Below are 288,358 nucleotides of genomic sequence, written 5' to 3'. Positions count from 1 at the left end.
GGCACTGCTGGGCATCACTGTCCACCCTCGACATACAATGCTTTGTTCCACTGAGCCCCTGCTCTGGTAGCACAGGGGGCTATGGCCTCCTGACCTGGGTCCTCCTCTGGGGACTTGGCCAGTGATGTCATGTTGTCAGCCTCCTCACTGCAAGAGTCAGAAGACTGGAGGCGTTCCCCTCCTGGCCCCTGAGCTCTGGCACCAGCCCCTGAGCCAGCGCACTTTTAAAAGTAATAACATTATTTGCCCTTTATCAAGAACTCAATATTACCAGGTATCTTACTAAATGAGAACTTTACAGAAAAAGTTTTGTTTTTCCTTGCAATAATTATAAATAAGATAGGAGTTTGTTATCCCCATTTTGCAGATTTGGAAACTGTGGCTTAGAGTGGGTTTATAACTTGCTCCAGATGGTGCAGAAAGAAGTGATGGCCCTTCATATTTCAAAGCCCATGTGCTTAACCTCTACATTCTAACAACTACTTAAGTGCCACCACCTGCATGAAGACGTCCTGCCCAGCAGCATCTCCTCTTCTAAACACTCTGACATCTGCCTCGATCTCCCTTGATGGGTGTGTGTGTGTGTGTGTGTGTGTGTGTGTGTGTGTGTGTGTGTGTGTGTGTGTGTGTGGTGAGCGTCCATTTCTCGAGGGCTGAAAACACATTCGGTCATCTCTCCACAGGGTCAACCTGAGTCCTTGGTGCTTTGCAGATACTCTATAATGTGCCAAGTGAATGCAAGAATGAGGGTGCCTGGCTTTCCTCTGCCAGGCTCCATCTTCATGGAGAGCAGATGAAGAAAAAGTGTACTGTTGCATTTCCAGAGATATGAATTAGCTCCATCAGAAAGCCACGAGAATGTTTACCGAGGACTATGTGGAAGCACATGTCTTTGAACAAGCAAGGCAGCACCGGTCTGATGAGGGTGGGGTCACAGACCATCCTAGGGGCAAGGGGAGAGGTATGGCTTCTGGAAGACCCTCCTGACTGGTGACGTTGAGGACTGTGCTGGTCATCTTCTCTGTCTTTCCAGATCCAATGTTCATCCTGCTCCATCCTGCTCTCTGCCCCCACAGGAGATCAGAGAACAAGGGGAGAGTGATGCTGGGGTAGTTATTCCATGTGCTATTGGACCAGGGCTTAGCAACAGCTCTGTTGTCACTGGCCTGGGAGGTCTCCCTACCCCCTGACCACACCTCTGTGGAGAGTCCCTTTATTACACCCTCTTCACACTATCCTGTTTGAATGTGCCCTCCGTTCCTGCAGAGACCCTGACTGGTGAGGTGGAATGCCCTTTTCTGTGCTTTCTGGGCCACTTCCTGAAGTCAGGGTTTATGCTTCTTCATCTCTGTATCTTCAGGTTGAGCAGAGTATTTGGACTGTGGTTCTAATATTTATAGACATTTATTGAGCACTTACTATGTGTCGGGCATTGTTGCCTGTTGTAGTGGATTGAATTATGTCCCCCCTAAATTCATTGAAGCTTGAATTGTGTTCCCAAGTTTCGTGTATTGGAAACTTAGCCCCCACTGTAACTGTTAAGAGAGTAGGAAGTCCTATTATGGTAATTGAAAGTTGGGGCCTTGAAGAGGTGATTGGATTGTATGACCATGCAGTAGTGGATGGATTAAAAATGGTCATCAGGGGCCTGGTTCTGAGGGCTTTAAAAGAAGAGAGTCTGTCTTGCTCTCTCTGCTCGCTCTGCTTCCACCATCTTGCAATGTGAGGCCCCTGGGTCGCTGTCACCACCACCAGATGGACTTTGGACTTCCCAGCCTCAGAACCTGTAAGTAATAAATTTCATTTTCTTTATAAATTACCCAGTTCCAGGAATTTTGGTATAAGCAGCAGGAATGGACTAATACACCTGTATTAACTCAACCAATCCTCACAACAATCCCATGCTTATCACCCCCATTTTACAGATGAGGAATCTAAGGCACACAGAGGTTGAGTAGCTTGCCCCAGGTAACATGATCAGCATGTGGCAGATCTGGGATTTGAACCCAAGCAGTGTGACTCTTGAGCTGACAGTGTGATTCGCAACCCTACTTTTGGGCTGCTTTTCTGTTTGTTGTTTTGGGAATGATGTCTTTAGCCTGGAGAACCAAAAGAATCTGTTTCTTGGCCAACTCAGGGACTCAGGTAGAATGGGCAGAAGGTGGAATGTAGGTCACCATGGCAACCAGGTCAGCAGTTGAGCCCTTGGGGCTGAGGTTCTGCTGCTGGCAGAGAGAAGGGTTGGCATGGGGCAATGTTTGAGGTACCAGATGCACTGGGAGGACCTGGAAGAGTACCAGGTGGGTAGATCAGGCATGAGATTCTGGGCAGAGGTAGGCACTTCCCAATGCAGGTGGGACGAATGGGAAAACTCTGGCCTGAAGCTCTAGAGTTTACCAGGCAGGGGAGTGGTGGCCCCTGCCTTTGCTAAACCTGCGTGCATATGGCCCAGAATAGTCCTCTGAGGCAACCTTCCCCATCTGTCTCCTGCTCCAGAGCTCAGTCTTGTCTCTGATCTCTCTCTAGGTGTGTGTCAACTCTCTCCTTCCCAGGGCCACCAGTGACTGGGAGGAGGGAAAGGTGCCATCTCCTCCCCTGCCACCACCTCAGGCATCCATTCCGGAGGGCTGGGGCTCCTCTACTGCCCCAGCTGTGGGACAAGAGAGTGGGCTTCCCCCCATTTTAGCCCCCAAAGTGTCCCACTCACCAAGGAGCCAGGGAAGGCTGGATTGAGTGGACAGACCCCCTCTCTGTGATCTGTTGTAGGCCCTGACCTTCCTGACCAGAAATGAGATTCTGTGGTGAGTAGAGAGCCCCTGGGCCCCCTTCCTCTCCCCCCCCCTCCCTCTGGGCTTGGTTCTTTCCCTGGTACAGCCTCACCCTGGTGCCTGAATATGGTCCCTGCTCAGAGATCTGGAGAGGACCCCAGCGCTGAGGGCCCAGGGGCCAACGTTCCCAGGCCCCACCGGAGTTGAACATAACATCAGGCTTCAGGCTGCTATGCCTTCACTGTGATCCAAGACAGGATTTCCTCGTAGGATCACAGAGCTGCACACAGCCTCCCTGGGATAAGGAAGAAAACAAGGAAAGGACGGAGGGAACTTGGGTCTGCAGCCCATTTGGGCCATTTGCTGGCTGAGGAGACCTGGAGGCACCACTGGAGCTCACCTGTCCCTCTGTCGCTCCCTTGCTCCCTCCCCAGCCTCTCTTCAGTGCCTGCTATGTGCCACACACCCTGGGTCGTCACACCAGGGGTGTTGGAGAGCGGTCCCGGTCCCTGTTCTCATGCAGGAAAGGCTTCTGGCCAGAGACAACCACCATACAGCGTGGAGGAGCTGCAAATGCCTCCTCACGGGATGTGCGGAGTGAGTGGGATGACAGACGTGTGCCTGCTTGGCCCATACCACGTGCTCAACAAAACCCATCAGATGAACAAATGAGCTCACCAGGACACCTTTCGCGGGGTGGGGGAGGAGGGAGGGAGGAAACCATTCAGACCCTCTGGCCTGGGACCTTCTCCTGTCCCCCCATCTTCTCTGCTTGGACTCACCCTCTGCATTTCCCACTCAGGCTTTCAGGGGGCAGGAAATGACTTTGCCACAGGCATGAGACCCTCCCGGCACAAATGAGGATGAGGATGGCCAGGGCACAGAGCACGACAGAAATCAGGGACAGTCACCAGGTTACACTGTTTTCCTTTTAAAAATAATATTCACCAGCTTTTTTAAATATAGAAAAATATGACAAAACTCCAAATGACCCATATCCTACTACTCATATAATCTCTATTGATATTTTCTAAAAAGTAGCACATGAATAAAAATAGAGTAAGATCTAAAAAAGTACTATGTGAGCATGGCTAGAAAATTCAAATAACAAAGTTCTCAATGAGAAGTAAAGGTCTCATTCTCTCCTCCCAGTCCTTTTCCCTGAAGGCAGCCTCTGCGCACTGTAGTTTATCATCCAGCCTTCCAGAAGAATTTTCCACGCATAGACCTACATTTATCCTATTCATACTTTTCTGCCCCTCTTAAAATTTTTTTCAAAAAAAGAAATGTTTTTTCATTTTGGCCAGTTTTACATAAAACATAGAGATCTGCCTCCTTCATTGTCAGTGGTTATGGATCACTCCCTCATGCAGATAAACCATAATTCATCTACCAGCCCCAGTTACTGACATTAAGTTGTTTACGGCCCTCTACTTTTATAAGTAATGCTATATTAAACATTTTTGCACAGAGAGCTTACCCAACAGGTGAGAGTAAGTCCATCGGAGAAATTTCTAGCTATAGAAATGCTGGGCAATGGGTAAATACACTTAAAATTTTGAGAGGTGCAACAATACCGTCCTTTGGTTTATATTCTCGGCAATGGAGCATGACCACGCAGGCTCCTCTTTCCACAGCAGGGGCTTTCAAATGGGATTCTTTGATCCCAGGGCTCCTCATATGTGGGAGGAGTGAGTGTGGTGGTGGTGGCGGTGGTGATGGCAGTGGTGGTGGGCCTCAGAGAGAGAGGGGAGTGGGGAGGTTTGGGGTCTCTCTCTGGAACATCGCCACCCATTGCTATTTGTTCTGTGTTGGCCTTCTGAGAAAGATTTCCTTAGAAGTGAGCAATCCCTAGGGGCTCCTTGCTTCTGAGCTGCCCACCCAAGCCCTGAGATGGCCTCTGCCCTGATCCTGTTTCCAGCCTGTCTCCACCCTGAGAAGGGCATGGCTTGGTGTGTGTTTTGCTGGGCACCAGGTCCTGGTGGGTGCTGCCAGGGAAGGTTCCACTTCAGTCCAAACTTCTCTAGCAAACTTCTCTCAAAGCCTTATTGGCTCACCCCTTCTTTTGGCAGCCCCTTCCTAAGCATGAGGGACCCACACTTTGGGGCCTTGTAGAGCAGGAGTGAGTCAGTGCCGACGGGTGGGGATCAGGGTGCCGCAGCGTAAGGAAGGCAGCATGGAGGGTAGACTGGCTCAACTCCTGCTCAGCGTTTGTTTCTCCATATTGGACACCTTCAAATAAGACAGAGTGAGGCAAGCACTGAGGGGGGACAGGAACTCCACTATGGGTGGGGTGACACCAGAGAGAGTTCTCTGCTGCTTCAAACCAAGGTGAGTCTCCAGACCCTGGAGACCCCATCCCTGAGGAGTGGCTGAGGATGCAGAAGAGACGCCGAGAGCTTGGGAGAGTGGAAGATGCCCAGCCAAGGCTGGAGATGCTCCAGGGTCCTGGTTCAAAATGGGAAAGACACTTTGACAACACGGCCACTCTGCTTCATCAAGAGGGCACAGGGGAAGTACATGCTGACACGTCCATCAGGGGACACTGCCTACAATTTAGAGAAAAGAAGAAGTTCTGTGTTTGATACGGAGCCATCTCCAACGTTATTAAGAAAACGACGTACGGAAGGCTTCAGTTAACATGGAGAATAGAGCATTCTCTTTTATCTCTGTTTCCCCTACTAAAAGGAGAGTAAGTGACTTTTTAAAAAAGAAGAATGAAACCCCCAAGGACAAAAAGAACACAGCAGATGAGAGAGGTCCACAAAAATTGCAAAAGTGCAAAGCAGATAGACCCGTAATACATACTTAGCTGTGCACAAAGCTGAAAGAACATTGCCTGCAGGGGTTGGGTTGATGCAATCAAGAAGCCAGCAAGGCTCAGGAACCTCTGAATCCGGGGATGCAGTGTCAGGTGAAAACAGAAAGGTAGACTGAAAATCTATGTAATTCCTTCTCTGTCCCTGCAATCCACTTGGCACCCCTGTCCCACCCCAGCAGAAGACAGGAGCTTACCATCTGGACAGAGTTGAGCCAGAGAAGCTCCTGATTCGGGGCCACCAGGCACAATGAAGAGCAGGTGAGCTCTGGTAAGCATTCTAGAGGCTTGCTGTAAGTAAGACTCGAAAGCCAAGGGACACCAGGTATTTGAGGAAAGAATAAAAGACAGCCTACATACACTAAGTCATGTCGTCATGACTTTCGGGACAATGGAGATACTAAGAAGATTCCAAAAGCTTCCATAGAGAAGAAATAGATTACATCTGGAGAATCAAGACTCAGAAAAGCTTTGAACTTATGTTGGAAGACAGTGGCTAAACACCTTCAAAATTCTAAGGAAAATTTCCAATCTAGAATTAAGTCCTAGCTAAATTATTACTCAAGAGTAAAGGTGGAATAATAATATTTTTGACATGCAAATTCTAAAAAAAGTCATCTCTTATGGAACTTCTCTTAGGAAACTTTTGGAGAATGTACTCCATTAAAACTAGTACATAAGCCAAGAAAAAAGAAGACATGAGTCCTGGGAAATACAGGATTGCAACACAGAGGAAGGAAAATGAATTACAAGGATGATAGTAAAGGGAAGCCCAAGCATGACAGTGGTGCAGCTGGCCTGAAAAGCAAACAGTCCAGATTAGAATAAAGGAGTCCAGGGTTCCAGGAGTGATCCCTCCAAGAAAACAAAATGAACCTATAGAGCATGTGATGTATATAACCATATTGAGAGGAATTTCACAGTTCTGCAGAAAGTTTGGGGATAAAATAATGATGGATACACTGAAACCTAAGCAAAAAACAACAACGTGATTATTAACTCTGGAAAAAACAAAAAGCCTTGCAAGAAGGAAAATGTAATCATGTTGTACTAGGGAACTCAGCTGTTAGCATTGTTTGAATAATACATGTGTAATATATAATGATAATATATACACAAAATATTGATTAAGGCAAATTGTTTTATATTGGGAGTCTGAGGAAGGAGAACAGGTATATATAGAGAAATCTTTTCTTCTTATAGTGGAAGGTCATAAGATAATTTCTATAATGAAAAAATATCAGCAAATGGCAGTATTAGCACTGTATTCATAAATACTGTGTAAATATTAGGTAAAAACCAAGATAAATAACTAAATAAGGTAAAATGTTGCCTCTGGAGAGAAGGGGTAGAGAGGTGGTATGGGGTACTTGGTATTAGTAATTTTAATTGTAAGCCTTATAGAACTATTTGCATTTTTAACCTATTTAACTGTATTACTTTGGTAAACTAGACTGGTATATACAGGATGCTACTGTTTTTGTAAAATGGAAGGATACACACACTCACACACAGAGGAAGAATATCTCTGGAAAGGTACACACGCAAACTGATCATAAATAGTTTCCTGGAGGGGCACTGGGAGATTGAATATACTGAGGTTAGCATGGGTGTGTTGTCTGTCAAGGGAAGGGGGCAGCTTTGACGTGGACACCCAGCTCTCTGGCAGTGCCCCAGGGAGCAGGTGGCATGGGATGCTCAGGGGAGAAAGTGGCCATCATGGGCTGCCAAGGCCAAGTTTAGCCAGACGAAGCCCCAGTTGCTTTTAAACAATTTTCCTATGTGGCCTCTGACAGCATGTTGTGATTTTCCTATGAATTTGACAGAGAAATGTGGGCTGGCTAACAGGACAGTTGGATAGATTTAGCCAGTTGATAAAAGGTATCCAAGAGCCCGATAGATAGAAGTAAGCCTTGCAGGGAGGGTGGCTCTGTCTAACACTTTCCCACCTTCTTATGTGAGACTTACATGGGGACATAGAGGTCTGCTCACCAGATCTGAAGATGACACTTGCTGGAAAGGGCTGACCACATGTGACAGACTCTGGTCTTGGAGCCAGCCCCTTCCCAGCTCAGGGCTGCCTTGGCTTGGCTCTCCAAGAAGAGGCCTGTGCACCCTAAATTTCCAGCCTGTGGGAATTCTCTGTCACATTTTTTTTGGTCTCTGCAAGACCAAGATCCCTTTCAGCCTCAGCATCAGGGCACCCCTCTCTGACTTCTAGCTGAACCAGCTATCTCAGAAGCCCCTGCCTCCCAGATGCCACTTGTGGGCTCAGGCCTTCTGGCTGTGACTGTAGACTCTGCCGACCCTGCAGACCCAAAGAGGGCACATGTGGCTTCCTGGGTGGGGCACAGCCTGACGCAGGTTTGGATCTCTGTGGCTCCGGCCCAAGTTGGCCTGACTCCACCTGAGTTCTTTGGACTATGCTGCATCGCTCCGGGATCGCTTATGACACCATCTCGGATTGGATGAGGATCTGGTCTGGGAGCTGAAGCTTTGCTCCTAGTTCCTGCCCAGGCTGACCCAGCCATGAGGACACTCTTCCTTTTCAGCATCCCGGGAGGCTCCCAGTACTGTATAGTTGCCATGGCCTTGGCCTGGCCATCAGCTCCTAGATCCTCCCAGAGCACCTCAAGGGCAGCAGGGAGTGGATACAGGTTTGTTTCCTGGACGCCAAAGGCCTGGGTTGAGGCTCAGCTCTGCCGCTTACTAGCTGTGTGACTGTGGGTGAGCCTCGGTTTCCACACTTATCAAGCAGTGTGATATGAGAGTAGTAGAACCTAATCTCTCACAGCTGCTATTAGCACAATTAGATGATCACATCTGTGTCATTGTTAGAGCAGTGCCCAGCTCACAGGTCAGCGCTGAGAATGTGGTAGCTGTTATTTCATGATATTGTTATCCCCTTTTTGCAAAGGAGGAAATTGGCTCTGAGAAATGAAGCGATTTGTCCAAGGTCACAAAGCTTGGAGGTAGCAGATCAAGGGACTAAAAGCCACATTTTCAGGCTAAAGAAGGGGTATTTTTAGAACATCTGCAGGCTGTACTAAAGGGTAGAGAACCAGTGAACCCATGAGGTGGAGGCAAAGCCCAGAGAGCTGAGCCCAGGCTTGGACTAGAGGAGTGGAAATCCGGGCTTTTGTTGGAGCCATGTTTTCAGTCTTGCCAGTGCAGTCGAAACTCTGGGAAGCCTGTAGAATCCATAGGTGCCTGGGCCACCCTGACCTTGGATGAGAACCTCCAGGACACAGAATCTTTCAAAAACTCCCTACTTGATTCTAACGTGGGACCCAGTTGAGAACCACTAAACTAGAGGGTCTCAGAGGGGGGGGGCGGTGAACAGGATGCCAGCGAGAGGGACAGAAACCTCAAGCCACAGAATGCCTAAACTGGAGGCAGCTGGAGGGGGGGCAGGGGTGGTCACTGAGACTCACATTTTACAGAGGGGAAACTGAGGACCGGGAGAGGACTTAGCAGGTGTAAGATCCCATGGAGAGTTAGCCATGGAGCTGGCCTCCTCCCCATCTGGGGGCCTCCGAGCCCACAGACAGCCCTTCCCCGAGTCTCTGGGCTGAGCATAGAAGAGAATCACAGCCAAGCTGCCTGATTTCTGGCAGGCTAAATGTGTGAGTTTTTCAAATGGCTTTGACTTTTGAGTCCATTAGTGATTAATTCAGAGTTCCACTTAGAGCCGTCTGATCCATATTTGGAGGAGGAGAACATGTTGTGGCAGCCGAGATGCAGCCACGATTCATCCGCGGGCAGCCAGCCCACTGAGCGGCCTGGAAGGCAGAAGTCTGGGCAGGGCCCTCCCTCCAGCACCCCGACCCCAGGAGGCTCCTGGGGGTGGGGTTGAGGATCTGTCACCTGGGTGGAGGGTGAACCCTTTAGCAGTGGGCAGCACAGCCCGAAGACCCTGGTTTAGGGTTCAACCCTCCACTCTGTCTCTTCCCGACAATGTGACCTTGAGCACAGCCCTTAAGCTCTCTGAGCCTCAGTTTACCCATGTATAGAAAGGATCGCCCCTACACGTCTCCCATGGGGCTTGTTAGGCAGAGTTGATGAGATGACGTGTCTGAGTGCAGCCAGCACATCGAGCTTGGTGAGGACAAGAGGGGGATAGATGGTGGGGTTCTTCCTCTTTCCCTCGCAGGCCCTCCAGCGCTCCCCTCTCTGGGATCCCGGGGAGAGAGCCCTGGGGTGTGCAGCTCTGGCTGTTACACTTACCACTGTGTGACCTCAGGCAGGTTATTTTACTCCTAGACCTTCAGTCTCCTCATCTGTGAAAGAGATAGGGGTCCCTTCCTCACAGGATTGTTGTGAACAGTGAGAAATGTCTGTGCAAGTGGGCAGCAGACAGCAGGCCAGCCGTGCGTCACGGAGGGGACAGTGGGAGCAGGCCAGAAGGGGGCATTGCCTTAGGAGATTTTTAAAAGATGCATGAAACTTACAGGTTGGTGTGGTTTTATTATCACCTCATACCAGCAATTTTAACATTGATAGTGACAAAATGCTCCTTTTGGCTGGGGCCGACCACTCCCACTGCCCCTGCCCCTGTGGGCCACCAGTCACTCAGCAGCGATGACGTTCCTTTCCTCCTTGTTGACCTGCAGTGCCTACTGCTTCAGTCTTGTTCACATTGAATTCCCATCACAGCCCCACAAGAGAGGTACCCTACTGCCTTTACCCAGACGATGAAACTAAGGCTCAGAAGTGTTAAGTGAGTTGCCCGATGTCACACAGCTCTGCGTGGCAGTCCAGGCTCTGGCATCCAGGCCTCCATTCTCTCCTCTCCACTGGCTGCCTTGGTTGCTGGTCCTGCAGATCCTGCTGGTGGACAGGGACCTGTGTCCAGGATTGGGATGAGGGTTTCTCCTCTCCTGGTCTGGGGCAGAGCTCCCTCCTGCCCTCTTGCTCTCGGGGGCCACACAGTCATTTCACCCTCTGCCTGTCACTTATAAGCAAAATCCTCTGGACCAGTGTGGGGGCCTACAGGCAGACATCAATGATAAGAACCATTAGGAAGATCGCTCAGTCTAGAATCTGCTGGATCTGGCTTGCTGCCAAGTGGGCCTAGCATGGCCGCATAGTTCACTGGCTGCACGCAGTTTGGGTCTAATCCTGGCTGGTCCACACCCATCAAGTGACCTCTTTTCCCTGGGCTGAGGATGGGGCTGGGCAGATGGCCAGAGGTTGGAACACTGTCTTCCCCAAGGCTTTATTGATTTCTCGGTCTGTAACTGAGAGATTGGACCGTGATGATAGAAGTCCCTTGCAGCCCTGACATTCAGTAACTAACACTTGTAGAGTGTGTTCTGGGCTACAGAGCATGTTCACACGCCTCTCCTCATGTCTGGCTCAGCTTTGCAACCCCCACAGTTTGCTTGGCACGTTGGAAGCCTTGGGGATGCTTCCAGAAGGGTGGAAAGATGTATTACCGCCTTTTCTGTGTCAATCTATCCTCAGTCCCCCTTCCCCCAAAGACATCCCCCACCCTGCAGGAAGGGTCTCATTGGTCGCCTTCCCCCACCCATGCAGCCTTCATGCCTCCCTTCTCAGCATCCACGACACCTTCCTGAAGCTCTGCCCCCCTGGGAAGTACTACAAGGAGGCCACACTGACCATGGACCAGGTCAGCTCCCTGCCAGCCCTGAGGGTGAGTCTGGGAGGTGTTGGGGGGGGTGAGGGCAGTGTCACTGGGACCTGCTGAGGGATGAAGGTGTCAGGAGGGGAGGGCTGGGGGCAACACTCGGTTCTGGGGGAACCTCCAGGCAGAGGATCCAGCAGGCCATGGTGTCCAGACGCTCTTCACACGCATCTGGCCTCCCTCCTCGCTCGTGTCAATCCCAGAGCAGGACAGGTGTGGGAACTGTCCCCGTCTCTTAGGTGAGACCACAGTGTAGAGAGGCACAAGGCTTGCTCCAGACCTCTCAGCTGGGAGGTGACCATCCTCCGGGGCTGCTGTCATTCCCTTTGGAGTCTTAGCTCGTGGCCCACTTACTTGACCCCCACCTCAGTAACCCCTGCACCAGCCAGTTCCCTCTGCTGTTTTCTTGCACCAAACTGGGGTGAGGGGAGGTGGGGCTCCCCTGCAGGACCATCAGGGCCTTGGGGATGCCAGGGTGCCACCTCAGGCCATCTGTCCAGCCTGGCTAGACCCTCTCCTCTTCTGCTCAGGCTGCCTGAAGGACATCAGGCCTTTTCTGGAGGGACTGAGAATGTTCCCACGTTCTTGCCCAGGAAGCAGGAGTAGCAAGACTTGGAGCCTGGGAAGTGTCCTCCCAACCTGCCTTTTCTCATCTCTAGGCATGATGACGAGCAAGAAGGACATTTATATTTCTGCACTAGCCACCCTCCCTGAGCTGGAGGTTCCTGTTAAGTAGAGGGGGAGTCAAATGCTCAGATCCCCTTCTGGCTTTCCCCACTTTTCCTGGGCTGAGTCCCACATGCCTCACACCAGGACACACACACACACACACACACACACACACACACACACACAACCCTGCCCTTGCTATGGGAGCGTCCTTGTACAAACCACTTCCCTGGATCTGTTTCCTCACCTGTGACATGGGTGGAGTGGGGGGGTGGCTGGGAGTTTCCACGCACTTTCTGGGGCTTCTGGCACCTGCATGAATTGTCAGCACTCCCTCCACCCCCCCATCCTTTAGGGACAATCCTTTGAGACTTTGTCCCTGTTATGAAGAGGCCCTGCCCTTCCCCCAAGGCTCCTCTGGAGGAGCCCAGAGGCGCACAATGAAAGAACTCCCAAATCATTCCTGAGATTTTAATTAAAATCTGTGCATTGCATAGAGAATTAATGTCGGGTTAATAAATCGCGGGTGTTAGACTTCCCTGTTTTTCGTTCGGATCTTGGCTGAATAATGGTTTGAGTTTGTCATCATGCAATCAGAGCTCATCTTCATTTCTCTCCAGAACAAGATGGGCTCTGAGAGGCCCAGGGGCCTGGGGAGCAGGGGGCTGCCTCGTGAGAAAGAGACATGGAGGGGCACGCACGCAGAGAAGCCAAAAGAAGGAAAGGGTGGGGATGTGTCGTGGGGGGCGTAGCTGGGAGAAGCTGGGGCCTCGGAGTGGAAAGAAGCAGAATCCTCAAAAAGGTGAAATAATTGGAGAATGTGCCTGTGCCAAACATAAAACATGGAGCCTGTCCTTCTGGCACATTCTACTCACACTCATCTCCATACCCACCAACCCTCTCCACGCTGCCACAACCAACCACATTCACACCCCCACAGGCACACATGCATACATACATGTGCTCAAACATGAATACACATGGTGACTGGGACTTCTCTCAGATCTAAACCACCCACTAGGGGACCAGGGACAGCCAGAGAAGCCAGGCAGGATGGGAAGCTTCTACCTCTCCTCCCCAAGGTGGGAGGTGGTGTAACTGGTCAGTCCCAGACTCTGAATCTTAAGACTGGAAAGAAATTTAGAGACCACCCAGTCTAGTCACTGTCAAATGCTCCCTACCCTGTTTTAACCCATGGGAAAACTGGGGCCCAGAGAGGGAAAGAATTTTCCCAGGGCCACGTGACGGCAGAGCCAGGACCAGCCCCCCACTCTGGGGGAGTCTTGCAGGACTGTAACCCCAGGCCAGGCCCTCCACTTCTAATCAGGGCTCAGCTGAGCTCTGACCATGTGCCTGGGTCTGCCAGGTGCTCTGGGCACCTGGCAAACACCTGCCTTGGGGGGGGTGGCATAGAGGGTGTTGGTGACCCGTGCCCCCTCGTCTAGTAACAGTCTTGTCCCAGCAGGGCCCCCAAAGGAACAGGCAGTGGACTAGGATGACAGCCCAGCACTCACATTTTGCGTATGTTACATCTCCTAGTCTGTAAGATGCAGACTTCCCGTGCTGGTCAGGGACCTGGCAAGGGTGAGCCATCGTCCTCCACACCCTCCTTTATGCTCCCCACACACTCCCCTCTTCCATTCCAGGGGTGGGGAATGGGTGATCTGCAGTTCGAAAAGACCAGGGGAGGGGCAGATGGAGCAAGGTCAGCTCTTCCAGGCCATGCCCCCTGGACACTCACCGCCAACCCAGAGCTTGTTCATGGGAGAGTGCCTGGGAAGTGGGTTCTTGGGCCACTTGACTTTAATTTTATTTTCTGATTTCATCTTTTTATTCCTAAATGGTCATCATTTTATTCTATTATACAGAAAAAAATCAGTTTACTGTAGAAAAACTGGAAAACACAGAACAGCAAAAATAAGATAAAAATCATCCGTTCACCCATCTCAATGGATGATTGCTAGGACCATTTTGGCTTATTTCCTTCCAGACTTTTTTCTATGCAGATATGTCAATGTTTATGGGGATCATATGACTTTTTTGTATGTTGCTTTTTTTTTCTCTTTCTACTTTGGTTTCTTTGCTGCTTTTCCAGCTGGTCTTGAACACCCAGGTCTAGATGGTCCCAGGCATAGGTCCAGGTCCAGGACAGTGCAGGTTTCTCAACAATACAAGGAGACACTCCTAATTGTCAGAGATGTGCACACAGGGAATGAGCTCCCTGTTACTAAAGGGAACCAAGGGGGGCCGGGCAGGCATTTGGCAGGGGAGCTGTAGCATACTCAGCATCAGAGGGAGACTGGACAAGACAGTGCCCTCCTTACCCTGTGAGTCTACGGTCCTGGTCCTTTTGTGTCATCTATCACAGTATGTTCCAGACTTTCTATTCCAAAAAAATTATTTTATTTTATTTATTTTATTTATTTTTTTTTTTTGAGGAGGGACTAGAGATGCCAACTTTTAGTTTTGCCAAGTAAGGACAATAAAAAATATGTCATTTACAATCACCATCATTTCATTTTTTTAATGTTCATTTTAAAACAAAAATGTTTAAGCTTCTAATCCCAGAAGCAAGAACAGTTCTTTCCATACATATCCCTTTTTATCCTTATTTTTTTTTCTCTTTGTTGTCTGTTGTCAAGAACTCTGTCACTGACCCATCAGTGGTCCTCAGACTAGCTTTTGTAAATTTAGATCCAGGGTGAAAGTTTCTTTCCATATCTTTCCAATCCTGGACAAAGCAGAAAGCTTGCTTTCCTAAATGCGCAAGGAGAGGAGGCTTGCTGAGAGGTGGAGTCCCGGGTGGGCCTGTGTCTCTGTGGCCTCACAGACAGAAGTTGCATGACTCACCCTGCCCAGAACACTTCTTTGGAATAGCCTTTGAGAATTGGGCCCCAGGGAGCTCGGATACTGATATAACTTGGCTCAGGGGCTTGCGTGGTCTGGGAAGAAAGTTCTGTTTTCTTAACTTGGGTTCACTGGTGGAAAAAGAAGGCTTATTGGGAAGGGTCTGCCCATCAGTGGAAAGCAAGGTGAGAGAAGGTTCTGGGGAACAGAGGGAAGCAAGAAAGCCTGCTGACAAGAGTATCCTCCTGGGTTGGGACGCAGTGCCCCTTTTCTCTACTCAGAAGTTTCTGTTTTCTTTTTGTCTGCTGTATTTGGTATATTTAAAAGTGAATTAGCTCAATGTTTCTGTTCCTGTAAATAAGGATCTTGCTTTCTGTAAACACCAATGAGTGTGGCGTGGTGTGACTCAGGTTTCTAGTTTCCAAGCCCAGAGCTGTCTTTGTGTCCACCCGGGATGGCCAGCGGCAGGCCTAAGGGAAGACCTCAGGATCTCAGGGCAGGTATGGCAGAAGCCTGCCCACGATCAGAGCCACCTCAGTCCTCTGGCTTTTCCCCACCTCCCCCTCCAGGGTTCCTGCAGGCAGATGGTCTTTGCACAATCTTGCTCCTGCGCAGAGAGGTTTGGAAACCTTCCTGAGGTGGAAGGAGGTCTGAGCTGGGTATGGCTCCTAAGATTCCAGCTCCGTCTCAACTTCTACCTATTTCTGAGCCTTTCTGAGCCCTGCTTCTGGGCTGTGGCCTACCTGCTCAGAATAGCTTGGGAAGAACTCACTCTCAAGGCTGAAAAGTCCTGATGTTTATTCAATCTCTCAAGAAATCCCCAAAGAGAAGTAAGGGCGGTAGTCTATTTTTTTAAATTTAATTTTCAAAATTCATTTATTTTAGTTTTTAAATCAAAATCATTCATGCATGACGAGTTAAGTCACCCTACGAGGGTCGCCCCATTTCCCCTTCTCTGAGGCAACAGTTTCTGCTCTTAGGTGATTCTTTTGGTGATCGCCTCCATGTATCACCTCTTCCTGATAGTTCGGCTTCTGACTTCCCTCTAGAGAAGATGTTTAGGTCTTTCTCCTCCCCTTATGCCTGTCCTACATACACATCACTCCCCACTCCTTGGCCCTGCCAATACAGTTATATGATAATTCTGTGTAGATCAATATCCAGTGTTTACTTTGTTAGGACTGCATACACTATTCAGAGCTGAGCCATGAAATAAACTGTGCTCACTTCAGTTTCTGCACATTTTCGTTTGTCTTAGATGTAATTATTGTTTTTGCTTAGTTTTCTATGTACTTATCTTTAAATCAACACCAAACATCTGCCAATTGTTTAAACCTCCTCCAAAGGCATTCAGAAGTGATCGAGTTTGGACATGTCCTCCCAGAACTCATGTGGAAATCTGATCCCCAGTGTGGCAGTGTTGGGAGCTGTTTGAGCCATGGGGGCAGATCCCTCATGAATGGATTAATGCTCTCCCTAGGGGTTGGGAGTAGTGAATAAGTTCTTCTTTTATTAGCTCCCAGAGAGCTGGTTGTTTAAAGTACCCTGGCACCTCCCCTCTCGCTCTCTTGCTTTCTCTTGCCATGTGATCTGCTCATACCTGCCGGCTGCCTAGGGCTTTCTGCCATGAGTAAAAGCAGCCTGAGGCCCACTCCAGATGCAGCTGTCCCAGAATCATGAGCCAAATAAACCTCTGTTCCTTAGAAATTACCCAGTTTCAGGTATTCTGCTATAGCAACACAAAACGGACTAGCACAAGAAGTGAGAAGTTTTCTAAACATTTTGTTTTCTTAGAGGAATTTCTCTTGGAGCCTTCCAACCCACTCTGTCAGGACAAGGTTGCCCACGGAGCCTGGATCCTATTACTGTATTGGGACCTCCTCTCACAATCATCTCAGATTCTTTTCACTGCTCCCTTGGATCTTGCATTTCCTGTCTTCCTCTCTCTTCATTTACTACCCTTGTTTTGGTGGAGCACATCCTGTAGGAGCATTCAGATAAAGTGTGCATGGCGGTAAATGTTTTTATACCTTACACATCTGAAAATGTCTTTATTCTTCTCTCACACTTGACTGAGAGATTAGACAAAATTGAATTATAGGTTGGATAGGCTAGATTCTTCTTCAGAATTTGGAAAGCATCACTCTATTGTGTTTAAACTTTCACTGTTTTTATTAAGAAGTCCAAAGCTTTTCTGTTCCCTGATCTTTTTCTGTGACCATTTTTTTCTTCTTTCTGGAAACTTGTAAGCTCCCCTTTTTGATCCACTGTTCTGAAATTTTTAACAATACTCTTTGGTTTGGGTCCTTTTCTGTGTGTGAGGCACATGGGGGAACCCATTCAGTCTGGAAACTCATGTCTTCAGTTCTGGGATGTTTCCTTTAATTATTTCTTTGATAATTTTCTCCCTATGCTTTCTTTGTTCTTTCTTTCTGGAACTCCAATATCCTAATATTGTACATCTTGCATTGGTCCTTTATTTTTCTTCTCTTCTCTCCTATTTTTCATCTTTGTCTCTTTATTCTTCTTTCTGGGAGATTTCCTCAACTTTACTTCCAACTCTAATTGGGTTTTGCACTTCTGCCATCGCTGATTTAATTTCCAAGAGCTCATTTCTGTTCTTTGATCTTTCCCTTTTTTATAGTATCCTCTCCCTTTTCCTGGATTCAGTACCTTCTCTGATCTTTCCTTCAAGGTACTCTTCTCCACTTGCTTATTTGTGTCCTTGTTTTTCATGTCAGAGGCCTTGCCCAGATATCTGGTGATCGTCTTCTCATAATTAAGAGTGGGAGTTGCTTGCTAAGAAGCTCTTTCAAAGCTTGAGTCCCTGGGTGGTTTTTATCAACTGGGAGCTTCACTGGAAGGTGAACACAAGGGCCATTTCTTGAGGATTCCCTAGAAACACCAGGAATAACGTTGTGCCTGCGAGCATCCTAGAGCCAAGTCAGGAAAGAGGCCCGGCGGGGTCTCAGAGTTCAGCACCCATGTGTTTTCTTGTTCCCCAGTCCTCAACAGTGTCTAATGTCCCCCTCTGTTATTTTCTCTCCAGAGCACAACCCCCCCCCCCCCGCATCTTCTGCAGGGGCTGGGGAGGGGCAATCACTCCATAGCATCTAGCACTCCAACTGCTTTTAAACCCTTGCAACTAACCCTCCTTTCAGCCGATCCCTGTTTCCAGGTCTACCAGGAGCTTCCAGTTGCAGAGGCTGTAGGATACTGGATGCACAACCGGTTGATGTCACCTTTCCCAATGGCAGGCTCAGGGCCTGCTTTCTCACATCTGCTGGGTTACTTAACACTCTTTCATCTGCTTCCGTGTATGTCACTACATCACCGCTGTTGTTTCCTCTCACAGTCTCTCTGTTTTTGTGAGACATGCCTCTAAGAATCCCTCTACTTTCTTTTTAGTGGGCGTCAGGAGGGAGTGAGGTGAGATGCACGTGTTCACTCACCCTGTCACCTTTACCCAGGAATAACACCTGCGCTCCTGATGTCCCGTAAAACATTACAAATCCCCCTCCTCGTTGTTGCCCTCTCAGAATCTTCCACTCACACAGCAGCTGCCCCCAAAACTTTTCTCTTCCACTCTCTACTCCCAACCTCCCAAATGCTCTGCATGGCTGGTGTCCTCAGAGCCCCACTCCTGTGCTGTCCTTTTTCCCAGTCCCCAGAGGGACACCCAGCAGCCAGGCTGCGTGGGAGCCTCCCTCACCCCCGCAGAAGGCCCTGCCCAAAGACCCCTCAGAAATGCTGCTCCTCTTTGGTTTCATTACCAGAAAGAAAATACCATGGATAAGAGACATTTTTGTGAGAATTTCTGGTGAATAGAAGCTCTCACACCTGGTTCTCATCTGTCTACCCGTAAGAGGTTCTTACACGTTTACTTTGGGTTGTGCACTGAGTTAGGTCTTGGGGGCTTCAGGGCCTCTTCAGGAATTCTGGGTAAAGAATAGGAGAATCACACTCATGGGGACTTTGCAGAGCCCAGATTCTTGACCCTAGTGCCAAAATCTGGGGCCCACACAGTCTCACCCAGGATACCTGATGGGCACAGTCCCTCCTCGAGAGGCCCAGTGGGAGACAACTTGGCCAGCTCGGTCATCATCCCCTCCCCACTTCCTAGGAGGCTGAGTGGCTTCCTGGGCAGCCAGACAAGTCTCAGTACAACAGCCCTCCCAGGGGTCCAGGAAGGCCTTCCCTAGCACTGTCCTGGGGCCAGGCCGGGGCCAGGGCTGGGTGCTCAGAGCACTGTGCATGGACTGTCCCACAGCACTTGGCCCCGCTGGACCTCCACCCCCAGACAGACCCAATTCTGTGGCCCAACCAAAGCATCACTCTTTGAAATGACAGTCCTGCTTTATCTTGCAGAGCCCTGGGCTGGAAGGGGCCCCAGAGCCCTTTGGGTTCCTAAGCCCCTTTTCTATGGGAGATGGCACACCTGGGGAGAGTTTGAATCCCCTGGTCCACCTAAGAACAGGTCAGGGTGGAGGGAGGCAGTACCTAGACTCCAGGGGTCTTCCCGGTGCATGTCTGGATCAACTTGGTCAGAGCCTTGTCATGGTCATGGCCTCACCGCACCTCTCAAGGGTGGACAGGCCTTCACAGATAAAGAAAGCGAGGCCCACACATGGGACATGACCCACACAAGGGAACAGGGCCAGTCAGAGGCCGAGCCAAGGTTCCGAGCCAGGCCCCGCTCCCCAGCCTAGACTGTGTCCACGCTCCATGCTCTGAACAACTACCACCCCTGAGGATACTCCATGTCTGAGGACCCCCTCACTCCTATGAGCCCTTTGGGCCCACCGTGCTCAGCCAGATGCAGAGGCCCCAGCACGGAGGGAGGCAGCCAGCAGGGGAGGCCTTGGTCACCCGCAGCCCAGGCAGGGACAGCTGGACCAGTGATAATCCTCATGCCGTATTTAGGCCACTACCCCGAGCCCCTCCCTCACCCTCAGATGTTCCTCCTGGCTTGTTTAAAAAAAAGCAGCAGATGGGACAGATACAGCAATTCCACTTTCCAGCCACTACCATCAGTCACACGCTTCGTGGTCGCAAGCTGCTTTCACACGCTGCCTCGTTGGATTCTCACAGCCGCTCTGTAAGGCACAGCGGTATCTCCCCGCTCTACAGAGGAGGAAACTGAGACTCGGAGAAGTTAAAGGTCCTACCCAAGGCCACATAACTGCAAAAATACACTTCAACTCGAGACTTCTGTTTGCTCTTCTCCAGGCTTCTCAATCTTCTGGGGAAGATGAAATCAAAGTTACCAAGCAGGTGACATGTGCGTGTACCCATATGTGTGTACATGTGTGTACACGTCTACATGTATGTACATGTGTGTGGTGGGGGGAGGTAGGAGGATGGGAAAGAGCTTGTGGCCTTGGTGGCTGGTGATTGAAGAGCTTTTCCCATTTATAGCTGGGATGCCTCGCAGGGCCCATCCTCAGGCAGCGGATCGCACGTGTGTGTCCCATGTGTTGGGGTGGCCGACTTAGGTCATGCTCGTGCCAGTAGGGCCCCTCCAATTCCCAGCACCCAGCCTCTCAGGCTCCTCTGGCAGGCCTGGGAATTGTCTGGTTCCCAAGTCCCCAAGCCAGGCCCCACCCCTAGTGCCCAGACTCCTGAGTAGAACAAATGTTCCACTGAGAAAAAAGAGAGAACAAAGGGTCCGGCCCGGCCCGGCCACCCAGGCTCCCACCCCGAGGCCCCACCTCACAGGGCCTTCCATCCCGTTGGAGACAGGCACACTAGCTCTCCAGACCCTCCGGGATAACTACCCAGGGCTGATCAGAGATCCAGCGCCTCCCTAAATGGGGCTGGCGACCTCAGCCCTTCGCTCGCCCAGGGCTGCGGGCGTGGCCACTGTGGTCCATTCAGCAGAGCTCAGGCCAGCTGGCTGCCCGCCCCGCCCCCAGCCTCCTGGGCAGCCTGAAATCTGGGCTGTGCCGGACATCGTGCGGGACATTGTGTGGGCTGTCGCATGTACATCGGCTCGTTTAATCCTCAAGGTAACTGTGCGAGGGACCCGTTATCCTCCTTCACAGCCGGGAAGCAGACTATCAAGAGGCTAAGCAACGGGTCCACAGCCACACAGCTGATGGAAGCCATCCGCAGAGTCTCTGTCTCCCGCCCTCAGTCCCCACCGCCCGGCTCAGCCCCGGTGAGCGGGTCCCGACTCCCTGATGCCGAGTCAGAGCCAGGAGGACAATTTGGCAGCTGGCTCACTCCCTGCATTTTCAAGCATCATTAGATCTTTTTCTGACAACTTCATCCGTTAGCAAGGCTCAGGATTGGCAAAAATCCTTATTTAGACATTCAGCCAAAGAATTAAGAAGTGGTTTGTTTCAGAAAAAGCTCAGTGATGTAGGAGACAGTCTGTGTTCCGGGCTGAGCAGGCAGCAGCGGAGGGACGGGAGCTGGTCTCCAGCCTCGGCCTTGCCACTGACACCTACAGTGCTTGGGCACATCACAGCTCTTCTCAGGCCTCAGTTTCCTCATCTTCCAATGGGTGTGATAAAATCTCCCACACGGGTAATTAGGGAAGACTCAGAAGGTGCGAAAGAGCTCGGGGTTGTAGTTTTAGCTTTCCCGTCTGCTGGCTGAGTGGCCTGGACCACTTCCTCTTCCTTGGCTGCGGCTTTCCAGCTGAACCCCAGGGCAGGGCACAGATGACGTGTAGCTCTAGGCTGGGACCACTCCTCCACCAATGCATCCAGGGGTGGGGAGATTCTGTACCCTGCAGCCTATGTGTGGTGCCTCTCGAAGGGGACGATAGGCAGGACTTCCTGCTACTCACCTGGGTGCAATCTGCTCAAGCCATCTTTCACGTTATTGTCTGGGACAGGAGCTGGAGAGGAATTTTATTTTCATTTGTACAGAGCTTGACCGTTCTCCTGTCTCCTCATATGTCAAATCTTATTGGACCCTCTCGTTGACCCTGCGAAGTAGCTACTGTTACTGTCTCGAGTTTGTGGTGGAGAAAATTCAAGTGCAGGGTAGCCAAGGGACCTGCCCACAGTCACCCAGCTAGTACGCAGCAAGGGCCAGATCTCAAACTGGGCCCAGGGACCACAGGTCCAACTCTCCTTGTTTCCTACTACACTTCTCACCTCCCGGGGAGGTTCTCACCAGCCAAGCCCACCCGGGCCTCTAAATGGTTCTGCCAATGACCCATGATTACCCTTGAAGCTCCCATGAGCAGAACAGATGACTCCTGCTCTGTCACTCTGTGGAGCACTTGAGCTCTGCGGAAGGAGAACAGGCTTCCGGGCAAGTCCCTTAACTTCTTGGAGCCTCCACTTTCTTACCTTTAAGACAGGAATGACAAGTCCCCTTTGCAGAGTCAGGTAAGGATTCTGTGCGCTGCACACACATCATCTCACTTGCCTCTCCCTGGGAGAGGTGTCTGGGAGCCAGGACAGGCATGAGCGCCCCCTCTAACAGATGAGGAAAAGAGGGAGAGACCGTCTGAGGGCCAGGTCCAGCCAGTGACTGGGCTGGGACTGGGTGCCATGTGGTGCACTGGCTCCACCAGGCTCTGCCTCCTGGAAAACCGTTCACATGTGTGAGGTGAGAAGTGAATCCAGGCTCCCTTCCAGTGCAGATGACACACTGGGGGGATCATTTTAAAGTATTGCTTGCAACCAAGAACAAGCAGCAGAGGGCCCGGGGACAAGCTTTTCTGGCACCTCGCTCACAGAGTACAAGATAAACAAACTCCATCTCAGCTTTTCAAGAGTCCTAGTCCCTAGGGTCCTTCTCAGCCTGCTGGCTTAAGGCTTTATTCCACTCATGTCTTTTCTGATAACTTCATTTGTGCCCCCAGAGACCTCAGACTTGTCTAAAAATAGAAAAATAAACAACATTGTTCCTGAAGTGCCCCTCCCCACTTCAGGCCTCCTACTGAGGTGCTGGCCAGGCTGGCCAGGGCTCTGTTCCCAGGGTTTTCGACCCTCTGCAGGCCTCAGGCCTGTTGCTGCCTCCACAGGGACAAGATGCCCTGCAGCTTTGAAGGGCTTCCCAGTGGCCTGAGCAGCTAGTGTGGGGGACGTGTCATGCCGCTTGCCTGCCGCTGTTAGTTGCCCCTGCTACACACTGCTGAGGACACATTCACCCAGGCACAGAGGGACCTGCCAGGGACCTTCCCCCTCCTCTTAGCTCTGGCTTCAGCCCCTCTGAATGCCAGGCACTGAATAAGACCCCCAGGATGCAGCCCCTGAAGTTTCCCAGGCTTGTCAGGTATGTCACTGAAAACTTGGACTTGAATCTGCAGTTTCTATATAACCTCAGTTTTCCCAATCTGAAAAATGGACCTAATGATAGAAGTCTGGCCTGCCTCAGAGGGTTTTTATGGAGGCTGGATGAGAGGATAGGTACGAAAATGCTAAGATGCTCCAGGATAGTGAATAGGATTTCAGTTAGCATTCCTAGAGGAATGCCATCTGCAGAGAGGGCCTGGCTGTGCCCCCAGAAATGCAGAAACTCATGGGAAGTCTTTATGTGTGAGCTCCAGCCTGCACTGAAGGCTAGAGGGGAGGGGCAGTTTCCTTCCGTAGCCACCAGGCTGTTAGAAAGACCTAAAGCCACCCTACTGGGAAGGTGACTGTATTAGTCTATTTTCTGTCATGGATAACAGAATACCTGAAACTGGGTAATTTATAAGAAAACAAAATTTATTTCTTACAGTTTTGGAGGCTAGGAAGTCCAAGGTCCAGGGAACATATCTGGTGAGGACCTTCTTGGTGGTGACTCTCTATAGCTATGCAGGGTGTCACATGGCAAGAATGGCAAGAGCACTTTCATGTGCTCTCCTTGTAATGCCACCAGTCTACACCCATGATTACCCATTAAACCATTATCTCATTACTCCATGAATGGATTAATCCATTCATGAGGGCACAGTCTTCATGGTTCTATTACCTCTTAAAGGCCCCACCTTTCAAATACCATAATTGGATTTCCCACCCTCTTCACACTGTTACAATGGGGATCAAGTTTCCAACCCATGTACTTTTGGGGGACTCATTCAACCCATAGCAGTGACTGAGAAACCGGGTATCCCACCTGAAGAAAGACTTGGGAGGGCATAACCCTTTTACATATTGGTGGTGGGTAGAGGGAGAATTAGGTCTGCCCCCCCACAAGGGTGGTGCTAAGGCGAGTGAAAGAAGTGACACTGGGTCATTTCAGTTGGCCCTAAGGGAAAAATTCCCAAACCGAGAGACTAGGATCAGTCGAGGGAGAGTGAGCTTCCTATCGCTGGGGCCCCCCACCGTGACCTGGCCAGTGCTGTACAGGGGGACCAGGCTCTGGTGGGGATGACCCACTTGCCTAGGAGGTGGAAGCAGGGACTAGAATCAGAGGTTGTCAGTGTCCTCCCATCTGCTGAAAGCTCCTGTGCCCTGAGCCCCAGCCAGGCTCTGGGAAAGAGGTCACCCTCCTTTCTCTTTCTGCCTGAGGCCAAATGCCAGAGGAAAGTGCTCCCAGCTGGCCAACCCAGTGCCAGGGAGAACTGAAGCAAGTGCAGATGCCCAAGACATCACTTCTCAGGTGGCAGAAAAGTCAAAGATCAGAAGTGGGATCTCTCTGGATGTGGCTGGAGGCATCTACCGCAGACTGCCCCCAGCCCCAATGGATGCAGAGCCTCTCCCTTGTCCTGCAGCCAGTGAGGTGCCCCAGGACTCAAGCCACCCCACCTTCACAAAGGTAGTCGGGGGGAGCAGCTGGCGGGGCAGCTTTGGGTCACAGACTGGTTTCTTCTCTGCACAAGCAGCGCCCTTCCTGGCCAGCCACTCCTAGCTCTCTTCTGGGCAAATTGGAAGAATCACTGAGACAAGGGAAGGCTGCCCAACAGGGCCCTTAAGTTGGTGTTGGCCCTACCTACTCCCTGGATTCCCATCCTTGTTAGAGAGGCCTCTGAGCCACCAGGGGCCTCGGGGTGGGGGTGAGGGGAAGGAAGGGCGTGGCACCAGGTGTGCACACCGAGAGGACAGAAGCAGCACATGGGGCCAGTGAGGCTCTTAGAACCCTGTAGAACTATCAGCAAAAATGCCCACTGCTTGCTAGCTGTCCACTTTTGGCTATATCTTTTGGAGAGTATCTGGAAAGATGCAGACATAGACGATTGCTTTAATACACGAAGACCACGAGATGAGCTGGGGCTGCCTTTCCCTGACCTTCCACTCTCTGCTTAATGAGACCCCTGCTTCCTGCTAGGCCTTGCAGGAGAGCAGTGGCCATTGGCTCCCCCTGGGTCTGGGGGACAGGAGTCCAGCTCTACCTGGGTCCAGCCCTTGCCCCACAGAGAACAAAGCAAAAGCTCCTGCTTCTATCCCCATAGGAAAGACAGTGAGTTTGCTTGCTGAGCAAATTGTCTCCAGAGGGCACTTTCTTTTTTAACTTGCTTTTTATTTATTGTTAAAATAGTATATCCACATTAAAATAAATTTTTAAAAAAGCAATTCCTTAGTACCCAACCACCCTAACATAAGTTTTCATTTTCTATTTTTATTTGCCATCTTTTTCCCTAGGCAAGCTTTATTTTACAACACTGTAGACATGTATAAATACAATTTTATTTTGTGCTTTTTTTTATTAGACATAAATGCTTTTTCATGTTGCTACATAGTCTGTGTAATTATCATTTTAATGGCTGCATAATTGCATTGAGTTCTGATTTACTAAATCATCCCCTCACTGCTGGACATTAGCATTGTTTCCAGGGGGTTGTTTATTTGTTTTTCTGCTACTATAAATAATTTTGCAATAAACATCCTCATGTATTATCTTCTTCATTTTTTGAATTATGTCTTTATTTTAGCTATCCAGGGTCTCCTTGGAGGCATTAGATAGATAGGGCTGTCCGCTCCAGGAATTTGAACTATGCGAGCATTAAAATGATAATTATGTTGGGTGTGTAGCAACACGGAAAAACGTTTATGCCTGATGGTGGTGATGGGGGGTGGGAGGACTACACAAAAGAAAAAGCTTGGGCCTTTAAATATCCTTAACACAAATCAATGATAAAAGACAGAGTCCTGTAACAACACACCACTAGAGACCTCCCTCCAAGTTGACATTGTTGCATAAAGGTCACTTTGCACGTGGTTTTTCAATAGGCAGCCATACATGTGCCATCATCCAATCCATTTTCTTCCCACGTGGAGATTGTGCGAGAACCACCCCAGATGTACTGTGCTGACAGGGGCCACAGCTCTGCTGGCATCTCATGCTCAGTGTGTGGTAAGCCCAGCCCACCTGCACTGCTGTCCAGCTGGTGCCATCCTGGAGGGAGAGCTACAGAACTTCATGTCACTCCTGTGACAGATCACCAGATCATCTGGCCACCCCGTCAAATGCAAGGTTTTGCAAGACATTTCCTACTTCTCCCCTTGGTCCTCCATGAGCTGGCACCAGCACTTATCACAAGCACGTTCCTTGGCCCTCGGCCTGGTCCCACTTGCTGGCCCAGGAGCTTGACACCTCCATGTGCATTTTTTCTACTGTGATGAGGTGTCTTCCTGGACTGCACTCCATGGAAAGAGCTCAGATTCAAGGGTTAGACACACCTGGATCAAATTTCTGATTTTCTTCTTATTTGGTTAAGTTACTTAACCTCTCTGTTCATTAGTTTTCTTAATCTACACAGTGGATTTACCTTTATTTACTGCTTGAGGTGTTGTAAGGGATTGATGGGAAAACACATGAGAACGTGGCTGACCCAGCACCTGACACATGGTAAATGTTTAATGAGCACCAGTTTCCTCTCTTCCTCCTGCCTCCCTTGAGTCTGAGGGGAAGCATGGGCAAGATGAGGTGCCTACAGGTCTGGGCCAACAGTAGGTGCTTAATAAATGCCTGGGTACTGATGAATCCTGGCTGGCTGGGCCCTTAACAGTCAAGGACAGCCTGTGGCTATTGGGGCAATATCCCCTGGATAAAGGGGAAAGAGAAGAATAGAAAGCTGGGAGGTGCAAAAACTCAGTGATCCAAAAATGTCAGGGACCGAAACAATGAAGGACCTTTGAGCTACTTGAGTTTGGACTTTCTGGTTATTAAAGAGCCCTGAGCATCAGAGAGAGAGTAGCAGCTAGTGGTGACAGAGGGCTGTGGTGGGGGCCCATCTCCAGTTACATCAGTTGATTCAAAGTGAGGGGCAAAATAGATCAGCTGTTGCTGCTCAGACGCATTGATAAAAGAGAAATTGTCATCTTGATGCAAAGATCTGCATCCTATGAAGTTCACAGGGGAACATGGTTCCCAGGGTGCCCTGGGGTAGGTGTCCCCAGACAGCTGCAAAACAGCCCCGACACCATCTGAGGCCTCTGACTGCTTACAAACAGGAAGGCTGCATGTAAACAGCAGGCCGGAACCAGGAGGGCTGCGGGGCACAGTGCAGCCCTGCCACGGGGAGCCAAACCCAGCCTGCTCCCACGAGAAGCAGAGGGACGAATGTTCTGGGCATTTTCTTTTTCTTTTTCTTTCTTTTTTTTTAAAGATGACTGGTAAGGGGATCTTAACCCTTGACTTGGTGTTGTCAGCACCACGCTCTCCCAAGTGAGCCACGGGCTGGCCCTGTTGTGGGCATTTTCTAAATGTCCGCTGCCTGGCCTGACCTTGGGTGGGTGACTTCATCACGTCACTTAACAGTCTTCCGCTTTACACCAACCGCCTGTAAAGTGCAGGTACAGATTGCATTAAAGGTTTTTATATTGGCTGTTCAGACCTTTGTATTTTCCACAGAAAAACATATAAACTGTCATTAAATTCCCAGCCTGAGCTACAAGAGTTGATGCTGCTCCTACTACAACTGCATGAAAACACAGAAAACAGTCCTGCTGCAACAGCCACGGACCCTCATGCTCCTGGGGCCTTCCTGCCCCAAAAAGTCAGCTGCAACGACCGGGAAGCACCTTCCCTCCAATTCTACGGCTGTGACAGCACACAGCCCTCCCCCATTTTCTGCTCTTCTGGGGTTTTTGGGGGGGAGGGATGTTGCTAAGGGCTGGGGAAGAGGGACTCTTACATCTGGCTTATGACCCTCCGTCCCCTGCATGTCTCCTTCACTTCATATTTACTGAACAAGACTCTCAGCTTCTTCCCCGACATCCACAAAAATTCCCCCCGTGCCAAGCACTGTATAAATTTTGGCTGGCACCACCGAAGGCTGGGGAGGGGTGTGCGGGTCCCAGGAAGGGGTCGTTTGCATCTCCCGCCTCCTCTTCTCTCCCTTGTCCATCTTTCCTCCTCACTTTGCCCCCTCCACCCCACCCCAGGTGCCTCTAGGGTCCCCGTCCTTCCGCCTCCACTGCAGCCACCTCCTCCATCCAGGCCTCTCCATCCAGCAGGGGGGTCTTCCCGCTCACAGGACCCACCTCCCCTAGACGCCAGATGCTTTAGAGTGTCAATAGCAATTTTTTCATCTCGTTCTTTTAGTAATTTGATAAAACAGCCAAGCTATAGAATTGAACTACAGAGTCATTCGCTCAGCCACGGTGCTGTATTCGGTGCTCCGGGAGAAGTGCTTTTCATCAGAAGGGCTAAGGCAGTAAAATGGAAACATTTCCTAAATAAGCCTGGCGGAAATTAGAAGAGGGAAGGAAGAGGGGAGACAGTTAAAGGGCATGTTCGTAGGAGAGACAGTTTGTCACGGGTGGAATTGACTGTGAACAGTGAGAAAGCCCCAGATGGGGGGTGGTTGACACAGCCTGGCCTGGCTCTGCAGGGAGGTGGGTGGTGCGGGGAGACAGGAGGGAAAGGAGGCTTGGTGAGGTGTCTGTGCGAAACCTGTGTTTTCAGGGTGGGTGTTTGCTCTGGGGTGAGGTTGGCGGTTGTCTGCTCCATGGCTCTTCTCTCCACAGCCCCTATCCCCATCCCTGCTCTTGCTGGGTGGGAGGCTCTGTCCTGGCAGGGACGGGGCCAGCCCGTGAAGTCAGCCTGACAGCATCTGCTGTCCTATCTCTGCCATTCTCTAGCACTGTGAGTCTGACCAGGTCTAAGGATTGGCTGCCTAAGAACCACCTGGGCAGCTTGTTAAGGTATAGATTCTTGGACCTACACCTACAGGTGCTAACTCAGAAGTCTACGATGGGGTTAAGGAATCTGAATTTTGGTGAAAGCTCTCTTTGGGACTCAGATACATAGCCGGCATGTCAGTGTCTCTGTGACTTTCTATACCCATCTGCAGAATGAAATGATGCACAGGTGGGCACACAACATGGCAGCCCCCTGCTCACCCACAGAGCTGCTCTCCTTTGAGTCCCCGGCAGATTTCACATGGAGGTGACACCTGCACCAGTTTGGCTGGCAGCCGCGCCTCTGGCCAAGGTCAGCATGACCCTGAAGGAGCCAGAACTAACATTCCTGCTGCCCAGTGGCAGGCAAGGGATACTCCTGGCCCAGGTAACAGCTTTGCTTGGGAGCTTAAAATTTACAGCTCTGCCAATGTAGAGGGGCTGGTGATCCTGAGGGGATGACAGGTAAAGTGGGGCTGGGAGTTACTAACGGTAGCTAACATTTATTGGTGCCAGGTGTTTTGCCAATATGATCTCATTTGATCCCCATAAAACCCATGATCAAAGTTATGACTCTGCCTATTTTACAGGTGGGGAAATGGACAGGCTCCATGATCTACCCAAGGTCACACAGCTTGTTTTGTTGTTACCCAGGAACTTAAATATTGTTTAATGTTAGATATTGATCTCAAGCTGTTTAAAATGGTAATATATAAATGTGAATAGATACTTGTCTATAATACAGGCAAATTTTGTTTCACCTGTAATAGATGTTGATAAACAAGAGAGGGGACAATTGACTTTTCGGTTCCCTTTTCTTCTTCTTGTGCAGGTTGCACAAAATGAGATTGTATAAACCTGGTCAAAAGCTGCAAGATAGCAAAATCTGACAGACGTCAAATAAAAAGTTATTATACTAACTTTTTAGAGTCAGTCTGACTCCAAACTCTGCTATTTTCCATTTCAAAACCTCATATAATACCAGGCCCCTGGGCAGCCCCTAAAACTCAGGCCTGCAGTCCCCTGAGCTCCACCAAGGATAGTGTGCTGGGGCAGGTGGCTCTTCTGGAAGGTTCCTCAGGGCACTAGCAGAAACCTGTGGGTATGGAATCTGGGGCAAGAATCTGGAATCCGTGGTCTGGTGGGTCTGAGCCAGGCTCAGACCATGTGGTCCTGGGGCTGTTTAATAACATTGAACGTTTTTACTGCCTTTCTCCCCTATTTGTTCCATTAGTGTTCTGCCTCCAGCTGCCAGCAGGACACCCCTCAGCCTGTCCCCTCCAGCCCATCTGTCAGTAGGAGACAGCTCCCATACAAGCCTCTCTGTTTTTAGATTTCAGGAAGGTTGACTATCGAAACACAGAGACTGTCTCTTTCTTATAAACAACCAGAGGGAAAGGTGCCTCCAGGGGCCTGGCCAACGGAGGGAGTGCATTTTTGGCCAACGGAGGGAGTGCATTTGCCTAAATGAATGTCCCCCTCCTCCCACCCCTGCCCTGATGCTCTGAAATGAAACGTCAGGCTTCTCTCTACCTGGTGAGGATCATACAGAGCCATCTGGGCCTGTGAGGGCTTTGGGGCCCAAGTTAAGCCCCACATTTGCCCTCTCCCACTTTACATTTTTATCCGTCTTAGTACAACCTGGGCAGCCTGGAAGGGAAGGCGATGGCTGGAGGAGCCGGTAAAGAAGACAAAGGGAGTCCTCCCCACTTGCCTCGTTTCCTCTTCTTTGAATCCTACCAGAGCTCCCTCCTTCCTGATCTGCTTTCTCTTTCCGGGCCCTTTGTCTACCCGACCTCCTGGCACACACTACCCTGTCATCACACTTTGTCTGTTCTTGGTTTAGACTCCTCTCCACTGCCTGTTTCTGAACAGACTTTTGTCTTTTTTTTTTTTTTTTTTTTTGTGACCGGCCGCACCGCGCTCAGCCAGTGAGCGCACGGCCATCCCTATATAGGATCCGAACCTGCGGCAGGAGCGCTGCTGCACTCCCAGCGCCGCACTCTCCCGAGTGCGCCACGGGGTCGGCCCCTGAACAGACTTTTGGAAGTGCCTAGGCTGAGCCTCATGGAGGGCAGAGGCGGCATCTCCATCATTTTGGGGGCCCCAGGACCATGCCCAGTGCCTCGTGCGCAGTAACACACCCTTATGCATTTGCTACTGGACTTGAAGTTCAGACTATGAGCTTTGCGTCTTCATCGCCAGCTGAGGAATCCACATCCTTTGCCCCTGCTGCTTGTTCTCTGAGCAGCTGCCAGCTGGCAGGGGCATGGGACACAGAGTAATGCCTCAAACACTAGATGCTCTAAATGTGCAGGTAGGAATGTGACTTTGAGAAATTTGGGGAGAAAAATTAGTTAAATACCCCATGGAGTCAAAAGTAGCACTGTAGAAAAAGCATTGACTTAGGAGTTTGAGTCCTGACCTTGGCTGGACAAGTCGCTTCCCTTCTTTAGGCTTGAGTTTCCTCTCTTCATAAAACAAAGTGGTAATATCTATCCTGCCACCTGCCTGCAAGATGCCTTGCAGCCTAACCCAACGACTTGCACACAGTAGGTGCTCACTTGTGTTGGGTTTGTGAACTGACTGAATGACTCCAACCCAACACTGCCACCTTCTGGTAGAACTACTCTAGTGCTGAAGGGCGACTCCTGGTTCAGAACCGAACTAAGAATTCCTCCCGGTAATGGGGTTGAAGGAACAGGAGGCTTCTGTGAAGGGGCATCCCACTCACCTGTTCTCAGATGAGCCCAGCAACTCCATCCACCTGTGGCTTCAAGCCACTGCTCCTGGTAACAAGGTCTTCCATTTCCCAGGAGGCAGCCACTTCCTAGGGTGCAGGTAGCCTAGGAGCACAGAGTTGGAATGGACTCCACCATCGATCAGCTGATAGACCTGGAATTCTTGAGTTTCTATTTTCCACCAGTGACCAACTCCCACCAATGGATGAGGGGCTTTTTTTTTTTCATTTAAATAAACATTTAAGACCTTCCCTCTTTTCTAATATAATCACTTCATGTTTTTAATTTCCTTGTACACACTGCTTTAACTGAACACCACAACTATTGATATATTGTGTTTTCATTTAGTTCAAAATATATTCCAATTTCTCATTATTTCTTAGACTTTGAGGGTTTTCAAGATATCTTTCAATTATTGATTTCTAATTTAATTTTGTTGTAATCAAAGAATATATTTTTTATGATTTAAATTTGTTGAGACTTGCTTTATAGCCCTAAATATGATCTATCTTGGTAAGTGTTCCAAGTGCACTTGAAAAACAATGTGTACTCTGCTGTGTGTTGGGTGGGGTGTTCTATAAAATGTCAATTAGGTCTAATTGGTTTGGTAGTCTTTTTTTTTTTTTTTTTGGCAGCTGGCCAGTAGGGGATTTGAACACTTGACCTTGGTGTTATAACACCACACTCTAACCAATTGAGCTAACTGGCCAGCCTGGTTGATAGTCTTTTTAAGCTTTTTATATCCTTAGTGATTTTGGGAGGGTCTATTTTTTCTATCAATTAGTGGCAGAGGGAAGTTGAAATCTACAACTATAATTGTGGATTTGTCTCTTTGCAAAGGATTTATTTATTTATTTTTTATTTATTTTTTTTTTATTTTTTTTTTTAAAAAAGATGACCGGTAAGGGGATCTCAACCCTTGGCTTGGTGTTGTTAGCACCACGCTCAGCCAGTGAGCAAACCGACCATCCCTATATAGGATCCGAACCCGTGGCCTTGGTGCTATCAGCACCGCACTCTACCGAGTGAGCCACGGGCCGGCCTCAAAGGATTTAAAATGACAGAAAAAACCCTTACATTTACTCACGTATCTATCATTTCTGGTGTTCTTCATTCTTTTGTCATAGATCCAAGTTTCCTTCTGGTATTTTCCTTCTGCCTGATGGACTTCCTTTAATATATTTCGTAGCTCTGGTCTGCTGCTGATGAATTCTTCCAGCATTTGTTTGTCTAGAAAAAAGGTCTTTTGTCTTCAGGTTTGAAAGATATTTTTGCTGGGTATAGAATAATAGGATGAGAGCCTTTCTTCTTTCCTTCAGAGTGTTAAAGACATTGCTCCATTGTCTTCTGGCCTGTTTAGTGACTGACAAGAAATCCAGTTTCATTTTTATCGTTGTTCATCTCTATGTATGCATTTTCCCCCCTCTGGAAAAAGATTTTTTACCTAATTACTGGTTTCTAGTAATTTGATTATGCTGTGCCTTGGTATGGTTTTCTTCTGCTCAGTATCTGCTGAGCTTCTTGCACGTGTACGTTAATTGTTTTCATTACCATGCTCTCCTGTACCTTCTTGAACATAGATAGTGTAGTTATGATACTTGTTTTAATATTTGGGTCTGCTTTAATATTTGTGTCATTTCTGTATCTGTTTCCATTAGCTGATTTTTCTGCTGGTTGTGGGTCATGTTTTCCCACTTTTTTACATGACTGGAAATTTTTTATTAGATGCAAAACATTATAAATTTTATATCATTAGGTGCTTAATCTTGTTGTATTCATTTAAGAAATATTATTGAGTTTTGTTCTTGGATACAGTTTTGTTATTGAAATCATTTTATCCTTCCAAGGCTTGCTTTTAAGATTTAGTAAAGCAAGTACTATATACCTTTCACCAAGCTTTCCCTGATGGTAACCCCTGATTGATCAAAACTAAGAAATTAAAATTGATGCAACATGATTAACTCCATTACAACCTTTGTTTGGATTTCGCCAGTTTTTCTGCTAATGGCTTTTATCTGTTCCAGGATCCCACATTGCATTTAGTCATTATGTGTCTTTAATCTCCTCTAATTAGTGATAGTTTCTTAGACTTGTCTTTCATGATTTTTTTTGGAGAGCACTAGCCAGGTATCTTTGTAGAACATCCTTCAATTTGGGTCTGTCAGATGTTTTCATGTGATTAGTCTGGGGTTATGGATGTGTGCAAAGAGTACCGCAGAGGTGAAGTGACCTCATCATATCATGTCAGGGGATATGTGATATCAACATGACCTATTACTGGTGATATTAACCTTGATCACTTGGCTAAGTGGTGTTTCCAGGTTTTCCACTGTAAAGTTACTTAGTGAACACTAGAAACTATAGATGTATATACTAACCCGTGTACACCACACAACAGTACTTATTTTTGTATTTATCCATCTGTATATACAGTAAAATTCCCATGAGTTCATATTGATGTTGCTGACTAATCCAGTACCACATCCAGCCTTTGCCCTTGCTTATTTGTAACTTGTCTATGTTATTTACTTACCTATTTGTTCAACCCTAAAATACACATCATTTCAGAATTGCTAACCCATATCCTGTGAGAAAAAAATTTACCACCCAGAGTACAGTGTTTATCAATTGTTCTTTTTGTCTTTAGGCTTACAGTACCTGGTCAAAACACTATTTTCCAACATCAGTTGGTCACGTCCTCTCTTCCCACTCCTTTCAGTGAGGTTTTGTCCTACAGTTTGTTTCATACAGTTTGTTTCCTTTGTTACCGCTGGCGTTCCATCCCTGGCTTGCTAGCATCCCATTGCTGTTGTTTTCATTTGCATCCTGGAAAGTTCACTCTTGGGGTGTGCAGGTCTGTGGGTTTTAATGAATGAGTAGAGGCATGGACCCACCACCACAGTAGCACCATACAGAACAACAGTTCCATCACCCTAAAAATTTCCTGTGAGTGCCCTTTGTGGGCAACTGCTTCCCCCTCCTCCAACTGCTGACAACCACTGATCTGTTTTCCAACCCTATAGTTCTGCATTTTTCAGAACGGACTCATATAACATGGAGCTTTTTGGGTTTGACTTCTTTTACTTAGCAAAATGCATTGAAGAATCATTCACATTGTTGTATGAATCAACAGTTTTTCCTTTTCATTGCTGAATAGTATTCCATTTGTATGGATGTAACAAGGTTTGTTTCTCCATTCACCTATTGAAGTATATATTGATTATTGTAGCTTGCCTTTTCACCCTATTAATAATATCTCTTGAACAACATAATTTTTAAATTTTAATATACTTTTATTCATAAAGTTTTCCCCTATGTTTAGAGGTTATTTTTGCATATTGTTAAACAATCTTTGCCCCAAGGTCATGAAAACATTCTCCAAGTGCTTTTTCTAAAGTATTGTTGTTAGTCCTACACACATTCGATCTATGATCAATATGCAATTGATTTTTGTGTAAGGTGTGAGGTAGGAGTCAAGATTAAGTTTTTTTTGTTTGTTTGTTTGTTTTGTTTTTTTGTGACCAGTAAGGGGATCACAACCCTCCTGCGCTCAGCCAGTGAGCGCACCGGCCATCCCTATATAGGATCCGAACCCGCAGCTGGAGCGCTGCTGCGCTCCCAGCACCGCACTCTCCCGAGTGAGCCACGGGGTCGGCCCTTAAGTTTTTCCCTATATGGATATCCATGAAACCCAACACCACGTATGGAAGACCCTCCTTTCTTTCACTGCATTGCAGTGCCATCTTTGTCATAAATAGGGTGGCCATGTATGTGTGGCTCTTTTTCTGGAATCTCTGTGGTGCCATTGGTCAGTTTGCCTATCTGTGCACCAATGCGACACTGTATTAATTACTAAAGCTCTAGCACAGACACTGATATCTTGTAGTATAAGTCCTTTAGCCTTGTTCCTCTTCTTTAGGATTAACTTGGCTGTTCTTGACCCTTTGCATTTCCATATAAAGTTTAGAATGAGCTTGTCAATTTCCACAAAAACAGCAGCTAGAAGACTCTAACGAGAATTGCAATAAATCTAGGGATCAATTTGGAAAGAACCAACATCTTAATAATCTTGAGCCTTTCGGTCCATAAATATGGTATATCTGAGGAACATTTTTAAGGACACTAAAATACAAAAGGTTTTGTTACATCCTTCTCCCAGGACACATGGTCTGCCCACCCAACCTTGCACAACCTTGAGGTGCCTTTCAGGCAGCACTTTCCACAGTGAGTACCTCCCAACATGTACCTCCATCCACTCCTTTCCTTGACGGGTGTTTTACATCTGTTTAAAACATTTAAAAGTACATACATATCATTTTATTAAGAGTTGGTAATAGATACAATCAAGAAAAAATAAAGTAGTATTCAAAAATAACGAACACTAGAAATTAAGAAAACTTAATAAGCAATAAGAAATTTTAAGTGAAAGAATATTGATCTCTAAAATGAGATTCTAAAAATCAAAGTGCCTCGATGATGTCATTATTGAGTCACTGGTGTATTTTTGTGTGAGTTTTTTCCAGCAACTGTAGAAGGCTCTTTTTGACTAGGCGCTAGTTGGAGAAATGGTGAGGAGATATTTTTAAGCTAAGTCCAAATATTTTTCCTCTGACTTTCATCTTCAAATCAAATCTCTTGTTCAATAACTTTGAGAAGATTTTTTTTAAAAAACCTTTTAGTTTTTTGGCAGGGACTGCAGTCTTTTTACTGTCAACAAACTGTAGTTTCTGTTTCCAAAAACACTCCCGGCATTTGGGGTTTATTTTCTTCTTCGGTTTCGTCATGCATAGATGGAGATTGCACTGCCGAGGTACCTGTGTAAATTTCTACACTGACATGTTTATACTTGCCTTGTTCAGAATGCTTTCAAACTAGGGTACGTGTCATCCTTGAAATGGAAGCATCTCTTTGTCACTTGTCACTTCCTTCCTCCCCCAGAGGATTGAAGACTTCTAAATGATTGTGAAATTTAATGCAGACTATAACTCCCAGGATAGATCCCAAAATTTACTGGTTCAGATTTCAGATTGTTAAAGTGATAGCATTAAAGATCTGGAACACAGGAAACCGGACCTGTGATCACTAATGAATCCTGCTCCTTCCACTGCCCCTTCTCTGCTGTTCTTCTGTCTGCTTGGGGGCTGGACTGGACCTGAGGACACAGGCTGAGCTGGCGACAGGCTCAGAGGGGAGAGCAGGGAGGGGCACAGAGGTTGCATCACCTACCCAGGCCCTTAGAAACTCTCCCTGGAGCACCATCAGCACCCCTTTGCCTGGAGCTGCATATGTGCTGAGTGACACCTGGTCACAGGAGGACTCCATGCCCTGGGATATTATTCCAGGAAGTGATGAGACAGGGAACGCTGGGGAGAGGGAAGCTGCCCCTTGTTGGAACAGAGACAGACTGAGGACACTTTTCCTGGAAGGGGCCCACCAGGCCTCACAAAGAACCATAGCAGCCACCCCTTAGTCTCCCTGGCTCAGACACAGCTCTGGTGACCTGGCCTTGCCCTGCGGCCTGACATCTGCCCCACTGTCCTCTCAGGAGCATTGTCCCCTGCTCCATACTCTGGTTCCTCCACCTTCCCAAGCTTCACCTTCTCCTCCCATCTTGGTTTCTCCCTCCTGCAGCATTGGCTCCAATGGCCTCCTGGGCACTTCTTACCTTAATAGTGACAGAGTGACTACCAGCAGCCACCAAGTTGTCATAGGTCCTGGGGCACTTCCTTGACTCCAGTCTAGGCTCTGTTTTTGCACTTTGTGACAAAAAAAGCTGTTTTTATTTAAGAATTTTTAGAGGGATCCATTTCTAAGGCTTCCCACATTTTAGTGGGCACTGGCTCCGCCTCCCTCTCACACCTTTCTCTTCTGATGATTATTTGGTGCAAGGCACCATAGTGGAAACAGGGTGGGGCAGACTCACGGGACCTGGGTCCTAGGCTGGATCCCCTTGCTGGCTGAGTGACCTTGGGCAAGTCATTCCCCTTCCCTAGGGCCTCATCTCCACATCCATGAGATGAGGGGTTTAGTCTAGATCAGAGATCTCAGACATTTTAGATCATGCAGCCCCAGCAATAAAAAAACGTGGAGCATGCACTCATAATATGTGCATATTCATTTATAAACCATGTACATTTACTACCATCCTAATACGATTAAATATGCAAAATAAAAATTGAAAGGACAAGCTAAAAAATTACATAAAATATTTAAAAATGAATCCCCCCTTTATTATGTATAACAAAATTTCTTCCTTGCTCTATTTTATTGTTTGCATATCATTAATAACAGTATTGTAAAGGAAAGCAATGTGGTTGGATTGCTTTATGATTCTTTGAAATCTTGCTTTAACACTTTGAGATAGAGCAGTTCAGAGATCTGGTTCTAGTTTAGTTTATTTTTAATAGTTGTCATAACTTACGCAAAGAGAAGAAATATATCATGGGCTGCATGTATTAAATCATGGAATCCATTTTCAACCCCATCCACCAGTTAAAGGCTTTTTATTGAAACTAAGCTTGTAATCGTCCATTTTTCCTTATGTCAGTCAGGGGCTCTTGTAAACCAATTGTAAAGTTTGCATTGTTATATTATTAAATGGACTCAAAATCCACTGACACTCTTTGTTTGGACAATTTTCAAACAGGTTAGAAAAATCTGTTTCTAATATTTTCAGGTCTGCACATGTAAGCATTTTTATAGGTGACACCACATGTTTTTAACAACAAAAATTTCTTTTTCAAAATATTCTCTCCAAAGAGAATGGGTCTCTTTGGAAAAGGAATAATGTTAAAATGAGTCACCTTTACCTTGAAGAGTCAAATGAATTTGAGTTCACTTTTTTGTGGATATCTGCTAGGTAGCAAGCTGCCAACAGCTGCTCACCGTCGTCATAAAAAGGTCAGCAAATTTGGAACGCTTGTCTTTTTGTGCAAGAAAAACATATAACTCATCTTTAAGTTTGATGACTCTTTTAAAAGCTCAGCCAACAGATAACCAGCAAACCTCCATGTGGTTCAAAAGATTTTCTTAGTTACTTCCCTTCTGATTACAAATCATTGTACAAGTTTTACTATGTTGTAAACTATTCTAGAAAAGACGAACCATATCAGTGCATCCTGCTGCACTCCCGCACTTCCGGATTCATCTTTTTGACAGCAGGAGCCTGAAGAAAATTCCACAGGGAATTGGTTTCTTATGTGTTGCTATCCCAGAATCCCTTTTCATTGCGGAGCAGCCATTCCATTAATGATTACACTCAATTTCCCCCATAAATGGTGTTTTTATTAAAGAAGTAATTTACTATACAGTCCATATCACCTTTTCCTTCAGTGGCTCACAGAAATGTGGTTCTTCACGTATTTCATTATCAAAACAAAATCTAGGAAAAATCACATTAGAAACATCTATACTTTAGTTATTTAACAAAGCTTCTACAGTGTGGATTTTGTTTCAATGCATATTTCTCTACATCTTCAGCAATATTTTCTCTGCATCTTCCAGGTGCTTGCTATGCTGGATTGTATGTACTGTTCTGGCTACCACCAGCTACCACACCAACTGCCTCATTTCAAGTCTGTATAGACAGGGCAAGTGTGTGCATGTGTATGTGTGCATGTGTGTGTGTGCTCACGCATGCTGCAGCTAAGAGTCATGTGACATGGGTCTGCAGGGGAGTGTACTGGCATCCTGGCAACACTTCCTTCACATCAGTATCAACAAAGCCGAGTACTGGGGGACCCCCAGGGAAAGGAAGATTGGCATCTCATTCCAGGACTGGACCCGTGCTTAGGCAGTGAGCCTGATGACCTGTCATGCATCCATCTGAGCACAGACAAAGAGAAGTGATGTGGGGACTCCTTGTTATGTCTGACTGGCTTCTCATGGTTTCTGCCTCATAGAGAGGAACTCCTATTTTGCATAGGAGAGGTATCAGCTGTGACATTTTCTTGTTCACTTGCGTTTGCAATATAAGCATTATCTTTGATTGTGGTTTCCTTACAGGAATCTTGTTAAGCTATGTATCCATTTGTAAGAGTTAATGTAGTTAAAATTCAGTAAGGTAATCTGTAAAACTACTTAGCTGGGTGCATGTGACCTGGAACACATCACAGTAGATAACCCTTATCAGCATTAATTTGAGGCAGTCAAAGCAAGCATTTCTGGGAATGTTGAGGTGAGAGGATGGAGGGACCAGACAAAGCAGGAGCTTGTCTGAAGATTCTAGCGGGGCAGCCTGGCTTCCCCTGGATCCCGGCCACTCCTGGAACGTATATACAGGATATCTCAATGTAATTACATATTATATATCATATATATAATAGACCACGTCACCTGGGGATCTTATATACAATGCAGATTTTTGGATGTGCTAGTTTGCTAAAGCTGCCATAACAAAGTATCACACACTATGTAGCTTAAACAACAGAAATTTATTGACTTATAATTCTAGAGGCTAGAAGTCTGAGATCAAGGTGTGGGCAAGGTTGGTTCCTTCTAAGGACTATGTGGTAGAATCTGCTCCAGGCCTCTCCCCTTGCGTCTGGTGGTTTGCTGCAATCTTTGGCGCTCCCTGGATTGTACACACATCACTCTGATCTCTGTCTTCATCTTCACATGGTGCGCTCCCCAAATGTCTGTCTCTGTGTCCAAATTTGCCCTTTTTATAAGGACACCAGCCATAGTAGATTAGTGGCCCATTCTACTCCATACGACCTCAGCTTAACCTAAGTAATTTTTAAATAAGATCACATTTTGAGGTATTAGGGGTTAGGACTTTAACATATAAATTTGGGAAGGGACACAATTCGACCAATAACACTGGGTTTCTAAAACAGGGTTTCTGAAAGTGGGAACTTAAAATTCTTTGTGTGAGTGTGTGTGTCTGTGTGTGTGTGTTCACATAGTATATTCCATGCACCACAGTGTCGTGAACACATTTTTTTTTTGCAATTAAAAAAAATCGTATTAAGAACATTTAACATGTGATCTACCCTCAACAAATTTTTAAGTGCACAAAACAGTATTGTGAACTACAGGCACGTGTTGTACAGAAGATCTCTGGAACCTGTTCACTTGCACAGCTGAAACTTTATACCTGTTGAACATGAATTCATATTTTTAACAAGGATCCCAGGTGATTCATATGCTCACTGAAGTTTGAGAAGTACATAGCCACCTGAGGTGACACCGGATGTCCCATCTCCCACCTCAAATACATAGGAATACCAAATTAAAAACCCCATACACTTGAAGTGTAGCTGAGTTCAAAAGAAACGAAAGAGAAATTTTCACATGCCCAAAATGGACAAATCAAAACCAGAGAGCTAAGCATTGGCTGACGCTAGGGCAGCCCACAGGAGTGTCAGACACGGATATAGACCCCTAGGGGCTGGGCTGGGGTTCACATGCCCATGAGCAGGGTGGTTGGGTCATGACATGCTTAAAGCAGAAGAGCCAGAACTAACCCTTTTGCATGAAGCCTGGAGCCTTGAAGAGATACCTTGTCAGTGAAAAAGGGACTAGAAAAATCGACCAGAGATTTATTTGGACTAATTAGAAATTTGGAAGACTGAAAAACCATTGGCCATTCACGTCTGCCGTGTGAATTCATGGGATCAAATCGCTTTCTTAGCTGAGGTTCATAGAAGGAAAGGAAATTTTGGTTGTGGGTGAGGAGGTATTGCAGGTCATTTCGGAACACTAGAGCGGAGTTGGGATCTGACAAGGTTTACCGGCAGGGCAGGCAGTAAGAGTTCACAAAAGGCCAGGGACGGGCCCCTGGGCAATCGGGGGACAGGAGCCCTGGTAGGTGGGAATGGATTAGGGGCACAGAAAATGGGGGAGGAGCATGCCAAAGATGAACTTGATACTTTTAAAGATTTCAAACTTGTTCTGTGAAGTTCCCCCTTTAGCCCTCATGAGCCCTGCCCACCCCCTTCACTCCAAAGCCCACCCAACCTGCCCATTCCTAGGGGCTGGAGGGAGAGTAGCAAGGCAGCCTTAGCATGCTGCATCTGAGCTGGCAGGGGAGCAGCCGGGGTGCCACAAGCATCGGACCAACAGTGCCAGCATAGGCAAGCCCTCACATCCCATATGTGACCCCGGCCAGGTGCAGTTTAGGGGAAGCAGGGTCTCCAAAACCACATAACCCTTACTCATTTGGGAACTTAATCTGAGAAATTAGTTTAAAGATGAAACTTACTATACCAGTTAAAATATCTATAGTAGTCAGGTAACAACTAACAGCTACCTTTTGTTGAGTGTTATTTATCAGGCACTGGGTAACTTTAAACCTATCCTGTTTCATCCTTGCACAAATCCTGTTAGGCTGATATAATTATTATCCCACCCTATCTTGTAGATGAGAAATCTCAGGCTCTAGGAGGTTATATCATTTGTTTAAACTAAGGTCACTCACTAGTAAATAGTGAAGCCAGTTGTCAAACCCAGGCCTGCCTGACTTCTTTGTAAATGTGTTGACAGAGGCTAACCCTAGGGAATGGATTACAGATGATTTTTATCCTATTCCTTATACCTTTTTTTGTACTTTCCAAATTTTCAACATAAAATGGAGAAAAATTAATAACCCTAAGAAAGAATAACACAACCAAAAAAATGAGTCTTTAGACTGTGTGTGCAGGAGGAGGTGGTAGTAGAGAGAGTGATGTCAAATGGGGTCCCTCATCTTGGAGGGACCCTTCACGTCCAGGGTCCTGGCTCATCGAGGCAGCATGTGCCCCAACATTTAGATTGCAGCTGTTGCTTTCTTCCCAAACCCAGGACACACAGTGTTTGTGACAGACAAAACAGGCTCACGACCCTGACCTTGATGGACCTTCTCCCTCTCTTCCTCCCCACCCACAGGTCAACCCTTTCAGAGACCGCATCTGCAGAGTGTTTTCCCGCAACGATGTGTTCTCCTTTGAGGATGTGCTGGGCATGGCATCTGTGTTCAGTGAGCAGGCCTGCCCCAGCCTGAAGATCGAGTATGCCTTTCGCATCTACGGTGGGTGCAGTGGGGAATTGGGGGGGAAGGGTCATAGAGTACGTATCACATCTGGAATCCATCAACATCAGCTCATTGATGAGATGGTGTTCACTAGTGTTTACATGGGTATTTGTGGGTATCATGTTTCTCAAGTACTGTAGAATAAAAAAAAAAAAAAGATTGAGAACTACAGCTCCAATGAATGGATGCCCTCCGCTCCACGCCATCAGAGGCTAATGGTGTCATTGTTTTGATATTTGGGGGTAGTGTGTGGGCAGGCCAGAGAAAGAGAGAGAGAGAGGGAGAGGACTACATATAGGTATGGAGGAGTTATGCTTGTTTAGCAGAAGGAGCATTGGATAGGAAGCTAAGAAATTTGAACACTGGAACTAGCCTCTCCATGAAAAGGTTGAGCAATCTTGAACAAATCATTTCACTTTTCTGGGGCTCAGTTTTCTCATCCTTAAAATGGGTGAGTTGAGAGAGGTAATTTCTGAGGTCCTATGACTCTTTTTTGTCTCTGATTCTGTCTGGGTAATTATAAGGCTCTGCTAAGGTTCTGCTCTTCACCAAATGTCCCCTTAGCACAGCTGGGATACCTGGAATTCTCAAAAGGAATCGAAATGAAAGAAACAAAGAAATCTTGAGAAGCCATCAAACAGACCATGTCCAAGGCTTTGAGTGCATAATGATAACCCCTAGGCCCCGGAGGATTTGCACATTTAGATGTGCACATTTTGGCATCCCACCTGCCTTGCTTTCCTTCCTGCTCCTCCCCTGTCTCCACACTGTGGACCACCTTATTTCTGCCTCACCCAAGTGGACTTGGATAGAATAGAGTGGAGTTTTAAACCAGATGGACCTGTGATGGCTCAGTTTTCTCATCTGTAAAAAAGGACTTAGTAATATTTTTGTATCCCCTAAGTTCTCGGGCTCAGTATCTAGAAAGCACAAATGAAATCACAGCCCAAGAATGGCTGAGTAAACTCCTATCATACTCTCACTCCCGCAGATAGCAACTATAAACTCTAAACAAGTTATAGAAATCAACTAACTGATGACACTAGAAAGCTACCAAAAGCAGTTAGATTCTAGAGAGATTTGACACTTGGAAAAAGGAAATGGTACTGGAGAGTCCCTCCTCCCCTGCCTTTTTTCAAACTTTTTCAACTTGAAGGTGGGTTTCAGTGAGTAGCATCATGCAGACTGGTAGAAACCTTACACTCTTTCTGGCTTGAAGAATCAGAGTTTAGGGCAACCACAGCCCTAAACAAAGCAAAGTGAGAGGAGAGTCCATGAAAAAAGAAAGCCAGAAAAAGAGAGTGCAACTTTTATGTATTAACTATGACCAAATCTCTTTCTGACCTCTAAGCCACAAATACAAGGGCAGACTCAAAGCCGCTCAGCTAAGGATAGAAGAACTGAACCAAGATTCGAGCAGCCACCACATTTTAACAAGGTCCCTGAGTAACAGGTTTGCAGATTGAATCCAACCAATTGCCTGTTAAAACCAAAAATTCAGTGCTATTTGGAGGAATATAACAGAATCCAGAGTCTCCACACTAAAGCATTCATGATGTCCAAGATGCAAGATGTTATCCAAAATTATTCAACATAAAAAAATTTTTAAATGGATGCGTTCTTAGGAATGCAAACTAACTCTGACATGACCCAGATGTTGGAATTAGCTGATATGAATTTTAAAACAGCTGTTATAACTGTATTAGTCAGGTTCCCCAGAGAAACAAAATCAATATAATTACATATATATGTAATCGTATATATAAGATTACAGAGAGAGAGATTTATTACAGGAATTGGCTTATGTGATTATGGAGGCTGAGAATACTCTTGATCTGCTGTCTACAAGCTGGAGAACCAGGAAAGCTGGTGATTTAATTCAGTCTGAAAGCCTGAGAACCAGGAGCGCCAATGTCTGAGGACAGGAGAATATGAATGTTCTAGCTCAAGAAGAGAGATAATTCGCCCTTCTTCCATCTGTTTTTCTATCAGACCCTGAACAGGTCGGATGATACCCACCTACATTAGTGAGGCTGATCTTCTTTACTCAGTCTACAAATTCAAATGCTAATCTCTTCCAAAAACATCCAGACACACCCAGAAATAATATATTACCAGCTATCTGGGCATCTCTTAGCCCAGTCAAGATGACACGTAACATTAACCATCACAATAATCATGCCCAATTATGTTAAAAAAAATAATGAATAGAAAGATAAGAAATCTCAGCACAGAAATAGAAACTGTAAGAAATAACTAAATGGAATATACAAAACTGAAAAATAAAATATCTGAAATAAAAATCACTGGATGGGCTTCACAGGAGAATCAAGATGACACAGGAAAGAGTCAGTAAACTTGAAGACAGATAAATAGAGATAGTCTAATCTGAAGGACATAGAGACAAAAGATTGGAAGTAAAAAAAAAAAAAAACAGAGGCTCAGGGACATGTAGAACAATAGGAAGGTCTAACATATATTTTATTGGACTCTCAGTAGGAGAGAAGAGAATGAATGGACAAGAAAAGATATTTGAAGAAGTAATGGACCCAAATATACTAAACTTGGTGCAAGACATGAATTGATAGTAAACTCCAAGCAGGAGAGGTACAGATGAAATCACATACCCAAATTCTGTTGGCTTGGTAGTCCCCACCTGTCCGCAACAGTCCTCCATCTTCCTTACTCCAAGTATTTCTGTGAGTCCCCAGCAAGCTCCCAATGCAACCAGGGAGTTCTAGCCCACTAGTCGCTGCTACTCTCTGCCAGACCTTCCACCACAGCTGGCAGCTGTGCTGGCTCTAGACACTGTCATGCTTTTCTGGCTGGGGCAGCTCCTCTGGGACAAATGCCAACCAGTGCTCTTGTCTTAGCCCAGATTATTCAGGTTACAAGTCACAGAAACTTACCTGTATAAAAGCAACTGAGAAGGAAAACAATATTAGTTTTCCATTGTTGTATAATAAATTACCACAAACTCAGAGGCTTTAGATGACACACGTTTAGAATCTCAAGGTTCCTGTGGGTTAGGAGTCCAGCTGGGTCCTCCTCTTAGGGTTTCACAAAGCTGCAATCAAGGTTCTGGCCAGGCTGTATTCTCATCTGGAGAATGTTTGACTGGGGGAGAATCTACTTGCGAGTTCACTCAGGTTGATGGCAGAATTACTTTCCTTGTGTCTCCAGGGCTTAGGCTGACTTGCTGCTGGCTATCTGCCAGAGGCTCCTCCCAACTTCCAGAGGCTGATTTCAGCTCCTTGCCACATTGGCCTCCCAACATGAACATTTGCGTCCTCAAAGGCAGCTAGGAGGGAGTCTCTAAAGTCACTTTTCTGGCAAGATGGAGTCTTCCATAACATCATGTGATCATGGAGGTGACATCCCATCTCTTTTGCCATATTCAATTGGTTGGAAGCAGGTCACAGTTCCCACTCACACTAAAGGGGAGGTGGGAATTATACAAAAGCCTGAACACTAAGAGGTATGGACCATGGGGGAGAGGGGACACTAGAGTTTGTCCTGCATGTGCAGTGTGGAACTCATGGAAGAAGTGAAGCCGGCCTCCGGAAGGCTTAGGATGCAGTTGGGAAAAGGTCAGGAAGCAAGACAGCTCCTCTCCTCTCCATGGCTGCCTTGTCTCTCATCTCTGCTTCTCTCTGTGAACATTCTCTTTCCATAGATCTGATGTTTACAGCTGCGTGCCCATGGGCTAAAGATGCCCCCTCGGCCCCCCACATGGCCTGTGGGCTTCACTCTGACTAGCCAGCCACAAGCATCTCTGTTCCTCCCTTCCATTTTCTCAGGAGACGCTAGTTGGCTCAGCCAAACCAGCAACCTGGCTGGCCCTGGGTTGGGTGACCAGCCTTGCCCAATCAGCTACAGCTAGAAAGAAGGAGAATCGCACAAACAACATGGCTCCAGAGGCCTACACTTGAAGGTAGGGACACTTGTCAGAGACGGTACAGTGAGGCTGGGCACATGTCCCAAAAGCTGTCAGCCTCAGCTGTTTTTCCATGATTTCCAGAGCTAACCTAACAAAAACACCAACCCTTCAGGGAGCTAGAAGAGCTGCCCTTTTCTTTAGACTTCAAGGCACAGGAGATAAGAAGTGTGGAGCTCCGAAATGGAGAGATTGCCCTCAGTCCCAAGAAGCCAGACTGAGTGCTGAGCACCAGACACCACGTGGTCCCCCATGATGTCCTTATATCTTCCTCCACCCCCACTCCCCAGTCCCTTCGAGCATATGATTTCCTTCTTCCTTGAGCCCAAGAGCAAAAACAAAAAGCTCAAAGCCTTCATGCAAATCAGCTGTGCAAACAGATGCCCAGGGACTCATACACTCCAAGTCGTCATCAGATATACTCAGACAATCTGAATGCTCTTGGGCTCAGATGTGTTACCTTCCAGGGCTGTCAGCAGGGTTAGCGATGGGACACGTGAATCCCTGAGCCCAGTGCCTGGCACGTGGCAGCTGCTCAGTAAATGGAGGTGGTAGTGGTCTATGACAAAGGAAGAAGAGGAGGAATAAAAAGAAGGGAAAGAGAGAAGGAAAGAAGGAAATGGTTGTGGTAATGGTCATGGTGATGATTCTTAGCAAAAGTCCAAACACCTAACTCAATGTCCCAACCCCTGTCCCTCCAAGCGTATGCCCTGGGCCAGCAGCATCAGCACTGTGAACTCGTTAGAAACGCAGAACCTCAGGCTCACCCTGCACCCACTGAAGCAGAATCTACATTTCAACAATCGCCCCAGGAGATTCCTCTGCCCTTAATGTTTAAGAAGCACTGCTCTAACCCACTGGTTCTCAAACTTGGCGGCAAGTTGGAATCACCTGGCAGTTTTCAAAAACATACAGATGCTTGGGCCTGGGCTCCAGAGACTTCATGTAATGGTACGGGGTATGTCCTAGTTGTTGGGCTTTTTGAAAACACCCTGGGTGATTCTAATGCACAGCAGAGTTTGAGAGCTATCGTGCCAAGCTACTATCACATTGGTTAGGATTGCATTAAGTTATGTGTCACAGCGTCCATGGGGGGAAAGGTCTGGAGTCAGGCAGTCCAGAGCTGGGCCAACGGCTCCAGAACATAACCAAGGCCCAGAGTCCTTCAAGCTTCCTGATCTGCCAGTAGTATGGACTGGGACCATCATCCGCATGGTTACAAAATGGCTTCTGTGCCCTCGGGCATCTCATCTTTATTCCAGGAAGAAAGAAAATGGGACAGGAGAAGGGATAAAGACAAAATGTACACCAAAAGGCACAGATAAGTCCACTCACCTTTCACAAGCTTTCTTGGAAGCCCCACCCAGCATCTTTGGTTTATATTTCATTGGCCGGAACTATGTCGCATGGCCAGCCATAGCTGCTGGAGAGACTGGAAAGCTACCTATTTTAAGCTGAACATGGTGTCATCTGCACAGGAACTGCAGCTCTATTAGCAGGAAAGACGGGGTGAATAGGTGCTGGTTGAGAATCCAGCAGAACCTGCCACACCTCCTTGGAACTTACACACTGGGCTCCAGTTTCTGCTTTGAGGGACAGTCTTGCCTCCTGCTGATCAATCCCCCTCTCTCAGCACCTCTGGGGAGACTTCTTACCCATCAGAGACTACCAGCCCAGCAACGCCTTCTGCTCCCATCAGCACAGGCTCCTCCAGATGTGCCTACTGTCAGGCAGGCACCAGGGCACCAGTGGCAGGCCTCCCCACACCTTCCCAAGACCTGACAGGGCCACAGGGGATGCTGGTGGCTGGTGAGAGGCAAGGGAGGGAACCTCAGTTCTCATGAGAATATCTGTGAGAGCGTGCCCTCCCTCGCTCAGCCAAATGGGCCAATTTGTGTAAAAGTACTTTGTAAATTGCAAGGAGTAAGAATGACTGAGAGGTTGGGAGGAGGATGAAAGGAAGAGTCTGTTTGAGGGAACTGAAGGCTGAGTCCCGACTCCCCAGGATTGGGAAATAGCCAGAGGAAGGCTCCACCCCCTCCGGAGAGGTCCAAGGCCAGACGCAGGTCCTGTGGCTGACAAGGCCACACAGGCTGGCCAGCGGCCCAGAGCTCCCAGCCTCCAGCCCTTCCTCGGTCTGCTCTGCCCCTGCACCCCCAAAGGAGGAGAACCAGCCAGGACTACATTTAACTCTAAAAAATCATTCTGTGTTCAGATGGCTTGGGACCAAAGCCATATCATTTGCTGCAGTCTCTGCACACGGGAGCTGGGCCAGCAGGACTCCTGGGACACTGCAGGGTCTCCCAGAGAGGCTGCAGAGCTTGTCACCAGCAGCGCAGCATCACTGTGGCTGCCCAGTGCCTCCAGCTCCCTCCACCCCCTTCCCTTGCTCTGAGCCATTCCCATGGTGTGTGAGAGCAGAGCTGAGCAGGGTGAGCCTTCACAACGACTCAGGCCTTGGCTGCAGTGTCTGGGGTTGATAAGTATTCAGCTAGGGAGACCACCTGCTCAAGGAGTGAAGGGGTCACTTGTACCTTCCACACCCATATCCTGCCTTGGGGTGCAGAGTCTCGGCTCTGCCACTGAAGGACCCTGGGTCTCAGTTTCTCTAATAGCACCATATAGCTCTAGCTTCCATTCTTCAAGGTGGAATATTACAGTGTCTAAGGTTTACATTTTAGTATTAAGCCATCATCAAGTGATATAGAATTGAGCCTGTACTACATCTAATAAGCATCTTCTATATTGAGCATCTTCTGTATTCCAAACCTCATGCCAGGTGTCCATGTATTTTCTTATTTAATCTTCATAGCAACTCTGTGGACATACTGCTATTACTCCCATTTTACAGATGAGGAAACTGAGGCTCAGATAATGATTAGGATTAAATTTGGTGGCCAATGACAAGGAACTCCAAGTAACCATGGCTTAAGCAAGATAGCTTCCAAGATGGCTGGAAGCTGTATATTTATTTCTCTAACATGTAGAAGTCTAGAGGTAATTGTCCTCAGTGGTTCTAAAGCTCTGCAGCATCAGGGATCTACATTCCTCCTGTCCTGTCACTTTATTCTCCATTCTCAAGTTTGCCTCACTGTCCCAGAGGACTACACCTTCTCTTTAAAGACCTTCCCAGAAGTTGCCTGCACATCTGCTTACATTTCATTGGCCAGAACTTAGTCATGTGGCCAATCTAGCTGCAAGGGCGGCTGGGAAATGGAGTATTCATTTTGGATGGTTCTATGCCTGTCTAAAAATTGGCATTTTATTTCAATAAAGTCAGTTATGGGTAGTTAAGAGCATGGACTTCCCATACACTCTTAGCCCCATCACTTACCAATGTGTGACCTTGGGTAGTTGATTCATCCATTTATTTAATAACTATTCATTGAGCATCTATTCTGCCCCAGGCACTGTTCTAGGAGCTGTTCTAGGGATACAGTAGTCAACAACAAAAAAGTGCTTGCCCTTGTGGAACTTGTATTCTAGTGGAAAGAAATACATGAGCTAATAAGCAAAACATAATGTATTAAGTGCTGGAGAAAAATAAAGCAAGGGACAGGAAGTGAAGATTTATGCAGGTGCTAGGTAGGTCCCTAGTGAGAAGCTGGCATTTGAATAAAGACCCGAAGGGTCTCTGGGTGAGAGTGTTGCAGGGAGGGGGACCTGCTGTGCAAAGGCCCCATGGCAGGTGCACAACTGGCTCAATGGAGGAGCACTAAGGAGGCAGAGCGAGGGCAGGGCAGACTCAGGGTCAGAACCCAGGCTCTGCTCTGGGTGAGATGGGGGCTGTGAGAAGAGGGTGCTCAGGGAGGAATGATGGAAGATTAACACATCACTCTGGCTGCTGAGCTGAGAATAGACTGAAGGGGACAGAGTGAGAGGAGGGACACTCTGTGGGAGGCCGGTGGTGTGGCTGGGCCGGGGTGGAGGCCGTGCATGGGAAGTGATCACTTTGGGTTTACCGTCTTTTAAAGGGGGTGCTGGGAGGACTTGACTGTGGCATATGAGGGAAGGAAACGGTCGAGGATGACTTCAAATGCGTTGGCCTGAGTGACAGAAGGATGGAGTTACTTGTTCACCAAGAAGGGGACAGCTGAGAGTGAAGCTGGTTTGGGGGTGGGGGGTGGGGGGAGAGTATCAGGAGTTTGGACATGTTGAGTGTGAGGGACCTGTCAGACCTCCAAGTGGGGACAGCAGAAGGCAGGTGGCTATGTGAGCCTGGAGGCCAGGGAGAAGCCCGAGCTGGAGATAGAAATTTGGGATTCATCAGCATACAGATGACATGTGAAGGCAAGAAGCTGAAATGAGACTGAGGAGGTCAGTATGGTTCCTTAATCTCTGCGTGCCTCAGTTTCTTCATCTGTGTTATGAGGATTAAATGCAGTGGAATATAAAGCACTTCAACCATGCCTGGCACATCAGTGTGTTTGCCGGGTGATAATGACATGACTTGCTCGAGCTTACTGCATTTGCTGCAGGACACTCACTGTGTCTACAGAGAGGAATGTGGTGGCCATCACCGAGAAGCCCACTCTGTGCCTGAGAGACAAGGCAGCCCAAGGCCACAGAGAGGAGAGCACAGCCCATGCCGGGTGCCCAGGGCCCGCACTAGAAGCTATGGGAGCTCCAGGAGGGAGCCACCCCGGCTGACTTCTGCGAGAGAAGGGAGGGCGAGCTCAGGGCGAGCGGGAGCACTGCCTGAGCCTTGGGAAAGGAGGGCATGCTGGGCCTGGAGGTGGGAGTGCGCAGGGACCCTTGAGAAGACCTGCAGTGGCTCTGGAAGGATGAAAGTCACCCTTCCAAGGTGGCTCTGTGGGACACAGAGTCACATGGACCCTGGCTGGCCAACATTGAGTGGGCTTATGTAATGGCCATATTTTCTGGCTTAAAAAAGAGGACCCAAGGTCTGCCAAGGGTCTGGGCACTCCCCCAGATTGGCAGGACAGTAGGTGGCCAATAAGTTGAAGAATAAAGTAGGCTGGACACACTAAGAATCAGCCAGACCCACTGAAGTTTGAGAAGACACAGTGCCACCCTCAGTGTCCTTGTGACTCCCCACTGCCGCACCCCCCGCACACACCAGGGTCACGGCAGCAGTGTGAGCTGTTTGTGGTGGAAATGAAGACGAGCAGAGCCTCCCGTGATAGAGGCCCGTCCGCTCTCCCCCCTCTTTCTCTGACAGCCAGGTCTTGGCTGGGCTGAGAGAACGAGGCCTGCTCTTGCCCGTTTCCAGTCTCCACATTGGGAAGGGGGCTGCGGGGGGTTGGAGGGAGAGTTACCTCTTGTTCCCTGATGCTTTGAGGGCACAGCCAGCACCCTTGTGCCCAGTCCCCTATAGCCCAGGTGGCAGGGACCACTGTTCCCACTTTGCTGAGGAGGTGGGGGCGCATGACCAGGTGACGCAGCTATGGCACATGGACAGGAGCAGGGACCAGGTCACCTTCCGCTCTTCACAGCTGGCTCCTAGCCACCAGGAGACATCCCACCTTCTGAGTTTTGAGGTCAAGATTTCCATATAACTGTGGGTGATGTGGGGCTCAGGGGTCAGCCTGGCTGGGTTTGGATCCCTACCCTTCCACTTCCAAGCAGTGTGGACAAACTGTGTAACATCTCTGTGCCTCGGTTTCCTCTTGGCAAAATAAGACTAATAAGAGATGATTGTGAAGATTCAGTGACTTAAATGGCGCAGCTCTCAGGCCAGGTCTGAGCATGTCATAGGCGCTCAGTCAATGCTTGTCATCACTGTTTGTGACGTGTTATTCAGCACCACACTTGTCTGCAGCTGCCCTGCTGCTACAGCACCTGCTCCTCAGGCCTGCCCCGGTCTCCCCGAGTCCCGTTGGGCACTGCAGGGCCTCCCAGAGGCTGATGGGAGTCTGTGGGGTCCCTGCTGGGGCCGCGGGCCCCCTGGACTCTTCAAAGTCACTTCCTGTTCAGCCCCCGGCTCCCTTCAGCAGAGGCCCTGCCTCCTCTTCGCAGATTTTAATGAGAACGGTTTCATCGATGAGGAGGACCTGCAGAGGATCGTCCTACGACTGCTGAACAGTGACATCTCTGAGGACCTGCTGATGGACCTCACGAACCATGTGTGTAACTGGGTGCTGGGGGGTGCATCATCCCCCAGAGCCCCTGGATATCAGGCCACCCTCTTGGGAGGAGACCCCAGGGCCAGGCCTGGAGCAGATGGCACGTTGGCCTGTGGTACACACATTCCCCCCGGCCTGTGTGGCATTTCTCCTCCTCCCCCTGCACCCCCATCTCACTGTCTGACCCCAGGCCCCCCTCGGTCTCCTCCACACCTCCATGGCCAGGTCCTGAGTGAGTCAGATCTGGACAACGACCACATGCTGTCCTTCTCGGAGTTTGAACACGCGATGGCCAAGTCTCCAGATTTCGTGAAGTAAGGCATTTGGGAGGGGGAGGGGCTGCCAGAATAGTGGGGGGCAGGAAGGACGCCCCAGTTCCCCTCTGCCACGGAGGCATCTCAGTCTTCCCAAGGAGGCCATGAGCTTCCAGGCCACTTCTCAGATTCTTTCAGAGTCAGTAAAACTGAAGCTTCTGAGAAATTAGGTAACCCCGGGGTATTAAAAGGTGGAGGGGGAGATTAGAGTCAGGGCCTTGCAAATAACAGGAGTGGTCCAACCTCAGGAGTGTGCCCCCCGGCAGCCGGCGCACCTGTAGGCTTCTGCCGAGGCCTGCTGGGCCCCAGGACTGCAGGGCCCTGTCTTCCACGGCTGATCCTGCGCCCTCCCCACAGCCTCCAGCAGCCACTGGGAGGTGGGGATCAGCACAGGGGTGGGAAGATGTTCATGGAAGGAAAGGAACTTAACAAGAGAAGCAACCAATTCTACTTGGTCTTCTCTAGTCCAAACACCCTTGACTTGACTGGCCGCCTCCCCATTTCCCTGGCCATGTTTAACAGTCTTTTTTGGATCTTTCCAGTTACAGGAAACACACTCCCTCTGGAGGCAGCCCAGGTCATAATTAAAGATCCCTGTTAGAGCAGCCCTCCTTGTGTGGAGCTGGCATCTGTTGACATATGTCTTCTGCTCCTGGGGCCTATTCTGTCCTTTGGTCTTTTAGTCCAGGTGACTTTGGTAGTCAGGAAGCATGCCCACTCAAGGTGGTTTAACAAACCAACCAAAAAAGAACAGAGTTCGATCTCAGAAGCATCAGGGCAGGAGCTCGGGATAGTCAGTCTCTCTCTCTCTCTCTCTCTCTCTCTCTCCCTGGCAATGCCTTTGACTCTCTCCTCGCCTCCTTTGCACTTAGCTTTATGCTGCAAACCAGCAGTCTCTGCTTTGTCAGACATGAAGGTAAACATGGCCTTCCCATGGCAGTCAAATTTATACCTCCTTGGTTTCGAATGGCTCCTAAGTCATGTCTCTCAGCTCTGACTCCAAATTGCTAGGGAGAGAATCTGATTGGTCCAGCTCAGACAGGTGCCCAGCCCTCTTCCGTCCACCCAGATGGGGGAGAGGGCTCTCCAGTCCAGCATGGCTGCCAGAGGGCCGTGGTGTAGGTGGACCCACTAAAAGAGGATAATTCCTCTTCTTCCGTAACAGCTCAGCACATAATTGAAGCTCAAATTTGTCCTCCTTGAGTTTTTCTTTGAATCACTCCCATTTCTTTCCACTGGTTCCAGCACCACAAGGTCCCGAGACCCTTTGCATTCTGGTGATGCTAAAAGAAACTTAAAGAAGGTTTTGGGTTGATTTGGGACAGCTGCAAACTGGCCGTCGCCCAGAGAAAGGGGCATGAGAAGTGGGCCAGGGAGGGTGCTTCTAGGACTACTGTGAACCCAGAAGTCAGCGAGCCACTTAGAACTGCAGACTCCGCTGGCTCACTGAAGTCTTTCTTTTAGCTCCTTTCGGATTCACTTCTGGGGATGCTGATGCAGCCACAAACACCTGATCAGGCAGCTTCGAAGGACAGCACTGGAACCCAACTCCCTGCAGGCACTGGGCGATCTGATTTGAAGGATGACTTTGTCCCTGTCCCTCCATCACCTCTAGCATATTGTTTATTACATAAAGCAAATAAATAAATAAATAAATAAATCCCTTCTCCTTGGCCCCTCAGTTCATCACTTTCTGAATACAGGATCATATACAAGCACTTTTTATTAAGAACTGCTCATTCCAGGGCTTGAGTTTGCTGACAACACCAGGCAAGCTGGGGTGGGCAATCTTTTTGAGGGCAGGGTTCAAAATCCCCTGTCATAGCAGGGACCAGGCCCAATGGGATGAAGTTCACTAGGAAAAGATTTGTCCTTCCCTCCCTTCTCCAGAAGCCCCCACCCCAGCATCCCTCCCAGTATCTCCCAGTGCAGAGCTGTGGAGACATGCACACGCCTGGCTCCAGCTTCCATGTCCTCGACCGAGGGGCAAGACTTCTTGGGCCACTTGGCACCCCCAGGCCCTCAGGATGAGACAGTGTGTGACCAGCAGTCAGGGTTTATTTGCTGTTCAGCCAAGCCCTGGAATGAATTTGGCCACCACAGACACCCTTGGGGGCCCAGGTGGTCAGGGACTCTGGGACACTGGAGAAGCCCCTCCTGGGAGCCTCTGAGTGCTGTTGGATGCCCACCTGACAGCCACAGGGTTCTCTTGTTTGCACTGTGCTGGGGGTGGTGTCTAAGCGCTGGCCATAGGGGAATTGCTGTTTCAGCCTCAGGTGTACTCGAACCTTGCTGTGCTCCCCTTGCCTTTAGGCCCTGACTCACCTGCTCAGGGGTGATAGAGCACTGTTGCTTGACAGAGTCCCTCAATCAAACCCAGGAGGTGCTGGAATGTTGGAGGGGTCCTGTGGTGTGGGTACACACCTGGCCTAGGTCCCCATCCCAGGTCCTATCTAGTGACAGGCTGTCCCCATGTCCTGCCCCCTACCCCAGCAGGCAGGAGCCTCCCAGGGGGTGGGAAGCAGCAGCCTGGTGAGGGCAGACACTCCAGATCCTCCAATGCCACCCAGGCATATGGCCTGGGCACCCACTGCCAGTGCCCACTTCTAGCCTGGAGAGTCCTGAAAGAGATTTCTTGAAGAGTGGCTTAGTCTTGGGTCACTCCCTTCCATCCCTTTCTGGAAATGGCCACAGGGGTAGATGCCAAATCAGCCTGCCCATGCCAGTCTGGGCAGAATGCAGGAATGGCTGCTTCCCACGGCTTCTCCCCTCTGCAGCCACCACCCCTCTGCAGGGTCCTTCAGGATCCCAAGGACTGTGTCGTCCCTGCCCCTCAGTCTCCACATGGACCATAAGCAGCATGTGTACTGGGAAAACCAGGGCTAGGGAGTCAGAAAGACTTGGGTTCAAATCCTAGCAGTGTCACTTCCTAGCTGTGTGAGCTTGGGCAACTTTCTCAACTTCTCTGAGCCTCAATATCCTTATCAATAAAGTGGTAACACCACCTTCCTCACAGTTACCTTGTAGACCAAATGTGCCGTGTCAGGGCTCCAAAAGGAATTCCTTTCTACCTCGCACCCAGTGCGACTGTTCTAGAGTCTCTTCACCCTGATTCTCAGACATGGGGTAATTGGTCTTCCTCGATTATCCCAGTGGAAGCAGAGGGGAGGTCTCTGTGCCTGAGTGACCTGCCACTAAGACCTGGGAATCCTACACTCCTCAGCTCACCTGCCCCACCCTGGGGGAGACGGGGGAGGGCCACCAGGTAGCCGGACACTGCTTTTCCCAGCATGAATCCCTTGGGCTGAGCTTTCCACAGGCCCTAAGACTCTGAGGCCCTGAGGCTGTGTGACCTGCGGGGCTGCTTTCCTGCCATGACCAAATGACCCTGGGGCCCAGAGGAGAGGTGTGTGGGATGGTCACGGCTAAAGATTTTATTCCAAGAAGATTTTATTCCAACCTGGTCAGGGCCGGGGCTCTCAGAGCTCAGCCCCCAGTCTCATGCTCTGAACTCAAAGTAGCAGTCTCTCCTCTGCCGCTCCTGTGGAGAGACCCTCTTCCCCGATGGGAATGTCTGGTAGGTCTTCAGGTTCTTGGGGGATGCTCTGAAAAGGTGCCACTTCTTCTCTGGGCTCAGAGGAGGCCTGGAGTGAGGATGGAGCCGGTGTTATGCAGTGTGCTGGGGAGAGGGGGTGACAAGTGCCAACCACAGACCCACTTTCCAGCCCTACTGACTCTGCCAGCCACTCATCTGATAAGTCACCCTGGGCTTAAGCTGACAGTGACTTGTGTTTGCGTAATGATACAGTGGTTAAGAGTGAGGAAGTGGGCCGCAGGCAGACCTGAGATGGATTCCAACCCTAACTCTCGCTTAAGTGTACACGTGTATACATGGAGCAGTATTGGCATCTCCCTCTCAGTTTTATTTTGAGGAGTAAATGAGGCGATGCGCATAGAGCACTTAAAATGCTGGAGAAGGAGTAAACACTCAACAGATGTTATAAGAAATGATGGTGCTGCTGCTGCTGATGGTGATGATGGCAGTGGTAGCGGTGGTGCTGGTGCTGGTGGTGATGGTGGTGCTGATGATGATGACAGTGATGATGATGATGGTTATTGATAATGATGATGATGGTGATGGTGATGGTGGTGATGAAACTCCAGAAGGAGAGGGACCTGCCCCAGGCCACAGAGCTGATCATTGATCCTCTTACGCCCAACCACCGGCGTGGCTCTTTGTGTTGGGCATGAAACCATCAGCAGCAGCGTAGGCTGCCAGGCAATTTGGAGAAGGAACAGAGCTGGGGCGTCCTGGGCTCTCTGCAGCTACAAGAGGGGCTGATCATAGCCAGAACGGTCTCAGAAGGCCCTCTCTGCCTCTGGGTGGACTGGCTCAGAGCTGCCCTAAGTGGTGGAGATAGCCAACCCAGAGTCCTAGAGCTGGCAGTGGAAGACATGGGCCCCTTTCCAAGCTCTGCCAGGCCACCCAGCACAAGCCCCCAGGCCATCACTGAGCCTCAGTTTCTCTGTTTATAAAATGGGCCCATGTATCCTGCAGCGAGCAACTTTTAGAGGCAGTGAAATCAGTTTCTTTAAAAACCATTAAACTTTATGGCAACGGTTGCTGCTGCATAGATGAGGATGATGGTGAGGCTTGGGGCTCCTAAGGCGGGGAAGAGGTCAGGATGGAGTTGGAAACCCAACCTCTGCCCACCGACCTCCTGACGCCCCTCCTAGACCAGCAGAGGGCGTTGCGAGGTGGGAGGAGGAGCGCGCGGGGAGGCTCGTTGGTCCCCAGGCCCAGGCTCCAGCCACCACCCTACCCCAGCTACGGGACACCTCGCACAGACTTCTGGTCCCCCTGCCTGGGTGTCAGGAGGGAGAAAGCGCCAAAAGCGCAAGCCAGGATCATCTCTCAGGGCAGACGTGGCCTTCCGTGGGGAAAGGAGCTCTCCTGGATAAAAGCACAGGGGCGAGGAAGAATTTCATGTTTTGTTAGATGGACAGTTGGACTTTCAGGGTAAAGTCCCTAGGATAACATTTTCCAAGTCTGGACGGGACGAGAAGACTAATTCCCAGATCGATGTAGTGCCCCTCCGCGTCCACCAGAGGGCAGCAGCTCCTTGCCGCTCGCAGCAGCCGCGCCCGCCGTTTGGACTGGTGTAGCAGCAAGGCTGCCATGCGGGGGCGGGGGCGGGGGCGGGGGAGTCTGCAGATTCAGGCCAGCAAAGATTATGGATTTGTCTGCATGTTGCCGAGGAAGCGCTCTTCCTGATTCCACCATTCAGACTCCTGGCATCCTTCCTGAGGCTTCTGAAGCCCTGACTCGCTTGCTGTGTAACTGTCCCTCTCTGCACTGCAGGCCCTTTGGGGCATAGGGGATTAAATCGTGTCTCTGGGTTCTTTGTATGCCTGGCCAAGAGCAGGTACCCTGTAGATGTGTGTCTGCTGACTGCATGGATGAAGGGAGGGCAGGCACTCACAAGTCGGTGGGGACGGGGTACCGTTCCTGCTCCATCAGGGGCAGCACAAAGTAGGGGACCCGGGGCACCATGCCTGTCTTGTCTTGATAGTACTTCCGATGCTGCTGTGCCATCTACAGCTCGACCAAGGAAGAGATAACAGGTTGTTAGTGTGCAGGGGTGGCCTCAGGCACCTGCAGTCCACACCTGGCTGTACCTGGGACAAGGTGGAGGCCATCTCCCCTAGTGTCCCTAGAGGAACTCCCAGAGTTCCTGGAGCCCCAGCTCAATTACTTAGCAGCTGGGTGTCCTCTCTGAGCCTCAGTTCCTCATCTGTCTAATGGGGGTAATGACACTCCCTACATCAGCTTTGCTACGGAGAGTATATGAGACAAGGGACCAGCTAAGATAAGGTCTGAACACCCAGCCCAGCAGCTGTGCACACACCCTCTATACACGCAAGCACAAAGCACACTTGGCATGGTTCTTGCCTCTCCTTCCCTCCTGGACTAGGCATGTTCTGTACAAGAGCTAAGATGGGGGATGGGCCTTTACAGGCTCACTGCGGTGGTCCCTCAGCTTCTGAGTCTGGTGGCCTTGGCCACGTCCTCGACCCAAGAAAGCTTCCTTACACAAGTTCTCTGCCCTGGGACTAGGAGGCACCTGTATCCTTGAACTCGGTCTGGGAAGGATGTTTGCAAGAGAGGGTGATGGAGAGAATAAGGTTTCTAGCAACATGGCAGAGAACAAGCCCTCACGCCACCAGGGGATAAGGGCCAGCTCGGGCCCCTGTGTACCTGTGGCCTGCTGGCACATGTCTGAGCCAGATCCAGGGGGAGACTTTAAGAGCCAGAGGAGCAGTGGGTTGTGGGTGGGTCCCCCTTCCTTCTCCTTGCTCCCCTGAGGGCAGTTTGGTCCAGTCTGGGGCTGGGGTTAACTCAGGGCACACATTCAGGGGACTGGGGAGTAGCGAGGGGCCCGTGGGCACTAGGATCCAGATGGGTAAATACAGTAGGCTGGGCCTGGGGTAGGGGGCTTCCGTGGGGCCTGTGCTCTTGTGATTCATCCTGTGGGTGAATCTTGGGCCCTTTACTCAGGAAGAAGGTAAGCAGGGGTCCACAGGGCCAAGAGACTGGGGGGCGGGGGCAGAAGGTGAGAGCAGGAATGTCCCAAAAGGCCCCCAGCTCCTCCGGCAGTGGGCATGAGCAGGGACAGGAGCCACTGTAGCTCCTGGGGGTGGGAGAGATCAGGGAAGCAGAGTCCTGAGCCCTCCCAACTGCCCCTGGCTAAACTCGCCAGGTTTCCTGCTGGCCCAGCAGCTCCGGAGGGTGGGTGTGAGGCCTCCCCTGGCCCCAGCCATCACTCCCACCTCAGGGCAGGGGGTGGTGGGTGGGGAGGGGAGGCAGCAGCCCCAACCCGGTGGCTCACCTGGTAGAACTGCGTGAGCTGGGTGGATCGGTCGCTGTCCAGGTTGTAGCGGGTGTAGCTGGGCTTGTGCAGCCAGCAGTCCCAGGTATGGGAGCGGCTCATGAGCACCAGGTTGGGGTTGGAGGAGAAGATGGTCGGGAAGTGACCGCCTTTGCTGAAGGGAGTGTGGCTCTTCTCCATGGCTGCATTGCGGTAGTCCTGGAAGTACTTGAGGGTGGTGGTGCCGTAGGGGGAGCCAAAGGAGAAGGCCACACTGGGAACATGGCCTTGGTACCTGCAACAGCAGAGGGGGAGGGAGGCACAGATCAATGAAGGGCACCAGGGCCAGGGGCAGAACACCTGGCATCCCTTAGCCAGTCTGCAGGCCAATCGCTCTCCCTCGGTGGGCTTCCGTGTGCTCAGGGGTGGGCCTGAAGATGCAGAGGGCGTCCTCCAGCTCCAACATTCTGTGGTTATCTCATTGAAGAGTAGAGAGAATACGAGAAGTTAGAGGCCCCGGTCAATGAGATGTGAGGGGTGTTAGGTTTGTTACAGCCGAGGCCTGGTTCAGAATACCTCAGCCTTGCTCCCAACACCAGGGCCTCACCAGGTGCTATCAGAGGGCCGAGAGACCTTGACCAAGGTTCTGGAGCTCCGAGAGCTTTATAAGGCACTCTACCACCCTTTGTGGCCAAGGAGGCCCAGTGAGAGGCACAGGAGATGGGCAAGCGCAGACCCTTGGTGACACAGGCGCTCTCAAGACCCTGGGTTAAGTGAGACTCACACCAAGAGCCAAAGATTTGTTTTGCAAAGCAAGGGGGCAGTTATGGCAAAGCAAGTGGGGAGTCGGCCACACCCAAGAGCACAGGCACCAGACTCGGCAAACGCTGAGAAGATCCGAGCCTCTGCATCAGCACAGCCCTAAGGCTTCCCAATTCACCCCTCACCCTCCCGCATGTGACTTCTGCCCCATGGTGCCCTTGAAATCGCACTTGATGGGGTCACACACCGACCTTCCTGCTGCCACTCCAGTTGGCGCACTATCTTGTTGGCCCTCCTGCAGCATCGGGCCCTCTGACCCCTCTTCCTGAAGCACTGCTCGTGGTTTTTATTATGCTGCTCGCTCATTTTCTTTCGGTTTTCACCTCCATCTCTGACCATTCCTTCTCGTTGGTCCTCTTCTGCCCTCTCTTAGGCAATGATATTCCTGGCGTCTGTGCTGGGTGATGCATCCATGCCGTGGCCTTCACCATCATCCACGTGTGGACCCCGGGCCCACACCTGCAGCCTGGGAGTTCGCTCCAAGCTTTGGGCTGCCTCATACTAGACATCCTCCTTGGATGTCCCCCAGGCATGATCTCCCACCCCCACTGACCCCAACAGTTGGGACCCATCTTGGTGAAGAGTCCTCCCTGCCTGTTCACAACAAAAAGTCTGGCATTGATCTCCCCCACTTCCCATTGTCACCAGTCCTGTAGTGCCACCTGCACAACCCAAGCCCGGCCACATCACCTTTTACCCGGGCATGGCCGGAGCATCCTCATTCTCCAGTCTCCTGACTGCTCTCCCACCCCAGCCCTCCAAGCCACTTCCCACACTTCAACTGGCCTGGACTTTCTGAAGTCAGATCCTTAGCGTGGCATTCAAGGCCATCTGTGACCTGACCCTTGCCCACCTCTCCAGCCTCATCAGCGACACTACACCTGTCCTGAGGAACCACTGCAGGTCCCTAGATGAAGCTGCTCGCTCTCTCGCTCTCTCCCCCTTGCTCTCCAGGTTCTTGCCTTGTGCCTTCTGCCATCGGGATGCCAAGCCCCTCCACCCCACCCCCTCCAAACCCTGCTGTTTGCCTCCCAAATACCAAATGGTCTTTTAAGACTTGCCCGAACATCCTTTCTTCTAAGAACTGCCCCTCCGCTGGGTCTAGGTGTCCTCTGTCCCTTTGCGCCCTAAAGCCCTGCACGAGCCATTGCACCAAGTGCTGCTATTGTGTCTCCTCCCTGAGACCAGGAGCTTCTCGAGAGCCGAGTGTGGTCATGTTCTCCTTATCTTTGTGTCACCATTGTCAGTGCGGGGTCTGGCACATGGTATGAGTAGGAAATTAAAATTGCTTCTTAAACAAATGAAAAGACGAGCGGATGACGTGCCTATAGCACCGACGATGCTTACACTTGGACCCGCACTCACACACCCGAGGACCAGAGGCCACGCTCCAGGGACCTGCAGCCCATCTCTAAGGCACTTCCCCCGCCCCCACTGCCTGGCGTCTCCCTTTCTCCCATTCGGGTGTCCGAGGCACATGTCTGAACATTCTCCTTCGGAAACCGGTCCTGACCAAGGCCGCCTGGGCCTCAGTCTCCCCGCCAGCAGAATGGGCTCTGGCCTAGAATTGGAAAGCGGCACACGATTTCTTTCTTTGCAGCTCCAGGAAAAAGACAGGAAAGCTCAGCAGAGTGACTACTGACAGACCCTCCCGTGGCTCTCCACGGTCCTTCTCTGGTTCCTGGTCCCGCCACCCACCCTCAGCCGCTGTCCCTCGTGGCACCTGGCGCCCCCCACTGCCCAGCCGGAGCAGCGAGAGAGGTGGCCACGGCGCGGGGCGCGCGGCGGAGGGGAGGACCCCCACCCGCTGCTCGGGCCTTCTCCAGCCTCACTGCTCGTGTCCTTTGACTTCCTGGATGTGCTGCCCCCGACACCGGGACTCTGGTGTTCCCTAGTGGGCGCCTTTCCATCCGCCTCGGTGCCCTTCCTGCTGGACCTCCCTGCCACCAAGCTCCCTGCTGATGGCCATGCCTCCTCCTGACCTGGAAAGACGTGGGGGTGGTGAGCGCCTTGTCGCCCTCTCCAGTGAGCCTGTGTGGTCACCTTGGCCACTTCCAGGAGACAGAGTCCTCCCCTTTGCCATGGCTTGCTCCTCCTGCTTCACCCAAAGCCTCGTCCCCCCTGTCGGCCTCTGCCTGTTTCTCTCGGCTCCTTCCCCGCCACCGATAGACATGCACGAGCCCTTCCTGGACTGCAGGACCCTCCAGTAGACCTCACTGTCCTCTTGCTCCTGCCCTTTCTCTCCCCATCTCTCTAAGGAACACTCTGTGCCTTCTGCCCTTATTCGTTCAACTGCTGCTCCTTCCTGACCTCCCTCGGTCTGACGTCTGACCCACCACTCAAATGTGAACCTTTTCTTTTTAATTAAGGTCATATAAGATCATCCAGTAGCCACTTCCAGCATCCTCAGCCCACACTGTCCCGGCAACCTCTGCACGGATGGACAAACTTCTTGGGAAGAAAACATAAGCTGAGAGGTAGCAGCAGCATTCCGAGAGTACGTTGTGCTGCAGATGAAACTTAATAAACAGATAGATTCAATAAATTAAAAAGTCAAAGGTACACCGCCATCAGGAGGCTGCCTCCCTTATCCTCTCGAGTCCTCCCGTGGAGGGAGCTCCGCGCCTGCAGGTGGAGGAGCTTGGAGAGGTGAGCTGGGGGGAAGAGATCGGGCTGCCTGTAGCCCACCTGCCCTCCTCCTTGTCCTTGGAAGCGAGGAAACACACATTGGGTGCCCCTCCATGGCCTGAGGCTTGGGTGGAGACTCAGGCTTTCAAATGCAGGGAATGAAAGAGACGCTGATCACCAGGTGCTGCCAAACCCCAACAAAAAGATAATAAGGCAACAGAATGAAAAGGGAAGCAGGACTGTCCACCACATCCTACAGGGAAAAGAGCTTGACCCGAGCGCATCCCACGGGCCACCGGTGGTCGCTCGGGCATGAAGCCATCCTCTCCTAGCACGAGGGGACTCAGGAAATGAAGCACTCACACTGAAATCCTGCAGGGCAGGAGATGGTTCAGAAGAAAAAACAACTCAGTAACGAACAGCCTCTGGTAGAATGAGGGGTGGCGAGCGTTGAATGGACTTAAATGCAGAATTAGGAATAGCAGCTAAGTGAATGGTGGTTGCAGAACAGAATGTAAATGTTAGAAAACCTGACAAATAATTTAAGCAACCAAAATCGGGGGGGGGGGTAAGAGGGGAGATGGAAATACACTTACTAAGAATCTCTTTAAATCAGAGACAACACGTGGCATCGAACATTGAAATGTGTGATTAAAAACACTACATAATGACTCTACCCCTTTAATGGATCTCTCTCTCTCTCTCTCTCTCTCTCTCTCTCTCTCTCTCTCTCTCTCTCTCTCAGAGGGATCTTTTAGGAACTAATATCTCTGTGATGAATTGACATTTATCTAAAGTCTACCTATTCTTCTATTCTACTTTAGCTTCTTTCTCTTTAGTTAAGAACTATTAAGATTAAATTTCATGCTTTTCATTTTAAAATAGCAAATATGGCATGGTCACATTTTTATCAAATTGCCTTTGTCTATCTTTCCATGTACCTGTCCATCCATCACTTCACCTAGTCTTTTATCTGAATATGCACGTAAAGAGAAACCCAGAATGAAGTTCACCACATGCTAACCCTGGTTAATACTGGGTGTTTGGATTTGGGGCAATTTGTTGCTTCTTTCTTTGTACACATTTCATCTTTAAAAAAAGAGAGTTGGAGGGCATTAAAAGTTTCATTGTTGGGAACCTACTGTGTGCTGGCACAGTGCTAGGTGCTGGGAATATAATCACCCACCACACTCAGCCGTCCTTCCACAAGCCTACGCCTCACTCTGTAGTTACTGGGTCGTGGGGTGCATGTGCCAGGTGCCATGCTGGTGCCAGCTTGGACACAACCAGCTCAAACCCAAGCTGGACCATGGTCAATGCTACCAAACCCAAGGAAGGAAGACTCATTCCTGTGGGTGGGTGATGGAGTTTGGATGTATTGTCCCTCCAAAACTCACATGGAATTTTGATCCCCAATGTGGCAGTGTTGGAAACTGATTGAGTCATGGGGGCAGATCCCTCATGAATGGATTAATGCTCTCCCTGGGGGAGGGGGAATTAATGAGTGAGTTCTCGCTCAATTAGTTCCCACGAGAGCTCTTGCTTAAAAGACCCTGGCACCTTCTCTCTCTCTCTTGCTTCCTTGTCACCATGTGATCTGCTTGTACCGCTGGCTGCCTGCCACTTTTCCGCCATAAGTAGAAGCAGCCTGAGGCCCGTGCCAGATGCAGCTGTCCCAGAATCGTAAGCCAAATAAACCTCCGTTCTTTATAAATTACCCAGTCTCAGATAATTCTGTTATGGCAACACAAAACGGACTAAAACAGTGGGTATTGGTGGAGCTCCATGAAGGAGTCTCCCCTGGGGTAAGGCTTATGAGGAGAACCTCAGAATAGGGGGGCAGACCAGGGATCTGGCTCCTTCTCTGGCTCATCTTCTAGGTGCTGGAGTTGCCTCAGGCTCCTCTTCTCTTTTCAGGGGCTCTCTCCTCTGGAGACCTCCTCCATGCTGACTGCCAACACCTCCCATACACTGAAGATACCCAGCTCTGTGTCTCCAGCCCCAATCAGTCTCCAGGCAGCAGACCCACAGGCCCAGCTGCCCACACAGGGCTCGCCACGCCTCAGACTCAGCACGACTGAAACTCGCCTGCTCCTCCTCCCGTACATCCCTGCTTAGTGCCATCCCCCATCCATGCTTCTCCTAAGCCTGAAACCAGGACTCAATCACCCTGCCGCCCTCCTTTCTCCGTCACCTCCATGTCCACCCCCTCCCTGAGTCCTGCTTAGCCTCCCTGCGTAGCCACCTTCCCACCGCCCCCTCCATCCTGCTGCTACAAGCCTCCCTCTTTGCTCACCAGGACAATCTTGAATGTCCTAGCCGGTCTCCTAGACCAAGTTTCACCCCCTCCAGCCTGCAGTCCACACTGACTCCTCTCGTCATGTCCATACAGGCACCCTGGGTCCCAACAGCATTACTCACAGACTCAGGGCCACATGCTGTCCAGGCCTCTGAGCCTTTGCATGTGGTTCCTCTACCTGGAATGCTGTTTCTGCTCTTGCTCACCTGGGGACTGGCCACTCACTCATAAAAAGCCAGTGCTCTCTGTTGACTTCCCTGGCCACAAACCCATACCTAGTATCTGTCCTCACTATTAAGGTTATCATCCGTCAGTCCATACTCAGACCACATTGGCTTATCTCCTCTGCTAATTTGTGTTCTTTACCCTCAGCATCTGCACAGCACATGACACATGACAGTGTGCTCAGTAAATGTTCACAGAAGGAGGGAGAAGTCCAGAAACCCCAAGACATGATATCCTGGAGTGCTGTTTTGAAGGGGGCTGGGCTCTGATTGGCAGAGTGCATGCTGCACGAAGCATCCCACCCACAGGGGCGTCGGGCTCCAAAGAAAGGAGCTATAGAAATGTGACGTGTTCTTGTGCTTCTCTTCGCCACCCCCAAGCTTTCTGCCATGGTCCTCCTCTGCTCCCTGCCTTCCACCTTCTCTGAATGCCGAGATATTTGCATCCCAATAGAATAGAAGCCATCTCCTCCGCAGTCCTCCTAAGTTCTGTCTGGATTCCGTTGGAAACTTGCTGCTCAGGCAGGGGTGTGTGTGTGTGTGTGTGTGTGTGTGTGTGTGTGTGTGTGTGTGTGTGTGTGTGTGTGTGTGTGTGTGTGTGTGTGTGTGTGTGTGTGTGTGTGTGTGTGTGTGTGTGTGTGTGTGTGTGTGTGTGTGTGTGTGTGTGTGTGTGTGTGTGTGTGTGTGTGTGTGTGTGCGCGCACGCACACGGGTGCCCATGTTCACATTATTTAGCACTCAGCAGGCATGCCTTGGCAAGCTAGGTCCATGTCCCTTGTATGCACCTGATTCATGTGCCTTGAGAGGACTCCATGTGGCTCCACGGTAGAGCCTTCTGCAGCCTTGTTTTTGTTGGTCTGTGGCAGGCCAAGGTAGAGACAAATAGGAGGGAATGGAGGGTTTTATAATGGGGCATGGAACAGTCCTAATGGCAGCATCTGACGCCACTACCCCTCCTCCTTGACCCCTTCACCTGCCCCTGCGTCCCTCCATCCACCTGCATAGCACACCAGCCAGGAGACAGTGCTGAGCTGGGCCCCTGGGCAATGGCCACACATGGATTCTGAAGTCCGTGTGGGGTACCGTGTGTACAGGGAGCAGTTCCTTCCCTGCCTCTTAATAGCATTGGTTGGCCCCACAGCTAACATTAAAATTAATTACCACTAGCCAACAGGGATCCCATGAGCAGCCTTATTAACTAATTAACTTGTTACTAATCAGCATGTCCCTGTTCCACAGTGCATCCTCTTCCCGACAACACTTCCTACTGAGGACAGTTCTGATCAGATCCTTCCCCTGGGGAAAAACCTTCAAGGGCTCCCATTGCCCATGAAATTAAGAACAAACTGGGTGAAGTGCTCAGGGCCCGCCGTGGCCCAGACCTCTGTGAGGCCTCTTTCCAGCCTTATCACTCACTTTCATGTCACAGCTTGTGCACTCCAGCCAAATAGGCCACTGGCTACTTTGAAAGTGTGTCCTGCCAGTACCTCCACCCCATACCTTTTCTCAAGCCATCCTCCATCCAGAAGGCTCTCCTCCCCTCCCCCACTGTGATCGTATCCATCCTACAAGGTACATTTCAAATGCCCTCTTTCCCATGGAGCCTCTTCTGACCACCCTATGGACCCTGCCTGTCCCCTCCATTGAACTGTCTTTCTTCTTTGTACCCCTCTTACGCCTCAGTTCACATTCTGTTGTATTCTAATGATCTGAGCCCTTAGAATCTTCTATCTTTCTGAATTATAAACTCTCTAGGGGAGAGGGCTATGTTTCACTCATATTGCATCCCTGGCATTCCCAGCACCCAGTAGATGCTCTGTAAATATTTGTTGAATAGAATTGACATATGGAGGCACATTTTTAAGGGCTGGTCTTTCTTCTGGAGAGGAGAGTCCCTGTTACAAAACACAGGTCTCCAGGGGACCCTGACCCCATATTCTTAGGGAGCTCCCCAGTTCTTCAAGGTTGTGTGGGAGCATCAGTTACATACAAAACTGCCCCAGCTTCTTTGAAGACACCAGAGGTGAATTCCAGAGAGGAGATAGGGAACTGGCCTTGGAGTAGAGGTCCTGGGAAAGGGATAAGGGAGTGCCACGGCTTATGAGTCTTCAGGAAAAGAAGATTCTGCAACAGAGAAAGGCAGAGGAGTGGCCAGAGGCCCTCTGAGTGCCCGAGAATACGGTGTCTCCAGGGGGAAGAGAGGAGGGTTGCCTGCAGGGGCAGGGCCTGGAGGTAGAAGGACACCTGGGGCTTTAGCCTTCATTTTCTGCTTCTGTATGTTGGGGCTTGAATTGGGGCAAAGCCCTGCTCCCTCGGCTGGGGGTGAGAACAGATAGAAAGCAGCCGAGTGCTGTGCTTTCAGTCAGACCTCTCGGCCTGGGAGATGGGGGCGCTCAGGGAACGCCCCAGGAGGGAAAGTCCCACACTGGGGGCCTGCAGTGGATTGATTTATGTCCCCCCAAACTCACTGAGGCTTGAATTGTGTCCCACAAGTTTTACGTATTAGAAACTTAGCCCCCACTGTGACTGTTAAGAGGGTGGGAAATCCTACTATGGTAATTGAAAGGTGGAGCCTTGAAGAGGTGATTGGATTGTAGGACCATGCTGCAGTGAATGGATTAAAAATGGTGGTCATGAGCGTGGTTCTGAAGCCTTTAAAAGAAGAGGAGAGTCTCTCTCTCTTGTTTTCTCTGCCCTCTCTGCTTCCACCATCTTGCAATGTGAGGCCCCAAGTCACTGTCGCCACCACCAGATGGACTTTGGACTTCCCAGCCTCAGAAACTGTAAGCAATGAATTTCATTTTTCTTTGTAATTACCCAGTTCATGTATTTTGTTATAAGCAACAGAAACAGACTAAAACAGGGCACCTTCTTTAAAATGTTTAGGGAACAGGCCCATACTTAACACTTTAACAATGGTCCTCGGTATTGCAAAGGGCCATAGAGCATCTCAGACGAGCCCTTCTCATCCTTGGTCACACCTCAGAATCACCTGGGAGGATTAAAAAGTCCTGATGCCCAGGTCCAGCCCAACTAATTACATCGGAATTTCTAGATGGAGCCTGAGCACAGCGTATTTGTTACATCAGAATCTCTAAATGGGGCCCGGGTATGGGTATTTGTTAAAGCTCCCCAAGAGATTTTAACACCAGTGTCTGGGCACACAGGGTCTTCTTCACCCTCCTGGGGAGGTGGCCTTCGTTTTATACCCCAGGACTCACTGGTCTGTCTCGGGGGCTTCACCTTCAGTGCCAGGGCCTGGGCTGAAATGAAAGGGGCTTTGGAAATGCAACTGCCAACCCTTCCTTCTCAAGCCCTGCCAGACCCTCTCCCCCTGCAGGGTGAGGCCACATGCCGGAGGAGGCTGGCAGCTACAGGCAGTGGCGTGCTGCAGGCAGCTCTCACTGGTTTACACCGACTTCAAGAGAGCCAATTGCTAAATTTTTTGAGGAATTTGTCAAGTCTGTAGTTAAATAAGCCAGTATTAAAAATTAAATTATATAAAATTACAATAAAATTAATTATGTTAGAAATAAAGGTAATGAATACTCAAAACTCACCATCTCCTAATTATTTTACTACACTCTACTATAGTCTGTGCTCTTGAGGTTATTTACGTCTCCTGCATCTGGACAGTGAAAATGCTATGCTATGGTGTGCTGTTGTGCATCCCTTCCTGACTCCGCATCTAGGCAGAGCCGATAGTTTGAAATCAGCCATGGCGGGAGTATTTATACCACAGATACAGGGGAATGTTACAAATCAAGGCTTTTTTCCTCCAGAGAGCTGGTTGTTAAACATCTACCAGCACACCACTGGGTGTGCATGTCTGTTGTACAGGGATTCTGAGGATGGGGACACAGCCACCTTTGTGGGACCACCCTCCTGACAATGGCAAGTGTGGAACATGTGATTTTAGGGGGCTGAGGCCCCTGAGGCCTAGACCCAGCTCAGTGGCAGATGGAGGGAGGGGTGGGGCGGGAGCCGCTGGGCAGGAACGGTGGACATGCAGGCAGTAACAGTCTGGGCATGACTGCATGCACATGGCAGGTCAAGTGTTTGCACTGAGAGCCTGGTGAGGTTTGGCAGGAGGCAGAGAGCAAGGGAGGGATGCCACCCAAATCTGAGCTGCGTGCAGGAGGCTCAGGATCTCACTGAGGCCACTCTTATCCCTTAAAAAGCCTTATAACCACAGGGACTCTGACCCAAGAGTTACCTGCCTGCTTCAGGGATGGCACCCAGGCCAGGCCCATGCCGGCACTGCCTGTGGCAAGGTGCCTGGGAGCTGTGCGACCTAGGAGTAACAAGGGACCAAATAGAGCACCCTGGTCAACTAGACTGAAGACCAGCATCCTCGTATTCTGACATTGTCCCACAGTGCTTAGAGTCAGGCCCTGGACACAGTAGGGATCTAACTAATGCTAATAGCTAACAATGATCAAGTGCCAGACTTTATGCATGTTAGCTGATTTAAGCCTCCTCTACCCTCCACATTATTAGTATACCCATTTAACAGACAAGGTAAGTGAGGCATAGAGAGGATCAATAACTTGACCATGGTAAACAGGTAATGGAGCCAGGATTCAAACCCAAGCACGCTGACTCCAAAGTATACCTCTTAATGTCTACTCCATGTCCTCCCTGCTGAATGAGGGAGGCAGGGGGAGAGGCTGCTTGAGGACTGTGGAAGATATTGGGGCAAGCCGGGGTGTTCAAGCCATGAAGCCTTGGTTTGGCCACTTATTTGCTGAATGACCTTGGGCAAGCTGCTCGTTCCTCATCTGGGTTGTTGGGAAGATTTTTTTAAAAACCAAAACTTTGTAAAGGGCCAAGCGTAGTGCCTGGCACGTGGTTAATGCTCATACTTGGGGGCTCATGTTGTTACTACTGGGCATCAGGGACCTGGTTCCATCACCAGTGTGGGGCTCAGGCAGGCCCCCCACACTCTAGGCCTCAGTGACCACATCTGGAACAGGAGCAGGCTGGGCTGCATGATCTCGAAGGTCCTTACCAGTGTGAATATTCTCTGCCTCTATGAGTAAAACTGGTAAGGGGGGGTGATTTGAGTATTGCAAGACACCGGCTGCAATTTAATTTCCTGTGATTAGTGTTTGAAAAGATACACAAAAATGATAATTATCTAAGTGTGGCAGGGAATCTTGGATTCTTTCATAAAGTTAACAAAATTGCCAGTGAGGTAGATTTCAAAACATAAAATGACTCAATTCATTCCTTGTCAATGGGAATCTTTAAGGAGAGCACATCACTCTCAGAAAGATCCAGATGAGAAAGCAGCAGATACAGGATCGGCTGTTAAACTAGCCCAAGTCCAAGCTTAAAGGCATATTTATGATCCATTCATTATGATTGTTTCTAAATCAATCGCAGGACAGAGAGCTCAGGAAACTGCAGACAAGTGGCGTGAGTACCGAAGCATCCGGACGGAGTGGGGGAACCGTGGGGCAGGGTTTGAGGAAGCCCCAGGCCTTGCCCCATGGCAGCAAATGGTCAAGGAATCAGGCAGTAGATGAGACTATGGGAGGCCCCCCAAAAATGTCCATGTATAAAACTAAACCTCATGATAAACACCTGGAATGTGCTGTAAACACGCTATCCAAGGCTGCAATGGCGGATTTGAACTAATCTTCATGTGTTTACATCAGACTGGGAGCCCCTCGAGGGCAGCCCTCACCTGTTTGCCTTGGTCTTCCCGGAAGCTTTAGCATAACCCCTGGCACATCCCAAGCACTCGACATGTCATTATCAAGTGAATGCCTAAATGAATGAAAGAAAAGGCAAATCCTAAGTCACCTTTTCTAACACCCCTGGTTTGGCTTCAGGAAACTAAGGAAAGCTGGTAAATCAGCTTTGGCTGGTGGGAATCGAAGTAGCTTTTGTGCTCTTCAAGGCCCGGAGAAAGGGTCCTGTCCACAAATGGTTTGAGTTAAAACTAGGGCACCAGCTCCTAGTTGCTGCACAGTCTCCAGAATGATTTTAACATTACAGCCAAAACAACCCAAACTTTATACAAAATACACAGAGGCCTTTTCTTTATTTTGCAGGCTGTTGAGTTTGCAGGAGAGAGCATGTGTTTTGTTCTTGAGGTTTCTCCACCCATTTGGAGACCCTGCCTGCAGCACTCTCACTTCACTGATTTCATTCATTCATTCTGTGCAGATTTGCTGATACTGTGCAGGTTGCTCCTCAGAACCCAGTCCCTGCCCTCAGTGCCCATGCTGACTAGTAGGAGAGGTAAGACAATCTTACACCCTGGAGGAGGAGTTTGAGAGTGGAAACATCAGACACTGTAGGAGAAAGGGCCAAAGAACGAATGGGAGAGAACAGTCAGACTTCCATCTTAGAAGTTTAGAATTTGAAAATATCCAAAGAAAAGAAAGGTAGGCATGACCCTGCATTTGAAAATAATAGAGCAAGGCAGCTCTCAGGGCTGGGGCTGGGAAGCTTTCGATGCCAAAATTCTGTGAGGATAAAGTGAGATCAGTGAAAGGACCGAGCGCCAGGCCGGGTGGCGAGTCCACACTGCTAACCATTAACTACCGCCCATCCTGCCTTGCCAGATTCTTCGAGTGGGCAACCGCCCGGCCTCCTTCCCTACTTCCACCAACAGATACTGCTCCTGCCCGGACCCTGGGGCCCCGCACCTCGCAGGGGTGCCCCCTCCTTTCTGGGGCTTCTCCGAGAACCGACCCCTCAGCCGTGCGCCATCCGCAAGAGGTCGCGTTACCCGGGCTGGTCGTGGCCGGCTGAGCGGGGACCGACCTCCTAGAGAGCGGAGCCCGCGCCCGTCCCCTGCCTGCTCCGAGAGCGCGCGGCCACCCCTGCGGCCGGCAGACCACCGAGCCGGGTTACGACTCGGCGCCGCACGCTCCTTCACCCCGGAGGCCCGGGGGCGCAGGTTCGGCGACAGAGGACGGGCTGGCGGGGGAGAGGGGCGAGGGGCCGCCCCCGGGGACTCCGACGGTCGGGTTCAGGTGGGGCCGGGTGCGCGGCAGCCTTACCCGGGCATGAGGCCGGGGGGCACGTAGGCGGCATTGAACTCGGTCAGGAGGGTGCCCGCGCTGCGGGAGGCCATGGTGGGCGCGGCGAGCGCGCGGCGAGCCCGGGCGGCCTGGCTGTCGCCCGTCGGTAACAGCCCGCGGTCGCCCGGCAACCGCGCGCCTGGCAACGCGAGTCTGGCCCGCTGCGGTCCCCGCGTTCCGGGGCACTGCGACCTCCTGCGTCCCCTCCCTGGAGCAGCCCACGAGGCGCTCGCAGAAGATGCCTCCCCGTCTCCAAGTGCTCTGCTGTGTGACCCCCGCAGATCGCCCTTGCACCCTCCTCGGCTGTCACATCCACGCATGGGCTCAGCTCTCCGCTGACCGCCCGCCGGGAGGTGGGATGGACATGGAAACTCGGTACAGCGCCCGGCTGGATCCATCCTGAAGATCCTTCTATCCGCGGCAGGAATCGCGATGACCCAGGCTGGAAAGCTATGGCGGGAAAGGAGAGGCCCGGCCCTGACTTTGGGAGGCGCACAGAAAGCAGCTGCCCCCCCTCGGCTCAGGCCCAGGAACAGGAGCAGCCGCAGGGGCCCCAGGAGCCATCCCTCCCCAAGGCTGCCCTAGCGCCCCAGTTCCGTGGGTGCTCCAGGAAGGGGCTCCACGGTGGGCTCCGCTTGGCATGGTTGCCTAGGACCCTCTGTAGTGCGTGTGTGTTGGGAGGAAGGACATTTTTCTCCCTGGGAACCCCCTTCTCACCTCATCCTTCCCCTTAAACTACTCCATAAGAGTAGTTGCCAAAATACGGGGCAGAAAACAAATCATGAAAAGTCTTAGGAGGTGATTTACATTTGTCCCCAGTTCTGGAGTTCATTCTGGCTCCGGAAGCAACAGGGTTGTTTGCCCCGAGAGAAAACCTTCTAAAGGCCCCTGTGAGGTTTGCTTTAACTATTTGGGCCCCCACATCCTGGTTTCTCCAGCGACCCTTACACCAGCCCTAGGAGGTGTGCAGAACAGGGCCAGGGCCTTCGGATTTTAATTGGGAGGAAAGGGTGTGGTGACAGCTTCCGAGGTGCCAGCCTCTGTGTGACTTGGCCCCAGACCCTGCCTCCCCAGCTGCCTATGCAGCTACCCCAGAATCACTAAGGACATGCTGCGGTTTGCCCCCTCTCTCCAGGGCTCATTTCTTCCCCTCTGATGTCAGAAGGAGAGAAGCATTGACTTCACAGTCGGACTCTGTAGATGGCAGCTGGTGAACATCACAGACGCAAATGGAGTTCACAGGATGCTGTTGCCAACCAGCATTCTCCAAAGACTTTCACTAATGGATAACGATGAAATGGGGGGAGCCCCAGGCTTTCAAAATGTGCACGAAGCAGAGAACTGAGGCCTGGTGGGGAAAAGGAACTGCAGATGAATGAGTGGTTGCCTTCAGTGGGAGGAACCTCCATGCCCTTCAGAATCCAGTCATGTCTGTATTTTTCTAAGTTCTCCTTGGGGAGCACATGCTACAATTATAAAAACATTAGTAAAAGTTTCTAGAAGAGCGACGCTCGGTTCAGGTGTGACATACTGCAGGAAGGCTTTCCCACAACCGCCAACCCTGGATGGGGTTGAACACTGCTGCCTGCCCCATTCACAGCTCCCATCTGGCTCTGCTCCTGGCCCCATCACTCTGGATCCCTTGTCTCTGCTCTAGTCCACCTATCCCTTCTGCCGGGCTCTGGTACTGTATCATATTCACCCCCAGCATGGCACTGGAAGGAATTCAGTAAATGTTCATTAGAGAGCTACCAAAATGCGTAATAGAAATGAGAATGGAAATTAGAAAATGGGGTCTGGCTTAGGTTTCAGAAGGGTCAGCTGACTCAGCCGAGGCCTGCTGAGTGGAATTGCTACCATTTCACAGATGTGGAAACTGAGGTTAAGCAAAGCTCAATTACTTGCCCAAGGCAGGTTCGTGGGTGTTTTCCTAAAGATGCACAGGACTGTAAGAGGCCTCATGAAATTCACCTCCTCAGGAGAGACCAAGCCTTTCAAACACAGATTGCCTGATGACCTCGTGGATGGAAAATTCCAATGAATTTAGTTTTGGGAAAAAAAAGAAGCACATTAAATTCATCTGCTATTTTTTAAAATGGTAGGCATTCACTTGTATTCAATAAATATAATATTCTAAAACATTCTTTAATTCAATATGGTTAGATAAATGTGAGAAAGACAAGCAGGAATTGGGGGAGGAAGGAGAAAGAAGGAAAAAGAACATAAATAGAAAAAAATAGGGCAAAATAGTAAGGAAACATCTAGAAGGAGAGGAGGGGAGAAGACTCTTGGGACATCCTGCAGGTCACTCAAACCGTAGAATTCAAAAGGAATCATCTCTTGTCACCACACTGTGGAAATGTATTCTTTCTAAACCTTCGGACTCTGTTTCTGACAGGTCACTGAGCTTATCCTTTTATCCTGTCAACATTAGTCGGCTGTCCTCCTACCCGGTAAAGCTATCTATCCTTCTAAAGCAGGACAGCGTTTGAGGCTCTGGGGTGCAAAGATGCTGTGCTCCGACCTCCCCAGGGTCAGTGGGGGGACAGGTAAATGGAGCAGGCCCGGGATGCCGTGAGATGAGAGGGGCAGGAGCAGCACAGAGGAGGATCCTAACCTAGGCTGGGTGGGAGTGCAAGGGCACCCCCAGAAATAGGCTCCCATTGAGCTGAGTCCAGGTGAGGAGTTGGCATGAGGTGGGGGCTCTATCTCTGTTGCTTGTAACAAAATATACAGAACTGGGTAATTTACAAAGAAAATGAAACTTATTGCTTACAGTTTCAGAAGCTGGGAAGTCCAAAGTCCAGGGAACACACCTGGTGAGAATCTTCATTGATGGTGGCTTTACAGCGATGCAGGGGTGTCACATGGCAGAAAATGGCAGAGCAGAGAGAGAGATACTCTCACATGCTCTCCTTTTAAAGCCCTCAGAACCATGCCCCTGACCACCATTATTAATCCATTCACTAGGACATGGTCCTATAGTCTAATCACCACTTCAAGGCCCCACCTTTCAATTACCATAATGGGATTTCCCACCCTCCCAGTCACAGTGGGGGCCAAGTTTCTAATACAAAAAACTTGGGGGACACAATTCAAGCTTCAATGAGTTTGGAAGGGACATTCAATCCACAGCAGGGGCATTCCATCAAGAATGAATGGCAAGAGCAAGGGTACAGATGACCCTGCACAGGCTCCAGGCTCAGGGGTCTTGGCCCCCAGGGTTCCTTTCGCTGTGAGCCTGTATTAGTCCGTTTTCTGTACTCATAACAGAATATCCGAAACTGAATAATTTATACGAAAACAAAATTTATTTCTTACAGTTTTGGAGACTGGGATGCCCAGGGTCCAGGGGGCACATCTGGTGGGGACCTTCTTGGTGGTGACTATCTCCAGCAAAGTAGGGTGTCCCATAGTGAGAATGGCAAGATCACTTTCACGTGATCACTTTTTTTTATAAGGAAAAAGATCGCCTTTTCCTTATAGAGCCACCACTCCACACCTATGATAACCCATTAATCCATTAACCCATTAATGGATAAATCCATTCATGAAGGCAGGGCCCTCATGATACAATCACCTCCTAAAGGCCCCACCTGTCAACACTGCTATATTGGAGATCAGTCTTCCACATGAGCTTTGGAAGGGACAAACATTCAACCCATATCAGGGCCCCTCCCAGTTATGTTGCTGGAAGAAAGGACAGGGCAGTTTTCCTTTGGTCCTTGGAATTTCTGCCAGACGTCCTTTCTTCGGCTCCTAGCAGCTGATTAAAGTAGGACCCCAAACATCAGCCTGTCTCACTCCCCAGCCTTCTTAGTCTCCAGCCCTTGGATGGGGCTAGATGAGTGCCCTGGACCCTTATACACTGCCTCTAGTGGAACAGACGTGTCTGCTGCCTTCACAACAAGACATCTCCCATCATGCTTAGAGTCTGGTCCTGTGCTTCCCCTCAAGCAGCAGCCCCAGCCTCCCAGCCTCGTGAGATTCAGACCCAGTGGTCTCAAGTGAGGGTCAGGACCCAGCCTCTTAGGGGTGTATTCTATGGAGGGGCAGGTGGACAAATACATTCCCTTCTTCTTGTAAGGCTCTCAGTTCTGAAAGACCAGCTACCAGGCATAGCCTTGATGTTGCCTGGTAGATCCTGGGGGGCCCTAAGTTAGGATTTCTGCATGGCACAGTGTGACCCATCCAGAGCAGCCAGGCCTGGCCTGGCCTGGACAGGTTCCCTGAGCCTTTCAGGCAGCAACAATCCTGGTGGCCAACTTGACTTGCAATAGGCAGCATGGATCACCCCCGGGACACCAGTGCAACAGACCAGTTTCCTGTGCAGACAGATCATGAAGTTCCTTCTCCCCTGTGGTTGGGGTGCCCATGGCCCCATGCCCACTCCCATATGCCCAATTCTGGTGGCAGAGCTTGCTTAGCAGGGGAGCAACAGAGCTCTGATGAGGGGCAGGCAGGAGCCTCTGCTCCGGGAGGTGGGAGGAGACATCTAAAGCTGGACAGGGCTTTATCTGGGAGCCAGCGGCTGCTGAATAATGAACTCCGACTCTGTGTCTGCACTCCCAGGCTGCATGCTGGGTGCACAACACGCACACACAGATATACACACGCTGGGCTGACAGTGTGGAGGGGCGGGGGCTGGCAGGGATGTGAGGCTCTGTGAGTCGCTGGAAGGAGCAGCTCGGCTCGGTTGCCTTGGTCTCTGTGGGCAACATCAGAGGGGGTGTGGGGGAGGAGGAGGCGGCAGAGAGGAGTGAGGTGTGTGAGCTGCACTCCACCAGCCAGCTGCATCCTGCTGCTCCTGCCTGGCAGTGCCCAGGTGCTCCACACCAGCATGGCCCTGCTCGTCCACCTCAAGACGGTCTCGGAGCTGCGGGGCAGGGGCGACCGGATCGCCAAAGTGACTTTCCGAGGTAGGGAAGCCCCTGTCTTAGAGGGACCCCAGCTCTCAGAGCAGGGACAGCCCATGCTCCGGGGGCTGATGGGGATAGGGCAGGGCTAGGAGGATGGGTGGGAAAAGTTCTAGCAGGGGCTGGGGCAATGAGGCTTTTCATAGGTAGCCATCTGCCCATGGCCTGACTGGCCATTGTCATTTCTTGAAAATCAGGGTCCCCTGTGTTTCCATGTCTGTCTCTCCTTGCACTCACCAACATGCCAATGCCCCGGCAGAAGCAAGGACCCCACCCCTGGGCTCAGGGAGACCCAGGGCTGAGGCACCCAGCCCTGCAGAGCCCCTTCCTCCTCTCTCTGCCTCTCCCACAGATTGGTTTCCTGGGGCACAGGGTGAGGGGAGGTCTGGAGCCTGGAAGCCCCAGGGTGGCTGTAGAAACCAGGGCAACCAGTAGCTCTCCAGGCCCCAGCATGATGGGGATGCTGTTGGCTTCCCTCAGATCCATCCCTGGCCTCTCCTCTGTGAAGTCTCTGCCTATCCTTCTCCCTCATGCTTTTAGTGACCAGTTATTATGATCAACCAGGTGCCAATGCAGGGAACTGGAAACAAAGTTGAGCATGACCCAGGCACTGGCCTCAAGAAGCCCACCTCTGGTGGGGCAGGGTTACCCGTGGGCACACAAGCAGGGCAGGTGTGGGGTACAGAGAGGATGGGGACAAGTGCAGCATGCAAGCTCCGGAGGCAGCGCCCGAACCCTGGCTGCGGCTGGTGGAAAGGGAAGGCTTCCAGGAGGAGGCAGCGCTGAGCTGACACTTGGGTGACCAGCAGGAGGGAACAAGGTGAGGAGGTGAGGACCAAGCGGGCAGAGGGAGCCATGTGCCAAAGGTTGGAAGAGGAGCTGGAACGCGGGAACCGACAGAGGCTCCATGAGGCTGGAGCCCAGAGGGGGTGCAGGAGTTGAGGCTGGAGGCAAGAGCCGAGGAGGCAAGGCTGGACTTCACCCCGAGGACAGGGGGAGGCCCTGAGGCAGGGCCAGGCTTATCTCTGCCTTTTACCCACCCACCTCTGCCTCTCTGCCTGGCCACAGCCCACCCCTGTGGGCTAGGGAGGTCTCCAGCAGCCTTTGACCCAAGGCCAGGGTAGTCCTCACTAGATATGGCCCCTTCTTCGCAGAGAGGGGTCTGGAGTGGATGCAGGAATGGGGGAGGGGCGGAGAGAACCTCACCGTACTAAAGAGCAAGGGGAGCCCCAGGGCCCGGGCTGACACATGTCTACACCTCTGCCAGGAGGGAGAGGTGAGGTCATTCCAGCCCTGTCCCAGAATGCTCCAGCAGGAGCCCTGGGCACCCACCTCACCCACTCAGAGACCCTGGGATGCCCACACTAGAGCCTGCATCTGCAGGGACAGGCAGGGGGAGGGAATGGCAGTGTCTCCACTGTCAGGAGGGAGAGGAAGGGGTGGGCTAGGCCGTATGTGTCTTCCCAGACCAGCCCAATGACTGCTGTCTCTGCAGCACCCTGGATCCCCATGTGCCACCTGCCGGCTTGTGCTGGCTTTAGAAAAAACAAATGTGTCCTTTCATCTGTGAAATGTGGCCCTGTGTTCAATGGACAATGCAGCATTTGGCTGTTTTGCACAGGTTGCTATGCCATTGCAGCTATGACAGGACAGTCCAGGCTGCACAAGGCCAGTCCCATTTGCAGGCAGAGAAACCAAGGTCCAGGTGTAGAGAGGTCTGCCTGGCATCGGCAGAGGGGGTGAGGCACAGTGGTCCCAGGTGGCAGGACCTCATCCTTGCTGCTCAATCCTGCAAGCTCTTTTATCTCCTCCTGGCTCAACTAGGGGTGAGGGCCCCATCTATCAGATACGCACCCTTTTCTTCGAGCAGTGAGGCTAGCCTCTAGTGTTGGTTAACCACAAGATGGTTTGCAACCCGTGCTGTCTGGACTAAGTGGAGAAATCTGTTCCCAAGCATCCTATTTACAGGAGGTGGCCTTAGGCAGAGTTCCTGGAGAAGGGGTTGGGCAGCAGGAAAGGCAGATGGCAAGCGGGTTTCTAGAAAGAGTCCTCTATTACAACCAGAGATGCCTCAGCCATTCACCCGCTGCATCCAGCTGCTGACAACTGTAGGCACCCAACAGACCAATAGTAACATTTCAGAAGGAACTGACCCACTCTAGAATGTTCCACAACATCTCCTGGCGCACACAACCACTGGTGTCCAAGCAAATACTCTGCAGGAAGAAATGAAACACTGGTGAATAGTCAGAGGGAGATGCCATCCCCAAGCTCCCCAAGCCCCTGGGTGAAGCTTGAGGCCAGGTTGGGTGAGGGAGCCCTCGGTGAGTTGTGCTGTTGGCAGTGGCCCCTGGTAGGCCAGAGCAGCTGGGTGAAATACAGCCTGCCTCCCTGTGCTGTGCCATCCGGGATACCAAGGAAAGAGCCAGACTGGGCTGTGGTGGAGAAAGATCTAGATGTGGAGTCACAACCCTGGGTCCTACCTGGGTTCTGCCACCTACTTCGCCTCTCTGGCTTTCAGTTTCCTCATCTGTAAAATGGGCACGATAATAACACCCACCTCACCAGGTCACTTCAGTGAAACAATAGGTATGGAAGAGTTTAAGGAAAGAGCGTTTGAATGACCGATGTGTCGTGAGGCGGCCACTGCAGCTCTCCCGGCAGCTGCCCTCTTCTCTCCAGCCCGGCCTCCTTCTGCTGCCAGCCAGCAGTGAGCAGAAAAGGCACCATGTGAGAAATGAAGGGGAGAGGAGAGCTTGTCTGAAGTGTTCCTGACCTGTGCCAGTAGCAGGCAATCAGGGCCTGGCCTCTGCTCTGTATGAGCCACTGCTAAGATGTTCCGCAGGAACCCAGGCCTGGGGCAGTCTGCCCCTGATACCCCTGTTCCCATGTGGGCTGGGCACACACCGACTTTGTCCCTGGTCACCCCTCTTTCCACATTGCCCCCTGGTCAGTCAGCCACCCACGCTCAGGCCCTCTCAGTGCTCACACCCCGCTCTGTCTCCAGCTCTTAGCTCTTACCCTTCCAACTGCCAGTCCTGAGCTGCTCCAGCCCTCATTCAGTCATTCTCTCAACATGCTGGTATTTGGGGACAGGCTTAGGACCCTGGGGGTGAAGGAGACACAGCCTGCACCCTCCAGGAGTTACAGTCCCATTGGGTCACACAAGAGATTCAGGAGCCTTGGACCCCAGTCCCAGCAATGCCTGCAGGCCACTGGGCCCTAGTGCCTCAGTTTCCCATTAACAAGATGGAGACAATAGTCCCCATTTAACTCTGAAGTCTGCAGTGATCAGGAGTGATCAGGAGCAGGTCACTACTCAAAGAAAGGATTAGCTTTGGGTATGTCCTTTCTCACCTCCTGAAATAATTCCCAGCATCAATCATAGAGCCATGGAATGCAGGGTGGGAAGGGCCACTAAGTTCTTCTAGCCCCACCTTCTGCCCGGTGCTCAGCCCCCTGCAAGCCCTCAGGCATGGGGACCTGGGCTGTCAGGAAGTGAGTGACAAACTGTCTGGGGCCAGCCCTGTTGTCTCCTTTCCTTCTTCATCCCCTGAGCCTTCTTGCCAAAACACAAGGTTTGGGGCTGTCCCCGTGGCTCACTCGGAGAGTGCAGCGTGGGTAGTGCCGAGGCCGCGGGTTCGGATCCTATATAGGGATAGCTGGTGCACTCCATGCTGAGGGTTGTGATCCCCTTACCGGTCAAAAACAAACAAACAAAAAACACACACAAGATTTGGGGGATTTTATAAGCGAGACAGGTGATGTCAGAAGACTGAATCTGACCTCCACATAATTCACCTGGACCAGTAATTGGCACAGGTTTGCACTATCAAGGCTTCTTCCCTGGACTTTTCATTTTTACTTCTTTCCCCACCCTACCCCCAATCCCTCCCACTACACTGAGACATCGTATTTCTTCTTCCTGGAATGACCTCCACTCTCCACCTTAAGAACTCCTATTAATTCTGTTCATCCTGCAAGACCCAGTCATATGTCACTGCCTCCGTGAAGCCTTCCCCTTCCCATGCAGCATTTTGTACCCGCTCCCCCTGCAGCTCTGCTATAGGACATTGTATTTTAGAAACTGGGCACATTTCTATAGGCTGCACTAACTTCTGAGCACCTTCAAGACAGAGATCAGATCTTAGCTATCTTAACTGAGCCCTATGCCAAGTACTGGACCTGGTCATCAGAATGATTAAGAAATGGTTTCTGTCTTTGAGGTATTTGCTCTTTAATGGGTTTAAGTTCTTCCACTGTGGCACTGACATTCTTTGGCTCAGTTTCCCCAACTGTGAACTTCCACCCCAGAACCTTCTGTCCAAGGGGAATCAAAGGCTCCAGGAGCCAAGAACCAAGAACCAGGCTCATATTCCCTCTCCCAACCTCCCCAGCCCAGAGAATCTTCCAGGTGCCCCAAGGGAGGCTGATCTTATCCTCTAGCAAATGTTAGGGAGTCCAGCTCTGGCCCAGAGGCAGGAAGCAAGAGGGGCTGCAGCTGGACCTACCCCTTCACTGAGCATGCTCTCTCTGAGCCTTGCTGTGACAGTGCACGGTACAGGGTAGGGGATGAACCAGAGTCTCACAATCTGACACGGGAGGAGAAACGTGCAGACATAATGAAAACGCAGTGCAGGAAACAGGAGCGCTCAGGGGTGGGGTAAGTTGCAACAATGCTCAGAGGATAGCAGCTTACTTAGAGCTGCAGAGATCAGGGCATGAGGAGCTGGGTCCTGAATGACCATCTCTGCTTGTACAAGTGGAGATGCAGAAGGAGAGGTGAGGAAGGGTTGATGGGGAAGGTGAGGGACTGATAGGACCAGAGGCCATGGAAGTGGAATCCCGTCAAGTACAATGACTGAGAAGCCACTATATGTGTCTGGAGCAGAGGTTGCAGGACATGGGTGGGGCGAGATCCACTAGGCAAGGAGCATGGGGCCAGATGGGTGACTGTGCTGGGAAGGGGGTAGGGCCCCAGCCTGGACATTGGGGACAGGAGTCCCCCTACTAGTGGCTGCAGTGACCATCTCAGACTCCAGATTAGGTTTATTTTCCCCAGTAAAATGGAGGAGCTCTCCCTCTTGATAATAAATATGACTTCTTTCCAGAAATTTTTCTACCACCCCTGGTAAAGGAGGCAGAGTATCCCAGTGCCCCCACCCCTGAGATGCTCCTGGGCTGCCTGGGCGGCCTGTGGACTCTGGCCCAGCCTAGCACCCCCTCTCTTGGAGGATGTGGGGTAGGTGTTGCCCCTGCTGAAGGCAGCAGATAGAGAGGACCCTTAGGACAGCCTCTGCAGCCTGTGTCTGGCTGTGGACACAGCTCTGTGCTTTCGCTGTAGCCCCAAAGGATGTGACCCTTGTATCCTCCAGTTTTCCCCGCAACACAGGCCCCTCGCCACCCCTTGGGGGAAAATCTTCTCTGCCTAAAGTCTCAGGTGGTGAATGTTCCCCCTCCTTCCACCCAGAGCAAGCTGATGGAGGCGGAGGAGAGCAGGCAGAGCACACAGAAAATTCCTAGGCTTTTCCTGCTTTGATAGGAGGAGTGAGTTTTTGATTGTAAAACCATCTTCTGCAACAAAGGCCCTCAGCAAAAATGCCGGAAATGTGCCTGAGAACAGAGTTGCAAATAATTTCCCTTCTGGCAAGCCTTCCTTATCTTCCCCACCCTTACTGATAACACGAAGGCTACATCTCTCCCACCTACTCCCATCCGTGGGTCTGATCCTTTATTTTATTTTTAACTTTTTATAGTGGAAAACCTCAAAAACATCTAAGAGTAGGGAGAATAGTATGATGACCCCATGTTCCCCCATCAAGTTTCAGCAACCATCAACTCATGGCCAGTCTTGTTTCATTTGTACCCCATCCTACTCCTCCGCCCCAAATCATCTTGAAGAAAATCCCAAACGCCATACCATTTTATCTGTGAATATTCAGTACACAGCTATAAAAGACAAGGCCTCGAGAAAAAAAACACATACTTTCTCATTCCTAAAAAAATTAACAATAATTCCTTCGTATTACCAAATATTCAGTGATAAAACTTCTAATTGTCACAACAATGTTGTAAATTTTTTCCAATTTATTAAAAGGTTCATTTTAATGGATTCTGTCAGTCAAGCATTTCCTTGTTCATTTACTCATTCTTCTGTTCATCCATTTAATAAGTATTCATGGAGGATCCCCCCTGTGCGCTGGGCCTAGGCCCTGGGGGCACGGGGGGGGGGGGAAGAGAGGGAGACAACCACTGCACAGGACATCTGAGGGTGGGGAGCCGTCTGGAAAGGGAGGCACAGGTGCCAGCAGGTGACCAGGAAAGTGGGTTGGGAAGTCGCCCTGAGAGGGGGAGCAGGGATAGTCAGGGAGAGAGGGAGGCAGAGCACATGTAGAGGGACGCAGGAGCAGCGAACAGCACTGGGGGAGCGCAAAGCTGGACACTGGCCACCCTGCAGCAACAAGCAGGCCTAGAGGTGAGCAGGGCCCAGGGCAGAGGTTTTGCTGAGTAGGGGGATGGGACTGGTATTTAAGCTGGTCCTTGAGGGATCATAGCATTTTGGTAGAGACAAAACCTGCAAAAGGCTCTATTCCAGGCTACTGCTAGTACAGATGCAGTGGTATGAGAAGTGTCAGGGGTCTGGGGAGCAGGGAGTGAGAGGGGGCTCTGGAAGGAGTTGGGGGTGAACACGAGGGTCTTCAATGTCACACTGTAGAGTCTGAACTTTGTTTTGTACGAGAATGGGAGAAGCCAAAGTTCTTAGCAGGAGAATGGGATGCTAAGATCTGGTTTTGGAAGAACACTGGGCACAGAGCCCAAGGTGGAGGCTGGGGCAGGGTGCAGGCACAGGGCTGCGGGTCTCAGCAGCAGGGCTGTGGGGATGGAGGGAAAGGATGACTTTGGCCTTCTGAGAGAAGTCACAGGGCTGCGACTGGGGGAGCGAGTGCGAGGGCAGGACGAGGGTGCCTCTGGACAGGAGTAGACTGTGGCTCTGGGGACCACCCTGGACATAGGGATTTGGGGGTCAGGGCCTTAGCTGATCCTTCTCTGGACTTCTGCCAGGTGCTGACACCCTGAATTCTGGCAGACATGGAGGTGTCAGGGTGAAAACACCTGAAGCCATCACCATGCAGGTGGGCACCTCCAGGGCAGGCACTTGGCTGCTTCCCCAGGGCCACCATTGTGGCTGACACCAAAATGACCTGGAAAGAAGCAGGAGGAGGTACACTGCCTGCATGTGTAGCAGGAGCAGCCACTCAGTGGGCAACAGGGGGCCCTCTGCAGTCTGCCACCTAAGCAGGCCAGGCAGTGATCCATTTCTCTTGCTGACAGTTCCAGAAAGGTCTCCTGAGATGGAGAATACATTTGATCATTGTAACCCTCAGTCCCTTGACTGCTTCCTGCCTGGACTGATCCGTCCCTGGACACTGGTTCAGCAGTCTTTGTTTCTACTTCATTTTATTTTTTCAAAGCAGAAGAGCTCATCTGCTTAGTCGGAGGTCAGTTTTCACTCACTGGCTTTTTTTTTTAAGCCAAAGTTTATAAGTCAGGACTACAGTTTTAACAATATTTTTGCCCCATCTGGAGGGTGTCAAAAGAGTCACCCTCCCATCACGCCTCATTATATTCTCAGCGTCTGGCACAGAACAGGTATTCTGCAAAGATTGTGGATCACTGGGACCAAAAGCCTCCTCCTTCTGTCACAGTAATGGGGGAGCCTAGAACCTAGTAGTTGCTGAGTGTGGGGCTGGCACTATCCTAGGCTCAAAGGGAAACACCATACTCCCTCTCTGCCTCAGTGCTAGGGTCTGAAAAATGGGAACCAGAAGTACCAGTTAGTTACAAAGTCAGAGTTTGAATGAGCACCTGGAAGAAGTTCAGGTTTGATCTGAGCCAGGGAGATGGGATTTATAATCCCTGTCCTGTCCCTGCCTATCAGATGAAACCCTAACCTAACCTTGAGTTTCTACTGTGTGTACCTGGATGTTAACAGAGTTGGGGAAGGGGAAATAAATCAGTGGAGGAAGAAATGATATTTGAATAACATTTGTGGAAAATAAGTGTTACAGGTAGACAGGGCCTCCATTTAGCTGAGAAAGCAGGGAAACAGAACGGGCAAGTTTCTCCTGTGGGAGGCCCAGGGACTCTGTAGTATCCCAAATCTGGCTCTGTGAGTTGCTGGTGATTTTCAGAGAGTACACTATTTAAGGAATTTAAGGAATAGCTGTTTTGTTGGACAACTCTCTTTGAACTGAATTTCTTCATGCTACTGTGCCATTAACTCCCACTATAAAACTGAAGATGTGTTCCTCATAGGGGAAAAAAAGTGTTATTATAAGAGATGATCACAAATAACGAGACAAGAAAGTCATTAGGGACATAGATGATTTGACAACAACATCAACCACTTTGACCTAATTGGCATTTCTGAGACATTACACCCCAAAAACTGAAAAATATACATTTTTCTTAAATGCATATGGAATGCTCACCAAGATAAACCATATGCTGGACAATTAAACCAGTTTCAATACATTTCAATACATTTAATACATTTCAATACATTTCATACATCCTGCAGAGTATGTTCTCTGACCACAATGGAATTCAATTAAAAATTAATAACAATAAGATATCCTAAAAAGCCCCCAAAATTTGGAAATTAAGCAATACCCTTCTTAATAATCTATGGTCAAAGAATAAAACAAAAGAGGAATCAGAAAACATCTCTAACTAAATGATAATAAAAAGACAGCGCATCAACATTTATTGTTTTAATATGTTTGGCAGAAAAAAAGAAAAATGCAAAATCTGTGATCTAGGTTTCCACCTTAAGATGCTACCAAAAGAAGAGCAAATTAAACCAAGTCTTGAAAACCTTACGCTAAACTAAAGAAGCCAGACACAAAAGACCACATGTCATATGATACCATTTATATGAAATGTTCAGAATAGGCAAATCCAGAGATGGAAAGTAGATTAGTGGTTGCCAGTGAGGGGTGAGTGACTGCTAATGGGCATGAGGTTTCCTTCTGGAGTGATGAAAATATTCTGGAATTTGATAGTGGCAATGGTTGCAAACCTTCTGGATATACTAAAAACCACTGAATTGTATACTTTAAAAGGATGAATTTTATGGTCTATGAATTATGTTTCAATAAATAAAAATAATCCCCCCACCCCCATTAAACCCAAGGAGAATAAAAGGAAGGATGTAGAAACCAGACAACAGAGAAAATTAACAAAAGTAAAAGTTGGTTCTTTGAAAAAATTAATAAAATAGATAAACCCTAGCAAGACTTATTAAGAAAAAAAAAAACACAAAACAGAAATTACCAGTATCAGGAATGAAAGAAGGAATATCACTATATTAAAAAGAAAATAAGGGAATATTACAAATAACTTTATGTCAATAAATTCTACAACTCAGGTGAAATGGACAAATCCTTTGAAAAACAACTTACCAAAACTGATACAAAAAGAAATGAGGAATCTGAAGAGCCTAATATCTATTAAAGAAATGGGATTTGCAATAGTAATGATGATGATAACAATAAACTTCCTTCCCACAAGGAAAACTTCAGGTCTAGAAGGTTTCACTGGTGTATTCTAGAAAACACTTAAGGAAGAAATAATAACAATGTTACATAAACTCTTTTTTTTCCCATAAACTCTTTCAGAAAATAAAGAAGGAAGAACACTTCCCAACTCATTTTATGATACCAAAACTTGACAAAGACCTTACTCAAAAGAAAATTAGAGCCCAATATCGCCATGAACACAGACATAAAAATCTCTAACAAAATAGTAGCCAACTGAATAACACTATGTGAAAAGGATAACACCTCATAAGTGAGTTTTATCCCAGGAATGAAAGGTTAGTTTAAAGTTAGAAAATCAAAGTATGTTATCATATTAGCACAATAAAGGAGGAAAAACACATGATTATATTAGTAAATGCAGAAAAAGTATTTGACAAAATCCAACATCCATTCATGATAAGAACTCTAAGCAAAGTAGGAATAGAGGGAAGTTTCTCAATCTGATAAAGAACAACTACAAAAAACATCCAAATAACACCACACTTAATCCAGAAACATTAAACATTAAGATCATAAGCTAGGAAAAGCTGTCCACATTCAGATTACTGGAGTTCTAAACAGTGCAATAAGGCAAGAAAAAAAAATCATACAGATTAGAAAGGAAGAAGTAAAACTGTCTTTATTCCCAGAAAACCTGACTGATTATTTAGAAAATCCTAGGGAAACTATTAAAAAGCTAGTACAATTAATAAGTGGATTTAGGATGTTCTCAGGATATATGACTAATATGCAAAATAAATAAATAAATAAATTTCTATAGAAACAAACCAATTAGAAAACAAAAGTTAAAAAGCAATTATATTTTCAATAGCATAAAATTAAAATATTTAGGAATAAATATTCCCAAAGACATGAAAGACTTCCACACTAAGAACAAAGCAAAACAGAATGCTGAGAGAAATAAAAGAAACCCAAATATATAGAAAATATCTTGTTTACAGACTGGAAGATTCAGAATTGTTAAAGCGTCAGTTCTCCAAAAATTGATCTCCAGAGTAAGCACAATCCCAATAAAAATCACAAGCCATTTTGTGGAAATTGAAAACTATTTTAAAATTTACACAGACATGGAAAGGGATGTAGAATGGCCAAAGCAACCTTGAAAATGGAGAAGAGAGTTTGGGAGGTTCACATTATTTGATTATTAAACTTACTATAAAGCTATAGGAATCAAGACAGTATGGCATTGGTATAAGAGTAAACATACAGACCAATAGAACAGAATACAATGTCCCAATACATATACAATCAGTTGATTTTCAATCAAGGGGTTAGATATTTAGAAGAAATAGGTATCTATATAGGGGAAAAATGAACTTCAAACTCCTCCCTCATACCACCCACAAAAATTAATTCAAGATGGATTACAGAACTAAACATAAAAAGCTATAAATTTCTAGAAGAAAATATAGAATACCCTTGTTATATTTCAGGCTAAGGCAAAGATTTCTTAAAGAAAACATAAAAAATACTATACTTAAATAAATTTCACCAAAAAATTAATAAATTGGATTTTTTAAGTTAAAAACTCCTATCATCAAAAACACATTTAAGAATATGAGAAGGCATACCCTACACAAGATGGAAATATTCACATTTATCTGACAAAGAACTTGTAGCCAGAATATATGAAGAACCCCTACAAATTAATAATAAAATGATAATCAAAATTTTAAAATAGGTAAAAGACTTGAACAGACATTTCACACAATAAAATATACAAATAGCCAATAAGCATACAAAAATGTAATCAACATCAGTAGTCATTAGAGAAATGAAAATCAAAACTATAATAAGATACTATTTTGCATGCACTAAAATGGCTAAAATGTAAAAGTCTGACAATAACCAAATGTTAATAAGGATGTGGAACAATTGAAACCTTTTTTACATTGCTGACGGAATTGTGAAATGGTACGACCAGTTTGGAAAACTATTTGGCAATTTCTTATAAAATTAAACAGACACCTAGCCTATGACCTAGCAATTCTTCACTTAGATATTTCCCCAAGAAAAATGAAATAATATGTCCACGAAAAGACTTTTAAAAGAATGGTCACAGCAGCTTTACTCATAATATCCTAGCACTGTGAGAAACCCAAAAGTCTATCAACAGCAAAACGGATTAACAAGTTGTGAAATGTTTATGCAAAGAAATACTAATCAAACAATAAAAATGAATGAATTACTGATATATTCAACAACATGGATGAATCACAAGAACATTACATTGACCTAAAGAAGCCAGACACAAAAAAGTACAGGCTATATAGGATGCCATTTAAATGAAGTTTAAAACAGGCAAAAGTAATCTTCGGTGATAGAAATCAGAACAGTGGTTACCTAGAGGGGGCTGGGGGGTAGGGTAGAAATTGACTGGAAAAGGGCATAAGGAAACATTTAAAGGAAGTGGAAATGTCCTATATCTTCACTGTGTGATCAGATATATGCATTTATAGAAACTTATTAAATTGTACACTTAAGATCTGTGAATGTAAATTTTACCTACTTAAAAAAAGAAGAGATAATCACATCTAATATACCTAAAACTTGGAAAATATTCCATAAGATGAAAAAAAACTGTTCTTGACTATAAACTACTAAAAACAAGCTACGAATGTGATTTATAATAGTGGAGGCCATTTTTATATTTAGCACATAACTTAAAGGTATAAAGGAAAAACAGTAGAATGGTAATAGCTATTTCTTATGGAGTAATGAACAATGTGTTACACGCTGTTCTAACCACTATCATTTCCTCCATTTTATGGATGAGTAAACTAAGGCAAGGAGAAGTTAAATAACTTCTTTAAGAGCACACAGCTAGCAGGTGGTAGAACCGGGATTTGAACCCAGGCCCTATGGCCCCAAAGCCTTAACCTCTATACTGTGCCTGTGCTTATACAGGACTTGTTGCTTTACTCCAGCTTTCTCAAAAATGGAAATGGATCAGTCCCTTGCTGATCCATGCAATGGTCCCGGGATATAGGCTGGTTCAGGATAATTACCCCCAGATCACAGATGCTGACTCTGAGGGCCCAAGGGGTGGGACAGCCAGCTACAAGGCCCCCAGCCCAGGAGCGGCAGCACAGGCCCCTCACCTGACTAGGCCTGGCTCTTTTCCCTGCACCAGGAATGCCTGGGCCCTGCTTCCCGGTGTTCCGCGGGAGTGGCTGGCCTTCAAAAGGAATGGGCTGGTCTGAACTGGGGAGAGTGACAATATAGCAGCGCCAGCATCCAGAGAGTCACTGTGGGGGAAAGAGGGACATGCACGGCATCGCGGGAGGGGACAGGGCCCTTCTGGAGCTCTCTACAGTCCATCCCAGGCAATGCACGCAACGGGCTTTGCCAATTTTAAATAAGCAGGGAACTAACAGTGACAGATCTGAGTCACAAGCAAGCATTTTGCCCTATTTCTCAGCCCACACAGGGACATCAGTAATGGCAGGCACTGCTAGGACATGGGTCAAAGGGCTGGGTCCTGTCAAAACCATGATGTCCTTGAAATTTATCCTCAGGACCTGCTCCTTCCCCTTTAGATGACCACCATCCCACCCTGTGCACTCTGTCCTTCAGGTGTCCCTTCCCAGGCCACCCCCTGAGAGCAGACCTTTTTCCCTTTTCCCTTCCCGATCAGGACTTGTCTGTCCTGTGTCCAGTTCCTTCAGGCTCATTCTCTGCTCTATACTCTCAACATTCGCTCACGCTGTTCTTTCTGCCTGGACTTCCCTCCTGTCTCCCTACTCCCCAGCCTCTCTGCATATCCAGATTCCATGTGATCTTCCAGCACAAAGACCCATGCCTCTACGACACCTACCTTCACCTGCTGGGTTGAGAGTCCTTTCTCCTTTTCCTGTGTTCTCTCTTTATTTATACTATTTGCATGTCAGAGACCGAATTCTGCCTTATATGATGGTCTTTTCCATGTCTGACATATCTCCCTTCTGGCTGGCAATAAGCTCTTAAAGGCAGCATCTAGATTCAAATGATCTTTGCACAACTCCCCTCCACTAGGGCCAAATGGCAGAGCTGACACATTCCAGCAGAAAGACCCTCCTGTTGCCTGTGGACATGAATGAATGCGCACCGGCTAGTGGCCCAGTCCCTACCTGCAGCCTTTTCTCAAAGGTCTGACTCTAGCGGGGAAACCTGACTGGAAGAGGGAGCTATTTTGTGCAGGTGAAATGTTTTGTACCCTTAAATTGCATCATAGGAAATGAAAGGAGCACTGGGCTCACCTTTATTTAGGAGGGTAGCTGTGGCATGGAGATTTTTAAAGGTAAATGACATAAAAGTTACTTCTATCTACTACACTTTGGACTCATGAGTCCCTCCGGTTGGGAATGACTATGTCCAATGTCATGGCACTTATCACACTGTGAGCACAGACTCTGCAATTCATACTCCATTTATGGGCTCAGGAAGGAGTTTATTTCACACCAAACATCTCAGCTATCCTGTGAGCAGCTGCCTCAGAAGAAAGGAGGACGCTGTTCAGTTTTCCCCATCTGATCCCCTTCTCCTTCGACCCCTATTTTCTCTCAAGCTTTATTCTCCATCTTCCCTGTGGCAAGAAAGGTGATTGCATATTGGGATTTGTAATGGTTTTGTCTGAAAGCCATTTAAAATGAAGCTCAAATGTCAACGAGACCAGTGTTGAATGGAGTAGATGTTAAGTGGAAATGAACTTGAAACAAGAGATGGGATTAGTAATCCCCACTGATAACTTGGAATGGGTGATGGGGGTCCCCTGGCTCTGTTCCCATGAATAGAAAAGGACCGCCCAAATGATGCCTGCCACTGTTCATATGTACCCTCCCAAAAAGTGGCTCTTCAGAGATGCTGAAGGACACTCTGTAGTCTTAATAAGCTGGACTTCCCACCGCATGATTGATTTGTTCCAGCAAACTTTTTTTTTTTTTTTTTTTTATTGTCTAGAGGTAAATTTTAGCTCATCTTGTCTGAAAATACTCACCACGTCAAAATCCCCAGGGCCTAAGCCAATGAGGTTTTAGTGCCTTTTGAAACGGAGCCCTGATGTATAAATTCTGCAATAGCTGATTTCACTGTATTTTACCTCCGGCCTAACAAGAACAGGGGAGATAGCAAACAGCAGAGGGTGTGAGCTTCGTGCTTTGTGCACATCCAGCCTGACACCACCTTGGAGGGCCCCTCCCTACCTTCCACCTGGCTGGGCTGCTCAATCTTTCATTCCAGGAGACCCCTGAGAACAGCCATATCCAAGGCTCATTAAGATCTCCTAGGATGAAAAGGCCTTTGATTATTCAGAGCGGCAGGTCCTCGGGGAAGCCCAATGCACAAATATGTTCACCTGATTCTCAATTTATATTGTGTGTTACCCATGGGAAAAAATAAAAGAAGCTCAGAGCTCAGGCACTACCTCTCATGTTTTCTTCTCCTGCCTGGCTGACTTGGGGTTTGTTGCTGAGATTTTTCTTTTGGATTTTTTGTTTTGTTTTGTCCCCAGCTAGTGCTAAAGATTCTTTCTTTCCCATCTCATCTACTTCTCATCTGTTTTCTGTGTATATAGCTTCTGCTTTATAGCTTCTTCCTCATTATCTTGGATGCAGCCCCTCCCCACATGCCTCCACCCGCAAACACCACACACATGCGCACACACACACCCTTCCTAGACCCTCAAACCCCTGCCCTCCTTGTCAGGGGGTAGCTCTGTGCCGAAGTAGGACTAGCTCCTGGGTCATGAAAACCATGCAGGCCCCGGAGATCTCTTACTAAACAGATGAGGCAACCGAGGCCAGAGCAGCCAGGTGGGTTCCTGGAGGGAACAAGCCTGCTTTGCAGCCCCTTCGCAGGGGAGGGTCTAAGGGGTCTGCCTCTAATCCCTCCTTGGCCTGGCACTGGTCGAGCCGGCCTCCAGGTTTTCTGTGGGGAGGAAAGCACAGCATGCTCCCCCTTGCCAAGTCCTCTCCTGGGCCCCCAGTCCTGCCCAACCCAAACTAAGCCCCAGATGGGACTGAGTTCAACCTAGAGATAGCCTTTCAACGAAATAGACTGCCGATTTAGGTTGGTGAGGATTTAAAAGCATTTTTCTTTCAATTATAAAAGTAAAGCACAGTCATTGAGAAAAATTCAAACTCACTGTATATGGTAAAAAGTCAAAATAGGCTGCTTTCAATATTTTCTCATTCCTTCTCACTTTTAATGGTTTGAGATCTTTGTCTATTCACATACAAAATACATGCTTGTAATTGGGGGTTTGGTGGTTTTTTTTAACAGGATCCTATTATACATACAACTTTGTGTGTGTGTGTGTGTGTGTGTGTGTGTGTGTGTGTGTGTGTGTGTGTGTGTGTGTGGAATTGATAATAGTGGATTAGAAATTAATCCTAAGCAATAGATTATTTTTAACCTATCCTGTCTCTGGGTTCTTCCTCACAGAAATTACAACCCCTTCCCATGTAGCTCCACCCCACCCCCAAAACAGTATCTGTCCTCCCTTCTCTGTGCCATTTCTGTATCTTGTGCAAAACTGTATCTTGGGGTCTGTATTGCATGGTATTGGACTGGTGACCTGTTCTGGTTCCCCGGCCTCCCCTACCAGACTGTCATCTCCCTGAGGGTGGGGCCCTCTGCATTTTGTCCATCCCTCTATCTGAGTCCCCACAATGTGGCCTGGCACATCACGGACTCCAGGGAATGTTACTCAGACTGCACTGAATTAGCTGGTGTCTTCTACACATCACCACCCCATCCCCTCAACCTCTGCCAAGGCTGACCCCAAAACAATGAGAGCGGTGGAAGGGGAAGGCCCTTGGACCACACATGGGGGATGATGATCTGGGATTTGACTGATTGTCCTGGGCCTGGTTTGGGCAAGAGCACCTGGGGTGGCTGCAGACCCAGTCACAGGAGGCGACTGGGTTCCACAGACCCCCATCAATAGAGGATTTGTCATCTGGACCAGGCTTCTGGTCAGGGCAGCAAGGCTCAGGACAGCCCGGGGAGCTGGGGAGGCGGCAGAGGAGGCTGAGGGAGCCCCAGGGGAAGCAGTGTGGTGGAGAAGAGAGCCTTGGGCTCTGGGCCCACATCTGCTCTGTCCAGCCTGGGACGCCCTGTGCTTTCAGATCCCCATTTGTAAAATGGAGCTAATGGCCTTTGACCTGCCTACCTCATGGGGCTGCTGAGAGGGTCAGATAAGAAATGATAGGGGACTTACCTTATCCTGGAGAGGGCTGCACGAGCTGCGAGCTTCCGTGATTCATGGGAAATGTGGATCCAATGCTGTTATGATGACGACCAGGTTGAGGACATCTGCCCCCAAGCCTGTTGTCTAGACAGGTCTGACTAGAGTTTCCTCCCTCCCCACACAGGGCAATCCTTCCACTCCCGGGTCCTGGAGAACTGTGAGGACGTGGCTGCCTTCAATGAGGTAGGATGTCCAGGACGCCTCTATTTACGCCCCTCCTCCAGCCCTGAGCCCAGAGGGGGACAAGCACCCCTCCCTGCCCTTTGGGGCACACACTGGCCCCAAATCCCGGGTGGTGGGCATACACACAGCTCCTCACCTCTCGTTTGCTTCCTGGAGGAAGTGGTGGTGGGAGTGTGTGGAGGAGCCTCCCCTCTCCCTCCACCAGATCCCCTCAGGAGAGGCCCGTGCAGCACGAATGTCACAGAGCGGCAGGCCAGGCCAACTGCACAGCCCGCTGCCTTGCCCAGGCCTGCTTGTTCCCTCTGCAGAAAGGGCCCACAGCACGTGAGCCACCAGCTGAGGCCCAAAAGGGCTAGAGCGGGGAGGTCCCTCTCTGGTTTTTCCGGGAGCCCTTGGAAGACCCAGGCCAACTCCACCTGGGCCTCAGACAATGCGGGTCTCACACACACCTCACCCTTTGTAAGAGCCACTGGGGTACCGCTCCCACCTCAACCACCAGAAGCTTCCTGTGATGGAGACACTGGGACACACACACACACACACACACACACACACACACACACGCACGCACGCACGCACGCACGCACGCACAGTGCTGTTCTGGAAAGCTTCTTTTGAGCATATAAATAAGTCATTTGCCTCAGTTTATGGTACATTGTTTCATTGGTCCCTACAAGGCCCCACTCTTGTTTTTGTGTATGTATCTCTGTATGTATTCTCTTCTATCTCCACTCTGGCGTATACAACCATTCCAATGTGTTTAATGTGTATCTTTTGGTTTCTTATGTATTGTTGCAAACTTTGTACTGTTGTGAGCATACGATGTTTGTTTACTTAAATGGCAATGTGTTATATGAGTATATTTCATTTTGTGTCATACTTTTTTCTACTGTGCAGGGTTTTTAGGTTCCATCCGTGTCATATAGTACTCCATGAAATACATCCAACATGTATCCTGGTTTGCCTGGGACTGAGGGGTTTCCTGGGAAGCAGACTTTCAGTGCTAAAACTGGGAAAGTCCTGGACAAACCCAGAGGAGTTGGTCCCCCTACACATCTCACCTGCCCACACACCTCCAACTCCCCCCAACCAAGAAATATTCTCATGCATTGCTCCTTGGGGCCTGTGTGAACATTTCACTGGGATATACACCAGGATCTGGGTCACTGGCTCACTGGGTGTGCATACACTTAATTCTACCCAGAACTGCCATAGCCTGTACTTCACCAGCAGTGCACGAGGATTCCTGTGCCCGCATCCTCATCTCTACCCGGTGTTTCCCAGCTATCTGATTTTCACCAGTCCAACAGTGGTACCTCGTTGTTGTTTTAATTTACATTTCTCTGACTACTAACGAGTTTGAGCATCTCTTGATATGCCTGTAGCCTTTTAAATTTTCCTCTTTTACAAATTGCCTATCCATATCCCCTGCCCTTTTTTCCTATTGAGGTAGCTGTCCTTTTCTTATTGATTTGCAAGAGTTCTTTGTATATTCCAGATAGCAACTCCAGGTTTTAGGTGAGAATACCTTCTTCCAGTCTGTCATGTATTGACTTGATCCATGGCGTCCCTCATTGGATCTTGAAACCACACTGCTTTAATTCATATGGCTCTTCCATCTGTCTTAATATCTGGTGAGACAAGTTTCCTCTTCTTAATCTTTTTAAGTTGACCAATACGTGGACCTTTATTCTTCCAGATACATTTCAAAGTAAGTTTGCCAGGTTCTTCCAAAACCCAACTGGGATTTTGATTGAGATTACATTGAACCAAAAAATTAACTTAAGAAGATGTTGGTTTTTTATGATATTAAATCATCTGTTCAAATTATTTACCATGCTTTACCAAAGTTTTTAGGTTTTCTACATAGAAATCTTATGTATTCTTAATTATTTCCTAGATACTTCATGGTTTTGGTGTTACTGTGAGCAGTATCTTACGTTTATTACATTTTTTAGTTGATTTTTGCTGGCATAGAGAAATGCCTTTATTTCCTTTGTAAATACCTCTATTATCTGACAACATTGCTGAACTCTCTTGCTGGTTTCAATAGTTTGTCTATTGATTCTGTTTTTCTTATATATAAAAGAATATTATCTACAAAAAGAAGTGTTTCGTCTCTTCCTTTCTAATACTTACCCCCCTTACTTCTCTATGTTTCCATAGAGCATTGACCATGATCTCTAGTTCTATTTTTTTTTTACATCAAAATAATGTTTTATTATAATCTATTTCCTTTTTCAATACAGTAAGGTATCATATTGACTTTTTATGACTCAGAATATCTTTAATTGAAAATTCAAGTAGTCTTCTGGAATTATCTTACCTTTTTCATGAGGTTAAGGCCCCTCAAAGGAGAATGTTCCTATCACCAAGGGAAAGTGAAATCCCCTTCTTATACTCCATCAGTTGCTCAAAATCATATCACAATTTGGTTTGCTTCATAGCAGATCTTTGATTCTCTGGTTTGTGTTGACTTTTTGAAATTATGTGTGTAGGTAAGTTACATTAATTATGAATCTCATTTAAGGATCTAGTTCTATGTTTAACGATAATGGTGACTGCAAGCATCCTTTCCACGATCCCAATATTAAAGGGAATAAATGCATCTAAAATTTTGTCATCAAATAAAATTGTTATAGTAGGATTTTACTATCTAACCTTGTCTTACTAATTTACTAAGAATTTTTATTATAAAATGTTGAACCTTATCAAAAACTTTTTCTGTATCTATTGAAACAATCACAATTTTGCTCCTTTATTATATTTTATAAAGTATTAATGTTTAATATATTGTTAGATTCAACTGGCAAATATTTTTATTTAGGATTTTCGCAGCTATGTTCTTAAAATTTTCTGATCTAATATTTTATGGAACAACATGCATAAGACAGGAATTACTCTTCCTTGACATTTTGAGAGACTCAAATGTAAAATCATCTAAGTCTGGACTTTTTTGAGAGGGGAGTTCTTTGACTCCCTTTTCAATTTCTCTGTGTCTTCTTGTACCACCTTCGGATTTTTCTATTTTTCTAGGGATGTTTACATTCCATCTAGGTTTTCAAATTTATTAGTACACATTTGATCATAATATTTTGAAATTATTTTTAAATTTTATTGTGCCTATAGTTATTCCCTCCCCCTTTTTTAATTCCATATTTCATTTATTTGTATCTTCTCTATTTTCCTTGGTTCCTCTTGCTAAAGATCTATTTATCTTACTAATTTTTTGTGAAGAACCAGCCTTTGGGTTTAGTAATCTCCTTGTTGCTGGCATCAACATTGGCATCTCCACTTCATTTATTTCTGCCTTTTTCTTAATTATTTCTCTTCTCTCATGTTTCTTTTATTTTGCTCTGTGGCTTTTTTCCTAATTTCTTGAGTCGAGTGCTAAGTCTGTTCCTGGTCACATTTCATGTTTCTTAATAAATGTATTTAAAGCTGTAAATTTTGCTCTACAGCTTTAACTGTGTCCTACAAAATTTTCTATGTAGTGTTTTCACTATTATTCAGTTTTAAACATTTCTTATATTCCTTGATGACTTTTTTAAATCCGAGAGTTATACAGTAATGTGTTAGTTTCCAAATATATATAACTTTTTAGCTCTCCTGACTTTATTTATTTCTAGTTTTATTGTATTATGATCAAAGAACCTAGTCTTTGTAATATTGATCCTTTGGAATTTACTGAAGCTTCTGTTATAGCCTAATTCATGGGCATAAATGCTCCCTCTGCTTAACAGGAATGTGTTCACTGTAGAGTTCTATATACAGCTCAATATAAGCTCAAACTTATATAAGCTAAAGCTTATTAATTATATTATTCAATTCTTCAGTTTTTCTGCATATTTTTCTCTACTTGATCTGTCAGTTTCAGAAATGATTGTAATAAAATCTACAACTGCAATTGTTGACTTATATATTTCTTCCCGCAGTTCTGTCACTTGATGTATTTTGTCTTTTGGGTTTTTTCCCCCTGTTCATTTATTCATTTAGTTTTTTAAAATAATGTTTGTTGTGTATATTTGAGGTTTACAACATGATGCTATGGGACATACAGATACATAAATACATGTAGATACAAATAGGTTGTACAATGGTTAATATAGTGAAGCAGATTAACACACCTACCCTCTTAGATAGTTCCCTTTTTGTGTGACAGCAGCACCTAAAATCTACTTACGTAACAAAAATCCCTAACACAATGCAATTTTATTAACTTTAGTCCTCACATCGTACATTAGATCTCTAGACTTGTTCATCTTAAATATCTGAAAAATATGGAACGCTTCACAAATTTGTGTGTCATCCTTGTGCAGAGGCCATGCTGGTCTCTGTATCTCTGTATCATTCCAATTTTATATTATGTGCTGCCAAAACTGTATTATTTGTTGCCTATATGTTTATAATCGCTTTACCTTCTTGTCCAATTTTTCCTTTTACCTGTATATAATATCCCTCCTTATGATGTTTTTTGCATTAATTTCTGTTTTGTCAGATATTAAGATTGCTATCTCAGTTGATATTGCCTGGTATATCTTTTTTAATACTTTTATTTTTGCTATATCTTCTTCTATCTTTTTCCTTTCAATATTTCTGTGTTTTTTAATTTAAGTATATCTTCTTAGCATATGTATTATTAGATCTTGTTTTCTTACCCAATATGAGAATCTCTGTCTGTTAATTGATGAATTTAACCCATTTCCATTTCTTATAATTGCTATTACCTTTAGGTTTGTTTTTATCACCAACTTATTTTGTACTTTCCATTTACTGTACTTTTTGTTTGTTTCTCTTTTTCTCCTTTTCAGTTTTCCATTGGATAGATCAGGTTTTCTTCTGTTAGTTGAAAAATTATACATTTTATTTCGTTCCTAGAGCAAGTTTTGTATCCCTATTGATAGCTCACACAAATCAGTAATTATAGTTTCCCCCTAAAATAAGTACATGAATACTCTCATGCGTCTTTGATTTCTCCACTCCAACCCACCCCTCATGCTGATACTGTCTGGATTAGGATTTTAATTCTAGGGCTCTTAAGTATGTGCAGTCTCTTTCTCTTTTGTTTGTGCTAGACTTTTTTTTCCTTTTTTAAGACAATAGCCTTTACCAAGATCTTTGATCACCTTCACTTCTCATATCTCTCGAAGCACCTCTTCGATTTGTCTCCTTGTTTGAGTACTTCCTCCAAAAGCATTTTTAATTCGGATCTTTGCATAGCATGCCTGCTAAAGCTTTGCAAATCCAAGAATATTTTTTTCTTATTTCTTCAAGTTTGAGTGAGAATTTCACTAGATATAAATTTCTAGGTTCAAATTTCTTTTCTTCACAACCTCAAAAAATTTCATGTTGATGTTGAGAAGTCTGATTCTTGTACCTTTGTGGGTGATTTCTCTTTCTCTCTGGAAAAAAAATGTATAATTATTTTGTCTTTGATATTCTTAAATTTGATTATAATGCATCTAGTTGTAGGTTTTCCTTATCATTTCTGCTTTAAGCTATTTTCTGATGCCTTTAAAACTCTACAATCTTTATGCTTCATTTATTATAGAAAATTCTATCTTCATTTTTTTTTTAAATATTGCTTTCATTTGGTTTGTATATCATTCTCTCCTCTGCAACTTCTATCATCAGGCATCGGTTCTTCTACCACCAGCTGCCACATCTTTGAGCGTTCATATTATTTGTCTATTAATCCTTTCCTGCTGTTTTCTGAGGGAGTTCTCCAAATTGATCTTCCATTTTACTAATTTGTTCCTTTTTTATTATTTTTTATCCTTGTTTGATATTGCTAATATATTTCTTGATAGCCCATTTGTTCTACTGATCCTGCTCCAGTTGCTAAATCCCGTTCCGGGTCTGTCTTTCTTTTATAGGAGATGTGCTCTTCAAGTGTCTCTTCGCTTTGCTCTGGTCACGTTCCCCTGGTACAAGCCCCTGTGTCTGGCGCTGAATGAAGGGAAGTGCAGGCATGGTCACCAGTGTGGGAGTCCCAGTCCCCACAGAAAGAGTCATTCCTCCTCCAAAGTTGCTTTCTTCTCTAAACCTTTAAGGGAAAACATGGTTAGCAGAAAACAGTCTCAATTTTTAACAAATTGGCTCTGGGGGTTCCGTGAGGGAGGATGTGAGCTGTTGGTCTTTTATCAATCCCCACCCCAGCAGGGCTGTTGTCACAAGTTTATCAGTCAAGGAGCAGGCAACAGGGCCCCGAGGGAATGCCAGGGAGCAGTAAGAGTGGACCTTACAAAGCTTTCCTCCACCTACTCTCTCCCTGCCCTTCCCTCACCCTCTGGCCCAGCCGGGCAGCCTCCATCCTTCCACACATGCATCACCTCAAACAGCCCTGGGTCTCCTCAGGTTTCTTACCTTCTTCTGTCTATTTGTTACTTCCTGGAATCCATAGTTCCCTCTTGTTGCTGTAGCTTCTCCAAGGTTGACCAGCAGTCCTAAGACATCATCTGGGCACAAACCAGAAGCTCCACTGTGACCCCCAGTAGAGCTTACCCCTCCTGTCCTGGGCTTTGCTTTTCTCATCTGGCCCTGTTTGGGCTGGAAAGGGCCTCGTGGTGGCCTGTTCCCCTTGGAGCTGGCCACCAGCATTTGAAAAAACAGCTGCCAGGCTGAGGAACCACCAGGAACCAGCTGTCTCCCCCTCACCCTGAAATCAAGCCACACAGTGTAGCTGTGTCCTGCCCAGAGCTGGAGGCACGGGGCGCAAGGCCTCGGCCTTCTCATTTGAGCTCAGGAGCATCTGTTGACCATCACAGCCTCACAGCTGTGGCCTCCTCCAGCCACTCCAGGGACACAGTTGCCGCTGCTTCCCTGGTACGCTCCCTCTGCTCCCTGGGATGCCCCTTCTGCTCCCCAGGACAGCCGAATTCCTCACTTAAAGCAAATCACTGGAGCTGAGGAGCATTCCATTCTTGCCTTCTCTCCCTCCTGGCTGTGCAACTTCCAGCCTCAGTTACCACATTTGTCAAATGGAGCTGGCAATGGATGTGAAGTCTGCACAATGATGAACAAAATGAGGGATTATTGTGATCATGGCACCACTGCTGCTCACGAAGCCAGTGGCCACAGAGGCCTTGGGCTTGCCCCATCACAGGACCTGCCCGCTCCCTTCCCCTCCCCTTCTCCTCAGCCTGGCCCAGTTTCTCACAGTCCTGCCTCTTTGGGCCTCTGCCCCCAATCATCCAGGAATAGCATCCAACTCCCTCCTGCCAAGACTCCCAGGGGACATGTCAGCCCAGGCTCCAGCCCAAGAGCAACCTGATGCCCCTCGCAAGGGCACTGCTGCCCCTTTCCATGCACTACACCCCAGGACACCTGAGCCACAGATACACATGACACTTGAGTTTAATCACTGTGTCCTTCCCCTTCCCAACGCTGCCCAGAATAGGTCAGTTGGACAGTCTGCTGCCCCAGCATGTGGGACCACATTCCAAGCACCGGAGGTGTGCCAGGCCCAGGCTAGAGACCCCCTAAAGGGAGGAAGAGGGCCCAACAGCATGTGATGAGCCGTACAGGAACTTACAATGGGGCAGCCTCTGAGTCAGGGTGGAAAGACCCAGAAGGAGCAGAAGCCAGGGAGTTATGAGCAGAAGCATGTGGTTAGGATCAGAGAGCAGATCACGAGATAGGGAGAAAGGTTTTCACCTGGGGAAAGGGCTGCCACCCACTGGGGGGATGGGGTTTCTGGTTGTCACAGCAGGAAACCCACTGGCATTTAGTAGGTCAGGGGCAAGGATGCTAAATGCCTTGCCACACTCACGCCATCCCAAACTTCCCACTTGGGGAGCCCTTGTTGGTAGATTGTAGATCCTGACGGCAACCTCCTGCAACAGCTTCATGCTGCTTCCTGAGCAGTTCTTCCATCCAGTCTCCACAGTAATCCACAGATGACAAAACTCAGGCTCAGAGAGCAAGTGTCCTTCACACGGAGACAGAGCTGTAAGTGGCCAAGCCAGGATTCTAAGCCCTCTCTGGATGTAGCTCCAGAAGGCTGCTCCAGGGTCTGACTCCAACCACCCCTACAAGGCCCTTGTTGGGGTCTCACCGAGTCCCCTGCCTCCATTTCTCCCTCTGAGAAGTGCCCACAGCCTGGCCGCCACTGGTCAGCAGTGCACATACCACAAAGCAGGCTAGGGACCAGGTGCCTGGGACAACACATTTCCAAAGAGAGCATGGGTCTGTACCAGGCTTTAACCTCTGTCCCCAGACCAGGATGGGCAAACCCTAGACTTCCCTGGCTGCACCCTGAAAGAACCAGCCTGTCAGTGGTTCCAGAACAAGCCTGAAGAAATCCTTGCAAATCCTCCTGCTGCCTCTTAGCTTCTCAGAAAGTCTCTTCTCTCCCTCTTACTCTGCCAGGGCCTCAGGAACCAGCTTAACGAGACACAAAGCACATTGGCCTTGTAGTCCTGAGACCTGGGTAGGTCAACGAGGACCTGGTAGTCCTTGTCGAGGCAACCTCTCTGGGCCTCAAATTCCTCTTCTGTAAAATGGGCATGTACTCCTTGCTCTACCTGCCTGCAAGGACTGTCACAAGCCTAATGAAATCAATGAGAGGCAAGAAAGCAAATGTCTGTCTTTTCTCTACTCAGGTAAGGGATTCCAGGCAAGGAAGGGTTGCCTTCTCTGCTCAGATGAGGGTGACAGGGAGTGTGACAGGCGCTGCTGCAGACTGTATTTAGGAACCTGAGCAGGGATGAGGTGGCCTGGAAGAAAGACAATGCTCCCTACTACAACGGGTGGAAACAGAGCCTGGACACGGTGTCTCCTTTCCCAGAGGCTGGAACCCGAGATCCTACATTTAACCTACAACTCGGGAGAAGCTGAGAGAGAGAGGCCCAGCCTTTGTGTCTTTGGGGGCAGGAATGGCCACCCTGAGTCCACCTTGAGTCAGATTTGTCTGGCTCTAACACAGGCCTTATGTGGACCAGATCCCACAGGAGAGGCCAGAATAACAATAATAATTGTAGGAATAATAATAATAACCGCTACTATTTACTGAGCACTTGGTGTGCAGCAAGATGAGCTGAGAGCTTTCCAGGAGCATTACACTCACTATAACTCACTGCATTGGCTTCACCCCAGCTGATAAGGAGCCATGCCAGTATTTGAATCCAAGTTTATCCAATTCCAGAGTCTATGGCCACTTGCAAAGTAGAAAAGACTCAGTCCTACCCTCAAGGGGTTCAGTCTGGTGGGGAGTCAGACCAAGTATAAACAAAGATGGACCACGGGCCTTCTGGGCCCAGAGGAGGGAAAGGCCATCAGACAGGGGGTGGGTGGGCTGGGCTTACCTCATCTGCCCACGTCTATTTGTGGGTTATGAGTCCCATGGGGCAGGAATGAGACTGTCTTGTTCATCACTGGCCCAGCACTCAGCACGGGCTGGGATAATATTGCCAAGTGAACGAATGAACAACAGAATGGACATTCACTAGGACTGGCTCCTGTCACCCCAGGCCTGAGCCCAGCCTGGAGGGCTCAGTGGGGCTGGTGGTATGCAGATGCCCTTAGCTCTGGCCTGGCAAGATAAGAAGCAGGCAAGGCAAGGCACAGACAAGATCACTTACAGGGACCTTAGAGATCACCTAGTTGAATCCTCTTGTTTCACAGTTAAAGAAATAAGTTGAGAGGGGTGAAGTGAGCTGCCCAAGACCACCAGCTAGAGGACAAGTGGACCTGGAACTTGAACCCAAGTCTTTTAGCTCCCAAGACAATCCCTTTCCATTACATCCTAAAGCTTTGCAGCTCATCTCAATCCCCCCAAAATGTAGAGGCCCATCCCTTTAAGGACACTGTCTTAGGATGGTTCCAGCCCAGTCATTGGTCAAGCTGGGCATAATCCATGTCATTCTCCAAGGAAATCTACCTGTGGAGTCTTGGATTGCTGGGGCAGAACTCTGTGCCCTGGCCAGCCACAGCCAGTTCTGGGCTAAGCCTAGAGCTAGAGAACTGTGTCATTCCTGGGCTTAACACTCCCTTGGCTCCTGACACTCCCTCCCAACAGAGGTCCTCTTTCTCTCCCCCTACCTGCAATGCCTACTGCCTTACTTCTGTCAGCAGTCCTATTACAGGTTGCTATTTCAGACCTTTGTCTGTCTCCAGAACTATCCAGGAATATCCCTAGGAATGAGAAACACCCCTGCATCCACACATTCCAAGCAGCACCATGCACAGAGCCTGGTATGCAGAAGGTGCTCAGCAAATGTTTGCCCTTGAAAGGGGCTTGCTGGCTTATGACATCTTAAGTGGCAGTGTTTGGTTAGCTGCTACCTGAGTTCTCTGGCAGTGCCAGTCACATGTCCTGGGCATGTTTGGGGCTGAGATGGAGTGGGATCTTAGATGGAATCTTGGGTTTCCTTGGCCCAGTCTCTAAGCAGCAGATTTCCAGGGCACCCCCAGAAATAGAAGACACTATTCTCAGCTGTTGTAGCCGCAGGAAGAGCATCATGCTGGTGTTACCCAGGCTGGAGAAGTACCTCTGTCCCTAGAAGCCTCCTGCAGTCCTGCAGTGTCCATCTCCAAGAAGACCTTGCTCTGGCTCCTGGAACTAACAACACAACAACAATCATTATAATAAGCCACTATGTTGACTGAGCACTTACTCTGTGCCAGGTTCTGTGCCAAGTGCTTGGCCAGCCTCACAATTACCCTAAGATACAGGTACTGTTACCATCACCCTCACGTTAGAGAGGTGAGTTAGCCGCCCAAGTGCACACCACTTGTAAGGAGCAGCATTACAGCAAGGCAGATGTTTCAGGCCTGTTTGCTGAGTGCCTACTATGTGCTGGGTGCAGGGAGACCTCAGTGAATGAGACAGAAACCTGGGCCTGCCAGCTCTGCTCATGCTCTGAACTGCTCTGAGAGAGACAGTGGAAGGAAGGAGGTGGCAGTGGGAGATGGGCTGGACACGCTGCATGGACCATGGCAAGGGGGGCTTCGTATGCTGGGGGGAACCCATACCTATCTCAGGAAGCAATGGAGGAGCCACTGAAAACTTTTAATAAAGGAGAAGTGAAAATAGAACCAAAAAGTTGCTTTATCAAAGCCTCTGCTTCTGAGGACGTCCAATGGGGGTAGCCCCAACTCCCAGGCCTCAAGTCTCTTTCCCCAGCCTAGAGGCCAGTTACACTTTGCAAGGCCCACACGGATGCCCGGACCCCACCCAGAGGTTCTGGTTTAGTCAGCCTCAAGGCCTAGGCCTTGGAGTGTTTAAAAGCTTCTGGAAAATTCTAATGTGCAGCCAGGATTGAGAACCATTGAGAGAGACAGAGACAGTCAGACAGACAGAGAGACAGACAGGCAGAGACAGAAAGAGAGACAAACACAGAGACAGAGACGGAGGAACATCTAAGATAAAATGGAGATGGCGAGGAGGAGAAAGCAGAGGAATAAGACAGGAGAGAAGGAAATAGAAACGTGAGGGGAAGGGTAGCGTGGGTGGCAGTGGGCAGGTAGGGAAGTGGGGAGGAGGAGGACTGCGTCAGAGGGGGAGGCAGGCGGAGGGACAGCAGCTCCTGTGACCCGGGGACGACTTTGTCGGTCGGTGCTCTCTTGCTGTGAAAGCCTCAGACCCGGCCCTGGCAGCATTTCCCGTCATGGCCCTTCCTGGGGGGATTCCCTGAGCGCCCCAGCCATGTGCCCAGATGTGCTTCCCCTGGGTCCTCACCTGCCATCGGGCTCTCCAGGCCTCCACCCCCAACAGTGAGCGGGCAGAGGCCCAGCTGCCCGCACCGGCTCCCTTTGCCTCAGTCCCTCCCTCTTCCTCTAGAGGCCCCCCTGCCCCGCGCTGTGTCCACTCATCAAGCCCCTGTGCAAAGCCCTCTACTCCATGCTGCTGCTTCCCTGCTCAGCTCCTTTTCCTCCTACCCCTTCTCTCCTTCCAGCGCCAAAACCCACCCACAGACCCTCAGGTGGATCAAACACCCCTTCCCCTCATCCCAAGAAAACTGAGATCTTGGTGGACCCCCCTGCCCACTCCCCCTCAGCAATGGGGCTGATGAGTTGGACCTTCCTGAGCTGCTTTATTTCACTGCAGCCCCATAAAAGCAACTTCATTAAGAGAACCACAGGCCTGCAGAGCTGCAGGAGGGATCCAGACAGCAGGAGCAGAAGCCACTTAATGAGAGGCCTGCAGCCCGGGCAGGCCGCCTCCCTCTCCTGAGCTCCCACTTTGCCTCCAAAGCCCTCCCCAGCCCTGCTCAGCACCCCTGCCTGCCCTAACCCCGGGCCCTTTCCCACCTCTGCCACTTCCTCCTTCACATGCCCAGGTCAGGCGCCTCCCTGGGACTTGACCAGTCCTGAAGGGAGGTGACACACAGGTCGTTTTCCTGAGACAGGCCCTGCCCTCACTGGGCTGTGACCTGCCAGCCTGGCCCCGTGTGCCCCCAGCCCTCCGAGTCCCCAGTCTGGTAGAAGGAGGCACAGCTTTGGAAACAGCAAACTGGCAGGTGGGTTTTCAGAAGCCTCCTCCCCAGCACCTGCCCAGCCACTAGCAGAGTCCTCTGAATCTCACTACTTCTCTGAGCCCTGATTCCTCTGTCTATGAAACAGAGAAGACATTGTCAGCCTCTTGGGCTGTTGTAAACACTAAATGAATTAATGCACATAAAGCCTTCAGACCCCTGTATAATAAAAAGTTCTCTGTAAATGGCAACTATTATTTCCATTGCTGTTATGAGTTATTACTGGTCTGTTGAACAGTCTGAATTTGGTGGGTATAAAAATAAAACTTAAAAATAAAAAGTCACTGCCTGTCACTAAAATCTCCCCGATACTGTCTCTCAACAGCATCCTGAACAGACCCCAGAGCTCTCTTGCTATTTTCAGTTTTTCAGAATCTGTCCAGAAGGATTTGCAACTCCAGTCTGGCAGGTGTTCACACCCGACTTCTCTTTTTCTCTCATGCTTGTGACTCAAGACATGGAGTGGCGTGGGGACCCCTGCTCAGGCCCCCTGTATCCTCCTCCCCTACTCCAGCTGGATGTTGAGGGATGTATTTTGATTCTTGGTCTCTGCCATGGCTTGCCCTCCATGTGGCAGGCCTACAAACATTCATAGTATTTCTCACAGGACACCATGTGTGTGGCTTCTGTGGGAGACTGGAGTGGCCTCCCACATATATGAATCCCTCCCCAGCCCAGCTCCTGACACTGGGGGTATAGCCTGAGCGGAGGCCCCCTCCCCTGGCAAGCAGCCCTTGGACGGAGTGTCATCAGGGTGGCTTGACCCCACTTGGCCCACAGAAGGTAAACCACAGACTTTCCACAGCCAGCAGTGGCAGGCCAGTCTCCTTGTCCTGCAGTGCTCGGTGGGTCTCCCAAGAGGCTCAGGGGACAGACCAACCTGACCAGTGCAGATGCCCCTGGGAACCTGCAGGCTAAGCTGCCCTTCTTGCAGGTGCCTAATCTCTATGAGCTCTTTCCCCAGGGAAGGGCCACAAAAACACTGCACCTAGGACATAATTCTTTCCACCTTTCCTTTCTCTGGACTTCTTTTACATCCCAGGAAGGAGGCGGGCTGGATGACGGTTGGGGTAGCAGGGCCTTTGAGGAAGCCCTAGGGCAGTGCCTGGCTCTGCCTGTCAGAAGCTCTCTTTAGAGAATGGGGCTCTCAGCACCTTTTAACCTCTATTTTGGGCTCTTGTTGCCACTTCTGGGGTATTGGAAAAAATCCCACTCAAGTCCCTATTCACCATTATTATTAATTTAGGGAAGATGCCAAGATGGAAGTGAATCTCTTACAGTGAATCTAGAAACAGTGAGTTGGGGACAAGCTGTGGGCGTGACCCTAATAACACTAAACAGATGAAACCTGTCCCTGACATTACCAGAGTAAAGGGTGGTTTTACCTGAATGGGAGAGCCCAGGACCTCCCCCTGTGGGCAGTGCCCGAACTGATCAGAGTGATTCTGATGGGAAAGAGCTGGAAGCTCACTGCTGCGTTCAGCACACACCAAAAGCCAGGCTCACCCCCACAATCTTTGCTGTTGCTCTGGGGCCCAATGACCACCCTGGTGGCACCATCAACTCACAAGCCCACCCCAGAGCGGGGCAGCTGGGAGGCAGTGGACAGGGCACTGTGTTGGGAGTCGGAAGTCCTGGTTAGGTCCAGGTTCTTCCACTTACCGTATGACCTTGGGCAGGTCACCAAACCTCTCTGAGCACCTTCTTTGAAAGATATGTGAGCAACAATAGCCACTCTACGAGGTTGTCCAGGCGTGAAGCTTTATCCCTGGGGAGCACTGGGCCCACATGAAGGGCCACCCTGGCTATTGGAGGCCCCCTACCAGAGATCCCCTCCCTTCCCCCATGGCCCCAACCTGTTACTTCCACCCAAGGCCACTGTTGTCCTTCTTTCTCCAGACGTTCCGGTGGCCAGTGGCCAGCAGCATTGACAGAAATGAGATGCTCGAGATTCAGATTTTCAACTACAGCAAAGTCTTCAGCAACAAGTAAGTGGGGTAGGGTGGGAGAAGCAGGGTCTGGAGGGTCTGGGAGACTGCCCTGCCTTTGGGCTACCCTCTCTTTGGGGTTTGAAAGGGGGACCTGCACCCTTGACCTGCTCTAGATTGATTTTCAAAGACCTAAGAGGTCTTGAGCTGGCCTTTGATCCCCGTCCTGTTCTCTCATATTGTCCTCAGGGTCCCTCAGCCCTCCCTACTGTTGTCAGCCAAGAACACCCCACCCTCCTCTTCACCCCTTCGGTCACCAGCCCCATCAAAGCTTCCTGTCCCTTTCTTTAAATCTCCCCCCTACACCATGCTGGGGGACAGTTACTCATTATAGAAGCTAAAGCCTGATAATGTTCTCCAACTGGCCGTTTGTAGCCTTGAGGGCAAACTTGTCTCATAGAAGCTGTGAGGCAGTTTGGTGTAGGAGTTAAGCAAGCTTGATCTCAGGTCCCCAGGTCAGTCATCTGCTGTGTGACCCTAGGCAGGTTACATAACCTCTCCGAGTCCAATGTACTCATATGTGAAAGGATAGTATTTACCTCAAAGGGCAGCTGTGAGAATTAAGTGAGATGGATGTTCATTCATTCATTCAACAAATGTTTACTAAGTATCTATTGTGTGTCAGGAACTGAAAAAGATGCTGGGGAGAGCGAGGTGCCTACCCTCATGGAGCTTTCATTCTGCAAGTGAGGGGCACCTGCCACGCGAGCATTATCACTGTGAGGTGGTCAATCAAAGTGGCCCCCGTCCTCTGTGGGCAACAAGCAGAACTCAGGATTTGAACATATGGAATGGTGGCTAAATATAAGAAATGTAAAGCCGTGTCTTGGTTTCAAAGATCAGTTGCTCTTATTTAAGCTGGAGGGGGTTGTGGCTGAACTAATTGCAAAGTGTCCCAAAAGGCATGGAGGGATTAGCTCACTGAGGGCTCAGTATGACTCAACAGTGGCAGGAGACTACAGATGGAAGAACAGGTGAGCTAATACTGGTCATATCAATAGAAATAGAGTAGTCTGTGCAGGAGAGGTGAGGAAGGTTCTACTGTTCTCATATGGGTTGCAGAGAACTCTAGTAGGCACCCCCTTATAATTTGCTTGTAGCTGACTGGTACGGGGATCTGGACCCTTGACCTTGATGTTACAAGGCAGTGCTCTAACCAACTGAGCTAACCGGCCAGCCCAGCACCTTATAGTTGCCAGGGGGAAATGGACTTTAAATCTTGCCATGTGACAAGAGGATGAAAGCGTGAAGAAGAAAATCAGAGAAAATACTCATTCACCCATTCATCAACCCGTCCTTTCATCCATCACATCCAGCCATCCTTCCATTTATCCTTCTCATTCTCATTAAACATGTACTGAGCAAATACTCTGTACCAGGCAGACACTGTGCTAGTCACTGGAGGTACTAAAATGAGGGATTAAGGCACAGTCCCTTGCACAGGAAGAGGAAAGAGAGGCACATGCCTAGAGGCAGGACGAGGACCAGGCTGCATTGCTGGATGACAGCAGACAGCAGGCAGACAGCCAGAGCTGTCCAACCAATGCACTGGGTCAGGTAGTAGGGAGCTCCCCACCATGGGGAGAGGGTGAAGACAGAGGGGACCACATTGTAGAGGGGATTTCTGAGTCAGGAAGGGCCGAGCCACATGGGCTCCAAGGTGTCTGTGGGTTTTATTAGGAGCCATCAAGATCTCAGCTGAGTATGGCGCGTGGGTGTTTCAGGCCTCTGGCAGGGCCACAAGGGAAGATGTTTAGGTCACAGAGACCCCCCTTCTGCCTCTCAAGGTATATCATTCCGGCAGCTGCCTCTGACACCCACAAGAAAGGTTGGAAAGAAACACCCTGCCAGGGGCCCCCAAGATGAAGCATGGTCTTCTTTCTTGGGGTGAGATATTGGGTGGCCTAGGAGGACAGCAGAAACAGGAACAAGAGAAGGGCCCACACACAGACCAAGTGGATGTGGAGGAGGAAGCAGAATTGGAAGCTGAGCCCCTGGAATGCCATCCCAGAACCCCAGCAGGAACCCATACATAGATACCAGCACATCCAGGAACCTTAGAGCTCAGCCAGGGCAACCCTCACTGTGCACAAGGGGAAACTGAGTCTCAGGGAGGTACTGAGGCCACATGGGCAGACAGTGATAGAGCTGGGCTAGGATGCGTGTCTTCTGTCTTCTCTGCCTAATCCTCTGTATCTCCCAGAAACCAGAGTATTTGAGCAGTGATGGTGGTGGAAACCGAAGACAAGAAAGAGATTGTTAAATCATTTACAATGGAAGCTGCTAGACCAACCACTGAAATGCTGGAAACCCTTGAACACAGCGAAACTCCTGCTATAAACAAACTGTTTGGGAAGTTGACTGCCATACAGTGAATATGCTGAAAGTTAAGACTTCAGTTAGGCATTCTTAAACACCAACAAGTGGGAAGACAGAAAGAGCGGCAGGCCCTATCCTGACTCTGCCTTCTTCTTCCCACTCTGCCCACCCTGCCCCCACCCAAGAGAAGGCAGGAAAACCCACAAGGGGAGGTCCAGGCCTGGTGGGAAAGGGTTCTGCCATCTCCTCAGAAACCTAAAGAATGACCAGGACACTGTTGGCTGCAGAGCTGGGATGAGAAAAGGAGAGGCCACCTGTTGCGAGCACAGGACATCCTGATACAGCCCAGCTTCAGGGGTCAGTGGGGAGGGTGCCTAGAATGAGGTGGGGCTCAGGTCTCCCCATCCAGCTGTCAGGGCTCTATTTCCCAGAGCCAAAGAAAAGGCCCACCTGGTGTTCACGTGGACCAGGCCAGAGGGTGGGAGAGCCTGGGAGCAGAAATTAGAGTGGCCCCTCTTCTCTGAAGAGTTCAAGGCACTTACAGGTGAGAGCCAGAATTACATAACTGTGCATTTGGGGAAATTGAGGGAAAGGAGGTTGGGGTGCAAAATGGGACCTGATGAGCCTGATCCCATCTCTGCCCATTTCAGACAGACGGACTTGTCCTAGAAACCAAGGGCAGCTTGGAGACTGGCTCCTCACCCAGTGGTTTCAGGGGCTGCCAGGAGGTGGTGGAGACATGGTGTGAAGGAAGAAAGCGTCCTAGTCAGGGACCAGGAGACCCCCATCTCTGCTCAGCCCCACCAGGAACAAGGGCCCCGTTCCAGGACCTGGGGCTTCCCCATGAGTTTGAGGTATTGGGTTCAGAGGATCTTGTGTGCCCAGCTCTGCCTGTCCTGCACCCTTGAGGGGCAATTGCCTGGCCCAGCCTCCAGCCTCCAGCCTCCTGGCTTCCAGGGGCCCCTGAATAATTCAGGAGCCAGGAGAGCGGTGGAGGCCTGGCTGGGCATAGGGCATTTGACACCAGCTCCCAGGGGAAAGCAATGAATTATTGACAGGATTCTGGTGCCCAGTTGCCGCTCTATTGTGGTCATTCTGTGGGCCCATCTGCTGCCTCCTCCTGTCTGGCTAATTACCTGGGAATCCTAGCCCTGCTCAGCAGGCCGAGCCCCTCCGTGTAGTCCAGCCAGCCTTGTGTGAGGAGGGCCCTCTTTGTGACGGGTGATCTGGATCAGCCAAGTTAGGGAAGTTGTCAGAGGACATGGGGTGAGCTCCCAGCACCTTCACCTAACAGCCTGGGGTAAAATGAGGCCCAGAGAGGGATCTTGTCCAAGGTCACAGAGCCGGTTCAGGGCAGAGCCAGGTCTTCAACCCAGACTGCCTGACCCCCAGGCCAGTGCTCCCTCCTGCAGAACAAGCAGCCTCATACTTCCATTTCTGGGGAAATGACCCCGATGTCCAAGTGGCGGATGAGCCCACCCTTCCTCAATTGCCCCAGGTCCCACCCTATCAGGCAGCTCCTCCATGCTGACCCACCCAAAGGAATGAGACCCCACAGTGATTGCAGCCAGGCTATGCAAAGAGCAGCTGGAGTGGGCAGGGTCGCCTCTGGGGTTGCCACAAGGGCCAGGGGACTTCTTCTGCCTTTTTCTGTCCGGGCTCCTTCCCCAGAGAATGTCTATAGAGGAGGGGCTGAGGCGCAGAATTCAGGTTAGAAGCATCACTGGGCCTTTGTTTTGAAGCTGTACTTTCACAGCAAGCACCCTGTTTTTGTTTAGATGCTATGTTACACACCTGTCAAAAGAGCAAAGTTTTTAAAAATGCTTTTCTTTATACTTTACAAAACACTGAGATAATTTCAATTATTCATTTCAAAGAATATCATTTTTTACTTTTATGTGGGTGAGGTTGGGGAGAACTGTTAGGAGTTAAAGCACCCAAGCCACCCTCTGGAGGTGTATTAAGTTGATTCCTTTGGCCATGGCAAGCTCCCAGCGTCTCAGCCCCACCCTCGAGGACAGACAGGCCCCAGGTCCATGAAGCTGTGCAGAGATGGGGAGTGGGGGGCAGCTTGGATCTGTCCCCAGAGCTCATCCTTCAAAGGAGACCAGCCAAGCATGGGCCATCCAGATGGCAAGCCCTGTGCACCATCAGGGAGGGAGGAAGGGCTGACGCCTGACTGCCGTGTGAGAAGAGTTTCACACGGGACTTCTCACCACTGCCCAGGGAAGCAGCTAGTATCACCTCCTTTGAGAGACAGAAAAATAACAAGGCTCAGAAGGGTTAGAGAACTAGCCAGAATTAAACAGTTGCCAGGTGATGGAATTCCCCTTAGACCCTGCTGGGTGAATCCACATGTGTCTGGCTCCAGAGCCCAGGTTCTCTCAATTGTCTACACTGCCTCCCTTTAGGAGTGGCGTTTAATCTGGGTGTAGACAGGGCTTGGGCCAGAGTGCGAGAAGCTGGGCATTTGCCAGGAGGCCGACCTCAGCTCACTACGTGATTAAAACGGTGGCAGAATGGACTCGCAGTGAGAGCCGCTATGGATAGTGAGATCCCCTGTGGACAGTGAGATCCCTGTCTCCATCACTGAGTGTCTAGCAGAGGCTTGGATGCATGTGTCAGAGAGGTTGTATCAGGGACTCCCTGGAAAGAGAGCTGGACAGCTCTCCCCTCAGGCCCCTCCCAAGTCTAAGTTCAGAGACTCTCAGGCAAGTTAAGCCTGGAAGGCACTTGAGGCTTCTCTGGGCAGTGCAGGGGAATAGCTCCATCCTGCCCCCTGGGGGTGTCTTGTCACATTGCAGCATTTCTGCTGATCCTGGGGACTTTCTTTTACTGTTCTTGGGCACCTACGTATGGGGAGAAGGGTGCCCAGCACTCAGCAGGCGCTCAACAGGTCCTGGCGGAATCACATTGGCCTGAAGAGCCAGTTGGCAAAGGGCACTAGCAGAGCAGAGATTCTCAAGGGTGCCCCCCAGCTGGCATCAGCAACATCTCCTGGAAACTTGTCAGAAATACACATTCTCAGGCCCCATCCCTCCTACTCAGTCAGACCCCTGGGGGGCCAGTGGTGTGAACTGAACTTAGTGGACCTTACATTAGAAGCCTGAAACTGAGGGCCGGCCCATGGCTCACTTGGGAGAGCGTGGTGCTGACAACACCAAGTCAAGGGTTAAGATCCCCTTACTGGTCATCTTTTAAAAAAAATAAAAAGAAGCCTGCAACTGGCAGTGGTGGGAGTATTTACACCACAGAAATCAGCAAATGCTGCAAATCAGCACTGCCCTCCCCTTCCCCACCAGCTGTTAAACCTTCGCCAGCACACAGGGGTGTTGTGGGTCCCAGTCGTTTGTGCTTTAACAAGCCCTCCAGGTGATTCTGTTCGTGGTGACATTGAGAACCACTGCTGTAGAACCAGAAGAGGTGAGGTTGCAAAAGGACCAGCATGTAGTCTGTGGTTAGAACGTCTGTGCAGTGAGGAAGCTCAGAGCCCAGCCCCTCGTTTTATAAAGATGACACGGACACCCAGGGGCAGTGGCTCCGGGCCTGCTGGCCCCCAGCCCAGCACCTCTCCTCTCTGTGGCACTGCCCGAGCTGAAGAGAGGCCAGGATGCAGCCGGGCGAGGAGGAGGCTTCCAGGGGTTGGTCTGAGAATGGCCTAGAAGCCTAGTTGGGCTGAAGAGCCGAGTGCCTGCCGTGAACAGTTCGGCCCCGGGCAGTGCAGCCGTGGGCAGATGGGGCTCTGAGCCCCAGGGAAGTGCTTCCCATCCACCCACCACGGCTGCCCCCACCGCTCCCTCACATGGACAAGAGGAGTTTTTTTAAAAATCAGTGTTCACCCTCCACAGCCCTCAGCATGGCATAGACATCAAACATGTCTAAGTCAGAATTCATCTGGTACCTCACCTCTCCCAGATTTGCCCTCAGTTAGCTGTGTCACTCCCCCTTTCTTAGCCTCACCTTCCTCCTATAAATCGAGGCAGCACCAGGTGAACCCCAAGGTCCAGTCCTGCTCTGTGCAGGCTCCCCGGGGAGCCTTCAACTGGAAATGGTGTGTACATTTTAATCTACCCCCTGGGGAAGCACCGTGCAGCATATCTCTGGGAGTACCCTGTTCTCTCTCGGAGCAACAGCTGCTAACCATAGAGTGAACTGGGGCTCACGTCAGCTCCAGCAGCAGTCATCGGGCACCCACTGCTGATCATTAATCCAGCCTGCAGATATTGAGATCACTAGTGTGTCGGGCATATCAAATAGAGGCTGGAAATAGAACACCACCCCACGGCCCTTGAGAGGCTCACCATATAGGGACACCAATGAATAACGATGGGACTGCTTTTGGAATGTTGCCATGTGCCTGGGACTCTGGTAAGAACTTTAACAGAGTATCTCATTTAGTCTTCAGACAACAACTCTATGAAGTAGGGGCTATAAGCTCATCTTCTGAGAAAACTGAAGCTGGGAGAGCTTAAATAAATTGCCCAGGAAGCAGGTAACTCACTAGTAAGTGTCAGAGCTGGGTTTCAAACTCCTGACTCCAAAACTGTGCTCTTAACCATAACACCACACAGTCTCTCCCCTGCTAGGCAGCTGGGAATATGTGCATTTTGCCATTCCGTGCATCCTGGCCCTCAAGGAGCTTACAGGTTGCAAGTGTGGACATCATTACTGACTAAGCAGGATGAATGAGCGAGTGGTGTTAGGGAGGGACAGAGGCCTTGGTCATGGTTAAGAGAGGAGGAGATACTCGTGTATCCAAGAGCCTCAGTCCTTCCCCGACAGCCTCCACACTGGGCATCTGGAAGCTGCTCTGCAAGGCTCAGCTGAAGCCTGATTCCACATTCCCTGACTCCCAGTTTGTGGACATCCCCCCAGGGTACCCACGGCCCCTTGGAGTTCTCCCAGGCAAATGGATCTCACACCTACATCCATATACAGTTGCAGGAGGCCGTGTACCCTCATGGACATGCTGTCCTGGCCAGGACCAGTCCTGGCTCCTGGGCCACCTTCTCCAACCCCAGCCTGAAGTCTGAGCTAGCCCACATGTCTGCTCCCCCACCAGTCACAGCTCTTGGGATGTCGGCCCCGGTCCTCACTCTGGTTTTATTCTTTCACGAAACTGCCATGCCCCTCTGCTGTTCACAGGCTCATTGGGACCTTCCGCATGGTGCTGCAGAAGGTGGCAGAGGACAACCATGTGGAGGTGACCGACACGCTGATGGATGACAACAATGCTATCATCAAGGTGGGTGTGCCCCAGAGAGCCCCTAAACTTTCCCATTGTGGGGTCACCTGGGGGCCTGCTTCACTTCCCTCTCCCCCCACGAGGGTGGTCTGGGGAGCTCTCCTCATGTGTGAGTCAGGAGGAGGAGACCCGGGTCAGACTGCCAGAGCCACTAAGTCTGACAGCTGTGGCTGGAGTGCCTGTGCATGGCAGGGTCTGCTGTCCCACAGTGGACAGCCCAGCCCTTCCTACAGTGAGAGTGCCCTCCCTTCTCCACCAATGGGCCCTTCCATTTGGACCCAGCTCAGGAATCACTAAGGAGATTTCTACCATCACCCAAAGGTCAGCCTGAGCCCTGCTGGCTGCCCCAGGGCATGATCTTCACACTGCACATCTGACTGGCTCCTCTCTAAGACTAGGCATGCTGTGAGGTCAGGGATCTCGTTTTCTACTCCATCTGCCACATCCCAGCACTTCACATGAGCGCACGCACACGCTAATGATACACAGTTCATACGCACTTAACAGGAGTCCTAACAAAGGGAAGAAGGGAAGTGATCCCGATGGCCAGACCCCAGCCAGGCTCTGCTGTGAGTCATCAGTCCCCTGCAGTTCACTCGTGGCCACTCGTGGGCAGTTTGGCATGGTGGTGAGGAACACGGCCCCTGGGTGTGAATCTTGGTTAGGCCACTCACTAACCATGAGACTAGGGCAAGCTACATCTCATCTGCAAAGTGAGCAAAATTACAGTATCAACCTCACAGGATTGTTCTGTGGGTTGAGTGAGAACACACAGAAAGTGCTTAGAACAGTTAAGCACATAGTAAGTGCTCAATAAATATATACAATAACATTGTTAGCTATTATTTCCTGACCTCCATTCACCCATGTGTAAAATGGGGCTGTACCATGGTCCCCCCACCAGGGTCCTGCATTATATACGGCCCTGTGGGAGCCAGCAGAAATAGCTTCAGAAGGCAGGACTGAGGCCAAGAGGAGCCAGAAGAAAGAGACCTTCTTTGAGTGCCCACAACAGCGCAGAAACTCCTGCTGTGTCTTGGCGTCTCAAGACACTTCCTGGCTGAGAACAAGGAGAGTGTTTGGGGCTTCTCAGCGTGGCCCCAGCTAGGTCATTCCTCCCCAGGGCAGGAAGGGTGGTTGTGGGGTGAATAGGAAAAAATGCTCACTCAGTGCCTTCGAAGGTTGTCCAGGCATGGGCTCTTCTCCTGGCAGCTCAATTCATCACATTTCCAATGGGCCAATCTCAGGCAGACCACCCTCATGTCAGTGGGCAGCCTGGTTCTGAGGACAAGGAGGTGACCTATCTGGGAACACTGAATGATACTCTTGATTATGTAACAGTGGACTCGGAGAGCCCATCCCTGTCCCAGGCTCAGCTGTCCAGCACATCCCCAACCCCCCACCCCCAGCCCCAGGCACCAGGGAGTAGCAGCAACTGCAGAAGGATCTGGAGCCAGATCCCAAAAAGTTGACTGGGTCTATGCTTGTCAGTCTTTCTGCACCTCTGTTTTCTCATTTGCAAAATGGGTAGTGGGGGCCATAATACCCACTGTGCCTTCCTCTACTGAATTAAGGGTGTGAGAGCTCTTCGTAAACATCACAAAGCTGCAGAGTGTATGGGATTATGACTGTCATTGCCGTCTCAGACACTTACCACCACCTCTCTCCCTTCAGACCAGCCTCTGTGTGGAGATCCAGTATCAGGCCCCAGATGGCATGGTGGGCTCCTGGGACGATGGGGACTTCTTGGGGGATGAGTCTCTTCAAGAGGAAGAGAAGGACAGCCAGGAGACAGACGGACTGCTCCCCGGTTCCCGCCCCAGTTCCCGGCCACCAGGCGAGAAGAGCTTCCGGAGGTAACAGGCTGGGCCCCTCTGCTGCCCACTGCTCCCAAAGACACAAGAAGGATGTCTGGGGCCTGCTCCCCCTGGCAGGCCTCTCTGGGCCTCACTGGGCTCAGAGTACAGGGCTGAGTTGCTGGAGAGACATCCAGGAGGTGGGAAGATGTTTCTGCAGCAACCCCCACCCGGTCCCCCATTCCAGAGCTCACTGGGAAGGCAGCAGGGGGCCCAGATCAGGTCAAGGGGCCAGGCCTCCCCCTACCCCTGAGGGAGGCAAAGGTCTGAGAGGTTGAGCTCTAACATAAGAGAAGGGGCTAGATCTTCTCAGAAAAGAGAAGAAGGGGCAGATGGAGGCCCTGACCTCTCTGATCCAAGACCCAGCAATACCAAACCAACCCAGGCAACCCAGTGAAGAGACCCCAGAGAGGGAGGCCTCCTCCTGCCAGGGTGAAGCTGAAGGTCCTGGTTGGGACCCAGCCTCTCTTTTGTTGGGAAGAATGCATCCAGACCCCCTCGGTGTCCAGGGTCCACGCCCTGCAGGTGTCCTGACATGCACAGACCACTTGTATTACTCCTGGAGCCCAGAGAAACAGAATCTAGGCTAGGCTAGTAACACATTGTCTGCAGGTTTCCAGGTCACTGGGAACAGTGTGTAAAATGCCGGCAAGTCAGTGGTGCAGCCACAGGATGGGTGTGTTTTGAGACAAGGGATCCTCCATGCTGTTGAGAACATCTCCCTCTCATCTCCTTCCACCCTTTCCTTTCCAAGTGGAGTTTATATTCAGTGCCTGTGCTGGAAAACACACAGGTTCTAAATTAGTGTAATTGAACCCCTTTTATTGAACAAATATGTTTTCCTTCCTTGCACTTGAACCACTTCACTCTCCCTACCCGCCCCCACCACTGCGCATGCGCTTATGAAACCCTGGGAGCCAGGTACGGAGAGCAATAGTACCACTGTCGGTCAAAGTGACCATGCCTATGGCAAGTGTGGCTGGGCTGTCCACCTCAGGCCAGCCATGGGGAGCGGGTGGCCCCTGCCCAGGCCAGCTTGGAGCCTGCCCACCTTGGACTCCAGGCTTTTTAGCAGAGGACCCCCCCTGAGTACCAGCTCTGCCTCTTACTAGCCATGGGATCCTTGACAAGCAAGTCAAGCAACCTCTTTGACCCTCTCCCCTCACCTGTAAAATGGGGACCATAACAATGAAAACCCCCTGCCCTGTCATCAGGAGAGCCAGGGGATCATGGAGGGACAGGTGATAGCTGAGTACCGAGTACTGCCCATGGAGGGGCTGGTGACAGACAGGTTCCTCATAGTGGGACAATGCTAAGGCTCCAAGTCAGACTGGAAGTGGTAAGAGCAGGAGCAGAGACCGATGGGGAGTGAGGGGAGGCTGACGCAATGGGCGCCACCTGTCCCCAGCCTCTGCCTCCCCTGAGGAAAGCACTTGGCCGGTGCTGCTTCAGAGACTGTGGGCCTTACTGAGGGCCTTCTGAGAACACAATCAATCAGAAGCCACCTGAGGGCCATCGGTTGTAGGGAAAGGAGCACTGGCCCTAAATCAGGAAACTAAGTTCCATTTAAGTCCCATCCTCACTATGCCACTCACTAGCTGAGTGACTCTGGGCATGTCACTAACCCCTGTGGGTCAGTAACAGGAATGGGCTCAACAGGTTGACATCCTGAGGGAGGCAGGGATGCTCTGGATCCTACAGGTAGTGTCCACGGGAGACAACTCCCCTGGGAGCTCTCGGCAGCCCAGAGGGCTGTGGCTCAGGCATGCCGAGCGGGGTCCTCTCAGTCCTATAAGACTGGGCCAGGATGTTGGCAGGGCAGTTGTGAGAGGATGTGGCCTAGAAAAGCCAGAGGAGGAGCTTAGGTCCCCAGACCTCCAGAGTGTCCCAGGCACCAGGAATATGGAGCTGAGAGGACTCCTCCCAGCCCTCCTCACAGCACTGCCGGCTTCCCCTCCTCACCCCCACCCTCACGTGCAGCACCCAGGGCAGGAGGAGAGGTCTCCTCCGGGGATGGGGAATGGGTGAGGGTGACAGCCACAGCCAGAGCCCCTTGTCCCCAGGCGCCCTCCCTTTGTGGAGGGCCATGTGAGGGTGCACACTGTCCCCAGCTGCCGCGTGGATGCCGGTCCAGGCCTAGAGCACCTTAGAGTGAGTGTGGCAGCCACACCTTCTCCTGCCAGCCCCGCCATGCAGCCAGCAGGCCTGGGAGGCGGGAACAGCAACTGAAATAACTCTAGGGATGGGCCATTTGCTGGTGAGGAGAAGGGGGAGCCGGTGTAGAGAACTGGGGGTCTTCCTGGAGCTTAATTCAGGCCACCCAGATGAGGCTGTGAGTTCTGGGGCAAGGAGTGCAGAGATTCCACGGGGAACCTGGAAGCTGGATTCATGTCTCACCCTCATCCCATAAGTGCCTGCTAAGCCAGGCTGTCAGTTCTGGGGTTTGGGAGGAAGCAGAGAGCCCCCCAGAAGGGACTCGGCCAACTCTTCTCAGGAAGACGCCTGTTTCCTGAAAGTGACAAGGGGGTAGGGAGGGGAAGGGGTGTCTGTGCCTCACCTCTGACCCCAAGTTAGTGCCCCAAGTCCTGGCCTCCCTCGCATCTGTCCACCTTCTCCTCCTGGGAGGGCCAATCCCTTTGTAGATCAAGGTGCTCAGTGTACACGGTGTCCCTCTTGTCAGCCCCTAACAAGCAGCAGAAACCTTATTGCTGGAAGGAGACGCATCTCATCCAGTCATCTTGACCCACAGGGTCTGGCGTGGGAATCCAGTCCTCCCTGTCCAGTGGGGTGAAATGGACTGTCTGCTGAGGAGTGGGGGATGCTAGGTGGAGTGTGAGGACAGGAAACAGCCTCAGCAGAGGCTGGCCCTGAGCAGGCCTGGCCAGGACTTTCCCATGGACGGCAGGGAGGCTACGGCAGAGCAAGTCCTCTGGGCACCGCACATCTCTCCCTCCAGGCCCTGGATCCGCCACCCCTAACCCTGCCCTGCCTGCCCTCACTCTGGGAGTCAGGTCACTCCCAGAAGGGGTGGTGCAGACCTCAAGCCTTAGCTCCAGGAAGGGGCCTCTGCAGACGCTCATCTATTAAGGCTACTCACTCCTAAGACCCCAAGAACCTGCCCAAAGTCCCCCCATTCCTCTTGAAGGGAAGTGTGCACTGGCAGCTCTGCCTGAGCAGACCCCCCACCCCACTCCCACCACCACCTATGAACCCTCGGCTCCCACAGTTCCATCTCTCCCAGGCCCTGGTCAGTCGGATGACCCCTGAGCCACACTATCCACTTCTCTAGTCCCTGCCCCCAAACCAGGGTCCCCTGATTTCTGCCATTTGTCTGCACAATACCCCCAGAAAAGTGCCAGGAGGCAGTGTGGTGCCATGAAGAGCACAGGCTCAAATCCCAGCTCTGCTGCTTGGAGCCCCACCTCCCCATCTGTGAGACAGGCTCACTGAGCCCATAGGAGTGTCAGGATTAGATAAGGCAATGCATGTGTCCCCACCACAGTGCCTGGCACGTGGCAGATGCTCAACCAGTGTTCCTTTCCTTCCTCTTCACAGACTCCATGTTACCCCAACCCCAACTTATTCTACCGTGAGCAACTTATTCTACCCCAACTTATTCTACCCTAACTTATTCTACCCTGACCTTTTGGTCCAGGCACTGTCATCAAGCTCCTTCTCAGCTCTGGTGCCCCACCCTATACCAAGGACTCTGACAATACTGTCCAGTCAGGCATCTCACAGCTGCCCTGGGGCAGGGGCAGGGGCACGGGTCTCACTGACTCATGGTATTCCCCTCACCTGCCCGGGCTGTCAGTGCCGCAGAGAAGGAATGAATTACTAACCTCCCAGCAGCATAAAATCAAGGTTCCAGCCCTTGCATGTCAGCATACATCTGCCCCAGCTCTGAAGAGAGAGGAGACTTTGGTCCTAAACACAAACACGCACACAGGTGCCCATGTCTGCATGCACTGGCACTCACATTCTCTGTGTGACCCCAGGGGGTTGCCCACACCTCTGGATACTGGGCCTTGCCTGCTGACGCTGCCTCTAGGAGCCACATCTTAGAAAGTACAAAGGAAGGAACCTCAACTTTAATCTTGCTGCTGAACCATAGTGACTTGGGCCTTTCCTCCAGATCTTATGTATTCTGCAACTCTCTCCCCTTCTCATTTTCTCCACCTGGCCTGGCCCTCCTGCCCTCCGTGGCTCCCACCTCCTTCTGCTGCCCACCCCCACCCCCTGCAACCCTGGGAACGTAGAGGTTCCTGCTGGGCTGCTCTCTGCTGGGTCTCATCTGGAGCGGGGGTAGAGACAGGGGCTGCTTTTCTTGTTCTCCTTATGGATCATTCTCCCACTCCAAGTGTGACCAGTGGAAGCCAGGTACCTCCTTCCTGTGCCCGGGGCCAGAGGGCAGCTGGGCCCGTGTGCATGGCGGGGGCTCAGAGAGAGAGATGCATGGGTGTGTGCCAAGGAGTGTGCTTAAGCATGATGTGTGTTCCATGCACCAGCCTTACCCTCAGAGTGTTTTTTAATAAGTTCTCACAGTTCCCAAAGAGCTAGAAAATCCTTCCCCACCTGCTTCCCTTTACCAGGCTGAGCTCCGGAGTTGCCGCACCTCCCAAAGCAGCTGGGAGGTGCCAGAGTCAGCCCACCATGCTGAGATTTGGGAGTGACGCGGTGTTCAGGAGACTCCTTTCCAACCTAGCTATGTTGTCTAAAGTTGGGGCCACCCTCCCCCAGCTCAGGGCTGAGTACCTGAGTAGGTCCTGGCTGGTGCTGTGAAGCACTTGGGCCCCAGCAAGCCCCAGAGCTCCCCAGCCAGCTCTGTGTTGATCCTCATGCCCTGTGGCCACTTTTAACAGTGCACCAGGAGCGAGGGGGGTGGGAGCCTGAGGAAGAGGTGGAGGTAAACTGAGGCCAAGACACTGGGGCTCACACAGAGAGGAAGGCTGCCTGAGGATCAGAATTTACCCAGCCAGGCAGGGACACCAAAAACACAATGTGGACTCAAGGAGGAAATTTGGGCTCATTGGGGCTTCCCAGAGAGGTCCCATAGCAATGTGGACTGAATGTGAGACTGTCGCTTGCCAGCTGAGTGACCCAGGGCAGGCTGAGCCTCAGCAACCTCTTTGGAAAACAGGTTAAAAGTGGTATCCACCTCATGAGACGGACAGATTAAGTGTCAAGGCATGCTAAAGTTCTAAGCATGGGGCCTTGCCGCTATTATCACTGATGATGGTAGCAGCAGTAACAGTGGTTGTAGTAGAGTCACAAGAGTATTCTTTTTTTGCAAAAAGATAGTCCCCGTTGTCAGCCCAGAGGCCTGGAGTGTGTGAGGAAGGGACAGGGCGGGCATGTGGGAGATGGTGTGTGCTGTGTACCCAGCCTGCAGGGTACATGCTATGCCCTGGCCTGCTGTGTGCCTGAGAAGTGCCCCCAGGAAAGCCTGATCCCTTTCTGCAATATCAGAGCAAAACCTAAAGGGAAAGAGAAAAAGCATCACAGTTTATTGTTCAGGTACACAAATTCCACCTTCCTGCCCCACCTACTTACTCCCAGGTGATATACTTCCCCTTCTGGTTCCTCTATGGCAGGAGTTTTTTAACTTTTCAGGGTCACAGAGTTCTTAAAAAAACAAAAACAAAAACAACTTCCCTTAAAACCTGGATTGATAACTCAGACAAAAGCAGCTCTGCTTGGATGAATGTGAGGATAGAGGGACTAGTACATCTCCCATGGAGCCCTCAGTTCCTCAGCTCCCATGGAGCCCTGCCAGATAGGAGCCAGCTGCAGGCAGCCTTCAGTGGGTCCTCATGGGGGCCCATGACCGACCAGCCCTGGAGACCAGCCAGGCCCAGGCAGAGCTGTTCTCTGCTAGGTGCTCTCAGCTGATTTTGGCAGCCAGAGACCTGGCTGATGTTAACTGCTTTGAATTACAAACTGACCTGCTTGCCTAAAGTAAAGGTTAGCTGGCCAGAGCTGGACTTGGGCTGTGCTGTATGTATCTAGGCCTCCAGGTCCTGAACTAATAGAGTATGGAGTCAAGTCTACCTGGGCAAGGTCTGCGCCAGAACAGGGTGTGAGGAGAGGAAAAATTGCTAATTGTTCTCTGCTTTCTTTTCTTCATCCTCATTGCCACAGCATCAGAGAAGCATTGAGAGAACATTCCAGAAGGATTTTCTGGAAGCCTCCATAAAGAGAGATAGGAGCAGCATTCCGCCCTGCTCTGAGCCCTGGAGGGATAGTGGCTTACTGCACCACCCCCACCCCCAGAGCCACCTCCCACTCCTTTCTCCTGAGAGGCCGGATGCCCTCCTTAGCAGCACTCCCACCCCTACCTTGCCCCCTCAAAGTAGGCTCAGCCCACTGTTTCCCTAGAAGCCCTCACAGCCTGGGAGCCCCCACCCCCAGGGAGGGGTCAGGGGAGGAGGGGAAGGGGAGGAGCAGTGTGGCCCAGGCCTATCAGACCTTGTGTTCCCTGCAGAACCTGTGACGCACATGCTAGAATCACCAGACCTTAGCCTGGGGTGGAGGAGATCAGCTGATACCCTGAGGCCCCTCCCTCATCAGGGCTTGGGGTTGGGATAGTGGCCACCCAGCCCCACTCCTGTGAGCCCCTCCACTCTCTCCAGCAGCAGAGCCCAGGGTCCTGCCCAGCAGACTTAGGCTTGCCATAGGGAGATGCTGTGGGGTAAGGGGTCTGTGGGACAAGGAGGCCCCTGGAATTGTGGGGTCAGCAGGGCCAGGGGCTAAGTCTGCAAGGGTCTCTGGTCCACACCCTCACCCTTGTCCCCTGGTCTCCTCATTTCTTCCCCCTGCTCAGCAAAGGCAGAGAGAAGACCAAGGGAGGCAGAGATGGCAAGCACAAGTAGGTGTCGCAGGCCAGGGCAGAGCCAGTGGGGCGCTGTCTCTGTGGGGACAGAGGCTCCTCACCACAGGGGGTGGCATGGACCCATCTGAGAGGGCATAGGAGTGGGCTGTCCTGGTGGAGCCAGCACAGGGCCTACAGGACGAGGGAGGCCTTTCCATCTGACCATGGGGTGAGGGGGTGAGGGACAGGGAGGGGTTAGGGTGGGGCAGGCAGGTGGCTGGGCCTTCTGGTTTCCACTCTTGGCTCTTGGGGGCGACCCTCCCTTCTTCTGGTGTCTTGTTCGTCCTCCACTGCCCTGTTCAGCTCCCTGACCCTGTGGACCTTAGACTTCCCTGTGAGAGAAGGCAAGGCTAATGGCCAAGTGGGGGCATACAAGAAGCCAGAGGACCCCTTTCCCCACCTCCAGTCAAGGCAGGGCTAGGCAGTGGGACATACAGCCCTGGAAGCCCAAGGAGGAGAAGCTCTGGGCACTATATGGCTGCAGGGAGTGGCCGGTGCATGGAGACTCAGAAAGCTAAGGAGAGACAGCCACTCTCTGGTAGCCCTCACAATCACCATTCCCCCAAAAGCCTTCTCCAGGAGGGATAGATCAGGTGCTGTCCTGGAGAGGAGAGGAGGAGGGGAATTCAGATGGAAGGGGCCGGACACAGAGGGCCAGCCACAGCCTGGAAAGGCTTGAGGCCTGGGGCGTTATGAATGGGTCTCTAGACTCGCCCAGAAGCAGACTGTCATCTGGAGGACTCTCTGGCGTCACCAGGAATTTCACAAGGGCAAGTGGTAGCCAGGGCTGACCACACTGGAGGGGCCTCTGGTCAACCCACTTTCTGAAATAAGACAAATCTGCGTCCCAAAGAGGGACAGAAACCTGAGTCCCCAGCATAGGGGCAGAGCTGGAACTAAAACACAATCAATCTGACTTCCCACCCAGAGTTCACAGTAGACCCAGGAAGTTTCAAGCACTTGTCTGTACTCTAAATTTAATTTAATTCTCCAAACACACCAATGAGAGGTGAAAAGCCAGGAATGTAGTGTTTATTTTCCACTTATGGAAACTGAGCCCCAGAGATGATAAGAAATTTGCTTAAAACTGTGGTTCCAATACTTTAAAAATTATTCATTTGAGGATATCATGGAAACAGGACAATTGTGTCTGTAGGGTCTGAATTCATTGGCCCTGGCATGGCCTCGGGTGTCTGCTTATGTTACGATCCCAGGGAATTTACCTCCTTGTTTGTTGCTTTAACAAAAGCATATTGAGTTCCAACTCATGCTTGTTACACACAAGCAAAAGCAATCGCAGCACAGTGTCAACACTGCGGTGATGACAGCAACCCCAGAGACCTGAGGGATCGAGGAATTTGCCCAGTTCCAAGCAAGCAAGGGCAGAAGCCTCAGGCCGAGCATGTGCCAAGGCTTGGAGAGGGGGCCAGGGAGCTGAATACTGGGGTGAGTGGAAGTTGATGGGGACACCAAAGTAGGGGGGCCCTTTTAGAGAGAGGGGTCAAGGGTTCAGGCTTCTCCATGGACACTTAGATGTAAAAGGCTTTTGTATAGGAGACATGAACAATCTGTCCATCCCCGGGCACTCCGTCTGAGATCAGTGATGCTCTAGGGCCCTTCTTAATTTCCACCTCCCCAGCCTGTCCCAGGCCAGATACACAGGAGCTCAGACTGGCCTGATCCCTTTGACTAAGAGGTGCCTCACAGCTCAGGCACATAATGGGTCCACAATAAATGCTAGTTCCCTAGCCCTACCCCATCCTAATTTCTTGCCATTTCCAATAGAAGATAAAATATGCTGCATATATTATTATTTTAATGTGCAGAGCAATAGGACTACTGAAAGAATAGGAAAATAGAATTTCTAAGAAAAGATTAAACAAGTTGAAACTCTGGCCTGGAGAAGAGAAAACTATGAAAAGAGTTTTCAATCTCCAAATGGTTATTGTGCAGCAAAGCTGGTTAGTTTCTGTCTCCACTGAGGAGAGCTAAGTGGAAATAGATTTAAGTTGCAGTCGCAAAAACTTAAGATTCAGCCTGTGAAAGAACCTGTGCTCCCCTTGAGCATGTGAGATTCTGGAATAGGTTGCTTTGGGGAGATGGGAAGTATATTTCCATGATGACATTGACTTGAGCCTTGTAAAGTGTTAGGTCACCAGGGAGAACTGAGGAGCCAGCTTTTCTGGCAATCCTGGAGTCTGGATAAGGATGTGTAGGTCTCCCAAGCCTCCTGGTAGGATGCAGGTCCATGTGCAAATGGCCAGTTTGGAGTCAGGGTGGTTCTTGTATAAAGCATCGTTTGAAATTCAGCACACTTTCAAAGACACCTGTAAAAGCTGTGATTGTGAAATTACCTGTATTTGGGGCATGGAAAATAAAAGAAATAAGTCTGTCGAGGGACACTGAGAAAACATACCCCCAAGTTTTGAAAATCTGGCTGTTTAAACAACGTGAAGGACCACAGACCCCATTTCTCTTAGGAGTTTGTTTATCCTGATTACCTGAGGTCCGAGCTAATAAGCCTAGACAGTTCCAGTTGAAGGCAATTGTAGGGCAGAAGCCCTGGGCAGTGAGTGGTCAGAGCCTGCAGTCCCTTTGTGGTCATGACCTTCCAAGTCACAACTTCCAGAATAATGCATAGGCCTGAATTAATGAAATATTCAGGTCACTAAATTCAGTTTGGTGAATGTTCCCAAGTCATTATGAATCCCAAGCTCTCCCTTGGGACACTGTGAGTATCACACAACCACAAAGACATGCTTCTAAGTCTGAGCCTGGAACGAGCAAAGAAATCATCAGATCTGTAAATGAAAAGAAGAGCTGACAATGAGTGAACTAATTTTAAAATATTTTCTCTAGAGAGAAATACCAGGCTTGCCAGCTAGCTCACTTGGGAGAGTGCGGTGCTGGTAACACCTAGGTTAGTGGATCGGATCCCTGTACTGACCAGTGCCAAAAAATTTAAAAAATAAAAAATAAATAAAACTTCCACCAAAGAGGGAAATACCAGTCTAGACTGCAGGTGCATATCATTCTGACCATGGTGAATCCAGCAACAGGAAACTCAAATGTAGTTATAAATCCTTAGAGGGGCCCAAGAGGCCGAGCTCTCCTCAGCTCCTGCTTCTCAAGCTTTAATGTGCGCATGAGTAGGGAGCCACTTGGTTGTAGTTTTCCCCGAGTTGACTACTGGCTTGTTTTCTTTGTCTGTTTCTCACCATATCCTATCTTTAGTAATTGTAGAACCCAACTAGACCAAACACAGAATTTCATTAAAAAAAAAAAAAGGGGGCCAAGCCCGTGGCGCACTCGGGAGAGTGCAGCGCTGGGAGCGCGGCGACGCTCCCGCCGCGGGTTCGGATCCTATATGGGAATGGCCAGTGCGCTCACTGGCTGAGTGCCGGTCACGAAAAAGACAAAAAAAAAAAAGGCTCAGTACAATAGAAACCGAATCAACAAATTACATTTTTTGAAATTGAAGTCCTTAATACAAGTGGATAATCTTCAAAATTCCCTGATTAAGTTACCATTTGTGTAGGTTACTTCTATGCATCGACTTGATTAGATTAAGGAATGCTGAGAAACCTGGTAAAGCTATCTGTTTCCAGGGGACATTAGTATGAGAGCCTGAGTGGACTGGGTAGAAAGACCCATCCTCAATGTGGGCAGAAACCATCTAATCCATTGGGGGCCCAGAGAGAACAAAAAACAGAGAAAAAAGGCGAATCTCTCCCGCTCTCTGCTGGAGCTGAGATACACTCTTCTCTCCTGTCCGTGGGCATCAGAGCTTGAGAATCTTCAGCTTTTGGGTTCCAGGACTTACACCAAGGATACTATCAGGTTCCCTGGTTCTGAGGCCTTCACATGTGGACTGAGCCACACTACCAGATCCAGTTTGCAGATGGCCTATCACGGGATTTTTCTTCACAATCACATGAGCTAATTCCCCTAATAAATCCCCTCTCATATATTTATAACATATCCTATCAATTCTGTCTCTCTGGAGAACTCTGATTAACCCAGATTTTGGTACCAGGAGTGGTTCTAGAGATACAGAATCTTTCTTTTTTTTTTTTTTTTTTTTTTGTCTTTTTCGTGACCGGTACTCAGCCAGTGAGTGCACCGGCCATTCCTATATAGGATCCGAACCCGAGTGCGCCACGGGCTCGGCCCAAGCGAGATACAGAATCTTAAAGATGAATTTCTTCAGTTGGTTTCAGGGCTTTAGACCTAAAAATGCTGGGACTTCAATTTCTAATAATACAGAGAGCAATGATAGTCCTTGGCATCAACTGTTTAAAGAGATATGCAAAATAAGTCCATTTGAAACCCCTGATTCACTGCTTGTAAAAAGCAAGGGATTCAGTGACTCTACATGTAATACTTTTGAGTATTTGTGGAAATCCAAGGACTATAATCACGTTGGCTGGTTGCTCCTCACATCACTGGACAAACTGAGGAAAGAAAAGGGGGAGCTCAGTGATGCAAATTCTCAGCTCAAGCACCACATAGATGACCTAAAAGTTTCTAAGTGTGCTCTAGGCCAGAATCTTCTCTCCAGTACCCACAGGGCTGAAATTGCCAAAAATCAGACACAAGCCCTCATCATAAGATTGGCCAAACTATAGCAGCATTTGAATTATCAGCCTCTCAGTGTATCTACTGCTAAAGTGAGGGCATTGGCTGGTAAGGAATGGGATCCTGCAAGTTGGGATGGGGACATGTGAGAAGATCCTAATGAGGCTGGAGACCCGGAACCCCTAAATTGGATTGAGTCTTTTTTCCCAGAAATGAACTCCCCAGCCCCAGAGACTGCAGCTTTTCCACCGCTGCCTGAGGGGATTAACTCTGCCTTGCCTAAGGGAAGAGTAATGGCCAGTATAATGTCTTGTGGAAGGGAAAGGTGATCAAGATCCCTGCAAACTAAATGGTGGCATAGGGCTGGAGAGTTGATATACCCCTGAGATAGAACAGTGAAAGTGTATTGCTGGCCTTGCCAGCTGAAAGCAAACTGCTTCCAGTGGGCTTTATGGACAGGAATGGAGAAAAAGGCATTTGCCAGATCAATAGCTGAATACCAGGTATCTGGAGATGTATTTATTTGTTCAAGCAATGAAGCCACATCTGGTTCAGCAGCTGCAATTGGAGACACAACTTGGTTAAGTTTATGATAATCCACTGTCATTCTTCAAGATCCATGTGTCTTCTTCACAGGCCAAATAGGAGAGTCAAATGGGGATGTGGTGGGAATCACCACTGCCTCTTTCAACCCCTTGATAGTAGCACCAATCTCTGCAATCCCTCCAGGGATGTAGTATTATTTTTAATTTACTACTTTCCCAGGTAGAGATAGCTCTAATGGCTTCCATCTGGCCTTTCCCACCATAATTGTCCTCACTGCACAGGTCAGGGAACCAATGTAGGGAATCACAGTGGAGCCCCTTAGGATTTTGGAAAAAGGCCCTGCCATCATCTGCAGATAACTATTCTCCTTTTGAGAAAGAGCTCTTGGCCGGCTACTGGGCCTTAGTGGAAACTGAATGCTTGCCTATGGGCCACCAAGTTCCCATGCAACCTGAGCTGCCCATCATGAACTGGGTGTTATCTGACCCAGCAAGCCATAAGGTTGGGTGTGCACAGCAGCACTCAATCATCAAATGGAAATGGTGTATATGTGATCGGGCCAAGCAGGTCCTGAAGGCACAAGTAAGTTATATGAAGAAGTGGCCCAAATGCCCATGGTTCCTACTCCTGCTACACTGCCTTTCTTCCCCAGCCTACACCTATGGCCTCATGGGAAGTTCCCTATGATCAGTTGACAGAGGAAGACAAGGCTAGAGCCTGGTTTACAGATGGTTCTGCATGATATGCAGGCACCACCCAAAAGTGGACAACTACGGAGCTACAGCCCTTTCTGGGACATCCTCGAAGGACAGTGGTGAGGAGAAATCTTAATGTGCAGAACTTCTGGCAGTGCACCTGGTTGTGCACTTTGCTTGGAAGGAGAAATGGCCAGATGTGCGATTATATGCTGATTTGTGGGCTGTAGCCACTGGTTTGACCTGATGGTCAGGGACTTGGAAGGAATGTGATTGGAAAATTGGTGAGAAGGAAATTTAGGGAAGAGGTATGTGGACAGATCTCTCTGAGTGGGCAAAGGATATGAAGATATTTTTTTCCCATGTGAATACCATCAGAAGGTGACCTCAGCAGAGAAGGACTTTAATAATCAGGCAGATAGGATGACTCATTCGTTGGATACTAGTCAGCCTTTCTCTCCAGCCACCCCTGTCATTGCCGTGTGGGCTCATTAGCAAAGTGGCTGTGGTGGCAAGGATGGAGGTTACACATGGGCTCAGCAACATGGACTTCTGCTCACCAAGGCTGATCTGGCTACGGCAACCACTGAGCGCCCAGTCTGCCAGTAGCACAGACCAACACTGAGCTCCCAATATGGTACCATTCCCCGGGGTGATCAGCCAGCCACCTGGTGGCAGGTTGATTACACTGGACTGCTTCCATCATGGAAGGGACAGTGTTTTGTCCTTATTGGAATAGACACTTGGGATTTGGATTTGCCTTCCCAGCATGAAATGCTTTGGCAAAAACTACCATTTGTGGACTCACGGAATGCCTTATTTTCTGTCATGGCATTCCACACAGCATTGCTTCTGACCAAGGAAATCACTTCACAGCTAAAGAAGTATGAAAGTAGGCTTATGCTCATGGAATTCACTGGCCTTACCATGTTCCCCGTTATCCTGAAGCAGCCAGTCTGATAGAAGAGTGGAATGGCCTTTTGAAGTCACAGTTACAGCATCAACTAGGAGACAATACCCTGCAGGGTTGGGGCAAAGTCCTCCCGAAGGCTGTATATGCTCTAAGTCAGCACCCAGAATATGGTACTGTTTCTCCCATAGCCAGGATTCACCAGTCCAGGAATCAAGGGGTAGAAACAGAAGTGGCACCACTCCCCATAACCCTTAGGGACCCACTAGCAAAATTTTTGCTTCCTGTCCCCGCAACTTTATGCACTATTGATCTAGAGATCTTGGTTCCAGAGGGAGGAATGCTTCCATCAGGAGACACAAAAATGATCCTACTGAACTGGAAGTTAAGGCTGCCACCTGGCCACTTTGGGCTCCCCATACTTCTGAGTCAACAGGCTAAGAAAGGACTTATGGTCTTGGCTGGGGTGATTGACCCAGACCACCAAGGGGAAGTTGGCCTACTACTACACAATGGAGGTAAGGAAGATTATGTCTGGAATACAGGAGATTCCTTAGGACGTCTTTAATATTACCATGCCTTTTCATTAAAGCCAATGGAAAATTACAACAACCAAATCCAGGCAAGACTACAAATGACCCAAACACTTCAGGGATAAAGGTTTGGGTCACTCCACCAGATAAAGAACCATGACCTGCTGAGGTGCTTGCTGAAGACAAAGGGAATACAGAATGGGTGGTAGAAGGAGGTAGTTATAAATACCAGCTTTGACCACCGACCAGTTACAGATGAGGCTTGTGATTGTTCTCCCTGTTGTGTTAAGAATATGTCTCTACGAGGGCTGGCCTGTGGCTCACTCAGGAAAGTGCAGTGCTGATAACACCAAGGCCACGGGTTCGGATCCTATATAGGGATGGCCGGTTTGCTCACTGGCTGAGCGTGGTGCTGACACCACCAAGACAAGGGTTAAGATCCCCTTACTGGTCATCTTAAAAAAAAAAATATGTCTCTATGTATATATACTGTACACATATTAAGCAATCATCTTTGTTTTTGTTCCTCTTATTCTTTATCATGTACCGTGAGACTTACTGCCTTTATACCATCGTTTAAATATTTTTAAGCTTACCTCACAGTATTTGCATTTAAGTTATGGGATATTGGGAGAAGGGTAAATATCATCTAAGGACTTTACCTTTTCTTCTGGGAAAGGTAATAATGTGTTTTCGGTTGCATGCAGGATAGTTGTATCATGTTAGATGAACCTATTATGTTATTGTATCATTTGAAGGTTAAGTGTGATCTAAGGAGATAGTATGGATACCAAGTTGACAAGCTTGTGAAGGTTAATTCTAGGTGTCATCTTGATTAGATTGAAGAATGTCAAGAAACCTGGCAAAGCTATCTTTTTAGGTGTCTCCATGAGTATGTTTCCAGCAGAGATTAGTATGAGAGTCTGAGTGGACTGGGTAGAAAGACCCGCCCTCAATGTGGGCAGGAACCATCCAATCCACTGGGGGCCCAGAGAGAACAAAAAACAGAGAAAAAAGGTGAATCTCTCCCTCTCTCTGCTGGAGCTGGGATACACTCTTCTCTTCTGTCCATGGACATCAGAGCTTGAGACTCTTCAGCTTTTGGGTTCCAGGACTTACACCAAGGACACCATTGGTCTCCCTGGTTCTGAGGCCTTTAGACTTGGACTAAGCCATGCTACTGGATCCAGTTTGCAGACGGCCTATCGTGGAACTTTCTTCACAATCGCGTGAGCTAATTCCCCTAATAAATCCCCTCTCATATATTTATAACATATCCTACCAATTCTGTCTCTCTGGAGAACCTCAACTAATACACCATATATTTTAAAAATCTTCTTTCCACTTTGCCAAGAGAAGCAGGCATACTGCTTTCTGGAAGCTGGTGCTGCAATAAGAGGGAAAGGACTTTTTCTATAGTGAACTTCTGATGTAAAATCGATGAGAAAATTACAAAGGATAGTGATAGATATGACACCATGCTCTGCAGTTCACAGTTCAGATGAATTTAAGAGCAAGTGTAGGAGAAACCAACAGAGGCACAGCGCATACAGTAAGAATTGTGGAAATTCCATTCATCATTACTCATTTTTGCATTTTTCTTAAAGGGACAAACACATCATTTTGAGATATTCCCAGGCACACAGGAGTACTACCAGTGAGCCTGTCTACTTCAAATGGTTAAAATTATTCAGGGCTGGGAGGGAGGGGGTTCTCATTTGAATTGTTTCACAGTATGGTAGAGACAATTGGATAAGTATAGTTTTTTAAAAGTCTCAATCATTACTTCAAAATATGTTCATTTTAAGCAATAAAGTGACTTTTAACTTCAAGGGCCATAAGTGCCTAAGGGATGCCCCAGACCCTTTTCTACTTGGGTGGGCCCATGGGACCAGCATCAGATATCCACAATTTCCTACTACCTAGCACTCCTTCTGGACCTCAGGCGGTAGGGGCAGATCCCATCCCAGGATGGTGAGCCTGCTCTGACCTGTCAGAGCACTTCCATGGAGCAGGGTGGGAGAGGGTGCAGAGACAGGGGGTTCTCTGTGACTGGAGAGCAGGCTGTGATGGCAATGGCATTGTGTAAGTCACACACAGCGTGGGGCAGGGGACTCTAAGAATGGCACAGCACAAGAAAGGCCAAGAAATGATTGTACGAGACCCAATACTGAGCCCTCCAGGAAATTCTAGTCAAGCAGTGAGGCTGTACAGAAAGGAATCCCAAACACTGAGACAGGAAAGAACCCATCCATGAAGTGTAGTGAGGGCCCACACTAGCCACGCCTCCTGAGGCTTACACCTATTGCAGGGGGTAGAGTTCAGTTGGCTCCCCTGCCCTTAAGGCCACCAAGTGAGGAGAAATCCCACAGGATGTTTCATTGTCCACCAGCCAGGATGGACCGTTTCCCATCACCACACAATTGTTTTTAATGGGTTCGTTGATCTGTTTGATGTTATATCACCAGCAATTTAACATTTGTAGCAGTCTCTTCCCAAACGTGTTGACACTTAGGTTATTTTTGAGTGAGCCCTCCTCTAAACATGGGCATGGTCTGTGGAACTTTTTACAGATGATGTCCCAATCTGCAAATTGTGCTGGCACATGGACCATACCTCTACCCCTAAGTGCAGGCCCCGGAACCTTTTTGCCAAAGTTCTAAATGATCAGCATGGGATTCACATGCACAGAGAAGCGCAGTCCCACAGCATCGACACAAAGGGGCCAGGAAATATTGGAAATATTGGTGACCTAAGAGACAGGAGCTTTATGCTTCAATCCCAATTCTGCCACTTACTGTGTGACATTGAGATTATTTTCACCTCTCTGAGCCTCAGTTTTTTCACTGATTAAATGAAGAGAGGCATATGTCCCTCACAGGATTGCTAGGAAGATGAAATGAGGAAACATCTGGAAAAGCCCTTGGCCCACAGCAGTTGCTCAAGAAAGGTTATGTAATCTCTTTTGGGCCATTTTATGTATGTTTTATACGTAGTTCGATGAATCTTCAAAAAGTTTATGGAAAGACTCATATTATCTTTTAATTCAATTTTTCCACAAACTTTTTGAAGCACCCTTGTATGTATGTAAACTTATCTCCCCTTATTAGAAGGTGGGAAACTTTAGAATAATTCCAAAGGCATCAGGTTTCCTTTTTTTAGAACCCCTTTCTTCCCCTTTTTTCCATTATTCCAGCCCAGACAACATGCTACTGGAGAGCACAGATGCACTGGTGTCCCCCAGCTTTCATTCGTCTTCATATCTCTTTAGGAAATCATGAAACCAGTGAGCTGGTGCCTCATGAAAGGGCTGGTTCTTGACCGCCCCTTCATGCCTTGTCCTGCATGTGAGGAAAAGGCCTGGGGTTAGGATAGGACCAGGTTTGGGGGATGAGATTGGCTCTTCTGGGGGTCTTAGAAACTATCGTCAAGCTGCCACATGGAGATGTGTAACCCAAAGAGGGTGGGCTCTGCTGTAGGTGAGCTCGGGTGGGGACTGCGCCTGGCCCCACCTTTCTACAGGATGACGCGGCCACACCTGGGAAGTGCGGGGAGTCAGGTATCCCGCTCATGCAATATGGATGGGGAAATGGAATACCGCACTTTACCCCCTGCTGATCTTACTCCTGGTCCCTCCTGGCGCCAGGGACCACAGGCTCAGCTGCAGGGACATCACTGAAGGGCAGTGAGGATCCCTGTCCCCTTCTCTCAGGCCCCTGACCGCAAGGCCCTTCTCCTGGGGCCACAAAGCCATATCAAGCCAGAGGAAGAGGTAGGAACTATGGAGTGTGCCATAAGTTCCTGGGGGTTGGGGGAAAGCGGGGCTCCACAGCGAGAGGGGACAAGGAGAAGGGGCAAGAGCCAGGACAAAGACAGATGGGAACAGGCCCATCTCCTTTTCACTGGCACCAAGGAGGATCCCGGGGCAGGGAGAGGCTGGAGAAAGAGGAGGCAGGCTTTGCGCACCAGGCCATCTGCGAACCCAACAACTACTTTAAACACGTCTCCCGCCTCCTCAGCCTCTGCCCGAGTCCCCCGGTCCCGCCCTTCTCCTCTCACACTCTGTCTCCCATCACTTGTCGCTTGTCTGACTTTTCTTTCCAACAAGCTGAAGCAGGAGAGGGACCGGGAGGATGAGCTTGGGGACACTGGCAGAGCTCGGAGCTCTGAGAAGACTGGCCTGAGGGGGCTGGGAACAGGCGGAAAAGCTCAAGACCCTGGCGCTTGGTGAAAAGGGCTCTCTCCAGCTCGGCCACCTCCCTGTTCGCTGGGCCCCCAGCCCACTTCTCAGGGGCGCGAAGGGGCGGCGAAGGAGGGAGTGGTGGGGGCTCCCTCGCCCTAAGTCCCCTCATGGCTCCGGGTTGGGACGTTAGACCCCCAATATTCTTGGGACCAGTCGTGAGGGGCTGGAGCAGCCACCTCCCTCCCTCTCACGTGTTCCTGTGTTTGGCTGTCCCGTGTGTGGGGGGTGTGGTGTGGTGTGTGTGTGTGATGTGTGTGAGTGTGTGTTCTGTGTGTGTGTGGTGTGTGTCGGTGTGTGTGTGTGGTGTGTGTGTGTGTGTGTGTGTGGTGTGGTGTGTGCGTGTGAGAGTCTGTGTGGGGTGTGTGGGGGGGTGTGGGGGGATGTGGGGTGTGTGGGGGGGCTGTGGGGTGTGTGGGGGTGTGTGTGGTGTGTGTATGTGAGTGTGTGTGTGTGGTGTGTGTGTGAGTCTGTGTGTGTGTGTGATGTGTGGGGGGGTGGGGGGTGTGTGTGAGTGTGTGGTGTGAGTGTGTGAGAGTGTGTGTGTGTGTGGTGTGTGTATGTGAGTGTGTGTGGTGTGGGGGTGTGTGTGTGGTGTGTGTGTGTGTCTGTGTGTGTGTGCGGTGTGGGGGGGTATGTGTGTGGGGGGGTGTGGGGTGTGTGTGAGTGTGGTGTGAGTGTGTGAGAGTCTGTGTGTGTGTGTGTGTGGTGTGTGTGGGTGTGTGTGGTGTGTGTGTGGTGTGTGTGAGTGTGGGGGGTGAGTGTGTGTGTGTGTGTGAGTCTGTGTGTGTGTGTGGTGTGTGTGAGTGGGGGTGTGTGAGTGTGTGGTGTGTGTCTGTGTGAGTCTGTGTGTGTGTGTGGTGTGTGTGAGCGGGGGGGGGGGGGGGGGGGGGTATGTGTGTGGGGGTGTGGTGTGTGTGTGTGTGCTCCCACATCCCATCTCCTCCCCTCATCCTGGCGGCCCTCCTCACAGAGCCGGAAGGAGCGTGTTCTCCGCCATGAAGCTCGGCAAGAACCGGCCCCACAAGGAGGAGCCACCAAGACCAGGTAGGACACGTGCCCCTGCCCGCGGGCTCTCTGCACGTGACCGCCACCAGCCCCTCCCTCACCTTCCCCACGCCCCTGCAGGTCCCAAGCAGGCCCTTCTGGGATTGGTCAGCCAGAGCCGTCTGGGCGGGGCCTGGCCTCCCACTGGCTGGCCGAGGAGCCAGGCCCCGCCCAAGAATCGTGGTCCCCTAGGGGGCGCCTCCGAGGCGGGAGGGTGGGAGCGGAGCAGAGCCCTGTGCCTGGTGCACTTGTCAGTAAAGGCTCCTCCTGCCTTCGTTGCTCCCCGTTCTTTTTTCTTCACACACAGAAGCTCGGGGATCTTTTATTAGAGGAGGGAATAACAAGAAACGTCGTTTGGCCAATTCCCTATTTCTGGGGGGAAACCGGAGTCCCAAGAGTGCTTGCTCAGTGGCCAGACCCAGTGCCCTGCGTTTTCCCATGCCCTGTCACCAGCCTGCAGCCTAGCCTCTAAAGGAAGGCCCTGGGGCTCTGGAGACAGGCAGAGCTGGGCCTGGGAGGCTGGAGTGGCATGTAGCACTAGTTCCTCACTCAGCAGCCCGCTGGGGACAGCTGTTTAAGAGGAAGCAGGGAGGACAGGCTGAAGACGGGAGAAACGGAGTGGATAGAGGAGCTGTGTGTAGGCTTCCCCCTCACATGCCCACATCAGGGCTCCTGGCTGCCCTCCCCAGCAGCCCCGTGTGGCCCACTGGCCTCCGGGATCTCTCTCCCTCCCTCTTGCCCCCATGCCAATCCGAGCTGTGCCTTCTCCTTCTTAGACTGAGAGAGTACAGCTGCTGGCTGAGGCCCAAACCCACTATTTCTGGCTGGCTTCTCAGAATCGTCGTTTTTTCATCTCATTGGATTAGTACGCACCAATGCGGGATTAGGTTCTGAATTCCATCTGCTATTTTGCATGAATAAGTTACTTCGTAAGCCTCAGTTTTCCTGTCTGTGACATGAAATAATGCCTATGTTGTGGCTATAAGGACTACAGATGTGTAACGTGACTGGCATTGTGCTTGGCACGTAGTAGCCACTCAGTAATCGGCAGCCATTATTACAAGAACCCTAAGTATGGATTCTTTATTTCCTACCTTTTTGCAGAAAGGGTATTCAGTACTTAATAGTGTACAATAAAAGAATTACATTCAACTAAAATAAAAAATCAAGACCAGACATAATATCAATTAAAATCAAAGACCAGGATTAGGTAGAAAACACTATGGATATACAGGCCATAACATTCTAAGCAGATGCTACCAAGTAAATGCTGAATTCGACTCCTGGCTTTCTGGATGCCAAAGAAAAAGGGGAAACACAGTCACTCTGCCACCATCAGCCCACCTAACCAGCCTCTCTTCTTCCCCAGATGAACCAGCAGTGCTGGAGATGGAGGACCTTGACCACCTGGCCATTCGGCTGGGGGATGGGCTGGATCCCGACTCAGTGTCCCTAGCTTCTGTCACAGCTCTCACCACCAATGTCTCCAACAAGCGGTGAGTGGGCAGGAGCCCCATATCCCCAACTGCCTCCACCCTATCAGGCAGGACCCAGCTTGCCATGTTTGGAATTTGGGTGAGGAAGAATCAGGACCCGTGGACATCCTGTTCACACCCCTGCACCTTTTTCTTTTCCGTGGATGTCTATCTCACCTCTCTCCCTGCATAGGCAGAGTACAGTAGCTGCAGGCCTATTGCCAGGTCATTATACACCTCTGGGCCTGGGAAAACCACAGAACTGCCCAGCTCAGATTTGAACCTGTTGACCTAGTGTGTGTCTCCCTGTTACTCCACCTTTGGTTAGTCCTCTCTGTTGTGGCCTCTGAGAACAACTGGCCCCCATTCTATTTGGCAGTCCTTGAGTGTTTGAAGACCATAATTCTCTCCCTCTGTTTTTCTCCAAGGTCTAACAATTGCCAATGCCCTCTTCCCCTGCAAGCAGTCCCCTTAAACCAGGACTGATGGTACCTTTTCTTTCTCAGATCTAAGCCAGACATTAAGATGGAGCCAAGTGCAGGGCGTCCCATGGATTACCAGGTAGGTGGACACCTGGAGGCTTCATGCCTTTCAGACTCTGCTTTAGTGGGGGTTCTAGCCAGGTGTGCATTATAGACTCTGTGGAAGCATGGATCTGGGGGTCCTAGAGAACCACAAGCTGAGTGTAATTTCCCAAAGTAAGCTTGTTCCTGGGAGGCATTCCTAGAATTATCATGAGTAGAGAGGTACAGACCCACATAAGAGCTTGAGAACTCTGCTTATGCTGGTCAAAGTCCTTCCAGGATTTTGTGTCCAGCACTGGACTTCATAAAGTAAGAGGGACCTGGAAAAACTGTAGAGACCAAGGAGAACCACACAAAAAAATATTCAAACAGTTAAAACAAGAGCATCTGAAGAAAGGTTTTTGGTGTATTTTTAAACTGTTTTGTATTATTTTAATGCTGGAAGTAATGTCAGCCCTGGCTATCTCTGGATGCTAAGAATGTGGGCGATTTTTTAAAAATTTTTTCTCCTTTGTATTTTCTGCAATCAGCGCCTAACCTGTTTGTTGGTATGTTTCTAAAACTGAAGACAAAAAGGCTGAGACAATGTGGGTTTCTAGCTATAAGACTGTGAATGTGGCCACAGCACAGGCAGGACAATGGCAGATGAGGGAAGGTAAAGATGTTGCAGAAGAGCAGCGCTAGCAGCTGAAGCGCAGTCAGACCCCACAGAAGCAGGTCACACAGCACCATGGCTCTTGGGTTCTCCCAGGACAGAGGTGTATGTTTACCACTCAGCATTGCTCCTGGTGGTGGCTTTCATGAAGCCACTTAGGGATGATGTCCCTTATCTTGAAAGGAGATGGTGGAACAGTCAACCAAAAGAGGCAGCTCATCAGTTGGTCCCATTTGTGGCTCTGTTGGCCTCCTCTTCTTCCACCCTGGAAAAATTGAGTCCTCTGCTGATGACTGGAGGAAAGGATGGCCAATTCCCTCCCTCAGCATCCTGAAGAATGACCAGTTGTGATGCATTCCCCCTTTATAGAGCCCCAGGAAAGGGTGACAGGCAGCAGGAATAGCATTCTCCTGCCCCCCAGGAGACTTCACTCTCCACTCTTCTCTTCCCTTCTCCAGCATTCTGAGGCTTCCCTTTGGGGCCACCTCTCAAAGAGCAACCTCTGGAGCCTCTCTTCCCTTTCTTTGCTCCTTTCAATCCTCTGCCCTCTTCCTGCTCCACCTCCTACCTCCACTGTCACGGCTTCCAACCAAGTTGTCACCATTGTTGGCTGTGCTCCATAGAGGAAGGTGGAAACTGATGAATCCTGAAAAGGGGGAGGAGGCAGAAAGGCTCCCATTATGGCCAGGCCTCAAGGTGGAAAACATAAAAACTAACCAAGCTCTTGGCACTGGGAAGGTTAATCTCCTGCTGGCTTATCTTTGGTATGTGCCAAAACTGTCTACTTCACAGTCTTGAGTTACAGTAGTTGCCGAAAAAAATAATAAGATTTTTTAAAACCTTTGGCATAAAAAAATTCATGGAAGTTAAGACTCTAAACTACTATGCAAAGAACATTCTGGAAGGACTTCTAGTGTCTCTTTACTCTTTTGCAGTAAACTTCTCAGAGCTAAGTTAATTAGCCCTATTTCCTTTTTAGCTCCCTGAAGAAATGGTGATTATTGAGCTGCTTTGTAGCTCCGGATTCTAAGCTTTCACTTCAGTCCCTTTGGCACTTTAAATTCCAAATAGAAATGTTTGCTTTCATCGTTCAGGAGTTACTTCAGTTAGTAAATACTCAGCTTCCCGTTTATATGCTTTCCTGGCAATGTTCACATTGGCATGGGAGATTCTGTTTTCTTAACATTATCACTTCTAACGTGCATTTTTCTTGGCCTTCAGTATATTTATAAGACTTTGATGAACACAGTGGATGATGATTTTACTGGGGTTTTTTTGTTGTTGTTGTTTTTATGAAAAGGGAAAATAATGATCTCAAGTACAATCATATTTATGTATCAAAGCAGAGCAACTAAAATACCAAATCTCCAAGATGGAAGCATGAAGAGCAACCCTTACAGTCTCATTAGAAGAATATACTGAGGAAGATGCTAATACTAGCTTAGGAAAGCTATTATTTTTTGTTAAAATGCATGTTCAAAAGAGTCAAGTGAAACAATCCTAAACATCATACGTGACCCTGCCTACTTGTGAGACCGACCACTTCAGGGAAGATTCTATGTGAGGAGCTGTTCCTAACGATAGCTCACATGCTGTAGAGCTTTCTACTGCTGATGAGGCTGTTTGACACACATTATCTCAGTTAACCCTCACACAACCTGATGGGTAGCTGCTGTCTCCGCTCGTAGCTGAGAAAACCGAGGCTCAGTGAGCCTACCTGGTCCTCGGTGCTCACACTTGGCAACGTGTCTGGTCTAGGGATCAGTGCCAAGTCCGGCAATCCCATCTATGCCTCTTTCTTTTTTACCATGGACACCCTAATGGGTGCTGACACCTCCAAATCCAAAGTGAGAGCTGATGGCTTAAAATGACGATTCAGGAAAAGTAATGGTTACACCAAAAATTACACACACACACATCGATAGATAGATAGATATAGATGGCAGATAAATAGACACAGACATATATATATCTTTTCTTAGCTTAACATCTATGAGCCAATAGTCATTTACAGTAAGCTGCCTGAGGGGAAGGAGTCTGTTTCATTCCTGCCTATGGCGGCCGCAGTAGGTATCCAGTAAATATTTGTTGAATGAGTGAACACCTGAAAAGGGGCTCCCTTGGATAGAAGTAAGATTCCAGGGCGCTGGGCACCACTTAAAGGACGCAATAGAACGCACCTAGCATACAATCACTAGGCAGAAAAAGGTGGTTCTGGTGGCACCAAAGCTTCCCTGGCCAATCAACAAAGAAGTTAAACAAAAGGCTAGGGGGCAGGAATGTGGAAAGGGGGCCAAATTCCAGAAACACAAAGAAATAGCAAAGGCCTGCAGGCTTAAATGAGAAACCCTGGAGCGGGAAATTAAATGCAAGTTAATGAAGACTTAAAAAACTTAATTCCTGAGTGTATGAAAGCTGAGAAGTGGGTTTGGAAGCCCTCTCTGAGGCAGAGCCATGGATGCTGGGGACAACTCAGTGCTTGGAATCACCCGGGAGCTTTAAAAATACTGATGCCTGGGCCCCATCCCTCGAGATTGAATTGGATTGGTCTGAAGTATGGCCTGGGCATCAGGGTTGTTAACACCTCCCCCAAAGTAATTCTAGTGAACACTGACTTAGAGGTTATCCAGCCCACAGCCCTCTATAAATGAGGATACCGAGGCTTAGAAGAGGAAAGAGCCTAGGATCACCCAGCAAATTAGAGCCGGTGGTGAGGGTGGAGCCCAGGGTTGTGACCCCGAGTCTGGTGCTGGCTCCCTGCGCCCTCCAGCTCTGCTGCCCCAGCCCCTGGGCTCCAGCAGCACCAGGCTACAAGGCTCATGGCTTCCCCTTTCCTGCCCACAGGTCAGCGTCACGGTGATCGAGGCTCGGCAGTTGGTGGGCTTGAACATGGACCCTGTGGTGTGTGTGGAGGTGGGCGAGGACAAGAAGTACACGTCCATGAAGGAGTCCACTAACTGCCCCTATTACAATGAGGTCAGTAGCCCCGTGGCCCAAGGTGAGGAAAGGGGCCTCCTGAAATGTGGCAGGAGGCTGGGCCCTAGACCCACCCAAGACCAACAGAAGGTGGGAGTCAAGGGCATAGAGGGCTACCAGCAGGGTGACCTTGGCCTACCCTGTCACACCCTCCAGCATGCTGACATGCAGTGCCACATCCTCTGAACCCCCAGTTCAGATTCCAGCCTGACACTGGGCTGGCCAGGGGCCACCTGTTGAAATGAACACAGCCCGGGCAGTCCCGGGCAGCTCCCAGCAGTGCCTGTGAAGGGACAGTCCTGACTGGAAAAGCCTCCAGCCTAGATAAGGGTCCTGACAGATATGGAGACAGACCCGCATGGCCTTCCGTGGTTATTTGATCATGGTGAAGCCACGTTACTCAAGGGCTCACCTTGCATCGGGCCCAAGCACCTCATGTTTCATTCAAATTGCTTCCTCTTTCCCAAGGGCACAGAGCTGCTCTTCCCACTCTGTAGCTCCCAAGAAAACGACTCACCCTGCAGGGCCCAGCTCAGATGTCCTTGCGACTGAGCAGCCTTCCCCACTCTCTCTGGGTCAGAGTTCAGCACTCCCCTCTCTCTGTGGCAATAACATCCTTGAACTATGGTTGGTCCTTCATGTCTGTCACCCTGGTGGACTGGAGGCTCCTGGTCTCTGCCTTGTCCTAGCTCAACTCAGAACCTGGCACCTACTTGGAGGAGCTCAGTAACACTTTGCTGAATGGATACTTCCCCAAACAAAGAAACAAATGCTCACTGAGCATCTGCTGTGTGCTAGGCCATGGCACGTGGGTCACCATGGGGATGCAGAGATGAATGAAACAGTTTCTTCCCCTAACAGGTCACCTCCAAGTTCAGCCTAGACACTGTTTTCCGAATTCTGTATTTCTATCCTCTAAGATTCTGCTTATCACTGGATCATCTTAAATTTGCTCCTGATCACATTTTTGATCTTTTTCATAAACCCAGGTAGCTCTGATTTTGTTTCGTGTGTTTTCTCTGAACTAGAGTTTCTCAAACTCAGCACTATGGATATTTTGGACCATATAATTCTTCGCTGTGAAATTGTCATTGTGAGATAGTGCACTGTAGAATATTGAGCAGCATTTCCAGCTTCTACCCACTAGATGCCATAGCAACTCCCCCGCAGTTGTGGCAACCAAAAATGTCCCCCGGAGGTTAAAATTGGCCCCAATTGAGACCTCCATTCTAAACTATCTTGCTGTGGTTCCATCCAGCCTCAAAGCCAGAGTTTTCTTTTCCCTTTCTTCTCTTTCTATGCCACATTCCTCTCCAGTCAATCATACCCTCCTGGTCATGGGTATGTATAGCTTCTGGCTAATTCTCTGAGCTGGCAGGAACCTTCCTTTGCTCCACTAAAACAACAGAGAGCAGTGGGAACAATCAACATGATTTAGCAGATTTCTAAGCTATTACAAAAGGGAAATATGCTCAGGAAATACAAGGAATATGACGGCAGACAGCACAGAAAGTGCAGGATTCTGGCCCTGACTTAGCTCTCTCCCATGGGGCTGACCCAGCTCTGAGGCCCCTGGCCTGACTGACCGTCCTGTCTGGCACAGAGCCTGCTGGTGCAAAGGAAGGCTCACAACCTTTGCCCTCCCAGAACAGACTGCCCATTCACAGACCAGGCCAAGCCCCCTTCGTGTGCATGTGGTCCCACCCCAGGCATCTTGAGAGCACTGTCTTTTCTCCTGCCTAAAATCAACCTCTCTCATTTCTGACCCCAATGTCACTGAAACTGCCCTCCTCGAGGTCACCAAGGACCTTGCTGCCCCTAAGTACCATGTCCACTGTCATCCTCCTCACCCTTGACTGCTCGGTTCCTGTCGTCCTGCTGCCTGCCCCATCCTCTTGGGGACCGCTCTTGACACAGTCCTGCTTTCCCCATCTTTCCAGCTCCTTCTCCCCAGCCTCCTTTCTTGGCATTGCTTCCTTCACCCACCACTGAAAGGCTGCTGCCTCCTGGAGCCTGTCCTGGGCCTGCTTCCCCTCCTAGGTTCGCCTTGAGCACTTCCCCATACCCAGGCTTCAGTCATCATCTATGTGCTGATGATACCCAAATCTAGATCTCCACTGGCTCTGCCGAACTTCAGACCCCGGCCAGCTCCATGCAGGCCCACGCCTGCCAGGCGCAGCAGCTGACACTTACTGTGCACTTTTACCAGGAGCACATCTGGGCGGAATGCTTGACCAGGGTTGTCTCATTTCAACTTCACAACCACACCCACAGCCCCCAGTACGAACAGTGCCCCTGGAGCAGTTGAACATGGCGGCCCTGGATCATTAGCCCCAAATCACAGAGGGGTAAACCGAGGCACAGGAAAGGAAGCAACTGACCCAACAGTAACAGCTAGCTCTAAAGGTGTAGCTGGCTCTAAAGCCGGCACCTTTGCTGACAGTGCTCAGGTGTGAGCCTCCAGCATCCGGGAACACAGCCTCCTTGGACATTTACACTAAGCACTTTGGCAACATTTCTCCCTTCTCCCTGCCCACAAGTTCACCAAAGCAGTGGTCCCTCTGCTCACTGCCCCACACTCTTATCCCCAGCACCTGCACACCCAGGTCAGGGGAGAAGGGTGGGGACCACAACTGTGAGTGGCCACTCACAGCGCAAGAGGACAGTTGATGCCACAGCATTTTACTTTTGCAGCCAAGGAGGTGCCTTCATAATCGGTAGTTCATCAGTTCTAGGATGCACCTTACTTTGTATTTTAACATCTCTGAAGGTGGGACGCTTCCTCTAGGCAGCATTGTGTTTAATGGCCATGTCTATGTGGCCCATAAAAACATAGTCTATCTTATTGTCAAGTAGCATTTTAGATTTGGCAAACTATATTATCTCATCCGAGCTTCATAACAAAACTCTGCAGTGGGTGGTGTCATTATCCCCATTTTACAGCTCAGGAAACTGAGGTTGCTCAAGGCCACACAGATAGAAAGTGGCAGAGCTGGGACTAGAACCCAGGCCTCCTGGCTCCCCTGCCCTGGGCCCTCCTAAACACAGCACATCAACATAAACTGTTTCATCTACTTCTCCCACTTCCTTCCCTATCCCACAGAGGCTGGCACCGGCCTCGCCCAGGGGATGGGGCTCTGTGCCCCGTCACACCCACCCAGGGTCGATCAGGACTGGATGAGTTGCCTCTGCTGCTCATCTGAACTCTGGGGTTCAGGGGAAATGGTTGGGGTGCAGACAGGCACTGTCAGGAGGGAGGGGCCTGACACAGCTCCAGGCTATAGTTGCTGCCCCCGGTGACAGCAGGCCTGGGTCCTTGCCCCCTCCAGTACTTCGTCTTTGACTTCCACGTCTCTCCTGACGTCATGTTCGACAAGATCATCAAGATCTCGGTGAGTGGGGAGCAGCCCCTGGCAGGCAGGACTACCAACTTAAACTGCACCTTGGTGCAAACTTGAAAGGCACCCCCTCTGGCTGGACCAATCATAAAAAAGCAGCCCCATGCCTGGACACACGGCTGGGCAAGTGGGCACAGGCTGGATTTTGGTCCCCTCTCGCCCCTTTAGCTGGGTGTGTCTGTAGACTGTACGATCTATCCACTTGCCCATGGCAGACAGCAAAATACCGGCGAGGGCAGGTTCAGCAAGCCACCCCTGCCAAACGCCCTCCCACTTCACCACAAAGCTCGGTCCCCAGAGGGAGTGAGGCGGCACCACCATCAGTGGGTCCTTGCTCCCACCCGGCCTGACTGGCGGCTGGTGGTTCTGCCCGGAAGGTGATTCACTCCAAGAACCTGCTCCGCAGCGGCACCCTGGTTGGCTCCTTCAAGATGGATGTGGGGACCGTGTACTCCCAGCCTGGTGAGTAACTCACACAGCTGGTCAGCCATGGTGCACAAGGCTCAAGGATCATGGCACATGCCGTCCTTCCTGTCATGTGGTGCCTTACCCAGCCTGGCGAGGACCACAGCCACAGTCTGGTGATTGTTAAAACACACAGCCGTGTGGCCTGCGGAGACGTGGTGTGCACAGTCTGTATGCAAACGCAGTGAGCAACTGTGCACCTGGTCTGTGGGTTCCTGTTCTAAGCAGATCAGTGACTCCATGTCTGCTCTGTAGCACATGGCAGGCTGGTGAGTCACCTGCCCGTTCGCGGCCTGGTGAGTAGTTATATGGGAAGCATTGAGGGACACTGGTCCTCACACCTTGGGGAGGGGCTGTACCCAGACTCCTGCCTCTTGGGCTGCCACCTGCTGAGCAGAGAGGACCCTCCTTCATCCTCACAGGAGCCTTGGCATCCCCCTTTTACAGGCTCAGAGAAGCATTGGGCTTGCCCCAGTCACACAGCAGGTTGGGGTGACATCGGGCTGTGTGACTACAGAGCCGCCACCGAGTCCCACTGTCCAGTCCAAATACAGTGTGGCAGCTCTGAGGGACTCTGGGCTCTAACAACCCTTTTTCCCAGGAACCCAGGCCCCCTGAAAAGCAGCCATGTGGGGCTGTTACTGACTGGCAGCTCTGGTTACCCGTGAGCCAGTGCTGTAGGGGGCTGGCCCAGAGGGCTTGTGAGGGTGGACCAGGCAGAGGAGGTGCCCTCAGCCTGACAGATAGCTCATCACATGGCCAACTCAAGGACCACCACAAGTCCCTGAAGTGAACCCACTGCTCAGAGTGCAGTAATGATCCCATTAGGCCCTTTGACGGTAAAAATACAATTTCACCCAAATTGTCACATTTGACCCTCACAGAACGGTGATGCAGGCAGCAGCATTCCTTCCCATTTTGCGGATGAGACAAATGAGGCTAAGAGAAATTAAGTGGCTTGGAGGTGCCACTAAATTAGCAAGGTGAACAAATTGGCAATTTCTTGTGGTTCACCTAATAGACGCTCAGCCAGTGCACATTGTAACTGTTATTCAAACCAGGTAATCTGAATCTAGAACCCAAGATCATACACATAAAAAATTACAAAATTTATAGAACATTCAAGATGCATGCGGCCTTGCAAACATTTAGTCCAATCACTCTGTTAAGATGGGGAAACTGAGGCCCGGAGTGATAAAGGGACTTGCCCAAAGTCTGGGAGTAGAACCTGGTTTCCTGGCTCCCAGGCCAGTGCCTTCTCCATGGGCCCACACATGTTGTGGTGCCCTGCTGACCATCCAGTGCTGTAGAGAACAGGCAAGAGACAGTCTGCTGCCATGTTGCTTCCCAGGAAGCATGCACAGTTGTGGGCCACTTGTTTGAAATGATGCTCGTATCCCTGAGGATGAGCAGCGCCCCCTGGTACCATTGGCAGGCTTGAGGCCTGGAGCAAGAGAACTTCAGGGGTGTGGAGAAAGACAGTGAGGAGCCTCTGGGCTTCTGGTGGTAGAGTCCTGGGGAGGAAACTGCTGCCACCCATGGAGCACCAGTGAGTGCCAGCCACTGGGCTGAGCATGCTGTTCCAGCAGGTCTAACCCTCACAACCCCATGTAGGTGTCATCATTCCCTTTTCACTGTACTGAGGCTTGGCAAGGTTCACCCACCAGTCCAGGGCCACACAGTGAGGAAGTGGCAGAAATAGGTTGTGAACCCAGGTCTATGTGGTCCAAAGCCCAGGCTCTCCAATAGGGTGACCCATCCTGAGATTTGTTGTGCCTGAATCTGTCCCTGAGCCTGGTGCCCTCCCAGCCTCCTGGGTCATGGGAGGCTGAAGTCACACGGTCCCTTCAGTTGAGGCACCAATGTCTTCACTCTGACAGTCTCCAGTTTGGCCTGACCTTCCTAATGAGTCCTCAGTTCCTGATCCAGCCAGCGTGCCATTGGACAGCATGCTCCCAGGGGTCCAGAACTGCTGGGTGCTGCTGGGAAGCTTTGGGTGGTTTCAGTATCTCTTGGAACTAAAAGGGTTTTCTGGGGGACCAGAGCCTGTTCTCACCCTGGCTGGCCTGTATTTTTACCTACAATGGCAGGAAACCTTTCACTCTTTGCTACTCTCTGCTGGACATGAAGAGGGGCTTCCAGGGCCTTCCCCCATCCTCTCATAGATCACAGAGGAGGTCTGGAATGCTAGCAACTTCCCCAAACAATCAGCCTTACCTGGAAGGTGTCAGGGCCAGGCCGGAGGCAGGGGAAGTGACGTTTCAAGCTGGTTAGCATAGAGCTCAGGGCCTTGTATTGTCCTTGCATCTCTGGCCTTAGATCACACAGTTTAGGACGGGGAGGGCCTCAGAGGTCATCGGTCTGTTTTTTACCCAATGTGGGGACCCCCACGGCAGCATCCCTGATTGGTCACCTAGCCTCTGCTTGGACTTCCCAGAAATGGGGCACTCACCACCGCCTATTTGAGATATCTCCACTGTTGCCCTGTAACCTTCACCCACATTCCCAGGTCTGTCTCTCAGGACAGAAAGAAAAAATCCATTCCCTCCTCAAATAGTATTTATGTTTGAAGGAAAATTTCATGTCCTTTCTGAATCTTATTTTCTTTCCTTGCTAAATTTCTCCAACTCATCTAACCATGCACACACCTATGTATCTACCCATAGGTCCATCCATCCACTCAACATCCACAAAACCCATCCACCCATATATTCATCCACTCATCTGTCCATATGTTAATGGATCCTTCTATAAGTCTATTCATCCACCATCTACCCATCCATGCACATAGCCAGCCAGGCAGCCCGCCACCCACCCCTCTGTCCATCTCCCCATCCAGCCATCTAGCTATTTGTTCATCTATCCATCCTACACACATCAGCTCTGGCAAGACCTGGAGCTCTGGGGAAGCCCTAGACATGGCCCCCTCCTCCTGAGCTCAGCTGAGGTCTCCAGAGACTCCTCACACACGTGGCTTCCTGCCTTCTTACCATCCTGTCCCTCTCTTCAGACTCCACTGCGGCATTATCTCTCCTGAGATGCAGCCGAACTGGTCTGTCCCCAGACAGGCTGATTTCTTCACAGAGCCCCTAACATGCCTCAAGGAGCCCACTGTGCTCAGAGCCTTGGAGGACACAGGCTTGGGCTGCAGTAAGGTGAAAGAGGAGAGGGGGAGGGAGGTTCTGAGCCCCTGGAGATCTCAGTGCCCACAAGACCACAGGAAGAAGATGCGTAAAGCAAGGCCATTGGCTTCCCTCTGCTTGTGCACTAGGTTTCAAGTAAACTCGAAGGGGCAATCCTTCCCAAAGTGCCTCCCTCCCTGACATCTGTCCTTTCCTCCACACTGCCCTAGGTCCTGAGGACACTGGGATGAGACTGCCAGCTCCTGGCTTTAGGATGCTCTCAGTCTAAAATTGGCAACACACAATACATAGATAATCACAGTGCACAGTGAGATGGGAGGCGTGTATGTGGAACACCCAGAGCACCAAGGAGGCCAGGAGCCACTCTTTTGAGGAAGTCAGGGAAGGCTGCATGGAAGAGAAGACACTTGAGCAAAATGGTTGACATTCAACAACTGAAGAGGGAGGTGGGGCAGTGGGTGAGTAGGGACAAGGGCATCCCAAGCTCAGAAAATAGCAGTCACAAAGGCATGCAGGTAGGAAACAGCTGCTGGGGTTCAGAGAGGAATGAGCAGCTTCATCCGGCAGGAGCGCAGGGGTTATGTCAGGTGCCCCACAGACCACGCCTTTGGTCCTCACCCCAAGGCACCAGGGAGCCCCAGAAGGATTGGAAAGGAGGGTGAGAAAGGGGGAGCTCCACTTTGCAGGCTCTGTCTGGCAGCTGTGTGGAGGTTGACAAGGTGGTGGCAGTTAGAGAGGCTGTGGGCAAAGAAACCAACTCAGAGGCTCACAGCTTCGGAGCCACCCATGCATCTGGGGCATGACCATGGCAGGGCTTTGCCCTGGCTGTCCTAGCTCCAAAGGGCCTCTGTCTCCCCCTGGCTCAGAGACACGCAAGTCTTAGGGACCAAGAAGGTACTCAGCTCTGCCAGCCCATGGCCTGCCCTGGGGGCGGGGAGCCGCCTGGGTGGGGGTGTCAGGTGCAGTGTCCCCCTCTCCACTGCAGAGCACCAGTTCCATCACAAGTGGGCCATCCTGTCAGACCCCGACGACATCTCCGCTGGGCTGAAAGGCTACGTGAAGTGTGATGTCGCCGTGGTGGGCAAAGGGGACAACATCAAGACGCCTCACAAGGCCAATGAGACGGATGAGGATGACATTGAGGGGTGAGGCCCATCTGCCCCCAGCCCTCCCTTCCCCCAAAGGGAGCTCCTGGTGTGCACTTGGCCCAGAGTTTGACTGTCCATCTCCCCTACCCCATGCTCACCCACAATCCCTGGAAGAACCGAGGCAGGGCAGGACAGGGGTAGATGAAGGATGGTTAAGATGGACGGTTCTTTGACATCCAGACTTCTGCTGTGAGAAATTTGGTAGGAAGAGTTGGTGCTAGCAGGCCAGAGTCCAAGCGCTGCTGGGTCCTGAGGATTTGAGCAGGGTATACCCAGGATAGCAGAGAGGTTTCGCTTGGGGTGCCAATTCCAGGCAGCTGAAAGTGGCTGTTGAGAAATATTCTGGGACCTTGTCTGGACTGTGGGAAAAAGTGCTGGGATCAAATGAGTCGTGTTTTCCATGGGCTGAGGAAGGGAGAGAAGCTACTTGTGAGGTTTTTGTTGAGGGGACAACGGATATGGCACAAAGCTGTGGAAAGTTGATAATAACACTAAGATTGGTACCGCATTCTGAAATTTGCAGAGTACACATATATTTTAACCTGTTTGAACCTAATCATATTCCTGGGAGGTGGGCGCTATTATCCACGTTAGTGGTAAGGACCTTGCAGCTCAGCGAGGTGGGGAGATTTTCGCAGGATACTGTGGGCGAGCGAGTGCCATGGGTGCCAGTGTCTTTCGTCCTAGTCTAGGCCCTCTAAGCTGTTCTTCACAAATTGTGCCAGGACCCAGGGGTATGGGGATGCTAGGACAAGAGGCAGGGGCCCTGGCCCTGGCCATCACAGCCCTGGCTGTATGTGCCCACAGGAACTTGCTGCTCCCCGAAGGGGTGCCCCCAGAACGCCAGTGGGCTCGGTTCTATGTGAAAATTTACCGAGCAGAGGGGCTGCCCCGGATGAACACAAGCCTCATGGCCAACGTGAAGAAGGCTTTCATCGGCGAAAACAAGGACCTCGTTGATCCCTACGTGCAAGTCTTCTTTGCAGGCCAGAAGGTACTGGGGTATGAGATGCAGGAGGTGGGGGCTGGGGTGACGGCCATCAGAGTTGCAACGTGATGGGCATGGGGGCCTGGGGCAGATGGGAGGCAAAGTTGGAAGCCTCCAGCTGGCAGGGCTGGGAGGGTAAGGCCAGTCTGGAATCATCTCAGCTGTGCATGGGGCTTAGAGAATCCTCCCTGCCTTCTGGGGTCCTCAAAGAAAAGCTGGGTAGGGAGCACAGGAGAGTCTGAGAGACTGGACGTAGGAAAGAGTGGAAGAGAGAGTCCACACACACACACACACGCATGCACGCACGCACACACACACACATGCACACCACCTGACCCTCGCTCCCTCCCACCAGGGCAAGACTTCAGTGCAGAAGAGCAGCTACGAACCACTGTGGAATGAGCAGGTCATCTTTACAGACCTGTTCCCCCCACTCTGCAAACGTGTGAAGGTGCAGATCCGGGACTCAGACAAGGTCAATGACGTGGCCATTGGCACCCACTTCATCGACCTTCGCAAGATTTCCAACGATGGAGACAAAGGTCAGTAGCAGGAGACTGGATTGTCGGGGGGCAGAAGTGGCCTAAAGGGAAGGAGTATATAAGACCCTCCTCCCTTTACACCACCACCACCATCCGGGACCTCAGCCTGACAGCAGCACACCCCTCAAGGAAAAGGTGGGAGGTGGCGGCTCTGGCCTGCTCGGAGCTGATGCACCTGCCTGAGCCCGCGGCCTAGGTCTGACAACAGTAGCTGTGTGACCTTTGTACCTGTTTGCCCATCTGTAAAATGAAAAGTATTCATACAGTATAATATAATACACTCATCCATATAATTACAGTACATACACTGTGTACATATAATTACAGTGTATACATATAGTACCTAGTAATGGTAATAGTACCCATCCATAAACTTGGGGGATTGACTGCCCCCTGGGACGCAGGCACTGCGCTGTGTACCGAGGACACAGAGTGAGGGAAGAATCTCTTCCTGTCCTCAAAGTGCTCACTATGTGTTAAGGGGTAGATTTGCTACCAATTGGTCAGAACATAAGACAAAAGACACAAAAGGCCACATATTGTCTGATTCCGTTTATATGAAACGTCCAAAATAGGTAAATCCATAGAGAAAGAAAATAGATTTGTGGTTTCTAGGGGATGAGGGGAGGGGGGAATTGGGACTAACTGCTAAAGGTACAGGGTTTTAGGGGGTCGGGGGATGGAAATATTCTGAAATTAAATGATGGTTGCACAACATAGTGAATATACTAAAAATTACCAAAATGTATACTTTAAAATGGTGGATTTTATGTTTTGTGAAGTGTATCTCAGTTTTTAAAATGCTATAAATGTTTAAAAAAAAAACAGGCAGAACAAAAAACAAAAAAACAAATTTAAAAAATCAGATAAGGTGGAACTAACTGGATCCAAGCTTCACAGAAGGCCCAACAAATCCTAACCATGAGAGAAGTGAATCGTGACTAGGAATTGGGAGGGCAATGTGGAGCCAGCAGAGACAGACTGACATGTGTGGTAGGATGTGTATCTGCAAGGATGGCCAACCCGAAGGCCTTGCTTGGAGTGGGGAGGAGCTGGCGTCTGTCCTACAGGTGGATTGCTGGTGGCCCGTGCTCCAAGTAGGAAGCAGGGAACACGGCTCAGGGCCCTAGAGAGAATAAGTAGCCCAAGAAAGTGCTCCATACGATGCAAGTGTGAGAAGCCGCCCCACACCCACTAGCACTCAGCAGGCACCAAGCAGACACGAAATCCTCAGCTCAGCAACCTGGAGGTGGAGGCCATGAGCCCCCCCAAAAGTTCCTTCCACTCCCAGCAAGCCTCAGATGTGATGCGGGACCTCTCCCTGTCCCCTGCCGCAGGCTTCCTGCCCACTCTGGGCCCCGCCTGGGTGAACATGTACGGCTCCACACGCAACTATACACTGCTGGACGAGCACCAGGACCTGAACGAGGGCCTGGGAGAGGGCGTGTCCTTCCGAGCCCGTCTCATGCTGGGCCTGGCTGTGGAGATCCTGGACACCTCCAACCCTGAGCTCACCAGCTCCACAGAGGTGCAGGTGGAACAGGCCACGCCTGTCTCAGAGGTGAGACCTTGGGGACTTTGCAGTCTCCCAGAGCCCTCTGCTCACCCCCTTCTCACCATGACAGCCTGGGTCCTGGGCTTTGCCTGTCACTGCCCTGTCCACTTCAAGGGGACAGACCCAGGATAAGGCCTCCTCACCCAGGAAGCAGAGGCCCCACTCTGCCCCTTAGCAAGACCTCTATCCTCGTCCACTGCCTGCCTGTGCACTGCCTGGAGGTCCCAGGATGGCGCCTCCCCTCTGCATCTCTTCCCAGCCATGGCTGTCCCTGTGGTGTCCAGGTCCGTCCAGGCTGGAGAGCCTTCAGGATCTGGACTGCCCAGCTCCAAAGCTGGGAGGATGTCCCCACCATCAGCCCAGAGGACCTGACTGTGAGATATTAGAAGTAGCCTGGCGCCAGGCCCATTGTCCACAGTGAAGTTTAGGCGCGGTTTGAACTCCTGTCCCCACAGAGCTGCACAGGGAAAATGGAAGAATTCTTTCTGTTTGGAGCCTTCCTAGAGGCCTCAATGATCGATCGGAAAAATGGAGACAAGCCAATCACCTTTGAGGTCACCATAGGTGAGTGCTGGGCTCATGGTGGGGAGAGTTTCTTCAGAGGCGAGGGGCTGCTGGTGGTAACTGTCAGACCCTGCACCCCAGCTCCCGGGAAGTGGGAAACAAACTCTTTCCCGTGAGGGTCCACGAGTGCCCAAACAGCACCTTTGTGTGTGCATGGGAGTGCGTGGTGTCCATGGAGGGGCCGCCCTGAGCCCCACCTACAGGGCTAAGCTGTGTTTGGGACATGCGGAAGAGAGAAGGGAGAGGCCCCGTGGGACAGCCACATCCTGGCTAGGCCTTGTGCTCAGTCGTCAGCAGGGCTCTCGGCAGGAGCTTCGCAGGGAGTGGGGGACATGGGGACCTTTCTCTGGCTAGTGCTCCATCAGATCTGAGCCCCATTCCCTGACTTTCCCTCTTCCCTCCTCTAAACCCAAGGCAACATCTGGATGGGATAGTGGGCAGGGCCTGGTGGGGAGAGAACTCCAGGCCCTCTATGCCCCATTCTTCCTCCAGGCAACTATGGGAACGAAGTCGATGGCATGGCACGACCCCAGCGGCCTCAGCCCCGGAAAGAGCCTGGAAACGAGGAGGAAGTAGACCTGATCCAGAATTCGAGTGATGATGAGGCTGATGACAGTGGGGAGCTGGCCTCAGTCTCCTCCACCCCACCCATGCGGCCCCAGATCACTGATAGGTGGGCTCTGCCCCCTGCCTCCCACCCTCCTGCAGCCTGGCCTTTCCACCTCCCTGGGCCCCCAGACCTCAACCTCCCACCTCCTCCCACTCCAGAAACTACTTCCACCTGCCCTACCTGGAGCGCAAGCCCTGCATCTACATCAAGAGCTGGTGGCCGGACCAGCGCCGCCGCCTCTACAATGCCAACATCATGGACCACATCGCTGATAAGCTGGTCAGGGCCAAGCCATGGGTGGGGGACAGGGGGAGAGGTGCTGTTAAGGGTCTCACCTGCAACACACAAGGCCCGTCTGCCCAGCAGCTTGTCCTGGGATGGGGGGTCAGGGTGAGGGGCTGTAGAAATGGCCCTAGCAGGACCCCTGTTCCCATCCCCTGCCCAGGTTCCAGGATCCTGGAGTGGAGTCTGAGGATCCTGGCCTACTCAGTCCTGGGGTTTCCTGGAGGCAGCTGGGCAGCCCATCTGGCTGTGGCCTGCACCAGGCCCCCATTTAGCCTTGAGTTCTGCCCAGCCCTGTGAGTCCACCAGGGCCACAGATTCACAGCCCAGAGGTGGCATCTTCCTTCAGGAACCGAAGACTCCCCTGAGCACCAAGGTCTCCAGTTCTGAAAACAGAACCTGGGCAATCCACTGGTTGCTTCCTCATGATGAGCAGATCCTGGTGGATGGCCCTAGTGAAAGGTCCTGGGTCACTAGGTCCCTTGCTCCGCCTGATGAGTGGGGAGGAGACATTTAGGGAGCTGAGGGGAGGACTGTGGCTCATGCACCCCCACTCCTGGTTCCAGGAAGAAGGCCTGAACGATGTACAGGAGATGATCAAAACTGAGAAGTCCTACCCTGAGCGTCGCCTGCGGGGTGTCCTGGAGGAGCTCAGCTGTGGCTGCTAGTGAGACAGGCGGGGAGGCGGGTGGAGACGGGTGGGAGTAGGAAGTGATCGGACTGGACAGAAGGGACACAGGCCTGGGCTGGGCATTGAACGAGGTATCTACAGGCCCCCTGCTGGCCAGGCGGGCTCCGCTAAGCCCTGGCTCCCCCGACCCCTAGCCGCTTCCTCTCCCTCGCTGACAAGGACCAGGGCCACTCATCCCGCACCAGGCTGGACCGCGAGCGCCTCAAGTCCTGCATGAGGGAGCTGGTGAGGACACGGCTGGAATCCAGGGGATCGAGGGAGGGTCTGGAGGTGAAAAGGGGACATCTGCCTCTGAGATCACAGCCCCGTCCATCATGGCCAAGCAGTGCCCAGGCAGCTGAACTCCACCTCCCCCACAGGAGAGCATGGGGCAGCAGGCGAAGACCCTACGGGCACAGGTGAAACGGCACACCGTGCGCGACAAGCTGAGGCTGGGCCAGAACTTCCTGCAGAAGCTGCGCTTCCTGGCGGATGAGGTGTGTGGCCTGTGGGGAGTGGGGGCTGCACGGAGGGGGATGGGCCAGACCACCTGGGAGGCCCCTCCTGCTCTGATAGCCCTTGGGGACAAAGCTGAGCAAGCTGTGGGAGGGGAAGGAAGCCCCAGCCCTGGGGTCCTTCCCTCCGCAGGCCCCCTGCATCTCCTTGTCAGGGCCTGGCCCTCAGGTTTAGGGGACCCCAGTCAAGAGGCAGGATCTCCTCTTACCAGCTGCCCTGCGCCCCCGCCCCAGCCCCAGCACAGCATCCCTGACGTCTTCGTCTGGATGATGAGCAACAACAAGCGTGTCGCCTACGCCCGGGTGCCCTCCAAGGACCTGCTGTTCTCCATTGTGGAGGAGGAGATGGGCAAGGACTGTGCCAAGATCAAGACGCTCTTCCTCAAGGTGCCGCAGCGGGTGCCTGGGGTGGGGGTGGGCCTGGATCCTTTCAAGGCCTCAGCACCTGGGTCTGGCAGGCCTTAGCTGAGGGGGTGGGGCTCCCAAGTAGAAGGTGTTCAGAGAAGTGCTGGGGAGAGAGAACGGGCAGGGGGTGGGCAAGGGTTCAGGATGGCCCTCCTGCCCATCCCCCCATCTCCCACCACCACCCCCAGACCAGAGGGACAGCTGTGAAGGGGCAGGGCAGCTCTGACCAGGGCCTCCACTAGCCCCTTGCCCCTCCCCCACCCGGTGGGCCCTGGCAGCTGTCGGGCTCCTGGTGACTGTGACTCCGCGCCACCCCCAGCTGCCGGGGAAGCGGGGCTTCGGCTCGGCGGGCTGGACGGTGCAGGCCAAGCTGGAGCTCTACCTGTGGCTGGGCCTCAGCAAGCAGCGCAAGGACTTCTTGTGTGGCCTGCCCTGCGGCTTTGAGGAGGTCAAGGCAGCACAGGGCCTGGGCCTGCACTCCTTCCCCCCCATCGGCCTGCTCTACACCAGTGAGTGATGACTCCCTGGCCTGGAGGGGCTGCAGGGGCTTCCTGCTCCCCAGCCTCAGCCTGCCCCTCCCCACAGAGAAGCAGGGGTTCCAGCTCCGAGCCCACATGTACCAGGCCCGCAGCCTCTTTGCCGCTGACAGCAGCGGGCTGTCCGACCCCTTCGCCCGCGTCTTCTTCATCAACCAGAGTCAGTGCACGGAGGTGAGGGGCTGGGGAGGAGAGAGTGGCTCTGGCCTCAAGAGCACTGGGAGGTCTATGACTTTGAGCGACCTGGGGAAATAGACCAGCCAGCACCCCCGGCCTTCAGAGGGAAGCCTGGTGGGTAACTGCAGGCCCAGGTCACACTGGCAAAGGTTATGGGCTTTAACTGTGGTTATAGTCACAAGATGGGGAAGAACACTGGCAGAGAGCTGGGAGCAGATCTCATATTAGCCTTGATTTTAAGGTTTCTAGAAGAGTCAGGGAACCTGACGCAACTGCTCCTGTTTCCCTGGATGCAGCAGTGACTAGGGGTGGCTCCTGCTCGTGTGTCTGCCCACCCCCACCACTTGTTACCCATCTCCCCACCCCACGCTGTAGGTGCTGAATGAGACCCTGTGTCCCACCTGGGACCAGATGCTGGTGTTTGACAACCTAGAACTGTATGGCGAAGCTCATGAGTTGCGGGATGATCCCCCCATCATTGTCATTGAAATCTATGACCAGGACAGCATGGTAGGGTGGGCTCCGCCACCAGGGACCCCTCGCAGCACCACCCCTGCCCCTTGTTCCCTCCACTGATGCTGGTAGGCACCCCCTACCCACCTCCAGAGCTCCTCGGCCAGGTGCCTCCTGCCCACTTGCTATAGCCTGACCCCTTTCTGACCTGTGGGCCTCTGGGGTCTCAGGGAGCTGTACCAGGGCGTCCTACCTCCCAGTACAGACAGACTGAGGTTGGCCCAGAGTCTTGAGGTGTGTGCCAGCAAGTCTTGTTGTCACCAGCCTCTCCATCCCAGGGGCCCCCAGCCCCCTGCCCACACCCATCTTGGTACCAGCCTCACTGCTTTCCATAGGAGCTTATGGAGTGAAGGGTTGGGGTAACCCCCACAAGCTGGGGAGCCACCTTACTACAAACCACCCAGCGGGTGAGGGGCCTTCAGAGAGCTCTGAACTAGAGGCTGGAGGACCTTATCAGCAGTCCCGAGTCCTACATCTGCCATTCACTGACTAACTGGCCTTGAGCAAGCCTTGAGTGGCCCTCGAGATTTGTTCTTCCCCATCTGCAAAATAGGGCGACCACACCTGCCCCTTAGAACAACTCACAGGTCTGTGGTGAGGACTGAATGAGATCACAGGTGTGATCAGTGGTAGACAGCAGGCGCCGAGAGGTCATCTGGGTCGTTTGCTGTGTCAGGGCAAAGCCGACTTCATGGGCCGGACCTTCGCCAAGCCCCTGGTGAAGATGGCAGACGAGGCGTACTGCCCACCCCGCTTCCCACCCCAGCTCGAGTACTACCAGATCTACCGCGGCAACGCCACAGCTGGGGACCTGCTGGCTGCCTTCGAACTGCTGCAGGTGGGACTGCAGGGTAAAGGGGGCTGTGGCCTGGGGGGCTCTCTCATCCTCATCCTTCCAGACCAAAGCTGGGGGTGTGGTTCTCAGGGGATCAGGGGGCCATTTGGCCTTCTTTGTCTCCCCAAACCTCACAGCAAACAACTCATGGGGAAAGAGACCCCTTCCCTAGGCTCCCCAATATGTGACCTATGACGCGCATTTTCCCCAGATTGGGCCAGCAGGGAAGGCTGACTTGCCCCCCATCAATGGCCCAGTGGACGTGGACCGAGGTCCCATCATGCCTGTGCCTGTGGGCATCCGGCCAGTGCTCAGCAAGTACCGAGTGGAGGTGCGTGAAGGCCACGTGTGCCTGTCCCTGCCCCTGCCCCTGCCCTGGACAGGCCTTCGCTGCTTTTTCTGTCGTGGCTTCCTTGTTCCCACTCACTGTCTCTCCAGCAAGGGTCATATGTACACATTATACCATTGGCAGGCACACTCAGGGGTCTTCATCTCCCTCATCCCACCCCTCATTTTTCAGATCAGGAGACTGAGGGCCCAGGAGGGGAGGTGATTCACCCAAGGTCACCCCTGGGAGCCAGCAGCAGACCCAGGCTCCCGCCCCCGTCCAGTGCCTGCCCCCATGTACACTGAGTCACACTGCTGTGTTCCAGGACCATCCCAGCCCTCCTGTCTGCCCTCCCCGCTGCCCTCTCCATGCCCACCCCCACCCTACAACACACCCTTTGGTGCCTTGAGGACACCCACCACTCATCAGCTCTCCCAGTCCTGCTCCTGCCCTCTGAAACCTGTCCTTTGACTTACTGCCCACCCCACTGCCAGGTTCCTTCTCAGGAGGTCCAGCCCGCCCACAGCCCGCCCCCTTGACTGAGGGCTCGCCTCTCCCCACTTCCTCTCCCAGGTGCTGTTCTGGGGCTTGCGGGACCTGAAGCGGGTGAACCTGGCCCAGGTGGACCGGCCACGAGTAGACATCGAGTGTGCAGGGAGGGGGGTGCAGTCGTCCCTGATCCACAATTACAAGAAGAACCCCAACTTCAACACCCTCGTCAAGTGGTTTGAAGTAGTGAGTACAGTGTGGCTGGGTGCGGCCAGTGTGGCTCAGCTTGGCCGGGTCCTCTGCCCCTGCTCTGAGGCTCCATGTCTCCCACATCCCCAGGACCTCCCAGAGAACGAGCTACTGCACCCGCCCTTGAACATCCGCGTGGTGGACTGCCGGGCCTTCGGACGCTACACCCTGGTGGGTTCCCACGCCGTCAGCTCCCTGCGGCGCTTCATCTACCGGCCCCCGGACCGCTCGGCCCCCAACTGGAACACCACGGGTATGGCTGCATCCCAGAGCCCAGGCCTGGCTCCATCAATCACAGAAGGGGCTCCAGTTCTCAGTCCAAAGCAGCAGCCCCCAGAGTTTGCTTCTAAGGAGTGTCCCCAAGAGGCTGTGGGGAGGGCAGGAAGGAGGGCCAAGGAGGGCTTCCTTGGGCTGCCCCTCACTCTAGAGCCAGAAAGGACCAGAGCTGGAAGTGCCCTCAGAGGGCCTGAGGGCAGACACTTTCCTCTGCTGGGTGGTGATGGAGAAGCCCAGGCGTGCCCTCTGCCGCCCTCCTGGCCCAGCCTCTACTGTCTGGCCCCTCCACAGCTCACCCTTCTCTTTGGCCCGCTTTCTCCCTCCTTATGCCCATCTTTTCTCCCTTGACTGCCCTGTCCCTCCTCTCCCCTGAGAAAGCTCTAGAATCACTGTTAGGCCTCTGCTTCTGCCTCCCCCCTGACTCTCACTGTTCCTTCTGTTCCTCCTTCTGTCTATCTGTCTGTGCTCATCTCTCTGTCCAGTCAGGCTTCTCCGGGGCTGTCATGTGCTGTGCAATGGGGTCCCCATCTCTCTGTCCAGTCAGGCTTCTCCGGGGCTGTCATGTGCTGTGCAATGGGGTCCCCTCCTCTCACCCCACAGGGGAGGTCGTGGTGAATATGGAGCCAGAGGTGCCTGTCAAGAAACTGGAAACCATAGTGAAGCTGGACGCGGTAAGGCAGGTGGGGTCAGCCCCACACTAGCTGGAGATGTGCGACTTCGTGTCACATGTCCCATGTCCTACGAGCCAGGCTGTCTGCCCCGGGAGAGCAGCATTAAGTCACACCTCCTTCGCATGTGACTGTCAAGGGCTAACCTTCATTGTGTGTGCAGACAACCCCATCGGAACACCATGCTGGAATACACACAGCCCCAGGCCTGGGTTGGGGAAGAATTTCCAGGTGGAAGCTCCCTATTCCCCTTGGCTTTGGGATTAGAGCCATTTATCTGCCACAGGGAGACCTGTTGCCCGGCTCCTGGACGTGGAGGTCAGGATGGGGACAGGCCTGAACAGGTCACCCTGAGGTCCAGACACTGCTGAGGGGCCAGTGTAGGCTTCCTGCCCACCATGTTTTTGGCATCTCGGTCTGCATTCATGTGCTTCGCACAGCCCAGGGCATCTCCTAGCTTCTCAGGGTGAGGCTCCTGGGAAAGGGGAACAGAAAAGGCCTGGGGCCACAGCCCCGGGATGGCACTGCTAGGAAAGCTCACAGCTACTTCTGGGGGCCTGGCAGCTCCCAGCCTCCTGAGCCACTCCCTGACCAGCCTATTCCTCCTCGGGGGGCAAAAAGCCTCCTAGTTTCAGGCTGTCAGCAGCACAAGACAGAGGCTGCCACTGACCTGAGCGTCCTCATCACCCTGCGGGCCTGGGCTCTGGCCAGTGTCCTTTTCTGCTGTGTAATTGTGTGGGTGTCAGCTTCATCTTTAAGGCAGCCTGCGCTGGTATGGGGGAAGAGTGGGGTTGAAGTTGACCCTGTTTAGCCAATATTATTACTGAACTCCTTCCGCATGCCGCGTCAGCCTTCCCCTCTCAGCCCTGACGACCACTCATTGAAGTCACTGTGGAGTCGAAAATATATCGGTCCCCAGCATCCCCTGTGCACCATCAGTGGAGCCCAGCATTGATAATTTGTGAAAGTCCCTGGGTGATTCCAACGTTCAGCCAGGGCTCAGAACCACTGCCCTAGAAGGACATCAGAAGCATCCTCAAAGCAGAGCCTTTGCAGACTTACCAGGCCCGTGCTCTTCCTAATGCAGTTGGCCTTGTGGGTACAGGGCTCCCAACACATCCCTGTGTGAGCCCACTCAGCTCCCATCCTCCCCTCCACGCTCCCGCTGGCTAATTCTGTCCCTGCCTCCTTGCTTCCCTCTGCAGACTTCTGATGCCGTCGTCAAGGTGGATGTGGTAAGTGTGGGGACTGTGCAGGGGCTCTGGGATTGGGTGTCAGACCATAGGGCCCAGCAGCAGGGACGGAAGCACCCTGCCCCTGGATGCTCAGGGAGGCACACCCCCAAAGAGGCAGAGTATGAGAGCTGGTTGGGCGGCTGGCCCTTGCATGCCAGTTCTGCCTCGACCAGTGGCTCATATTGGCACTCAGGACCCTTTCTGGGCTGTGGCGTCCTCCTTCAGAAAGCAAGGCCCTGCCCCTCTGACACTGGCGGCGCTACAGAAGCTTCCCCAGAGCAGATGGTCAGGTGTCTGGGAAGGGCCAGCGAGCAGGGTCCAGGCAGGACTCAGGACCTGGCCAACCCTACAGGCTGAGGACGAGAAGGAGAAGAAGAGGAAGAAGAAGGGCACCGCGGAGGACCCTCAGGAGGAGGAGCCAGATGAGAGCATGCTGGACTGGTGGTCCAAGTACTTCGCCTCCATTGACACCATGAAGGAGGTGAGGCCTCGGGCTAGTGGAGGTGACCTGCTGCACACTGGGCACCTCCAATCCAGCTTCACCCTCCACCCCCCACATCAATTAACATGCGCTTGAAGTTCTAGCTCAGAACTCACCTTTTCCATTCTACCTTCCCTCGCTCGATTTCCTCTTGCCCTCATTCATTCAGTCTACAAACATCTCTTGAGTCTATACAATGAGCCAGACACCATACCAGGTGGCTATAGGAGCCCAAAGATAAGACGCCGTACCTGCCCTGAGAATCCTCCAGCTTATGTTCAGTGATGTGAACAGATACTTTGAGTATAGTGTGATGACAAAGGCAAATCAAGGCCCAGGGGAGTCAGGGAAGACTTCATGGAGGAGGCGGCCTTTGAGAAAAAGGAGAAACGTGCTCAGAGGCCAAAAGGAAACAACTGCTTCTCAATAGTACTTACACATCTTCATACTGTTTTATTTTACATGCCTTGGTCACTGTCACTTCTTCCCCTATTGCATGTATGTGAGTTCCATCTGCTGAGCCAGATCATAAGTTCCAGAAAGTGTGTTTCTCCTCTTCCTCATTTGTCTCTTCTCCACACTTCCTGTCTGGCTCAGGGCACCGCCTGGCTGGCCCACTGACCAGGAGGGACATGTGCCTGCAGTGTGTTTCCTTGGTGGGGCCTGAGCTGATCCAGCTACACTCTCTCCTCAGGCGCTTTCTGTGACCCAACCCTCCCTAACAGTTAGAGCACTGATTAAGCTGCAAGTTAGGGTGGGAACAAGAGAGAAGTTTCTTTCTTTCTCACATAACATCTCACAGGGTGGGGTGAGGCTGGTGTGGCTGCTCAGTGGTGTAGGAACTAAGATCCCGCCGCCTCGTGTCTTGTACCTGGAGGGTTAGCAATGACTCTCCGTCAGGCCTAATGCCAGTGCACAGGAAGGGGTGAAGCGAAGAAGAGGAAGCATACTTTTTTCCTTTCTAGGGCCCAACCCATAAAGTGCACTTAACACTTCCACTCCCATTAGCCAGAATCCAGTCCCATAGCCACACTTCGCTGCAAGGGAAGCTGGGAAGTATAACCTTTAGCCAGGTGTTGTGTGCCCAGCAGAACTTCTAAAGAACAGGAGAACAGATAATTGGGAACAACTAGTAGGATCTTCTCCCACCATCACCTCCTGGATTCAAGTTGACCAGGCTGGAGCTCCAAGAGACTGTCATCTCTGGTTCTGTAATTTGCACAGACTGCCACCGGGTGGCGGTGGTGACTTGGTTGAAACCTGGTGATTGAGTTTCCAGTCAGTGAGTGGAAGAAAATTAAGCACATTTTCTTATTCAGTTATTCTTTTCTATATTAAAAAAAAAAAAAAAAACTCATTAATGCCACCAAGAAGCAACACTAAAGTGCACTATATTTTCAAATACACAAGCTAAAGATTCATAAATCCCTGACTACAGTTGGTCATCATAAACTTTTAAAAATCCACTTAAGCAGAGTACATGATAGATTTGAAATGCACTAGGAAAGAGTTTCTGCTTCTAGTGCATTTAAGACAGTTTGGAGTCAACCGATCCTCTCTAGAAGCCCACCTTCCCTCCTCCTCATCTCATCTTTTGGCAGCAACTTCGACAACAAGAGGCCTCAGGAATTGACGTGGAGAAGGATGAGGTGGACAACACTGAGGGTGAGCCCTGGAACCCTGGATACCTGCCTCCCCTCCCACCCTGGGTGGCCAGCTCGCTGGCCCTGACAGCCGCAGCAACAGGCGCAGACATCTCAGCAGTCCCTGGGCACCAGGAGCAGGCTAGGGCCCAGCCACCACAGTCGTGGACAGACAGTCAGAGCCACAGAACATCAGAGCTGGACCTCATCCCATCCAACATTTTCCAGATCTTTCTCCATGGAACAATCTTAATGAATATGCTGGAGGGAAGAGAGGGTTCTGTGGTCAAATCAGTTTAATAAATGCTGGTTTAAACAGGTTCCTTTGTTACAGAATTTCACAGAACCTTTAATATGCAAATGTTATTATAAATCTCTAAAAAGAAGATATGGTATAAAATATTTCCCCAGCTTAATTTGACTACAACACGCTTTTTTCTAAAGCATGCCAGCAGTACCTATACCTGGTGTTCTACTCAATGCAGTTTGGGAAATGCTGATATAAAATGACCTTGTTAGTGCCATGGACAAGTGGAGCGAGGCTAGAGAGGAAAAGCGACAGGCCTCCTGACTCCAAACCCGCTTGCCTTCCCTGCCCCACTCTGCCAAAGCGCGTGCTCTCGCTGGCGCCCCTGCATGCTTGTGAGGTGGCACACCAGGGAGCGTTGTCTGCATTTTACAGATGAGTGCACTGAGACCGGAGGAGGTAAATTAGTAAGGCCATCGATGAGTGGCAGGGCTGGGTCTCAAACCCCAGCCTTCCTGCTCTCATCACCTCTGTCCACTCCTCCCTGGGCTGACGGGCTCCTTTTCTGCTCTGGCCAGGCCTGAAGGGGCTGATGAAGGGCAAGGAGAAGGCAAGGGCTGCAAAGGAGGAGAAGAAGAAGAGAACCCAGGGCCCCGGCCCCAGCCAGGGGTCCGAGGTCCCTGAGAAGAAAAAACCCAAGATTGATGAGCTTAAGGTGAGGGTCTGGGAGCAGACCCCGCCAGGGAGCTGGGGCATGAGGCGGCCGATGGGGCCCCTGATGGCCTGGCCTGGCTCAGGTGTACCCCAAGGAGCTGGAGTCAGAGTTCGACAACTTTGAGGACTGGTTGCACACTTTCAACCTGCTGCGGGGCAAGACGGGGGATGACGAGGATGGCTCCACCGAGGAGGAGCGCATTGTGGGCCGGTTCAAGGTCAGGCGAGGAGCACAGGCTCAGCCCCTGAGCCCCATCCCAAGTCGTCTCCCCCAACCCCTGGCTTCTCCCTGGCCACTCCCCTCTGAATTCCTGGACCTCCCATGATCTAGCCGCTAAAGGGTTGAGGCCCTGCTGCAGCAAGGTCCAGACCTTCGGGTGCCATTGGCTATTTTGAATGCCACCCCTGCCTGTACCCAGGCAAACCCTGACCCACGCTTGCTCTGCCCTAGGGCTCCCTCTGTGTGTACAAAGTGCCACTTCCAGAGGACGTGTCCCGAGAAGCTGGCTACGACCCTACCTATGGCATGTTCCAGGGCATCCCAAGCAATGACCCCATCAACGTGCTGGTCCGAGTTTATGTCATCCGGGTGAGACTCCCTTTGCCCCTCCCTGCAAGTCTCCCAGTCCTCCTGCCCACAGGGGATTGAGGCAGCTGCACACTGACAGCCCCAGACTGGGAGGCACCAGGAGGGTCATCTGGTCTAGTCTTCATCTTTTCCAGAGAAGAAGTCAAGACCCAGAGAGGGGCTGAGTCTTGCCCGGGATCACACAGCAAGTCTCTCAATTCTGGTCCAGGGCTCCTGCCTTCCCTATCATGGGACCCTCAGGGAGTGGGCAGGGGGTATGGCAGATGAACAGGGTGTGGGGAGCCTGCTCAGACAGCACGCCTCCCATCCCAGGCCACAGACCTGCACCCCGCGGACATCAATGGCAAAGCCGACCCCTACATCGCCATCCGGCTAGGCAAGTCTGACATCCGCGACAAGGAGAACTACATCTCCAAGCAGCTCAACCCTGTCTTTGGGAAGTAAGGCTCTCTGGTGCCCTTGCCTCCCTCACCCCATCTTCCCAGCCCAGACCACCTCCCCCTACCACACCACCCTTCAACCCTTCTACCTGCCACCCACCAGGTCCTTTGACATTGAGGCCTCCTTCCCCATGGAATCCATGCTGACAGTGGCCGTGTATGACTGGGATCTGGTGGGTACTGATGACCTCATTGGGGAAACCAAGATCGACCTGGAGAACCGCTTCTATAGCAAGCACCGTGCCACCTGTGGCATTGCCCAGACCTACTCCATGTGCGTGGGGCGGCAGCAGGGGTGGGGCGGGGTGTGTCTGCTACACCTTGACTCTAAAACAAGACTCAGACAGTGGTGACTGGGGAAGATAGACGTATGGTTTCTCTAGGCCAGGCTTCTGCCCATGCAGGCTCTGGGTACAGCCTTCAGGGGCCAGGACTGCAGTTTTCAAGACAAGGAGATGGCCGGGGGATTCCTGGACAGAGGAGGCAGGATGAGGAGAAGAGTTGGCTAGGGCATGGCACAGCAGAGGACAGGAACAGTCCACCGAAGATCTGGGCCAGCTCCTGCCACTTACAGTCTATGTGATGCTGGTCAAGTCCCTTAACCTCTCTGGTTATCAGTCTCCTCATGGGAGTCTTTGAGGTTCCAGAGGAGTCAACACAGTTGGGGGATGGAGTGGGGCTAGGTCGGGTGACACTGCACATGTGGGCCAAAGCCTGAGGTAGGAGGGATCAGCCTCCAGCAGCGCTAGTATCTCAGGCGAGCCTGGAGCCCGGGGCAGGACCACTTGCTGACATGGGGCCACAGCCAATTTTAGAGAACTGGCTGGAACCAATTGCCACCAGGGGATGGCTGAGTTCCAACCCAAGCGCCACCAAACCTGTGTGTCCCCTCCCACAGACATGGCTACAATATCTGGCGGGACCCAGTGAAGCCCAGCCAGATCCTGACCCGCCTCTGCAAAGAGGGCAGAGTGGATGGCCCCCACTTTGGGCCCCCCGGGAGAGTGAAGGTGGCCAACCGTGTCTTCACGGGACCCTCTGAGATTGAGGACGAGAACGGTAAAAGGGCCCTGGAGAAAGCCAACAGCTCTTCGCCAGGGGGTGTCAAAGGCCAGGTGGGAACACTTCCCTGTGGGGAGACTTCAAGTTTCAGTCTGGGGTGTCCTTAGCCTGAACCTGGGCCTAGTGACTCTCTGCTTGTCACCGCAGAGCCCCACTGCTGTGTGCCAGCCTCTGCCCTTCCCCCCATCCAGCACATGCTTTCCCCTTGTTGCCTCATCTCTCTCCACATCCCCATGGGGCAGGGAGGTTATCCCCATTCTGCAGATTAGCAGACCAAGACCCAGTGAGTATCAGTGACTTGCCCAAGGTCACATGGCTCTTCAGGGACAGAGTGAGGGTGTGGGCCTAGGTCCATCTGGCTCCAAGCCCTGTGCTCTCCCCACCCCTCTGCCCATGAGGCACTTGCCAGAGAAGTATCTGTGCTGGGACAGGAAGTGGATTCTCCCCTCCCTGAGCCCTCTCTCACAGCTCAGCAGGATTCTCTGGTCAGCTTCCCCAAGCAGAGGAAGCCGAGGGCACAGGCCTCTCTAGATCCTGTATGGCAGCTGAGGCCTTGGGAAAGCCATTTATTCCTCTGTGCCTCAGTTTCCCCAAAAGTAAAATGGAAGTGGGGTGGATGGTTGATGGTTCAGGGGCTTCTTTGTGGCCCTAAGTCCCTGGCCCCAGCATAGGTCTCTGGGCTCTGCTGAGCCTGTGTGTGCAGCTGATCCACTGACCCCCGCAGGTCAGAGGAAGCCCACGGACGAGCATGTGGCACTGTGTGCCTTGAGGCACTGGGAGGACATCCCCCGTGTGGGCTGCCGCCTGGTGCCGGAGCATGTGGAGACGAGGCCACTGCTCAACCCTGACAAGCCAGGCATCGAGCAGGTGACGCTTGCATGGCCGATCTGGGGTTCTTGGATATTTGGAATCAGGGATTCCCAACCTGGGTCCATAAAGGTAGAAAGGAAGCCTGTGCTTTTCACTTCCCTGAAAGCCTTGCAGGCGCGCGCGCGCGCGCGCATGCACACGCATGCGCATGCGCGCGCGTACACACACACACACACACACACACACACACACACACACACACACACACACACACACACACACACACACACACACACACACACACACACACACACACACACACACACACTCTCACCAAGGCCCCTCAGGGAAACTTGAATGGCAAGTGTCTTTGAGTGAAAATTATATCAGCTGGGGTGGAGACCTGGGTTGTCTCCCACTGAAGCTGCTATTGGTGACATCGAAGGAATTCCTGCATCCGAAGATGGAAATTAATGAAATGGATTCTTTTTTTTTTTTTTAAAGATGACCTGTAAGGGGATCTTAACACTTGACTTGGTGTTGTCAGCACCACGCTCACCCAATGAGCTAACCGGCCATCCCTATATGGGATCCGAACCCGTGGCCTTGGTGTTATCCGCACCACACTCTCCCAAGTGAGAGCCATAAGCCAGCCCTGAAATGGATTCTTGATGGAACAAAGGTTGGGAGGGAGAGGACAGCTGACCAGCAAAGGGAGAAAGTCCCTGGAAGACCTGCCATGCCCCCTCTTCCTCAGGGCCGCCTGGAGCTGTGGGTGGACATGTTCCCCATGGACATGCCAGCCCCTGGGACGCCTCTGGACATCTCCCCTCGGAAGCCCAAGAAGTGAGTTCCTAGGGCCCAGCTCTACTCCCTCCTGCCCCCACCCACCCACTTCCCATCTCGTCCCAGTCCTTCCTGTAAGAGGCTCAGGCTTAGATGGCCTTAGAGTGTTAGCACTCCCTGGACCCTGGGTGTGGCCCACACCTTATGGGGGAGAAACAGACCAACCAATCAGTAGAGTTGTGGGGCCTGCTCTGGCAAGTCCCCATTTGCTGAGGCAGGGGCCAAGCCCTCCCCTTTGCTATTAGCAAGGGAGATGAGCCAGACTCCAGCACTCTCCAGTGTCCGCCCATCCTCACAAAGATGTGTCCACATGGAGACACACTCTTGCACACAAACCTCATGCACACACATGGCACTCCCATGTGTACCCACACACGTGCCCACATGTAGCATTCATTCACAAGACACAGAACCCCTGAGAGCCTACTCTGCATCTTCCTCACATCCAGGCTGTTGTTAAGTTCAGCCAAGTTCTCTTTAAAGTGCCTGCTGCTGACATATGCAGGGATGAGTGCCTGGAAGAGGTGGGAGGTAGTAGAGAGGAAAGATCACTGGGTCAGGAGCCAAGCCACCTGCCTCTCCTAGTTGACCCTGGCCAGGTCACTTTGCTTCCCTGGTCCTCAGTTTTTCCACCTGTGATGTGGCAGGATTGAGTCTCTGCCAGCTTGGACACCCTCAGTGCCTAGATCCAGAGCCAGCTTTATGAGCACACAGGACCCTGTGCTGAAGGGACCCCACTCTTATGTTCGTGTTCTGATGTTGCTATCTTGGGATTCCTAATGATTTCTTAATAAGGGGCCCAGCATTTCCATATTGCACTGGCAAATTATGCAACGAGCTCTGCCTGAAATACCCTCCAAGCCTGAGGCCAGGAGTCTGCTGTTCCAGGGCCTACCACTAGGGGCACTGCAACCCAAGTGTCACTCTGGACTTGAGTGTTTCTGTAACTCCACAGAGAACCACACTCTGACCAATTTTTAATGGATGACTCAGCCTCATTCCTAATGGTTGATATGTATCCACTTCATTTATAATTACAATTAAACCTTGGAAAAATTCTCTTTTGGGACAAGGACATAAAGGACATTGGATTCCATGGGCTTCCACTGCAGGCTTAAACATAGGCTTCTCTGAGAATTGGAATGAAGCCTCTGGCCTGTGAGGACAGACAGAACTGGCTCCTGACTCTCTGAGCCTCATTTCAGCTACCCCCCAGCCACACTGTCTCTGCCTCTTCTGGTCCTGGTCAACCTCCCTGTCCAGGAGTGTGCTCTGGGTCCCCGAGTTCCAGCCACACCAACTTCCCCTGGGCAGGGGCAGCATCTCCTCACAACGGCCATGAGCCTGGCTGACCCTCTCACTCACCCCGGGGTCCCACCAGACAGGCCTGCTTCTGGTCCCCGTCCCCTCACAGCCCCACCCTGGCCAGGCCCTATGCTAACCCCAAGTCCCTGGGGCTGCTCTCCAAGCTCTCATCGCCAGCCCCCCACCCCGTCCTAGCTCCAAGACCCTAGGATAACATCCCTCACCCCTCAGGCTGCTAATCAGCCTTCCCTCCCCGCTCCCCAGGTATGAGCTGCGGGTCATCGTGTGGAACACGGATGAGGTGGTCCTGGAGGACGACGACTTCTTCACTGGGGAGAAGTCCAGTGATATTTTTGTGCGGGGGTGGGTCCTGGGTGAGCCCACCTTCCTTGGAGGCAGGAGAGGAGGGAGAGAAAAGGGAGGCCTGAGGTGGGGAGAGACCACACTCAGGTCTGCAGCGTGTGGCACCCCACAGATGGCTGAAGGGCCAGCAGGAGGACAAACAGGACACGGATGTCCACTACCACTCCCTCACCGGCGAGGGCAACTTCAACTGGCGCTACCTGTTCCCCTTCGACTACCTGGCGGCTGAGGAAAAGATCGTCATCTCCAAGAAGGAGTCCATGTTCTCCTGGGATGAGACCGAGTACAAGATCCCCGCACGACTCACTCTGCAGATCTGGGATGCCGACCACTTCTCCGCCGACGACTTCCTGGGTGCAGAGCTGGGCGGGCAGGGGCCTAAGATCCAGAACTGAGAAAGAGTGGGGGTGATAGGGACAGGGTGAGCCCACCTGGCAGGGGGGGTCAATCACCCTGTCAGTCAGAGCCAGGAGTATCAGGTTCCTGCTGCCCAGGACACACCTAACCACACCCAGGGCAGATGTCCTGTGTCCTAACCAGGGCTGACAAGATGCTTTGGACGCATCTTTACTCTCCCAAGGTGGGGAGAGTAAATGCTGGGGATCATTGAGACTCCCTGAGGGAGTCAGGAAACTTCTCTGGGCATCAGGTTGCTCCTCTGTAAAGCAAGATTTCCCTCTAAATTAGTAGGACTTTGACAGAGTGAATGCACATGGGGCAGGGGAGGGGGACGGGAGTGGCAGACACCAAGAGAGAGCCCCCAGGCTGAAACAAGGGCCTGAGCAAAGCGTAGGAGGTGGGGTTGCTCAGAGAGCCAGTGAAGCCTTCCATTGAGACCAATGAGCTGGACAATGGGGCAGCGGGTTGAGATGTGGACTTGGGGCAGTCTGCAGTCAGCAAAAAGGGGCTAAGGAGGCCATAGCTTCAGCCCTGCTGCATTCCCCATAGCTGACTCTGCGGTTGCTGCAGGGGCCATCGAGCTGGACCTGAACCGGTTCCCACGGGGCGCAAAGACAGCCAAGCAGTGCACCATGGAGATGGCTACCGGGGAGGTGGACGTGCCCTTGGTTTCCATCTTCAAGCAGAAGCGTGTCAAAGGCTGGTGGCCCCTCCTGGCCCGCAATGAGAATGACGAGTTTGAGCTCACGGTGGGCACCATCTCCTGCTTGGGCAGTGGGCAGGGCTGGGCCAGGCTGGGGTACCGAGGGCTCAGCACCTGGCCCGAGCAATGGGACCTTTCTTTCCTCTGTAGGGCAAGGTGGAGGCTGAATTGCATTTACTGACAGCAGAGGAGGCAGAGAAGAATCCAGTGGGCCTGGCCCGCAATGAACCAGACCCCCTAGAGAAACCCAAGTGAGTGCCCTGCCTGCCCAGCCCCCCTGCCATGCTGGCTCTTGGTAGCACTGGATCGGGAAGGAGAGTCCAGAACTTTCCAGTCCTCTTGCCCCCACTCCCCAGACACCCTCTGTTCTTTTCTGGACCACAGCCCCATTGCAGGGGGGTCTCTGCTCCTTCCTCCTTTCCCCTGGATCCCCCCACCACCCTCTGTACCAGAGAATGGGCCATCAGTTCAGAGAAGAGTGCCTCTCCCAGGAAAGGCCCTACATAGCAGAGATAAATGCTCTTCCTAGATTTTGCCAATGTCAAGCAGCTCCAATGGTGGCATTTGGGGTTTAGCCAGCCTTGATGGCTGGGAAGGCACCCAGAACTCCATACACTCAGCCCAGGTCGGCTTCCCTCCTGGCCGAGGCCCCTTGCCACACCCCAACCCCTCATCCTCCCTGTCCTTTCTCTGTGCTCCCTCTGCTGTTCTCAACGCTCCAGCCGGCCTGACACGAGCTTCATCTGGTTCTTGAACCCTCTCAAGTCTGCGCGCTACTTCTTGTGGCACACGTATCGCTGGCTGCTCCTCAAACTGCTGCTGCTCCTGCTGCTGCTTCTCCTCCTCGCCCTGTTTCTCTACTCTGTGCCTGGCTACCTGGTCAAGAAGATCCTTGGGGCCTGAGCCCAGCAGCCTCCTGGGTCTGATACTTCTCCCTTCTTCCTCTGAACGAAAAACGGGGTACTATGGGGAACATACGCATACCCATGCGCACACAAGCACATATACAGGCACACATGCAAATGCACACACGGGCACAAACACGCAAGCACACACATGCACACAAGCACACTAATGCACACACAAACAGACACAGCAGTTTTCAACCTCTCAAAAAACGCTCAGAACTAGAAATAACTATTTTCCGTTTTTCCATATCAGGCCAGAGAGGTGAAGTAGTTCACCCAAGGTCACCCAGCAAATTCAGGTAGAGCTGGGACGCGAGCCTAGGTTTCAAGCCTAGCTTTCTGAATCACCAGTCCAGTGTTCTCTGCACTACGCCATCTCCTCTCCCAGCAACATTCCTCACAGACTCTAACCCAATTTCACTGGTAGGAAAAAACTGAGATATGGGTGGAGAAAGGGGCAAAGGTTTGGCAGGATTAGCCAGCAAGTCCTGCAGTAGGTCCTACCAGTGTGCGACCTCCCAACCCACAGCTGTTTCCTGCCCTGCGAGATACAGTTCCATTCAATTCAGACGTTCAGTAACCATCGCTCCTGAGCACCCTCTTCCCGTGCTCAGAGCTTCACGCACTGTCTCACTCACATCTCACCAGCCCAAGAGGTAGGTACTACCATGACCCCCATTTTACAAATGAAGAAACTGAGGCTGACAGGTGTCAAACTTGCCCATCACAGCTGGGATTTGAAACGAGGTGCCCCATGCCCACACCCCTGCACTGTGGCCCCACTTATACTGAGCTCAGCCCTGGGCTGCAGTCCGTGGCCTGCACGAGTTGGTGGGTTAGTAGTTTCAAAAATCATATTCAATACTTTAATTTCACAGCATGACGTTTTATGAAACCTATTGTTTTTGTAACACAAACAACAGATAGTAAAGCTCAACGAGTGCTTCTGGCTAGGCGGCTATGCAGAAGGCAGAGAGACCCACACCCTGACGGTGGGCAGGTCAGTGAGGCTGGCCTGAGCCTCATGGGGGCTGCTCAGACCCTTGGTAGGGCCTGGTGGGGACAGCAGTTTCTGTTCATCAGAAAGGAAGAGGTCAAGGGCCAGCCCATGGCTCACTTGGGAGAATGTGGTGCAGAAAGGAAGAGGTCAAGAAGCACTGACCTCACAGAGAACGTGGGGCAACTCTGAACCATATACAGATGCTCCTTGACTTACAGCTGGGTTGCATCCCAACAAACCTGTCGTAAAGTCAAAAAATCATTGAGTCAAACCATCATGAGTCAGGTTCAATGAGCTGCTGAATGCAGGAGCTCTCTTAATGGCTAGAACTGCCTGCGGTGCCACACAGCCTCTTCGAGAAGTGAGCTGCCCACTGCTGCATGTGTCTGGTAGAGGCTGGATGGCTGCCCCCTGCCAAAAACACCGTCCAGGCCTTGGGAGGAGATTGAGGTACTAGAGGTCCTGCAGAGAGGACAGGGTTTTGTAAGCAGCAAACCTCGTGTTTCAAAATGGGCTCTAGCCCTGGCTCCTGCACCCACCGCTTTGGGGCCTGGGGCCATGACAGGGCCTCTTGGGGTCTGGAAGGACAGAGGGATGAGGTGCCCTGGGAGGCAGCTCCTGCCCACTGTGTCTGACCGGCTCCTGCACTCCACTCCCCAGCCGGCCCGACACGGCCTTTGTGTGGTTCCTCAACCCTCTCAAGTCCATCAAGTACCTCATCTGCACACGGTACAAGTGGCTCATCATCAAGGTCGTGCTGGCGCTGCTGGGGCTGCTCATGCTGGCCCTCTTCCTCTACAGCCTGCCCGGCTACATGGTCAAGAAGCTCCTCGGGGCCTGAGGGCCCACCACCTGCTGCCACCTCCCCTCTGGCCTGCTGCGTTTGCCCTTCCTGTGGCTTGCACTCTTTTCCATCTCTCCTGGGAAGCCTGAGGAGCCTGAGGTCCACCCTTGGAGCCTCGGGCCCCAGGAGCCTGCCTCCTGCTCGCACCCCCAAACTGCCTGCCTAGTCCTGCCCCTCCGATCCCTGCCTGTGGGTGGGAAGTGTGGGAAGGGGTGGGGGAGACCTGGAGCAGATCCCCTCTTGCTCCCCTCTTCTTTAGGCCTTGGCTCCAGATGAAGCTGCCCCAAACCTTCCCCCAGGCCTTCCAAGTCTAGGATTAAAGCTTTAATGAAATTAACCAAGGATCACAGCCCAGGGCCCAGGGCTTTAAAAAGAATGAATGAGCAAAAGGCATCATCACCCCACCCCCGGAAAACAGAACCTTACAAGGAGAGCCGCCACCAGCAGGCTTTCCCACACAGTGGCCCAGAGCCCACCCACCCAACCTGGCCACTGCTCAGCTCGGCTGCTCCTTCCCAGGCGGCCGCCTCCGCGCAGGTGCACAAGCCCAGTCCTGTCCTGCCTATGGATTTCTCTCACGTCTCGGAGCTCCCTCTGCCCAGGCTAGTGCTGGCGAGCCCAGCGAGGAGCAGTGAGAGTGAACCCCCATATTCCTGCCCACCCTTCTGACACCCCCTGCCCTCCCCACCCCTGCAGACCCCACCCTTCCTTTCCTTTCAGCTGAAGCCAGGAATTTGCACTTCAAGTGCTGCCCCTGCCTGCATCTGGGTTTCTGTTGGCTGTTTTCCTTTTCTTGAGTGGTGAGTTTTCTCCTAATAAAAGAAATCAAACACTGGGCTGACAAGTCTGCACGGGTCAACAGAGGGCAGAGCCACTGGCATGGGGATGTAGAGCCAGCGGGCACCCTAGGTGGTTAACCTCAGTCCCAGCAGGCCCCTGTGGCTTTGGATGGCCTCTCGTGGCCAAGGTGAGCCTCAGGCACAGCGCTCCTGCCCAGGCTGCCCATAGGAGGGACCTCACACCACAGCCCGGAAGGCGCACCAGGGGGACCCAGGGGTGTCAAAAACACTGAAAGAGTCCGTCAGGCTTGAGCACAGTCTGAAGGCTTAAAACCCCGCAAGCGCCCTGCAGCCTCCACCCATGGAAACAAGCTGCCCCCACAAGCAAGAAGGGAGTTCCACGTTGCTGGCCTTGGCCCCGTCTCACACCACAGTCTGAGCCCAGGGACAAAGTCCCCTCATGACACAGACGTGGGGGCAGGAGCCTGTGTCTCACTAGACCTGACCTCATTAAAGAGATTCAGCCACAACTTTTAAAAGACTTTAATCACAACTTCAGGATACAGGTTCATCATTACTGCAGGATACTGCCTCATTTTGACAGGTGCCAGTTCTAGCACCAGCGTCAGCCTCGACACATCAGCTTTCTAGGGTCCGGCTCTGTTTTGTGGGGACCCGGAACACCTGAGTTGGAGGAACTTGCAGTTCAGAGTTTATCTGGAAACAAAAGAGTGAAGGTCGTTAGGTTTTCCCCTGGGGCCTCCTTCCTGACCTCTGCAGGGTCAGGTGTTCACACTGGCTCTCCCGCGGGCCTCCCCTCCCTGCGAGCATTTCTCTCCCTCCGAAGCTGGAGATGCCTCGGAAGCCCACAGTCTGCCTTCCTTCAGAAGTCGGGTCTGCGCTGTTTCCTTAGCTGCTCCATCCAGCTGGTCGCCTCTGGTAACATTCTTGATCTTCCCCTCTGACCCTTTCTCTTAATCCTCCCTCGCCCCTCTTCACCTGCCCACTCCATCCCCATCTAGCCCTGCCCTCACCTCTCCTCCCCCGTCCTCTTGTACCCAGTAGTATCTGTGCAAGCATGGACCACATGGCCCCCAAATGTCTGAGTCTTGTCACAGGCCAAGAGGCCATCATGATGCTGAGGCTCACCATACTCCCCTTCCAGGTGTGGCCTGGGACCCAACACCCTTCTGGGGCCACACACCCATGCAGCTGGTGTCCTGACCCTCCTGGCCCATGGCCCCAGCATCACCTGAAGGATCCCACACCAGCAGAGCAGAGCAAGCCACTGTTAAGAAAGGACTTTGTCCATTCTCCTCTTGCCAGGCCCTGGCAAAGGTTCCACAACTATTGCTGGAGAGACACGAATGGGGGCCAGGGAGTATGCACCCCATCACAACCTCCTCTCCCTATGCAAGACGACACTCCAGTCGTATCACCGGCCAGAGAAGCTGGGCTGGCAGTGGAAAGAGCCCAGTCACAATTAGCTGCCCTGGAGGAGACTTCGGGCAGTATGTGCTCCCTTGCCCAGTGACTGTCTCAACTTGCCATGTGATTGTTGATTTCTTACATCTCAAAGCTCCTTTGTCCCTGGTGAGGGAGAAGACTCCTCACTTCCTATGTCAGCTCTAGGTCCCCTGGACACCTTCCCTGTCTCCCTTCCTTGGGGGGTCCCACCACTCACCTTGGAGTCCAGATACTGCTGCAGCAGCATCTGGAGCTCTGTGTTCTGCTGCTCCAGAGACTCGTTTTCCATCAGCAGATTGGCCCTCTGGGTCAGGACATGGCTTTGGGCAGGAAAATGGGTTAGAGGCCCACTCAGTCACCCATTCTCTGTCAAGCAGGGGCCAGGCTCTCTGTGTTTCTGCTCTGGCTGGAGGTGTAGGAAAACCCCAGAAGCCTCACCTTTCACCCAGGCACCAGATAAGCCAGGGTGGCAGGAACAGAAAAGGGCCTCCAGAGCAACACAAGCCACCTCCCAACAGGAGTTGCCAAAGCAGCTTTTCTCTCCAAGACTTTGTGGGACAGGGAGGGGCAAAGGTGGCATTCCTCACCCACCTGCCTGGCTCCCTCCCTCTCCTAGGCCATGGCACATACACTTACTGGTACTTCTCCAAGGCTGTGTAGAGAGCATCCCAGAGGCTCTGCTTGGCAGAGGGGATAACCGTGGTCAGGGCCTTCCAGTACTCAGAGTCCTTTGAGTCATCTCGCACGCCCTTCAGCACTCTCAGTGGTGCCCGAAACTCCCTGGAGGTCAAGAGCACTGGCACCATCACCTCCACCTGGCACCACCCAGGCCCCCAAGCAGTGCCCGTCACAGCACCTGAGGTCAGTCATAGACTTGTTGCTTTTCCACCTGTCACCTTTCCACTCAGCTGCTCAAGTGTTATCAGATTATGGCAGATTTTCAGAAAGGGCACATGCTTATTGTCAGTGTCCCTGACTCTCGGTGCCATTGCCCCCTTCATGATAGCATCGTTGATAATTCATCCACCCCCTCTTTCTCCCAGCCAGTTTACCCCACTGGCTTTATAGCTCACTGCTATGCCCATTTCTTCCACTAGTGCATTCAAAATAGCTCTCAAGTCTTGTCACCTCCTCTCTGCCCCCTCTATGACGGTTTTAATCCAGGGCATCATCACCTCCCACCTGGACAAGCCTCCTGACTGCTCTCTCTGTATCCAGCATCACTCCCCTCCCTACTATCAAAGTGATCTCTCTAAAATGCAAGTCTAATCATGGCCCCCCACCGCTTAAAATCCTTTTCTGGCTCCAGTCCACCAAGGAGTAAAGACAAAGACCTTAGACACAATGGGCAAGGCTCTCCAAGATCTGGCCTAGCTCCTTACCTGCCAGTCCCACTCCCCAGACCCTTGACACTCCAGCCATACCTCCCTGTCATGGTTCTTGAACATTCCAGGCCTTTCCCTGTGCTGTTCCAGCCCTTTCCCCCACTTCACCCACCTAGGGACACCAAGTTCCAGTCCCATCTCCTCCCAAAACCCTCTCTGACAGGCCAAATGGAGATGACCACTTCCTCCTCTGACAAACCTGACACCTTGTATATGCTCTGACCATTGCTCTGGTCACAAGGTATCATCCCCACGGTGCCTACACATGGCAGACCTCAATAAATGTTTGTTGAATGATGAATGATGAACAAAGAAAGCACAAATCACTATTACACCCCATTTCTTTCATGTAACGACTCCTCTAGCCCTGCTTAGAATGTATTTATTCACTCCCCTACATCTTTGCTCAGCAGCTTCTTCAACTTGCTAGCATCTGCTTGGCTCCCCAGCCCATCAGCCCCCCAGGGCTCAGGCAAGCCCTCCGGCACCACCGCCCACCTGGGCTTCTTCAGACCCTTGACAAAGGCCTCCAGAATCTTGAGGACGTCATTGGGGTGGATGAGCCTGGGAGAAGGTGGGATCTCTTTTTCCTGCTCCACCTTCTCCTCCGGCTCCCCCTCCTCCTCCGGCTCCCCATCCATGAGGCTTTCCTCCTTTCCTCCCTCCAGCTCTGTCTGTGCTGCCAGCTCCAACGCCAACACCAAGCTTGTCTTCTCCACAGTTGCTGGATTCCCAGTGGTGATCTAGGGAAAGGTGTGAGGGCAACTGTGGGATGGGGATATACAAGCAGGAGTGTGTGAAGAAAGACAGGAAGAGAAAAACACAGAGATGCATTTACAGAAAGTTACAGAAAACTTGCAGAGGGAGACATTGACACCAGGACAGAAATAGTGAGCAGCAGGAATGGGAACAAGGGGGATGGGTTGGGGAGAGGCACAGAGGGGGCTTCAAAACAGTGATAATGTTCTATTTCTAAAGTCGCCTGCACAGGTGTTCATTTTATTAATATGCATAAAGCTTGCATGTTAAAAATATCCTTTTGAATCATAATACAAATTAAATTTTAATTTTTAAATTAAAAAAGTCTTCCTCCTATTCCTGTCTAACAGTTCATTCAATTGACCTCTCACAGGCAAACTAATGTTACCAAGTTTCTTATGTAACCTTCCAAAGAAATATTATGTCTATATAAGCAAATACATATATAAACACATATATTTTCCTTCCCATTTTTACATAAATACTATACTATACACATAGTTCTGCATTTTGCTTTTTTCACACACCAGTAAACCTTAGATTTTTTCACATAAAGAACTTCTTTGTTCTTTGTTGGGTTTTTTTTCCCACTTGCATAGTATCCCATTGTGTAGATGTACCATGTATTATTAAATAAATTCCTTAATGATGGACATTTAAGTTGCTTCCCATCTTCTGCCATTTCAAACAATGCTACAATAAATACACTACAATAAACACATCATTTCGAATGTATTGAGATATATCTACAAAATATAATCTTAGAAGAGGAGTTGCAGAGTATAGTATACACCACTCCGTAATTGATATTGCCAAACTGTTCTCAGCGGAGGTTCCAACAATTTACACTCCTACAAGCCACGTGAGAATGTGCCTATTTCCCACACTTCAGTATCATTATTTGTTATCAGATGTTCAGATTTTTGCCAACCTGACAGGTGAAAAATGGAATCTGGGCATTGTTACTTTGCATTTTTCTTATTAAAAGAAAGCCTGTTGATCTTTTCATATGTCTAAAAGTTATCTGTATTGCCTCTTCTAAGAGGTGTTTGTTCACATCTGTTATCTGTTCCATTGAGTTCTTGGTCTTTTTCTCATTGGTTTATAGGAGCTCTTTATATGTTAAGGAAACTAGTCACTAGCTCTTGTATGAGTTGAAAATACTCTTCCTTAGCTTGACATTTTTCTCTTAACTTTTCTTATAATGATTTTTGCCCTACAGAATTTGTTTTAATGTAGTCAAATATCTCTTCTTTTCTTTTTTTTTTTTTTTTTTTCATCTATGGCTTCTTAGTTTTGTCCACTCAGCCAACTCTTTTTGGAGGCATATTGGGATACTCACACTGGGGCTAGCAATACTCAAAACCCTTTTTAAATTTAAATTTTTAAATTAAAATATTATAACATTTTTAATATGACTTCTTCAGAATAATTGATATTTGACTCTCCTACTGAAATCAGTTACAATCGATATTTGTATTACAAATGGGCCCTGCTTTACAGGAAAGTGTTAAGGATCAAAATGTGTACAAGTTGGTAGGCTAGGTCTCACAATGGCTGAGGCCTGGCTTTGAGGGAGTCCCCAGGAGAAGTTCCCTTGGGCCTCAGTCTGAGAACAGCATCTCACCCCCAGCCATTCTTCCCTTTGCAAATAGAAAAAAATAATAATAATAAGGGAAATACTAAGTCAGTTTTTCCTGACATAAAGCCCTCCATTATTTCTCCACAAGTATTATTCAAAGGCAACAATACCCTCTGGGGGCTTCCAAGAGAACTGACAACGCTCTCTTTTTATCTGCACCTCACCTTACCTGGCTGGAGGATGAAAGATGAGCTCGGTATTTAAGGAAGAAGTTCACCAGCTTATACAAGTCATCCTCACTTTCAATTCCGAGGGCCTGGGGAAAAATAGGATGGCTGTTCAAACCCCCCATCAGAGAGGCCATAGGCTTGAGGTCTTAACAGATCTCAGCTCCTAAGAGCAGGAGGCTTGGCTTGCTCCACTCAGCCTCCCAGGTGCCTGTCATGGCCAGCGAAGAGGGCATTTGTCCAGCACTGAGAAACTACAGTGAAACTGGGGACACACAAATCAGCACAGGGAGAAACAATGCTCACAGTGTCGGCACCAGCTCCTGACAGACCTGGTGGGCGTGAGAATGCTAAAGAGGGGTGAACACAGATCTGAGCTTGGGGGTGTGGGGAAGAACCTACAGTCCGAGAGCTGGGCCTTGAGAGAGAGAAGCCAGCAGAGGAAGGGGCAGGGTGCGAGACACTTGAACGACTCCGAGGCCAATTTGCTAGGTGGAGAGTAAGTTAAGGGAAGGATGTGACAGTGAGCCCAGGGAAGCCCCGGAGAGCCGCGTCCACTCCCAGGGCTGAGGCAGTGTCGAGGAAACATCTTAGGATGAGGCAGGCTTCGCCTCCGCCCCGTCCTCTCAGCCCCGTGGGACTCACTGAGAAGATGGCATCCAGCCTCAGCAGGTAGCACTCGCTCTTCTCCAGGGGAAGGAGCAGGCTCAGCAGCTTGTTCTCTATGAGGAAACCCTGAGGGACAGGAAAAAAGCATCTCCAGCTAGACATAGGCTTCAGGAACGAGTCCCAGGGTCTGCAGCCTTCTGTGTAACTCTCCAGGGACAACTCCACAGAGCAGAACCTCCAGGGACGAGACTTTGGGCAGGGGATCCCTGAAGGAAGGCCTTCTTGGGATGCCTAAGAGCCATTCCCAGGGAGCAAGGCGAAGGACAAAGTCCCGCACCTCAGAAGGGTGCTAATTCACCTCACCCACAGGCCATCAGGCAAGCCCCTGAGGTCTCCGCAGCAGTCCAAACCTGACCCAATCCTAGGTTCCCACTTCACCCGTCTTCTAGACCCCAGATATCTGCAGGACACAGCAGCAGGCACAGAGCTGGAGAAGAAGAAGGCATGGGGGGAGGCGGACGCGCCAGATCAGAACACAGTGCCCAGGAAGGGGTGGGCTGGGGGCAGTCGAGTGCCCGCTCTGAGCTCAGGCTCCTCGGCTCATGGAAGGCTCCATGGGCTAGCGTCAAGCCTGCAAATAGAGAGAGCATACCACCCAGCTGACTCCTATATCAGGAGCTGTCCTCAGTAGCTAGAGCCAGCTCTTGCACCAAAGAAAACTGCCCCAAGAGAACTGGGGGCTGCCAATCCTTGCTCCACCTCTTTTGCCCACCTCAGAACCATAAAATCTAAATAAACACTCATCATGTTTGGTAACAACCCAACCTCCAGCTGAACCAGCTCCAATGCAGGATTTATTCTGAGTCTGGTCACTTCGGGTAGCTCCCAGTGCAGATATCCAAAGCCTAACATTCCCAGGGAAACCTTAAACTGAGCCCACAGAGAAAGGCCATGGTCAGTGTGGCCACAGCACTTAGCAGGTGGGGTCATGGAGCAAGACTGGTGCCTCTTGTCTCTCATGATGAGTATCACTCTAAGTCAGCAGGAGCCTGCCATTTGGCATGGACCACACCTTGCTGACCCACTGTGGGAAAACCCATTTGCCATCAGGGCCAGCTCTCAGCACGACTCCTCAGGCCCTGGCTCTAGGCTTGGGCAGGGGAGGGCTGGCCCACTCCTGACTCCAGGCCACATCTGGCCCAGCAGAGCCCTGAGAAGCAGCACCCAAGTGAGAGTCCCTCGGCCACAGCCCTGGCCTGGCCTCACCGACTCATCACACAGGAGCATCAGGATCTTTCTGGTAGTTTTTGCTGAAACTTGCTTTGGCAGGTCCAGGTAAGATTCTGATTCTGAGGCAGCCTCTTCTACCCCCTCCTCTTCTGCATATGGGTCATGGAGAGAAGAGAAAGAAAGAGAGAGGGAAAAAAGAGAAGATAATTTCTTGGCCTTATTGGCTTTGAGAAACAGTCAGATGGCTTTCCTTGAGAAAATTTACTTCTTAAAAAGCCTCTTTGAGGCACTATCACAGTCTCTTTATGCTTAAGAAAGCCTATTATGTGGAAGAAAAGGGGACACGGGGGTGGGAACTCAGCCACTCTCAGCCAGCCTATAATGCCTCACTTTTCCAAATTTCACCTGCCCGGAAGCATCATACTCAAAATCTAGCCACGAACCAGGAGGTGAGCTCAGAATATGAGCCTATCTGTTGTTATTTCAGAGACAATCTAGCAAGCATGCTATATGGCTTCTAAACCTGCAGCAGATTAGAAGCAGCCAACTTAAAGGAGGATAACTTAAAGGGGGTTATTCTTCACAGAGGAATATTATCGGTGAGAACTGATGGCTGACAGTAAGAGCCAAAATGTTCTTAATTAAAACTAAAAATTTTAAAATGTTTTATACTATACATTCCTCATCTGAAAATGGGAATAAAAATCATCACTCTAACAAGGTTTTACTGGTTGTTCAAAAGGTAAGATGAAATAATACCGATGAAGACATTTAGAGGAGTATAAGATATCAAACTGCTGGCGGGAATGCAAAATGGTACCATCCCTGTGCAGTAATTTCCAGCAAAAATTACGCAGGCATTTACCCTTTGATCCAGCAGTCCTACTTGGAGGAATCCTACCCAACAATTAGCCCACAAGAATATGAAAAGACAAATGAACAAAACTATTGCAGCAATGCTGTAATCACAAAAATAAGCAAAAAACTGGAAATATGCAATGACAATCAACAGAGGACTATTTGAACGAATTATGGCATAGACATGTAATTGAGTATCATGTAAAAAAGGAATGAAGTATACTGCTTTACTACTACAGAATCATCTGTGGGATTATTTTAAGTGAAAAAAAGCAAGGCACAAAAAAGCATATGCTTTAATTTACCTAAAAAATTGATATGTAATTTTAAAAAGCAATGGAAAGATAAACCATAAATTTTTTAATAGTTACCGATAGGAAAGGGATGAGATAGGGTGGGGAGAATAAAAGCTAGACTTCTTTGAATATACCTTGCTTTTTTCGTTTTCTTTTGTTTTTGGCAGCTGGCCTGCATGGGGATCCAAACCCTTAACCTTGACGTTATAACACTGTGCTAACTGGCTAGCCCCTGAACATACCTTGTTTTATACATTTGACTTTAGAAACATGTAAATATTTTACATAATTATAAAACAAAATTAAATATACAAAGCAATCTCTAATAATGAAAAAATGAAACAAGAAAAACCCAAATATGTCTCCAATTGGTGACATAACACAGAAACTATTCCAAGTGACTTTAGAATACAGTAATCTGTCTGTACATCCATAGTGGGATATATCTTAAGAACAAAAATAACTACAAAAATGTTTAAGCTATTTTTAATAATCATTTGTTGGTGGTAGAGTTGATATTTTCTTCTGAAACTATTCTGTGGTATTGTAGGGCAAGCATCTGAGTAATTACGAGGGGTATTCAAAAAGTTCATGGAAAGATTCATATTATTTTTTAATTCTATTTTTCCATGAACTTTTTGATGTACGTTTGTATTGTGGAGTCATTGAGTGCCAAGATTTTCAAGTTGGGAGAAAGGAGATACACTTTGACAAGGTTAAGTAAAAATCCTGGCATCCTGTTGATTAGGAAGTATGAGGATGAACTCATGATTTATTGTACCATCAAAAAATAATCCTATACCCTCAGCTCTGTCCACTGAAAAGGCCTAGAAACAACAGCCAACCCAAACAATGAGTAGCTCAGCACCCAAAGTGGTTCCAGACACCATTCTCTATTTCCAAGGACTGGGTGTCCTTGAAGAAATGGCTGATTCCAGACTTGAGGCAGGAAAAGTATACTGTGTGCTTGGAATATCCGGTCATCCTAAAAAGCCAGGAAGCTATCAAAGACTGTGAGGGCTGTGTCAAAAGGACCCAGATCCAACATGAAGAGGCTCCCACTGGCCAAAGATGAAACAATCTGAGTATCAATAAGGATAATAACTGCATTAAACTGAAATGCATCAAATTCGTTTAAATCCATGCACTCATAATAATTCGTTTTTTAAAAAACTCATTGGTACTTTTGGAAGACGCTAAAGACCCAATCCATTATGGTAAATAGAAAAATTGATTTTTCTGTTCAAACTGTATCTCAGGGTAGCAAATAGCTGATGAGGGGAAGATTCTCTTTTAGATGTGTTCTAGCTGATAAGTGAAGACATAATGATAGAATTTAAAATATCACCCATTTTGCAACCCCTAATGCAGTTAATGATCTTAGACGACGACTAGCAATGATTGCTAACAATATAAAAAGAGAGGAAGCCTGTCGTTAGTTTATGCTAATGGAGGTACACCACAGTGTGACTTCACAAAAAATAAATTGAGCCTTCATCTAATCAAGCTTCTAGATCTAACTACCAGCGCAATACAGTGGAGAGGGCAAAGCTATACATTAGAGGAGACTTAAAAGCCATATCAACTACTCATACTCTGCGACCTCCTAGCCGTGAGACCTCTTGACCCTCCTCTCTAGACTTGATTTCCTTATCTGTAGATTGAATGGCTTGTTCTCAGAGGGCCTGTCCAGCTCCAGGGCTCTGTGACTCTACTCTAGTCACCTGTTTGCATCAGCACTTCTTCTACTATTTGCGTGGCGGACTTCCGCTGCTGCTGAGAAATCGGCCCCACATTCTTCAGGAACCAGAAGTCAGGCGCCGTCCAGGGGAGTCCCAGATGATGAGTATGGATGATCCTGTCTACATCGAGGGCTCTGCCTATGAGATCCTTTGCTTCCTCTTCATTCATCAGCCAAATCTCCCGAAACTTCTCATCATCAATAAGAGCAAAGTGCCTGTGAAAGAGAGTCACTGAGCACGGCCAGCTGACCCCAGGGCCCTGCCAGAGTCCCCTCAATTGCCAGCAGGGCAGGAATGTGAGGAAGAGCTGCAGTAAATCTTGGGCAGCTGACTCCCACCTATGATAAACCAGAAGCCATCCCAACAAGTCTCAAGAAAAAGCAGGTGACATGTGAGTAGAGGGACATAGGAACACAGCACAAAGGATTTTTTTAGTGCCCTGGTCTGGCTCCAGAAAAGCTGGTGATATCAAGTGTAACACAGTCACTGCCACTACCAACTCCACCCCCACCACCTCTATTCTAGGATAGGCGCCTTAGGACCCAAGTCCCTAAAATACCTCATGGCTTTCTGTAGCTCTTTGAATTGCATCACAAGACGCTTGTAGTCTGAGGTTAGAGACTGGTTCTCCTCCTGAAACTGTTTTATCTGCTTGGCATATTTTGATCTCAGATTGTTGAGTATGTCGTGCAGGCTGGTTGAAGGGGGAAAAAAGTTAGTCTGCAGCTGAATAGAAAGTATGATGTATGTTCCTCTTATCCACCTGACTCAGCTCTACAACCAACTCAGGGTCAGATTTATGGAAGAACAGAATATCCTCTCATACATTCCAAAACATAGCTTCCATTGTGATCAAGGAAAGGAAGGCAACAGGGGGAAACAGGAAAATCCAGAACTAAACGCATTTAAAACAATCCAGAAGCCTATACCCACCAAGAGGCAGTCTCCAACTCGAGAGTGTGACTGAACCTTCCTCAACGCACCATTTCAGAGTGTCCATATCTAGGGCCAACCTCACATATTTAAATAATCTATCTCATCTATTTCATTGTCATTATTTGGATGTTCATTTCAATTCTGAAACAAGGAGAATTGAAAGGAAAAAATTAAAACTGCACACCACAAGCCTATGATATATGAATCCTCTGTCCTCAAAGAACTGATACAGGTAACGGGTCCAGTAACTCATTCATTCATTCATTCATTCACTTACTCATTCATCAAACATGAAACGCCTCTATTGTATCAAGGATATGTCTGAATGCAAAAATGAAAAAAATGAATATATGTTTGAACACAAAGATGAGTACAAGGATATGTTTGAATACATGACGCTATTAGTCCAGTCAAAGACAAAAGACAAACATTAATTACAGCACACTGTGAAAAGTGCTATAGCAGAGTTTTACAGGGTGCCAGGGGAGCCCAGAGGTGAGGCATCTAACTTACCCTGGCTTTCAGGGGAGGGGGTGGTCCAAAGGTTCCAGAACAGCAAGAGACAGTTATGAGCCGGCCAACAGCACTGTGAGTCCAGGCTTGCCACAGCTCACCATTTCACTGCTAATAGGAGCTCCATGCATGGAAACTTGTCCCATAAAATATGCATGGCAGGCTTAGGTTTTAGACCCAGAAACATACTTCAGACTTCAAACTGCTAAAGAGGTGTCTTATATCAGTGCTCCATTTATACAGGAATAGAGAAGGTGAAAGCCAATATATTTTAAATTTAAAAATTCTAAAAAATCAAAATACCCCTCTCCTATGCATTATTCTGAAATAATCAAAAGGCCTCTCAAATGCAAACATTCATCATTCATATTTTTCATCCTGAAGAAAAATGCAAAAAATATTTAACTTAGTCTTCAATAAAAGGAAATATCTAATCTATTTTCTTAACTACAGCATTCAAGGGGGCTTTCCAAATACAGATGTAAAAAAAAATTTTTTTTAAGTAGTCATCCCAAAGAGTTTTTTCATGGCCATGTAATAAAGGAGTTTCTATGTGTTATCTAATCATAGAAGCTAATAAAAAATAAACAAACTCCAGTTGCACACTGAAGGTCTGGGCAAGGTAGCATGAGAGGGAGTGGACAAGAAAAAAAATAGGTGACGAGACGAGGCTCAAACAAAAAGTCCGGAGTCCTTAGCAACCAGCTGGAAGTTACAGAGGAAGAGGAGTGAGGCTGGAGAACTGGAAAACTGGGAGCGCAGGCAAGTCTGGTTTCATAAATTCTACACTGGAAAGGACAGTGATTTTCCAAGTTGAACTGTTAGGTCGGCAGTTCCAGATCAAGCAAAGAGCCGAGGTCAAGATTGCAGATGTGAAGTTGGTAGTCATCCACGAAAACATGATATTCTAAACATGAGATTTAGATATGAGGGTACTTCAACAAGGTCATGGAAAAATAAAATTAAAAGGTATGAATCTTTCCTTGAACATGTTGAAGTACTTCATATAAGGCGGATGAAATAAAAATAAAAAGCAAAGGAGTAAGGTAAGGCCTGTGCTTTCTAGAATATCTTATCTAGATATTCAGGAAACATCAGGCAAGAAAAAGCAGAACCACCAAAGGAAACAAGGAATAAGTTTTAAAAGAAGAGCAAATATTTTAGGGTCATAAAAAACAAAGAAGAAAAGTTCAGTATCCAATAATAACAGGATGAGGCCTAAGGAGAAGCCATTGTGTTCGACTAGAAGGACATCACTGGTATCCTACTGCAGGAAGTTTTTGTCCAGTTCTCGGGTCATAGGTTGCTATGGTTTGAGTATGTCACCTCCAAATTCGGGCATTGCTGATGTGATAATATTAAGAGGTGGGATCTTTCAGAGGCAATTCTGCCATGAGGGCTCCACCCCTGGGATTAAGGCCCTTATACAATGGATTAAAGCCCTTGCTTTTCTGCTCTTTTGCCATGTGAGGACACAGTGTTCCTCCCCTCCAGAGGATGCACCCCTCACCAGACAACTAAACCTGCTGGCACCTTGATCTTGGACTTTCCAGCCTCCAGAACTGTGAGAAATACATTTCTGTTCATTATAACTTACTCAGTCTCAGGTTCTCTGTGATAGCAGCACGAACAGACTAAGATGTAACTCAAATGATGAAATGTTGGAGAGGAGGAGTGGGTAATGAGGAAGAAAAATGGCAATAAAAGCAAGAGGAAAAAAGTCCTTACAGAGAGGCAGCAGGGTCAGTTGAAGGGATTTTGAGGCTGGCTAAGGGAAGCCTATCTAAGCTGGAAGTCAGAGGGCAGAGCTGGTGGGGATGATGGCACTCATGTCTCCTCTCTGTCATGCACATCAAACCCAACCAAGCTCTGCCTCAAGCACCTCCTCCTGCCTCCCATTTCACCATCCTCTTTCCACCCACTATGGGATCTATAACTTTTTGATTCCTACCTCCTTGCCTTCAGACGTGCCATTCCCAGCTTCTAGCACTGTCTACCTGGAGTCTCCTCTTGACTGCTTTTTGCAAATTCATATCATTACCCCCTTTCTAGTTCACTTAAGGAAGCCTTCCCAGATAACTCCTTCTAATTGTACTGATTTGTGTCCCTCCTTGATGTTTCCCTATCTAGTATGGTGCATATAATGGGATTTTTCCATAAATATTGTGCTCTAACTACACTTATTTCTCAGATAATCAGGCTTAAGATGCCAGCTCATTTATTCAATGTCATTTTCTGTTATAGGTTACTATCAAAAGGCCAACTGGTACTTCTCTATACAACGAACATTTGTCCAAAATATATAATCAACCTATAAGTGGGAGAATTCATAAATAATAATAGGTTATTTGGGCTTTGGGGGGAAATTCTCAATCCTGTCTCCTCCTTTAAACAAGATATCTTATTCTACTCTGATCCTCAGAGCCCAGCACAAGGGTCTGGAACTTAGGAGACAATTTTTAAAGGAAGAAAGGCAGGAAGGATGGAAGGAAGGAGATGGGGAAGAAGGGAGATAAGGGGAAGGATGGGTGAGAAATTTCAAGCAGCAGATACTTCTCAATGAAGAATCTGCACAGAAGTAGATTGGCTTCTAACATAAGTACTTATGATAGTATTATTCGCAATAGCAAATCTACTGTCCATCAACAGAGACTGGTTAAATAAATCATAGCACGCCTATGCAGTGGAGTCCTAAGCAGCTTAACAAATAATGCAAAAGCTCTCTGTGAAATGGTGCACAAAGGTCTTCAAGATATAGACCAATGTGTATAGAATGCCATCATGTGTGTAAAAGCAGCGGGGGATGAGAATACCTATTTGTGTGTATTTGTATGTGCATAAAGAAATTCTGGAAGAAACAAATGAATGATGGGTACAGTGGTGGGAAAGACGAACAAGACAAATGGGGGATGGGAGAAAGACTTTTGCTAAATACTCTTCACTCAGGGGGAAGAGGGTGGAATGACTTGAATGTATTATCTTTTTCCAAAAAACTCTTTTAATAAAAATTGTTTTCATTTTTAATGGTTTCTACCCCTTCAGGAAAGAAAAGTACACACCCATGCCTATTGTCAGCATAGAAGGGCCCAGAAGAAAGAGGCTCTGACGAGCTTACCGATTGATCTTCCTCTTCTGCTGGGATTTAATCACTGTGCTTTCCTCATCTCTCTTCTTCAGCACCTGGAAGTTGTACTCTAACTTCTCTTGGTTTAGCTGATAAGTTGCTTTCATATGCTGAAGCTGTTGCTCGAGAATCTAAAGTTTAAAGAAAAACATACTAATTGTCCCTAGTATAATCTGTTGTGCCCAAGGGCCTCTGACAGGGGCAAGAGCCTTGACCCGGAATCTTAGAAAATCTATCATTAGAGGCAAATTACAGGCCAGACAGATAAAATACAATTCAATCAACTGCAAGCTGAAGGCTGAGTACCTAAAGACTAAGAAAGATCATAGTTAGAACTTTCAAGTCCAACTAACTTTAGTACGTGGCATGAAACCTTTTAGAGACAAGAGCAGCCCCAGGAAAAACACCATACAAATTACTATTGCCACAAAAACTTGAAATTTCCCTTCTTTGACCTTCCAGAGTGTCAGTGTTAACAGTGTTTAGCAACCCACATTCATTTTTAAAAAGGAGAGACACAGGCATCCTTCTTGGTTTTCCATTAGCTATATTCATTCATTTAGCAAATATTTATTGAGCGCCTAATATATGTCAGATACTTTTCTAGGTGCTGCTGGGAAAACCCTGGTGATAAAGGCATAGTCCTGCAAGGTCTAGGACAAAGACCATGAACAAGCACTAGTGACGGAGAAGTAAGAAAGAGGTAAGCACTGGGTGTTATGGGACCAATAAGAGGAGCACTTTCTTTGGCCTTGAGGGACCAGGGAAGGCATCCCTGACAAAATGGCATTAGCATGTCCAACTGAGACCTGGAGGATGAGTAGGAGTTCCTCAGGTGGCACCTGATGGGGGAGAGCTCTAGAGAGAGGAAACAGCATATGCAAAGGCACAGAGGCAAGAGAGAGAGGGGTGCTTTGGGGAAACCACAAGCAGTTTAGAGTGAGCAAGGAATGGCCAAAGAAGGGCTGATACAGCAGCAGGGCCTCACCATGCTGGAAGTCAGTGGACGGCCACTCGAGATGTTAAGCTCGGGAGGAAAATGCTCAGTCCAGGCACTGTCAAAAGATTGCTCTTACAGTTTATGAAAAAAGATCAGAGAGAGGCAAGGCTGGAGGGTGGGCAAACACAGACCAATTGGCACGCCCCTGCCTCTCCTGAGAGGAACGCAGGGGTGGAGAAGGCAATGGAGTGTAATCAGATCTTGACAAAACAGCCACACGCGGCACTCTCTCAAGCTCTTTCCCATCTCCCTCCACGAGGCTACAGACTCTCCATGGAATCAACAGAGGAATTGATTCCAAGCAGCTAGCAGCTAGCACATCCCCCCTTTGGACAGTAACCAGCTAGGAGGTGACATAGAGGAGAATAAGGCATCATCAGGTCAGGAGGCGTGCCATTTCCACATTTGGTGTCGAATCTGGTGAACTCCACGTTGTAACCAGGGAAATTAGTCAAGTGGATTCTATTTAACTATTGCAGAGATTCTTCAATCTCCTTTGAGACAAGTATTTGAACATCTTCAGAACAGAAGGCTGTAATATCTATTTTTAACAGATGGTAAATGAAGAACCATATTGTTCCCTGAGATGATAACTAAATTGTACCTCCCAACTTCTCCACTTATTCAGTTAATTTTTATTTACTTTTTCTAGTTATATACTGTCCTTTGTAAAAACTTTATCTGATTGTAAAAGCAATATTTGCTCATTATAGAAAATTTGGAAAGTATAGAGATGAAAAAGAAGAAGACATAGGAGAAAGGGGAGGAAAAACCATCTATAAAGTCCCTACCCAAGGCAACTTCTGCTAACATATTGGTGTGTTTCCCTCTGGTGTTCTTTACATAGCTGGATTCTGACTATGCCTACAATTTTCTATCCTACTTTCCTCCCTTAATATTACAGTAAGAATTTTCCATGTTAGTAAAGTTTTATTTGAATGGTGCATAATACTTTTACATATTATTTTATCATATATTAAATATTTATGATATGTTTATCACATATCATAATATTTTATCATTTCCCTACAGTTGTATATTTATATTGTTTTGATAATTTTCAATATTATAAAAATAATGTTGGGATAAATTGTATATAAAAACTTTGTGGTATTTTCTTTATTTCCTTAACATAGATTCTTAGAAGTGAAATGACTAGGTCAAAGGTTCTCAATAAATTGCTTTCCAACCAGCAATTCATGGTTTACATGCCCGCTGGGCATGGGAGCAAGTGCCCACCTCACCACACCCTGCCAGCACTGAGCAGAGCCAGCCCTTGGGAGGGCGGTTGGGGTAGGGCAGGGAGATGCTGGAAGCTATACCTGACTCTTCCTGAGCATGAATAAAATTTAATTTTGAAATTTCTGACTTGAATAATATTGTAAAGGGCCTATGGAAGATGCTCAGCATAGCCTCACTTCAAGTTCAATTATCAGGCTGAGTCACTCTAGGCCCTGTCCTCTCCCAGGGATGGCCGTGAGTGTCTACTAGGGAAAGAGACTCTCAGAAGTTCTTCTTGCAAAGTTAAAATGTTCTATGTCCCCATTCTTCAAATTAAACCAGCCCTGCTGTTTCAAATATGACCAGCCCTGGTCACAACCAAGCAAGTCAGGAATCAGAACACAAACCAAACATGCATGGGCTGGACACTGAAGGGAGGCGAGGGATAGAGGGAGGCATTGGTCTATGAGGTGGCTCGGCATAGAAATCCAAGAGAAAAGCTCCATGTTGGATGGTGACAATCTGAGGAAGTATGAACACTCACAGGGAAGGAGGGCCTCCAGAGCTGCTTTGGATTTTGAATGACGAGTGGCTGTTCCAGTCTTCCCAGGCACTGACACGTGTGGGAGCCCTGAGACCCAGTGTACCTGAGTGCTCTGCTGATTCTTCTTGTAGCTTTGCAATGAGCCCCATCACTAAGACAGGATTTCCCAAACTTACTTGGCCATAAGGATATTTTTATATTTATAATAGGAGAGCATGTGAGCTACAAATGCAAGCTGTGTCCCATGAACTCGCATGTGAATTTCATCCTTAAAGGCAAATGATTACATAATAACAACTACATAAAGGGACTGTATTTTTTCCTACATATTTTAAAATAAATTGAAAGGAAAAAATATCAGCATCACATTTTTTGTTTGCTTTGTGAAACCACTTCTAGTATCTCACCCAGCCAAACACAGTTTACAACACTCTGAACTAAAGCAATATGCTCAGGTCTTTTTGCTTGAGATCTGAAAGAACTTGAATCTGTGCTGATTTTATAGGCAAAAAAAGAAAAAAACAAAAAACAAAAAAACCTGTCACCGATTGTTTTGATTTACACTTCTTTGCTTCCACATGTGATGGAATGTTTATTAGCTGTTTTTATTTCCTCTGTGGCAAACGTTCGCTCAGTTCTTTGCTAGAGCACGTTCTTAGGGGACCAATGCCTGGAGGCCCTAGCAATGCAACACGCACCAGGGCTGACCATCTTTACCAAATCACAGACACAGGACAACTTCCTGCTGCCTTCACATTTATGATGCCACCTAGGAGCTATTGGCGGTGCAGTCAGTGAACTTACAAAATACTAATAGTCTTGAGCCTCTTAGAGCACAGAGTCTACAGTGGGCAGTGCCATGATTTACTCCATGCATCATTTGTTTTCCCACCTTATGTTCCCTGTACACTCGCGATCATTTTATTGTTAAGTGACAGGTTTTAGTCTCAATATATAGTCTTCCTTGATTGTCATATACGGAATACGGTTTTAAGAAACTGAAATTGATTTTGTTAAATGTCTGTGCTTACTGTTCAATCATCCAAAGGTATTTCGCAAAGTTGTAATTTATGTTCCCAAGACTAATGGCAAGACTTGATGTTTGGTTTTCATGAATAATTTATAAAGATTACGATCTAACCTGCCACAAAAGTCCTTCGATGTTAAAGGTAGCACAGGCGTTGATTACACCTTCCCCTTTTTTACTGTGGCAGTAGGAGCTTCTCTAGAGCTGCTCTGGGGGGCCATCTCCTGCCCATAGGCTCAGGAAAACAGGCTACCATCAATGCCCCAGCAGGATGGAAATTTAAAACAGCCTTTCCCTTCTCAGCTGACTCGAGAGCTCTCACTGGGCCTCTTCACCACCAATCTCAACCCTAGGATGAAAAGGCAAGATCCCATTTGGAACCACAGACCAGCAATTTCCTCTTCTATCACACTCTTACTTCTGCCTTTCTTCCTCCTCACTCGTTCTTTTACACTATTTCTGTAGCTTGCTTTCTTACTCCACGGATTACATGTTCCTTGAGGGCAGGGACTATAGCTTGCTTACCTCTGTGCTTTGCACAATGCGAGTTAATATTTGTTAAATAAATAACTTATATTTAATTTTCTGGGATTAATATTCTGGTATTAAAGGTAACAGCCACTAAATGTGAAATAGACCACTGTATAATTTTAAACGAGCATGTAAGGCCTAAAAATAAAAACATTTGTTTCCTCCATCAAGAATTAAACTGTTTCTACAGTTTTATTTTGGGGTGGTGGGTGGGGGTGTTAAAATCCCAATCAAGTGCTTAATATTTCTAGGCTTCTCTTTGCTCCAGTTATTCATAACGTGACCTTTACTGGCAGTAAGCACTTGAAAAGTATACATTCATTATTTTACTTCTTGCACTTCACCCATCACACCAAATCTATGGCCCCTTCCTATTTTTGTGGTTTACAAGAATTTTAGTTCTATATTTTAGAACTGATAGAATGCTATGAATTAGTTGGGAAGAGCAAATTTGATGTTGAGCTCTGTGCTGTATCTTTTTGACAAACATTATTGCTATCTGACTTGAACATCTACTGAATGTACTCCTAAGAGGCACTATGATAAAGTTCAATCTACTAAAATATCCCACATGTTGCAACACGGGTAATCCCCAATTTGATGATTTTTTTTTTTCCCAGTGAAAGGGTAGAAAGTAGTACCATGTACTCTCAGTTTCCTCTAACACAGGAAAGAACAGGGATGCAAAGAGCCACAGCTACTTTCCCACTCTGAATGTCTCCATCTGCCCACCTCCCGCATACACACACTCCACCATCAGTCCATCTGGACAGGGACAGCAAGACAGCCAGGTCTCCCAGGCTCCCTGCCTCTGTCCCTCACCTCTCTAGTTTTACCTACCTCCTACGCATTCCCCCTGTCATCTCCCCATGTCCCAAACTTTTTGGCTTCCTTCAAGTATTTGAACATTGGGTTAAGAACATGAGGTTCCACATATCTCACCGTTGGAGGCCAACAGTGTATAGTTTTGTCACATAAACTATTAAGGAACCAAAATAAATTCAAAAAGCTTAACAATAGACATTTTCAGTGAAATCATAACATGTAAAGCCCACATGAGCAGGACTGCTCTGTTACAGCCTTGTACTAGTCTGTCAGTAACTCACTTCCATGCCATTAAAATAAGAAAGACCCAGGAAAATGCTCAAGATTGGTAAATGTATTTTGTAGTTCAATGGGGTCTTTTTATTTAACTTCATGATATAAAGCTACAGGAAGAGTAAGAACTGAAATTCTACTGAAGGCTATGTGGAAGAACTTTAATCTAACATGTTCTTCTACACAAAGACTGAAACGAATAAACTGTGCTTGAATATTAACATGCAAATACATTACATTTCAATGTAGTTAGAGGACTGGCCAGTTAGCTCAGTTGATTAGAGCACAGTGTTATAACACCAGGGTCAAGGGTCCAGATCCACATACCGGCCAGCTGACAAAACAAAAGAGAAAAAATAAAAAGAAAAAAAAAGAAAAGAAAAAGAAAGTGGTGCTCATAACATGAAGGTCCAGGGTTCGATCCCTGTGCCAGCCAGCCACCAAAAAAAAAAAAAAAAACCCAAAAACCCAGTAAATGTAATTAGAGATGCATTTTTTAAAACTGGTGTTGAAACAGAATCCTATGCTTGGAAACAACTTTAGAAACCAGAAAGTCTAACCTCCTACTACTGCAGGAATCCTGCAACACGGAAGAGAAACAGTCATTCAGCCCCTGAATACTTTGAGATAGAGGACTCTGTTTCATGGGACACCCTTGTCCGTACTGGAAGGTACTAACTACTAGAAGCTTCTTCCTGATGGTGAGTCAGAATCTGCCTTATTGTAATTTCTAACCATCAGTCAGGGGGCTGTTTGGAAAAACGGGAATGATATAGCTTTTGAGCCCGATAGAACTGGGTTTGGGGCCGAGCCCGTGGCGCACTTGGTAGAGTGCTGCGCTGGGAGCACGGCGACGCTCCCGCCGCGGGTTCGGATCCCATATAGGAATGGCCAGTGCGCTCACTGGCTGAGTGCTGGTCACGAAAAAGACAAAAAAAAAAAAAAAAAAAAGAACTGGGTTTGAATCCAGGACTTCCATGTACTAGACAGAAAGGCTTGTCTCTGAGCCGCAGTTTCCTGATGTGTAAAATGATGTTATCAACTTCTCCCTTTTGTGTTATTATGAGGATAGGAGATACCATATGTTAAGTGTCTGGAATATAGTTGTAAAGTAAGGCAAATCATAACTAAAGCCAAAATGTTTCATTACTTTAGATATTATTTTAGTTATACTAAGTTTCCATTTACATTGTCAGAGCTAGGGCTCAGACCCTCCAAACCCAATGTACAGACTGGGTCCCCAGACCTCTCACACGCAGGCCCACACTAGGTAACTGGGAAAGATTCCAGGAGCTGTTGGCAGATGACATGAGCTCAGTCCTCAGCTTCCTCAGCAGCAGCAGCTTACAGGTCCAGCAGTGGCAGTGGCCTTGCAGAGGGCCCCGGGGGCACTAGAAGCAGCAGCCTCCAGCAGTAGTAGTGGTCTCCCCACGCCTCCTCAGAGAGGGGCATCCAGGGGCTGGAAGGCACCGTGGATCAGAGCCTCTCATCCTTATACTTAAGTCCATAACCCAGGACACGTGGGTGCACATGTGCAATTGCACTAGACGATAACCAAGGAACACCTGAGCGCATAAGCCTATTTACATCAAATGCTCGGCAAGATTCTGAACATCTGAGGGGCCCTGACCATTTTTCCTATATTTTCCCAACAATAGTAGACACGCATTAGATGGTTGCTGTTATTAGTAGTTGTAGTTCCAGCTTTGGCCCTCTGACACAGCTAACTCGCCCTCCAGGACATTTTCCCTTTGCCAGGCCAAAAAGCATAATTATTTCAACAATTCTTCACATGCCATGGTTTCTAGACCCCAGTAACATCTGGGACATTCTCCTCTACTGGTTTCTTTTTTTTTTTTTTTTTTTTTTTTTGTCGTTTTTTCATGACCGGCACTCAGCCAGTGAGTGCACTGGTCAGTCCTATATAGGATCCGAACCCGCAGCGGGAGCGTCGCCGCGCTCCCAGCGCAGCACTCTACCAAGTGCGCCACGGGCTCGGCCCTCTCTACTGGTTTCTTAAAGAAAGCATATCTCTACGTATATCCTGTACATGAGCTCCTTTGGATATTATCATTGAAAAGAAAGCAGAAAATTAGTAAATATTTGTTGAACAAACTACCTCTAGAACATTATGGGTAGTAGCTAAAGATGAAACATGCACAGGTGTTTGCCATCTTCTCCGCCACCCAGACACCCTAAGTGGCGCACAGCTGTCACACCTGCACATCCTGCTCCAGCTTGATCTTAATCATGTTGTACTCTTCACAATCCCAGATCCTCTGCTTGTTCAGCTGCTTCTCATACTCGTCTGCTTTCTTAATGCGGTTGATAAGATACTCCAGCTGAAGACACAAGACGACAAGAGGAAAGTTAGTGATCACCCTTTCCCCAACTCAATCCTTCAGGTACCCTGATAAGGGTGACACAGTGGAGAGTTTGGAAGTTTCATGACTCTGGAGGGAGTCTGGTGGCCCAATGCCTCAAGGCTTTGAACTCTTAGGTTATAGCTTGTATCACTTAATGAGGTCCTTACTCCAGAAACTCCAAGAGGAATGCATTAAGAAATTAAGCACAGACCTTGCAATCAGATATTTATATTTCTAAAAAGTCCATTGGTCAAGTCACTTTTTTGTTCTTTACATGTCTGAAATAAAGTGATAATCCCACGCCCTTTTAAAAAATGTCTTAAAACACCTTCTTAGGCCACAAATCTCCACAGCTGGTGTAGATACCCAGGAAACAAAGGAGAAAATAACAGGGCCATGGAAACCATAGCAAGCTGCACAGGTGCTACTTACCACCAAAGAGACAACCCCACCTGCAAGACCACACTGATTAACTATGAAGTGCAGCAATGAACATAGGCTGCAGCAATCCTACCCAAGATAAAAAAGCTAGCAAAAGTAGCAACCACCCTGGGCACCCTCCCACGCCTGTCTGCCTGCCCTTTACCTCTTTGGCATTGTGGGCCTGCAGTGCCCGCTCCCATTTCTTCTTATTACTGGTCAGTAGCTCTTGTCGTTCCACCTCAAATGCTTTCTACAACCAAGAAGGAAAAAGGCTCTTGTGTCTGTTTTGATTAGGCAGGTTCCACCAGTATCAAAGAACTTTTAGAAAACTGCACAGGTACCATGTCACCAACCACATAGACAAAGTCAATCCAAATGCAGCTTTGCCAGGTTTCATGAGATCAAATGACTATAGAAGGAGTTGCGTGGAAATGAGGTGTTATGAAGTCCATGCTTCACACAAGTTTAGAAAGGAAATGTGCCAATAGTCCCCTGGCTTAGTTGATATCAGAGGCAGGGAGCTGGAGGAAGGCCAGTGTCCTTGTTAGCAGTCACAGAGCAAACCATGGCACGTAATTCAGCCATGACTAAGGTTGGTGCATTGCCATGGCTGGGGTTCCCAGGGAGCAGAGGCAGCATGCAGCTCACAAGGGCTAGGCCTGGGAATGCAGAAATGAGTCTCCAATAATGAGAGAGGCCCCCACCTTCTTGGCTCTCTTCCATCTTGGAAAGGCCTAAATCTCAATCTCAATCTTTAACATTTCATTCAAATTCAAAGTACTGATTCCTGAATCCTATTTGGCATGCACCTTCCCCATCCCCCAACCCAACTGCCAAATAAATGGCTCACATATGCCTTATGGTTATGGAGTACTAACCTCCCTCCTTCACTCCTCATCCCTTTACCTGCCTTACTTTCTTTTAAAACGCTTATTACCACCTGTCAAATTATATATGTAGTCATTTATTTGTTTATTGTCTAGCTGTCTCCTACTAGAACGCAGGCTCCACTGGGGACTTTGTTTTGCTCCCGGCTGTATCCCCAGACCCTGGAACAGTGCCTGGCATACAGTAGACATTTGATGAATACTTGCTGAATGAGTGAATGAATGAGTACATAAATTAATGAAACCCTACAGCAGAGACCAAAATCAAAGCAGACATCTAGGACCCTCCTTAGATCATTAGGACAGATCCAGCCCTCTGCTCGGGGGCTCCTACATGCAGAAAGCAGGTCTCTTCACACCCCATTACCTCAATGTGATGGAGCTCCTGACGGAAGCTTTTCGTTACATTCTTCACTTGTTCCTCCATCCTCTCCAGAAGCAGGCAGATGTCATCTGACTGTTTCTTCAAATCCTTCACATACTGGTCATCCTTTGTTTTTAACTCCTAGAAAAGAGCATGTAAAAGGTTTGTCACAAACTGAGACAGAAGTAAGAGGTGCCAAGCACGTTCCCCCTGGACCCCCCCTCATCAGAATCTGTAAACGTTAGGAATTAAAACTGTACAAAGAGAAAGTGGCTTCAGAAGAGTCTGAGAAGGCCCAGGAAAAAGCACAGGTAGATGGAATAGGATAGCCTCAGCTCAGGGCAAAAATCTGAACAAGTGCACAGGATCAAACTCCTCAATTATCACTTGCTGCAAATCTCCCTGCAAGCTCCCAGAAATCCTAAAGTGTCCTAGCTGAGCAATTAGTGTCCAGGTTCCAACATGGGAACATATCTATTGCAGACTAAGTTCCATTCCTTAACTAAAAACATAAAATCTGAAATGGCATTTGCTGTAAAAGTACATCTTTCTATTAGGTAGCCAATAGATCTAAAATTACTACAAAGCTTTTCCTTCTGGTTAAAAGTTTATCACTTGAAAAGCCATCCAAAATGGAAAAGAAGAATTAAAATATCTCTGTTCACAGATGACATGATCTTATATGTAGAAAACCTAAAGACTCCACCAAAAAAAAAAAAAAAACTGTTAGAACTAAAAGACAAATTCAGCTAAGTGGCAGGGCACAAAATCGACACTCAAAAATCAGTTCCATTCCTTTATACTAATAATGACCAATCCGAAAAGGAAATTAAGAAAATAATACTATTTACTATAGCACCAAAAGGGATAAAATACTTAGGAATAGACTTGACCGAGGAGGCAAAATACTTGTACGCTGAAAACTATAAAATATTGCTAAAAGAAATCAAAGATATAAACAAGTGGAAAGACATCCTATGCTCAAGGATTGGAAGATTCAGTATCATTAAAATGTCCATACTATCCAAAGTGATCTACGGATTCAATGCAATTCTTATCAAAACCCCAATGTCATTTTTTTTCTGAAATAGAAAAGGCTATCCTAAAATTTGCACAGTATCTCAAGGGACCCCAAATCACCAAAACAATCTTGAGAAAGAAGAACAAAGTTGGAGGCCTCATATTCCTTGATTTCAAAACATACTACAACACAGCAACAATTAAGATTAGGTTGGTACTGACATACTGGTAGATAGCTAGATCAAAGGAACAGAACAGAGAGCCCAGAGATAAATCCTGAATATATGGCCAAATGATTTTTGACAAGACTACACACAGGGCAAGGACAATCTCTTCAACAAATGGTATTGGGAAAACTGGATATTCATACACAAAAGAATAATGTTAGACTCTTACCTTATACCATATACAAAAATTAACTCAAAATGATTAAAACCTAAATGTAAGACCTAAGACTATTCAACTCCTAGAAGAAAACAAAGGGGAAACATTTTGGGAAATTGGATTCGGCAATGCTTTCTTGGATATGACACCAAAAGCACAGGCAACAAAATAAAAAATAGACAAATGAGACTCCACCAAACTCAAAAGCTTTTACACATCAAGAGAAACAATCAACAGAGTAGAAAGACAACATATGGAAGGGGAGAACATAGTTGGAAATCATGTATCTGATAAGGGATTATTATCTAAAATGTATAAGGAAGTTCTACAACTCAACAACAAAAAAACAAATAACCCAACTTAAAAACAGACAAAGGATTTGTATAGACATTGCTCCAAAGAAGACATACAAATGACCAATAAGTACACAAAAAAGATGCGCAACACCTCTAAACATTAGGGAAATGCAAATCAAAACCACAGTGAGATGTCCCCTCACACCCACAAATATGGCCACTATCAAGAGAACAGGATCTAATCAGCGCTGGCAAGGAGGTGGAGAAGTTAGAACCTTTGCGTACTGTTGGTGGGAACGCAAACTGGTGCAGCCACTGTGGAAAACAGCATAGAGTTTCCTAAAAAAGTTAAATAAAGGATTACCAGATGATCCAGCAATCCCCCTTTTAGGTATATATCCAGAGGAATTCAAAGTAGGATCTCAAAGAGACGTGTGTACACCTATGTTCATAGCAGCATTATTCACAATAGCCAAGAGGTGAAAGCAACCCAGATGTCCATCCACAGAAGAATGGACAAAGAAAATGTGGTATATACATACGGTGGACATTATGCAGCCTTAAAAAAGAAGGAACTCTTGTCACATGCAACAACATGACTGAACCTCAAGGACATTTTATGCTAAGTGAAATAAGCCAGTCATCAAAGGACAAATACATGATTCCACTTGTATGAAACTACTATCTACAACAGTCAAAATCAAAAAACCAGAAAGGAGAAAGGTGGTTTGCCAAGGGCTGGGAGAAGGGGGGAGAAGGAATTAGTATCTAATGGGTATAGAGTTTCAGTGTTGCAAGATTAAAAAATTCTAGAGCTCTGTTGCACACTCATCTGAATATACTTAACACTACTAAACTGTACACTTAAAAATGGTTAAGATGGTAAATTTCATGTTATGTGTTTATTACTGTAATAAAAAAATTAAGAAAAAAAGTTTATCACTTGAGCTGTGCAGCATTCTAAGTAAAGAAGTAAGGCCTCCCCATTTTTCCACTCAGAAAAAGCAAACCAATAACCCAGTTAAATGCCCCCGCCAGACCCCACGTGGCTGGGATGGGGTGGCCGGGGCCTCTTGCCTGCTGTAACTCGCTGATAAGCTTGTTTTTGTCTTCTATCAGCCCAGCACAGTGCAGCTGCTGAGTGTTGAGCACGTCCCACAGGTCCTGGGGAATACTCTTCTGTTTGCCCTCCTCCCACTTTGCAGTGATTTCATCAAATTTGTCCTGGCTGGTCTTAACCTCATTCTCCAGTTTCTCAATTCTGCAAACACAAACATGCCAGCCGTGTCAGCCCAGCTCCAGATGCCACCTTCCAATAGAGCAGGCAGGTTCTCTAGAGTCTATAAAATGGGGCTCAGGCACTGGCACTGCCCTCAGAAACACCATCCAAAACCAAAACAAACTCTGAGAAATCTTCTTTTAGTTTAAATACTGGACTGTGGTAACTTAGACCAAATAAACAAAGTGACACATAACAAAAACAGATCAACATTAAGGCTATACATATATATGTATATACATACACATACACACATATATGACAAGAGTCAATTGGTCACATACTTCTGAGTTAGATAGTGACAACCATAAACACTTGGTCACTAGAGTCACATAGCTTGTGTTCAAGTCCTGACTTTGCTACTGACTCTCAAGCTTAGACAAGCTGCTTAATCTCTGCAAGCCTCATTTTTCTCATCTGTAAAATGGAAAGGATCAAAGTATCTACCTTCATATGTCTCTTGTCAGCATTAAATAAGATGATACGCAGCACAGGTACCCAGCATGATAGTCACTTAACAGATGGTATTTAAATTATTAATTTTTATTAGCAACATGACCTCAAGTGTCTGGCCATTCCTCTCCCAAGTTACTAATAAATGACCAGTGGAATGTACAAATAGAGAAACTCCACCATTAGTAATGGAAAATAGGGATGACCTTTCCAGAAATTCCAAAGAAACTCTGTGATAGAGTATGCTGAGGATTGGACTGGATGGAAGGAAGGCATAAGAGCCAAGATGAGAGGTCCCTTCTGCAAAACATGGTTAGAACATATGCCAGAGACCCTCTCCTAATTTTAACAGACTAATTTTATGAGATTGTCTTTAAACAAGAGCACAAACCCCCGTAAGGACAAGAGTCACAACTTAACATCTTGTGATCCCGTCTCTCTTTCCCTTTTCCATCCTCTGCCCCACCTTCCAAGCTAGGGCACTTAGCACATATTACAATTTAATTGACCTTTTTATTTCAAGCAATGAGAATTCCAGGTCATCTTTCCAAAACTCACATTTATCTTATAACTCTGCCACTTAAGACCTTCAATTTCTCTTCAGTGGCTGTAAGATAAAGTCTAGCTCACTAGCATGGCATTCAGGGCCTTTCACGAGCTGACCCTGCTGGGGACCAGCCAATTCAGTTTCTGGCACAGACCATAAGAGGCAGTGGGAAATTTCAAAACTAAAGTCACCGATTATATATTGGTAGACCTGGTAAAGTTGCTTATGGGGGAACTACTTGTGCTGAACAAGTACAGATGTTAAAATCATACTGTGTGTATATATGGTGAGATGAACTAAAATGGTCAAGTGTTTCCTCTTCTAATTGAACTATATTTAAGGAATCAGTTGAAGAACAATCCAAAGTAGAAGTTAAAATGAGTACCATTGTTCCTGCTCTCAGTTCACTTCTGTGTGCAGAACTAAGCAGCTTATGCCCCCCTGTTGGGCAGCCTGACACCTGGGGAGATGGGTGTGCAAAGCAATCTGCTTTCTGAGGCCTGGAGCCAAGGGTTTGGCACGGGTTCCTGTTATCCCTCTGACGCTGTATCCTTCTAGGTATGGAGTCTATAATATTCTTTGATACACTGCTTAACACTGAGATGTTTGTGGGTCTGGTCACTCTGATCAATTTAAACGCAGGACTGCCCGTTGACCTTCTCGGCCTCATCTCTTGGCTTACACACACACACACACACCCCTCACACATCTTTCATCACCATGCCATGCCCAAGCTTGTCACGTGATCTCATGCCTCTGCTCAAACGTTCCTTCTGCTTAAAGTGCTTCCTCCCCAATTCCTCAAACTCCTATTCATCCCTTATGGACCAACTCAAATGTCACCTCACCTGGGAAATTTTCTCTAATCTCTCCAAAGAGAATTAAAGGCTTCCTCATGTGTGTTTCCACAACTCTTTACACATACCTTTATTTTAACACACACTATGGACGCGTGTTTCCATGTCTATCTTGACTAGACTGTGAACAACATCAAAAGCAGAGGCCACGTTCCACTCCTTTTGTGTCCACACAGTTTGCCACATATCAGCAAGGTAATGCTTGAGGAAGGGAGGAGGAAGGGAGGGACTGAGGACTGATCACAGGCAGGAAGGGGATTCTACTAGACTAAATTGAGCAAAGCCACTTTCCAACAATTTAGGGACTACAGGGGTGATTACTTTCACGTCCACCAGGCTGCAGAACAGAGGGCTCCTTACCTCTGACGCTTTATCTCCTCTTCTTCAACTCTCCTGTGGATCTCTCTGATATCTGTAGCCACTTGGATATTTGTCACAAATTCCGTGCCACAGAGCAGCAGTTTAGCCAATTTCTGAAAACAGAGATACGAATTTATAAAGTTAGAAAGCTCTGTGAAGAATTTATAAAATTAGAAACATTTTGCATAACTGTCTAAAGCTCTTCTCGCCATTCAAGCAGGAATCAATAGCTATTCTAAGATTTTTAAGACTAGCATTTATTCAGCTACGCATTTCTGTCAGGACATTTTGTGATGGAATGTTATAGATTACAATTTAATAGCATTCTGCAACTCTCAGTGTAACTTAAGTAAGTGCTTTGGAACTTATAAACTCTCCAACTTTCAAATCATTTTGGAACTAAGAACCTATAAATACCTCCGTACCAAGGAGTCACTGAAATGACCAAAGATTCCATTTCATCTCCCTACTCTATGGAAATTTTGAAATGTAGTTTCAATGAATGCAGAACAGAGCCTTAACTCAGATATCCAGGGCACTTCAGATTTTTTTTTAAATGCCAACAGCATTACCACTTGTAGCAAACGGTCTCGCGTGTATAAGGAAATAATGACTTTCCTGCAGTTTAAAGCAACTTTCTATTTTCTGTTCAGACAATGCGAACATCAGAAATTTCTGAACCAAGAATTTAAGACTCAAAGTAAAATTAAAAATCAAAATGTTACACTCACCCACAGATCAACAGACACACACACCCCTAACATTTATGAGATCCTGGGGAAGAGTTTAAACAGAGGTTCACATACCATATGTCTAAATGTTTAAAAATTACAATACAATACCATATAAAAACTGTTAAAGCATACTCTATCCTCATACCTGGGATACCTTTGTAACAATTTACAAGTCCCAGTTTGAATTCAGACCTTTGAGTTCCACTCAGAGCTGGGTGGCTAAGGCAGAGGCAGCTTCTGGCCCTCAGCCTGCAGCCCATCCCCCGCTCTGTCCTGCAGGCATGTGGATTTCCCAAACTGCACATCCAAGCTCTATCTACACTCCTTAGCCATCCATCAGGCCTAGGGGTTGCACAATACTGGCCTTTTCTGCCCTGAGCAGGACAGACCTTGGAAAGAGGACCATGCAGGCCTTGAAGGTGGGCACACAACCATTTGGGCAGGGAATTTTGGGTTTCATGATACTCAGTGATCTAAAAGAGGAATTTGAGCACAGGATGGGCTTGGGGCAAGTCCCCCTGAAGGGGTGCATCCAGAGGAGGGCCAGAGCAGGTCACAGGCCCCCATTATCACCACTTCTATTCAATGGGCTGGAGGACCTATCTAATGCAATAAGGCAAGAAGAAGAAATAAAAGGTATAAAAATTGAACAGGAAGAAATAAAACTGTCATTATTTTCAGATGATATAATTATATATGTAAAAAACAAGAACCCAAAAGAAACTACAGGTAACTATTAGAATGAACAAGTGAATTTGGCAAGGTCACTGAATACCAGGTCAATATATTAAAAACCAACTATACTTTTATATATCAACAGTGAATGATTATAACCTCAACAAACTGCATGAAACATTGCTGAGCAAAATTTAAAAATACCTAAATAAATGGAAGGATATTTTATGCTCATAGATTATAAATTAAATTCAATCTCAATTAAAATCCCAGCAGGTTTTTTTGGTAGGAATTGACAAGCTGACTCTAAAATTTACATGGAAATGCAAAGGGTCAAGAATAGCCAACAATCTAGAAGAAGAACAAATTTGGAGGGCTTACCTTACCAGATATCAAGACCTGTCACAAAGCTGTGGGAATTAAAACAGTGTGGACTTGGTATAAGGACCAACAAATACACCAATGGAACAGAACAGAAAAGCTAGAAACAAACTCACACATACAAGGGGTCTTCAAAAAGTTCACGGAAAGATTAATATTATCTTTTAATTCCATTTTCCACAAACTTTTTGAAGTAACCTTGTGTATAATCACCTGATTCACAACAAAGGTACCCTGCAATGCAGTGGGAAAAGAATGATCTTTTTGATAAATGATGCTGGGTCAATTAAAAATCTATATAGAAAACAATAAACCTTGAGCCCTACCCTTCCACCATACACAAAAATCAATTCCAAGTAGATAATAGACTGAAATGTAAATGGTAAAATAGTAAATGGTACAATGACAAAACTTACAGAAAATAAAGCTCAAAGAAAATATAGAATTATCTTCACAAACTTGGAGTAGACAAAGATTAAACAGGACACAAAAGGAATTTCCATTTAAAAACTGATTGATACAGTCAGTGCAGGGCCAAAAGCAGGGCCCAGCCTGCCCAGGTCTTAGGTCAGAACTGGTCATCAGTACCTTGAACTTGAGGAAGGTAGCATTTTTTTGTACACATTTCTCCTCAATGCCAATACTCTTCGCTACTTAAGTCCTAAGTGAAAGGAACCTTGAAAAGCTGCTCATGTAAACAATATTACCTCTTCAGCTTTACACTCAATTAAAGAGAGCTCAGGATGAACTGTGTATCAGTATTTTCAAGACTCTAGGGCTGGCTACTTAGCTCACTCAGTAGAGTGCAGTGTTGATAACACCAAGGTCAAGGGTTTGGATCCCCCTACAGGCCAGCCACCAAGAAAAACAAACAAACAAACAAACAAAAAACTCCAATATCCTTTTATCCTGCCCAGAAATGCTCAGAGATGACTGACTTTCAAATGAAGAAACCTAAGTACAAACAGTGCAATGAATCATCTACTCTACGGTAGCAAGAGATCTGAAACAGGAACCCACATCAATCCAACATTCTTTCTACTTCAGTAAAGTATCTTTTCCCTGACACAGTACAAGTTATTCAATCCTCTCTATATATCTGTATGCTCTAAACTGATATTTCAGTAACCTGAATATTTTTTCTCCCAGAAAGTACACTTATTTCTGCCAGAAGTAATCTCTCTCTTTTCCGCTTTTAAAAATCCCACCTATTTTTCTAAGACTTAGCTGAAATTCCACTTTCTCCATATAACCTTCCCTGACCAGGCAGCTTGGTGAGCTCTTTTCCACATCTTAATTCACATAGTATCACCGTCAACGTATTTCATTTAGCATTAATTAAATGCAGCATTTCGCCAGTTCTGGTTTGCTGCTTTGAACTGCTCTTTATCCCTCCTGTACCTCTGTTGCAAGTCCTTTATTAAATATCCCAGGAGCCTTCTCGTTGCCAGGGGAGAGCAATAACGAATCTCCTTTTTCATATGCATTGAGTACCAGCTATGCACTACTCTACAGCTACAGAAAGAGACTCTCACTCTCATAGAGCTAACCTAACAGTTTCATCGGGGACACTGCATGCACACACATTTGAAAAAAACATACAGGGCAGAAACTATTTAAAATGAAACAGATGGTACAGACGAGAAGTATTCAATGCATGGATTAAAGGAGCATTCACTGGGCTGAGGAAGAACGCAAGGAGGAGCTGGGACTTGAGATGGTCTTAAAGGATGGGAAGGGAGTCTGAGGAGAGGAGACAAGAGGAAAAAGGGGGAGGAGAGGAGGAAAGAAGAGGCGGATGGGGGAGGGGGGCATATTCCAGATGACCAAAGGCCCAGTGCAGGGATGAACACCCATTGGAGGTGAGAGAGTGGGTCAGCCTAGCCAAAGTGAACGGCCCAGATTAGGTAACGATGCGAGGTAAGATTGCAAAATTAAGATGGGAATAGATCACCAGCGGCCTTGAAAATCCAGCTAAAACATCTGGACTTTATCCTATGAATAGCGAATAATCATTAAAAGTGCATGAACAGAAAAGAGACAGAATAAATATAAGAAACTAGAATATGAAAGGTCATGCCCAGCGAGCTGTCAAATGGGAAAGATTCCAATTCAGCTCCACCTAGACACAGCAACATGGAATGCATGATTCCTTCCAGTCTAAGTGTGAAAGCCAGGATATCACACCCAGCTCTAGCCTTCCAGGACAAACAGGACCCATTTGCTAACCAGTTCATACCAATCTGCTTTCTTCTTTCTGTTTGTGGCTCTTGCTTTGATCTTCCTCACTCTCCTTCTTCCCATCTAAATATTCTCCAAGTGCTTCCCTGTGATGAAAAAAAGCAGAAAAATTAAAGTTATTTCTAGCACTTAAACTCTATATTTAAAATTTCTATAGTACTTACACCACATACAAAAATACATTCCATGTGGATAAAAATCTAAATACTGAAAAAAAAAACCCCACAATCATAAAAACACTAGAAGTAAATACAGGAGAATGTTTGTATTAATCTTAGGGTAGAGAGCCCATCTCTGAATAAGACCAAAGTCAGACAAAGAAAAAGAAAGATCAAAATCTTTACTTTCTGAAATTTAAAAATTTTATCCTTGAAAGTCAAGGGATAAACTGGTAAAAGGTATTGGGCAAAATTTTACTAATTATAAAATAGGCGTATATATGCATAGGAAATTTTCTGGAAGGATATACGACAAACAGTTAATAGTATTTATTTAAGGAAAGGGAATTAAATTACTGAGGACTTCTATTTTCTACATTTTTTTTTGTATTGTATGAATTTTACAAATAGTGCACGTGTGTGTGTGTGTGTGTGTTTAATCAGAAAACAAGACTAGAGAGGAAAGATAAGGTTCCAGATTATGGACTTCTTCGGAGGAAGATGCAGGGATGACCCCAGCAACTCCCACACCACTTATTTACATCACGGAAGCCCCATGCTCTTCTCTGCACTCAGTGGCCATGAGGGCTACCAGTAACTCCATTAGGAAAAACAAAATCATCATCTCATGACTTCCGCATACATCATGAAACAAGCAGATCTTTGATTTCATTCTTTCCTGACTTTTTCTAACACTGACTTTCATCTCCACTCCCTTCGTTCAAAGTCCGGCACAACCCCACACAGTTACACCATTTTTGAGATACAGAGTTACCATCTCCCATTCCCAATCTAACCAAAACCCTTTTTTTCTTGTCATTTCATTCACTTCCCTATTCTTACTGAACCTGCTCTTTGTTTTCTTACTAAGAAAACGAATTGTTCCATTTTACTCAGGTCTTCCGACAGTCAAGATAATAGTGTTCTCATCACCACCCAAAATGCACTAATTCCCTTGACTTTCTACTTTAACCATCAATTAATTACCAGCTTTATCTAGATAATACCTTCCAACTACTTCCTGGAGCAAAGATCACTGCTTCAGAAAGAAAAAGAATCATGCAGAAAAAAAACTAAAAAAAAAAAAAAAATCTATGCAGCCCAGATCTGCTACAAATTCTTATTAACTAAAATCCCATTGCTGCCTTTTATTCATCATTCTTGAGTTTCTAGCACTGTATTGTCCAATATGGTAGCCACTAACCACATGTGCTACTAAGTACTGGAAATGTGGCCAGTCCAAATTGAAATGTGCCATGAGTGTAAAATACACACTAGATGGATTTTGAAGACTTTGAACAAAAAAATGCAATGTAGCTCATTAACATGATTTATACTGATTGCATATTGAAATGATAATATTGGGTTAAATAAAATAAATTATTAAATTTAATTTTACCTGTTGCTTTTCTTCCTTTTTTAAATTTAAAATTACATATGTGGTTCACATTATATTTCTATTGTTTGGCGTTGACCTAGCATAGTCCCCAAAGGAGCTGTCTCAGACTTCTCTCTCTCAGATTTGAGCTCCTTAGGGGTTGAGTCTTCTTTTGAAAAGCTGCTTTGTCACCATGGCCACAAATGTGGTCTAACTGAGAGCTGCCATCTTCTTGAATACCCCACTTTTTGACCAATCAAAGTCCATTCTTAAGATTTGAAAAATGGGAACTTGATTGTTTGCTTGGGTTTAGAGTTCTAGGTTGAAAGTAATTTCTCAGGCTAGCCGATTAGCTCAGTTGATTAGAACACAGTATTATAAAACTAAGGTCAAGGGTTGGGATCCCCATACTGGCCAGCTGCCAAAAAAAGAAAGCAATTTTCCATTAGAGTTTCCTTGCAGAATTGCTATTTGAGAAACCTGAAGTCATTCTGTCTCTTACCCCTTTCTTTGTATGTAAACAGGTTTTGGTTTGGGGTCCCCCGCCCCACTCTGAAAGCTTGTAGGCCCTTCTCTTTGTTCTCAATGTCCTGAACTATCCCCATCATTTGCCTTGGGGTGGGTCTATATTGATCCATTGGGCTGATCATTTTCAATCAGGTGGTCCCCTTCAATCAGGAAACTCATGATCCTCAGTCTGAGAAATGTTATTGAATTCTTTCAGTAATAATGTCCCCCACTCTGTTTACTTTGTCCTTTCCTTCTGGATCTAGAAAGGAGATTCTAGATCTCCTTGACTAGTCCTCTAATTTTTTAAAAATCTTTTTTTCTATCAGTTACTATCTTTTTTCTTTTTGCTCTATTTCTAGGCAATTTCATCTCCTTTATTTCCCAATCCTTCTATTGTTTTCCATTTCTATCATATTTTTAATTTCCATAGTCTTTTTTTCTCTCTGAACACTCCTTACAATAGCATTCTATCCTTGTTTCATGGTTGCCATGGCATCTCTTTTTTCTCTGAGGAACTTAATGATAATCTTGTTGTACTATTGTTTTTTCTTCTTGTACAGTCTCAATTTTCTCTCAGTTGCTTTTTTCTGTTTATTTTGGTATCTGCCTTTCATGTTAAAGACTTTCCTCAGATGTCTAGAAATCCTTGGCTACCTTCTCATGATAAGATAAAAAAGCTGATGAGAAAAACCAAATAAAATTAAAACACTAGTAATAAAAAACAGCATTTTACATGCTGCAGTGGATTGAAGATGGACTTTGGACTTTCCAGCCTCAGAAACTGTAAGCGATAAATTTCATTTTCTTTTTTTTTTCCCACGGCTGGCCAATATGGGGATCTGAACCCGTGACCTTGGTGTTATAAGGCTACACTTTACCAACTGAGCTAACTGGCCAGCCACAATTTCATTTTCTTTATAAATCACCCAGTTCCATGTACTGTGTTATAAGCAACATAAATGGATTCAGACACATGCCAAAAAAAAAAAAAAAAAGAAAGAAAAAAAATCGAGCTATAATGATGCAACAACTCTTATGAGGTACTTTTTGAAGCTGTTTTCACTTACATGATGTAATTTTTAAATTGTGAGTTCCATTATTCTCGTTGTTGCTGAATGTGTCTATTGCTGTCATTTATTTCGAAATGTTCTCCAAATTCTTGCACATCTTGTCTGTGATATACCAGATACCTAAAGCTACGAGTACAATAGTGTCTTCCATTACAATTTGGGAAAAGGAACTAATACTACCAATTTTACATGTACTATCTTCACAGTAACTGCCTAGCTGTTGCTGAAGAAAGATCTCACTTAAAAAAAAAAAAAAAAAAAAAAAACAACCTTGGGCCAAGCCCGTGGCGCACTCGGGAGAGTGCGGCGCTGGGGGCGCTGGGAGCGCAGCCACGCTCCCGCCGCGGGTTCGGATCCTATATAGGAATGGCCGGTGCACTCACTGGCTGAGTGCCGGTCACGAAAAAAAAAAGACAGAAAAAAAAAAACCTACCTAAAGGGTGGTTTATTTTAGTTATATGTACATAAATACCTGATTATACAGAACCTAAGAATTTAGAGAAAATAAGGACAATTTAGTATAATTTCAATCTAAGTTCCTAGTCATTTGGAATCTTATTAAACAGTAGCAGGATAAAGCAGAAAAATGAATTTTAATAGTGTGACAAATTAAAAGCTTGAACATAAAAGAAAGGCTGATGGGAGCTGCGGGCAAGGGTATTCCTTAACAACTGGGAACTCCAGTGTGGGATGATCTACTTGGGCTGTTTTGTGGGCAAAGCCAGATGTCAGTGTCTTTAAGTCCTTTTGGGGGGCTGGTGAGATTCTGCAGAACTTCTCCAATCACCTGAAGGTCGAACTACCAGCATTCCAGGCACAGTGGGGGGTGGGGAAGCCTGTAAGTTCTCAGCATCCAGTGTACCTATGTTCCCTAAATCCCCTTGTTTATAGTACAGTATCCTTGCCTCATCTCTGTCCAGAATCCCCCAAACAATCAACCCTCCATTTTTCTTTCTTCAAATCTACAGTCTTCTTTGAAAAGTGGGAGAAAAGTTACTGGCACCTAACTATTAATTTTCCAACCAATTTTCTTTATTTTAGTTCCCTCTCTTCACCTCCACTTCCAGATGAACCTGATGCCAGCAATTTCCCAGTCTTTGGGGGATATACTGCAGATTAAATCAAGGGAGTTCTCAGCTTTCTTCCCTACCAACTTATCTTTCCATATTCTTGAACCCGCTAAACCATTTGCCATCTATCCTTAGGCTTCCCAGCTTCCAAAACGTGGCTGTTGAGTCCTCCTGTCCTTGACTTCGGATTTATGTCTTTTTTACTTAATCCCTTTAAATGTCATTTTAATGGAGTTTTGATAGAGATCCAAGGCAGATGTATATATTCCATCTGCTATCTTTACCCAGAAGTGACATCTCCCAGGAATTCGAAACTTCAACTGAGACATCAGAGATTGGGAGTTTCAGGAGCTTTACCACATTCTTCCTATTCTATATCTTTATATGGCATTTGATTCTGTTAACAGCTTTCTCCTTAAAACTACACCTCAATGACATAACAAGGCCCAGGCAGCTAGAGCATCAGGCATCATAAGCAATCAAGAGGTGCAGTGCTATAGATAATTTTTAAAGTATACAACTGACTAAAATCCTCTTGGCTTTTTATTATCACCATGTACCAGCAATTCAAAACAATGTCAGTGATAAAATACTCCTTTCTGAAAAATCTTTTGTTAAACTAAGTTCTAAACAATTGCAGTTACTATTGATTTTTAATAATATATATGTAAGCTTCAATACAGCACATTTTAATCTCTTATCTTCTAATTAACAAGGAAGTTAATTCAGGGAACTCCCAGTTTTACAGTTGCCTCCGGGCACACAGAGACTCAGCTGCATGCATTTGTTTTGACAGAACATATGAAATGGTCAGAACTGTCCCAGCTTAGGCACAGAGCATGTCCCCAATCGATGAGTTACTACATATTCTGCAAAATAGAGATTTGACATAAACAACAGCACAATTATTGTAAAGGTGAAGAAACAACCTGAGTTACTTCAATTCTGTCATTCTATATGCAATTCATTCTTTAAACTTTACAAATTCATTCTCTTGGAAACATTTCTTCATATGATTTTTTTTCCCTTCACCAAAAACGCATTAATGTAATTAAAAAGCATTAATCCATTACTTGTTTCTTGTTCTGTCCTACAAATTTTATTTTCATTTCAAAAAATGTTACTGGCATGGTTATATAAACAAAGTTCAATAAAAGAAAATGTTAACTGCACTTTTTTTCAGGCTATTATTATTGTCTGTGTTTTGGTTTTTTTGTTTTTTGTTTTTTTCTTTTTGGCAGCTGGCTGGTACAGGGATCTGAACCCTTGACCTTGGTGTTACCAATACTGTGCTTTAACCAAGTGAGCTAACCGGCCAGCCCTATTGCCTGTGCTTCAAAACTCATCTGCTCCAGGTGTTAAGTTGTTAGGGACACCTCTGCACCTCACCTATTTGTTTTCCCACCAGCCTCAACTGGCCATTCGGTCCCAGTTTCCTTCGTCAGCATTTCCTCTTTGATCAACTCCTAAATGCTGGGCTTTCTTAAGGCTTGGTTATGAGCTCTCTTCTCTTTTTTTACCCCTTTCCCAGTATAATTTCATTCATTCCCATGACTTTAAATACAATCATGATGCTGCTGACTCTGCACTGATATCTCTAATACAGAATTCTCTTCTGAGTTTAAAACCCATATCCAACTGCCTAATAGATATCTCAACTTTAATTTCTTACAAAATCCAACTTTGCTTGATATGTTCAAAACCAAACCCGTGATTTCCAACTCCCGCCTCACTACCCCTACCATCGTCATTACCATCTCAGTAAAAGGCACTGCCACTTACTCAGCTGTTCAAGCCATTCTTGTTTCTTCCCTGTCTTTTACCCAAAGAGTCAATCAGTAAATCCAGTCGATGCCAACTCCAAAATGTGTCTTGAGTACATCTGCTTCTCTCCAAACCCACTGCCACTAATTATTCCAGACCAACCTCTTCTCTTGCCAGGACCAAAGCAACTGTCTCCTAACTGGTCTCCTAATGTTTACTTCTGACTCCTCCAGACCATTCCTCAAAGAGCAACCAGAGAGATGTTAAGATGCAAGTCAGATCAAGTCACTCCCCAGGCTAAGCCGCTCAATATTTTCTCATTGAACTTGAAATTCATTCCGAACACCTTCCACGTGGTCTGACCCCATCCGTCTTCTCAGCCACACTTCTGGTCACTCTCTACATTGCTCACTGCATTCTAGCAAGACAGGGCTTCTCTCAACTTACAGAACTAGAGGCTTCCTTCTACCTCCAGTCCTCTGCATATACTGTGCCATTCTCGGAATGATCTGTCTCCATCTCTTCTTCGTTTTCACTTTTAATTCGGAAAAGTTTACACATACAAAAAAAGAGTGAGAATAATGTAGCAAGCCCTCGTCCTCCAGTTTCAACAGTTCTCAGTATATAGCCAAGTTGTCTCATCTTATCCTTCCTCCCAATTTGGGGAATGTGGAGAGGAGCCAGAATGTATTAAAACATATCCAAGATATCCTACGGTTTCACCATAAAAACTTCAATAGGCATCTCTAAAAGATATAGCCTGTATTTAAAACCTAACCACCATAGGCAACAAATGTCTTAATACAATCTAATGCTCAGTCCAACTCTTTGCATAGATGGCTCTTTCTCATTCTTCAGTTTCACCTTAAATGTCACCTCTCCAAAGAGGCCACATCTATTATTCTCCATTTTTGCTCATTGCTTGTTTCCTTTATAACCCTTATCAAAATTTGTAGTTATCTGTTTACTTGTATTGTTGAGCTTTATTTTTTCCTGTCTCCCTCATTAGAATATAAGCTTCCTGAGGACAGAGTCTGTATTTGTCTTGTTTGTCACTGAATCCCCAGCACAACTGCCACAACAGAGTGACAGCCAAGAGCTTAACCCACAGAGAGTTTTGAAGATGGTTAACAAAATATAGCACTATTTGGGGCAAAACAGAAGGGCAGCCAACAGGAGCACAGCTCACATTTGTCAGCCAAAGAAAGCAGCAATGGATAAATCAGCTGAGTGTGGTTGCTGCATAAAAAGTCATGCTCCCTTGTCCAATTCCTGAACCTATTGACTAAAGAGGTGGCAGGGTCCTCAGGACAAAGGACCTGGAATACAATGGTAAAGATATACTGTAATGATTCCTCCAGTCCTTCCCCAAGGGGGCCTATGGTTATCTACTCAGGGGACTGTACAATGAGGAAAGAAGAATACCCAGACATTTTTAGGACTATTAGAACAGGATCCTGGGCCAGCCCCGTGGCTCACTCGGGCGAGTGTGGCGTGAGGCTGCAGGTTCAGATCCTATATAGGGATGGCCGGTGCGCTCACTGGCTGAGCGTGGTGTGGACACCACCGTGCCAAGGGTTGCGATCCCCTTACCAGTCAAAAAAAAAAGAGAGAACAGGATCCAGGTTACCATTGATACTCAGAGACTCAAAACACCATCATGCCCTCGCCCCATTAGAGTGAGAGTATACAGGGGCCAAAGTCCTGCTTACAGAAGGTCTACTAGAGGGTCCGTAGACTCAGCCAGCAGTCATTTCTTTGATCACCAAAAGTAGAATTGGAATTGACATACTTAGAAGTTTGAGAAACTCCACATTACGTCCTTAGCCTTGGGGTAAGACTAATCACAGTGGGAAGGCCAAATGGACACCTCTGAAACTGCACCAGAGTACATAAAAATAATTATCGCAGCCTAGCGGGGAGGGGAGGGATTACTGTCACCTTAAGGACCTCAAGGGTGGAGAAGTGGTGTTTCCTATCAAATCTCCGTTTAATTCACGGGTCTGGCACCTGCAGAACCTGGATGGATTCTAGAAAATGATTGTCAATTACCTCAAGCTCAACCAAGTAGCAGTCCTGATCACAGCTGCCATGCAAGTGTAGTGTCTGCTAGAGCAGATTAGTGTGGTCTCAGGTAAGGGAATGTGGCCACTGATTGAGCCGAATGTATTCTTTTCTACTTCAATCAGGAAAAAGCATCAGGAAGTTCACATTTACATGGAACAGACAATAATGTATACTCAAACTCACAGGGCTAAGTTAATTCTCCTGATCTCTGTCATAATATATTCTGAATACATGAGGGACATCTGGATATCCCATAGAACAGCACAATGATCCATTACCTCAGGGTTGACAAACTATGGCCTGTGGACCAAATCCAGCCCACCACCTGTTTTTGTATGGCTCCCAGGCAAAGAATAATTTTTACTATTTTAAATGGCTAAAAAAAATTAGAATGAATAGGCAAAGCACAGAGGATATTTAGGGCAGTGAAAATATTCTGTATGATACAATAACAGTAGATACATATCACTATAAATTTTGTCCTAACCCATAGAATGTACACCACCAAGAGCGAACCCTAAGGTAAACTATGGACTGGGTGATGATATGCCAACATAGGCTCACCGATTATAACAAATGTATCCTCTGGTGTGGGATGTTGATAGCGGCTGTGCATGTATGGGGGCAGGAGGTATATGAGAACTCTGTTTTCTGCTCAATTTTGCTGTTACCCAAATACTGCTTTAAAAAATAAAGTATATTAATTTTTTAAAGAAATCAAAAAACACTTTTGTGACACATGAATATTATGAGAAATTCAAATTTCAGTGTCCATAAATAAAGTCTTGTTGGAACAGAGCCACATCCATTTATTTATATATTGCCTATGGCTGCCTTTGGACTACAGTGGCAGAGTTGAGTAGCTGGGACAGAGACCACATGAGCCAAAAGCCTAAAATATTTACTATCTAGCCCTTTACAGAAAAAGTTTGCCAACTCCTGCATTACATCAGTGGCATTATGGTGATCAGGCAGGATGAGCAAGAGATGGCAACACACTGCCAGTCTTGGTAAGACATATGTGCTCCAGCAGGTGGGCAATAAACCCTAGGAAGATTCCAAGGCCTGCCACACTATCAGAGTTTTCAGGGGTCCAATGGTCAGTGGCATGCTAGGCCATCCACCAAATTAAAAAATACAATTTACTGCATCTTGCATCTTCTCCCACAGGGAAGGAATGTCTGTTAGGCCACTTTGGTTCCTAGAGGCAATACATCCCACACTTAGAAATACTGTTCAGACCGATGCAAAAAGATGCCAGCTTTGAGTGGTGCCTGGAGCGGGAAAGGACTCTGCAGCAAGCCCAGACCACAGTGCAAGCAGCCAGGCCACTTGGGCCATATGATCCAGCAGATCCTATGGTTTGGATGTGTCAGTGGTGGAAAAAAATGCCATGCAGAGTTTGGGGCAAGCCCCAGTGGAAGAATCACAGTGCAGGCCCTGGAATTCTGGAGCCAAGGCTATGCCATCTGTAGCAGAGAATCATGCACATTTTAAAAAACAGCTCCTGAGGCCGGCCCATGGCTCACTTGTGGTGCCGATAACACCAAGGCCACAGGTTTGGATCCCGTATAGGGATGGCCGGTTTGCTCACTGAGTGAGCGTGGTGTTGACAGCACCAAGTCAAGGGTTAAGATCTCCTTACCGGTCATCTTAAAAAAAAAAAAAAAGCTACTAGCAAGCTCCTGAGCCCTGGTAGACAGTAAACAATTGAACAAGGGATACCAGGTGACCAAGTATCCAGAACTATAAATCACGGGCTGAGTATATCAGATCCATCAAGTCGCGAAGTAGGGCAGGCCAAGTGGCAACCCACTATAAGATGGAAACGGTAGATCTGAGATCAAGCCAGAGAAGGACCAGAGGGCACAAGTCAGCTGCATGAGAAGGCTGCCCCCACATCACCCTCCATGCCCTCCCTTCCCTGTGGCCTGGGAGGAGCCCTTATGAGCAGGTGAAGGAAGAAGAAATAGCCCAAGTTTAGTTTATGGATTGCTCAGCTTGGTTTGTGAGTTCAGGCTTAAATGGACAGCAACCACACTCAGGGATGGCCTTGAAAGATAGTGGTGAAAAGCCTTCCCAGCGGGCAGAGCTTTAAGTGGCGCGCCTGGTCGTGGACTTTGTGTGGAAGGAAAAGTGACCCACAGAGCCTCAGCCAGCACCATTGTCCAGGGGCTTGAGGGATGCCTGATCCTCAGGCATGGAATTCTACACAATGTACCATCTGACCAGGTGACTCACTTCATAGCCAAAGAGGTGCAGAAGTGGGCCTGTGACTACTGGTCATATCACCATCCGGAATCAGCCAGCCTGACGGTGTGGGAATGGCCTGATGGAGGCAACGCTCTAGAGAATGCAGTGCCATCCTCCAGAATGCAACAATTACACCAAGCCAGAGACTTCAATAGGACTCTGTCCCCATGGAAAAAATACATGGATCTGGAAACCAACATGTAAAAGCTGGAGTGGCCCTACCTATCATCATAACTATGACCCATTGGGGGATTTTGTGCTTCCTGTTTCCACATCTCTGGCACTATATGGTCAGAAGTACTGGTCTCCAAAGGGGTGTACCCTTGCCAGGGCACAAGCAAGGATCCCACTTACAAGTTATGGCTGCCACCCAGGTACTTCGTTGTGTCCAATGACCAGCAGACAAGAAAATAAGTCACCATCCTGGCAGGTCCCCACAGAAGAAGGCAGAAGTGCTGTTACACACGAGGGCACTCAGGAGTTCAGGTGCCTCTTGGTCCTCCCTTAACCCACTGTGACTGTGCATAGACAGGTTTGGCAACTCTGGCCTGAGAAGGGTATGGTGGGCAGGGTCTCAGACCCTTCAGGAATGAGGGTTTCTGTCACACAATCAGGTAAGCCACTGAGACAAGCAGAAGAGACAGCTGAAGTCCACTAAACAAACACTTAAGGAACGAAGGAAGGCTGGGAGGGAAGAAGGAAAGAAAGACCCGAGGGCAGGTCATGGGTCGCCCAGATTCTCCTTGTATTGCCCACAGTGCCGGAGCAGTGGGCTCTCAATAAAGCGCTGAATGTTGACTTTACAACAGTGTGTTGAATGTTTTAATATCCCACACTCTGCTTGAACCTTCTGGAAGAAATGTTTTCTATCTCGTCAAGAAACAAGCTCCGCTCACACGCAGGGCACCCCGATCCCTCACCACAGGGCTCCCCTGCCGGGGCAGCGGCCCCTACAAGTGCCCGCCCAGACCCCGCTCACCGCCTCCGGGCTTCCAGGCGCGCGGCAATGCGGAGGCGCCGGGCCTGGATCCGCTCCTGAGGGTTATCAGAATGTACCGAGGGCCCGAGCATCGGGGTGGTCAAGTGCTCGTCCACATTCTGCTCCAGGACCCCTGGGGACCCCGGTGGATTCATGGAAGCAGCTTCCCGCCTAAAGGCAGCTCCGCCGGGCCTCCAGCACCACCGCCGCCCAGTTGCTAGGAACAAGCCGTTGCCAGGGAAAAGCCGTCTCCTGACCCACAGCCGGGGTGGTTGCGCGCGCAGCGTCCAGGCCCCGCCTATCGCTATGCTGAGCCTTGTAGCGCCGGGTCGCGCTTCGTTCCTCTCTCCTGCAGTTAGCACGTGGATACATACCGTCCTGACCCCCACGAAGGCCGAGTCGTATTAGCGGAGTCTGTGGAATCTCGCCACGATGCTGGAAGACTAAAGAGCTGGACCAAGTTGTGGGTCATGACTTACTGACCGCGATGATTAATTCATGATTCATTCATTCTTCAAATGAATATTCTTCAAAATCATATTCATCAAATATAATTGAGCACCTACTATATGCCACGCTCTGTGTTAGCGCTGATACAGGCGTCGTCCTTTCCTCATGGGAGAGTACAGAATAATAGGGGGCCCTGAGCCTACTGCCTCTTCGGAAAGTATGTACTAAATTATATTGCATCCACCCACTCATCAACCATTCATTTTTGAGCTACTGCTTGGTGCAGTCTACCCCTATCTCCTCTAGAATGTGAAACCACCCTGCCATGTTTATATCCAGCAAGGGATTGTGGACTTCTGTAGCCTTTTCTGTAGGGCTGAAACCTAAAACAATCCCACCATCACCACCTGCAATCGCATACTTATAGAAAGAGGAAAAGGGGAGCAGAGGAAAATAGTGGAGAGGGAGGTGGACGGAGTAAAAGGAATGCAGAAGCACTATTAAAATTCTCAAAGAAGCACAGACTCCAGAAAGGCACTATTTCGTGGGCATCTCTGTGTTTCATTGGCAACAAAAATAGTGTTTTGGTTGAGAATTAAAACCCTTTAAAACCAAACTGGATAACATCTTGCTGGGTCTTGTCCCATTAGCCCATGAGGGACTAAGGAAACTGCTCCAGATGAGTAGTGAGAAAATGTCGGCTAGTCCTAGCCCTGCCCTGCCACCTTGGGCAAGTCACGACTTCGTGAGGACCATTTTCTCAATTATTAAATGGTATTGGCTGCCTACTCAACTCACAGGTAATTGTGAGGCCATGAGGACAAACCCTCTGTAATTTAAGACCTTCCCAAAGGCAAATGGAACAGGTTTTTAAAATCCATTTTTCTAAGTCTGCAAGTGGTAGAGAGATTTAGGAGTGCAAAACCATAGAATAGCCTGAAGAGTCCAACAGCTGCCTGCATCCTTGTCCCATACCTGGCTAGGTAGTGCTGGATGGGGAGGGAGTGGGTTTAACTGCTTCTAGGATCCAGGGCCCTCTCCCAAATCCCTCTCTCCTTTGATTGTAACCTCAAGCATTAAACTATCCCAGGGGCCATGGAATCAGAGGGGAAAGGTATAGCTCTGACCACAAATTCTTCCAGGTTCTGGTTCACATTTCCACCATCCATAAGGAGAGAAACAAGTATATGTGTGTGCATGTCTGTGGCTGGGAGTCAGATACCATAAGAAAGTCAGCAGGAATCAGCTGTTACACAACAGATAGGCGAGAGAGCAAAAGTATCATAAAAATCCATGAAGAATGATCAATGAGATACTTGGCCTGAAAAGCTGTCCCCAGATATCTCTTCAGACATCTTTTATAATAAGGATTCTCACTCCCCATTTTGCTGTTAGGCTGGTGACAGCTTTTATGCCTCATCCCTTCTTCTATGGCATATCTGGGCAAGTTGTTTAAAAAGGAATAAAGCCTGTGTGTTCTCTTCTTTGGTGCCAGCAGATTGCAACCATGTGCGCTGAGTACCCTCATCTCGGCCCCACCCCACAGCCACAACGAAAGCCCCAAGCTGGTCTCCTTTCCCGGCTCTTTCCAGCTAGTTTCTGAACGGCTGGGAGGTCTGTCTTTCTCTCACAGACAGTCTCAATTATGTAATAAAACTTTTTCACAGGTGTGGAAAACAGACACACTCATTCACTGCTTGAAAGTCACCTTTTGGGACAGTTTGACAATATTAAGTTCAAATTAGCATATGCATCGACTAGGCAATTCTACTTAAAAGAATTATCCTGGGGAGATAATGGGTCTAGTTATAGCTCCTAGGAGTTGGAATTAGTCAGCCCTCCCTATACATAGTTTCCACATTCACGGATTCAATCAAAGCTCGAAAATGTGGGTGGGGGGGAAGATGGTTGCATCTGCACTGAGCATATACAGACGTTTTCTGTTGTCATTATTACCCAAACAATAAAGTATGACAACTATTTACATAGTATTCACATTGTATTATTTTAAGTAACCTAGAAATGATTTAAAACATACAGGAAGATGTGTGTAGGTTATATGCAAACACTATACCATTTTACATAAGGGACTTGAGCATCCAAGGATTTTGGTATCTTCAGGGGATCCTAGAACTAATTCCCCACGGATGCCGAGGGACAACTATACATCAGTTTTATTCAACACACAACACAAAGCATCTAGCACAATATCTGATACATAGTAAGTGCTCAACAAGTATTTGTTGAATGAAAGAAATGTGCACAGATGTATCTGTATGCTCACTCGTTATATTAAAAAACTGGATATGACATGAAATCCATCAATAAGGGAACTAATTAAGCATTCATGGGATGAAATGCAATGTAAGAATGAATCTGACCTAGAAAGACATTCAAGATATATTAAATGAGAAAGGGAAGCTGCAGCACAGAGTGTAGAGAATGACTCGTTTTATTTGGAATGTAGACAGTATATACACAAGAAAAAAGCAGGGGGAAGACCACAAAGTAGTCAACATCTCTGGGGGCTGGGTTTATGGGTGACTTTCACATTCTCTATTCTAAAAACAAAAACTGTTTACATAAACTCAAATCACTTTTGATTTAATAAAACATAAAGTTTACATTTTCATTGTTTTTGTTAAAGAGAGGTGACAGGAGATCCTGAGGAGACTGAGGCAGACGAGAGTAGGGCTGTCACACAGATGAGAGGAATCTGGGGAAGGGACTTTGGTGACTAACCAGCATCCAGAGTCTGGTCCTCAATTGGCAAGCAATACCTACTTTGAGAACTGATTTAAACTAATAGGCTCACAAAAGAAAAACATACAGAGAATTAATTTTAGTAAGAAACCAACCACCACACAGGGCAGTGTTTTTTCATGCCTTGGGACCAGCAACATCTCTGTGAGCTGATCAACAAAGAGAATCAAACTATAATGGAGAAAATACCTTGATATGTAGGATTGACCATAATGGGTACAGGGGCCCACAATGGGGATAACTTGCCACAAAGAGCTGACAGGTCATCGTTGGAGTAGGACAATCCCAACCCTGGGCAGGTTTTGAGTGATAAATTCAAGATCTTCTGGCCATATGGGGATCCTTTGCTAGGCTAAGGCTGGCCATCTATCTTCAATTTATAGTCTTTTTCCAGAAAAATAATGCAACATTGATCAGATTTTACCTAAGTCACATTTAATTCCATATCCATAAGTTTACATTAAATCCCCTTTACTGAAGTATGTGGATGTTGGCAAATTCATCAAACATTTAGATGATTTCTTGGTTTATTTCTGTCTCCCAATTTGTGCGAATTTTACTAATTGGATTTTCAGAAGGCAAGTTATTTTTAAAACTGCCTCACCATCATCTGCATGTATTGCCTAGAGAAAGTAAGATGGAGAGAGTAGAAAAGGAGGAGGCAGGGAAGTCAAGAGCTGTGTTAGACAGCTTAGGAAAAAGCTCAAATGGAAAAAAACAGAACTAAGTAATGGTAGAAACCGAGCACTTACCTTAGATCACTCACTGTGCTAAACACCCTATATGTAATATTCTCACTTGGTCCTCAAAATGCTTAATGCATAATTGTGGTACTAGTAATCCCATTTTAGAGATCAGAAAACTTAGCCTTAGAAAAAAATAAGTAACTTGCCCTCAGTCAAAGCTTACAAAGTTGAATAGGACTAAGAAAGAGTCATTGTATTAAAAGTTTGAGGTCTTGAAAAAGCCAGAATGAAAACAAGAAGAACAATGGAAGGAGAAGATACAAAGTTTCCTTTCAGGAAATTTGTGAGCAGAGGAAAAAAGATGAGACCAAAAACAGGAGCAAAGACACTTTGGGGGCGCAGGGTGTTTAGGTTTCGGTAGCCCCAAGCACTGCGTGTCAGGTACTTGCTAGGTGTTTGAGATTTGTAGACAGGTGTTTGAGGGATAACTGCTAGGACAACCAGGAAGTTGGGAGGGCAGGGGATTCAGAGCACCCAGCTGGAGAATTAGCCTGGGTTAAAACACGGAACACTTCCTTCCTCACCTTCTTCAAACTTGTTACTTAAAATTTTTATAAATGTCCATTGCCAAAGCTGAGAAATCAATTCTGATGTAAAAAAGGGAAATAGTCTCCTCAGAGGCAATGTTAGATAAAGGGAGTTATAGTTTATGTACCATACTTTAGGTGTACTAAGTGTGGGTTGATAGGTTTTTGTGGAATTAGTCTGGAAAATTAACACCGTATGTTAATACTCTTTCTACAGAGAAATGTTTTTGAGGAAGAAACCACCACCTTACAAACTGATTTAAGTATGACCCAGTTCTTATGAGGACTGTAAATATATACTGCCCAGCTCTCAGTCCTGGGGTTGTCAAGAGCAGTATACTCTCAATAGCCATTACTGCCACCTCCTTGTGTTCTGCTTTCTGAAACAAGTCACAGGATCATGGAACACCCAGAAGCAAGCAGACTGATCTTTCTAAAAGCAAAAACAAGACAAAACAAAACAAACTTTTTAATGTTTTGCTTTAAAATAATCAATGATTCTCTGAGACAAGTAGCTGGACATTATTTTTCTCCCCATAGCTCCCTCCCCTTTTGCACCTATCAAGGAAAAACAAAGACAATCTGGAAACAATTAAAAGGATTTAAAAATTATTTACTCTTTTACTTTTTATTACAATAAATATTTATCAATAATAGAATTAAACAATTTTAAATTAAAACCTACTGCATTACTTTTGCGTTTCACAGCAGCAGAAATAAACATAAATCCAGTTGAAAGGGCAAGACTTCCAGAATCCAGTGTCAAGAAACAGTCAGATCTCAGTTATCTGGGCTAGCAACTGGGAACAGTAATACAGATAATGCAAAAACAACATTGAAATGCACTGTCGTACTCATATTTGAACATCAAATTATCTGAGACTTTACAACATGCCAGCTAAGTAACTTAAGCAAGTTGTGAAGCTCTGTTTCTACAAGTTAGAGTTCTTCCCCATCAAGCCCCTAGACCTGATTGCTCCTGGAGCCACTCTCTGGCCAGAAATGGGCCCCATCACCATACAGACCCAGAAGCCTCGATCCTGGTGGAAGTAGCCATCTTTCTCAAAAGCTGTCTTTCTGCCTCATACAATCCCTGGCTAAAGGAAAAATAGAAAGTGACATATTAAAAGAGCGTTTCTTAAGGACTGAGATAAACTGGAAGACAGACAGACTGTGGCTCCTGATCAGGAAGAGGCTTCAGAGTTATAGGCCACATGCAGATTAAGTCAACATGAAGAAGCAGTCTAATAAGTAATAAAGGCTTACCATTTTGCTGACAATCAAGAGTAGACTGCATGTATATATGACTATATCATACATACATTTGCAGAGAATATATGTTTACATATTAAATATGTATAAATACAAATAGCACACGTAACCAGATGAAATAAATGCTATATTATTTACGATGAACACAGCAAGTCCTAGACAAATTACTAAAATGTTCAATTAAACTAGTTGAAAAGGAAAAGAAGATTTTATGCTCCTCTTCATCTTCCCTCTAATATATTCTACTTTGTAGCAAATATATTCCAGTTGCTCAAAGGGTGTTGTTTCCAGGTACCTGAGAAGGGATGGGATCATCCTCTTGTTTCAATATACTACAGAAAGCCAACTGCAACAGAACCAAGCTAAACAACTTAATAATTGATTTGGCCATGATTCCTGCCACCTATTGTTAGTCACAGGTCTTGAAACCTAACTCAGAAAAGTATCGATTTCTTTTTCTACAAACTGGCTGCAAATTTAATCTACTATGTTAGTTGGGAGGGGAAGGGGGCAAGGTGGGCAGCAGGGAGTTTACACCTTGGCAGTTATTCATTGCCTTCCCTTTGACCCAGAGGAAATACTACTCAAAAAAAAAAAAAAAAGAAAGAAAGAAAGAAAGAAATTTAGAGTTTAATACTGAATTCTGCTTTCTTGGCACATTTTAAAAATAAGCTCATTACATGTAGTTAGGTCTATCTCCTGAATGGCTGCTCTAATGAGGTAAGTGATCTAAACAAAATAACCCACAAAAAATATTAATATTGTGAGTGGTCTCAAATAGTAGTTATTAAACTCAAGGTCTGACACTGAATGATAACAGTAATTCAAACAGATGCAGCATTTACAGATCCTGCAAAATTAAAAGAGGTTCCTTCTATAACCTGGTTAGTAACATCAAATTCTAACTAAACATGTTCCAGGTCAAGAACTTACTCTTCAGATATCAAAAAGTGCTTGTTAAGAATATCAGAATATGGAATTCATGGCAAACTGTATGTGTTTTAATAAAAACCCAAAACCAATTGTAAGTGTTACCCATAGGAACTGCTCAAGAGAAGATCTCAGCCAGAGAGACATAAGGCATCCATAGTATTTAGCAACTCCCTGTCTCTAATTTCATACTTACTGTTTCTAATTTCAAGTTTACTATATGTGCTGAAAAAACAAGGACTCTGTCTCTAATTTCAATGTAGCATTTAGGTACACTACAGCCAGGATCCATTATGCATGTTTTATAAAAAGCACTACTCTGATTTAGCCCACCTTTCTAAGAATGATTCTCTAAAGAATAAGACAATGTGAACAGTCTATGAAAGTCCAGAACAATCATTCTGTGGCATCCAAACAGATTTTCCTAGAGACAAGCCCTTGTTAAAATATTCTAAAATCAGTCCATGTGGCACTTTCCATTTCTGGGGACCTGGCCTTTCTGATTCAACACAACCCTCTCACTCAGGTACCTGTGAGGGGGCTACAAATGGCAAAACCACTTCTGCTACCCTAAATATTAACTCATTTAAGATCTGTCTGTATAAAGAGCAGATCCCTGCTTAAACTCAAAACAAAACAAAACAAAAAAAACCCCAGCTAGATAACTATCTCTTGCATATTTGTTTCTTAAAGAGCAAAGCACATTACTATCATGCAGGTTAAAAAGTAAGGTTACATTTATTTTGCATCGTAGAAACACTGAAAATAAATTAGCCAACAAATCCAATTCCCATGGCTCCATGCAAGGAAGAAGCAAACATATCACCACTTTCTCTGGAAGTTAGAAAACCATGATTTACCATATACCCTAAAGTAATTGCCTGCCAATATGTCAGTCATTTGTACCACTGTCAAATATGAAAACTAAAGTACACAAATCACATGGGTTACATAATTAATAAAGGAAAATCAGAAATTAACTTGAGCTTCCTAAAATGCCCACAGCATCACACTTTCAAGTTTCACAGTGATTAATTTAACACCATTTTACTATTAAAACTGTCATTTTAAATGTACATGTCAAAGTGCTTCAAATGCCGCATACTAGTTAAAATTCTTCCTGGAAGTTTCTAGTAGTGGCAGCTGATTTAGTAAGGTTATTCACCCACAGGGTGCTCAAGAAAAGGCATGCTACCTTACAGAGACACCTCATGGGACAAAGAAATTCTGGTCTGACCACAAATTTCCTATAGAATGCTTAAGTCCAGAACTGAAGATAAGGCCACTCTGAACAAAGACACCAACACAACCAAAGACATCGGTATCTGTTTTTGGCTTATTTGAGGACCCAAGTCAAAAGCTCCAGCGCTTCAGGTTTCCTTTGTTCCCTCTGGCACAGTCCCAGTCCTTGACTAGTCAAGAGATCTAAGGCAATCAAGGAGATTTGAACGTGGCAAGATCCAGGGGCAACAAAGCATGGTCTGAGTGGGCTGCTAGGTGGTAGCTAGTTAAGAAGAAACCCAAGTGAAGAATGAAGAGGAAGAAAATAGAAAAAATAGAAAGGGGAAAAGTAGCCTTTGATTCAAACACCTTCCAATTACCTTTTCATTCTCCGTAAGTCAAAGAGTCAAAGTCTGCTTGGGAAAGCAAGGTACATTCCAAATACTTTTTGAATGACTACAAAATAAACCAGTTCTTTGGAAACTGAACACTTAGGAAACTTTCAAATTCACAGGGCATTAAGATGGTCCCTTCTTCCCTTTAAAATGGATATTATGCCTGCTTTTTCCCTTGCATATTCCCCCAAGGCCCAGGATCCAGTTCATAATCAATACTCTTTTGGTATCTATTTAGAATTTGGGTAGCTCTAGACCTACATCTGTCTTCCTAGTACCTCTACATTAGAATAAATGACATGTTGGTATTAGTACTATAACATTCTAGATCACAATTAGCATTTAACTTTCTTCTCAAAATTAGAACTAAAAGTATTTTAATCATGATATTAAAATGCCATGGAAGAATATTTAGTTTTTTATTTGGAAGTTATTCACTCTATTACCCTTAAGACTAAAACCCATAAACTATATCTATTACCTATTTGTGGAGAAATGACACTTTAAATTGTGGCAATATCAAACTCTGCATTACACTAAGATTAGGAGCATAATTAAAGGATCACAGAAGGCAGCATTAGCATACTTTATCCAGGTATTTTTAAATTTTTCTATCCCACGCCCCCCCACCCCCAAGCACAGGAGAATTATTTTTTGACAAGCCCAAAAGGACATTTTTCATACCATAACCTGAAAAGAAACTTCTTACAGGTGTATGTAACTTTGGTCAGCAGAAACACAATGCAAACCTCCGGCCTGGCTAAGGCACTCTATTCTGAAAGTACAGAAAACATTCATGTATGCTCCTGACCACAACACTGCTCCCCAAAAGGCAGCTCACTGAATGCTAGGGAGAAAGACTGGGGTGTGAACTCACCCAAAATATCATGCATAAGCCTGAAATATCTTTTATACTTTGGAAATGTTATAGTAATTGGCATGACATAAATGCAAAGAGCTATTTGTAATTAAGTCCTGCTTCGGCTGCTGTATCACTATAATACAAATGGGGACTTTCAAGATGGCAGACTAAAACAAGAAAAAGAGTCAGCAGTACACTGAAGATTCACAAGTCCAGAGTATTCTCAAACAATTAATTGCTCAGTTTCACCTTTCCCTTAGTGACAAGCCACCTTTCTTCCATCTAAGAATGTCAAAAAAACGATGGCATAATTCTTTACCACCATAGAGAAATAAAATATAGGTACAAAACCATTTTCAAATAAACTTGATGCAATAAAAAGAGGGCAGAAACACATTATGAAGTAAGAGAGCTCCAAAATCACAGAACATGACCCTAAGCATAAGTAAAAAATATTTTTTACTATACTGTATGAAGTGAAGAAAGCCTGTGGTCCAAATTTGTCCTTTTATAAATATTTATCAGTTCTTTTCTTACATAACACAGACTAATCTCATTCTTATGTACAAGGTCAACAAAACAGCAAAATAATTAGCTTAGAAAACCTTAAAACAAAGCTTTTTTCCCCACCACAAATTAATACTCTACCCAGTTCAATTTTACAGATGACACAGAACAAGATATACAAAAAATAGAGTCACCTTCCCTTAATTGGTTCATTCTCTGATCTCCATAACGGCAATTTATTAACACACATGGAATCACTATCCACATTTCCCTGCATCAATATCTCATCTGTTTTCAGTGTTCATTTTTGTCTTAGGGAAAGTCACCAAATATACCTCAACCTTTACAAACAATTTTTAAAAATGAGTAGAGAACCATGAGCTAGTTCCTTGACTCATTTCTAAAAACATGGATGACAATGATTAGAATTTACAAATTAAAAAAATGAAATATCAATTATAGTTATTTTTTACAAAGCAGCAGACTAAAATTCAACAAAGGAATACACCACAATTAAATTTAACAATGGTTACATTCAAAGATAAATAATGGTTATGAGTTTAATTACACATAAACACAGTGGTGCCTATTTTATCCAAGTGCAACCTGTCCAAAAAAAAAAGGGTTTAAGATACACTCTTCATTCAAGCACAAATGTCATTCAGTGGAAAATAAAGAAAATCGGCAAGTAAATTTCACCACCACCAAACTAAATGAAGAAAAAGTCAAAAAGAAATAGAAAAAAAATGCACATTCATGAAAAGATGTGATTTATAAAAACAACCACATTAAAGGAATTTTTATATTTGTCAGTAAACCTCAAAAATTACTCCAAGTCATATTAAAGGGAGTATGTACTCGGTAAGGCATATATATTAAAAGTTTTCTTCAAGTGAGGAAGTGGGCAAGTTGGGGAAAGAGAGAATTTCTCTCCACTTTATCATGTATAAAATAAAAAACACAGCAACCCACCCTCCAAAAAGACAGGGAGAGAAGGACAGACAAATTGAATCAGAAAACTAATTTTGGTCACAGTGAGGTTCATGAGAGTCCTAAGTCCAATTTAAATTTCTCTTCTAATGTTCTTTATCTGCATTCCTGGCAAGTAACTATCATAAGGCTGGGACTATCACATGCATTCTTAAAATCACAGCTCACAGGCACCAAATCTCAGCAACATGCAGCTGAGGCGGAAAAATGACACACTGAAACAATTAACCATGCCACTGGATAAGCTATAATTACAACCCATTATCTACTAAGTATCAATAGACTATTTCTCTTTAAAAGAAAATTAAACCATTTATCAAGATCTGTTCCATAATGAGAGCCAGAATACTATAGAATCTATATTTTATATATATATATACGTATATGCTCTCTTAGCATGTGAGGACAAAAGGCATTTCCATGGGAAAGAAAAACCAGTATTTGGCAACTGTACATTGTTCTGTAATCAGTGGCATCTCTTGCTGAAGGTGACTTGTTTTTAATCTTTTTCCTATATTAGATTGGGTTGTTGATAGCTTCTACAGCTAAAGACCTATTATAAAGTACCAAATATGAAAACATACTTGTACTGTGGTTTTCTGAGTATCAGTGTTCCCAAACCAATTTTGAGGTTTTAAAAATAAAAACACAGCATCTTTAACTTTGTATGAACCAAAACATTATGGACTCATGAAGCTAAAATCACTAGAAACATTTTGCTGGTCTAATGTACATTAGCTCAACCAAAATGTCACATGGTTTTATAAAAAATAAAATAAAATAAGCTGGGAGTTAGTAGGTCCAAAATTCCACAAATCCAGATCAGATGTATCATTCCTGCTGTCCAAGTACCACACACACTGAGATCCCGTGTCTGTCAAGCAGATCAGTTTAGTTCAATGGTGATGGATGAAATATTTACAAGCATCTATTTACAGTTCTTCTTTCTGTAGATTACATGCCAATATTCTCTTCTTCCATTCCTAGTCAATCTGAGTTTGGTTTCCTCAATGAGAAGGGGTAAATCTGAAAATGGCTGCTTAGCTGCTTTACCTATGGAAAATGAGAACATAAGACAGTGACAAATATATATCTTATTATTTTTTAAAAAGCACATAGAACTCACCTTCCTGGAGATAACAATTCACTGACAAAGCAAAAATCATCAGAAATAATGAAGAGATTTTTCTGGATTAGGATAGCTATAGACCTAGACAGCTAAACTGGAGTACTAGAATTAATTGAAAGAATTAGAACTTGAACCTGGGTTTGCCTCACTTTAAAATCTAGTCTTTCCAGAGCCCTCTAGACTATACAAATTTACATCCAAATCTGCTGAAAAATTATAGGATTAGTTGAGTTATAATATCTAGTAGATTAAAAAATTACATAGTTAGACTCAGTATTCAGCTTGTTAAAACATTTCTAGGAAATCATTCCTAATCCTGATGAAATATTATAAAACTACATCTGTGAATCTGGAAAGTCCTTATTAGTTATGGTATCCCTAGTGGGGAGGCAAGAGCTTAGTTATGTGCCAGGTAGTACATGTCCTTTATTTGATACTTATAATTATTTACATTTCAATAATTCAAGTTAATGTTTTGTGTGTCCTAACAAGTTTTACCTTCTGGTCAGAAGTTGTAGAAGTGGTAAAAGAGCACAAAGACAGACAAAAAATTTTTTCAGTTAGCTTGTATTTATTTTCCAGATTTTTAACAATACACATGTACCACCTTTGTAATTTAAAGAAAAATGTGTTTTGGTTTGGTTTGGTGAATATTTGATTTTCTAAAGATATGTTTCTGAAGAGTTATAATGAATTAAAACAATTACAAAGACATAGGCAACTGTGTTCCACATCATGCATATGATTAATGAAGTTATCAGGATAATGGCCCAAAAGTGTTGATATAAAGTATATAATGTGAAATTTGCACAAATAAAACATAAGTGAATATGTCTTATGTCATGATTCATCAGATTTATCACAGTTTTTTTTCCATAACAATTTCACCTATTTTGTTCTAACAAATGAGGGCTACTTTCCAAGAAAGAAACACTAAAGGAAGAAAGTCTAAGTTTAGCAACATATGCAAGGTATAAATTTGTTATCAAAAGCATGACAACCGACCCTCATTTTAAAAATGTGTACAATAATACAGAAGTAAAGACATTTTGTTTCTCAAACCGATTCACAAAAGGCTTCCTTTCAAAACAAGCATACCAAATAGAAGCATGTTAAGGGCCATAAAAATGTGAATACCCTTTCATGTTCAATGTTCTCACTTATTGGTGGGAGCTAAAAATTAATATATAAATTCACACACACACACACACACAAAAAAAAAAGGGAGGGGGAGAAGATATAACAACCACAATTACTTGAAGTTGATACGACAAGCAAACAAAAAGGACATTGTTGGAGGGGAGGGGGGGAGGGAGGAGGGAGGGAGGTTTTGGTGATGGAGAGCAATAATCAGCCACAATGTATATCGACAAAATAAAATTAAATAAATAAAATAAATGTCAAAAAAAAAATGTGAATACCCTTTTACACAACCCCATTCCTATGAAATTATCCTCAGAATATAAAATAAATGAAAGAAAATAATATTATTCCATATTGTTCATGCCAACATTATTTATAATGGTAAAAATCTGAAAACCCAAATGATTAAAATGATTGGATTCTAATTAAGTAAACTGGGTAATTATTAAGTAACCTCCTTGATGGAATATTATACAACAATTAAAAATCATAATTATGAGACCATGCCAAAACACGTAAAATAATTAGAAAAGAATGTTGAAGTGGAAGGAAAAAGAAAATAAACTGCATGGTTCTGATTTCATTTCACTACATCTACATTCGTTCATTCATCCTGAAACTAGTCTCTGATTTTAGGGGTTAATATTAAGGTCTGCAAAATACTTCTGAAATCCATTTTCTTCTATATTTCTCCTTATTTATTATTTCTGCTGATGAGAACTCAGGAATAGCACTGATGATATAAAACCTCAAATAATGCAAAAGCCTTCCTTTAGCCTGAAATTCTAACCTCCTTTACCACAATGCTTATAGAATTGGGTAGGGAGATGTGCTACAAAACCAATTTAATTTCTTTCCAAATTATGTTACTGAGCAATAAAAATGCCTCTAAAGCTAAAAAAGGAACTGAAGAAACAGATAATCAACAAACAGGATTATCTGGCCCTTTTTATAATTAAAAGTACAAAACAGTTTTCAGTTCTTCCTACTTAAAACAAGAACTAATTCCTCATAATAACAATCCAGCTTTAAAATCATTTGTAGTTACTATAACATATTCATTAGAGAAACTATATCTGAAATTATACACTTGGATATTATCAAAAATTTAGAGAATATCCCAATATCCTTCCAGCTACTTCCAGCAGCTTTCTTTTGAAATTTTCCATTGCCTCCTTTCCACTATTTACAAAAACCAAATGGAACCAATTTTGCTCTAGATTACTTACCACTTGTACTCCATAATGGATGTGGGCCAGAGTGAAAGCAGTGGTTAATGTATACAGGAGAACACTCTCAATGTGAGAGGCTACTCCTAAATTTACCACCATGACAACCAAGAAGAGAGGAACCAGCAACCAATTCAAAGTTGGGCAGCGGGTACTGCTCATTTGACAAACAATCAGCTGACACTTAGTTATAAAAAAAAAAAAAAGAGAGAGAGAGAAGAAAGTAAGTAAAGAAAGTTTAATTAGCAAAGCACTTCTAAAACTAGTCACTCCAATATTTAAAAAGCCTTCAAGTACCTAAGCCAATAAATTTACGTTATCTAAGTTCAGTAGTTCTAAACTGCTCAGTAGCCCAACTGGACCCCTATGTCCACTCCAAACCATGGGACCCTCAGAGTTTATTCCAGAAGAGGCTGGAAGACAATTTAGTAAGAATGCTATAGAAGATATTCTTCCACTGGATAACAGTTGGGGTAGAAGGCATTTCTCCCAATTTTAACATTCCGTGATAACGTGAAAAAAAAAAAATTCAAAATAGCCTCTCACACTCCGACACAAGTAAATTTCTTTTTGGTAATGATAAGAAAGTGCTACCTCCAATTCAGTCAGTCATATTGCCACAATTTAAACCTCTTTGATACTACTTTTAATACCTTATTCAAATATAGTTTTATTCTTTCAGAGTAAAATACAATGAATTAATGTTTTCAGATCTTTAAACCCTTTAAAATCATTAGGACTTGGGATATTAACACACATGGAAACATAAGCTTAGTGGCTAAGTTACAAAATAAGAACTTATAAGGACCTGACCTGAGCTAAAGCACAGGCTTCTAGGCTGTCAGGACTATCAAGGTCTTTTTTCTCAGCTCCTAATCTCTCCTTCTGTCTGCTCCCTTTCTGGGCCATAGCATAGAAAGGGATTTTTTTAAAATATGTAGTATTTATTACAAAATTTTTTTATTCTGTGTTCTTAATTTAAAAATCAGTTTATCCAAAAAAAGTAGGTGTGTTTTCTCTCTCAAAAAACCCTGTCAAGTTCCCTAAGCTAATCATCGGGTCTGCAGCCACTTCAACTATACAGTTAATAATACTGAGAGTCTGAAGGGAAACTATAAATTACCTCATGAATTCTTCAGCAGGTAACCAAAACAAAAAATTTCACTATGCCATAGTTCTAAAATACTACCTTAGTTTCCAAATCCTATTAGTTTCAAAAGGCAAAATAAAATAATTTTCAGCATGTTTTGTCTTTGAGGTTATTAATTATTCTTTCAAATTTCTGATATAAAATATAATTAAAATCTGCTTACTCTAATACTATGTAAGATTTCTCAGATTATTAAATTCTGTCATATATTCCTAATATATATTATGATTTTGAAAAGAAAAAAATCTTACCGTGATGTTGGCAAAGGCTGTTCCAACCATAAAGTAGAATAGTCTAGGATGTATCTCTAAAATATCTGAAGATGACTGGAGGATCCATGCTGTAGACAAAATGAATAGCAAGCATGGAGAAAGGAAGGGAATCATAGCTTCATAGACTGAATTGTGTTTCAAGGTGTTATTTTTATAGCTTCTGAAAAAAAATCAAACAATACAAAGAACATTATTATATATAAAACTTACTTGTATAGTACTCCATAGTTTCCAAAGTACTTTCACAGTTATTCTCTTATTTTATACTCACAACAATCCTGTGACATAGACAGAACAAATATTATTAACCCCATTTTATAGAAAGGGTGAGGATGAGAAAATCTAAATTTATATAACTTGCTACCACATGGCAGGGCCAGGATCAGAACTGAAGTCTTCTGACCCCAGTCCCATTTTCTCCTCTTTGAACCAAACTATCAACTGTTCTGTTAAGAATATAAAGATTAATAAAACTTGGTCTTTGTTCTATGAGATATTCTAATAGGAGAAATAAAATGACTGTGAAATACTAGTAGAGTACCTCATAGTACTACTTTGATACAAAGTGATACAGAACTTAGATATAACTCACATGAAAGACTCTGAAGAACGACTGCAGATACCACATCTTGGTGTCTCTAAGCACATAGGAAGTAATCCAATGTATGTTTGTTCATCTGAACAGAGCCCCAAATTCTAGTCCTGGTTCTGCCATTAATCACATGGCCTTGGGTAATATGTTGCCCAATCAGAACCTCATAATTATAAGATGAGGAGGAAATGACTCAACTTATATGGACTTCATAACTTTAAATTTTATGGCTTCCATAAATGACTGCCAGCTGCAATGAATAGGGAAGACTCATAGAGCACAGCTTGACATGGAGAAGATTCTGCGAGATAGACTTGAGAGCTAAAGGATGAACTGCAAAGTACAAGAAAGTGTTCCGACTACAGGAAACAGTAGCAGAGGAAACAGTGGGAGCAAAATTACTCAAGAGAGAAAGAGCAAAATATATTCAGGACACAATTAAGTAAATTCAGTGATGCTGACAAAGGTGAGGAAGCACATAGATCAGAGAAATGAAACTCCACCTGGACAACTCCCTTCTCCCCCGGCCCAGGCAGGAACTTCTATATAAGGGCCATTTGAGAAGAGTCAATATAGGCCCAGTTTGGTCCTAAACGACACACATTCAGAAATTTTATGATTTTGCTAACTAAACTTACAGATAATCAATTTATAAAACAGAATGTAAGCATATCAATATTCAACAGGAATGCACTCCCTCCTGGTGGATAGACTCAGCCACAGAAGTGACAGAAGACTGGTGAGCCCAAAACAGTAACAAAATAACTAGTAGTTTGTGCTATGATTAGGTTGACTGTTATCCACCACAAATACCACAAATTATCCTAACCTCATTCTAGATTCAAAACACAAGGGTTTTTTTTTTTTCTTTTTTGGCAGCTGGTTGGTACCAGGATCCAAACCCTTGACCTTGGTGTTATCAGCACCATGCTCTGCCAAGTGAGCCACTGGCCAGCCCTCTCAAAATGCAGGTTTTAATTATCTTTTCAAAATGTCCAGGGTTTGGGGCCGAGCCCGTGGCGCACTCGGGAGAGTGAGGCGCTGGGAGCGCAGCGACGCTCCCGCCGCGGGTTCGGATCCTATATGGGAATGGCCGGTGCACTCACTGGCTGAGTGCAGGTCACGAAAAAGACAAAAAAAAAAAAAAAAAAAAAAAAAAAAAACCAAAATGTCCAGGGTTTGGACCCCCATACTGGCTAGCCACCAAAAAAAATCCAAAAAAAAAGAAAAAAGTCCAGACTCCAAAAGGAAAATAGACCCTAAATTCAGCTAAATAACAATTGCTATAGATTTGCATATTTCTTGCCCGATTAAAAAATAAGACACTTACCTGTAAAAGTTTATTAAACTCATTGGAAGAGTCACACATAATGCACAACCTAAAGGGAAGAATATTTAAATTATCATGAATTATTAATCAAGAATGATTATTATAATTGATCCATGTAAAATATGCAGTATTTTTAGACCCAATAATTTTCAGATTCAGTTTACTTCTGTAATAAAATTAAATACATTTCTAAACAACATTTACAACTGGAAGAGTGGCAGTTTGGTGATTCAGAGCATAGACTCAAGAAACCAGACTGGGCCACGATTTCGGTTGTACCACCAAATGGTTATGTGACTTTAGGCAAGTCAATCTTTCAGTGCCTTAGTTTCCTTATTTATAAAATAGAGACAGTAGTAGTACCAACCTCATAGGGTTCTGAGAATTGAATGAGTTATTGCACATAACAACACCTGGAACAGTACCTGGTGTATAGCAAATTGCACAGTAAGTGTGAGCTACTGGAAGGGGGGATAATTAATGGATCCTGCTGCCTCCAATTATACTTATTTTTACCTCCCCAGCATTTTCAATTTGTCCCCTCCCCACCCACACACTGATTCTTTCCCCTAAGACCAAATAACAAGGATGCCTTCCCAAGAAACTCTACCACTGATTCTGCTGCCCTTACCATTGTCTTACCCTGCTATTTCCTATCATTTGCTAAACTTTTCTGTTGTCTTCAATTTCTTAGCACTCTTTTATTCATTCTGCTTCCCACTCAGCACAAACTGCACTCTTGAAATTTACCAAGCTTCCCTAATGATCAAATTCAGTATCCTTTTTCATCCTTGACTTCTAAGCAAGATGATTTGGTTGACTATCCACTAATCGCAATTCCTTCTTCCTTTTCCTTGGTGATTCCATTCTCCCAAAGTTCCGACTAGCCACCTAGACATTTTATTTTTCTGTCTTTTATTGGCAACTCTACTTCTGCATATTCCTAACTGGGCGTTCCATTGAGCTTATTATACTCTCCCTCAGAGAACCTTCTCTTAGAGCTCCACTATAAGCCTCCTGCAGATAATTCCAATATCTAATTATGTACTCTTGGGCAAATCAGACAATCTCTCTGAGCTTCAAATTCCAGTTTTACAATAAGGATGAGCTAAATGATTTTCTAATGTCCCTCACATCTTTAAAATTCTGATTCTATGATCTATAGAAATGTAAATTCCTGACCTTTCTCTCTTTCCAATTCCAAATCAATACACTTGGTAACTTCCTGGATACTTCATTTGGATGTTTCATTGTCAAGCAACACATTAGCCATAGTTTGTCTACCTGACTGCTGGTACCTACACGTGGCTTGAGGGTCAATGCCGCCATGACTGAAAGGATAAAAGGTAGAAAATATTCCTTCAAAATAATTCCTAAGACATTTTACTGATTGGAACCCAAGAGAAACCTTCTATCAAAAGATGAATTACTCTGCTACTTCCAAGCCCAACTAAAACAAAGTTCCCTAAATGAGAAGATCATAGTGGGAACAGAAGGAGAAGACAAGCCGATGCCCTCAATGCTCTCAGAAATTTTTATCACCTTACTCCATGTCAAGGTGAGAAGCACTGCAAAGGAGCCAAGGCTAAATGAATTAATCCAGAATTAGCTGTAGTTCTGAAGTGTTGGAAATAGGCTGAGATAAACTAGCAAAAGATTTGCCACCAAGACCAATTTTAGTTTTAAAAGTCTTAAGATAGCTTTACCTAAGTACAGTAAGCATGTAGAAAGTCTGGGCTCTACATAGGCTGCCAAAGAGAGAGATTGCATCTTCTATTTCTTCTCTAAATAATACTTAGTGTACTTTCTGTAAAGAGTATTTAATTGTTAATTTAAATATTTGTCTATTAATCTCTGTACTTTAAGTATATAATAGTGATAGAACCTATACATATGCAGAACTGTTTTTCATATTGCCATAATTGAAGGCACAGACTTCATAATGTAGGAAACTTACTAGATATAGAAAATCAGAGTAGAATTCATAAAAAAAAAAAAAAAAAAAAAAAAAAAAGGATTGAGTGGAATGAGATACGACCCGAGGATAACATGGTCATAAGAAATATTTTGGTTCCTCACACTTCCAGCTTATTTTTTAAGTAGGAATTTCAATTAAAACCACCAAGACAAAAAATACCTTAAGAAAAGTAAAAAAGACAAACTACAAATAAGGGGAAATTGTAATTTATATCAAAACAAAGGATTAATACTAATATATGAAAAGCTTCTAAAAATAAAGGAAATGGCCAACAACCCTATAGAAAAAAATGGGCTATAGATATGTAAAATGTACAGAGAAAAAATATACACATGGCTATTAAAATACTAGAAAGTTTCATTCATAATAAGAGAAATGCAAATTAAAACTTTACAGAAATATCATTTCTTACTTAGCAGATTGGCAAAAATCCAAAAGCTTGACACTATACTATATTTCATTTTTTATTTTTTTGGTTTTTTGGGCAGCTACCCGGCATGGGGATCAGAACCTGTGACATTGGTGTCTTAAGTCTGCATTCTAACCAACTGAGCTAACTGGCAAGCCCATATGTTGATGAAACTAAATAAACAAGTTCTTTCATACATAGCTGGTGGGAATGCAAAATCATACAACCCCTATGGAGGGGAGAATGGACATTTTTAGCGAAACTGAATATATTTGCTCTTTACTAGCAATTCTACTTCTAGGGATCTCTTCCACAACATGTTGGCAAAAATATGAAAAGACATATGTAGAAGACTATTCACTGCAGCAATGTGTGTTACGACAAAGACTGGAAATTACCCAAATGTCTACCAATAGGGGGCTGGATGAACAAACTCTGGGACATACACAATGAAGTACCAGGAAGCTGTAAGAAGGAATGAGGAAGATCCTTATATACCACTATGGAGTTATCTCTAGGATATACTCAAGTGGAAAAAAAACAAAGTACAGTAAAGTATGTACAGAATGCTGACATTTAACTATGAAAGTGGGAGATAAAATGATATACAGGCACATACTTGCTTATAATAAGAAACAATGGAAAGGTAAGCCATAGAATTAAAAACTAAGAATGGTTACTTACAAGAGAGAAGAACAGGATAGTGATAGAAGCTAGATTTCTTTGTATATATCCACAATTGGTGGCATAACCACAGAGTGCTGACTTTAAAATATAGTAACAGGACAACTCTAGTGGAATAGACTATAAGGACAAATGAAATTGCAAAAAATCAAAATCTTAAACAATTTTCGGTAATCATATCGCTGCTGATTTTGGTACTGTATTCTGAGACTATTATGGGTATTTTGTAGAATAAAGCAAATGAGGAATTATTTTGGGTCACTGAAAACCAAGATTTTTGTCATAGTTTAAAGGAGATACAAATTTAAGATTAATGAGGTTAAGTAAAAATTCTGCATTATCAAATTTGATTTGGAATTATCAGTATGAACTTATGGGGTATTTTATCATAAACAAACTTATTCCCCTAGCTTCCACTGAATGAATGGATTCCTAAGCAATGATCATCAATGTCTGTTAACACTATTAGGTGAAGCGCTGATGCAGAACTTTGTAATAGATGAAACAGACATACAATACTTGAACCCTCTGAACACTATTAACATCACAAAATGGGAGACAACTAGATATTGTGTGCCTGCTAATGTGATGCAATAGCAAACATCACTACCTACTAAATACTGTCTCCACATCCGCCCCTCCAAAATGAAACCTGTACCTAACCAAGCCCATAGATTGAACTATTAGTTTACAGGAAAAACAAGGGGAGGGGACCATGTTAAATGACACAATGATAATATAACCAGGAAAATGCAGAATGTGAGAGTTCTATAGAACAAATGACTTTCTTCAACAAATAAATTGCAAAGAAAAAAGGAAAAACCTAGGTAGATTAAAAGAGACTTAAAAGACATATTAACCAAATGCAATTTATAGGTCCTACTTGGTAGTTATATAAACACATCAATTATAGAAGACATTTAAGACAATTATGGAAACCTGAACACTGATTACATATTTAATATTAAGGAATTATCATTAGCTTCTTTGGTGTGGTAATGGTATTATAATTATGTGTTGTTTTTTTAAAATCCATACCATTTCGAGACACACAATGAAGTATTTACAAATGCAATGAAATGATGTCTGGGATTTGCTTTAAAATAATCTAAACAGAGGAAGATGTCTGATAACGACGGCATAAAGCGACAGGGCAATTCCTCTCACAAATAATTATTTAAAACCAAACAGAAACATTAAAAACAATTGCTTGAAGGCACTAGAAAATAGTCAAAGGCAGGCAGAAACTTGAAAAGCATTTACACTTGAAACACCAGGGAACAATTCCAAGTTTGTGGCTTGCCTACCCTCCCCTACCCCTATCCTATCCCAGATGATGGAAAGCCACAGCCTTTGCTACCAGTTTGTGGAGGCAAATAATAGAATTTAGAGCACAAAGGAACTAGAAATTTAGGGGTGGGGTGAAGAGAGAGAGAAGCAGAAGGGCTGAGATTCAAAACCTGAGCATAAACACTGCTCAAATCCCTGGCTAGCTGCTAAACTAAGCAAGCAAACAGGAGACCCCAAGGAACAATGTGAAAAAGAAGACAGAAATTAGAGGAGACACTATCCTTGAAACACAGAGGCACTCTTGGTGAGATCTGTAAGTTTGCTGTGCCCTTTACATCCACATTCAGCTTGGGCTGAGGAAGGCAGAACCCTTACTGGCTTGAGGTGTCAAAGAGCAGAACACAACTGCTGGCAGAGCTGCTGAACATTCAGGATGGGGAACCCCAGAAGCAAGGAAACCACAGAGAAGTGAGCTTCAAAATCTCAGAATCGACTTTGCCCAAATCTTCGGCTGACTGCTACACTACACAGACACAAGGGAGACTCTCCCACCCCAAGAGACCAGGCTACAAAAGCAGCAGCTGAAAGCTGAAAATGACTAAATAGAGACAGCTACCATATACCATGAAGGGATAGACTTCTCAGTCCAAATCCAAAAAAGTTAAATGCCTATTAGAACAAAAAACCAAAAATTCTCAGAACAAAGTGAATTTCCAAAGTTTCTACAAATATTATCTACAATGTCCAGTTCTCAACAACAGAAAAATTGGTAGATATGCAAAGAAATAGAAAAAAGCAGCCAATAGAAACTGACTCTAAGTGGGTCCAGATATTAGACTTGGCAGACAGACTTTAAAGCAGGTATTTCAAGTATGTTCAAAGAACTAAAAGAAAACATGGTGATAATAAATGAAAAGATAGAGAATTTCAACTGACAAATGTAAAGTACGAAAAGAACCAGATGGTAACTCTAGAGCTGAAAAGTACAATAACATAAATGAAAGAGTCACTAGATAGGCTCAACAGTAGATTGGAGGTGGCAGAAGAAAAAAAGCAATGAACTTAAAGATAGATGAACAGAAATTATCCACTACAAAGAACAGAAAAAAGATCAAACAAAAGCCTTAGAAAATTACCTTAAGGACAACATCAAGCAAACCTGTGTAACATACGTGTAAGAAGAGTAATAGAGGAGGAGAGAGGAAGAGGCAGAAAAAAAATCTGAAGAAATAAACTATGGCTGAAAACTTCCCAAATTTAATCAAAAATATGAAATTACAGATCCAACAAGCTCAACAAACACCAAGAAGGACAAACACAAAGAAAACCATACCCAGTACATCATAGTCAAAATTCTAAAATCCAAAGATAAAGAGAGAATCTTGAAAGCAGCAAGAGAAAAATATCACATTACGTACTGGTGACAATGATAAATGAGCTGACTCAGAAATAATGGATGCCAGAGGACATTAGAATGACATACTCAAAACACAAAAAGAAAAAAACTAAGACATTTTCACATAAATAAAAACAGAAAATGCACTGCTATCAGACCTACACTACAAGAAATCCTAAAGGAAGGAAATCCTATACACAGAAAGGAATAAAGTATGGCACAAATGGTAAATGTGTAGGTAATTATAATAAACTATACATTACAAAGTAACCCAGGGGTTAGAGAATAGTGGTGCATTTAAAACAACACTGGCACTAGTATTGAAAACTGTTGAAACTGGGTGATGGCACATATAAAAGTAGAAAAACTACAAAGAATAGAGAGTTCGAATTATTTCATAATAAAAAGAAGGGGAAGAAATGAAAGGGGGAATCCTGCTCTCTACCTTGGTAACCTGCCTGCTGTATCCAAAGAAGTCAACCTTCCACAATGGCAAAAAGAAGCCGCTCTACCTTCTACCAATCTTTTACCATGTTTCCCCTCACACTGAGGCTCTAGTCCACCGCAACCACCCTTTGCACCACCAATTTTATCAGCAGAAACTAACTGGCTTAGGCCCTAAGGTCCTTCTATCCATTTGTATCTGCTCAAATCTAGTATCAGGAAAGCTGCTTTATTTATTTGTATAGAAACACATGGGCTTTTGTTCTATATCAGAAGGAAGAATTCAGAAAAACTTATAAGTTACAAAGAAAATTATGTGCCTATTAAAGTACCCACTTAACATTCAAAAAATGTCTCATATCAGAGGATTCTGTCTTATCTTTAAATTTAACATCTAAATGTAATACAATGCAGCAAACCTGCCATAGGACAAATTGCTTAAATCAAAAGATTCATTACGTGGTAGAAGAAAAATAGCCTTTTTGAGGTAAAGAGATAACAGTTTAAGTACGTACCAAAAAATGAACATTTGGTAGATTACAGAGTAGTTCCTAAAATATCTGCAGTCCAGAGCCACTGAAAAAGGTCCAAACCACTCCTTTTCTGAAAGCCAGTGCCTAACACACCATCTTCTCAACAGTTTCTAATCCTTACCTAATTCCCATTCCATTACCAAGATTCAACAATAGAAAAAAATAGGTTTATTTTTTAGATAAGAGAACAGAACAAGAGCCCACACACATGCCTTTTTTCTTCTACAAAGGCCCCTAAGTGCCACTCCCAGTGCCCCAAAATAACAACCCAGATTACTCTTCCTCTTTGCCTCTTTTTGTACCACTACCACTCTCCTTCAATGAGTCAATTATCCTACAGATATCCCTTTTGGCTAAAATCAAAAGGGAAACATTACCACTATCTAAAACCTTTAACTAGAATTCAGTAGGATAACAAGGAGGGTATGCGAGAGAAATAGAGGCTTAATTTTTAGAGTGAATATATTGTAAAATAATGTCTACATTTCATGTATTCTATTTCATACAAACCAAAAATCTTCAACTTTGAGGTAAGTATGAAACTTATATGAAATGTCCACCTAAATGTGGATCCTCCAATATATTCTAGAATAATTTAAAGACTTTACGGCTTGTGTGAACTATTTTGGTATTCCCCTCTATGTGAAACAGTTCAAATTTTGAAACAATTTGAAAAAACAAAACAAAAAAACCTTATTTTCCTTAATGGTTAGGCTGAAATCCTATAGGGTTGTAGGGCTCTTCAATTAGCTGGAAGATAGGGGGAATGGGGTGTTGCTGCTTATTATAGTCAAACACTGGCTTTTAATAACAAAGTGATGGTTAAAACAGGCTTCAACATGGAGCTTCTTACCAATAATCATTGCAGTGAATAGGTCTCTATATAAGAAATTAAACAGGAAAGGTTCATACCAGGCCTCAACTCCCACAACTGCAGTCACTATGTAGACAAAAGAAATAGTCTGGAAGGAAAATGCAGACAAAAGCATACAGAGACATTAACAGCTGGAAAGATCATGGAGTCAATAATGCTCTATGCAGCATGAAGTCTAATCAAACAGTTTTAGCAAAAGCAATAAGTATGCTTGAATTTGGTATGGGGCAAGTCTTCTCACCTTCAAAAAATTTTTGTTTTAGCCAACAATGCCATAAAATAACTAACTTCCAGACAACGTAAGCAACTGGCCATCATTTGGAGCACTTTAAAGGCACGTCATAAATTGGTTAAGTCATCAGATAATGTAATTTGCCCACTCAACCACTTCCTTCAACATACATATTCCAACTTCTCATTTCTTTAGTGGATGCTTGGGTGCAAATGGGCAAAACAGTAACACAAAAAGCTGGGATTCAAAGGCAGGGAGAGTTAATAGCAAGCCTATTCGAGTAAGAAAAAAGAAATCTCTCTACTCACTGAAAAGTTGGTGATGAAGACAAAAAGCCAACAATTTAACTACATGTGCATTTCTTTCTTTACAAAACAACATTTAATTGAATAAATACCTAATTACTAACATTAAGAAATTGTTAAACCTTTGGTGTAAAAATGGCATTGTGATTATGTTTTGAAAAGGGGCCTTTATCATTTAGAGAAATATAGCAAAACATTCACCTTATAATGTCAGAAATTTCCTTTAAAATAATTGGGAGGAGGGCTGAGAGGGGGTACACGTGAAATCAGACTTGCCACATGTTGCCTGAAGCTAAGTAATGGATACATAAGTGTTCACTATACTATTCTCTCTACTTTTGTATATGTTTGAAATTTTCCATAAATATGTAAAAATAAAATGAAATGAAATTTATAAAAAATTTTAAAAAGCACACATCAGTTCTAACCAAAAGAGCAGAAGGGCAATAAAAAAGAATAACAAAAACTTTCCAAAAACATCATGGCAATGTTGAAAATTTAAGGCAGTACACATACTTACCACCTGGCTAATGTCATATCCCCATGGCAGGAAAAGAATCCCTGTGTTATACTTTTCCCAGTGAGACAGGATGAAAGAAAACAAAACTACCCATAGCAGGAGATAAAGAACAAAAACACTGACACCAGTTGATCCTCTTCCAAAGATGGAATACACAGTCACAACAAAGTAAACACATGACCAACTATCCAGGCCATGGTCAAAAAGCTCCCCTAAGGGGGTGCTGGAATTGGTTCTACGGGCTTGCTTTCCATCCACACCATCTGCAACAAAAACACATACCACAGGAAAAGGTCAACATCTGTACCAGTATGGACAAAGTCTTCTTTAATAAACTAGAGGAAAAAACAAATCAGAATCACAGGAACGTTAAGTGTAGCTATCAGCCAGTACCATAAAAACCTAATCTTTAATTCCTATAATTCAAAGATTTCAGAAATATGTAATTTCTCAAAGTTTAATCTAAAAATCAAAATACGTTATATCACACTAAATGATGTCAATTTTAGATTTGAGAAAGAAGCATTCTAGTTAGACTCTGGATTCTTCCAAAACTGTCTAACAATTAGGTTGTTCTACTAGCCACAAATTCTCAAGCCTTCAGAGAACATTCAGTAGCTATTCATTACAATTTATCTAGACTGCTCCTTGCTTTAGGATCCAAAAGTACTTCAGTCACAACATGTATTTCACCCTGTTTAAAATCAGTCACTTATTTACACATCTACCACCTCCATAATTTTAAGTGCTTTCAGAAAATGCACATAGTAAGTGCTCAACAAATAAAAGAATTAAATGAACTGAAACTGTGCAATGCACTATTCTTGGTGCATAAAGATTACAAGAACTTTAGAATAAACTAAGTTTGTGCCTCAGAGTGTTTACCATTGAGAAATGGACAAAACATGATGATTAAAGTTACAGTATGTTACAAACCATAAGAGAGCACAGAAAAGGGAAACATTCGCTTCAGGCTAAGATAATCTAGAACAGCTTTTCGGACGAGAAGAAATCTGAGTGGAGACGTAACAAATGAGTTGGATTTCAGTAGACAAGAGAATAAAAGAGGAGTGCCATTTCAAGAGGAGGGAGTGCTATCAGCAAAAGACACTGACATGGAAAAGCATAAGGCATGTTTAGAAAATGCCAAGTAGTTTAGTTCAAATAGAAACTAGGATGTGAAGAGGGCAGTATAGAAAGGAAGTTTGAGCCAGTTTAAAAGTTTTAGCTAGCATGGAGAGCTATTAAAGGTATCTGAACAAGGAATGTCAAGAGTGAAAGTAATACTTCAGGAAGATTCACCTGAAGTCAGTGTGAATGACAGGCTGGAGAGAAGGATGCTAATTAGTAGGCCTAAACTGAGATGTAATACAGTGAGAATGAAAAGCTAGGGGCAGGTGAGACATTAAGGAGGTAAAAATGACAAAATGCAGCAAAAGATAAGATGTAAGGCCTAAGGACAAAAAGACAATTTCCAAAGTTTCTGCATTACTAAGAGAATGGAAGTGTTAATAGAAAGAAGGCAGTCAGAAAAAGCATCAAGATTGAGAAAAGATGCAGAGCACAACTTTAGATACTGAAATGGAAGCCGTTGGCAGGATATCCATATGGTAATATCGAGCAACTCAATCCAAGGGTACTCACTAGCAACTCAGAAGATAGATGAGGGCTAGTTATAAACATGTGAATCGTCTTAAGTAAGAATGTTAAGTAAGAATCAGTATTACCAAGAGGATGAGAAAAAGAAAGCTAAGGATAAAGCACAGTGGGATGCCTTCATTTAGGGGCAGAAACACAGGAGCCTGCTAGAGAGAGAAGTATAGTAAAACCTAGTTAAAAAGGAACAAAAGAGTCTGAGTTATAAAAATTTCCCCCAAAAAGAATGTTAACTAAGTAGATTATAATTAGGCTAATTTTAAAGATTCAGATTTAAGAAATTAGAAATTCCTATAACTACTATGTTTATCTTGTTCACCATAATATTATCCCTGTTGCCTACCTCAGTCTGTGGCAAAAAGAGACTTTATAAATATTGTTGAAAAAACATAAAAAAAGATGAATCCCAAACTCCTACCCAAACACCGCAGATCTCTGTTCAACTAGGAATAGGAAATTTTCTGTCCTTAAGTAGCTGAAATACTTCCTAATTTATTTATTGGCTTAACAATTTCCTATTCTTAGTGCAACTCCTGTGCAGTTACTACAATACTGAATTCAGGAAGTACATATTAGTGAGATTTTGCACATTTTCTCACTGAACCCATTCCAGCTTCACAAGTCTGGGGTCCAGGTATGTTTCAGGGTTTTTTCCTCTTAGAAAAGTAATTTAGGGCATATACTATATACTGTAAAAGGCCAAGGGCAGCACCCTATTATCAAACATTAATATTTCTGCAGCAAAACATATGAACAGTCATACCAAGTAGAATAAAGATTATAAACTGCCTCATGCTAGTTTAAGACAGTTTTGCAACAAATAGTTCATGTTAGGTCAGGATTTTTGCCAGAAAATTATGAACCTGAAACAACAGGTAGATGGTACAGTACATCAAAAGGCTCTTATCTTTCTGGTGGCTGGCCAGTACAGGGATCGTAACCTGGACCCTTGTGTTATCAACAACCACACTCTAACCAACTGAGCTAACCAGTCAGCCCTTCAAAAGGCTCTTATGACATACTGTTAAAAGTCAGAGCTCAGAGGCCACCCTCATCTCTTCCCTATTCCTCTTGCATTCCTTGGCAACGAAATCCTTTGGCATTTAAAATTAAATTAAAGCGACTAAAATTTAAAAACCTGCTCATCTTTAATAACAAAGGCACAAAAGCCTCTACCTAAATAGGTCTAACCCTAACTTTTGACTAAGCTTTCTCCTAATTCTTGTAGACTTTTCTGATCTCTTCCTTCTCCAAATTCTGCAGCTCTGTTTATTCACCGTGTCGGTATTAAATCAGGTACCAGGCTATCGTGATTTTACAAGAACAAGTCATTTTTATCTGAAGAGATCTAAGCAATTTGAAGTCAGGGTCTGCTACTTTACATGCATTTAAAAACTATACACTAAAAACAAAGAAAGATTTTTTTAAAAAAGATAAATAGATAAATAAATAAACAAATAAAAACTATACTGAGTGCCTGCTCCCCCTCAAGGAACTTAACATTTTAGTTAAAACAGACAACGAACAAGTAGGAAAGTAAACAGATAATTTGTTATATAGTTTTAAGTGCAATGGGGAAAAAACAAAGCTTATTTATTATTTCTTATTCTGTGAATACCTAGCAATGAATAACAATATTCCTCATAGAGAAACTCAAAAATATATTTATCAATTTAAAAGGATATTGATAAATCCTAGTTAAAATGAATTAAACATGGGAGAAAATGTTAATTTAGTGGGTGGCAATCCTTGCTGATTTACCAGCCACTGACTAAAATGAATATTTACCATTTCTTACCTAGAGTGTAGGCTATAAAGTTGAGGATGCCCACCACAATCCAAACCCAATCAGGTACATGCTTGTGACCTGGTGCTGCAAAGGAAAGGAATTAAGATTTTAATACAGTCTAACTATAGTTCCTAGCACAGCAAATACTGCCAATGAGAAATGTTTATATTTGTTACTTAGAAGTTAAAATACTTCACATCTGGTGATGGGCAACAATAATCAGCCACAATGTATATCGACATAATAAAATTTAAAATAAATAAATAAATAAATAAATAAATAAAATCCAAGTTGAAAAAATAAATAAATAAAATAAAATAAAATACTTCACAATATATTTTGAATGCAGAACTAGGCAAATATTAAAATATATCAGTAAATTAACAAAACCAAAGAAGTAATCTACGGCCACTCATAAACAGTAAGTATTTATTTTGAGCTTTTCTCATAACTCAAGACTGAGTGTTCGTCTTTATTCAAAAATTACTTATGTGCCTAGAATGAAAAATAGCATATTTTTGGAATTTAAAAAATGATTGTGCTTGTCTAATCCTTGTTGTTCATGATTATACTACAAACATGTATTGAGCTTTCACACTATACTTTCTCACTATTTTATTAACTAACTAATCAAAAGACCTTTTGATTTATAGATAGATTACCTAAACTGGATGATTTGGGTATCAGAATGATGTTGAAATGTCTGGACCTTACCTTTTTCCCCTATGATAAAACAACCGAGAATCAGGTCTGGGTTCTAGTCCTGGCTCTGTAATCAACCAGCAGTGTGACCTTAAATATATCACTTAACCTCTCCTGTCTTACATTTCCCAAATATATTGGGACTAGATGGTTCATCCGGTCCTTCAAGTTCTATGATTTGGGAAAACACATATAACATTTACATATTTTTAGTTCTCTTAATAACTTAAGTAAATAATCTTATTTAGAACAGCCAGAGAAAATAACATTTCCAGTTACAAAGATACATTTTTTAGGGTGTCCTAAGGATTCCTAAAAGCACAATACCCAAACCATACTTAATGAAACTTAATCTTACTTATAATTCAAGTGGTATTTTATGATCCTCTCATGCTTCGGAGTTGGCATTTAATACTTCATTTACCATTTTATTACATGTATAGAAGCTATAGGTAAAAGTTTTAGTTGATAAAGTTCAGCATATGTATAGTTTCAATATTCAGAATTTCTATAATATCAAAAGTCATAAGTTTTTGAAATTCCAAATTTTCCTACAAAAGCAATGTTGTCAGTGGTTGTTAATTTTCTCAGGTCAGTCCATAAAAGTCTGCTGAATACACAACATAGAGATGAATTATAATACTAAGATTCCTAACTACATCATTTATAAGTATTCCTACTGGAAAATAAATTTTCTTAGAATGCAAAAAATACTCATCTACCTCCATCTTTCTATTCCTCTCAACTCAATCGACTGGCTGAGCAATAAAAATAAACCCTGTCTCCCACTTTTTCCCTATTCCCCATCCCAAATACACTCCAGATTTTCTCCTGTGGCAGACGATGGGTGTGGGACAGTGAAGATAGGAATAGGTGTGAAAGATGATACTGGAGCAGAGAATGGAACAGACGGTGGGAGCAGGCTAAACACTGGCTCCAAATGCGCTTCCTTCCTCTCTTCCCCAACAAGGGTCCAGACTTCTGCCAATAAATATTTAAGGTCTAAGAACCATTTGCAGAGGAAACTCGGAATCAATAAAGGTAAGTAGGGCTGCTAAGCAGAGGGAAAAAGAGATAGCATTCCCTTTAGAAGAAAGAGGATTTTTCTTCCATGACTAGAAAAGGGGAAGGGATATTCCTGGAATTAATAGGTATTTGGGGCCCTGCTTGTGTTCATTTTTAGGTAAGTTTTGCAATCCTAATTTTTTATCATCATGTAAATCAATTATTCTTTACTTGCTAAAACCTCACTGCTTTTTAGACAGCATATCTAAATTTAATAGGCAAGTTGGTGTTATATTTCTAGAACTTAATGGGAACATACATAACACTGTAAAAACACAAGTTAGCTTTTATATACAATTCTGATATCTTACATATCACTATAATATCCAAACCTTTTCAGAAATACAAGCATCTTAACAGAACCAGAAAATAAACAACCACATCTTATTTTTCTCTACTCATTTTAAATTTTATATTAAAAGTAATATTCTTACCTGAAGCATAAAAATCAGGATCAAAGTACGCCATAAGTAGAAAATTGAATACAAGGAGCAGAAAGCCAGAAAATGTTATCAGATTGGGAGCCAGCCAAGTAGGAAATACCTATTTTTTCAAAATAATTATAAAGTAATTAAAATAGAGGCATCTCTGTCCAATATACAACATGCAAATTTAGGTCATAATAAAAGCTATACATTTGAAAGATAATACGTAGGAGTTATATGTATTCAAATGTAAATCATAATTTCCAGTTGATAGAAATAAGCATTTCTTTCTTCTTTATGTCCTCTACATTTTAAATAATTCTATAATCAACAAACCTTTATAATCATAACATTAAATTTATTTTTGAAAATTTTAAAAGGCAGTTTACAAAAATGACAAATTCTAGAATATAAACTAGATTTCAACAGTGAGAGAAATCAAAAGGTATGTGGTTGAGGAAAGGGAGGATGGGAAGGGAAGGGCAGTTTCACTAGACAACTTATTAAACTGAGAGGTGCATCCATAACACTCCATAAAACAGGTTAAAATATTTACAACTTGCTAAAATAAAAATTACATGCCTATTAATTATCTTACCTTTACTACAGTGTTCCAAAATGGATGCATGACATACAGAGAGAGTGGATTTGTATCCACAGCACTGTACTATTAGGAAATGAAATGAAATATTCAGAGTTAATCCTTGCATATTAGCAAATAGAACAATATTTCTCAAACGAAAATAACAGTACAAAAATAACCTGGAGAATACTTCTATTTATATGATATCTCCATCTGAATAACAAAATTGGAATAGCAATATAAATGGCGAAAAGACTGCGAAGCACAGTCAGATATTACTTTTATGCAGGGAGAAAAGGGTCACAGGGGAAATGTAAAGATCAACCCCAAATCACAGAGTTAATCACACAGAAGCTGTTTCACTCTCATTCACATTCATACATACTCATTTAGAGTCCAAATCACCAGCAGTGATTAATCCTTCTCTCTCAATCAACTTTTATTTTATTTTTATGGCTGGCTGGTACAGGGATCCAAACCCTTGACTCTGGTGTTATCAACACCATGTTCTAACCAACTGAGCTAACCCCCTGTCCTTTCAATCAATTTTTATATTACAGTGTTTCAGCAGGCAAACTTATATTGCTTACATGTTCTCACTTATTATGCAGAATTAGTAAAATGCACACTGTGTGCACCCAAACACTGACCACACTCCTTTTCAACCACCTTCATCCCTCTCAACTTATAGGAACCTAGTTGTTTTTCCCCTTGATACCATTAGTAATACTCTTATTAGCTGTGCAACCTAGAGCAAGTTACTTAACCTCTCTGCCTTCGTTTCTTCACCTTTAAAATGAGAATAGCAGCCCTTACTTCAAAAGACTGTCATAGGGATTAGATAAGTTAATAATGTATGTGAAGCACTTAGAAGAGTACCAGCCCACAGTAAGTGGCATGAAAGTATTAGCTATTATTATTAAATGTGTTTTGAGCACCAAAGGAATGACAGATCCCTTTACAGCAGGAAAAGTAGATTCCATAAATAAGCAAAGGAAGACAAAAATAGGTTAGGTTAGTAACCTGTGTGGTAATGGAGATTATTCCCCAATTATTGACCTGTTTAGTGAGAATTAAAAGGAAATTTTAACACTTCAAGAGTCATATTGATAACTTATTCATCTGACACACACACACACACTAGAGTAGGAAGCACTCCACTAAACATGGGGAAGAAGGGATACAAAACTGGAAAAAGACAATTCCCACCCTCAAGCAGTTCATAGTATTATCTGCATTAATATTACCTAACTCATCCACCTGGCATTTAAATGATTTTATACTACTCAAATGTTTGAGAAAGTTTGGGTTATATTTTGTATTTAAGCTTAGTAGGTATATAAAATAAGTAGTAAGCATCTGAATATCTAATACTTAAAAAATCATAAAGATCAAAATTTCTTCATGAATGTTTTATGAATATGCAAGAAATACTTTCAGTGTTTAAAGACTTAAAAGTATTATGGAACAAAAATATAAATAAATACAAAGTGTTTAAAATACTGTTAGCAAAGAGAGTCAACCGGTAAGTATGTTTATTCAACAGACTCTGCCTGAGATTCCTCCATTTCTCCAACCCATTCTAACTAAAATGGGGTAGCTGGACAAAAGATCTGAGACAGGCAGTAGAAAGAAAATGATGACAGAGAATGTGGTTTGCTTTTACTAACTAGCGTTAGACGCTACGAAGCTGCACCCAGACTCCCAGCAGGAGCCAACTTAAATTAGTATTACTGTTCTTACAAACTTTCAGTAAACTTCCAACTCTTACTGAACTTTCAACTTTCCCTTGCATGGTACTCTACAGTTTACAGAGCTTTTCAACATAATAGATTCACAGCATGGGAACCTCTGCAGAATGAAGAAATCCTAAACTGACAGGATCACCTGAATTTAAGCCTTTAGACCTGAGGACCTGGAACCAATATGAAACCCTAAAGGCTGCAATGACAAGGTGGGAGGGCCCTGGCCTCCTCCACTTCACAGAAGTCTGTACCCAGAACCATGTGAGATAGCCAGCAGTCAGATAAACTGGAAAATCACCCATTTCAAGTCCACCACCTATTGCACCACCTATTGCAGAGTACAAAAGTTGTAAGAAGTTCAAATCAAAAGAAAAAGGTTTAGGGCCAGCCCCGTGGCTCACTTGGGAGAGTGCGGTGCTGGTAGCGCCTAGGCCGTGGGTTCGGATCCTATACAGGGATGGCCGGTGCACTCACAGGCTGAGAGTGGTGCGGACGACAAAAGAAAAAGGTTTAAGATATCACATGAATACCTAACACGGTGCACAAAGTACAATGTTCTTATTCAAATGTTTGCTGAATGAGTCTCATTTAACAGCTTTCCATAATTTTAACTTAGATCTTTTTAAAAAGGTCCTTAACAGATGGTATTTTGATTTGAAAAGCTCATTTTTTAAATTCTGAAGCTTTAACTTTAAATCCCTACTTCAGGAAACCAGTAGACATATGAAAAGAATATACTACAGGGCCGAGCCCGTGGCGCACTCGGGAGAGTGCAGCACTGGGAGCACAGCAACGCTCCCGCCTCGGGTTCGGATCCTATATAGGAATGGCCGGTGCACTCACTGGCTGAGTACCGGTCACGAAAAAGACAAAAAAAAAAAAAAAAGAATATACTACAGAACTAAATACAAGAAGGCCAGTTTACCTAACTGGATTTCAGTTACTTGACATTCAATAACAGCTGATGAGCTCAAGTATAGCAAGAAAGATTAATAGGAGATTACAAAAGAGAGCAACAACACTCTGTGCTCTGGGTATTTTACAAGGTCACATATCACTCGCTATTAACGAAATTCTAAACTGTCTGATGAATCAATAGGAGGAAGAATGATTTAAACCTTCCATATGCATTAAAAAATAAACAAAATATAAACTTTTAATGGTGCTAAACTAGATTTAGGTTATTTGTGATGCTTGTTAAATGTATCTATTTTCCATTGGAATGATGTTTTGGCATATACCAGAAAACGTGAACCAGGTAGATAATCCAGTTAAGACCTAGCATGACTTGCTTGGCTCTCCAATCTATAGGACCAGACTAAGCTAGAACCCTGGAAAAATGCTTGTAGATTACAGCCTGAGTTTGAGAGAATCATGCCATGGTAAAAATCTCAGAACCAGAAGAATGCTCAGTGGATGTCTCCACTGTATGCCTGCCCCTCATCTGGAAGAATACTCATCTGGCCTCTTTTTAAATACCTCTGGTTACCAAAAAACAAGAACAAACAAACAAAAAAAACCCTCATTACTTCCAGAAGCAACCCAATCCAATGTTAAAACAATTTTTTTTACACACTAACAATCCAGCCCCCTATCTTCTATCGTGTGTTTTCATTTTGCTCTACAAAGTTAAGCAAACAAGGGTCTATTTTTTCTTCTAAACAATAGTCCTTCAATATTTGAAGACAGCTTTCCCTGTCACACCTAAATTTTCTCTTCATCTATTCCCATATTCCTTTTGCTCCTCCTCTTCTGCCATGGTTTCAATCTCCATCCCCTAGGTCTAGTTCACTAGACAGGGGATTGGAGAGCTCTTTCTGTAAAGGGCCAGAGAGAAAATATTTTAGATCCTGCAGGCCAATGGTCTCTGTAACAAACACACAATACTGCCAACAAAACAGAAAAGCAATTACAGAAAAAATGTAAACAAGTGGGCAAGGCTGTGTCCCAATAAAACTTTATTCAAAAAAACAGGTGGCCTGGGGGATTTAGTTTGACAACCCCTACTCCAGACCAATCTAATTTGTTGTTAAACCAACCCAAAGGTGTGATCCAGGGCAAAAGGAAAATTTCAAGCATGCGTGAGAAGAAAGGAGAACATGACTATAAGCTCTCTTCCTCAACAACTTATGCTTCTCAAGATATTATTAATTTCCTGTGGCAACAAAATCATACTGCAGACTTACATACAATGTTACAGTCCTCTGAACCTTTCAGGCCTTTTTTTATATGGCCTACTAAGCCATCTTTCTCTAAGCTAACAAAAGGTTGATACTGGAACCTAACTGTAAGACTACATTTACCATTTTAACATTTCATCATGCTGGAGTCAACTCATTTTCTACCTGCTCCAGCTTTCTTCAGATTCTGACTTTGTTATCCAAGCAGTAGCTATGCCTCCCAAAACTCTCAATATGTAAATCTGGTCATGCTAATAATGTCTTCACTTAAATTTCTATAATAATCCTAATCAACACAGAACTTCTAGACAGTTCTCTCAAGATTGCTATTACTACATTTAATCATTTTTATTTGGGTATAGAATTCTGTAATGTTATTGATGGCAATGTCTATCTTACAAAGGATTTTCATAAAATCTTAATGAAACCCAGAATTACTTAGATAACATTTTGCCAAATATTAGAAAGTTTCAAAACTTTTTTAAAATTTCAGTTCAAATCAGAAAATAAAGCAGAGTTCATTCACTTCAAGTGGTACATGAGTAACAAGGAGAACATGACGATAAGCCCTCTTCCTTGACAACTTACGCTGCTCAAGATATTATTCATTCAGTGAGTCAACAAACATTTATGACTGAGTGCCTATGATTCTGCCAGGGACTTTACTAGAACACTGGGAAGAGAATGGTGAACAAGACCGAAATATTTCCTGTGTTGACCAAGTTTATAGCCTAATGTGAAAGAGATAGTAAGCAAGAAAACAAATAAATAATTACAAGTTGAGATAAATACTAAGAAAGAAATAAAAAGGGTATTGTGCAAGAAGACAAGCAGACAGAAACACAAGGAAGAAGGCTAGATGAAGGGAGATGCCAAGGCTGGAGTTACACTGCCACGAGCCAAGGAACACCAGGAGCCACTAGAAGCTGAAAGAGGCAAGGAAGGAATTTCCTTGGAGAGCTTTTGGAGGGAATGTGGCTCTGCCAATACCTTGATTTTCTAGACGTCTAGTCTCCGGAACTCTGTGAGAATAAATTTCTGTTCTTTAAAGCCACCCAGTGTGTCAGTTTTATGGTGGCCCTAGGAAGCTAATAAAGACAGTGACCTACAAAAAAAAAAAAAAAAAAAGATGACAAGCGGAGCAGGAAGTGTGCCTAGTCAGGATGGTCACAGAAGTCTTCTCTGAGGAGAGGACACTTAAGCTGAGTCCTTTCTGCACCTCTGCATGAGGGGAGGGAAAAAAGCTGAGTCCTAGAAGATAAGATAGTCAGATAAAGAATGTATGAAACATAACAATAAGTGAAAGAAGCCAGATGCTAAAGAGAACATGCTTTTACAGATTCCATTGATATGAAGTTCAAAAACAGAAAAAATTAACTTATGGCAAAAGAAGTCATAATAGTAGTTTGGTGAAAGGGACTGAATGGGGCACTTCTGAGGTGCTAGAAATAACTCTGTATCCTGATGTGGGTAGTGGTTACATGTGTATACATGTATGTAAAAATTTACTAAATTATATACTTAAGATCTGAGTGTTTATATACAATTTATGCCTAAAAAGAAAAAAGAGAGAGAAAATAAAGACTACATGTGTGACAGCTTGGGGGGGGGGGGGTGTTACATGCAAAAATACACATTCCAGGCACAGAAAACAACAAAATGTGCAAAGACCATAAAGCTAGAAATATTTGGAACACTGAAGGCAGGCAAATGTAGCTATAGGTTAGTGAGCAAGGAAGAGTGGTATGAGTTGAAATTGGAGAGGTGGGCAGACACCACCTAGCTGGACCACAGTGAGCTGGACTTTATCCTAAACACAATGTGTATCCTGATTTGCATTTTTTAAAAATTACAGTGTAGAAAATGGACTGGAGAGAGTAAAAGTACAAATGAAGAGACCAGTTAGGAAACTATTATAGTTCATCAGGCAAGAGACAATTATGGGTTAGACTAGGAGCAGTACAGAGACTTCTAAAATACTTCCAAAACATGCTGTGAAGTGCCTATTTTTGAGAAGGACATTAGAAATGTTGAGTCCCCCCCTCCCCCTTAATTTAAGAAGGAAATTGGCTCTAATGAAAGGAAAACTATGAAACCACCTCCTTGGATCTAAAAGTGTTTCTGTAATACAGGTTCTGTATTTAAATCCCTCCTGTGTATAAGAAAACTGAACTGACATATCTGTGCACTTAATATAAAGCTTATTAATCTGACTGAGGCTATTGTCCCAAGTAATGCTCTACTTTCTACAATAAGCAACAGATTTCTCCTAATCCATCAATATAAGGACAATAGGACTCTTACTATAAAATGACTTGTGATACAAGGCCTGTGCTTACCCATATGAAACCTAAACTTCATATGTATAAAATATATTTAGTCAACTGTGAAAATTCATAAAATGTGGCCTGAGTACAAATTAATAACAGTTCATAAACTGCACTTATTTTTAACTTCAGACATAAGCACACCCAAAATGATATTTGATTTTTTAAAAACTGTTTCCAAAACTCTTGAGTTCAAAATCATCCATGGCTGTCTTGTTTTTAGGAGTAAAAAGCAATACAGTCCACAACTAGGTTCACTGTATAAATTATATTTATTGCTCATAACAACTTGCCTGACATAATGAAATAAACACTCATTATCAACATCTCTTAAGAACTTAGGAGAGAAAAAAGAAATATCAACTCCATTTTTTTTCTTCCCCTATCCAATGAAGCTCAGTGTCTAGTATGGTACTGAGGTCAGTCCCTTGTTGATGGGTCTCATGATTCAATCATGTTTAGAGGTATAAGACTTTATAGGGCCAGAATCCATTATGGTCAACATGTGCTCTATAGCTCCTGGAGCAGAGTTCTTTAGCAATGGCCTTCCAATCTTCTGGGCTAGTTTTCCCTCCCTCCAGCTAACTTGTACTTAAGCACAAAACATAAAACAAGAGATTTCAATTATTAAAAAATTGTTGTTCACTCAACAAATATCAAGGAAGTCAAAAGAGCTGCTTTTCACATACAAATATGAGACTCACTGAGCCTTGGGACGCAAAGAAAGGGTTGCGGGTATGGAGAAAGCTTCCCAACCTGATCCTTTCTGCTTCTGGCACAAAGTAGGAGCGCAATAAACATTTGAATGTTTGCACACATGAACGAATAAATGTATGAACTACTCTGCATGTTTACTGAAGTAGCAGAGTTAATCTGTCAGTGATGAGAGAAAGTGTTAGTACCTTCACCAAATTTATTTTCCCCTAGGAGTTAGTCCATAACAACTTTTAGCTTCACAATGGGAAGTTGCTCTTACTCTTCCCATATTAACGATACCATGTTACATTTGTATGATATATAGTTTCCCAAGGAACAGTTACATCTGTTCCTTTATTTTTTTTTTTAAATAAAGTAGATTATCCCTCTCCAGTTTACAGATGAAGTGACTATAAAATTCAGAAATTAACACAACTAATAAACAGGAAGGTCTAAACTATAAGTACTTTCTGAGCACAATAAAGAGCAAGTCATCTCAGAGGACTTCTATGAAATTGGTCACTTTATTTAAACCAGACTACCCTATCCTGGCTCAAGCACAACCACAAGCTACCTAGATTCAATGTACTGAAATTTGTATTCAGTATCTTCCAATATACATCTTCCAATATACAATATCTTCCAATATACATTTTTCTATCTTCCGATTTGTGGCAGACACATCCTAAGGTGACCCCCCCAATGAGTCACACCCTTGTATAATCAATCCCTTTGATGGTTCATTCCACTCTGAGGGCCGAACCTGTGACTTGCTTCTAACCAACAGAATATAGCAAAGGTGATGGATGTCACTGCCTTGGCTAGGACACGTTATATGGCCAAAAAGGTGGTGAGATGTCACTTTCATGATTATATTTCATTACATAAGACTCCGTCTTAGCATTTTGGAGAAGAGTCTCCTGCTGACCCTAAAGAAGCAAACAGCAATGATGTGAAATGGCCATGGAAGAGAACCCCAAGCTCTGAATAGGAAGGCAGCCTGGGGAGACCCTGAACAGAAGAGCCAGCTAACCAATGTTCAGACTCCTGACCCCTGGACACTCTGAAATAATAAATGTGTGTTGTTTTACAACAGCAAGTCTGTGGTAATTTGTTACTGAGCTATAAAAAACTAATACACAATTCTGAAATTCTGAAAGCACTATACTATCTTCTTTTCTAAAAAGAGATATCTTGAAGCTCAAAATCAAGACTACCTGATGTTTGAGACATTGCAATAATGTAACTATGTACTCTTTTACATTCCTTTCTTGGTTTTATTAACTGCTCTTCAGACTGTAAAAACAAATGAGTATTTCTTTGATGTGTTGCCAAACTGGATGCAAATTCTTCGATCCTACCCCATATCTACAGAATCAGACATTGTGGGGGTGGGACCCAGAAATCAGTCTTTTAATAAATCCCCCAGTGCTCAAGTTTGAGGACCACTGCTGTGAAAACAAACATTAATGAAATTCCCTAAACTCCTGAGCTGAAGGATAAGCCACTACCTACAGTTTAGTATCAACAGCTATATGTCCCTATGGTGACTTCAAATAATGCATTTCAAGCAAGAGGCAAGGTATAATAAAATTAGGCAAGTACTCACTAGATTCCTACTAAATGCAAGGCCCTATGCTACGAACAATTTACTAAGATATGAAAACACCAAACCTAAACTTAAAATGCAAAAAAAAAGGGGGGGGGTATATTAACCCTTAGGACAGAAATAAAAAGTTTCTTAAAGTACTTTTTATCGATACAAGACTTTAAGAACTACACCCACAGAAAACATGACTCAGTGAATAATGAGGCCTCTTTTCAGAGAATACTGTCACTTACATCTACTAACAAGTCAGAGGGAAGAGGGTGGTGAGTGAAGACTTTGGAAGACTTAGAGCAATGAAACAAATACAAGCAAGTTATTATAACAAACAGGTTTGCTTGCTAAACTTAAGCAAGCTCTAACAAGAGATGAGACGATAAGACAAAAGCAGAGGTCATGTAGTGAAGAAACTTGAAATCTTTGTTGAGGAATCAGGACATCAAACACATGGTAAACACATGGAAGCCACTGCAGATTCACAAACAGGAGAGTGATATTTGAGAAAAATTATTTATTCTCCCTATTGTATTATTACATATGATTAAAAAGAGAAAGAAATCTGAAGTCAAAGACTATCTGTGGGACCCAAGCTAGAACAGAGACATCTCATTACTCTTTCCATCTGTCCATTAAGTTGCCACCCTTAACTTCCTTTCCTAAAATATAATGTCTTCTGGTATAACCTCCTGAGGTGTGTGTATGTGTGTATATGTTATATGCTAGCTAATGTTCACAAGCAGGGAAACTCAAATGTCAAGTTTACTTTTTATTTACCTAACAGGAACATAGCATTATGTGCCAGGCACTTTACAAATACTAACACATTCAATTTTTATAGTTATCCTATGAGGTAGGCACTGCCTCATTTCACAGATAAGGAAACCCGGTTTAGAGAGATTAAGTTACCTGCTAAAGATCACACAGCTAGTATGTGGGTTCTTTTTAACTTAGTATTAGTCCCAAAGCTAATTATTTAATCAAAAGCCTTTTATCTTAATTAGAACTAATCGTAAGTGAAATGTGCTTAATACTCAATTAAATGCAAGACTAGTAAATACAAGCCCACTTACTCCTAATAATAATTTTAAAACTGGGGAAAGAGTAAACAAAATTGGTTCTCTTTTTCACTGTACATTTTCCCCATCTGCAAACATCAGACACATAACAATTAATCACATCATTGAAGGTCTTTATTCTAAAGTTTATTTATGTATCTTGTACAAAAACAGCCAGTACTTAAGTCAGAGTTTATATTTCATTCACTTAGCTTTGAGAGTCAGCATAGCATGAAGAACATGGACTCCAGATCCAGTTTACAAGGTGCCAGGGTAAGCTTCTTAAAATTCAAATCTGATCCTGTTTAAAATTCTTCAGTGGCTCCCCAAAACCTATAGTACTACAATGTGCTTAAGAACCACCTGAGATATTTAACATCCGATCTGAACCTCCAAAGAGGGTCTAGGAATTTGCTAAACACTTTCCCCAAGTGATTCTGATGCCAATAGTCCTTGGACCACAGAAACACTGATCTACAGGGTAAAATCCACAAGTCCTTTACATTAAATCATCCCTCTCTAACAGGATTCCACCTCCCTCTCCAACAGGACTCCACCTCCCTCTCCAGTCTCATCTCCTGCCACTGTACCATTATGCCCAAACACCTTATCTAACTTCTTGTGGTTCTCAGAAAATACTCTCAGGCCTACATCTCTTTGCACTCCATTGTTCTCTTGTTCTGTAACACCTTTTCTCCCCTCTTCACCTGGTAATACTGGGCATTCACAGCTTTCATGTTTCTAGACTGAGTTCCTGCCTTCACTTCAATCCCCCCGAAGCCTTTCTCAGCTCTAACCCCCACTCCCTGGAAGCTGTTTCCTCCTCTCTCCTCTCCCAAAGCACCCAGTACTTACCTAACTGCAGTTATTAACTATTTATAACTGTCCATATGTCCATATGTCACCAAACTGGGTTATCTGAAGGCAGGAATTTCAGCTTTGCTTAACTTTGCAGCCCCAATGCTGTGCCTGACAGTGTGAACCCTCAATAAATGCTTGCTGAGTAAACAAAATCAAACTGTAGGAACCAGTAAGGTTGAAGGCCAGATTCTGGTTCTTCAGCACTGCCATCAAGATGCAAACACAGTCTCTCTCTACAACTTTACAACCTCTTTATTGTAATACTAATAAATTCACAACTATCATGATTCCTATAATCAGGTTGTTGTTGTCAACAGCCAAGTTAGTTGCCTACCATAACAGCAGAAACCAATTCATCATGAAATTATATTCTTGAAACCTAACAACGTTATTTCACAGAACACTTCCTCTCTGAAGCGAAATGATACAATTTGAGACTAGATGCTACACTGTCAATTAAAAATAATGCTCTCCCTAGATGAGATTAGGCAAATCATAATAGCACTGGGAAAATCCTTCAACTACAAAGACCTGTCCAAAAGAAATGATAGGTAGAGGAGAGGGATGATAAGCTTCATGAGGGTGAAATTCCTCAACATAATTGCCTAAAGTTATGTTAATAAGCAACAGAGAACAATGACAGTTAAACCCCTGACCTCTTCATATTCAAAATACAAAAACATTCTTCCAATATCCAGATGTACAGCTCCTTTTATCGTATCTCCAAAATGGTTGATATTCTTTTATACTTTCATTCCTTCCATATTTATTGAGTACCTACTCTGTTCATGGCACTGTACTAGACCTTGATTATGCTGAACAAGATAGCTATAGTACCTGCCCTCCCAAAGTTCATATCTTGACAGAGAAAGCAGACATTCAACTAATTATTCAACTGTTTAATAAAATTGTAAGTAACACAACTAAGAATACAAGTGTTAAGAGAGCACATAATATAGAATCTATCCCATGCTTTCTTCTGTACTGAAAATCAATTCTTATAGTTTCTTACTATAGAAACCTAATTAACCACTCTGTGTGTGCACCCCTTTCAGAAGCTATTCTGTACAACTACCAGGTTTCCAACTGTAGCTCTCAGATGTACTTCAAGGGAAGAAAGAAATTAAACTAGTTGAAAAGTAATTTTTCCACCAGCTGCTTTTATAGTACTAATTTTTCTCTACATCGTTTTGCTGTATTATAAAGTGTGACACCAGGGAATAAAAATCTCTTTTGAGGGCCGGCCCGTGGCTCACTCAGGAGAGTGCGGTGCTGATAACACCAAGGACCCGGGTTCGGATCCCATATACGGATGGCCGGTTCGCTCACTGGCAGAGCATGGTGCTGACAACACCAAGTCAAGGGTTAAGATCCCCTTACCGGTCATCTTTAAAAAAAAAAAAAATCTCTTTTGAGTGTTTTGAGTCCTTACCCATTTATGGGAGAAAAAAAGCTGTTTAATTCAATAAGTATGTATAAAGCACTTAATAACTACACAACGGGAATGCGATGACAGGAAGAAAAGACCTCTGTGTGCAATTCACATTCCAGCAAAACTGACCACACAGATTATTCCTCTGGACATTCTTGGATTCATATTTTTAACATAAATGCAGTATTAAGTAAAGAATCTTCTACTAGAAGAATGTTTAGGTTATAAATTTGAGCTTTTTTTTTCTCATTATAACTAAAATAATATCAACAAACAGCATTTTAGTGAACACTGGACACTTGCTAAATCAACCTTTGTTTTCCAGGATGGTAGGAAGTCTGCTATCAGGCACAGGAACTAAGTCAGATTAGGGAAGCAGAAAAAGATAGAAACAGAAAATCACATTGAGATTTCTGGTAAATTAGGACACCTACCTAGTTTGAAAATATAAATTTAGGGAAGACTGCTTATAAGAAAAAGGAAATTCCCTATTAGAGACACTGCTACAAATGAAACAGCTATTCTATTGACACAGAAGGTCAAACACCTGACAAGAAAATGTTTTATAGGTAAATATTTACAGTGCAGAAGAGATAATGAAAAACGAAAAGCGGGTAGAGCTTAAGACAAAATAGGAGTTACTGAGTTAATAGCCTTCTGAAATCAAAGTTTTTGTAAAGCCTAACCCGAGTTAACAAGGCTCTGGAACCTCTTTCCACTTAAAATTCTAAGTCAAGTCATCATTTCAGTTCAGAAATGGTATATATAGCACAATATTGCTTGAAAGGAGAGGAACATACTATATGACCTTCTAAGGTCCCTCACAGTTATTTCAATTCCAGTTAAACAAAATCCATTATGATTTTTTCAGTTATTCATTCACTTCACAAATGTTTACTGGGTGCCTAATAAGCACAGTACTGTGCTCAAGCGATGGTGGTCGATAACACAAGTCTAACAACGTAGGGATTATATTCTAATGAGGAGACACACTTAAAGTAATTCCATAAACGAAGAGAGGGTGCCAGGAGAGCACGCTTAAGGGGGAAGGGGTACTTAGGAAAGGCTTCTCTGAGGAAGTAATATTTAAGGTAAGATGTGAACATGAACAGATAACAAGGGTGAAAGGTTAAAGCCCACTGGGTGACTGGTGGCTTAGGAGAATCATTCACAGACAAGTGAACTGTGGAAGGGTACCAGAGTTGGAGGAAAGTTAACCAGCGTTTACTGGGGGCCCATTAGGTGCCAAAAGCTTCTCAAATCCTTATAATCATTTATGCATGGTGGAAATTCTTACTCGAAAGCCACAGTGTTTCCTCCTGTGTATATGTATTTCATCTGGCACCCCAGCGCCACAAGCTACTGCTGAGAAAGCCTCTTCACTGGGAGAAGTGCAGTGCATCAGCACTATGATCTACCAAATGATCATCTCCATCTCCGAAGTTGTACGCAAGAAAGGCGGGTGGGATCTTCATTAAAATGAAGACAATTAACTCACCACAGAAGGGAAGTGCATAGTTTCAGAGGGCTAAAAATTTATAATAAATGATAAGTCAAAAAAGAGAATTCTCTCGCTCCATTATCGGTGAGCGCTCTCCTAAGGAAAAGGAAATCTCTCGGGAGAATAACGAGTAGGGATGGCTGGCCTAGGGTGCTCCCACGCTCCCCGACCCTGAAACCCCAGGACTGGCAGGACCCCCGGGGAAACGCCCGCCAGCCCGCGCGGAGCCACGCGGCAGAAGGTGACACAGACCGCGCCGGCCGCTCAGCCGCTTGGGCGAGGCCGGGACGAGGAGGGAGAGGGGCGTCTGCCGGACCGCGCTACCTTGTACTTATCAAAGCCAGCCAGCTGCTCCGGGCTCACGTATTCGTAACCAGCCATGACGACCCAAAAACCGAGCGCCCACTCGGCAGCGACTCTCCCAGACGAGGCGGTGACACACGAGCACCACACCGGCTGGGTAAGCCTGGAAAGGACAGGGCTGGCAAAGAAGGTATAGGAGCCGCGCTCCGCCCACCACGCACGCGTAGTCTCCTCGGCCACTTCCGCTGTCTTCCAGGGCGCAAGCTCAGCCCCCGCTTCTCTCCGCCCTCCGAGGGAGGGTTACGAACCCGCGCGCGCGGCCCGCCCCCTACGCTGTCGCAGACCAATCAGCGTGGACCGTGCAACACTAAGTCCCGCCTTCCAGCTCTCCTCGGCGTTTCACTTGCTAGCGTCAAAATAGGTGAGCTGAGGTGAGGCTGGAGGCGGGTGAAAGGTTAATTTCCCAGCGGGCCTTGCTCCTCATTCTTGGGGAGGGTCCGCGACTTTGTGGTATTCGCACCTTGGGGGAGGTCTGGGGGCGCCCCTTTAGTCCTGGGAATAGGATGAGTGCGTGCGAGCCAGTTCAGCCGTACCTCAGGTGAGAGGGCTTAGTTCTCACACTGCGGCGAAGTAAAAGAGCAAAAAGGGTTTGTGCCGCAGCCCGCTTCTAACCTCTGCTATGGTGCGCTGCATGCGGTAGGAGCTTACTTAGTCAACGTGGTTCGATGTGAAGTCCGAGCTGCTTTCCGGGCCAAGAGGAGACTCGGTGGGAGGCTTTGTGAGGTCAGTAAAGGGTCTTGAGAGGCGGATGAAAGGGCATTGGAGGTCAGCGTGCTTGTGAACCTTGATCGCCTTATCGCACTCGCTCTATCAAACCATTGCCAACTGGGATTGCTCGTGTCTCCCGACCGGGTAAAAACAGTGATCTAGCAGTCTCGACGGGTTTTTAAGTGCGTTTGCAGGAAGTGTTTTTACGTAACGGGCGCCCAGTTAGTTGTAGAAAGAATAGTAGGTCAATGACTAGTGTGTAATAATAGTAAAATTTAGTAGTAATAATAGTTGCTACTTTTTATTGAGCGCCTTCTATGCGGAAAACTCCACATACATGATGACCAACTCCCGTGACAGCACTATGAAGTGGAAGGCATTTTCCCCACTTTGGTGATTAGAAATAAAAATTCACGTTAGGGAACCTGCCCGACACACCTCGGAACTGATCAACCCAACATGAAATGTGATTTCTTTTATCGAAAGTCACTATCTCAGGAAGCCTCTCAATCTCTCTGAGTCTCTGAAATAAGGGCGATTTTTTTGAGATCTTTTGTTTCTTACATTGATTCGTTAAACAAATAGTGAGGGCCTGAGATATGTATGCCAAGCACGCTATTTCTTCATATGTCTTGTCTTCCCTCCTAAAGTATAAGTAAGCATTCTTATAAGGTTGTAGATATATATAAAGCACCTATTATACCTGGTACATGGTAGATAATAAACTTGAGTATCCTTTACCACGTTGCCCTCCAGGGGAGGATTTCTATCTTATTCATCTTAATTTTCCCCATGGCCCATAGCCCAGTGGCTTGCACATAATGTATAGTTAATACATTTTATTGAATGAATAAACAAAGATCTCTGCTATGCTGCGAAGTGCCAGTTTTAAGAAGTACATTAGAAATGAGTCTCCCCTTAATTTAAGAAAGAAATTGTCTCTAATGAAATGAAAACGCCTCCTTGGACCTAAAATATTTCCTTTGTGAGAGTACTATATTTAAATCCTTTCTGTGTCCTGATAAGAAAACTGAATTGGCACACCTCTGAGCTAAATACAGAGCTTTGGACAATTTATTAATCAGACTAAGGCTATTGTCACAAGTAATGCTCTGCTATCTATAATCAGATAGCAGATTTTCTCTGCTATGTCTTTCTTCTAATCAGTATAAATATAAAGGACTCTTATTATCGAATGGTTTTTAATACAGGGCCTGTGCTTACCTGATTTCATAATTGTGTAAAGCCATAAAGTGTGACTTGAGTATAAGCTAATATTAGTTCATAATCTACATTTGTTAATCACTTTAGATGTAAGCAAACTCAAAATGACATTTTTTATTTAAAAAAAGGTTTTTCCTACCCCTCTGATATTTTTTCAAAAGCAATGTTTTTATTTTTTTTATTTTTTATTTTTTATTTTTATTTTTTCGTACAGGTTTGCTTTTATTTCCATGTTCAACCTGTTGAGAGAACCTGCCACAACCTGAATGGCGGGGGTATGAGGTGCTGCTGTGCCTTCTGAGCACGCTGGTACGCAAGCGCTGTGCTGTCAAAAGCAATGTTTTTAAAAGAGCAACTTTTAATTTTGTGAAAGCAGTTAGAATTTACCACCTCTCCTCTGCAGAAGGTTGTGACAAGCTTGAATCTAAGTACGTCTAAGAACTTCTAAACTGAAACACAGCATTGAGCTTTGTTTCCACTTCGTCACCTGTTGCTTAATGGCTGTGTGATCCCAGACAATTGACTTCACTTAACCCAGTTCTCTTTTTAAAAAACAGGGCATTAGACTAAATCTCTAAGATCCTATTTATCTCTGACATTCAGTGAAACTATATATCATTTAACTTCTCAGAGATTAAGTCAACTCATCTGGAAAATGATAATAATTCTTGTCCTACCTTACCGTTAGTACACAGAGCGTGTAAAGTGATACAGCTTAAACCTATTCAATTAAGCCCATACAAATATATTATTTTCCCAGAAATTCTGTAAATCCTAGACCAGGGTGAGCCATACCAGGCATGCTCACTTAGAAAAAGAAAATTGTCACGTAAACAAATTTCCCTTTGAAACTTAATCACCTTTCTGTCTCCTGTATCCTGAATATCATTCCAAGAGGCATTTATCCCTAAGGCAGCCCAGAGCTGCCAAGGACCACTTTGTGTTGGCCTGGCTATTCTTCTCTATGCCCTGTGCTACCTCTTCCCTATGCATCATAATACTGAGCATAGTTTATTGTTGCTGTGCTTCCCTGGTCTGCCTTTCCATCAAAGTTTACCTCTTCTATATCTCATACACTCAAGATCAGGCATTTTGTCTTCCAGAATGATAATCATAAAAAATATCAATTTATGCTAGAAACAATATTGTCATCTTTGTAATATAGCCTGGGGGGGGAAAGTGTTTTAATTCCTGGAGTTTCTGTTTTATTTAGTCTGAACATAAGTCATTGGAGTCATAAAAATGGGCAAGTTTTTCTAAGGGAGTTTATAAAAAGGTATTGATTTGGTTCTCATTTTAAAATAAAAATAATGCTTTATACATATAAATTCTGTGGTTCTCAAAGCAATTTAACCTTAGTAGATCATCATAACAACCCTGAACCATGGGCCGGATGGTTGTTCTAATTGTACACAATGGAACAAGGGAAAGATTATATATCTTCCCCCAAAGTCACCCTGTTTATTCATGATAAAACTGGAATAGGAGCACAGGTCATCAAACGTTTAGTTGAAAAATTTTTCCATTGCATCATGCTTCTACAAGTTACCACTGTAAGATGTTAAAAAAAAAAAAAATCACAAGTCAGTTTTTAATCAAGGCTGGTGGGGGAGGGAAACTAGGAAAGAGCTGAACAGAGTCATTAAGTTGCTTTATTGTTTCTTAAAAATGGAATTCCCTGACTACAATAAACCTTCTCAAGTGGGGTTTTGTCTGCCTGTTTTTTGCTGTATTTTACATTTTTTAATAATAATCCCCCTAGATAAGAATGCATAGTGAATTCTGTTTGAGTGGCTTATCAGTCATATTCTTTATCACAGAAAAAGGCTGCGCAATATATGAGATTCAGAATACCTCCTACTTCCATGTTGGTGCAGGAGGATGGTGTCTCTGCTATTCTGTGACTTATCATTCCCACCAGTTTCCCAATACTGGAATGATTTTATGGCCATTTTTGTGCTCTTAACCTTGGAACACTAAACCAGTAGTGTCAGCAGTCATTCAAATTCAAGAGAAACAGTGTAAAGATTCGGAGGGACTCAGGGCCCCAGAGTGATATGAAGTAAGAGTAAAATCACAAGTCTAGTAATTTATTTAGACATCTACATACTTGTCATTATTGTTTTGAAGGTGAGTGATTGTTTCTCTAGTATAGCTATTACTCATGAGCATGGCTGTTAAATTTTAAAAGGAGCATTATTTTTAAAACTGGTCTCAGGCAAAGTTTTACACTGAGCAAAGTCTTATTTTTAGCATTCTTGAGGTTCTGGTAGTGATCTAGCATCTGTATTCCATGAATGGAGAGAGAATTGTTACCTCTTTCACACACACACATCCTCATCCTCATTATTACTGCACTAGAACAGAAGCAGAACTCTAGGTAAACCAAGTACAAATCGTTCAGATGAGTAGCCACAGTGGCATCGCCCCTGTGATGCCTCTCTCTTTATTTCTGTTTGGGAATGTTAACCTCATCTACTGTCAGATCTGCAGATATAACCAAACCTAACACTATTTTTTTATTTCAGTTTGAGCATACAGCCATGCAAGGGACCTATTTTTGACTGGGGATCATTTTTCTCTTCATGAAACTTTGAGATAATTGAATCAATGGTAATTTGGTTTTGGTGGAAGAGAATGGCACTAGCAGAAAAAAACAAGTGGAGCAAGAGAGTAGCGAACATTGCTATGACCATTTTTCCTGTAGGAATCCTGGAAAACCTGGGCAGGTGTTGAGGCAACAGTTGCCAACATAGATATCTACTGCATAAGGCTTTGACATCTTCCTTGGTATACCCAAGGCTGTGTGGCCTGCTTGACCAGAACTCTAGCAGAAGCTGGCTCTACACTTAAAAAACAACATACAAATATGAAACAATGTGTTAAAGTAGCAACTTCATTTTCTCTTCATGTATCCTTATTAAATACTATGTGCCAAACACAAATACCATGATAGACCTTGGAGATAAGTTGGATAAGACATGGTCCCCAAGCAAAGAGTAAGTTATTACTGCTTTCTGTGAATGGCCAATACAATCCAATGCCCTAGCTCATCACAGGTTCTCTCTTTCTTCCATCCTCCCTTCCATCCTTCCTCTTATTTTCTTTAAATTCACTGTGAAAGTGTGGGATATTTTGTCTTGGACAGAGAATTGACTTAAATACAGGAAACAAAGTCTTGGAATCAAAAGAAAATTCTAAATAAAGACTTTGGGATTCCACAGGGATTGATTTAATATTTTGATGAATAATCTAGAAGGTGGGGTACAAAAACAACTCATGTTTATTAGTGATGCTTTAGCCCTCCATAATGAAATGCCATATGAATAGGCATAAACTTCAAGAAAATACACTTAAAAATAAGCAGAAGTAAAAATTATTTATTGCCACATAAGAAATTATTCAAAACTTAGTACCCTAAAATAACAGTCATTTTATTTGCTCATAGATTTGTGGGTCAGCATTTGCTTTGGGCTTAGCTGTGTAGTTCTGCTAGTCCTGCTGGATATATTAATTATCTTGAGTGCATTAATCATTTCACAATGTACTGTATATCAAAACATCACTTTGTATACCTTAAATATATACAATTTTTATCTGTCAGTCATACCTCAGTAAAGCTGGAAGTTTTTTTTGTTTTGTTTTGTTTTGTTTTGTTTTTTAAGTGGAAGCTTCAAGGCCTTTGAAGGCCTAGGTAAGAAGTCACACAATGTTGCTTCTGTCTCATCGTACCAGACAAAGCAAATTATAAGGCCAGCCCACATTCACAATGGGGGAACAGATTCCACTTCTTAATGGATAGAATGGCAAAATCACATGGCAGCAAGGCAGAGTACAGGAGGAGTTATTGCAACCACCTTTGCAAACAATCTGTCACTTCAGATTAGTTGCTGTAGTTAAAAGACAAGACAGTAGGTAGGTTTCATTAGGAAGAGATTTGGAAACCACTGAATTACACTTGAATTGTAAGATATTCAGAAAAAGAACAGCAAAAACTAAGTAAAAACCCCTGTTACAGGCTTTGTTCAGTCAACATAAGCTCTCCCACTTCCAAACCTCCCACTGACTCTTCATCCCTCTCCAGTCTGGTTCCCACCAGCTCCACTGACGGGGCTGCTTCCAGGCTCCTCCTCTTTGTCACTTAATCAAACAAGCACTTTCAGACTTCGTATTTGATTTTTCTTCAGCCCACAATGCCTACCGTTATTTCCTTGAAACTTTCTCCTCCCTTGATTGCTTTGAATTACTCTGGTCCTTATTATTCTCTCTGACTCCTCCACTGAGCACACACACACACTTGATCTCCCAGGAATACAGGATTATTCATAAATTACCAAACACCTTAGGCTGTATATATAAAGTTTTTATTCCTTTGTTCATGCCTGGCTAACTCCCTCCCAGCCTTCAACATTCATCTTAAGTTTCATTTCTTCCAAGAAAACTTTTTTGTCCCAGTTCCCAACCTGCTTCCATATTCTCCCCACTAGAGTTGATCCTACTCATCTGTGTTCCCACAGCGTCTTATACATAACTCTTTCTTCATACTTATATGTTATGAAATTATTTATTTTCTTATCTTACTGAACACTATGTGCCTTGAGGGTAAGGACCACATCTGTGTACCCCGGAACCTATCGTAATGCCTGCTGCTCAATAAGCCCGCAGTAAGCTTTTGTTGAATTAAATTGAATTGTGAGGGAATAAAAAAATATATGGTTGCTGACAGCAACAAGTGCTATAAAACTATTCCTACTTATTGACCTATTCATCCCACCTTGGAAGAATATACATCCAGGAAATAATCTGAAAGAAAAAAAATTTTTTGTTGCGAAGATTTATAAGAAGCCACGTTTATAACTGCAGAGGAAAATGCAGGCAATCAAATGCCCAGTTAAATAAGAAGCCAAGCTATAAACTATGGTAAATTTATGTGATAAAATACACAATCATTAAAGACATAAATAAAAGAGTTGCTATGGATTGATTGAATTGTGTCCTCCAAAATTCATATATTAGAAGCTTAATTCCCACTGTAGCTGTTAAGGGTGGGAAAGCCTATTATGGTAATTGAAAGGTGGAACATTGAAGAGGTGATCAGACTGCAGGACCATGCCCTAGTGAATGGGTTAATAATGTTGGTCAGGGGCATGGTTCTGAGGGCTTTAAAAGGAGAGCACATGAGAGTCTCTCTCTCTCTCTGTCTCTCTCTCTCTCTCCCCCCTCCCTCCCTCCCTCCCCTCTCCTCTCCTCTCTCCTCTCCTCTCTCCTCTCCTCTCCTCTCCTCTCCTCTGCCATTTTCTCCAGTGTGAGACCCCTGCATTGCTGTAAAGCCACCACCAAGGAAGACCCTCACCAAGTGTATTCCCTGGACTTTGGACTTCCCCACCTCTGAAACTGTAAGCAATAAATTTTGTTTTCTTGTAAATTACCCAGTTCCAGGTATTTGTTATATGCAACAGAAATGGACTAATACAGAAGGTTGGTACCAGAGAAGAGGGGTGTTGCTTATAACAAATACTTGAAAATGTGGAAATGGCTTTGGACCTGGGTGAAGGAGAAGCTGGAAGAATTTGGAGGAGCAGCCTAGAAAAAACCTAGCTGCTGGTGGGAGTTTAGAACATAAATTGATGAGGGGAAGTTTGGAATGTTTTAAAGACTGGTTAAATAGTGGTGACCAGAATGCTCATGGAAATATGGACTGTAAAGACCATTCTAAGGAGGTCTGATAGAAATAAGGAGTTTATTGGAATCTGGGGCAAAGAGCACCCTTTATATGAACCAGCAAAGAATTTGGCTTCATTCTGTTCATGCCCAAAGTTTTGTGGAACTTCAAGGTTCCTACCCAGGATATTTGGGAGAAGAAATTTCTAAGCAGCAAAGCATTAAGGAAAATGCATGGCTACTTGCAACAGCCTATGCTGAGTTATGGCAGAAAAGGAATGATGTAAAGCCAGAATTTAAAAGAGAAATAGAGCATAAAGATTTAGAAAATTTGCAGCCTGGCCACGTGGTAATGAAGCAGAGAGCATTTTCAGCAGAAAAATCCAGTGGTGCTAAGAAGATTAGTACAGAAGAAAGGATTATCAAGAGAAGGTTAAAAGTCCCTGAAGGCATTGCAGAAACATTTGGGCCCAACCCTTCTATTACAGGTCCAAAGGCCTAGACTAGGAGACAGAATGGTCTTGGGGAACAAGCCTAAGGCACCCTCTGCAGGCTCATTGCCTAGGGCCACCTCAGGATGTTGCTCCCCACACCAGCACTCCAGATGTTTCAGCTGCTCAGCCATGGCTAAATTGGCCCCAGGTGTGACTGGACCTTCACCTTTGGAAAATATAAGCTGAACCTTGGCAGTGTCCACATGGTATTAGGTTTGCAGGCTCACAAAATGTCAGAGCTATGGAAGCTCAGGAGCCTCCACCCCATTTCAAAGAATGTATAGAAAAGCCTGGGGACCCAGGAAGAGATCTGTCACAAGGGTGGAGTCCACACAGATAGCCTTTGCTACAGCGATGCTCAGTGGAAATGTGGGCTCAGAGTTGCAGCAGAAAAACCACACCAGTGCCATGCCTACTGGAGCCATAAGAGTGGGACTGCCATGGAGACCCCAGACCACCTGTGGAGCTACCAGAGTAGAACACCAGCTAAGGAAAGCTGAAGTGTGACCTGTGACCAGAAAAGCCATAGGAGCAGATGGGGATACAGCCTCCACACCAGCATGCAGAGGATGTCAAACATGGAGCCAAGGTACTTGATTCACCAGCTTTAAGATTTAATGTCTGCCCTGCTGGGTTTCAGACTTGTTTGGAACCTGTTTCCTCCTTTTTTCTGGCCTATTTTTCCCTTTTGAATGGGAATATATAGCTCATGCTTGTCCCACCATTGTATCTCGGAAGTAGATAACTTGTTTTGATTTCAGAGATGGGACTTTGAACTTTAGACTTTTGAGTTGAAACAAGTTAAGACTTTGGGGATGAAATGAATGTATTTGTATGTGAAAAGGAAATGAGCTTTGGGGGGCCAGGGAGGAATGCTGTGGATTGATGTCCCCCAAAACCTTAGTCCCCACAGTAACAGTGTAAAGAGGGTGAGAAATCCTATTATGGCAATTGAAAGGTAGGGCCTTGAAGAAGTGATTAATTTGATGGTTTAATGGTGGTTGTGGGCATGGTTCTGAGGGCTTTAAAAGGAGAGCACATGAGAGTCTCTCTGTCTTGCTTTGCTCCACCATTTTCTGCCATGTGAGAACCCTGCATTGTGAAAAGCCACCACCAAGAAGACGCTCACCAGCTGTGTTCCCTGGACTCTGGACTTCCCAGCCTCTGAAACTGTAAGTCATAAATTTCATTTTCTTTACAAATCATCCAGTTTCAGGTATTTGTGTTATAAGCAACAGAAACAGACTAATACAAGGGTGTAAAAAAAATGGGAAAAAATAGATAACAGCAGTTGGCAAGGATATAGAAAAACTGAAACCCTCATGCATTGCTGATGGGAATGTAAAATGGTGCAGCTTCTGTGGAAAAATGTTTGATAGTTCTTCAAAAAGTTAAATGTAGAAATGAACTCAATAAAGATGCAGGATACAAAATCAACATGCGAAAGTCAGTTGCATTTCTATATGCTAATAGCAAACTATCGAAAAGAAATCAAGGAAACAATTCCTTTCACAATAATAACAGAAAAAAAAAAGATACCTAGGAATAAACTTAACCAGGGGTATAAAAGACCTCTATACTGAAACATATAAAACTTTGCAGAAAGAAATTAAAGAGTACACAAATAAATGGAAAGATATCCTGTGTTCATGGACTGGATAAATTAATATTTTAAAATAGCCATACTGCCCAAAGTTATCTACAGATTTAATGCAATCACTCTCAAAATACCAATTACATTCTTCACAGAAATAGAAAAAAAATCCTAAAATTCATATGGAACCAAAAAAGACCCTAATAGCCAAAGCGATTCTGAGAAAAATCAACAAAGCTAAAGGCATCATACTTACCTGACTTCAAATTATACTACAGAGCTATAGTAACCAAAACAGCATGGTACTGGCATAAAAACAAACACATAGACCAATGGAACATAATAGAGAGCCCAGGAATAAATTCACACACATACAGCCAACTGATCATTGACAAAAGTGCCAAGAACACCTATTGGGAAAAGACAGTCTCTTCAGCAAATGATGCGAGAAAACTGGATATCTTCATGCACAAGAATGAGATTAGTCCCTTATCTCTCACCATATACCAAAATCAACTCAAAATGGATTAAAAACCTAAATTTAAGACCTGATACCCTCAACTCCTAGAAGAAAACATAAGGGAAACACTCCATAACATGAGGCAGGGCAAGGATTTATTAAATAAGACCTCAGAAACACAAGCAACAAAAGCAAATATAGACAAGGATTACATCAAACTAAAAAGTTTTTGCACATCAAAGGAAACTGCTGGGGCTGGCTGGTTAGCTCATTTGGTTAGAGTGTGGTGGTAACACTGAGGTCAAGGGTTCAGATTCCCATACTGGCCAGCTACCAAAAAAACAGAAAAAGTGTTTCTTCACACTGTTAACAGAGTGAAGAGACAACATACAGAATGGGAAAAAATATTTGTAACCTACACATCCGACGAGATTAATATCAAGAATATATAAGGAACATAAAATACTCAACATCAAAAAAACCCAAATAACTCAACTGAGAAATGAGCAAAGGATCTTAGTAGACATTTCTCAAAAGAAGACACACGGATGGCTAACGGGTATATGAAAAAATGCTCAACATCACTAATCGGGGAAATGCAAATCAAAACTACAATGAAATACCTCCTCATTCCAGTTAGAATGGCTATTATCAAAAAGACAAAACAAGTGTTGGCAAGGATGTGGAGAAAAGACAACACTTGCACACTGTTGTTGGGAGTATAAACTAGTATGTCCAATATGGAAAACAGTACAGAGTTTCCTCAAAAAATTAAAAACAGAACTACTGTATGATCCAGCAATCCCACTACTGGGGAAATGAAATCAGTATGTCAAAGAGATACTGCACTCCCATGTTTATTGCAACACTATTTACTGTAGCCAAGATATGCAGTCAACTTAAGTGTCCAAAAATGGTTGAATGGATTTTTAAAATGTGGTATATATACACAATGGAATACTGTTCAGCCATAAAACAGAATAAAATCCTGTCATTTGTGAAAACATGGATGAACCTAGAGCACATTATGTTAAGTGAAATAAGCTAGGCACCGCATGATCTCACTCATACGTAGAATCTTAAAAAAAGAAAAAAAAGTTTATATTATAGAGACAGAAAGTAGAACAGTGGTTACCAGAGACTGGGGAGGGAAGGAGAGAAGGGAAAACAGGAAGGGGTTGGTCAATGGGTACAAAATTACAATTAGATAGGAGGAATAACTTCTGGTGTTCTATTAAACAGCAGGGTGACTATGGTTACCAGTCAGGTTTTGTATATTACCTAATAGCTAGAAGAAAGGCTTTTGAATGTTCTTTTTTTTTTTTTTTTTAAGCAAAGACAATTGTATTAGTCTGTTTAGGTTGCTATAACAGAATTACCTGAGACTGGGTAATTTATAAAGAACAGAAGTTTATTTGGTTTATGATTCTGGGACAGCTGCAGCTGGCGGCAGGTACAAGCAGATCACATGGTAAGAGGAAGCAAGAGAGAGAGGTGGTGCCAGGATCCTATGAACAACCAGCCCTTGTGCAAACTAATAGAGCGAGAACTCACTCATTAATCCCCCTTCCCCCAGGGAGAGCATTAATCCATTCATGAGGGATCCGCCTCCATGACTCAATCAGTTTCCAACACTGCCGCATTGGAGATCAAATTTCCACATGAGTTTTGGAGGGGACAACACATCCAAACTCCATCAACAATTAAATTAACTTTTATTCCCAATATAGCTCCTATATGAATATCATTCACAGTATTTTTATATTTAAAATATTAGCATAATCCAGTTTTTAAACCAGCTTTACCAAGTCTGTATTTTCCATTATATTACTCAAATAATAATAGACAATTGTTTGTATCAAGGAAAAAAGAGGTTAGTAATGATCTCCAGCATGCTTGTGAAAGAATATGAGTTGTTGGTATTTCTCCTCCTCCTCCCTTTTTTTCTCCTTCTTTGTGTTTCCAGGTTTAGAAAATTTCCATTCAGGATTACTTGTGGATAATAAATTTATTTTATGTAATTACATAAAATAAATAGTTACGTCTCACAGTTACATCTCATAGATGTCACATAGTTATGTCTCATAATAAATTTCCCAGTGGCAAGAATTATTTTATAAAGTCATAAATTAAAAACAAATTCTGAAATCTGAAAATATTTTATGATTAAATCTTACATAAACTGAACACTCATATTCCTGTATTCCACCATCTTGACCAGAACTCGCTTTTGAATGTTCTTGTTACAAAGAAATGATAATGCATGACTTGATGGATAGACTACCCTGACCCAATCATTGTACAACACATATACTAAATTAAAAGATAATGTGAATATTTTCGTGAACTTTTTGAAGTCTCTTTATGTGCAGCAAAACATAAAATTGTGCCCCATAAATATGTACAATTACAATGTGTCAATAAAAATAAATAAATAATTTGTTTTAAAAGTTAAATATAGAGATACCATATGGCCCAGCAATTCCACTCCTAGTAACTACCCAAAAACTTGTACATGAATGTTTGTAGTAGCATTATATATAATAGCCACAAAAATGGAAACAACCCAAATGTCCATCAACTGATGAATGGATAAACAAAATATGTATATCCACACAATTGTTCAACAATAGAAAGAAATAAAGTATTGATACGTGCTACAACATAGATGAACCTTGAAAACATGGTGCTAAGTGAAAAAAAGCCAGACACAAAATTCCATATATTGTTCCACTTATATGAAATGTCTGGAATAGGTAAATCCACAGAAACAGAAATTAGATTAAGGGGATACAGAAGGGGAGGATTGGGAATAACTGCTAACAGGTGTGGGATTTTGTTTGGGGGGTTGCCTTGGATTGAATGTCCCCCCAAAACTTGACCCCAACTGTGTGTTAAGAGGGTGGGAAATCCTATTATGGTAATGGAAAGGTGGGGCTTTGAGGAGGTGATTAGATTCTGAGGACCTGCCCAGTGAATGGATTAATAATGTTGGTCATGGCCATGGTTCTGAGGGCTTTAAAAGGAGAGCATGTGAGAGTCTCCCTCTCTCTGCTTCTGCCATCTTGCAATGTAATACCCTGTGACACCATGAAAGAAGATGCTCACCAGATGTGTTCCCTAGACTTTGGACTTCCCAGCCTCTGAAACTGTAAGCAATAAATTTCATTTTCTTAGAAATTAGCCAGTTCCAGGTATTTTGTTATAAGCAACAGAAATGGACTAATACAGGGGTGATAAAAATGTTCTGGAATTAGTGGTGAAGGTTGCACAACATTGGGGATACACTGAAAAACGCTGAAATGTACTCTTTAAAATGACGAATTTTATGTTGTGAATTTTATCTCAATTCTAAAGAAGGAAAAATGGATTATTAGTGTTATATTAAAATAAAAGCACAAAATAACATATACATACTTATAAGTACTTCAAAAATGTATTGAGTCCCCATAATGGCCAGCTGCCAAAAAATAAATACATATATATATACATATATACATATATACACACATATATATTAAAAACAAAAATGTATTGATAACCAGGAGAAAAAGACAGAGGGATATAATGAATAAGTTACTTTTAATTTGTGGTCTTTTTATCATTTTAGATAAAGTTGTTTAAAATTTAGTATTTTTAAAGTCATATCTGCCAGAACATTATTGCAAATTATACAAAACTAAAACTATAGAACTATAAAGTTCTACATGATAGTGTAATTATAAAGTTCTACAGTTTTATAAGGTTTTATAAAGTAGGAGAGAACAAGTCATTGTGTCAATAGAGTGCTTGTGAGGACAACCTGTGTTTTATTGGTGGGGAGATGATGGAAGGGATTTGTTGTAAGCATCAACTAATTACCCATATTGGATTTCTCTTCCTGGTTTGGCGTGAGAATAAGAATATGAGAGACTAACAAGATAATTTGAGAAGCAAGACCTTGATATAGCTACAGCTAGTTTCCTCTTGAAAGCAGTAGGTAGGTAATCAGGAGAAAGTGAATTAACAGCTTCCCTAGAGGAATTTGAAGTAAAGAATGAAGGCATTAAAATGGACTCTAGAGCCCAAATTGCTACAAAGGAATAAGGCTTATAAATAAGAAAACAGCTTTATAAAAAAAAACACAGGAAAAATTAAGATAAAGCACTGTAGGCGATTTTTAAAATCCCATCTTTGTACAGATACAGCCCTTTAAATTTCATAAAGTGCTGGAAGTAAAGGCTTTCTTTTAGAAATGAAAGCCTAGGTATGTATTAGGAAAAATAATTCTCTAGAAAGAGAAGGCATCTATGGCCAGGGTCCTCTATGACCATGACTGCCACCACTGCTGCCCTGACATGGGGTTACTCCATAACAAGAAATATGTATTTGGTATGGGGGCTGGTTGCCAAGGGAGCCAATCTTGTGATTTGAAGCTTGGAACTTTCAGCCCTGCCCCCATCTTCCTGGGAAAGGAGAGGATCTAGAGATTGAGTTAATAATCAATCATGCCTAAGTGATGAAACTTCCATATGAATCCCTAAAGTACAGAGGTTGGTGAACACGTGGAGGCACTGGGAGGGTAGCGCACCTGGGGAGGGCATGGGAGCTCTGCACTCCTTCCCACATTCCTTGTCCTTTGTATCTCTTCTGTCTGGCTGTTCCTGAGTTATATCCTTTTATAATAAGCCAGTAATCTAGTAAGTAAACTGTTTTCCTGAGTTCTGTGAGGTGTTCTAGAAAATTATCAAACCTGGGGATGGGCTCTTGGGATTTATCAGAAGCACAGGTGATATCCTGAGCTTGTGGTTGGTGTCTGAAGGAGGGGGACAGTCTTGTGGGGCTGATTATGTGGATTCTTTTTATTTTTGTTGTAAACTTTGACACATTGATTTGTCTAAACCTGTAGGAGAGAAGTCTCCCTCCTTTATCTCAGAGACTCCTAACTTCAGCTGTGCCCTTCACACTATCCTGACTTATTTCTTCCACCCTTATTCTGATACCAGACAGTTACTGGGCACCCCACACCTTTCACTAAATTGTTCCTAACCAGAAGATCCCTATCACTGTCCCATTGTAGGATAGGAACTGATGCCAATGTGAGGGATGTACTCTGACCACTAGCAACTGTTTGTTGTTGTTTTTAACAGTCAGATGTTGGGGAAGGACACGCATTATGAAACAGACAGAATGCATGACAGATGTAGTATAAAGCAGCCGCTATCAATTCTTGTGTGTGCTGGAAAGGAGGAGGGGGCTCACAGCAGCTTCAACCACAGGATGGGGATGTGGAGGACAGATCTGGAACTCATTTCCTCTGTGCATTTTTGGCTGTTAGATTTGTGTGTATGTGTTTAAAAAGAAAAAGTCAGTGCTCATTTTTTTGTCTCTGAATATTAAAAATCTTGTCAACTGAAAAAAAGAAAACGTCTATGCCACTTTGTGTCTTTAAAGACATATTATACACTGTATCCATAAACTTATCTTTTAGCAGAAAAAGCATAAGAATGAACACATGCTCTCTTATAAGTCGGGACCAGGCATAGCCCATGAATAGAAAGGTTTCTTATCCCTTTTTATTTACCATCATCATCATCATTATCCATTTTAACTATAACATATACAAAGTAATACATTTGACACCCATATACCCACCACCAGGAATTAACAGATATTAATCGTTTGCCATATATGCTTCAGAACTTTTTAAAAAAAAATTTAGCTACTGCTGCAGCTCTTCACCATCTCATTCCCTTTTGTCCCCAGAGTTCACCACTTTCTTGAAGTTGTTAATCATTCACGTTTATATTTTATACTGTTATTATGTGTTCATATCCAGATGCAAAGTAGTATTATTTTGTGCTTGAGTAAGTGTGATTTACTTCAGTGGTATCCCACTGTTCCTAACCTCTTACAACATTTTTTATACTCAGCATCATTTGGGGTTTTTTTGTTTTATTGGTTTATTTTGCAGCTGGCCAGTATGGGAATCTGAACCCTTGACCTTGGTGTTATCAACATCAGCATTGTTTAGAGATTGATCCATATTGATACATATAGATTTAGTTCATTCATTTTATTTTCTGTATCGTAGTATATTGTAAAACTATCCTCAGTTTATCCATCCTATCACTGATGGATATTAGGTCATTTCGATATTTTAAGCCATTCTTTAATAAATTCTTTTTTAAAAATCTTTTAAATTCACAAACTCTCAAGAAAAAAACAGAACTATCCAACATTTTTGTATATTTTGTGAGTGTGAGAGCAATATGAAAAGTTCTGCTCATTTGATTTTTAAAAATAAGAACAGGAAACATAAGACTTTTTAAGTAAACAACTCACAAGCAAAGTATACACTTTGGTTCATACATACAAAACGCTTAAAAAAATTGACCATATGCTGGCCCATAAAGCTGGCCTCAAAAATTATTAAAGACTGATAATCATAATGGCTACATTCTGGGATGATGGGTTAGCTCAGTTGGTTAGAGCCTCGTGTTATATAATACAATGGTCAAGGGTTTGGATCCCCATACTGGCCAGCCACCAAAAAATTAAATAAATAAAAGTAAAAAAAAAAAAAACCTGTTCTTTGACAAGAATGCAATCAAACTAAAAAGTAGTCACAAAAATATAACTAGAAAGTCCCTTTTGTTTGGAAATTAAAACATACACTTTTAAGTTACTGGCAAAAAAATAAATCAAAAGGGAAATTAGAAAAATATTTTGAACTGAATGGTGATAAAAACATATCAAAATTGTGAGGCATAGGGTTCCAGTTCTGGGAAAGATGGAGTATGCACATTCCATTTAGTCTCTTCCACTGAGTGATGCTGTAAACCTAGAAAGACTGCATGGAACAGATTTTTCAGCATCCCGAAAAGTGAATAATAGTAGGTGGATTGGGGAAGAAGTCCAGAATTCAAAGTACCACTGAACTGGTGGTGACTTTAACATATTTTCCCTTTGGTCTCTACTGGCCTGAACTCAAGGCAGCCCAAAACCCTGTAATGGACAATTGCACAGACAGAGAGGACTTCAGGAGAAGCCCTCCAGGACTAGCTCAAAGAGAGAGAAAGAAGCCTCTAACACTCAGAGAGAGTGGGGGAAATTCCCCATTTTTTTCTTATTCTCTGTTCTTTTTTACTCAGCCCCTAAGCAATCCCATGGCAGCAGTGGCAGTGGGGTCCACAGGAGGCTAAAACTGTGAGGGAGAGGAAACTTTTCTGATCAGAAGAACTGTGATGTCACGAGGGTAAGGTAAATGTTCATTGCATTTTCTCTCCCTCTTTCCTCCTGCTGTGAGACCCCAGATGTGAACACAGTCACAGGAAGTGCATGGCAGAACATGTAAATAAAACCCTAGATTTCTGACCTGAAGACCAAAAGGGGAATCCCAGGAAACCAGAAAATATCAGAATGATCAGAGAGGAAAAATTCAAGAAGATGACCTTGTAAAGTCTTATGAACTACTGAGAGTTATGCATGCATAAATCTGACCCTAAATAATATAACAGAGTTTGAGAACGGCACTGATAGACCATTACACAAATCCCAAACTGGCCACTGGGTGGCACACGTCTGTAGTAGATCCGAATAGCACTACAGAGGCTTTGCAAAGAGAACTAAAGTTGAAAATAATCCGCAGTAGTTTGGTCAGAACTTGTGACTTGAACCAAAACAGGTCAATTGCCTGCTAAAACAAAAATCTACATTTTCCATGGGATTTAAACAAGATTTAGAATCTGATAACATACAATTCAAAATGTCCAGGATATTACTAAAATTACTTGACATATAAAGATCCAGGAAATCTCAACTCACATGAGAAAAAACAAGCAGTAGATGCCAATGCTGAGATGACACAGATGTTGGAATTGTCTGAAAAAGACATTAAAGCAGGTATTATAAAAGTGCCACGAGTAAGTGTGAACACTGTTGAAATGAATGAAAAGATGAAAAGTCTCAGTGAAGAAATATAAAGAATAACCAAATGAAATTTTCAGATCTGAAAAATATGATAACAAAAAATTAAAAAATTATTGCTTGGGCTCTGTATTAAATTCTTCCTATTGCTGCTGTAACAAATTACTATAAATGTAGTGATTTAAAATAAATGTATTATCTTATAGTTCTTAGGGCCAGAAGTCTGCAATGAATCTTACAGGTCTAAAATCAAGATGTTAGTAGGTCTGCATTTCTTCTGGAAACTACAAGGAAGAATCTATTTCTTAGCCTTTTCCAGCTTCTAGAGGCAGCCTGCATTCCTTGGCTTATGGCCCTTTTCTCTATCTTCAGAGTGCATCACTTCAACCTCTGCTCTTTCATCTTTCACATTCCTGTCTCCCTCTTATAAGGACCCTTGTGATCACAATCGGCCTGCCCAAATAATCTATAATAATCTTCCTATCTCAACATTCTTAATCATATCTGCAAAATCGCTTTTGCCATGTAAGGTTACATATTCACAGCTTCTAGGAATTACTACATGGACTTCTTTGAAAGATCATTATTCTGTCTACCACAGGCTCAGTAGCAGGAAAAAGATGACAGAAGAGTCACTCAGCTTGAAGATAGATCAAGAGAAATAATCCATTCTGAACACAGAAAGAAAAAAGATTTTAAAAACTGAACAGAGCCACTGTGGTCTGTGGAAAAATATACTAAAAAGGCCTATTACTTGTATCATTAAAGTTCCAGAAGGAGAGGAGAAAAAAATGCACTGCAGATAAAAGTATTTGAAGAAATAATGGCTGAAATGCCCAAATTTGATGAAAGACATAAATCTACAGATGCAAAAAGCTCAGTGAATTTAAAACAGGATAAGTCCAAAGAAAGTCCAGCCTAGAAACCACACTGCTAAAAAATAAAGATAAATTTAAAATCTTGAAAACAAAGTGGCTGTAATAGGGCCCCATATATCAATAATAACTTTAAGTGTAAATGTATTAAATTCTCCAATGAAACAACAGAGTGGCTGAATTGGATTATAAGACAAGAACTAACAATATGATGCCTACAAGAAACTCACTTCACCTATACGGACACACACCAACTGAAAGTGAAGGGATGGAAAAAGATATTTCATGCAAAAGGAAATCAAATAAGAGCTGGAATATCTATAATTATATAATATATAATAGGCTTCAGGCCAAGGAAAGTAAAAAATAAATAAATAAGAAAAGTCACTATATAGTGATAAAGGGATCAATTCAACGAGAAGATATAACAATTCTAAATATGTATGCATTCAACTCTGGAGCACCCAGATATATAACATAAACACTACTAGATCTAATGGGAGAATAAATGCCAACAGTAGTTGGGGACTTTAATTCCCCACTTTCAGCAAAGGACAGATCATCGAGACAGAAAATTAAACAAGAAACATCAGAGCTAATCTCCACTCTAGACTGACTAGACCTAATGGACATTTATAGAACATTTCATCAAACTGCTGTAGAATACACATTTTTCTCAGCAGCACATGGAACATTCTCTTGAATAGACCATATGTGAGGTCACAAAACAAGTCTCAACAAATTTTTTAAAATTGAAATCATACCAACTATCTTGCCAGCCACAACTGAATAAAACTAGAAATCAATAACAGAAAGGACATTGGAAACTGTATGAAAACATGGAAATTAAACAACATGCTCCTAAACAATGAATGGGTCAAAGAAGAAAAGAAAAAGAAATTTAAAAAATTCCTGGAAACAAATGAAAATAAAAACACAACATACCAGAACCTATGGGATACAGCAAAAGCAGTTCTAAGAGGGAAGTTTATAGCAATAAATACCTACATCAAAAAAGTAGAAAGACTTCAAATAAACAACCTAAATTTATGTCTCAAGGAACTAGAAAAACAAACCAAACACTAAATTAATAAAAAGAGAAATAAAAAAAGAGCAGAAATAAATGAATTAGAGATTTTTAAAACAGTACAAAACATTAGTGAAACAAATAGTTGATTTTTCAAAAATAAACAAAATTGGTAAACCTTTAGCTAGACTAATGAAAAAAAGAGAGAAGACTCTAATAAAATCAGAAATGAAAAAGGAGGCACTACACCGATACCACAGAAATACAAAGGATCATAAGAGACTATTATGAACAAGTATATAGTTAACAAACTGGAAGGCCTAGAACAAATGAAAAGATTCCTGGACACATGCAACTTACAAAGGTTGAATCATGAAGAACTAGAAACCTGAATAGACCAATAATGAATAATGAGATTGAAGCAGTAGTGAAAATCTTCCAACAAAGAAAATCCAGGACCAAACAGCTTCACTGCTGAATTCTATCAAATATTTAAAAAAGAACTAATACTGATTCTTCTCAAACTCTTCTGAAAAACTGGAGAGGAGGGAATAATTCCACCCATTTATTCTGAGGCCACTATTACCCTCATAATAAAACCAGAAAGACACAACAAAAAAATAAGCTACAGACTAATATTCCTAAGCAACACAGATGCAAAACTACTTCACAAAATACTAGCAACACATTAAAAAGATCACTCACCATGATCAAGTGGGATTCATCCTAGGGATGCAAGGATGGTTCGACATAGGCAAATCAATAAATTTGATATAACAACAGAATAAAGGAGGAAAAAAATATGATAATTTCAATAGAAACAGGAAAAGCATTTGATAAAATGCTTTTTCCAACAACCTTTCATGATAAAAAACACTCATCAAATTAGGGATAGAAGGAATGTACCTCAACACAATAAAGGCCATATATGACAAACCCACAGCTAATATCATACTGAATGGACAAAAATTGAAGGCTTTTCCTCTAAGATCTAGAACGAGGGAAGGACATCCACTTTCTTCACTCTTATTCGGCATAATACTGGAAGTTCTAGCCAGTGCAATATAGCAAAAGAAAGCAATAAAGGGCATCCAAATTGGAAAGGAGGAAGTCAATCTTCTTTTTTTGCAGCTAACATAATCATATACATAGAAAACCCTAAAGACTCCACCAAAAAATTACTAGAACTAATAAATGAATTTAGTAAAGTGACAGGATACAAAATCTACACACAAAAATCAATAGCGTTCCTATATACCAATAA

General features: G+C 46.2%; 5 protein-coding genes and 1 non-coding gene across 10 annotated transcripts; 2 read left to right on the top strand and 4 right to left on the bottom strand.

Moving 5' to 3' along the window:
- Nucleotides 1–2,246: 2,246 nt before the first annotated feature.
- On the top strand, nucleotides 2,247–54,345 carry CIB4 (calcium and integrin binding family member 4). Its single transcript, XM_063079028.1, has 7 exons — nucleotides 2,247–2,300; nucleotides 2,767–2,801; nucleotides 11,146–11,242; nucleotides 42,369–42,510; nucleotides 52,430–52,536; nucleotides 52,762–52,850; nucleotides 54,315–54,345. The coding sequence occupies exons 1-7, from the start codon at nucleotides 2,247–2,249 to the stop codon at nucleotides 54,343–54,345; spliced, it is 555 nt and encodes a 184-aa protein (XP_062935098.1).
- Nucleotides 54,346–56,349: 2,004 nt separating this feature from the next.
- CIMIP2C (ciliary microtubule inner protein 2C) lies at nucleotides 56,350–72,785 on the bottom strand. The gene is made up of 4 exons (XM_063077643.1): nucleotides 72,712–72,785; nucleotides 59,741–60,014; nucleotides 58,334–58,446; nucleotides 56,350–56,494 (listed from the first exon to the last, which is right to left on the bottom strand). Exons 1-4 carry the CDS (start codon nucleotides 72,783–72,785, stop codon nucleotides 56,350–56,352), a joined length of 606 nt encoding a protein of 201 aa, XP_062933713.1.
- Nucleotides 72,786–77,572: 4,787 nt separating this feature from the next.
- OTOF (otoferlin) lies at nucleotides 77,573–175,537 on the top strand. 5 transcript variants are annotated; one of them, XM_063077900.1, is made up of 47 exons: nucleotides 77,573–77,651; nucleotides 94,603–94,661; nucleotides 109,037–109,125; nucleotides 116,590–116,689; nucleotides 118,364–118,545; nucleotides 125,369–125,413; nucleotides 137,892–137,965; nucleotides 139,335–139,461; nucleotides 139,947–140,001; nucleotides 143,464–143,595; nucleotides 146,925–146,987; nucleotides 147,371–147,455; nucleotides 151,587–151,746; nucleotides 152,557–152,743; nucleotides 153,093–153,279; nucleotides 154,617–154,840; nucleotides 155,290–155,398; nucleotides 155,891–156,071; nucleotides 156,167–156,287; nucleotides 156,857–156,957; nucleotides 157,116–157,206; nucleotides 157,341–157,457; nucleotides 157,710–157,862; nucleotides 158,200–158,389; nucleotides 158,466–158,590; nucleotides 158,969–159,103; nucleotides 159,783–159,944; nucleotides 160,153–160,272; nucleotides 160,843–161,004; nucleotides 161,098–161,260; nucleotides 161,884–161,954; nucleotides 163,157–163,186; nucleotides 163,539–163,667; nucleotides 165,269–165,332; nucleotides 166,136–166,272; nucleotides 166,355–166,489; nucleotides 166,723–166,860; nucleotides 167,173–167,300; nucleotides 167,404–167,574; nucleotides 168,199–168,359; nucleotides 169,087–169,229; nucleotides 169,930–170,018; nucleotides 171,588–171,686; nucleotides 171,799–172,040; nucleotides 172,656–172,834; nucleotides 172,939–173,039; nucleotides 175,357–175,537. In XM_063077900.1, the coding sequence occupies exons 1-47, from the start codon at nucleotides 77,573–77,575 to the stop codon at nucleotides 175,535–175,537; spliced, it is 5,976 nt and encodes a 1,991-aa protein (XP_062933970.1). The 5 variants fall into 5 exon arrangements, with proteins under 5 accessions (XP_062933970.1, XP_062933972.1, XP_062933969.1 ...); XM_063077902.1 differs by lacking the exon at nucleotides 125,369–125,413; XM_063077899.1 differs by lacking the exon at nucleotides 125,369–125,413 and having other exon boundaries at nucleotides 161,824–161,954.
- LOC134363521 (U6 spliceosomal RNA) lies at nucleotides 98,936–99,041 on the bottom strand. Its single transcript, XR_010021752.1, has one exon. It is a non-coding gene; the product is annotated as a U6 spliceosomal RNA (small nuclear RNA).
- A 1,421-nt stretch (nucleotides 175,538–176,958) lies between the features above and the next one.
- Nucleotides 176,959–221,139, bottom strand: DRC1 (dynein regulatory complex subunit 1). The gene is made up of 17 exons (XM_063077749.1): nucleotides 220,985–221,139; nucleotides 209,734–209,821; nucleotides 205,705–205,817; nucleotides 203,286–203,469; nucleotides 200,512–200,649; nucleotides 199,421–199,507; nucleotides 198,688–198,810; nucleotides 191,039–191,178; nucleotides 187,034–187,168; nucleotides 186,457–186,689; nucleotides 183,615–183,727; nucleotides 182,385–182,474; nucleotides 181,742–181,828; nucleotides 179,670–179,914; nucleotides 178,423–178,566; nucleotides 178,004–178,106; nucleotides 176,959–177,036 (listed from the first exon to the last, which is right to left on the bottom strand). Exons 1-17 carry the CDS (start codon nucleotides 221,137–221,139, stop codon nucleotides 176,959–176,961), a joined length of 2,256 nt encoding a protein of 751 aa, XP_062933819.1.
- A 10,306-nt stretch (nucleotides 221,140–231,445) lies between these two features.
- On the bottom strand, nucleotides 231,446–267,222 carry SELENOI (selenoprotein I). The gene is made up of 10 exons (XM_063078279.1): nucleotides 267,105–267,222; nucleotides 253,393–253,461; nucleotides 252,804–252,912; nucleotides 250,612–250,686; nucleotides 247,158–247,420; nucleotides 246,080–246,188; nucleotides 238,493–238,541; nucleotides 236,550–236,730; nucleotides 235,149–235,331; nucleotides 231,446–232,700 (listed from the first exon to the last, which is right to left on the bottom strand). The coding sequence occupies exons 1-10, from the start codon at nucleotides 267,159–267,161 to the stop codon at nucleotides 232,602–232,604; spliced, it is 1,194 nt and encodes a 397-aa protein (XP_062934349.1). The 5' UTR covers nucleotides 267,162–267,222; the 3' UTR covers nucleotides 231,446–232,601.
- Nucleotides 267,223–288,358: the final 21,136 nt, after the last annotated feature.

Source organism: Cynocephalus volans, chromosome 14 (genome assembly GCF_027409185.1).
Source record: "Cynocephalus volans isolate mCynVol1 chromosome 14, mCynVol1.pri, whole genome shotgun sequence".
Classification (NCBI taxonomy): domain Eukaryota; kingdom Metazoa; phylum Chordata; class Mammalia; order Dermoptera; family Cynocephalidae; genus Cynocephalus; species Cynocephalus volans.
The sequence above is the reverse complement of the archived record's forward strand: the minus strand, read 5'-3'. Positions and strand labels throughout refer to the sequence as shown.

Excerpts from the sequence above, each read along its gene's own strand:
- CIB4 (XM_063079028.1), top strand. The coding sequence starts at position 2,247 with ATGGGGCAATGTTTGAGGTACCAGATGCACTGGGAGGACCTGGAAGAG. Across the intron at positions 52,537-52,761 it reads TGATGGACCTCACGAACCAT|GTCCTGAGTGAGTCAGATCT; the intron begins GTGTGTAACTGG and ends CTCCATGGCCAG. Across the intron at positions 52,851-54,314 it reads AAGTCTCCAGATTTCGTGAA|CTCCTTTCGGATTCACTTCT; the intron begins GTAAGGCATTTG and ends TCTTTCTTTTAG.
- CIMIP2C (XM_063077643.1), bottom strand. The coding sequence starts at position 72,785 with ATGGCCTCCCGCAGCGCGGGCACCCTCCTGACCGAGTTCAATGCCGCC. Across the intron at positions 60,015-72,711 it reads CCCCCCGGCCTCATGCCCGG|GTACCAAGGCCATGTTCCCA; the intron begins GTAAGGCTGCCG and ends CTGCTGTTGCAG. Across the intron at positions 56,495-58,333 it reads TACCCCGTCCCCACCGACTT|GCCTCCTCTGAGCCCAGAGA; the intron begins GTGAGTGCCTGC and ends TCCTCACTCCAG.
- OTOF (XM_063077899.1), top strand. The coding sequence starts at position 77,573 with ATGGCCCTGCTCGTCCACCTCAAGACGGTCTCGGAGCTGCGGGGCAGG. Across the intron at positions 160,273-160,842 it reads TCAGCAAGTACCGAGTGGAG|GTGCTGTTCTGGGGCTTGCG; the intron begins GTGCGTGAAGGC and ends TTCCTCTCCCAG. Across the intron at positions 173,040-175,356 it reads GACCCCCTAGAGAAACCCAA|CCGGCCCGACACGGCCTTTG; the intron begins GTGAGTGCCCTG and ends TCCACTCCCCAG.
- DRC1 (XM_063077749.1), bottom strand. The coding sequence starts at position 221,139 with ATGAATCCACCGGGGTCCCCAGGGGTCCTGGAGCAGAATGTGGACGAG. Across the intron at positions 183,728-186,456 it reads AGAAGTGCTGATGCAAACAG|AAGAGGAGGGGGTAGAAGAG; the intron begins GTGACTAGAGTA and ends ACCCATATGCAG. Across the intron at positions 177,037-178,003 it reads AGCAGTATCTGGACTCCAAG|ATAAACTCTGAACTGCAAGT; the intron begins GTGAGTGGTGGG and ends TTTTGTTTCCAG.